Below are 223,951 nucleotides of genomic sequence, written 5' to 3'. Positions count from 1 at the left end.
GGAAGAGTCCAGCCAGGCCTCTCTTTATCCTTGATTTGGGGCTAATCCAGAGAGGCTCCTGAGAATCACATAGTCCTAAATCCACCCAGTCATCCTGACTCCAAGCACTCCTGTTGTCTCCTTGGGGTGCTCTGGGAGTCTTCTCTGAAATCTCCGGTCCACCTCAGGCACAGCAAATAAAGCCTTCGGCAGCAGCACCCACACCTAGTTGTAAGCAGAATGTCTATACAACATTCAGACGTGCATAGAAGGGTGCATAACAAAATTCCATTGGTGTTCTCTCCGAATGAAAGGGTCACATTTGCGATCTTTGTTTTCTTCTTTTTGCCTACCTGCATTTTTCAGGAATGTCTACAAGAACTCCTAAAATAATTAAACCTTTAAGTCAATGCAAAATCAAATAAAGCATGTCCATACTTCACCATCCAGCTCCAGAGCACCTGGGATTCATCCTGGCCACTGCAGCTTCTCCGCCACTCACTGCAGCTGCAACAGTCAGGCTCCTATCCCTTCACAGGGCGGGGCCCTTGCAGTTCTGGCTAAACCACTTTGGGAAAACCTTCTTTATATGACAGGCAAACAGGGTGTCTGTGGGTGGGGGGAGGAGCTAAAAGTGATGTGGTGGTGACATATCTGGTCGCGCTGGAACTGGATCCTAACATGGCCAGCCAGCCCTTCTCATTTTCCTCATTTATTGGGGTGGGTCTGCACTTACCTTCTGCCTGGCTTTGCTGCATCCCAGCCACTGGCTGACTTAATGACTTCCTTCCACCAGCTCCAGCTCCTTGTGTTCTGCCTTGCCTTCCATGGCCAGCCAGTGCTGCCACAATTATGTACCTAATAAATGCTTTGGTTGCAGTCTCGCCTGGCAGACATTCATTGAGCAGCTGCTGAACGCTGGGCTCTGGTGCCCCATAGCTGGGTCCCTTAGAGCTTGTCCATAGGAAGCCAGAGACCACCTCTCTAGTAGGGTTGCATGGAGGTACCTGGGACACACCAGGGTCTTCCTCAGTCTGCGACCTCCCTGGCCTTCCAGCTTCAACAAGCCTGCTGCCCGTCCTTCTCCCTCTCGATTCAGAAATGTGAATCACTCAATCCTCATAGTTTTTTTTGTTTGTTTGTTTTATGGGTTTGTTTGTTTTTTTTTCTAGACAGAGTCTCGCTCTGTTGCCCAGGCTGGAATGCAATGGCCTGATCACAGCTCACTGCAACCTCTGCCTCCTGGGTTCAGGCGATTCTCATGATTCAGCCTCCCAAGTAGCTGGGATTACAGGCTTATGCCACTTGTATTTTTTTTTTTTTTTTTTTTTTTTGTATTTTTAGTAGAGATGGGGTTTTGCCATGTCGGCCAGGCTGGTCTCGCACTCCTGACCTTAAGTGATACACCCACCTCGGCCTCCCTAAGTGCTGGGATTATTAGGCGTGAGCCACCACGCCCGGCCCCCTTGTTGAGTTTTCAATCGGTTTGTCATCCTGAACAGGGTTTCTCAACCTTGGCATTATTAACATCTTGGGTCGGATAATTCTCTGTAGGGGACACTGCACTCTACATTGCAGGATGTTCAGTCGCATCCCTAGTCACTAAACATTAGCTGCTAGTAGCACTCCTGCTCCCATGATGACAACCAAAAAGATCTCCAGGTATTGCCAAATGTCCCTTGGGAGACAAAAATCTCTCCCAGCAAAGAACCACTGTCGCAGAGTGAGGAGTGGGAACGTCACGGGATGGTGGTTAGTGTGCCAGGGTTCGAGGCAGCAAGAGTTGTCTGCTGGGAACTAAGCTCTGAGACAGCTGGCAGTGAGGGAGAAAACTCCCAAACTTGAAACTGCCCAGTATGCCAGCACAACAATGGGCCGTTTAGTGATCAGGGCAAACAATCATGCATCCTCATGACATCTGAGATCACTTTCCATCGTGTTGGTGATAATGCTGAATCAAGGAAAGGATCAATCATGTTGATCATACTCCGTTTTCTAAGGTGGGGAGGTGTGTGAGCCCTTGTAGCATTAAAGACGTATTTGGAAAACAGATCAGTGCTTGCTTGGGGAATGGGGCAGGGAGGGGCGGGAGGAAACTTTTGGGAATGATGGACGTGTTCATTATCTTGATTGTGGTGATGGTTTCATGGGTGTGTCCATATGTCAAAACATATCAAGTTGTACACTTTAAATCCATGCCGTTTACAATGTGTCAGTTATACCTCAGCAAAGCTGTTTTGAAGATGTGTTGTTTAAAGTTTTAGTGCTTGAAGGGCATTATTTTGAAAATTCACTACTGTGGAGTAGTCCATTTCTTTGCTGAATAAATAAGGGGTCACTGTAGTACTTAAAAAGAAAACAGGAAGAAAAAACAAAAAGAAGAAGAAGAAGAAAAGCGATCATGGGCTGTAAGGTCGTCCTAGGCAGGGAAGGAAAGGAATGGCGTGAAGAGTTGGCTCAGTCGCCCCTGAGTGTGGCCCGGAGAGCCTGTCCGCTGGCCTACGGCAGGCCCCAGAGAGTCTTTCCGTTGACTGATGCCATCAAATCAACATGTCTGGAACGGTATTATCAGGGACTTGGGAAAAATAGAATGACAAATGTGCTGGCTGCCAGGAAAGGAACAGATGATTCTGGAAATTATAGGCTCCTCCACAAACTTTAATCCCTAAAACAAACATTGCTGGGGAAAAAGTCAGTTAATACCTGGAGGAGTGTGAGTGCTGTCCTTCAATGGGGCACGGCACACCTGGGAGCAGAGAGCATTTACAGAAGCCAGACACCGTGTGCCAACCTGTGCCAACAGGCTCATGCTCAAGGGGCTGCACGTGGCAGCAGGGAGCACTGTGAGCGGCAGTGAGGGGCCCTCTCTGACGGTGCAGATGCTTTTTGGCTGATGGAGACCTCTACGGAGGTTCTCAGGAGCCCCTCAGCGAGGCGGGTGAGCAAGGAGAGGGGCTGTGATAGCGATGAGTTATATGTGAAAAGAAAAACTGCTTTTGTGGAGGTTGATTGTGCACTGGGCATTTCATTCATTCATTCCTCAGATACTCATTGAGTGCCTGCTGGGTGCAGGACCTCTTCCAGTGCTTCAGTTATAGCGAGGGAAGCAGGCAGTTCACAGGGGAATAAGCCAGTTTATGAGAGAAGTTCAGATCATCCTAAGAGCTCTGGAAGAAAATGATAAAGAAGGTAATGTGGGAGTGCCTGGGGAAACGGGAGGGCTGCTATCCCTGGGGTGGTCAGGGAAGACCTCTGGGAGGAGGTGATGTTTGAGCTGAGGCCGAAAAAAGAGGCAAAAGTGTAAAGATCTGGAGGAAGGGTGTCCCAGGCAGAGGGAGAGGCAAGGACATGGGCCTGGGGGCATGAGCTTATGCACTTGGGGAGCAGACACTTCTTGGAGCATGGCCGAGAGATGAGATGAGAGGTAGGTAACGGGCTGGATCACAGAGCACTTGCCAAGCTGGGTCCAGATGTTGAATTTAATTATCAGAGCAATGGACTCTGGATTCTCAAAATTCTTTTGGAAATTTGACTGATTTACCCTTTAATAAAAATTATTTATTTATTTATTTAGAGACGGAGTCTTGCTCTGTCATCCAGGCTGGAGTGCAGTGGCGCAATCTCGGCTCACTGCAACCTCCACCTCCCTGGCTCAAGCAATTCCCCTGCCTCAGCCTCCCGAGTAGCTGGGATTACAGGCACACACCACCACACCCGGCTAATTTTTTTGTATTTTTAGTAGAGACAGGGTTTCACCATGTTGGCCAGACTGGTCTCGAACTCCTGACCTCAGTCAGTCCACCTGCCTCAGCCTCCCAAAGTGCTGGGATTACAGGCGTGAGCCACCGCGCCCAGCCATTTTATTTTTATATTTTTAAATTTAATTTAAAAGATGGGCTCTCACTCTGTTGCCCAGACTGGCCTCAAGCAATCCTCCTGCCTCCGCCTCCAGAGGTGCTGGGATTACAGGCGTGAGCCACCGTGCCCGGCAAATTTACCCTTTTTAAAGGCTCCTCTGACTACCATGGGGAGTAGAGATATGGAGGTTCGTGTGGGAACCCACCACAGCCCGACGCAGGAGGCACCATAGGTGACCCTCCTGATGTGAAATGTAGGGGACTGGCTTGGGGGAGTCCAGTGACTTTTTTTTTTTTTTTTTTGAGACAGTGTCACTCTTGTCACCCAGGCTGGAGTGCGGTGGTGTGGTCTCAGCTCACTGCAGCCTCTGCCTCAGCCTCCCCGAGTAGCTGGGATTACAGGCATGTGCTACCACGCCCAGCTAATTTTTTGTATTTTTAGTAGAGACGGGATTTCATTTGCTACGTTGGCCAGGCTGGTCTCAAACTCCTGACTTCAAGTGAACCACCTGCCTCGGCCTCCCAGAGTGCTGGGATTATAGGTGTGAGTCACCGCCTTGAGTGACTCTATAAGCGCCCAGCCCCTGAATGACTTACAAACCAGTGAGCAGGTGGTAGGCTCCTGCGCAGGCCTGGGAAGGCTGGACAGGAGGTGAACCACACATCTGACCTGCGAAGTGGGGGCCTCTGCAGGACAAGAGCTGGCGGAGCAGCCAGGCGGGATCCCCCAACCCAACTGCTTAGGTGGGTTCAGGTGCTTCTCTCTAGACCATAGCCCTTGGGCATCTTTAGCCAGCGACTTGGCAACAAAAAGCTGCTTTGAGTTAACAGCTGAAACTCACAGTGAGTTTACGGGCTCATGCTCTCAGGCTCTGTGCTCAATGCCTTATAATGATTGCTTCATATATTGCTCACAACAACCCTTGAGGCAGGTGCTGTTATGATCCCCGTTTCACAGATTAGAAAACTGAGGCCTGGACTCGCAGTCACTGAGGAAAATAAAGACCCAGGATCTGAACCTGGGACATAAGAATAGAAAGCCTACACACACTTCAACCGCTCTGCTTTCTGCCTCTACAAGAGAGCTGAACTGTGGCTAAATCAGACACAGATTCACTCAGCCATCATGATGTGGGTGGCTCAGCTGTGATTCACATTTGACTTTTTCTTGGACAAGAATTGTTCACCTATGTTCTCACAGTAGTACATGCTGATTTTTCTGGTTTCTTTTGTTTTTGTCTGAAACAGTATTGTTCTGTTGCCCAGGCTGGAGTGCAGCAGCTCTTCACAGGTGCCATCAGATCATACTACGGCCTTGAATTCCTGGTCTCAAGGAATCCGCCCACCTCAGCTTCCCGAGTAGCTGGGACCACAAGCACGTGCCACCATGCCTCCTGAAATTTTTTATTCTTTCGTAAAGACAAGGTCTCACCATGTTGTCTAGGCTGGTCTAGAACTCCTGGTGTCAAATGACCCCTCCCTCCTCAGCCTCCCAAAGTGCTGGGATTACAGGCATGAGCCACTGCGCCTGCCCTGATTTTTTTTTATAATATTCATGCTACTGAAGTGCTGAACTGCCCTTCCCCTCTGCAAACTTGTTGGGAGGCTGCAGTGTTGGTGATCAGCCCAGCCCTCGATTCAGATTCAGCTCTGAAATGCTCTTGAATGTCCCTAGGCAAATTACTCAATCTCCCAGGGCCTGAGTTTCCTCCTCTGTAAAATTGGGTAAGAGCAGTACCCCATCATCAGTGACAGCTGTGCCAACCAGCAACAAGGGCTGCTGGGGTTGTGTTCTACCCTCCCTCCTCCTGAAGCAGGAATGCTCTCCCGGTTGGCTGGCCTGCAAGGCTTTTCTGACCCTTCTCTGTTGGCTTAGTTTCATGGCTGAGCCTCTGCTCTGACGGCAGCTTGGTGCTAGCAGGTGATTTTTCTCTTGGGAGAGAGCTGCCAGTCCCCTTGCATGGCTGTGTACTTTCAGTGCAGCCTTTGGTGTGGCCTGGTTCCTGGGTGGCCCACGAGGTGCCCTTGTACCCATTTTGTAAGATTCCTGCTCCTTTGACCTCTTGCCCTGAGGTCAGAGGTCAGCAAACAGTCCTCTGAGGCCAGTACTTCCCAACTTGTTCACATGATGCCACACAGACTACATGGGCAACCCCCTGGGGCACATGGACCAGGCTGACTGAGGCTGGCAGGGCCTTGCTGGCATTGGTCGCCCTGGGCCCTGGTGCCTGCTTGGGGGAGGAGAGGATCTATAGCCCATTTTAGGCACACTAGTGGGCAGTGCTCTGTAAGGGGCCTTGGTGGCCTGGCCACATGGGGGACAGGTGGGAACACTGCTTCCCTGTAACAGCCACCTCATTGGGCTTGCTAAGTTCTCTCCTCAAGAGATCCTGGCAGGGCCGATCTCCCTGATCTTGTCCGCTTTAGAGAGAAGGAATAATTTCTAAGTAGTGCTCTAGGAAGATTATTTTCCTGAGAACCAACAGGGCTCTATCTGGCTGTGGCAGTCAGTCTCCAATTCGAGCCACGTACATTCTTTATGGGAAAGAGACTCCTGCAGCTCCCCACCCCTACTCCCGCCCCAATATGCTAATGTCAGTTATTTTTGTGACGTCAGGTATACATTCTCCTTATCGCCCCTATGCAAACATCAATCCAAGATGAATAGGCAATATATGACTTGAAGGTCAAAACTATATGGAAAAATACACGTAAGACAATCTTGCTTCTACCTCCATTCCTTCTGTGTAATCCCTCTCCACACCCAAGTACCAATTTTTATTGGATCTGATTGATCCCTCTGTTATTTTTTTTGCCAAAAGAAAAAAATATATAGACACATACATATACACACATATACATTTATCTGTATTTTTATACTCCTTATTTTATTTTTGAGTTGGAGTCTTACTCTGTCACCTGGGCTGGAGTGCAGTGGCACGATCTCGGCTCACTGCAACCTTCATCTCCCAGGTTCAAGCGATCCTTCTGCCTCAGCCTCCTAAGTAGCTGGGATTAGAAGCGTGCACCACCAAGCTCAGCTAATTTTTGTATTTTTAGTAGAGACAGGGTTTCACCATGTTGGCCAGACTGGTCTCGAACTCCTGACCTCAGGTCATCCACCCACCTCAGCCTCCCAAAGTGCTGGGATTACAGGCATGAGCCACCACGCCCAGCCTACACTCCCTCATTCTTTTTTTTTTTTTTTTTTGAGACAGAGTCTCCCTGTGTCACCCAGGCTGGAGTGCAGTGGCACGATCTCAGCTCACTGCAACCTCCACCTCCCGGGTTCAAGCAATTCTCCTGCCTCAGCCTCCCAAGTAGCCGGAACTATAGGTGCGTGCCACCACACCAGGCTAATTTTTTGTATTTTCAGTAGAGACAGGGTTTCACGGTGTTAGCCAGGATGGTCTCGATCTCCTGACCTCGTGATCCCGCCCACCTTGGCCTCCCAAAGTGCTGGGATTACAGGCATGAGCCACAACGGCTGGCCTATGCTCCCCTTTTTAATCAAAAGGCAGCATACTACAATTTTTTTTTCACTTAGCAGTACATCTACATCGGAGAAACGTACCTAGTAAATATAAACAAAACTGCAAACCCAGTAAAATTTAAAGTAACAATATCTGTTTAATGAGAAGGATGATGTTGTTTGCCTGAAACCACATTGCTACTTTTAGCGATATGGGACTGACCACTCAGAGCGGATCTGCTTTTGAGCTTGACATGTATACGGATGCTGCCATGCTCTGGGGAATGACTCAATTCTCCCCAACCTTTCTCTATTTGAATTACTGCAATACTTTTGTTTGCACAGTGGGCTGTTACATCATTTGGCCTTCACTTGGCTTGAACGCATCATTTACGCATTAAATCCGCCTCTGTTCTTTTCTTGTTAGCCAGCAGCAATTAAACAGGACTACTCGATGCCAGCACAATCATAAACACAAATGCAAACTTGGGCAGTGAAATCCTGTGTCAACAATAAATTGTAAGGTGGTCAAGCCGACCATGATGCGAATGAAAATAATCGTAATGGCCAACTTGCTATGCGCTGGCACCATGCTAAATGTTTTAAGTGCAAGGTTTTATTTAATTCTCCCAGCAACTCTATAATAAAATAAGCACTACCCATTTCACAGATAAGAACATTTAGTCTTAGCGGGAATAAATAACTTGCTCAAGGTCACATGTATCGGAAGTGGTAGAGGCAGCATTTGAACCCATGTCTGTCTGACCCCAGGGATCAGTAAGGGTTTGTGATGGGAGCATGGACCTCACTAAGCTTTTTGCCATCAGTTCCTGGCCATAATTGCCCACCTTGGCCAGGCCTGCTGGGCTGGGCAAGGAAGGTATGTGGAGCCTGGGGCAGAGAGTGGAAAGGGAGTGTGGTGGTCACAGTCCCTGTTGAGACCTGGACTCCTAAGGGCCCCTCTCCCTGAAGTCCTGGGAGAAATTGCACCAAACCTGGCCTTATGACCCTGATTCCTCTCACCCAATATCAAAGTGAATAAATACACACACGCCAAAAAATACCACTTGGAAGATAACGATCTATGTCCAGGACTGTAACAATGCCACTCTGTCAGGTCTTGGCGAAGGACTAAGAGTTCCGCATGTTCCTGCGGTGTCCCTGGCTGGCCACCCTAGGCTGGAGCTGGGCAGTGTTCAAGATGAAAGCACAGGGCCAGGCATGGTGGCTTCTGCCTGTAATCCCTGTGCTTTGGGAGGCCGAAGCAGGAGGATCACTTGAGGTCAGGATTTCAAAACCAGCCTGGGCAAGAAAGCATGATAATGACTCCTCTATAAGAAATTTTTTTAAAAAGATGAAAGCACATGCCGGGCGCGGTGGCTCACACCTGTAATCCCAGCACTACGGGAGGCCGAGGCAGGCAGATCACCTGAGGTCAGGAGTTGGAGACCAGCCTGGCCAACACGGCAAAACCCCGTCTCCACTAAAAATACAAAAATTAGCCTGGCGTGATGGCATGTGCCTGTGATCCCAGCTACTCGGGAGGCTGAGGCAGGTGAATCACTTGAACCCAGGAGGCAGAGGTTGCAGTGAGCTGAGATTGAGCCACTGCACTCCAGTCTGGGCAAGAGAGTGAGACTCCATCTCAAAAAAAATAAAAAAATAAAAAAAAGAAAAGATGAAAGTGCAGACTTGTGGCCAGTATCTCCCTCTGGCCTTTCACCCTCCTCCCATCCTGTCCTGTCTTACTTCATCTCCCACTTCCTCTCCTGTCACTGCCGTTTGTTCTTTCCCTGTCCTGGGCCTGTCGTTAATCCCCGTTGGAGCTGGAATCTGCAGCTCCAACTTTGTTTAATGAGAAGGGTGAGATAGGGCGGCCAGGAAGGCCTGGAGTCAGAGACTTAGCCCAAGCTTAGTTACCAAGTCATGGAACAGGTCTGAGCTTCCCATACTGCTGGGGCAACAGATGTGTTAAGTGTACCAGCCCCAAAACGATGACCCGGGGTGTCCTGTGGGGACCTGGCTGCCACCCTCCTTAACAACAGCTCCAGGGTGGGAGTCTGGCCCTCAAAGATCAGGGCAGCTGAGGCCAACCAGGCTCCTGGGGACTGACTCACACTAAAGCATTTACACAACAAATGCCCAAACCCTCTCTAACGCACAGGTACTTCCAGGCCTGCCAAAGCCGCTGTCTTGGTAAGGGTTCCCAGAGAAGGTACACAGAGACCCAAGCCAGCAGCCAGGGATGGCGCCATTGCATCTCTACACCCACTTCCTCAGATCCAGGCCTGAGAACACAAGCACCCTTCCTCCTCCCCACCAGGACCAGATAGCCCAGCACTTTCCGGTAAGCCTCTTGCCCCACATAGTAATTTGGTTTCAGTTTTCCTAGATCAATACAATTGATTGTGAAAACCCAGTTCCCCTGTCCGTTTGGCTCTAGGTGCCAGGAACTGTTAGAGCTCCAGCTGTGTGCTGCCATCATGCGGCTCCCAGGATGGCCTTCACTTGGCTCCCTATGATTGGATTTGGGTATTCGCAATCTTTTTATCTGGGTTTCAGCTTCTACTAGAATTCAACCCTTCCCTATTACAAAAAAAAAAAAAAAAAAATCTAGTTTCTTACATTATGAAGGACATTTCTATCTTTCTTTTTTTGGAGTCTCACTCTGTTGCCCAGGCTGGAGTGCAGTGGCACGATCTCAGCTGACTGCAACCTCCACCTCCCAGGTTCAAGCGATCCTCCTGCCTCAGCCTCCCAAGTAGCTGGGATTACAGGCATGTGCCACCAAGCCTGGATAATTTGTTTTTTGGGTTTTTTGAGACAGAGTCTTACTCTGTCACCCAGGCTGGAGTGCAGTGGCACGATCTCAGCCCACTGCAGCTCTGCCTCATGGGTTCAAGCGATTCTCCTGCCTCAGCCTCCTGAGTAGCTGGGATTACAGGCAAGTGCCACCAAGCCCAGCTAATTTTTGTATTTTTAGTAGAGATGGGGTTTCACCATGTTGGCCAGGCTGGTCTCGAACTCCTGACCTAGTGATCTGCCTGCCTCAGCCTCCCAAAATGCTGGGATTACAGGCATGAGCCACCATACCCAGGCAAAATCCAGTTTCTTGTGTTATGAAAGACATTTCTAGGTAAGCTCCATCGGCCTTCATTATACATTCCCACGGCCCACCACCTGGCACATCCAGCTCAGCCACACTGGCCTTCCTGCTGTTTCCCCCTCCCTCCCACTACGCTCCTGCCACAGGGCCTTTGCACTGGCCACCCCTCTGCCTGGACCTCTCTTCCATGACACCTGCTTGTCCCAGCTACCTCATCTCTTTTGGGACTTTTCTCAACTATCACCTTTGCTGACTGCAGGATGTTGAAATGCAAACATAGCACTCCCCGTCCCTCATCCTCACGTCATTTCTCTCCATAGCACTTTTTGCCACAGGGCGTCCTCAGTACTCTCACTTGTTTATTGCCTTTCTTCCCCCATGGGAATGTCAGGCCTATGTGGTGGGCAGGGATTTCTGTGTTTTTCTCACTGCTGTATCTCTGATGGCTAGACAGTGCCTGGAACCTAGTCGCTGCTCCATCAACAGTTGTGGAATGAATGATTTCACTTTGGAAAACTTGAGTTTACATAATAACACGAAGAAACACACAATATCTATAACCTCCATCCTTTCCAACTGAGCTCCCCGTCTCTGGAGGCATTCAAGTGGAAGCTGGCGAGCCATTTGGTGAGGGGCTGTGGAAAGGATATGTGCACTGGGCAGAGGTGGGATTATGGGACCTCCAATTTTCCTGCTTTCAGGAAAATTCTGGGATCCTGAGGAATACTTTTTGTCTTCCCCCGCAGCCATTGTCTGGGAGTTTTGGAACCACTGACTGACTCTTCGAGCACCAGGCTTTTCCCTTGGTCCTCAGCACTGGGTGGGGAGCCCTACATCCCAGAAGTCTTGGGAAACAGGGTGGAGCGGAATCGCCTATCACAGCCAAACAAGACTCTCCAGGAGGAAATACAGCAGAGACCTGCTCAGGGCTTAGCAAACAGTGACAAAGGTGAGGTGAAGCCAGTCTGGACGCACACCAGTTCGGGATGATCTGAGGAATGTCAGGCAGTCCCTATATCCTCAGATGTGTCCCCATCCACCTGGCACATGTCTGGAACTTCGCCATTACAGAGACTTCAGTGTCTGCTTTTTTTTTTAAATTTTTAATTAATTATTTATTTATTTTTAAAATAGAGATGGGGTCTTGATAAGTTGCTCAGGCGGGTCTCGAATTCCTGGGCTCAAGCGATTCGCCCACCTCAGCCTCCCAAAATGCTGGGATTACAGGCGTGAGCCACCGCACCCAGCCCAGTGTCTGCTTTTACGATGCACTGTTTGGAAAGTCAGGTGATTCAACATTGCAGCCACATAAACCAGGTCTGAGTTTGCATGTCACCCCTGACTGGGTCAAGAGTGGGTGTGTTTTGGTAATGGGGGCATTTAGAAGCAGGGGCACTGCCAGGAAAGGAGGCAGCCTGAGACCGCTGTTCTATGTGACAGGAATCCTCAGGATCAAAGGCCTTAAGACAACAGTTGTGACCTCACAGATAAACCCCAGAGCAGACACTGGGGCCAGGTATCTGGGACAGGAAGTGGCTGTGAGAAGCAGGAACCAATGTAAAACCCCTCAACAGCCTCAGCATTTCCAAGGGCTCAGTCTTCATAGAAATGGGTTACTAGGACATATCGCCTATGGGTAGCATTTGGGGAAATCCTTCAGGGTCCATGTGGACAGGATGTTTAGGGGTTCACATTTATAGCAAACACACAGCACAGAAGCCACTACTGCTGCCTCCTAGCCCGTGGCAGACACTGACATTGCCAATCTATCACCATACAGCTGCGGAGCCCTTCTCCCCACAGTGATCCAAAAAGTCACTGCCAATCTATCAGAATTAGCACGAGGCCGGGTGCCATGGCTCATGCCTGTAATCCCAGCACTTTGGGAGGCTGAGGCAGGCAGATCACTTGAGGTCAGGAGTTCAAGACCAGCCTGGCCAACGTGATGAAACCCCATCTCTACTGAAAATACAAAAAGGAGCTGGGCGTGGTGGCACATGCCCGTGATCCCAGCTACTCAGGAGGCTGAGGCAGGAGAATCCCTTGAACATGACGGGAGTCAGAGGTTGTAGTGCGCTGAGATCACACCACTGCACTCCCCTCCCACCTGGGCAACAGAGTGAGACTCCGTCTCAAAAAAAAAAAAAAAAATTAGCACAAGAGGTGAAATGGTGTGGTGGCATGCACCTGATGCCCCTGTAGTCCCAGCTACTCAGGAGGCTGAGGCGGGAGGATGGCTTGAGCCCAGGGGTTCTGGGCTATAATGCACTATGCTGGTCCACACTAACTTCAGCATCAATATGGTGACCTCCCAGGAATGGGGACCACCAGGTTTTCTAAGGAGGGGTAAACTGGCTCAGGTAGGAAACAGAGTAGGTCAAAACTCTTATATTGATCAGTAGTGGGATGGTGCTGTGAATAGCCACTGTACTCCAGCGTGTGCAACATAGCCAGATTCTCCTTTTTTTTTTTCTTTTGAGAGAGTCTCTGTCACCCAGGCTGGAGTACAGTGGCACGATCTCGGCTCACTGCAACCTCCGTCTCCTGGGTTCTAGTGATTCTCCTGTCTCAATCTCTCAAGTAGCTGGGACTACAGGTGCCTGCCACCACACCTGGCTGATTTTTGTATTTTTAGTAGAGACACAGTTTCACCATGTTGGTCAGGCTGGTCTCAAACTCCTGACCTCAGGTGACCCACCTGCTTCAGCCTCCCCAAGTGCTGGGATTATAGGCATGAGCCACCATGCCCGGCCGCCAGATCTTCTCTCTTAAAAAGAAAAAGAAAAGAAAGAAATGTGTCTTTACTGTCCCTCCCCTTCAGGAATCACAGGGTTAGGATTCCACAGAAGAGAAGAACAACTGGGACTCAGGGAGGGAGTGAGACCGGGTCCAGGTCACACAGGGCATCAGTGGGGAAGGCAGGTCTGGAGCTCTGAACTTGCCACAGACCCAGATGCTGTCGCCTGTGACTGGACAGTTGGGCCAGGAGACAGAGCACATGTGTCCATTCCCACGCCCACATACACGCCCAGTGGAAGAAGCCATTCCAGCCCCACGTCAGCCAGCGCAGAGTGCGAAGTCCCAGGGCGCTTGGGGTGACCTTCTACAGTTTGGACTTTCTGGACTCCAGGAGTCAGCTGGGTGCATTGGGAAGATGTTGGGGAGGCCTAGAGCCCAGGATCCGGCAGCTGACCCGACATGTCCATGTGAGCCTTTGCCCCTAGCCTGTGTCCAGGGCAAACTCCCCAGTGCCCTCTGAGAGAGGCAGCCGGGCCTGGCCCAGCAGGATAAACCTTGCCTTGCGCTGGTCCCCAGTCTGGACAGGCCATGTCCACTCTCTTGGCTTCAGATGCTTGATCCCTCCATGAGGAAGTTGGCCTGTGGCTTAACTTTGCAGGGCCTCCATTTCTTCATCCATTAAATGGGGGTACTGATACCTCCCCTGCTGAGGTGTCACAAGAATGGGATGAACTAATTCATAAAATGTTTGGCATGGCATCCTGCACACAGCAGGTGCTCAGGGAGGACACCTGGGATTCTGACTTGGCCTAGGGACTTTCCCAGTTCTAAGAGCCCAGCCTGTGACCCACACCTTCCCATGGGAACCATCCACCCCACACCAGCTCTGTCGTCACTGGAATTGAAATTTCTTGGCTGAGCTTGGAAGGTGAGAAACTTGATTTCTGCTGATTTTGGAGAAGGACAAGGAAGATGAGAGTGCTCTCTTTATCTGAGAAGCAGCTCAGAAATTTTCAAACAGTTGCCCACGGTGCCCATGTTCTCTCTGTGGTCTCCGTGTGTGTGTGTGTGTGTGTGTGTGTGTGTGTGTGTGTGTGTGTGTGTGTGTGAGATAGAGGCTCCTCCCATTCATGGAGGGGATTCCCAGTGTGGTTGGGGACCCGGGGTGGGTAGATCAGTGAGTCTCCTGCTTGGAAATGTGTACCCGTGCCCATTCTGGCTTCCCAAGGGTCATTCCATGAGTCCTCAGCCTCGCTGTGTGCCCCCCCATTCCCCATCACACAGGTGATGTGGGGAAACAGGCAGAGGGAGCACTGCATGGGAGGAGGAAGAGTTGAGTTTGCTTAGTCTACAGTGGTTTTTGTTTTTGTTTGTTCTTTTGAGATGCAGTCTTGCTCTGTCACCCAGGCTGGAGTGCAGTGGCACAATCTCAGCTCGCTGCAAGCTCCACCTCCCGGGTTCAAGCGATTCTCATGCCTCAGCCTCCCAAGTAGCTGGGATTACAGGCGTGTGCCACCACACCCGGCTAATTTTTGTATTTTTAGTAGAGACAGGGTTTCGCCATGTTGGCCAGGCTGTTCTTGAGCTCCTGACCTCAGGTGATCCACCTACCTTGGCCTGCCGAAGTGCTGGGATTACAGGCATGAGCCACTGTGCCCAGCCTGTGTTTTGTTTTTGTTTGTTTGTTTGTTTTTGAGACAGGGTCTCACTCTTGTCACCCAGGCTGGAGTGTGATGGCATGATCATGGCTCACTGTAGCCTCGACCTCTCTGGGCTTAGGTGATCCTCCCATCTCAGCCTCCCAAGTTGCAGGGACTACAGGTGCATGGAACCATGCCTGGCTAATTTTTTTATTTTTGGTAGAGACATGGTTTTGCCATGTTGCCCAGGCTGGTCTTGAATTCCTGGGCTCAAGTGATCTGCCCACCTCAGCCTCCAAAAGTGCTGGGATTACCGGTTTGAGCCACCACACTTGGCTGGTCTACAGTGTTTTAAAACAAAAAACAGCCCATCATTTAGAATTAAAAGAAAAAAAGCAGCTGGCTATAAAATAATATATATAAATAAAGTTTATATACATACACTGAAAAAAAGACTGGAGGGAAATACACCAGCCAACTAGAGTGATTGTTCCTGGGTGACAGGCTTGAGGCTGGATTCTTATTTTCCTTTTTTTTTTTGTTTTTTGAGACGGAGTCTCGCTCTGTTGCCAGGCTAGAGTGCAGTGGTGCAATCTTGGGGCTCACAGCAACCTCTGCCTCCCGGGTTCAAGCGATTCTCTTGCCTCAGCCTCCCAAGTAGTTGGAACTACAGGCGCACGCCACCATGCCCATCTAATTTTTGTATTTTTAGTAGAGATGGGGTTTCACTATGTTGGACAGGATGGTCTCGATCTCTTGACCTCGTGATCCACCTGCCTCGGCCTCCCAAAATGCTGGGAATACAAGTGTGAGCCACCACGCCCGGCCGCCTTTCAAACTTTTTGATAGTGAATATGACTTGCTTTTACCACCAGATGCAACAATAGCAAACATTGTCTTTATCCAGGGGAAATGAAACCTGTGGTTTGGGCTCCAGCGGTGAGCAAGGCCAACTTTTCTCACTTGTCCCGCCATGGGTGGTGACCCGCAGGCTGGGGTGGGGCCAGGTCCATCTTTCCTGTTCCCCAATCTTAGAGGTGGCAGAGGCCCTTCGAGTCACCTTGCTGGCCCACTGAGGAGCTGTGGCTGAGGAATACACCCATCAGGGCCGACTCCTTGCTGGGAACTTGGTGAGGCAGATGGACGTGGTGATGAGCCACAGTGAGGTTTCCCCCACATCCTTTTGCCTGCCCTGCTGCGTCTGCTGCTGAGTCAGAATCCATCTGGGGAGCCACCGTGGGATGTACTATGATGCACTGGGCAGCCTCCGAGGGCCAGGCAGGCTTTGAAGAGAGGCAAGAAGGTCAGAGGAAAATCAGAGGCACTCTGTTTCCACCTGCATCCACTGCTCAGTCCCCGGGGTCATTCTTTGCCAGTCTCAGACCTTGCCACAGTGCTCTGGCCAAAGCGCCCCTTAGGCACGCCTTGGGGACCCCAACATGTGCTCATGCCAGGCGCTGGCCTGGGCACATCCCCATGCTCCCTGGCACAGCCCTACAAGGTGGACGTGGCAGGAGTGAGGGCTGGTGCCTGACCTGCATCTATCTCAGCCCTTCCCTACTCACTGCCTCCACTTACGGAGGCTGGAGCTTTTCAGTGGGGCACAGACATTTTGGCATTTGGGTGGGACATTTTTTTTCTTCTAGGGCAGGACAATTCTTCATATAAGACTGTTCTATGCATTGCAGCTAAATCATTGTGACAACCCAAAATGACTCCACACATTTCCAAACATCCCTTAGAGGTGTGAGTTTGACCCAGGCTGAGACCCACTGAGCAAATGTTGAACCCGTGCAACCGGCAGGCTGGTTGCAAGGCTTCCCTTTGGCAGTGACATTGAGGGGAAGTCTTCAGGTAAACAGGTTTTTCTAAGAAAAAAGACAAAGATGATGAATCCTCTCTCTGACCTCCTGAACCAAAACCAGCAACCGCACATGGCTGAGCTTTTCAAGATGAAATGAACAAAGCTGCTGTTTTGCAGGAGGTTGGAGCTCTGCAGTTACCTGCAGCCAAATGCATTCCTAACTGCTACAGGTGAGGAAACAGGCACAGAGTGGTCAAGCCACTCGCCCAAGCTTGCTTCACTGGAAAGGAGGGAAGCCAGGATTCACACCCAGACATTCTATGATTCTGCCCTGACTCATTCCAGCTTTTCTTTCTTTCTTTTCTTTCTTTCTTTCCTTTCTTTTTCTTTCTTTCTTTCCTTTCTTTTTCTTTCTTTCTTTCCTTTCTTTTTCTTTCTTTCTTTCCTTTCTTTTTCTTTCTTTCTTTCTATTTCTCTTCCTTCCTTTCTTTTTTTTTTTTTTTTTTTTTTGACAGAGTCTCACTCTGTCACTCAGCTCTGTAATCCCAGCACTTTGGGAGTCTCAGATGGGCAGATCACCTGAGGTCGGGAGTTTGACACCAGACTAGCCAACATGGTGAAACCCCATCTCTACTAAAAATACACAAATTAGCCAGGCATGGTGGTGGGTGCTTGTAATCCCAGCTACTTGGGAGGCTGAGACAGAAGAATTGCTTGAACTCCCACAGGCAGAGGTTGCAGTGAGCTGAGATCACAGTACTGCACTCCAGCCTGAGCAACAGAGCAAGACTCTGTCTTTAAAAAATAAATAAAAATAAAAATGGCCACAGAAACATTTCCAGTCCCATGTGTTCCTCCAGAACCTTACCACTCTCCCATAAGGGAGAGTGTCCCACGGGGGCTCCCCAGATGGATCCTGACTCAGCAGCAGACGCAGCAGGGCAGGTGAAAGGATGTGGGGGAAACCTCACTGTTGCTCGTCACCACGTCCATCCACCTGACCCAGTTCCCAGCAAGGAGTCAGCCCTGATGGGCGTGTGCCTCGGCCACAGCTCCTCAGTGGGCCAGCAAGGTGCCTCGAAGGTCCTCTGCCACCTTCAAGATTGGGCAACAGGAGAGGTGGACCTGGCCCCACCCTGGCCCTGCTTGGTGTATCTTATGATAATTCACTTTGATGTTGTTTCTTTCATTTGTCCGGCCATTTTCCATTGTATGAGTGTATCATACCTCGTGTATCTCCTTGATGACATTTCCAATTTCTTCCTCCTGGGATGCTCATAGAGCTTCTGTAGAGTCTCTGCCTGGAAGAGGAATGCTCACAGATGTTCTCACCTTCACCCTGATCTTGACCTGACCTTCAAGCTGCCATTTTGTGTCACTTCCAAGTGGCTTTACCAATCTTCTCCAGAGCTGGTGGGTTTTTATTTGTTTGTCTGTTTGTTTGAGACGAAGTCTTGCTCTTTTGCCCAGCCTGGAGTGCAATGATGTGATTTCGGCTCACTGCAACCTCCGCCTCTGCGGTTTAAGTGATTCTCCTGCCTCAGCCTCCCGAGTAGCTGGGACTACAGGTGCGTGCCACCATGCCGGGCTAATTTTTTGTAGTTTTAGGAGAGATGTGGTTTCACGGTGTTAGCCAGGATGGTCTCCATCTCCTGACCTTGTGATCCACCCATATCGGCCTCCCAAAGCGCTGGGATTACAGGCATGAGCCGCCGCGCCCAGCCCAGAGCTGGTGTTTTTAAGGAGTCTCATTTGGGTCTACATTTAATAATATCAGCTTTTATGTTTTCTTCCATTTTAAATTATCTGATGGGTGAGACATAATATCTCCTTGTTGTTTTAATTTACCTTTCTCAGCCAGGTGCAGTGGCTCACTCCTGTAATCCCAGCACTTTGGGAGGCTAATGTGGGTGGATCACTTGAGGTCAGGAGTTCGAGACCAGCCTGGCCAACATGGCAAAACCTCGTCTCTACTAAAAACACAAAAATTAGCCAGGCGTGGTGGTGCACACCTGTAATCCCAGCTACTTGGGAGGCTGAGGCAGGAGAATTGCTTGAACCCAGGAGGTGGAGGTTGCAGTGAGCTGAGATTGCACCAGTACACTCCAGCCTGGGCAACAGGGTGAGACTATCTCAAAAAAAAATTTACATGTCTCTGATACTATTGAGACAGAGACTTTTTCTGTTTTTGAGGCAGGGTCTCACTCTGCTGCCCAAGCTGGAATGCAGTGGCAGGATCATAGGTCACTGTAGCCTGCATCTGCTGGATTCAATCCATCCCCCTGCTTTAGCCTCCAGAGTAGCTGGGACTACAGGCATGCACCATCATGCCCGGCTAATTATTTTGTTTTCTGTAGAGACGAGGTCTCACTTTGCTGCCCAGTCTGTTCTCCAGCTCCTGGACTCAAGTGATCCTCCCACCTTGGCCTCCCAAATTGCTGGGATTATTGACATGAACCACCATGCCCAGCCCAGAGCCTCTTTTTCATATGATTATTGGCCATCTAGGCTTTTTTTTCCTATAAGGTTCATAACCTGTGCCGAATTTTCTGTTGGGTTGGTTGTCTCTCTTCTTGATTTGCAGAAGCCCTTTACATATTCTGGATACCAATTTGCTGATTATATTGCAGATATTTCCTCCATATTGTGCATATCTGTTATTTATTTATTTATTTATTTTTGAGACAGAGTCTTGCTCTGTCACTCAGGCTGGAGTGCAGTGGCCCAGTCTCAGCTCACTGCAACCTCTGCCTCCCAGGTTCCAGTGATTCTCCCACCTCAGCCTTCCAAGTAACTGGGACTACAGGCATACGCCACCACACCTGGCTAATTTTTGTATTTTTTGTAGAGACAGAGTTTTGCCATGTTGCCCAGGCTGGTCTCAAACTCCTCAGCTCAAGTAATCTGCCTGCCTCAGTCTCCCAAAATGCTGGGATTACAGATACGAGTCATGGTGCTCAGCTGTATGTATCCTTTAATCTTGTGGCATTTTTTTGTTGAACTTAAGATTTAAATGTCAATATCATCAGACTCATCAATTTTTTTCCATTGTAGCTGATACCTTTTGTGCCTAAGATACTCTTTCCTGTCAAAAGGCATGAGGAGCTGGGTGCCGTGGTTCACACCTGTAATCTCAGCACTTTGGGAGGCTGAGGCAGGTGGATCACTTAATGTCAGGAGTTCAAGACGAGCCTGGCCAACATGGTGAAACCCTGTCTCTACTAAAAATACAAAAATTATCTGGGCGTGGTAGAACATACCTGTAATCCCAGCTACTTGGGAGACTGAGACAGGAGAATCGCTTGAATCCGGGAGGTAGAGGTTGTAGTGAGCTGAGATCACGCCATTGCATTGCACTCCAGCCTGGGCAACAGAGTGAGACTCCATCTCAAAAAAAAGAAAAGAAAAGAAAAAAAAGGCTGGGCGCGGTGGCTCACGCCTGTAATCCCAACACTTTGGGAGGCCGAGGTGGGAGGATCACCTGGCATCGGGAGTTTGAGACCAGCCTGACCAACATGGAGAAACCCTGTCTCTACTAAAGAAAAAAAAAAAAAATTAGCCGGGTGTGGTGGTGGATGCCTGTAATCCCAGCTACTGGGGAGGCTGAGGCAGGAGAATCACTTGAACCCAGGAAGGGGAGGCTGCGGTGAGCCGAGACCGTGCCATTGCACTCCAACCTGGGCAACAAGAGCAAAACTCCGTCTCAAAAAAAAAAAAAAAAAAGAAGGCGGCTGAGTGTGGTGGTTCACACCTGCAATCCCAGCATTTTGGGAGGCTGAGGCGGGTGGATCATGAGGTCAGGAGATCGAGACCATCCTGGCCAACTGGTGAAACCCCGTCTCTACTAAAAATACAAAAAGAATTAGCCAGGAATGGTGGTGTGTGCCTGTAGTCCCAGCTACTCAGGAGGCTGAGGCAGGAGAGTTGCTTGAATCCAGGAGGCGGACGTTTCAGTGAGCCGAGATCATGCCACTGCACTCCAGCCTGGGCAACAGAGCAAGACTCCGTCTCAAACAAAAAAAAAAAAGAAAGAAAAAAAGAGGCACGTGGGGGCTTTGGAAGGCACTGGCTATGTCCCATTTGTTGTTGTGTTTTTTATTTTTATTTTTTTTAGATGGATTCTCACCCTGTCGCCAGGCTGGAGTGCAGTGGCACGATCTCGGGTTACTGCAACCTCCGCCTCCGGGGTTCAAGCGATTCTTCTGCCACAGCCTCCCAAGTAGCTGGGACTACAGGCGTGTGCCACCATGCCTGGCTAATTTTTGTATTTTTAGTTGAGACGGGGTTTCACCATATTGGCCAGGCTGGTCTCAAACTCCTGACCTTCTGATCCGCCCTCCTCGGCCTCCCAAAGTGTTGAGATTACAGGCGTGAGCCACCGTGCCTGGCCTTACATCCCGCTTGTTGATCTGGATGCTGGGTACACAGCTGGGGTCACTGTGAAATTTCATCAAGCGGCACCCTTATGACTTGTACACTATGCATGTTGTAATCAAACAAAAAGTTTATTTAAAAAAGAAATTGTTCCTTACCCTGAGGTCATAAAAATATTCTTCTATATTTTCTTCTAAATGTGTTAAAATTTTGTTATTCACATGTAAGTCCTGAATCCACCTGGAGTTGTGTGTGTGGTGTTAGGTGGGGATCTAATTTTACTCTCCCATATGGATCACCACTTGTCCCAACGCCATTTATAAAAGAGTCTATCTTTTCCCCACTGGTTGGTGATGCTTCTCTGTCATACGGCAAATTCTCGTTTATGCAAGGTTCTGTCTCCGGGACTCCTGTTCTGTCCTTTTTTTTCCCTTTATTTTTCGTTTTTAAATGGGCTCTCACTCTGTCACCCAGGCCGGAGTGCAGTGGCATGATCTCAGCTCACCGCGGCCTCAACCTCCCAGGCTCAAGTGATCCTGCCACCTCAGTCTCCCAAGTAGCTAGGACTACAGGCATGTGCCGCCACACCCAGCTAATTTTGTTTTTGTAAAGACAGGGTCTCTCTGTGTTGCCCAGGCTGGTCTCGAACTCCTGGGCTCAAGGGACCCTCCCACCTTGGCCTCCCAAAGTTCTGGGTTTACAAGCATGAGCCACCGCACTCGGCTGCCCCCCACCTTTTTTTTTAATAGCCAGATGCCAAAGCCATTCTGTCTTAATTTCTTTAAAAATTTTTAATATCTGATAGGACCCTTTTGAGGACTTTAAGATGAGAAATGGTCAGAATGATGCTGGGATGAGGTCACTCTGATGAGAGGAGAATGGGTTTTAGAGACCAAGGCCAAAGGGTCAGGAGGAGCTGGTGGTAGCTATGGTGACCAGGCAGAAGGTTAGCAGCCCAGTGTGGGAGGTGGCTGGGAAGTGCGCTGAGCGCACTGATGATGTGCCGAGGTAAAGCAGACGGGACTCGCCGAAAGATTGGATGTGGGGGTGAAGCAAAAATTGGGATCCAAGATGACTCTGTGGTTTTTGGCCAAAGTAGCTAGAGGAGAGTGGAGCCACGGGCTGAGATGGGAAAGCCTGGGGTGACGCTGACAGGTGGGCACTTAGAAAGTGCTCAATTTGGCAGGGCGCGGTGGCTCACATCTGTAATCCCAGCACTTTGGGAGGCCAAGGTGGGTGGATCATGAGGTTAGGAGATCGAGACCATCTTGGCTAACACGGTGAAACCCTGTCTCTACTAAAATACAAAAAATTAGCCGGGCGTGATGGCGCGTGCCTGTAATCCCAGCTACTTGGAGGCTGAGGCAGGATAATTGCTTGAACCTGGGAGGTGGAGGTTGCAGTGAGCTGAGATTGGGCCACTGCACTCCAGCCTGGTGACAGAGCAAGACCCGGTCTCAAAAAAAAAAAAAGAAAGTGCTCAATTTGCCAGGCGCAGTGGCCCACGCCTGTAATCCTAACACTTTGGGAGGCCGAGGCGAATGGATCACCTGAGGTCAGGAGTTCAAGAACAGCCTGGCCAACATGGTAAAACCCCATCTCTACTAAAAATACAAAATTAGCCGGGCGTGGTGGTGGGTGCCTGTAATCCCAGCTACTTGGGAGACTGAGGCAGGAGAATCACTTGAACCCGGGAGGCAGAAGTTGCAGTGAGCCGTAGTCATGCCACTGCACTCCAGCCTGGATGACAGAGTGAGACTCCATCTCAAAAAAAAAAAAGAAAGAAAAAGAAAGAAAGTGCTCAATTCACCAGGCGTGGGCCACGCCTGTAATCCCAATACTTTGAGAGGCCGAGGCAGGAGGATCGGTTGAGCCTGGGAGGATGAGGCTGTAGTGAGCTGAGATCATGCCACTGCACTTCAGCCTGAGCGACAGAGCAAAACCCTGTCTTTAAAAGAAAAAAAAAGAAAATACTCAATCCACGCTTGTCTGAATGAATGAGCAAATGGGTGGGTGGGCATGAGTGAGAGGCAAGGCTACCCCACTGCCTGCAGCCCACCTGTCTGAGTCCTCAGGGAGGATTAAGTGAACCCCCCTTGCTCACAGGGTTCTGTGTCTCAGTGAGTCTGTACCACGTCCCCCCAGCAGGACTGTCATTGCTGGCAGCACTCCCCCCTCCCCACCAGGCACATCACTAGGCCCCCCATGCTCTTGGTCCCAGGCCACAGGTTCATGGAAGGCTCCCAGGCCCAGGGGAGCTAGGGAGGGCGCAGCCAGGCCCTTGAGGCTGCAGGTCTGGCCCTGTCACTCATCTGCCTCCTCAGTTAAGGAGCCTCCAGGTCATTTTGGGGGCCTGTGCTATTTGCCAGCACAAAGCAGCACCAGTGTGGAGAAGCCACAGCCTCAGAGGCCCTGCTTGTGGGTGGGGGCTGAGACCTGGGTGTTCAGGACCAGATCACCGCTCTGTTTATAGCCCGCCTCTGGCTCATCGTCGCCAGCTGTTAATGAAAGCACCTTCAGTCCATAAAACGTGGAAGCTGCATCTGAGTGCTCAGGCTGAGTCATTTCTCTGAGCAAGCCTTCAGCTGGAGCAGCATTTTTTTTGACCAGGCCTGGAGTGGAGCTCCGTGTGGGTCTGTGTTTACCCTGTGGGCAGCCCCAGGGGGCCTGGCAGGCCCTGGGCACAGGCTTCATTTACTCACTCATTGAATCAAGACCATTTTTAGGCTGGGCATGGTGGCTCATGCCTTTAATCCCAGCACTTTGGGAGGCCAAGGCAGGAGGATGGCTTGAGCCCAGGAGATTGAGAACAGCTTGGGCAACATAGTGAGACTCCATCCCTACAAAAACAAAAAAAAAAATTTGGCCAGGCATGGTGGCACGTGCCTGTGGTGCCAGCTACTCAGGAGGCTGTAGGGGAAGATCGCTTGAGCCCAGGAGGTCAAGGCTGCAGTGGGCAGTGTTTGTGCCATTGCACTCCAGCCTGGGGGACAGGACAAGGCACTGTCTCAAAAAAAAACAGGAACCAGTTTTAGCCAGGCGTGGTGGTATGCGCCTGTGGTCCCAGCTACTCAGGAGTCTGAGGCTGGAGAATTGCTTGAGCCCAGAAGTTCAAGGTTACAGTGAACTATGATGACATCCAGCCTGGGTGATGGAGTGAGACCCTGTCTCTAAAAAAGAGTTTTAAAGAATTATTTTTTCTTTTTTTTTCTTTCTTTTTTTCTTTTTTTGACAGTTTCACTCTTGTCGCCCAGGCTGGAGTACAATGGCATGATCTTGGCTCACCGCAACCTCCACCTCCTGGGTTCAAGCGATTCTCCTGCGTCTGCCTCCCGAAGAGGTGCACCACCACGCTCGGCTAATTTTGTATTTTTAGTAGAGACGGGGTTTCTCCGTGTTGATCAGGCTGGTCTTGAACTCCCAACCTCAGGTGATCTGCCTGTCTTGGCCTCCCAAAGAGCTGGGATTACAGGCGTGAGCCACTGTGCCCAGCAAAAAAATTATTTTTTCAAAGGATCATTTTAAAGCCCCTTTTGTGTGTTGAGAGTCAAGCACTATCACCAGGATGGACAAGGAAAAGTAATAAGGGAGGGAACCCTGAGTTCTTACATCCCCAAATAACCCGGGGGTGTGCAGAGAGGCCAGGTGCAGGTTCAGGAAGACTGGGAAGAGAAAGGGAAGGGAGGAGCTGAACTGCAGGGTGGAAAGATTGGGCTCAGCCTGGGTCTGCTCTGTACATCCACCTGGGGGTCCTTGGCCTGGAGCTCTGTCTGCCCTGCCAGAACCTCTGGGCTGAATGGGAAGGAGGGAGGAGGGAGGCATGGTAGAAACCAGTCTTTTTTTTTTTTTTTTGAGACAGTCTTGCTCTGTTGCCCCGGCTGGAGTGCAGTGGTGCGATCTTGGCTCATTGCAAAGTCTACCTCCCAGGTTCAAGCTATTCTCCTGCCTCAGCCTCCCGAGTGGCTGGGATTACAGGCACGCGCCACCACACCCGACTAATCTTTTTGTATTTTTAGTAGAGACAGGGTTTCGCTGTGTTGCCCAGGCTGGTCTGGAACTCCTGGACTCAAGTGATCCTCCTGCTTCAGCCTCCCAAAGTGCTGGGATTACAGGCATGAGCCACTGCGCCTGGCTAAAACCAATCTTTATTAAGCACCTGCTTCATGCCAAGCCCTGGGCTAGCTTGTTCTCTTAAGGCCTCACACCTGGTCCAAGAATTCTGCCCACTTGCCGGCTGCAAGGATTTGGGTTAGTGACTTCACCTCCTACGTGTTATATCCTCCTCATCCCCTGCCTCATCTTCCTCACCTGGCCTTATGGTTTTGCCAGTCAAGCGAGATGACACAAGAAAGGCATTTACTCCATAAATGCAGCTGGTGCCTTTATAAAGAATCATGCTATGGTTGGCGTATATGAAGCGCACACTATACCAGGCACGATGCTGAGTGCTTTCCTCCCAGTAACTCCGTGAATCCCTCGTCTCTGGTCCATTAAAAAAATTGTTTTATAGTCAGATAAGGAAAACATGGAAACATTGCATTCTCCCTCCTGGGGTACTTTAATGTATTAAAGGCTGTTAGCCTGGGCACAGTGGCTCACGCCTGTAATCCCGGCACTTTGGGAGGATGAGGCAGGAGGATCGCTTGAACCCAGGAGTTCGAGACTAGCCTGTGCAACATAGAGAGACCCTGTCTCAACAAAAAATACAAAAATTAGCCAGGCGTGGTGGCGTGTGTCTGTGGTCCCAGCTACTCGGGAGGCTGAGGTGGGAGGATTGCTTGTGCCCAGGAGTTTGAGACCAGCCTGGGTAACATAGTGAGATCTTGTCTCTTAAAAGAATTTTTTAAAAATTAGCTGGGTGTGGTGGTGCACACCTGTAGTCGCAGTTACTCAGGAGCCTGAAGCAGGAGGATGGCTCGAGCCCAGGAGTTCGAGGCTGCAGTGAGCTGTGATTGTGCCACTGCACTCCAGCCTGGGCAACAGAGCAAGACCCTTTACTATATATTACAAGGACTCAGGAGTCCTATGGTTAAAAGGAAATAAAAGCAAAACCCACCTGTTTGTGTTTAGCCATCATTTCCCATGTTTGTTTGCTCCCTGAGCTTCATTTCTGAGGAGCCCTTATTAAGATTGAGATTGAAGCCTGTCTGTGTTCACAGGTACACATGCAGACCTTCAACAGCTGTCTCGTCAGTCTTTTACGGGCTTATGGGGGCCCTGTGGACCACTTTGGCTTAGGACCCTGTATTGTTCATTTTTTCTCTCATTCATGCATTCATTCATTCAACCACGTGTCCCTTGATTCTCAAAGGCACAGTGAGAGGTGGGTAAGACACAGCTTCTGTTTTAAGGATCTCATAGATCAGGCCAGGCACAGTGGCTCACACCTGTAATCCCAGCACTTTGGGAGGCCGAGGCAGGCAAATTGCTTGAGCCCAGGAGTTTGAGACCAGCCTGGGTAACAAAGCAAGACCTTGTCTTGACAACTTAAAAATTAGCTGGGCATGGTGGCATACACTTGTAGTCCCAGCTACTGGGGAGGCTAAAGATCCCTTGAGCCCAGGAGTTTGAGGCTGTAGTGAGCTATGACTGTGCCACTGCACTCCAGCCTGGGTGACACAGTGAGACTCTGTCTCAAAAAAAAAAACTCATAGATCTGATGAGGGAGACGGAACAGTGTGATCAGAAATTCAAGGCACTGAGGGAGCCCAGGGGCTGGCACTTAACCCAGTCTTGGGCATCAGGGATGGCTTCCTGGAGGAGGTGTGGGTTAAGTTGGCCAGGTGAAGGACATCAGTGGTCAGAGTTGTACATATTTGTACATCTTTGAAAACAGTTGCACATCTTTGAAAAACTGTGCATTATCTAGACTCTCCAGGACCTCCCTTGGATTATCTGACTCCATTCTATGAAGACTACTTACAACTCTTTAACTTGTAGGTTAGTGATAGCAATGCAAAATTTTGCTTCTCTACAGACCTGCAGATTCCAAACTCCAGTAGGAGACCAGTTGACTCTCCCCTCCCTAGCTTTGCCCCCATTTGCGTGTTTTTGTTGTTGTTGTTGTTGTTGTTTTTTGAGATGGAGTTTTGCTTTTGTTGCCTAGGCTGGAATGCAATAGTGCAATCTTGGCTCACTGCAACCTCCACCTCCCAGGCTCAAGCGATTCTCCTGCCTCAGCCTACTGAGTAGCTGGGATTACAGGCATGTGCCACCATGCCCAGCTAATTTTTTTTTTTTTTTTTTTTTTTTTTTTTTTTTTTTGGTGGAGACGGGGTTTTACCATGTTGGCCAGGCTGGTCTCGAACTCCTGACCTCAGGTGATCCACCCACCTCGGCCTCCCAAAGTGCTGGAATTACAGGCATGAGCCGCTGTGCCCAGCTCCCATTTGCATGTTCTTTTCCATATTCCTGATTATTAAATGTGTCTGTTCTTGGGATTTCATTTGAACCAGTTGTAACATCTGCCTGGTTTCCTTAAATTGGTTTAGGAGTAGAATAAAATATTTAACACATATTCTTTTTTAAATATATGTATGGAAGGCATGATTTTGCCTCTTTTTGAAGTGTCTTTTAGAAGGACGATAGTGAGAGGCTCACCGGGCAGAAGGCACGCGTGCAGAGGCCTGGAGGCTTGCTCTTCTTGGCTGCTGAGCAGCCAGTAGCCTGACGCAAATCCTTATCAGAGCAGACCACATTTTTCAGCCCCTGTTCATGAAGGGTGGAGGGAGCTGGAGAAAAATGAAAACATGCTAGTGACCAGTGGCTAGGCATTGATGAGTCTGCACAACCAGGGATTTCAGGACTTGTGTCACCTTCCAGTTATGTTTGCATTTGAGTTAAATGCACTTCTGCGGTGGAATCCATTGCATCTGGGTCAGTGCAATTGAAGTGGTCATTGTAGGGAGCCAGCACTGGGCAGGGGCCAGTGCTGTGTTTAATGAATTCACCTCGTTCACAAACACAAGCAAAACTCACCAAGAACAGAAGTGAGTTGGGACATTCACAGCCTTGGTCTGAAACCAGGGAGATTCCGCAAAAGCTTATTAGGATTGCTATTCCTAGGCACATGAGCCCTTCAGTCAATTAGCTTAAAAAATTCCTGAAGTGCACACACAAAAAAAGCAAAAGAAACTGGACTTTCCATCTAAGAATGCTGGGTAATATACGCAGCATTGGAAGGAAACTGGCTTTGGGCTCTTCCAGGCTGGCCTGGAGCATGAGGCCCAGCATGGCCTGCCTTAGCCTCAGGCTCTGGCGGGAAGGATCTCACTTCTCTCCCCCCTCTTTCTTGTCCATTTTGTTGGCTGGCCTAACAGCAAAACCCCCGTTCCGTCATCCTCAAGAACAAGTCCGAGCCAGGCACGGTGGCTCACGCCTGTAATTCCAGCACTTTGGGAGGCCAAGGTGGGTGGATCACCTGAGGTCAGGAGTTTGAGACTTGCCTGGCCAACATGTGAAGCCATCTCTACTAAAAATACAGAAATTAGTCGGGCATGGTGGTGCACGCCTATAATTGCAACTACTCAGGAGGCTGAGGCAGGAGAATCATTTGAACCCAGGAGGTGGAGGTTGCAGTGAGCCGAGATTGCGCCACTGCAATCTGGGCTGGGTAACGAGTGAGACTCCGTCTCAAACAAAAGAACAGGCCCTGCATGGGTGCCTCAGCCAGGCACCACTTTGTTCCCTGAGGCCCAGCTCCCCGTGGATGTGGTGCTGTCAGGGGAGTTCGTTGGTGTAGGAGCACGGGGCATCTATGATGTGCCAGGCACTGTGCCAGGCACTGGGGAGACAACAGTGACCTGGGCACACCCTGCTCTCATGGAGCTCACGGCTAAGGAGACAATACAATGTGGAGGGGGCTGGGCTGAGAGGATGCGCCCAATGGGGCATGGGCACAGAGACGCCCCAGGGGACGTCCCTGCAGTGGGGGGAGGGGGGGCCCAGTGGTAAAGGGAAGGAAAATGGCCATCACGTCACAGTACCTGTTGGGACCGGTTCTGAGCTCCCATCAGATCCTCTGGAGAACTCCTAGGAATGCAGGAGGTGGAGCTGAGGGGCAGAGGCCAGAGCCGGACTCCTTTCCCTGCACTGGATGGTCAGCGGGCCCTTTCCTGAACGCCAGGCCTCTTACAGGGCCTACGTAGGGGCTCCTACTGTGGCTTCTTCCCTGGCAGAGCCCAGCAGGAGCACCTCGGCTCCCCTAGCTCTGCTTCCTCTTTTGATTTGCATAACAATCTGCCCAGACGAGCTTTGTACCTCTGCATCAGGGCTGGAGCCCAGCGCTGTGCTCTGCCAAAGGAGAAAAAAAAAAAAAAAGCTCTTACAATAAGAAAGCCCGACGGATGGTGGTTCCTGGGCAGGCTTCCCAGGGAATCAGCTCTGGATGACCTGCTGGCTTTGGTGTGGGTTTGGGTCAGACCCAGGTGAGGGGCCCTCTTTGAATCTTCCCCCTCCTGGCATAAGGCCCAGAGTCCTGTTCGTGGGGCCTGCTGGAGCCTGGTGCCCAGAACATTTATCCTACACACACCCACATGCCAAGGGATGTAGGATAGTGTAGTCATCACAACACTGCTTGTCTTAGCAAAAGACTAGAAATAACCTGCATGTCCAACAGTAGGGGATTGGTGATTCTGGACGTCCATACAATAGAGTGCTGGGACCCCATAAAAAGAATGAGGTTTGGGGCTGGGTGCAGCGGCTCATGTCTGTAATCCCAGCACTTGGGGAAGCTGAGGCAGGCGGATCACCTGAGGTCAAGAGTTTGAGACCAGCCTGGCCAACACGGAGAAACCCCATCTCTACTAAAAATACAAAAATTAGCTGGGCGTGGTGGTGCATGCCTGTAATCCCAGCTACCTGGGAGGCTGAGGCAGGAGAATCGCTTGGACCCAGGAGGCGGAGGTTGCAGTGAGCCAAGATCATGCCACTGCACTCCAGCCTGGGTAACAAAGTGAGGCTCTGTCTCAAAAAAAGAACGAGGTTCCATGGGGTGTACTCACAAAGTGGGGGGTGGGGGCATCAGTTCTTGCACCCCCATGTGGGCACTTTGCCTATTCCGTGCCCCTAGAGGCTGCAACAAATGCATCAGCTGGGGATGCCCCAAACGCCCCAGAGACTCAGCGTCCCTGCTTTCCATGGCTCTAGTCCTTGCCTGGCACTGGGGCTGAGGAGTCCGCTGAAGCCAATGGGCCTGCCAGTCCCCGCTCCGTGGCCACGAGTGGCCCCTTCTGCACGCCCTGCCTCCGCTCCCTCATCTGTAAAATGGGGACAATCCACCGACCTTGTATGTGTGATGAGCACCTGGCGTACAGAGCGACTGTGCAATAAAGGTGATTCTGACCGAAGTTTGGCCCCGTGGGAACTGTAGGGTGGGGGAGCGTGCAGAGCAGGGAGAGCAGGAACAGAGTCCCAGAGATGCCCTGATAGGTCTTCAGGGAGGAGCGGGGACTCCAGTGCTTGGGCCCTACCTGTCACCTGCTATGTGTGTGTTGGGGGCCTGAGCCACCTTCACAGCAGACAGCACTCTGGAGGGGAAGAGTTCACCTCACAATTTCCTGAGCTGGGGAGGAGGGTGCGTCAGGCAACACCGCGGTGACAGCCCCCGCCCTCGCCCCCGCCTGCCCCGAGATTTACCCAGCCCTGTTGGCAGCGGCGGGTGACCTCAGCTCACCCACCAGTCTCAGGAAGGGGTGAGGTTGTGCTGGGGGATTGCCCTGAAGCTGCTTTTGCTGCGGTGCCTAGAGGGTATGATTTGGGGGTGCTTTCGTAGGAGCTGGTGGAGTTGGTGTAGGGTGACACTTCCCAAGGCTCTGCAGGGGCAGGGGGGCCTGAGCTGAAAGAGAAGGGGGCTGAACCGGGCGCGGTGGCTCAAGCCTGCAATCCCAGCACTTTGGGATGCCGAGGCGGGCAGATCACCTGAGGTCAGGAGTTCAAGACCAGCCTGACCAACATGGTGAAACCCCATCTCTACTAAAAATACAAAAATTAGCCGGGCGTGGTGGCACATGCCTGTAGTCCTGCCTATTTGGGAGGCTGAGGCAGGAGAATCGCTTGAACCTGGGAGGTGGAGGTTGCAGTGAGCCGAGATTGTGCCATTGCACTCCAGCCTGGGTGACAGAGTGAGACTGCATCTCAAAAGAAAAAAAAAGAGAGAAGGGGGCTGAGAAGGGAGGTCCCACCGGGCCTGGAGGCCTGGACCCAGCCCTGTCCAGCATCTCCCACAGTGTCTGACGGTGCCCCCGTGACCCCCACAGACCCTCAACTGGCTCCACAGGGAGCCTCCGTCCTCCCAGAAAAGTGAGGTTTTTTAAATTTCCATTTAAGCTTTTTATCACATTCTTCCCTTACTGACTTGATTTCCCCCTTTCATTCCCCCTTCCTGTAAGCTCGTCTCATTGTCATTCTTTCCAACAAACCCGAAACTAAAAATAGCTAACATTTCACACGTTATCTTCTTGATTCCTATCAAGCAGCTCATGATGCCCCTATCTTTCCGATGAGGAAACAGAGTCATCCAGGGCAAAGGACTTGGCCAAGGTCACCCAGTAGGCAGGGCCCGTGTGCCTTCCTGCCTCCCGGGTGCAAGGCCCCAAGGCTTCGCCGGCTCTGAGCCTCTGAGTCACTGGAACAAGGCAGAGCCAGGTGGTCTGAACTGTCACGGAAGCCTTCCAGAAAAGGAGGCCTCGAAGCCTAGGGGCGAGAAGGAGATTCTGGTGGAGGTAAAAGCACCTGCAAAAGCCAAGCAGTGGTCGGCTGGGTGTGGTGGCTCACGCCTGTAACTCAGCACTCTGTGAGGCCGAGGCGGCAGATCACTTGAGGTCAGGAGTTCGAGACCAGCATGGCCAACATGGTGAAGCCCTGTCTGTACTAAAATACAAAAATTAGCCAGGCATGGTGGCACACACCTATAGTCCCAGTTACTCGGAAGGCTGAGGCAGGAGAATCACTTGAACTTGGGAGGCAGAGGTTGCAGTGAGCAGAGATCGTGCCACTGCACTCCAGCCTAGGTGACAGGGTGAGAGACTGTCTCAAAAAAAAAAAAAAAAAAAATAGCCAGGCAGTGGGCAGGCCTGTGTGGCCAGAGTGAGGGCACAGTGGACGGGGCAGGAGTCAGGGCCCTGCTTAAGAGATAGGTGGGTGATGAGGGGGAGGAAGTGGATGGGGCTTACGGGGCTCACCAATGCCAACGAGGCAGGGGCTTAGGATCAGGACTGGGACAAGCATCTCTGGCAAGAGCGCCTCATGAGATAGCCTGGATGGTTGTTCCTTCCAAGAGAGCCTAAAAACCCAGGGGAACCAGCTTCCCTTTTCAGCTCTTCCCAGGGTCAGCTGCTCCGCAGGGAATCTTATCTTTAGCTGGGACCTCCAGAGACTCTAGGTCCCCACGCTGTCTTCCTGAAAACCCTGTTTACACAAGAGTGTCAATGACTCATCCAGCTTCAAATGTAGTGCTTCCCAACTCCAGCTGTTCAGAAGAATCATCCTCCGTGGATGTGTTTATGAGTGTGTGAAGGTAAATTGTTTTCTTTTCTTTTCTTTTTTTTTTTTTTTGAGATGGAATCTCGTTCCATCACCCAGGCTGGAGTGCCATGGCATGATGTCTGCTCACTGCAACCTCCTACACCTCCTGGGTGCAAGTGATTCTCCTGCCTCAGCTTCCCAAGTATTTGGGATTACAGGCGCCCACCACCACGCCTGGTTAATTTTTGTATTTTTAGTAGAGACAGGGTTTCCTCACGTTGGTCAGGCTGGTCTCAAACTCCTGACTTCAGGTGATCCACCCGTCTAGGCCTCCCAAAGTGCTGGGATTACAGGCAGGAGCCACCGCGCCCGGCCTTTGTTTTTATAAAAATGATATATGGTCTGGCACGGTGGCGCATGCTGTCTCTACTAAAAATGCAAAAATCAGCCAGGCATGGTGGCGCGTACCTATAATCTCAGCTACTTGGGAGGCTGAGGCAGGAGAATTGCTTGAACCCAGGAGGCGGAGGTTACAGTGAGCCAAGATCACACCACTGCACTCCAGCCTGGGCAACAGAGTAAGAGTCCATCTCAGGAAAAGAAAAAAAAAAAAAAAAAAGATGTATGCTGGATGGGCGCAGTGGCTCACACCTGTAATCCCAGCACTTTGGGAGGCCGAGGCAGGTGGATCACTTGAGGTCAGGAGTTTGAAACCAGCCTGGCCAACGTGATGAAACCCTGTCTCTACTAAAAATACACACACACAAAAATTGTCTAGGCGTGGTGGCGTGCACCTGTTAATCCCAGCTACTCAGGCACCTGAGGCAGGAGAATTGCTTGAACCTGGGAGGTGGAGGTTGCAGTGAGCCGAGATCATGCCACCACACTCCAGCCTGGGCGACAGAGAGAGACTCTGTCTCAAAAAAAAAAAAAAAAAAAAAAAAAAAAGATATATGCTAACTCTCAAACAAAACAAGCAATTCAGAAAAGTACAAAGAAGGAAGTAACAAACTCCTCCCATTAGAATGATATCTTCAGGCCGGGTGCATTGGCTCGCACCTGTAATCCCAGCACTTTGGGAGGCTGAGGAGGGTGGATCATAAGATCAGGAGTTCAAGACCAGCCTGGCCAAGATGGTGAAACCCCGTCTCTACTAAAAATACAAAAATTAGCTGGGCGTGGTGGCGGGTGCCTGTAATCCCAGCTACTCGGGAGGCTGAGGCAGAGAATTGCTTGAACCCAGGAGGTGGAGGTTGCAATGAGCCGAGATCGCGCCACTGCTCTCCAGCCTCGGCGACAGAGTGAGACTCCGTCTCAAAAAAAAAAAAAAAAAAAAAGGAAAAGAATGACATCTTCATGAAGGCAGGGGTTTCATCTGCTCTGTTCTGTGCTGCACCTAAAACTTCTGGTGCTCAGTACATGCTTACTATAGCCCGTTATTCGTGTTAACCTTGGGGAATGCCACCTACACAGAGAAGTTTGGAGAGATGAAGAGGGATAGGAAGGCTGGGGATCAGAAAGTGATACCCCAGACTGGGGCTCTGACATGCTGAGCGGCCTGCAAAGCTGCCTAACCTTGTCTTGTACCCTCCCTACCCCCGAGTGGAGGGAGGGACTCTTCCTGGAATTCCTTATCTGACTAAGAAAGCTTCTTTCCAAAAGAATTGCAAAACCAGGTACAGCAGCATGCACCTATAATCCCAGCTATTTAGGAGGTTGAGACTGGAGGATCACTTGAGCCCAGGAGTTTGAGACCAGACCAGGCAACATAGGGAGACTCAGATCTCAAAAAACAACAACAATAAAAGAATTGTGGTTGTCTTGGCCGGGCGCGGTGGCTCATGCCTGTAATCCCAGCACTTTGGGAGGCCGAGGCGAGTGGATCACCTGAGGTAAAGAGTGTTTGAGACAAGCCTGGCCAACTTGGTGAAACCCCATCTCTACTGAAAATACAAAAAATTAGCCGAGAATGGTGGCACATGCCTGTAGTTCCAGCTACTCGGGAGGCTGAGGCAAGAGAATTGCTTGAACCTGGGAGGCGGAGGTTGCAGTGAGCCGAGATCGCACCATTGCACTCCAGCCTGGGCAACAAGAGTGAAACTCTGTCTCAGAACAAACAAGCAAACAAACAAATCCAACTTTTGTTCCTTTGCAGTTCCGCCCTCCCCTTCCCATAACTTGTCCCACTCAGCTCCCAGACAGTCATTTGCTAACCACTGTCTGAGCACTGAGCCTATTCATTTCTCCATTTTTCCTCTCCTCAACCTTCTGGCCCCTCTTTGAGTTCATATTTTGTATGTCTCATGTGCATGTAATAAGCCTGTTCTTTTTTCTCTTGTTAACTTGATTTTTGTAATAGAGGTGCCGGTCATGACCCTTTACATGGGGAGAAAAGGGATCACCCTCCTTCTGCCCCTGCAGTTCAGAGAAAGGTAAGTCCAAACAATTTTAGATTAGATTGCACCGTACCAGTTCTATTTAAAACTAAATATATTCTATTTTACTTGAGTTTAACAGAAAAAAAAAAAAAAAAAGACAGATCAGGTGCTATGGCTCACACCTGTAATCCCAGCACTTTGGGAGAACAAGGTGAGAGGATCCCAGGAGCTTGAGACCAGCCTGGGCAACATAGTGAGACCCCTGTCTCTACAAAAAAAAATTTTTTTAACTAGCTGGGTGTCAGCTGGGTGTGGTGGTTCACACCTGTAATCCCAGCACTTTGGGAGGCCGAGCCAGGCAGATCACGAGGTCAGGAGTTCGAGACCAGCTTGGCCAATATGGTGAAACCCCGTCTCTACTAAAAATACAAAAAATTAGCTGGGCATGGTGGTGCGCACCTGTAGTCCCAGCTACTCAGGAGGCTGAAGCAGAAGAATCGCTTGAACCCGGGAGGCAGAGGTTGCGGTGAGCTGAGATTGTGGCACTGGACTCCAGCCTGGGCGACAGAGCCAGACTCCATCTCGAAACAAACAAACAAACAGACAAACTAGCTGGGTGTGGGAACATGTGCCGCCTGTAATCCTAGCTACTCAGGAGGCTGAGGCGGAAGGATCACTTAAGCCCGGAAGTTCAGAGCTGCAGTGAGCCATGATTGTGCCACTGCACTCCAGCCTGGGCAACACAGTGAGACCCTGTATCTGAAAAAAAAAAAAAAAACTTGCTGAATCTTAGATAAATATTTACTTTCCACAAGAGCTATTACTTCATAATGAATTTCTCATGGTTAAGAAAAAAGATTATGAAATTAATTAAGACATTGGAGTCTTGGGGTAAAAACTCAGATGTTTCACTTTGAGCAGGATCAGTCATTTCTTGCGATAAAAAAGGTGACCACTCCCCTCAAACATCCTCCCTCTTCCTCTTGCCCACCCCAGCTCTGATTTTGATGCTGATATTTTTACTTTGTCAAGGTTTATTTATTTTTATTTCATTTATTTATTTTTGAGACAGAGTCTAGCTCTGTCACCCAGGCTGGAGTGCAGTGGCATGATCTCAGCTCACTGCAACCTCTGCCTCCCGGGTTCAGTCTGGTCTCAAACTCCTGACCTCACGTGATCCACCTGCCTTGGGCTCCCAAAGTGCTGGGATTACAGGTGTGAGCCACCACGCTCAGATTTTGTCAAGGTTTGTAACACTTTTACTTTAAAACCATAATTCTCCCAGTATTTAGTCTTTTTTTTTTTTTTTCTTTTTTGAGAAGGAGTTTCACTCTTTCTGCCTGCAACTTCTGCCTCCCGGGTTCAAGTGATTCTCTTGCTTCAGCCTCCTGAGTAGCTGAGATTACAGGCGCACACCACCACGCCCAGCTAATTTTGTATTTTTAGTAGAGATGGGGTTTCACCATGTTGGCCAGGCTGGTCTTGAACTCCTGACCTCCAGTAATCCACCCACCTCAGCCTCCCAAAGTGCTGGAATTATAGGCGTGAGCCACCATGCCTGGCCGCTTTTTTTTTTTTTTTTTTTTTTTTTTTGAGGTGGGATCTTGCTCTGTCGCTCAGGCTGGAGTGCAATGGTGTGATCTCAGCTTACTGCAACCTCTGCCTCCCAGATTCAAGTGATTCTCCCTACTCAACCACCCCAGTAGCTGGGATTACAGGCACTGGCCATCATGCCTGGCTAATTTTTGTATTTTTGTACACAGAGTTTCGCCATGTTGTCCAGGCTGGTCTCGAACTCCTGACCTCAAGTGATCCACTCGTCCTGGCCTCTCAAAATGTTGGGATTACAGGCATGAGCCACCATGCCTGGCTATCAGCATTTAGCCTTATAATGAAATTGAAAGAGATTCCATTCCATTCTTTTTTTTTTTTTTTTTTTTGAAGCAGAGTTTTGCTCTTGTTGCCCAGCCTGGAGTGCAGTGGTGTGATCTTGGTTCACTGCAACCTCTGCCTCCCGGGTTCAAGTGATTCTCCTGCCTCAGCCTCCCAAGTAGCTGGAATTACAGGCACGCACCACCACGCCTGGATAATTTTTGTATTTTTATTTTTAATGTATTTATTTATTTTTGAGATGGAGTTTTGCTCTTCTTGCCCAGGCTGGAGTGCAATGGCGCGATCTCCGCTCACGGCAACCCCTGCCTCTGGGGTTCAAGCGATTCTCCTGCCTCAGCCTCCTCAGTAGCTAGGATTACAGGCATGCGCCACCACGCCCGGCTAATTTTGCATTTTTAGTAGAGAGGGGGTTTCTCCATGTTGGTCAGGCTGGTCTTGAACTCCTGACCTCAGGTGATCTGCCCGCCTCAACCTCCCAAAGTGCTGGGATTACAGGCTTAAGCCACCACACCCGGCCTTCCATTCCATTCTTTAATGACATTTTGTCCAGGTGCCTGAAGAGTTTTTTCTTTATCCTTAAAGTTCAGTAACTTGGCCGGGCGCAGTGGCACATGCCTGTAATCCCAGCACTTTGGGAGGCTGAGGTGGGCTGATCACCTGAGGTGGGGAGTTCAAAACCTGCCTGACCAACATGGAGAAACCCTGTCTCTACTAAAAATACAAAAATAGCCGGGCATGGTGGCACATGCTTGTAATCCCAGCTACTCGGGAGGCTGAGGCAGGAGAATCGCTTGAACCGGGGAGGCAGAGGTGGTGGTGAGCCGAGATCTTGCCATTGCACTCCAGCCTGGGCAACAAGAGCGAAACTCTATCTCGGAAAAAAAAAAAAAAAAAGTTCACTAACTCAGCCAGTATGTTCCTACGTTGGTCATTGTGAATTTGCTTCCCTGGAGTAGTCAAGCCCTCGCAGTCTGTAGAGTTGGTTCTTCGTTTCAGGAAGACTTTCTCTAAATAGCTTTTTGTTTCAGTTGTTGGATAATCTACTTCAGGGAGTGCAGTCACCCTGATGTTGGAAGGTCTGGGACCCATAATGGTCATTTTCTCTCTAATTGTTTTAATTTGTCTTTTTCTCTAAATTCACTGCAATTATTTCAAGTTTCTCTCCCACACTATTCCCTTGCTTTTCAGATGCATGTACTATGTTGTAACTCTGTTTTTGGATGTGTCATGGTCCTGTTTTGGTTAATGCGTTTCCTCCCCTCTGCAGTTTCTTTGCATTTCCTGATTTTTTTTTTTTTTTTTTTTTTGGTCATCTCTCCTTTTTTTCTTTTCTTTGAGACAGAGTCTCGCTCTGTCACCAAGGCTGGAGTGCAGTGGTGCAATCTTGGCTCACTGCAACCTCTGCCTCCCGGGTTCACACCATTCTCCTGCCTCAGCCTCCTGAGTAGCTGGGATTACAGGCGCCCGCCACCACATCCGCCTAATTTTTGTATTTTTAGTAGAAACAGGGTTTCACCATGTTGGCCAGGATGGTCTCAAACTCCTGGCCTCAGGTGATCTGTCCGCCTTGGCCTCCCAAAGTGTTGGGATTACAGGCATGAGCCACCGTGCCTGGCCTGTCATCTCTTCTTTGTGCTCTTTTCATTCAACTTTTTTTTTTTATTTAAGAAATGGGGCTTCACAAGGTTGCCCAGGCTGGTCTCAAACCCCTGGGCTCAAGTGATCTTCCCACCTGGCCCCCCTAGCAGGTGGGCCTGACAGGCGCGCACCACTGCACCCGGCTCGTGCTTTTTATACCTGGTTCATATTCTCATTCACTTTTGTCTAGCGCGAAGCTATCAGTTCCAAGAAAGCCGCTCAGGTCCTTGGCTCTGCTGGCTTTCAGCTGTGCACCCGTGTGATTTCCTTCCCTTTCCTGGCACTTGCGTGTAGGGAGGCGTTGCAAGTATTTTTCATCTTGCTCGGTTAGCTAACTCCTGACGTTTTACTTGTTCTGCTACGGGAACCTTCCTGTCTTCCCCGCAGAAGGGCAGTTTTGAGGCTGCATTGTTTTCAGTTGGGTAGCCTGAGTGCGCAGAGGTGGGTGGGAAAGTCCCCCCGGCTGAGGCCACCCTGCTGGGGGCCACAGGTCTTCTCTGTCCTGTCATCCCCTAAACATCCTGTGCCCAGCCCCTTCTGCCCTACTCCTCACCCCAGCAGCTGAACGCGATAGCCTTGGAGGTCCCTTCTCACTCTGTCACCCAGACTGGAGTGCAGTGGCAAGATCTCGGCTCACTGCAACCTCCGCCTCCTGGGTGCAATCAATTCTCCTGCCTCAGCCTCCTGAGTAGCTGGGACCACACGCGTACCATCACAGCCAGCTCATTTTTGTATTTTTAGTAGAGATGGGGTTTCACCATGTTTGCTAGGATGGTCTTGGATTCCTGACCTCAGGTGATCCACCCACCTTGGCCTGTTGGCTCACTCTTTTCCCAAAAATTTGTCATTGTTGTGCATGTGGTCAGGTATTGGGGTTGGGGAGTTCGCCCCTCATTCTGCCTTCTAAAGTCTGAACTCCCCTCCTCAGGAGGCTCTGCAAAATGCCAATCTCCAGGGCCTGTCCACCCCAAGAGCAGAGGTCCGTGGGTCTGGGCGGGACCTCTCCCTCCCGCCCAAGTGATGCACCTGAGCAGGCTTGGGGTTGAGAAGTGTAGACTCATCCACCAGGAGCATTTGCATTTTACTCAAATTAAAGAAATGCAGCCCTGCTTATGTAAGTCTATATGGCACTGAAATTGAACAGTCCTGGAATGTCCAAGTGGGTGGGCGGACTTGATTATCAGCTTCCAGTGAGGGTCATTCTATTGGTGAGGCCTCTGAGGCACAGAGAGGTGAAGTGACTTGCCCAAGGTCACCCAGCATCTCGGCAACAGGCAGGTTTGAAGAACTGGAAATGGTGACTCCAGACCTAGGGGCTGGGATCAGGGTGGCCCACTTCAGGGAGCAGGAAGGTCTTAAAATTTTAATTTTAATTTTTTTTTTTTTTTTTTTTTGAGACGGAGTCTTGCTCTGTCGCCCAGGCTGGAGTGCAGTGGCGCAATCTCAGCTCACTGCAACCTCCACCTTCTGGGTTCAAGTGATTCTCCTGCCTCAGTTTCCCAAGTAGCTGGGACTACAGGCATGTGCCACAACACCCTGCTAATTTTTTCTATTTTTAGTAGAGAAAGGGTTTCACCATGTTAGCAAGAATATTCTCGATCCCCTGACCTCGTCATCTGCCCACCTCGGCCTCCCAAAGTGCTGAGATTATAGGCATAAGCCACTGCACCAGGCTAAATTTTTATATATTTTTTTGAGACAGAGTTCACTCTGTCCCCCAGGCTGGAGTGCAGTGGCATGATCTCGGTTTGCTGCAACCTCCACTTCCTGGGTTCAAGCAATTCGCGTGCCTCAGCCTCTAGAGTAGCTGGGACTACAGGCATGCACCACCACGCTCGGCTAATTTTGTATTTTTAGTAGAGATAAGGTTTCACCATCTTGGCCAGGCTGGTCTCTAACTCCTGATCTCTAGTGATCCGCCGGCCTCGGCCTCCCAAAGTGCTGGGATTATAGGCGCGAGCCGCCGCACCTGGCCAGGAAAGTCTTTTAGTATGAGGAACCCATTATCATTTCCGGGCCTCACAGAAGAAATGGTTGTGGCCTTCCCATGGGAACTTTTGATCTTGAACCTCACGGAGGGAGGATGGCCAGACCAACGGCTCACTGCCACTCCCAGCCCTCCCGGGAGCAGTGACCTCTCCACCTCCCCTGGTCCCTGCCCCGCCCCCATCCACGCACGATCCGGGCAGCAGTGTCCCAGCAGGGCTGAGCCCAGTGGTGAGTGTGGGCCGGACAGTGGGTGGAGAGGTCCAGGTAAGGAAGCAGTATCAGAAAAGGTAGGGAGACTGGGATTAGGTCGGGTCAGGCCTTTCTGGGAGGATCCCACATCCATCCGGGGAAGAAGCTACAGGCTACTTGGGCCATGACTAGCAGTAAAGCTTGGCCCTCTGACCGGGACCCTGGAGGGCAGTTGGGCCAGGATGTCCTGCTGGGGCGCCCTGGGTGTCATCAGCCCCTGGCCCTGTTCTCATCTTGCCCCACTTTGCAGTGATCTGGAGGGGCCAGCCTGGTGAACATCAGGCAGATCCTCATTCGTTTCATGGCCTTGGTGATTCAGCTGCTTTGGCTGTGAAAAGGGAAAAATTACTGGACCCCTCCCAATCCCCTGCGGTTGTGAGGATGAATTCGTGTGAAGAGCTGAGCTGAGATACAAAAATCGCAAGGCCGGGCGCGATGGCTCACACCTGTAATCCCAGCACTTTAGGAGGCCTAATTGGGCGGATCATTCGAGGCCAGGAGTTTGAGACCAGCCTGGACAACACAGTGAAACCCCCACCTCTACTAAAAATACAAAAATCAGCCAGGCGTGGTGGCGTGCACCTGTAATCCCAGCTACTTGGGAGGCTAAGGCAGGAGAATCACTTGAACCCGGGAGGCGGAGGTTGCAGTGAGCCGATATCATGCCACTGCACTCCAGCCTGGGACGACAGAGCGAGACTCCATCTCAAAAAAAAAAAAATGACTTGAACCCGGAAGGCAGAGCCTGGTGCACTCTAAGCACAGGAGCTCAGGAACCGCGAGAGAGCTCAAAATAGATCCAAGACACAAGGTGACAAAGATTGTATTGGAATTTTTTGGTGAGGATATGGGAAAAAGGATCCAGCTGTTCACCACGAAACTAAAATTTAATTTCTCTGGGACGTTTCTGCTCTTTCCTTGCTAAATTTCCCTCCTTCTCCTTTCCCGCCTCCCACCCGGCCCCAACATCCCCTCTATTGTCCAGCCCCAGCCTTCTGCTGGCACAGCCCTGACCAAAAGCGGGGTGTGGGGCGTTGCCCACAGCAGCCCCCAAGTGTCCCTGGGACGCGTGAATCATGACAAGGGTTACAGCTTGCCAGGCTCCCACTGCACACGAAGCACATTTGGACATTGCAGACTCTGCATCTCTGTGGCAAGGACTGTCACAACCCCCTTGGACCCAGGAACCCCCAGGAGGAAGCGCTAGTACCGGGTGTCAATGTGGCTACCCAGCGCCCGCTGCTTCTGAAGCTAACCTCGAATGCATCGCCCACATCCATGGCTTCTCTTCTGGGCGCTTCACAGTAACCGTGGAGTAAGGTGGGTAAGTTACCGCTACTCATTTTCCTTGAAATCCCATTTCTCAGGTGAGAGAGAAAAGCTCAGAGAGGCCAAGGGCTCGGGGCAGCTGTGGTGCCACGCCCAGCCCTTTGGTCTGAACTGCCCCATAGACTGCATACAGGTCCCACTGTGTCCGGACTTGGTGGGTTCTTGATCTCACTGACTTCAAGAATGAAATCGCAGACCTTCACGGTGAGTGCTGTAGCGAGTTCTACAGTTCTTAAAGGCGGCGTGGCCGGAGTTTGTTCCTGACGTTCGGAAGTGTTCGGAGTTTCTTCCTTCTGCTAGGTTCGTGGTGCGGCTGGCTCAGGAGTGAAGCTGCAGACCTTCGCGGTGAGTGTTACAGCTCCTAAGGCGGCGCGTACTAGAGTTGTTTGTTCCTCCCGGTGGGTTTTTAATCTCACTGGCTTCAAGAGTAAAGCTACAAACCTTCATGGTGAGTGCTAGAGCTCATTAAGTCAGTGTGGCCCCAAAGAGCAAGCAGCAGCCAGTTTTATTGCAAACAGCAAAGCTTGCATAGTGTGTAAGGCAACCACGGCTGGCTCGGGCAGCCCGCTTTTATTCTTTTATCTGGCCCCACCCGCATCCTGCTGATTGGTCCATTTTACAGAGAGCTGATTGGTCCGTTTTGACAGGGTGCTGATTGGTGCATTTACAATCCCTGAGCTAGACACAAAAGTTCTCCACGTCCCCACTAGATTAGCTAGATACAGAGTGTCCATTGGTGTATTTACAAACCCTGAGCTAGATATAGAGTGCTGATTGGTGCATTTACAAACCTTGAGCTAGATACAGAGTGCCAATTGGTGCATTCACAATCCCTTAGCTAGACATAAAGATTCTCCAAGTCCCCATCAGATTAACTAGATACAGAGTGCCGACTGGTGCATTCACAAACCCTGAGCTAGGCAGAGGGTGCCGATTGGTGTGTTTACAAACCTTGAGCTAGATACAGAGTGCTGATTGGTGCATTTACAACCCCTTAGCTAGACATAAAGATGCTCCAAGTCCCCACCAGACTCAGGAGCCCAGCTGGCTTCACCCAGTGGATCCCGCACGGGGCCGCAGGTGGAGCTGCCTGCCAGTCCCGCGCTGTACGCGCGCACTCCTCAGCCCTTGGGCTGTCAATGGGACTGGGCGCCATGGAGCAGGGAGCAGCGCTCGTCTGGGAGGCTCGGGCCGCGCAGGAGCCCATGGTGGGGAGGGGGAGGAGGCTCAGGTATGGCGGGCTGCAGGTCCCAAGCCCTGCCCTGCGGGGAAGCAGCTAAGGCCTGGCGAGAAATCGAGCGCAGCAGCTGCTGGCCCAGGTGCTAAGCCCCTCACTGCCCCGGGCTTGTGGGCTGGCCGGCCGGCCTCTCCGAGTGCTGGGCCAGCCGAGTCCACGCCCACCAGGAACTTGCGTTGGCCCACAAGCGGCGCGCGCAGCCCTGGTTGCCGCCGGCGCCTCTCCCTCCACACCTCCCAGCAAGCTGAGGGAGCCGGCTCCGGCCTTGGCCAGCCCAGAAAGGGGCTCCCACAGTGCAGCGGTGGGCTGAAGGGCTCCTCAAGCACGGCCAGAGTGGGCGCCAAGGCTGAGGAGGCACCGAGAGCGAGCGAGGGCTGCAAGGGCTGCCAGCACGCTGTCACCTCTCACCATGTCCTGTCCGCTGCCGACCGGCCGCCTCCTGAACCCCTTGCTGTCTGTGATGACGCAGAACCACTGTGCGTCCTAAGATCATAGGCAGCCTGTCGTCACGGCTAATTGTAATGATGCTTCCTCGCCAGGGTTTCATGCTTCTGAGTGTGCACTGCCGTCCGATTTTGTTGTTTTCTCTTGGCTTTGGAGAGGGCTTGGCTCTCAGCAAAGGAGATGTGGAGTGAGCCACTCTCATCTTTGCCCCAGCGCTTTGGTGCCTGGGGTGCCCGGGGTGTCCCTGGGAGTGTCTGTGCTGTTGAGGGCACCTGCTGAGGCCTGCATCATCTTCCCTGAGGCAGAATCTTACAACTTTCGGGGGTTGCTGGCTCCTTTGACAACCTGAGAAAAATGGTGGTCCATTTCCCAGAAATCTGCAGAGACACACAAGAATAATACATGCACTTGAGGGGTTTAGATACCCTCTGACATCTATTTCAGGATTTTCCAGGGGTTCCTAGAGCCTGGATTGAGACCTATATTATGGGGTGTTGTCTACCTGTTCTGCCAATTTCTAGAGCTCCAAAACCTGGATGCTTACATTATGGTTGGATAGCTGGGTGTAGCCATGCCTGAAGGAGGCTTCTTTTTTTGAGACTGATTCCATAAAAGGATTAGGTTGAGAATGGCCGAGACCCACTGAGTGAAAACGATGTCCCGTTTATTCACCAATCAACTTCTGCACAAATATATGCGGCAAACAATGAGTACATACAGTGTCTACGTATTACAGTACAATAACCTTCACTGAGAGCCAGACACTCCGTTATGGGCTGAGCAGGCATTATCCTCTTAGTCTTCATAATCCCCCAGTGGACCCTGTGGGGGATCTGTCAGAGTGGTGGGAAAAACTATAGGGAAAGGATGCAAACCTTCCGAAAGGTCAGAAGGTTTTGCAGAGCCCTGGGGGAGAATAACTGAAGGCAGCTGTTCTATAACCCTGAGACAGAGGGCAAGGAGTAGGTACAAGGGAGTGTGGGGGAATTTATCTTAAAAGGCTTGTTTGTTTATATTGTCCAGAAACTGACCTTTGATCATGCGGGTGTGAGGTTCCCTGAAAGGGGAACAATACCTTTTTTTTTTTTTGAGATAGAGTCTCACTCTGTCACCCAGGCTTAAGTGCAGTATCACTGTCTCGGCTCACTGCAACCTCTACCCCGGCAGGATTCGAGCAATTCTCCTGCCTCAGCCTCTCGAGTAGCTGGGATTACAGGTGCGTGCCACCACTCCCAGCTAATTTTTGTATTTTTGGTAGAGAGGGGGTTTCATCATCTTGGCCAGGCTGGTCTTGAACTCCTGACCTCATGATCCACCTGCCTCGACCTTCCAAAGTGCTGGGATTAGAGGCGTGAGCCACCGTGCCTGGCCACAGTAATTGTCAGTTACCTGCAGGTCGTGTCGGCTCCAGGTTTTCCGCATTGTGCCTGCACTGAATAAAAGCAAGCAGCTCCAGCTTCTTGGGACTGCTCTCTGGCCACTTGAGCCAGGCAGTCACCCAGCTGCTCTTATGCTGCATACCTGTGTCTGAGAACTCATTTCATCCATTGGCCAGGGTCTATGGGACAGATCTGGCACCACCCCACAGTATAATGCTGTTATGAGCTCCCTGAGGCACAGAGAAGTTAAATAACTTGCTCAAGGGCTGAAGGTCACACAGCAGGTGGTAAAAGTGGCCTTTGACCCCAAGCAATCTGACTCCAGGGCCATTCAATAGTCTAAGAAATTGCAGGTCTGGCATGGTGGCTCATGCTTGTAATCCCAGCACTTTGGGACGCTGAGGCGGGCAGATCACCTGAGGTGAGGAGTTCAAGACCAGCCTGGCCAACATGGTGAAACTCTGTCGCTACTAAAAATACAAAAATTAGCTGGGTGTGGTGGCTGGCACCTGTAGTCCCAGCTACTTGGAAGGCTGAGGTACATGAATCGCTTGAACCCAGGAGGCAGGGGTTGCAGTGAGCCAAGGTCGCGCCATTGCACTTCAGCCTGGGTGACAGAGCGAAAGCCTGTCTCCAAAAAAAAAAAAAAAAAAAAGAATAGAAAGGAAATTGGTAGGTGAGGCTGTCCCCCATCCTGTTCTGGGACTTGAGTCTGTTCCCTGCTCAGGCCACTGGATCCTGCTGGGGCCCAGGCAAGAAAAGCGGGCTCTAGACAAACCCTGCAATTGCATTTTTCTAGAAAGCCTTCATCACACGTTGCAGCCTAAGGTCCCAGTCTAGGGGTTCTCAACGGACTGTATCTTGAAGTGGCATTTGCCTGGCCCGGCAGGGAGACAGGACTCTGTTCTCAGGCAGATTTGGGTGGTAACATGACCTCATTTGACTCCCAGGCTGGCAGGGCCTGGGAAATATCAGTTTATGCTTGTTTCCAGAGTTTTAAAGGAGGTTTCCTTTGCCTCTCATACACTGCAAAATGCCTGCTTGGAGTGATGCTTTGCTACTTGCTTCCTGGTTGCCGAGTCTCCCTTTAAGTTCTGAGTCTCTCTCTAAGAGGCCCTTTGGTGTTGGAAGGGGCTTAGAACCCTGGCTTTGTCATGAGTCCCTTTCCTGAAAACAGCTCCCGTGCAAGGCTGTTCCACTTCCACATTCTCAAACACCCTCCCTCCCACAGATCCCCAGCCCACCCTGACAGGCTTGTCCAACTTGAGGATGGAGGTGACAGCCATCATGGAGTCTAATGCCCTCACTTTTTTTTTTTGAGACAGGGTCTCACTCTGTTGCCCAAGCTGGCATGCAGTGGTATGGTCATGGCTTACGGCTCACAGCAGCCTCAACTTCCCCAGGCTCAAGAGATCCTCCTGCCTCAGCCTCCTGAGTAGCTGGGACTATAGAAGCACATCACCAGCTGGGCTAATTTTTAAATTTTTTTTGTAGAGACCGGGGTCTTGCTATGTTGCCCAGGCTGGTGTCAGACTCCTAGGCTCAGGTGATCCTCCCACCTTGGCCTCCCAAAGTGCTGAGATTACAGGTGTGAGCCACTGCACCCTACTCCCTCACTTTTGCAGATGGGAAACCAAGGATGAAGGAGAGGAGAATGCCTTGCCCAAGACCTCAATGCTAAAATTCCCGGCAGCTGTGGTTTGTATTCACCTGGGGCTGGCAGCATCGGGACCACCAGGAGACCCGGTGGAAATGCACACCTTTGGGGCGCACCCCAGACTTGCTGCATCGGAAGCCATGCCACAACCAGCTCTCCAGGTGACTGAGGCTAACACAAGTTTGAGAACTACTGCCCTGGCCCTTGCTTTCTCGGCTGGGACTGAAGTTCTGCACAGGTAGGACCCAGTGACAAACTTTCACCTCCCAACTGCTCCATGTACCTTGGTCCCCACAAAAGCCTTCCTCACACACAAGTAAACTCCGGAAACAAAGGATAGGAAAGAGTTAGAAGCAGACACTGGTGGTTATGAACATCTTCACATGATAGACAATGCAGCTCCAAAGTGAGGAAAACTGGCTTGCTATTTCAGCACAAACAAGATGCCAACCAGCCAAAAACATTGGTACACAAGCAAAAGAAAACCTAGGCCAGGCACAGTGGCTCACACCTGTAATCCCAGCACTTTGGGAGGCCGAGGCGGGTGGATCACCTGAGAGGTCAGGAGTTCAAGACCAGCCTGGCCAACATGGTGAAAACCCATCTCTACTAAAAATACAAAAAACTAGCCGGGTGTGGTGGCCCGCGCCTGTAGTCCCAGCTACTCGGGAGGCTGAGGCAGGAGAATTGCTTGAACCCAGGAGGCAGGGGTTGCAGTGAGCCAGGATCCCACCATTGCACTCCAGCTTGGGCCACAGAGCAAGACTATCTCAAACAACAACAACAACAGCAACAAAAATAAAAAACAGAAAGGAAAAGAAAACCTAGGCTGGGCATGGTGACTCCCGTCTGTAATCCCAGCACTTTGGGAGGCCGAGGCGGGCAGATCACCTGAGGTCGGGAGTGTGAGACCAGCCTGGCCCCCATGGTGAAACCCTGTCTCTACTAAAAATACAAAAATTAGCCAGATGTGGTGGTGCACGCCTGTAATCCCAGCTACTTGGCAGGAGAATCGCTTGAACCCAGGAGGCGGAGGTTGCAGTGAGCCAAGATCATGCCACCACGCCACTGCATTCTGGCCTGGGTAACAGAGTGAGACTCTGTCTCAAAAAAAAAAAAAAAAGAAGAAGAAGAAAATCTAAGTGAAAACTGAAGCCAGCTGGAAAGCGGCTTCTGTTTGTCCAGATGAAGCCAGCAGAAGTAACAAGGGAGACTTCGGTGACCTGGGGCACCATCCCCACTGCCTGGTGCTGGCCGTGGGGCTGCAGGATTTTAAGGCCCTGCCAGCCTGAGGCCCCGTCTCCTCCTCCTGTCTTATCCTCCCATGAGAAGGCAATGAGACAGATGTCTTCACAGCGCCCCTTCACCCACTCACCCGCCCATCCGCTCATCTATCCATCCAACAAGCTGTTATTAGGCACCGGCTGTGTGCCAAGTCCCTGGGGCTGGAACCCAGATCTGGGGCAAAGGTGCAGACCCTAAGCTGAGGCCTGTGGAGGGAGTGGCAGGCCCTGTGGGGCGGGGGTCCTGGCAGGTGTGCTGGGGTCATCCCCATTGTGCCGCTCGCTGGGCTAGGGCTCATACAGCCAGGTGGCCCAGCCTAGAGTGTGCATATCCTCACAGTGAGGCGGTGGCCAGGCTGGCACAGGGCACTTTCTGCTCAGGAAAGGGGTCCCGCGGGTGGGTGCTGTGTCCTTTCTGCTCTTCCTAGGTGAGGAGGGACCACAAAGGAGAGCACAGGGTGGCTTCAGCGGGGGTGGCTGGACACTGGGATGGTCAGCCTGGAGGTCACTTGGCCGTTTCAGCCTCCTGGGCACCCTCCCCAACTCCTGCTGGCCCAGGTGCCCTGGGGTCTTCACCCTCACCCCACTTACTCCAACACTGCTCTCTCCTTCCCCCGGGGCGTTTCCCTCCCTGCCTGTGCCCTGGTTGAAGGCTGAACCATGCCTGGAGCTCTGCTCTGGTCAAGAAATGTTTGTGGAATATCTGACCAAAAGGATGCTGCAGCAGCCCCGGAGGCCAGGACCAAGTGGCATGTTGATGGTGCAGATGAGACACTGGGACTCTGAGAGGCCACAGAACTCGCCAAGGGCACTCCATGGCTGAGGAAGGGGCCAGGTCCCACCCACTCCAGACTGGCTCTCACTGGGTGCAAGGGACCTGGTGGCGACGGTGGCCGCACGGGTCTCTGTCCTCATATGCACATCCAGCCATGCAGGCGGGTGTCTGTGGTGGGGCTGGAGTGGGCTGACCTCTGATCTCCCTGGTGCCGACTGCTGAGTTCATCTTTGAGGTTAGCAGTGTTAACTGCCTCCCTGTCACAGCGTCTCAATGCTCCCACAGTGGTGGGGGCCACAGCGCAGGGGGCCACCCCTTTCTGAGCCCGAGTAGGGCTCTGGGCAGAAGTCCAGGAGTCTCTCAGTGTCTCTGATGTCCTTCCTTCTAGGCGGGTGTTTCAGGTCTGGTAGTGGTGGCTCTTCAGACCCTTACTCCGCATCAGCAGTTCCCGGGGCACCATTGCCACCTCCCACCCCAAGAGTCCCTGCTCCAGGTTCTATCCTACCGAGGAGAGTCTTCCCTACAGGAAGCAGGGACCTGAGCTCTCTGCTCCACTCCTGGCCCAGGCATGGTGCCAGGGCCTGACCTTCATGGGGCCTTGTGGCTCCTGGCAGGGACTGAGTAGATGGGGCCAGGACAGGCAGACGCCTGTGGCCTGTGTGTGTGACAGGCCCTGTGTGTGGGACCCATGGGGACAGACAGGCTCTCTGGGGTGAACTCCCACATCCTGAATAGATCTGAGCCTAGAGACCATCAGAGTGCCATCCCGGCACCTTCCCAGGGGTCACCGAACCCTCTGTGGGGCCGTGGAACCACACAGTTGAGGTGTGACGATGCCAAAACCTCGACCTTCACCTTGGCTAACTGCAGGGACAGCCTCAGGCCTGTGCGGGGACGCCTCACCATGGCTGGGGCTTTCTGGACTCTACTTCTGGCTTCTGTCTACCTTCCTGTCCTGTCCTTCTTCCCAGTGGTGACCCTGTGGGGCAGGGTACACAGCCCACCCCAGCCAGGGAGGGTTTTCTCCCTTCCTCCTTCGTCTCCTGCCAACAGGGAGCGTGGGCCAGCCGAGAAGCCTTTCCGAGAAGCAGAGTGAGTGCGTTTTGGAAAGCAGGAGCCTACTGCATGCCGAGAGGCTTGTCCCCGAAGTCCTGGGTCTGCCCTGCACAGCTGCAGAGTTGAGCCCCTGCCTCCTAGTGGTTGCTGCATCATGAACTGGAGCACCTAGCAGGGTCTGGGCCAGGCTCGGGTCCCCTGGGTGCGCCCCACCAGCTGGCTTCTCTGAGCCCTGGCTTTGAGGCCACACGGGGCTGTGGCAGCTGCACGGAGGGAGAAGTGGCTGCTGGAGCCCCTGGGGATTCCTCCCCAGCTGCCACAGAAGACCCATCGCCCATTGTCTCTGCCCAGAGGCCTCTGCCAGCGGCGGGTCCCAGGCTGGGGGAGGTTGACAGCTGCTGCCTGCTGCTCCCCACCCAGGCAGCAGCTCCCAGCCAGAGAAAGAGCCGGGCTGGGACTCTGGGAGCCTCCAAAGGACAGGGTGGGCCTCGGGGCCTCAGAGCAGTTCCAGACGGCTGCAGGAGTGGGAGAAGCAGCAGTTTCTCAAGAAGAGCGAGAAGGCTTGGACCACAGCCTCCGCTTCCTCTTCTGGAGAAAAGCCACAGCTCAGCGATGCTGGCTGATAATTCTGCAGCCTCTGTCCCTGGAGCCTGCAGCAGAAGCTGGGAGTTTCGAACAGGTGACAGCAGGTGGCCCCTGAGGCTCTGGGTGGAAAGCGGGGTTGGGAGAAGAGGTTGGATAGTTCAGTGAAAGAGCTCAGATTCTTGATGCCACTGAACTTGTTGTCTGAACTGGAGCACTTTTGAGAATGAAAATAAACTGTGTTAATTATCACACCAGGACAATGGATGTAAACTGGGACTCCAGGGCAAATCGAGATGTGTGTTACCCTACTTACTACCACCTCCTAGCTGCGTGGATTTGGGCAAGTTACATAACCTCTCTGAATTCTGGTTTCTGCATAAAAAAGGCCAACATCATGTGCCTGCCTCCCAGGGCTGCGGGAGGGATGGAAGAAGTGAATTACCTGAGTTCCCAAAACAGCCCTTGGCACGGAGCCGGTGGGGTGAGGGGCTCTCCGTGCTTGTTCTTTTCCTCTGAGAGTGGTGGGTTCTTTGTCCCTGGAGGTGAGCAAGGGCCTGCCTGCCAGCGTTCTGTAGTGTGAGGGCCTCAGCAGGGCATATGTGCAGCTACAGAGCCAGATTCCAATCCTGCCTATGCCCTCCAGAAGGGTGGGAAGTGAGTGTGGGAGAGTCAGGCCTTCGTGTACCTAGGGGAGGATGGGCCCATGATGGGTCCCAGGCTGGCACTCCTTGGTGGACTTGTGCCCTCTCCTATCCCAGGTGGTGGCGATTTGTGCCCATGGAGGGCCACCAGCAGGGCCCAGCCCAGAGCAGCTTTGCTGTATCATGGACCCGTCTTTGGCTTCAAAGCCTTGGCATCAGTTCAGGGAAAGTTTGCCTGCTCCTGCCCTCCTGGGGTTGCGCTGGGCGAATGCAGAGCTTCCCTGGGGGTCTGAGAGGACTGGAAGATGAGCTGGAGGAAGGAGGCCACTTGCATTTTCTGTGCCTGCTCCCGGGTCCTGAGAAACTGAGCAGAGCCTGTTCCAACCTAGAATGTTTTCAAGAGTTGGGTGTGGGGCCTGGCTCTGCCACTTGTGGTCATTTGAGCTTAGGCAAATCAGAGGTCTCTAGGCCTCAGGTTCCTTGCTGGGAGGCAGGGGTGGGTCAACCTGTCATCTTCCCAGGACATGGGGAAGGGCTGTAGGTAGTGTGGGCCCCACATGGCTCTGCTCTCCACCTTCAGGCCCCATGCACGTTATTTTCATCTGTTCCCCCACAGCCCTGGTAGCTCCTAGAGGCACAGCCCGCGACCCTGAGGGATAAGCTCCATCTCCAGAAGGAACGAGTGGATGAGGTCAGAGCCCAGCAGGGACCTGTCTGTGCCAGAGTCCACCCCCACCACCAAGGCCAGAGCTGCTGCAGCAGGTGGAATGGACATGCCTCCTGCCAGATGCCTTGGCTGGATCAGCAACTCTCCAAGGTCGCCTCATGCTGGGGACATTACCCCAGGGGTATCAACTTCTGGCTACTTTGTCTCCTTTCCACTTCTCATGCACAGAGAAGGTTCTTCTGGCCGGAAGGATGACCTCTGAAAATGTCAGATCCGGAACGCATCCGTGCTAATGGCACTCAGCCCTCAGCAAACTCGCCTGGCCAGTCCCCCCCATTAAACACGGAGCCAAAAGCCCACAGGCAGCAGTTGGGGCTCACAGGCAGCCGAGGAGGCAGGAAGTCAGTGTGCTACCACAAGGGTGGGTCCTCAGGGTGGGTGCAGGGTCCCTCTCAGGACTGAGTCCCCAGGCGGAGGCCACACGGCTTCCCATCAACCCCCTCTTCACACCTTTGGCTTTGGCACAGGCAGGGTCTTCCCAGCTACACCCTCCTGAGTAACGTCACAGGTAACACCACACAAAGGGCAGGCCGAGGTGTGTTTTGTCTTATGCCACTTCCTCGCTGCGTGGCACCCAGACAAAGGTGACCTACAGCTGAGAAACGCATGTCTCCGAAAATGGGGCCACTGGAGTTCAGGCAAGAGAGGCCAAAATCCTACCAAAGATGCTGGGGCCAATTGGCCCATTATGGAGCATCCTGAAAAACGAGGCCACCACAATACCAAAGGACTACAGCAACTGCCACATACATCCACCCAATCTGCCAATCTTTCTCGCTGACCCCAAATACTGGGATATTATCCAGTGTTGATAATTTGTAGGCAAAAGAATGGTCTCACATGGTTTTATCATATTTTTATTCATGGAGATTGACCTTTTTCACATATTTGCAGAGCATGTATATTTCTTTTTTTTTTTGAGACGGAGTCTCGCTCTGTCACCCAGGCTGGAGTGCAGTGGCACGATCTTGGCTCACTGCAACCTCCGCCTCCTGGGTTCAAGCGATTCTCTTGCCTCAGCCTCCTGAGTAGCTGGGACTACAGGCATGCCTGTACACCACGCCTGGCTAATTTTTGTATTTTTAGTAGAGACGGGGTTTCACCATGTTGGGCAGGCTGGTCTCAAACTCCTGACCTCGTGATCCACCTGCCTGGGCCTCCCAAAGTGCTGGGATCCCAGGCGTGAGCCACAGTGCCGGGCCATGATCATGTGTATTTCTTCTTCTGAGACTAGCCTGTTCACATCCTTGGTCCACCTGCCCCCTGGGATGTTTCTGACTGGTTCACGGGTATTTGGTATGATGGATACTAATCCTTTGTAATATATTTTCTCCTCTTTTCCCCGTCATTTGTCTTTTAATTTTGTTTGTGTTGTCTTACACGAAAAGCTTTAGTTTCACAAGGGCCCACGCGTGGCTCTTCCTTTGGCTTCTGGGTTTCGTGTTATGCTCAGAAGCTCTTGCACTGAGATGATTCAGCTGCTGCCTCAGACGTTCTGAGAAACAACGGCCACAACACTTGCAGCGGCAGCAAAACATGCTTATTCAAAAGAAAATGTTTATTTTAAAAAGAAGAACTATCACCCCCCCAGCATTTATTTAAATATTAATAGAGACGAGTAAAAATTTCAAATGGTATAACAAGAATAACAGCTTTATAGTCACAGATGGTCAGATGCTGACAAACAAGAAAGAGGGTCTATGTACATTGAGATTCGGTTGTTATGAGAATGCATACGAAGGCTTAAGAAACGGTCTATTTATAGGCTTCGGTGGAGCCATAATCCCCAATTTGCTATTGGCTCCTGATGTCGCTTGAGAAGTATGTGAGGCTGAACTGGATCCAATGATGCTGGAGGATTTTGTTTTGGAAGATATCTTTCTACATGTGGCAGACCCCCTGAAATGTGACAAAGAAAAAAATCAAAATGTTAAATGAAACCAAAAATGAATGACCTTCTTCCTCTCAACCTGCACAGAGCTACAATACCACTTCCCTGGGCCTAATGTGTCCTCGTGCATTTTCTGCCTACGAGCCCCCTAGGTAAGGTAAGTTTCCTTTACTACTTATGGAATAAAGGACCGCAGCCCTTCATATAAATTTGTTCTGGATTTGTCTTTCTGAAATGTGCAGGACTGTTTCTTAATTTTCTGACTTGTGACCAGCCCACCGCCCCTCTCTCCACCCACACCTTCGGCAGCCTACAACCAGAGCCTGCGAGAGGAGCTGAGGTCCACGTGTCCTCATCTATTCTGACCAAATAAAAGAGGTGAAACACCTTGCTGTAAGGCCCCAGCTCCCTGCTGACAGGCACCCTGGAATGACTGGACTTGCACAGTCCAGAGCAAGGCAGCTGTGGGGTGAGCATGCATGGGGTGGAGCTGGGTGGCCAGGAGTGGCAAAGCTGGGCGTCTTCCTGGCCAGCCCCAGGAAGGCTGCAGATGCGGCCTTCTGTTAGGACCATGTCCAGCAGCTCCCTGGCTCACCTGCCTACACCCAGAGATCTGCCAGCTCTCCCTCCCACTCGCTGCCTTCTAAAGCCAAGGAAGAAGCCGCCAGAGCCGATTACCAAGTCCTTCCAGCATCTCACTTTCCTTGCAGACCTTAAGATAACAGCTCCCTTCCCACCCCTAAATGAAATAAAAACAAACAAAACCACGGGGCCGGCATGTTTACAGTGATGGCTGTGGGCAGCATTACCCGCAGAAGCCTCTCCTGCTGCTCTGTAACCGGCTGATGTCAGGCCCCACATTAATTCCATGGCACCAGGGCATACAAGTAGCCTCCCGTCTGAATTGAGGGTATAGGGTCACAGCCTGTGGGTAATGACATTCTGGTGGAGCTCCATGACTTAAACTCTGGCTCCAAGGCAGTTTTACTGCAGAACTGGCAGAGATCTGCTAGACTGGCAGAGATGCAGCCTGAAGTTTCCCTATGCTGATTTCCTGCTGAGAAATTAAGCCCAGAGAGAAAATCTGCTGTTTATGTTGATTTACAGAATGAATCTGCCAACAGCAGCCTCCATTTCACCTGGGCCATCCATTTACTCCCACTCAGAGAGCCCAGAACACAACTGGTTCATTGTGTGTTGTTCTGAAGATGTGAAACTCTGAGGGTAGGGTGGGGAGGTGAGGTTGCTGGCAGAGAGCCACATTTATTCTTTCACTGCATAGGGACTCTCAATCCGGGGAGCAGACTGGGTCGGTGGAAAGGAGAGTGGAGCAAAAAGAGGCTGCTCCAAGGGTAACACAAAGTCACACAGTGCACTGGCTTTAGCTGGTAGGGCTTAAAAAAGAATCCCATCTTGGCTGGGCACAGTGGCTCACGCCTGTCATCCCAGCACTTTGGGAGCCAAGGTGGGTAGATCACCTGGGGTCAGGAGTTCGAGACCAGCCTGGCCAACATGGTGAAACCCCATCTAAAAATACAAAAATTAGCCCAGCGTGGTGGCGTGCACCCATAATCCCAGCTGCTTGGGAGGCTGAGGCAGGAGAATAGCTTGAACCTGGGAGGCAGAGGCTGCAGTGAGCCGAGATGGTGCCACTGCACTCCAGCCTGGGTGACAAGAGCGAGACTCCATAACAACAACAACAACAAATCCCATCTTAAACACCCAGGCTCACTGAAAACAAGCATGGAAATGGGTACAAGCGTGAGCTTTACTGCTTCTTATCAGATTAGGTTCCAGGTGATGCTGCAAAGCGCTTCACTCTTACAAACAAAAGTTGTGAAAATTAAATAAGGGAGCCAATAGCAATATGGTTTGCTTTGTTCTAATACATAAAGATGAGATGGGAGACCATGCGTGTTTTTTAGGAGTCTCCACAGGCAACATGCAGAAGTGAACGTGCTCCGGGCAGGTGTGGGCAGGCCAGTGTCCGCTTCTACCTTTGAAATTGAGACCGGGCAGGGTTGTCCTCCGATAAGCCCTCCCCAGGCCAGGCCTAAGCTTCCTCTTCAAAAACCCGGGGTGTTGGGCCAGATGCCTTTTAAGGTCTCCAGCTCTGTGTGAGTTACTGAGGAAATGAGTATTTCCCAAAGTGGAGGAATAAATGATGGAAATAAGAAAATGTTCTCACTGAGGAGCACTTACTGATCACTTGCGCACTCAAAACCACAAAATTAAACTAACGTTTTCTAATGCCTTTCATTTCGGTACTCTGGCAGGAGGATTAGCACATACAAGATTTTGTTTATGGACTTAACAAGAAAATGACAATTTGGTAATGTCTGCCTTCCTTTCTCTTTCCCCACTCAGTTCTTGTTTTTTATTACTCAGAAGGACAAGAGGTAGAAAAACTGCAAAAGAAAACACAACAGCTTGCAAAAGTTGACTGTGGACATTTTTTTGGTTTCTTTTTTCTGCAAGCAACTCTGTTACAATATACAGTTACTTTGGGGTCAAGTTCTCAAGACTGATGGAATGGTCTCCCTCCTGCCAGGCCTAACCTACTAGCCAGAAGGCAGAGGGTGCCCTGGCAGAAAATCGAAAAGGGGCTGTCAGAAACAATGCAATTATGAAGAAAGAAGGAAACTGCCAAGATCATCACACATATCAGACCATGCTGTCTTTGTTGTTCCCCTGGTGTGCAGAAAGCGCCCAGAACAGACATGTCCCAGACGAGCGGCCCAGGAAAACGTGGGAAGGGGAAGACAGAAGCCATTTACGCAACCCCTAAAGAGGCCTGGCTTGACTAAACTTTTGGTTTCTCTGTTGTGGCTTCTTCTCACTACCCCTGCAAAGGCTGGGAGGTCGATTCTCCCAGGTGTTAATGAAAGGCAGGGAGTGTGCACGTGCCTCAAGGTGGAGATCCATGGGATTCTGCAGCAATAAAAGCAGCGGAGCAAGTACTGACAGAATAGTAAAAGCCACGAGGACACAAAACCCTTTGTTATTTATTCAGCTAGTGTATGATTTATAGTATTTTAGGTGGAAAAGTCTCTTAAGAAGAGCAATCATCCCAAACAGGCAAACAAATATCTAAGGGAAGATCAACATGGAAGACATCTTTGCAAACAAGAAACATTAGTCAGGCTGAGTGCGGTGGCTCACGTCTGTAATCCAGCACTTTGGGGAGACCAAAGTGGGCTGATCACTTGAGCTCAGGAGTTTGAGACCAGCCTGGGCAATATGGGGAAACCCCATCTGTACAAAAAATACAAAAATTAGCCAGGAGTGATGGTATACACCTGGAGTCCCAGCTACTCAGGAGGCTGAGGTGGGAGGATCACTTGAGTACAGGAGGCAGAGGTTGCAGTGAGCCGAGATTGCGCCACTGCACTCTAGCCCGGGCAACAGAGCCAGACTTTGTCCCCAGATTAAAAAAAGAAAGAAAACTTTAGTCATAACTATTAGTCAGTAGATGTTTTAAACATCTGAAGCAACTATTTTTTGTTGTTTCTTGAAGCAAATATTTTTGTTTTGGATCAAACCTTAATTGTCACTCCATTAACAACTGTCATTCCATTAGCAATATTTAATAATGGCTTATTTTAATAAATCCTTCAAAGCAAGGCAGAGCTGTTGCACTTTTGTCCTTTCTTCCCTTGTCCCCTATATTGCAAAAGATGTCACAAAACATACCCCTTTGCCTTGGAACCACTGGAAGCAGCTTTTCTCCTCTTAGACCTTTGGGAGGCTGGCATCTTTTTCCTCTTCCTTTCATTTCTGGTTTTACTTGCAAAGTAGTGGGAAGATACGGGTATTTCCTCGTTGAGCTCCTCAGCGGCACTTCTTCCGGGGCCTCTGCTGCTGGACAGGCTTATCCCTGGGGAACTGTCTTCAGCTACAAATGGAAAATGCAGATGTTTACAGGTGATGTCGCACTGGTCCACGTGTTTTTAGTGTATATGAAGAGACACACTGCAGGGGCCCATTTTAGCAGATACCTAGCTGCTTCCCTGCCATATGGATTCAACAATTCAGCAAGAACCAAACCTTTTTTTACTTCACAAAGCCCCAAAGTGTTCAATGGCAATTCATTTTTAACAAAAGAGAATCAGAATTCATTTAAAAAATTTGTGATAGTCTTGAAATTAACTAGAGACATGAGGTTTAGCTCATACTGTCGCATATGGCCTGTGTTCCTGTTGTTGATTGGGCAGTTAGTTCTGGTAGGCAATTCAGAAAGTATCAACTGCTATAAAGATGGCAGGCAATTTTACTTATTTTAAATGTGCTGAAAAAATCAGCTCAATATAAGGGAAACAAACGGTCCTGTATCTCATCTTTGAACAATAGTTTCTTAGTAAATGAACATAAGAAAATTCTAGATCCTATTTTACTCTTTACAGACAAAAAAACTTGTCTTTGCACAATATGGCTGAACATGTCACATATTATGCGGGAGGTGAGACCGCATGAAAGCACACATTTGCAAAGAAGATGGTAATTTCCATAAGTATTTGCATCCCAAGGCACCCAAAAAGCATGAAACCTCCCTATAGATAGGTCACACGGGGACCCAGTCTCCATTTCCTGGCTGGTCTGCCTTGTCCTACAGGCCACCCTACAGGAGCAGCATGGAGGGCACAGGACTCCACCATGGCTGCTCCAACCCTGGCTCACTGTCAAAATGTATTCGGAACAAGGCTTTTAATGGACTAATTACCATATAGAAGAATTTAGGAGAACATGACCAGGTGTGGTGGCTCATGCCTGTAACCCCAGCACTTCAGGAGGCTGAGGTGGGTGGATCACTTGAGGTCGTAAGTTCGAGACCAGCCTGGCCAACATAGTGAAACCCCAACTCTACCAAAAAAATACAAAAATAAGTCAGGTGTGGTGGTGCATGCCTGTAGTCTCAGCTACTGGGGAGGCTGAGGTGGGATAATTGCTTGAATCTGGGAGGCACAGTGAGCCAAGATTGTGCCACTGAACTCCAGCCTGGAGTGAGACTCTGTCAAAAAAAAAAAAAAAAAAAGCGACTGGGTAAAGAGAGAACTTGAACTATCTCATCCTGCTCATCATTTCCATCATCCTTGGGAAGACCCCCACACTGCCTGTCTGGAAGCAGGAAGAACACTGAACCGGGCCTGTCTGTTGTGTCCTATTACGTGGTGATGTTATCAGAGGGCAGAAGACTTCTGTGCTCTCAATATTTCCTACAACAAAATGCTTTGTTGTTCTCATTTCCCCCAGGTCAATGATTTCTAAAGCTGTAATGATGATGAAGCTCATGATTAGAGGTGCCACAGGACAGGCCTAACGTGACTCCGGGAACGTCTGATAATGATGCACTCAGGCAGCTTCTATCAATGACTAACAATAATAACATTCTAGCTGCATGCTCATTTCTCCAAAACATTTAAACACTAGTCTTAAATTTTATCTTTAGACATGTTTGTCAGATAACATGTTCCTTCCTTGGTGGAGGAATCTGATTCACAAAGAGGCTATTGGTGGCCTGCTAGAGACCACACAGCATGACGTGGTGGCAGATCTGGAACGGGCACCCAGGGCTCTGATCCCTTGAGCACCTGCATTACGGGAACCAGCAACCCCTGGGCCCAAAGGTCCCCTTTTGGATCCTATGAGTAAGTTCAGAACTGGCACTCACAGGGGGCATAAGCACTAGTGTCCTCTCAGAGGTGACTGGCACACCACTGGGGGCTGACTTGGATGTCAGTGTGACGAGGTGTAGGAAGCATTCACACAACCCGGAAACTGCATCCTTCTAATTCAGTGAGACGAGTCGCTTCACATTAAACAGGCTTTTAGAGAACACACATGGCTGTGTACTAACCTGGCGATGTCCATTCGGAGTATTTCTGTAATACTGAAATCACTTCCGCACCATATTTTTCCAGTTTGTCTTCAGTAACACCATCAATTTGAAGCAAAACCTCAGGATCAGAAGATAAAGATTCTGTGCAAAGGCATAAAATTAGGAATTTAAATTATCACCCATAGAAAACCCACTGAATTCAGGCTCATTCACGCATTCAGCACACGTCTGCTAAGTGCCAACTAACTGCAGGGTACTGGGAACACAGGCCAATTTTGTAAAAGGCAAAGTTAGCCCCTCAGAGGCAGCAGACAGGCACAGAGGGCAGGAACCCACCATCCAATTCCAGCGGCATAGGCCAGGGCAGAGCAAGGGCAAGAGCCAGGGCAGGAGGAAGCCGAGGGTGGGACCTGTGCCATGTGCGTGGAGTGGAGCAGATCTGCTCTTGCCCACTGTTCCCATGGCCAGTACTCATCTAGCTGAGACTGGTGTGCCCTCTCTTTACTGAGAACGCTGCATTTCTATTTCCAGCTCCAGCCTCTTCTCTGCACTCCAGACTTGTACACCCCACCCTAGATGGCATAACCAAATTGTTACTTCCTCCAGCACAAACTTTTCTTCCTCCACTCTTTCCCCATGTGGGTTGAGGCAACAAGCAGCCAGCTGAGTCCTCTGCATAGAGGTCGCATATCAGTCTTGCAGCTAGACAAGCCTGTCATTTAAAGGTCACCCTGGCTGCTGTTTAAGAACTTGACTGTAAAGGAAAGAGTAGAATCCGGGAGCCTGGTGGAAGCCATTGCAGGAGCGAGTGAGGATGGAGTGAACTGGAATGCAGTAGTGGAGACATAGTGAAGCAAGCTTGGGTGAGTTTTGGAGGCTGGCTCTGTAGGACTGACTGATGCACTGGCTCTGGGTAGTGAGGGAGTAACCATTCCTATGTATTTGAGCTGAGCAAAGAGTGGATTTCAAATCCTTTCCCATCTGTGATTTTCACATCATTCCCATGTTTAGAGGAAAAGCAAGAGACTGTGGACAGAACAGAAGGTTTATGAAGGGGGTTTAATGAAAGATGAAGTAGGAGAGGCAGGAAGAAATGTAGACCCTTGATAAAATGTATACTTTATCTGGGAAGCTGTTGTAGTTTTACTAGGTTTTGAAAGATTAAAATGTACATCACATTCACAGCTGGAGGTAAGGAGGACAGTTAAGAAACTACACTAATCGCCTAGAAATAACATATCATAAAATACCAAATTTCATCAATTCTAAGACACACACCTTTTCACAATTTAGCATTCCTGAGGTCAAGATATGTCTTAGAACTGCTGATGGCTAAATGGCAGCTGCCTTGCGGTTGTTACTGCTCATGCTTGTGAGAACTTAGTCATAGCTATTAGTACTGTCAGCATGTCAACAAAGTCACTGCACTGTTTGTACCTCATGTATTGAGTCTAACTGCCACGACATGTCTTCAAAAAGACTATACTGTGATTAGCATTAAAAAAGTGATTGTGAATGCAGAAAAGTTCTGAAACAGAGTAGCAGGGAATACATTTGGTATTAAGAAAAGCACTATCTGGCTGAGTGCGGTAGCTCATGCCTGTAATCCCAATACTTTGGGAGGCTGAGACAGGGCGGATTGCTTCAGCCTAAGAGTATGAGACCAGTCTGGGTAACAGTGAGGCCCTGTCTCTGCAAAAAAATAAAAAAGCTAGCCAAGCATGGTGGTACATGCCTGTAGTTCCAGCTACTCAGGAAGCTGGGGTAGGAGGATCACTTGAGCCCAGGAGGTCTAGGCTGCAGTGAGCTGTGTTCAACCACTGCACCCAGCCTGGGCGACAGAATAAGATCTTATCTCCAAAAAAACAAAACAAAGCAAAACAAAAAAAACCCAGGCACTATTTGTCTCTGAGGACACAGGCCCCCAATTCCATAGTTTCTCGCAAGTACAACCAAGTGCTTTACGTGACCTAAGAAAGAAGATGCCCAAAGTAGATGAGGCCGCATTACATTTTTGTTACTGAGAGATGTACAACCTTCTGTTGACACCTTCTGGTATCATCAAGAAACCACCACCTTCAAAACAGAACTGATAACAGAGATTTCGATTAAATCCTGGGGAAAATAGTGGAACACTCTGGAAATGCCTTATGGCTAATGAGAATGTTAGTGATGACATAGGGAAAAACAAAGACATGGACGACTCAGTCAAAAAGTGACTCAGAAGAGTCAGGCTTTGAATGTGAACTTTTATAAGTACCTATGGTAATTTGATTATATGTATTTTTCATACAGGCACACAGCTGTGGATAATAAAAATCAATGTCTAAATCAGTAAAAAACAATTTTTCAATAAAAGCACTGTGTCATAGTTTAATTAGCAGAATTTTTTCTTCCTTAATAGTCCATAAAGTAACAGTATCTTAATATAGTTGGCATCTTAGAGTCAGTGAAATATTGTAATGACCGATTATGGTAGGAGAGGGAATGAAGAAGAGAGAAGGTGATGATTATGAGATTTTATGAAGAAGAATATGGAAGGTAATATAGCCCAGCTGGTCAACTATATGAAGACGTTGTTTTCCAGGAACTCTACTACTGAAATTCTGGGTTGGGCTATCTGCCCATGGAAATAACTCAGACCAGTAAGTATTTATTAACTAAAGACATAGCAGTGTGCTAGATCCAGATTCAAAGAAGCATAAAACATAATGTCTTCATAAGGAAACTAGCTCTTCATTGCAGATTTTTTTTTTTTTTTTTTTTTTTTTTGAGATGGAGTCTTGCTCTGTCACCCAGGCTGGAGGGCAGTGGCGCGATCTTGGCTCACTGCAACCTCCACCTCCTGGGTTCAACCAATTCTCCTGCCTCAGGTTCCCAAGTAGCCGGGATTACAAGCGCCCACCACCACGCCTGGCTAATTTTTGTATTCTTAGTAGAGACGGGGTTTTACCATGTTGGCCAGGCTAGTCTCGAACTCCTGACCTCAGGCAATCCGTCCACCTCAGCCTCCCAAAGTGCAGGGATTACAGGCGTGAGCCACGGCCCCCAGCCCATTACAATATTACAATTGGTCATTACAATATTTCATTGACTCTAAGATGCCAACTATATTAAGATACTGTTATTTTATGGACTATTAAGGAAGAAAAAATTCTGCTAATTAAACTATGACACAGTGCTTTTATTGAAATAATTTTTTTTACTGATTTGGACATTGATTTTTATTATCCACAGCTCTGTGCCTATATGAAAAATACATATAATCAAAGTAAATGGTGGGCGCATGCCTGTAATCCCAGCTACTCGGGAGGTTGAGGCAGGAGAATCGTTTGAACCCAGGAGGCGGAGGTTGCAGATATTTGTACATAACACAGCTAAACACTACAAAGCAGGCAAATAATCAGCACAAATAATGAAGTAATGTCTCGTTTTAGAAATTACAATAATCCGGCCGGATGCGGTGGCTCATGCCTGTAATCCCAGCACTTTGGGAGGCTGAGGCAGGGGGATCACCTGAGGTCAGGAGTTCGAGACTAGCCTGGCCAACATGGTGAAACCCTGCCTCGCGGGTTCAAGTGATTCTCCTGCCTCAGTCTCCCAAGTAGCTGGGATTACAGGCACCCACCACCACACCTGGCTGATTTTTTGTATTTTTAGTAGAGACGGGTTTTGCCATCTTGGGCAGGCTGGTCTTGAACTCCTGACCTCATGATCCACCTGCCTCGGCCTCCCAAAGTGCTGGGATTACAGGCGTGAGCCACCATGTCCGGCCAGATCATTGTAATTTCTAAAACCAGACATCACTTCATTATTTGTGCCGATTATTTGCCTGCCTTATAGTGTTTAGCTGTGTTATATACAAATATCTGCAACCTCTGCCTCCTGGGTTCAAGCTACTTTCCTGCCTCAGCCTCCCGAGTAGCTGGGATTACAGGCATGCACCCACCATTTACTTTGATTATATGTATTTTTCATATAGGCACAGAGCTATAATTAAAATTATACCATATATAACATACATAGGGTACCATTATACCATATATAACAAAGTACTATATATATGTTAAAGAACATATTTTATTTTAAGAATGAGTTTAATATTCAATGGTCTTCAGATGTCCTTAAAAAAAAAAAGAATAAGTTTCAGCCGCGCATGGTGGCTCACGCCTATAATCCCAGCACTTTGGGAGGCCGAGGTGGGTGGATCACCTGAGGTCGGGAGTTTGAGACCAGCCTGACCAACGTGGAGAAACCCTGTCTCTACTAAAAATACACAATTAGCCGGGCGTGGTGGCACATGCCTGTAATCCCAGCTACTTGGGAGGCTGAGGCAGAAGAATCGCTTGAACCTGGGAGGCGGAGGTTGTGATGAGCTGAGATCGCGCCACTGCACTCCAGCCTGGGCAATAAGAGTGAAACTCCGTCTCAAAAACAAACAAAAAAAGAATAAGTTTCAATTGTTTCTCTGAGATTTTAATCCAGAGATTAAATAAAAATAATTAAAACAACTGAGGCCAGGCTCAGTGGCTCACGCCTATCTGTAATCCCAGCACTCTGGCAGGCTAAGGAGGGAGGATTGCTTGAAGCCAAGAGTTCGAGACCAGACTGGGCAACATGGTGAAACTCTGTCTCTATGAAAAAATACAAAAATTAGCTGGGCATGCTGGTGTGTACCTGTAGTCCCAGCTACTTGGGAAATTGAGGTGGGAAGATCACTTGAGCCCAGGAGGTTGAGGCTGCAGTGAGTCATGATCACGCCACAGCACTCCAGCCCGGGTGACACAGCGAGGCCCCGTCTCAAAACAAACCCCAAAAAGAAACAAACCACTGAGATATATTTATCACTTAAGGAGTTCCCTAGCAAGATTAACTTTCGGCCTATTAATCTGTGCCACGTAACAAAGGATACATGCGTACCCACCTGCAAGCTTCTTGAGAGTGACGGTATTAAAAATATTGAAGTAATGGACACCAAAAACTTTCCCCAGAGATTTGCAGACTTCTGTAAGTTCTCCAAGACATTTTTTAACCATCTCTTCCCTCTGAGACACTTTTGCTACTAACGCTTTTTGTTTTTTCACACTGCTGGAATTTTCTGTTTCCATAAAGTCTACCTTTATGAGAGAGAAACAAATCATAGGAGTGGGTATATGTGCACTTGTACCCATACAGGGGCTTTATTTAATGCTTAATTGCATTTTTGGGGGGTAATTCTATTCTGTCATGCAGATAGTGAGCCCACTGGGAACAGGGGCTGTGCATTCTCCATCTTTGTATCTCCAGTGTCAAGCATAGAATAGCCTCTTGATAAATGTTTCTTTAATGAATATATAAAGATTTAGTGACCTGATAACCCATTAAATTACTTTTGACAGGTGTCATATTACTTGGGTTGAATTTTAAGATCTCTTTCCAATTTAAGAAGAACAGAATATGTTCATATAGAACAGTATATATAAATTCAGTATCTATAAGCTTGGACAAAGACACTATACTTCACAATAATATATTTTGGTTCACTCATTGTGAGATAATAAAATAAACATGAAAAATACTATACCTTTAAATTGCCATTTAGTACAGTTTGGGCTTTATTTCCGAGCATCACATAAGCGATCGCCTGGTCATTGGCATTGATATATAAGTCTTCATCCAAAATCTTGTCAAGTATCAGCTTTTTAAAAAGTCTTTCGGCATTGTGTCGTGAATAAGCAGATCCTTTTCCAAATATACCTGACTGGATTTTTGCACTCTTACTCCCTGATAAGAAGATACAGGAAGTAAGATGAGTAAATGTACGTATATCATCACCCTCAAATAGAAGAGGCTAAAAAGTCATTTATGGACAGGTTTGGACAGATGGAATAGATCACAAACCCCTGGCACAGACACTCATTTCTGTTAAATGAAAGTATTTGAGTAGAACGCTAAAATTTCTATGGTTGTATGCACTTTTCCTTATCTTTTTACAATACACATGGACAAAAAACAGCAGCAAAATTACATTGGAGCAAATAAATCAAAGAAAGAGTTTACATAAACCATAATAGCTTCCTATCACTGTGCTATGTATTAGGATAACTGTGCATTACTTATCTATATATTTTTTTTTTTTTTAGAGACAGGGCCTCACTCTATTGTGGAGGTTGGAGTGCAGTGGTGCAATCATGGTTCACTGCAGCCTCAAACTCCTGGGCTCAAGTGATCCTCCTGCCTCAGCCTCCTGACTAGCTGAGATAACAGGTGCAGGCCATCACACCCACCTAATTTAAAAATTTTAAATATTTAAGTGCATCTAGTATTTATTAATTTTTAAATTTTTGTGGGTACATAGTAGGTGTATATATTTGTGTAGTACATGAGATATTTTGATACAGGCATACAGTGTGAAGTAAGCACATCATGGAGAATGGGCCATCCATTCCCTCAGGTATTTATCCATTGAGTTGCAAACAATCCAATGACACTCTTTACATTATTTTATAATATTTAATTTTTTTGTAGAGACGAGGGTCTCACTACATTGCTCAGGCTGGTCTCTAACTCCTGGCCTCAAGCAGTCCTCCCACCCTGGCTTCTCACACTATTGGGATTACAGGTATGAGCCACTGAGCCTGGCTACAAACAATTTTTGACAATCAGTTTTCTAAATACGATCCCTGGCCCTGGTTATCAAAACTGCTACTAGTTTATAATCCAAGTATTTAAGTCTATTCTTTTTGTCACCCTCACTAATGAAGCCTATTCAAATTCTAAAAGAAAAGCACAACACCCTATAAGATGCTCAAGGGGAGAGATGAAGAAAGGAATATGTACACACACTTCCCTCTTTCTCTTACTAGCCGAGAGCCACAGTTGGCTGGATCCTTTGTTTCATTCATAAGCTGCTGTGACTGCTAATGTCTTCATTATAAACACAACTTTATTGTAACAATCTACTTAAGAGACCTTATGACATTTATAAAAATCAGAATTAATGGTTATTATGTAAAGCTTTAGCTCTGTTTTAAAGAGTTCCAAATAATTATATTATTGTCAATTTCAAATGGCTTCTGGCCATATATCCTGAATTATTCAAAATTTTCTTTAAGTAATTTGTATCCCTGAAAGGCCACATTACAGAAACAGAACTACCGTTCTGCTAATGATAGGCTGAATGGTATGGACCAACCTTACTGCTGAGGACAACTAAGAAAGCTGGCTGAAATACAATTTTTTTTTTTGAGTCAGGGTCTTGCTCTGTTGCCCAGGCTGGGGGTACAGTGGCGGGATCACAGCTCACTGCCACCTCGATCTCATGGGCGCAGGTGATCCTCCCACATCAGCCTCTGGAGTAGCTGGCACTACAGGTGCGTGCTACCATGCCTGACTAATTTTTGTATTTTTGGTAGAGACAGGGTTTCGCCAGGTTGCTCAGGCTGATCTTGAACTCCTGGGCTCAAGCAATCCGTCTGTCTTGGCCTCCCAAAGTGCTGGAATTACAGACATGGGCCACTGTACCCAGACAGAAAGGTTTATAATTAAAAGCAACATTCCCCTGACTCATCCTTCCCTTCCCCAAGGGAATTGCTTTTTAAACAGTTTTTGTTTTCAGCTCTTCAGGTGGTTACCTACACACAGAAGGACCTGAAATCTTGCCTTCTGTCCAAAAGCCTGACATTTATCTATTGTCCTTGCCCCTTTATTATGAAAGATGAGGTTTTATCTCATTCATACCACCCCCACTTTGTTTTATTCTTCTCTGAATTTTGCTAGTTATATGATACTATTGGGTCATGTACTAATTATGTTTCTAACTTTCAATAGAACTTCTGACCACTACCCCTTCCCACAATGTGAGATGTTATTAGTACCCAAGCCTTCCCTGTATGCCTTCTTTTACTTTTAGCGATTGTACTTTTACTTTTATATCATCAATATTAACATTTACATCTTGTTCTGTCCTGTAACCTTATTTAGGTCTGTACGTTGATTTCAATCGTTGTTTACATGATGACAAATTTCCTTCCCTAATTGGAACAATGTCATGACTCTTATGGAACCAAAAGGAGAATGTTTACCCATCATGTCAAATGGATGACTTTTTTGTACATTTTACCAACTTTTTTTTTTTTTTACAACTTTTTTTTTTGAGATGGAGTCTTGCTCTGTCACCCAGGCTGGAGTGCAGTGGTGCGATCTTAGCTCACTGCAACCTCCGCCTCCCAGATTCAAGTGATTCTCCTGCCTCGGCCTCCTGCGTAGCTGGGATTACGGGTGCACACCATCAGTCCCGGCTAATTTTTGTATTTTTTTGTAGAGATGAGGTTTTGCCATGTTGGCCAGGCTGGTCTCGAACTCCTGACCTCAAGCGAACCACCCACTTTGGCCTCCCAAAGTACTGGGATTACAGGCATGAGCCACTGTGCCTGGCCACAACTTCCTTTGTTTTATATTTGATCTTGCTCTCTTGTATAATCTTTTCCCTGGAGTTTCTAAGGGCTTCTCTCCTTTTTTTTGGTTGAGAAGTAACATTTGCATTCTTCACTGTTATCAATAAAACCATTCCTTTCTTACTCTCTCTCTACGTTGGGTGGGCCCTGTTCCTTCTTTTTTTTTTTTTGAGATGGAGTTTCACTCTTGTTGCCCACACTGGAGTGCAATGGCACCATCTTGGCTCACTGCAACCTCTGCCTCCCGGGTTCAAGCAATTCTCCTGCCTCAGCCTCCCGACTAGCTGGGATTACTGGTGTGTGCCACCACGCCCAGCTTATTTTGTATTTTTAGTAGAGACGGAGTTTCTCCATGTTGGTCAGGCTGGCCTCGAACTCCTGACCTTGTGATCCGCCCACCTCAGCCTCCCAAAGTGCTGGGATTACAGGCGTGAGCCACCGTGCCCAGCCTCCTCCTGACTTTTGTTAGTCTGCATGGATTGCCTACTGGCCCTGCTGCCTGACTGTGACTATGGGTTTTCTTCACTGGACCCATGGGTGGGTTCCACCACTTATCAAATCACGACCTGTGCTCACTTTCTTTGCCTGCTAGTCTCCAGGATTGCTGATATTAAGCTGATGTCAGTCTGGTTTGGGTTCCTGTTTTCTTTCCGGAGCTTTCAGAATTGTCTCTGAAGGGGTCCAGAATATGCCACTGTGGCATAAAAATTATTTTGAGCAGAAGGCATCTGAAATCTCTTATCTGCCAAAAAGCAGGGCCTCCCAAAAGAACTCAGTTGTCATAAATTGCCTCCCTGGGAAAAACCAGGGAAGGCTGACCCTTTTAAACAGAGATAAGACTTCACACCACACTTAAACAGACATTGTCATAAAAACTTTGTATCTCCCATCTGGTCTCCTAACAGTCCATCTGTCTTTCCTAACAGTCATTTGTTTTTCCATAAGTGCCCCCCTCCTTCTCCCCTTCCTCTATTAAGATGGTATATAAGCCCCACATTCTAACTGCCCCTTTGAACCACATTTTTCTGTGAACTCCTATCCACACATGACTAAATCTGTCTTTTCCCTTGCTAATCTGTTTTTTGTTGGTTTAATTTGCAGGCCCCATCACTGAACCTAAGAGGGTTGAGGAAAAGTTTTTCCTCTTTGACATGTCTTTAACTCTTAGTATTCTCAAATCTCGTGGCCATATGTCTTAAATTTTTTTTTTTTTTTTTTTTTTTTACAGGCATCTTATTTGGCATTCAGTGAGCATTTTAATCCAAAACTTTTATCTCTTCCACTCTAGGAAGTTTTCCTAGATCATTGGTTTGATAATTCCCTTTATTTTCTATTTCCAAAATTTTTGTCAGATTTTACATCTACTGAGGATTAATACTTTCTATGCTTTCTCTATTTTCCATATATCATTTTGATCAGTTCCTAAATTTTCTTGACTTTATTTTCCAACCTCTCCACTAAATTTACTTTGTCAATCATTTAAAATTGACAGCTCTTTCTCATTTTTATTTCTTTTCCATTATTCAATTATTAAGTCTTTATTTTAAAAACTCTTAAAGACGATACTAAGGAGTCTTCTCTCCCCTCTCTCCCAAACTACTATTTTCAATTATTTCTATCACCTAGGGACAAATATTCTATTTATTTGGTCTTCCTCTTTACTGTCCATTTCTTTCTTTTTTTGAGATGGAGTCTCGCTCTGTTGCCAGGCTGGAGTGCAGTGGCGCGACCTTGGCTCACTGCAACCTCCACCTCCCAGGTTCAAGCGATTCTCCTGCCTCAGCCTCCCGAGTAGCTGGGACTACAGGCACCCGCCACCACGCCCAGCTAATTTTTGTATTTTTGGTAGAGACGGGGTTTCACCATGTTAGCCAGGATGGTCTTGATCTCTTGACCTTGTGATCCGCCCACCTTGGCCTCCCAAAGTGCTGGGATTACAGGCGTGAACTACCAAGCTCAGCCTTTACCGTTCATTTCTATGTAACTTTCAGGGACTAGGTAAAACTTTTTAGGTGGGTTTCTTCTGTTATTTTCTATCTAGATTTACTTCCTCCCAAATTCCTTCCCTGAATGGGGATATTTAATTGTCAGGTTTGCTTTAGGGTAAGTAGGTGGGACCAGACTTTAGGTAGGCCAGGCAGTTGCCAAATGCCACTTAGGGGCTCTGACCCCTAATTCAGCGGCCCTTCTACTCTTTAGGCAATCACTTCATTTATTTTTGTTCTTGAGTCAATTCCAGGCATTCTATGCAGTTCTTTTGTGGGCACGTTTTCTATTTTTCTTTTTTTTTTTTTTGAGACAGAGTCTTGCTCTGTCGCCCAGGCTGGAGTGCAGTGGCGTGATCTTGGCTCACTGCAACTTCCTCCTCCTGGGCTCAAGAAACCTTCCCACCTCAGCCTCCTGAGTAGCTGAGACTACAGGCATGTGCCTCCATGCCTGGTTAATTTTTGTAATTTTTTTTTGTAGAGACGGTATTTTGCCATGTTGCCCAGGCTAGTCTCGAACTCCTGGGCTTAGGCAATCCTCCTACGTAGGTCTCCCAAAGTGCTGGGATTACAGGTGTGAGCCACCATGTCTAGTCCCACTTCCTAATTTTGGCTCCCCTGGTTTCACTCCTATCCTCTCGTACCTCTAGACTTCCAGACTGATGCTTAGTGTTGGGGTTTTGCCTGGCTGATGGGACCTTTTCTGTTTTAAATCTTCCCTACATTCATTTTGGGTTGTGGCTTTATTGCATTTTGTTCTATTTGTTAACATGCTTCCATCCATTTCCTAATCTTTTTTTTTTCAAGACGGAGTTTCGTTCTTGTTGCTCAGGCTGGAGTACAATGGCGTGATCTCGGCTCACCACAACCTCTGCCTCCCGGGTTCAAGCTATTCTCCTGCTTCAGCCTCCCGAGTAGCTGGGATTACAGGTGCCCATCACCACACCTGGCTAATTTTTGTGTTTGTTTGTTTATTTATTATTTTTGAGACAGAGTTTCACTCTTGTTGCCCAGGCTGGAGTGCAATGGTGCGATCTCAGCTCACTGCAATCTTCACTTCCCGGGTTCAAGCGATTCTCCTGCCTCAGCCTCCCGAGTAGCTGGGATTACAGGTGCATGCCACCACGCCTGGCTAATTTTTTGTATTTTTAGTAGAGACAGGGTTTCACCATGTTGGCCAGGCTGATCTCAAACTCCTGACCTCAGGTGATCCGCCCGCCTCGGCCTCCCAAAGTGCTGGGATTACAGGTGTGAGCCACTGTGCTCAGCCCCTGAGAGATTTTTAAGGCACTAATCTGATAATAGTCTCTCTCCTATTCTCTATGCTGTTATGGGTCTAATCCTCATTTTATTTCCTTACTGACATTTTAGTAGTTACATTCCACTCACTCAGATGAACTTGCATAAGCTTTATTATTTTCTTCTTTGTATGTGAAACCATCTCAACTTAGTGACATATACATTATATAAAACAGTATAATAATTGACTTTCTTTTGTTACTTAGAAGTTTTATTCAGAAACTCAAGTTTTATAAGAAAATAGACAAAAGTGATTTTTTTCCATGTACTTGTAATAAATCTTTAGATGTTCAATTTCAATTGACGTAACTCAAACATTCAAAACAGATGACTTACCCAAGAAAATGTCGACCAGCATATTCATAGTAAATCTTCCAGAAGGACCTACATGTTTTATATTTCTCATTCCTTGTGATGAACTATGTTCTTGAACAAATCTTACAATACTTTTCACATCATCAGTCACATCTCTTGTTTTATAATCCTATGAATAAAAAGAGAATACTTTCTGCTATAATTAAGGTAACAATGCCTAGATTACTAGGGTTCAATATTAACTATAGTAGATTCATCATAACCCATTTCCAGACCAATACCGAGACCAAGACCTACAGAAATTTCAAATGTTCATTCTTATCTAAGTTCTAGAACAACTACCACTCGATGTTGTTACTGTTTCACAGAGATACGTCTTGTTTTTCAACTACCTGATAGCACTCTGTGGGTAGAAACACATATGTAACACACAGACACATACACAAACACACAATTTAAATCCTCCATGCCTCCTAGAATAGTGCTCTGTTACATACTGGGTGGGAACCTGTGGGGTGCCACGTAAATCCACGGATTCTAACCCCTCCGGGGTCTTTGGTGCCACAGTCAACGCTCTTTTCATCATCTCCTGCCAGTTTCCTTTCTCATTTCCTTCAGCTATCCCCAAACTTTGCCCACTTTTTAGAGTCCCTGTTACTAGATGACTTTTTGCCTTTCTCTCTCCTAGTTCTCTCTACCATCAATACTGACCACTCACAGGTGTAAAAAGCTGCATCATGCTTGGTGCTTCTGTGTATGCAGCTCTCCCTACCTTCTAATCCTTGTCATTTGCACACACCAATAACCTGGAGATGAACAGGTTTCTGGTCTTACACTAACAACTGCAAGTGATTCTGAGGCCCTATCTAGAGTCATCAAGAAAAAGTGCCCTGTCACTCCATTCCTACCTTAATTTCTTTTTTTTTTTTTTTGAGATGGAGTTTCACTCTTGTCGCCCAGGCTGGAGTGCGATGGCGCAGTCTCGGCTCCCTGCAACCTCCACCTCCCAGGTTCAAGTGATTCTCCTGCCTCAGCCTCCTGAGTAGCTGGGCTTACAGGCACCTGCCACCATGCCCGACTAATTTTTCTGTATTTTTAGTAGAGATGGGGTTTCACCACGTTGGCCAGGCTAGTCTCTAACTCCTGACCTCAGGTGATCCGCTGGCCTCAGCCTCCCAAAGTGCTGGGATTACAGGTGTGAGCCACTGCACCTGGCCATCTACCTTAATTCTTGGTGATTAGGTATATAGAGCTGATCCTCTTACTTTGGTCTTTTGGTTCTTGATCTCCTCTGCTCCAATGATCCTGTCCTCCACATACATCAGCCACTCACACTTCCTACCTTAAGCTTACTAATAATGGCAACTCCTCCATTCTCAGACCACCACATCCTATCTTTCCAACTCATACCATGTGGTAGTCTGACTCCAACAATCCCCTGGGAATGCCCATCTGCTGATCCTCAACCTCAGATGTCCTCCTAACTCAGCTGAAATTCCACAGTCAATCATTATAATCACTACCTCTCATAGACCCTCAGCTCTCTTGCCCTTAGATCACTTCAACATATTACCTGGCAAAACATAATGGATCCAATTCTCCATCTATGCTGTCCCTGTACCTATGTGGCTGAACTTGGCATTTTCACTGTCACTACGTGGCCACAAAGCTCGAATGGACTGTTAATGCTGTAGGCAATCATTATCTTTATACTTCCCTAGCCTATCATTCCTCCATTCTCTCACAACAGAAGTCAGCAAACTATGGCCCAGGAGCTGGATGCCTGTTTTTGTGCATAAAGTTTTATTGGAACACAGCCATGGAAGATGACTAGAAAACTGGTGTATTTATTGTTTATGTCTGCATTTAGACTACAATGGCAAAGCTGTGAGTCGTTGTGACAGAGACTATGGCTGCGAAGTGTACCATATTTACGCTGTGGCCCTTTAAAAGCAAGTTTAGTGACCCCTGTCCTAGACAACTATTTCATACTTTCTCCTTTCTCTTCCATCCCTTCTCTTATCCCGACTGTCAGCTGATGGCCATGCTTTAAATATCACCCATGTGCCACCAGTCTGTTTTCAGAATTTTTGAATCTTAATATGTAATTCAATATTAGATTCCCAATTTAGGTAACCCAAACCAAGCTCCTGATCTTCTCTGCCAACCAGCCTTCTGCATCTTAGCCAAGGATAACTCCATCCTTCCAGTTACTCAGGCCTCCAGTTACTCTGGGACTCTAGCCCTCAAGTGACTGCTCTGGCTCTCCATCACCTCTCCCCCTCGCTGGCTCTTAATCCTGCTCAGCCACATGGGCTCCCTTGCCATCTCTCGAACACACCAGGCACACCCCCACCTTAGGGCCTTTGCTCTAGCCAAAGCTTCTTCCAGGAAAGCTCACATCCAGGGAGCTGCCAGCTAACTCCCTTCTTCAAGATTTTCCTCAGCTCCCATCTTCTCAGTTAGACTTCCAAGGACCACCCCGTCTAATACTGCATCCTGCACTCTACCCATTCCTCCTGTCTTTTTACTCTGCTGTGCCATTCACCACAGCTCTTATCCTTTCACGTATATTTATTGTGTATATTGTTTGTAACTGGCCTCCCTCTGCTAGAGTGTAAGCTCCACAAGGGCAGGGATTTTAATTTTGTTTAGTGATGTATCCCACATTCCTACAACAGTGCCTGTTACACAGCCCAACAAATATCTGTTGAATGAGGGAACTGATAGCAATGTTTATGGGATGGGGTGGGGTGGGAGGAGATGGCATGAATTTGCCAGTTCCACACTGAGAGAGACTACCCTCTGCTCTGCCCTGTGCTGCGTATTTTTTAACTATACTTACTGAGAGTACTAAACTTTTTTTTTTTTTGATGGAGTTTCGCTCTTGTTGCCCAGGCTGGAGTGCAATGGCATGATCTTGGCTCACTGCAGCCTCCACCTACCAGGTTCAAGCGATTCTCCTGCCTCAGCTTCCCAAGTAGCTGGGATTACAGGCATGGGCCACCACACCCGACCAATTTTGTATTTTTTTAGTAGAGACGGGGTTTCACCATGTTGGTCAAGCTGGTCTTGAACTCTTGACCTCAGGTGATCCTCCTGCCTCGGCCTCCCAAAGTGCTGGGATTACAGGCATGAGCCACTGTGCCAAGCCAGAGTGTTAAACTTCTATGAACACATGTATGTCGGTCTCCACTCCAGTCTATGAATTGGTCCATACCATGGTCACTTGTGGCTCTGCAGCATCTTGCACATATAATTCTAATACTCCCAGATAGGTAAATAATACACCAAACGTAAAAATGCTCAGTAAGCAGTAGGTTACAGTAGACATTAAAATGTAGAATTACCAAGATAGGTAAAATAAGTACCTATTGACTGAATTTAACAACCTTCCAAGGGTATTTTAGGACAGATAATAGTGAATTTATCCACAAGCAGTTACTGTTATTCTTTATAGTTAAAAAAAAAAAAGAGTAATGTAATTGATCTGAATTCAAACATACAGTACACTAGTTATTATTCTTTTGAGAATGAGATATTTTAGTATATTAATTAAATATTTAAAATATTAAATATTAATACATCAATTTTAATATATTTAATTTAATCAATTAAATTTTTAATATAATGTATTATATTAATAACATTAATATATTAAATTTAAAATATTCTACCTGCCCATGTTGGATCTTTTTGGATGTTTGCATATTAATATTTCTAAAATATTCTGTAATCATCAGTGCACATATATAAACTCAATATTCTGGATATGCTGATGTCCATTATATTTTTTAACAGGGTGCTAATTATAAAGAAAAGATACCGCATGAAATTACTTTTTAAATGTTTCCATTCCAAATTACTACTGGAAGGAAGCTGTCTTTCCCCTGTTAATCTGTCGGAGACCACCTTTTGCAATCTAATTTGTATCTACATTTTTAAAGTAAGAGAAAAAAAATTTAATTATAAAGAATTTTAAAACTTCTTTTTTTACCTTTGTTTTACAGCAATTATCACAAGAAACATCTGGGTGTTTCTTACAAAAATCAGGATTAAATCCATTTTCACCAAAGTAGGCCAAAAGCTGTATTCTCCTGCATTCCGTTATATTTTCACAGTAATGTACCATGCTATACAAATTATTGAAGTGAGTTTCTCTTGTATGATGGTTTCCATCTTTTTCCACTAAAAGAGATGAAGAATATAGTAAGACATACTTATAGGGGAAAAATAGAGCATATCATAGAAATATTTAGAATAGATTCATATAACTTTAAATATTAAATAAGAAAATTACTGTTAACAGCATTATGTCAACATGGCATTCTATATTATAATTAACTGAGTATTAATGTTCATCCTCAAGATTTTAGTATTATAGGAATAAATGTTAGATTGTTTTTTTTTCAAATCTTCATTATCCCCAATGATGATGGTTTGACTTATATTTGCTGTATTTATCAGTCGAGCATCCACCAAACTGAACATCCTGAGGAAGCAGAGCCTGAGATTACGGCAGTGGCCATGCACTTCTCTGAGTATCTGAGGTCAAAGTAGTTACACCAGTGGTTCCAAAACTGTGTGCCAACAAGCCCTGGGGTGCTGTGGTGAACTCACAGAGACAGAATATTTTACATGAAGGGAAACACAGCAATGCCTAACATCTGTTGAACATCATCCAAATTATTAGCTTGAGGTAGTTAATGGTATTAACATTAGATTGTGCTACATTCCTATTAGCAATATCTCATCTTTGCAAAGCTGGGTTTTCGGCAGTTGCTATGATAAAAAGAAGTATCTCAAGAAAATCAATGTGAAACAGGAAATGAGGGTGGCAGTGTCTGATTTGATTCCAATGTGTGAGAACAGCAGTGGCGTACTTTCCATCAGTAAGCAACTGTTGTTACTTAAGAATTTTAACACCAGGTACGGTGGCTCACGCCTGTAATCCTAGCACTTTGGGAGGCCAAGGTGGGCGGATCACCCGAGGTCAGGAGCTTGAGACCAGCCTGGCCAACATGGCAAAACCCTGTCTCTGCTAAGAATACAAAAATTAGCTGGGTGTGGTGGTGCGAGCCTGTAATCCCTGCTAGTCGGGAGGCTGAGGCTGGAGAATCACTTGAACCCAGGAGGTGGAGGTTGCAGTGAGCTGAGATCGTGCCATCGCACTCCAGCCTGGGCAACAAAAGCACAACTCCGCCTCAAAAAAAAAAAAAGAAAATAATTTTTAAAAAATATTATTTTTTTCTTCCAGTTTATGAGTATTTTTCCCCCAAATAGTTGCTGTTATCAGGACTTAAATATCTATTAAATTGTTTGGGCCTAAATTTTTTTTTTTTTTTGGCCTCGGCCTCCCAAAGTGCTGGGATTACAGGTGTGAGCCACCATGCCTGGCCATGTTTGGGCCTAGCTTTAATACAGATTTAAAAAAAAACACAAATGGGCAAACCAAGTGTAAATATTTCATTTTCTTCACTGAGAATCACTTTGGTATAGTGCAAGGAACATGGACTTTGGAATCAGACAAACTTGGGTTCTGTCAGGGCTCTACCATTTACTAGTTCTGCATTTCATTTTCCTCCTCTGTAAAATGAGGAAAGCAAAGGTTTTATCTCTGAGGGTTATTGTGAAGATGAAATTAGTTGATGATACATGTAAGGCATTTAGAATGGCACATAGGAAGTGCTAAATAAACACTTATCTATAATAATTACCATTGTTATACTACTACTACAACGACTCTTATTGTTCCTGCCATATCAGTGATCCTGGGGAAAAGTTACAAAACCTTTCCGAAGCTCACTTTTTATGGGAGTACCTCTACATCACAAGTTAGTTGTTTTGAACAAATAAGGTAATGAGGTGATATATGCAGTGTTGGGCACAGTGCTTGGTAAGTGCCATTTCCCACGCTCAGTACTTCTGACAGAGTTAATTTAAAAGTGGTCTCGGCTGGGCATGGTGGCTCACGCCTGTAATCCCAGCACTTTGGGAGGCTGAGGCAGACAGATCACTGGAGGTCAGGAGTTCAAGACCAGCCTGGCCAATGTGGTGAAACCCTGTCTCTACTAAAAATACAAAAATTAGCTTGGTGTGGTGGTGGGAGCCTGTAATCCCAGCTACTCAGGAGGCTGAGGCAGGAGAACTGCTTGAATCTGGGAGGCAGAGGTTGCAGTGGGCCGAGATCGTGCCATTGCATTCCAGCCTTTGCACTTCAGCCTAGGCAACAAGAGCGAGACTCCGTCTCAAAAAAAAAAAAGAAAAAAAAAAGTGGTCTCAGAAGAAATACATATATTTAGGAAATATATTTAACTCTCACAACCCAGGAGAAAAGTGAGCAAAGAATGTAATAAAATTCTAAAATATGTATTTACTTTCACCCAGCAAGTTTAAGTCTAGAAATTTATCCTATAAGGCCGGGCGTGGTGGCTCACGCCTGTAATCCCAACACTTTGGGAGGCTGAGGTGGGCGGATCACCTGAGGTCAGGAGTTTGAGACCAGCCTGGACAACATGGTGAAATCCCCGTCTCTACTAAAAATACAAAAATTAGTTGGGCATGGTAGCACATGCCTGTAGTCCCAGCTACTCTGGAAGCTGAAGTGAGAAAATCGCTTGAACCCGGGAGGTGGAGGTTGCAGTGAGCCAAGATTCTGCCACTGCACTGCAGCCTGGGTGACAGAGTGAGACTCGGTCTTAAAAAAAAAAAAATCTTATATAAGTAACTGCAAAAATGCCCAAAGATATTTGTATAGGGAGGGATGTTCAATACTGCATTGTTGATAACAGTGAAAAACAATAAACAAGATCTAGTAAGAGGGGATTAGTTTAATAACCATGGAATAACCATACTATGGAATTCTAGGTAGTCAGGCTGTATGTATTCATTGGAATGATAATTACATCCTATTGTTGACTGAAAAAAATTGGGTCATTATATATATAAAGTATGTATAATATAATCCCATTTATATTTTAAAATATGTGCATTTGGAAAAGGTACATACCAAATACAAGATATTGCCTGCCTCTAATGGGAGAGGACGGATGAGACAAGAGAGGCTATGGGGTGGTGGGGAGGGGTTCAGCTCGATTGATTGTGTTTTATTTCTTAATCCAGATGGTAGTATATGACAGCTCATTATTTTCTCCTTTTTATCTTCCTGCATGTTTGAAATACGTGTTACATGCAAGAATGCATGCAGAAATAGGGTCTGAAAGGATACAAAGGAAACCAATAACTAGAGTTATTTTGGGGGCAAAACTACAAGGCATGGTTTGTAAATTTTCTGCCTTGTACACATCTGTATCATTTGAGTTTTACATAATAAGCACTTACCACTTTTATAATAAAAATGAACTAAAATAAAATTGCCAATCTGTATAAACACCTCTATTTTTCTATGATTATTTAAGGAAAACTGGACCAGAAGTACCACAATAGCAGGAGTAGATTACTATCATGAGGCCGAAGATGACAGAATGTCTCTACAATGGAGCCCAGCTTACTCATTATAAGTCTTTTCAGTCTGGTCACATCATGATAGGTATAGAAAAGCAGGCAGTGAGATATTTCCCCATCTCTTCCAGCTCTGCCAGATTCTTGGTAGTAACCCTCCATAGATTTAGGGAGAGATGCATGAATCACAAATCGCACGTCCGGTTTGTCAATCCCCATTCCAAATGCAATTGTAGCACAGATAACCTGATATAAAAGCAAAAGCTTATTAGATTCATAAGGCACAGACTCGAAGGAACATTTTCATAATAGATGCTTCTAAAAGCTCTATCATTTGTTCTACTTTAAAATGCACACTACATAACAACCTAATATCTTAACTTGGTCCCACTATTTAGTATAACTAATATGAGTTTTTATACTGATAACTTGCAATGCCATTAAAACCCAAGAAGGTAAAGAGAAGCTCAGCATGGTAGGCACTTTCTTGTATGACTTGGCATTCTCATGTAAGAGAGCCAGAATCAACTGCAGTCAGCCCACGATGTGCTGCCACTGTTCTCTGTTTTTGCTACTGAGGTGTGGGGGGTGTTGCTCACACAGTCATGATATCCAGGTCAGAGATCACAAGCAACGTGTTGCTCAGGAGCTCCAGGGTGTTCCCAGGGCTCCTCAGAGGTCATTGCTGCTAGTTCCTCCAATGGTTCAGGAACAATACGTTCTTACCTGCTCCACTGCTTATCATCAGTTTTCCCAATAGCACCAGCTGATCACACATCAACTCCTTCTATTCATCAGCTGATTTAAAGTCAAAGCTTGTACAATTTTAATGGAAACTCATGTGGGTAAAAGTCTGAGAGCTACTTATACCAAAAACAAAAAAAAAACACCAGGGACTGCGGATCTTAGACCTTACAAACTACTTAGTGGAAGCAAGGTGATAGTTCACTCTCAGGAGCTTGATAAATCAGTTTTCAAGGATATCCATTTCAGTTGAGAATTTAGGAGCTATTTAACCCAGACCAAAATGTTATATCTCCAGGCAAAATTACACTTCACAAATAAAACTGCAAGTTTTTTTTTAGCACTTAAAAAAATGAATTGCTACTGCAAGAACAGTATTTCAAAGGCATCTGAAATATCTGGCAGGCAGACTGAGACTAATGACATGATTTCAGTAACTGTGAGTACCAGCGGAAGGAACTGCAAGCTCTGGAGTATGTGGACAGTAAAGGGGTACATTTATCAACACCAGAAATGGCGGTGAGTGGCCTGCGCTCTCGGTTAGTTATCCATCTACATTTATGGCACTCTGATCAAAGGCAAATCTCCTTGGAAACAGAAAGACTATTGTAGCTTCTAGTGATGGAGAGCAGGTGGAGAAGCTGCACAGCAAGATGTGTCAGCCGACAGGTCCGGAAGCATGACCCACAGGGTTCCATGAAGTCCAGGTGCATCTCCCAGTATCAGGGCGGGCACAGGGCTGTGAGGCACCGCCTGCAGCCTCCAGATGAGGATGCGAGGCTGCCAACTCTTTCTGAAAGCTCTTATTTCTTGAAATTGGGAAAAGTGGCTTTGTTTAATTGTGATTTCCTTCTTTATTTCTGCGCTTTTAAAACTTCAAGCCACAATCATTCTTTGTGAAGAATAATGGCCAAGTTTTATTCTATCTCATGAATCTAACGAGATCAAGTCTGTCGAGCTGGTGTAGGCTAATATTACATGCTGACTGTAAGGACTAATTAGTCTGAGAGCAGAAATAATTAGGTTTTTATAAACCCCTCACTATTTTTTAACCATATTTTTTATCAAAGTTATATATATATATATATATATATATCTCCACTGTAGATTATTTATACTATACATAACCATTTAAAGCACTTGAAAAAAATCATTCTTTTTTTTTTTTTTTGAGACAGTCTCGGTCTGTTGCCCAGGCTGGAATGCAGTGGCGTGATTTTGGCTCACTGCAACCTCCACCTCCAGGGTTCAAGCTATTCTCCTGCCTCAGACTCCCGAGTAGCTGGGACTACAGGTGTGCACCAGCATGCCAGGCTAATTTTTGTATTTTTTGTAGAGATGGGGTTTCGCCATGTTGCCTGGGCTGGTCTTGAACTCCTAGGCTCAAGTGATCTTCCCACCTTGGCCTCCCAAAGTGCTGGGATTACAGGTGTGAACCACCATGCCTGGCCCTTTCATGCAAACTTTTTCCTTATCATGTATTGTTTTTACATGTTTTCCTGTTCCACTGATCTGCCTATAACGTACTGCAAACTAGTGTTCCTGTGTTATTAGGTTTTTTGCCAAACTCTCTTAGTTATTTTCACTTGAATATTCTTCCAGGCAAACTTTAGAAAAAGTTTATCAAAGGGAAAAGAACAAAAAACCAAAAAAAAAAAAAAAAAAACAAAACAAAACACTGGCATTTGGGTTAAATATATAAACTAATTTGGGAAGACTAAAATCAGTATTTCAGTGAAGACAAATGAGTGATGTATTTCTAAACTTTTTGCATATCTGAAAATGACCTTTTGTTGGTTTCAACATAAATGACAATGAGCTGGGTATGAAATTCTTCAGTCCTAGTCTTCCTTCTTCCAATTCTGAAGACAGTCTTCTATTATTTTTGTTATATATTTGTTATGTATTTATTTATAACACACTTATCTGTTTCAATTATCCTGCTTTCTTGCTTGGGTACACTTACTGTTCTTAGGCTGAATCCTTACCTCCTTTTATCAACAAAGATAATTTCCACCCCACCTCATTTTAATCTCTTTTTTCCCTTGCATTCTCAAGCTACTCACTACATCACTGATTCTATTGTCTCCACTGAGACTGAGTCATTCCATTTGTGTCTTAATATATAATTCTGCTCTTAGTTTTGTTTTTCTTACTTGGATAAGCTGAATTTTTCTTTCTTTTTTTTTTTTTTTTTTTTTTGAGACGGAGTCTCGCTCTGTGGCCTAGGCGGGAGTGCAGCGGCGCAATCTCGGCTCACTGCAAGCTCCGCCTCCCGGGTTCACGCCATTCTCCTGCCTCAGCCTCCCGAGTAGCTGGGACTACAGGCGCCCACCATCACGCCCGGCTAATTTTTTTGTATTTTTAGTAGAGACGGGGTTTCACCGTGTTAGCCAGGATGGTCTCGATCTCCTGACATCGTGATCCGCCCGCCTCGGCCTCCCAAAGTGCTGGGATTACAAGCGTGAGCCACCGCGCCCGGCCTCTTTTTTTTTTTTTGACATAGAGTCTTGTTCTGTTTCCCAGGCTGGAGTACAGTGGCACGATCTCGGCTCACTGCAACCTTCAGCTCCCAGGTTCAAGTGATTCCCCTGCCTCAGCCTCCTGAGTAGCTGGGACTACAGATGCCCATCACCGCGTCCGGCTAATTTTTGTATTTTTAGTAGAGACAGGGTTTCACCATATTGGCCAGGCTGGTCTCAAACTCCTTGATCTCAGGTGATCCGTCCACATCGGCCTCTCAAAGTGGTGGGATTACAGGGGTGAGCCACTGCACCTGGCCATAAACTGGATTTTTATTTCTCCCTTCATCTCACCCTGTGATCTTATGGAAGTTGTTGCTAGTTCACGTATATTAAGTCTTCTTATATCTTTCTCGGGATACTAAACTGATATCCTCTAAAATTTTCTGTTTTCCCAGAGAAAACAATTTTGAGAGATATTTTTCCTCTGAATCTTCAAAGTAAATACTTTTTCCTGAGCTGAAACTTTTCATTGGCTCCAAGTAATTATTAGTTGTTTTGCTGAAATTCATCCTTTCATTTAGAGGGATCTATCCAAGGCTGGCATTTACCACAATAAGAGATGCCTAAAGTAGGCTGGGTGCGGTGGCTCACGCCTGTAATCCCAGCATTTTGGGAGGCCGAGGCGGGCGGATCACGAGGTCAGGAGATCGAGACCCTCCTGGCTAACGTGGTGAAACCCTCGTCTCTACTAAACATACAAAAAAAATTAGCCGGGCGTGGTGGCGGGTGCCTATAGTCCCAGCTACTCGGGAGGCTGATGCGGGAGAATGGCGTGAACCCGAGAGGCGGAGCTTGCAGTGAGCTGAGATCGCGCCACTGCACTCCAGCCTGGGCGACAGAGCGAGACTCCCGTCTCAAAAAAAAAAAAAGAAAAAAAAAAAAAAAAGAGATGCCTAAAGTATTTTCAGCTTTCCTCCCCACCCACCTGGGTGACGGCAAATTTCTCATCTCGGAAACAGATGCCCAATATTGTTAGTTACTAGGGAAATGCAAATCAAAACCACAAAGAGGGCCAGGCGTGGTGGCTCACACCTGTCATCCCAGCACTTTGGGGGGCTGAGGTGGGCGGATCATGAGGTCAGGAGTTCACGACCAGCCTGGCCAATATGGTGAAACCCTGTCTCTACTAAAAATACAAAAATAAGCTGGGTGTGGTGGCATGTGCCTATAGTCCCGGCTACTTGGGAGGCTGAGGCAGGAGAATTGCTTGAACCAGGAGTCGGAAGTTCCAGTGAGCCAAGATTGCGCCACTGCACTCCAGCCTGGGTGACGTGAATTCCTTGCTTGAATTATTCACGTGTGTGGTCTTCCATGTAAATAAAAAAAAACCCACAAAGAGATACCATTTCCCACACACAAGGACGAACACATTAAAAAAGCTGGACAATAAAAAATATTGGTGAAGACGTGGAGACACTGGCACCTCATACATTGCTGGTGAGAATGCAGAACTGCAGAGCCACTTTGAAAAGCAGTTTCACAGTTCCTCTAAAAGTTAAACAAAGAGTTGCCATTTGACCCAGCAAGTCCACTCCCAGGTGTCTACCCAAGAGAACTGAAAACATATGTCCGTGGAAAAACTTGTACGTGAATGCTCACAAAGCCATTATTCATAGTAGCCAAGAAGTAGAAACACACCGGGGATGGTGGCTCACACCTATAATCGCAGGAATTTGGTAGGTTGAGGCAGGATTATCACTTGAGCCCAGGAGTTCAAGACCAGGCTGGGCAACACAGGGAGACCTCGTCTATACAAAAAATAAAAAAATTAGCCAGGCATAGTGGTGCGCCTGTCGTCCTAGCTACTTGGGAAGTGGGAGGATTGTTTGAGGTACGGTCTGCAGTGAGCAGAGATCATGCCATTGCACTCTAGCCTGAATGAAAGAGTAAGACCCTGTCTCAAAAAAAAAAAAGAAAAAAAAAAAAAAAAAAGAAACGAAACAAGCCAAATGTCTAACCAGCTGATGAGTAGATAAACAAACTGTGTTATATCCATATAACAGAATATTATCTGACCATAAAAAGGTATGAAGTACTCATATATCCTAAAATATGGATAAATCTTGAAAAAATTATGCTAAATAAAAGCAAACAGGCCAGGCGAGGTGGCTCATGCCTATAATCCAGCACTTTGGGAGGCTGAGGCAGGTGGATCACTTGAGGCCAGGAGTTCGAGACCAGTTCGAGTCTCCACTAAAAATATTAAATACAAAAATCAGCTGGGCATGGTGGCGCACATCTGTAATCCCATCTACTCAGGAGGCTGAGGCAGGAGAATCACTTGAACCTGGGAGGCAGAGGTTGCAGTAAGCGAAGATCTCTCTACTGCACTGTAGTCTGGGCGACAGAGTGAGACTCTGTCTCCGGAAATAAAAAAAAAAAAAAAGAAAAGTCACAAAGACCACATACTGTATGATTCTATTTACATGCAATGTACAGAGTAATAAACTCTAGAAACAGGTTAGCAGTAGTTAGTAGATTTGTGGTTTCCAGGCATTAGGGGGTGGGGGAAGTGACTGGGTATGAGGTTTCTTTTTATGGTGATCAAAAATTCTGGAATTAGATAGTGATGATTATTGTACAACTTTGCAAATAAACTAAAAAGTACTAACTTGTTTGCTTTGAAAGGATAAATTTTATGACATGTGAATTATATCTCAAGCAGATTTTTTTTATGAAAGAAAAAGCAACTTTAGAAGTCTCAAAGAAAATCTGTTTTTTAAATTTCAGTCTTATTTTGATGTTTACTACCTTCAAGGTAAAAACAGTTTGCATTCTACATGTGCATGTTTGGTTATATGCTATAAAATATTATTTCTATTATTTGTTTATCTTTAAAAATGTTACCTGACAGCCATCCTGATTAATCCACTTCTGCTGCACTTCATCTCTGGCAGAATCACTGAGGCCAGCATGGTAAGCAAGAGCAGCGAGCCCATCTCTCTGTAACGTGTCGGCCATGGTGTCACATTCTCGCCTGGAGAGGCAGTAAATTATCCCTGAATCATCTGCCAAGAAACCAAGAGTACTGAGAAACAAGAATTTTTAACATAAACAAAAACACAATTTACACTACATTTTCAGAAATATATCAACCATAAATAGATCTCCCGTAGTGTTCTTATACTGCTGGAAGACCACACACGTGAATAATTCAAGCAAGGAATTCATGTGTGCTGGAAATGAGATGTGGCTTTTAATCCTGTCGCTGCTAATGACTCGTGAGGTGGACCTGGATGAACTCTGGGCTCTACTTCACACTAGATACATGTGGGTATAAAAAAGCCATCCTCGGCCGGGCGCGGTGGCTCATGCCTGTAATCCCAGCACTTTGGGAGGCCAAGGAGGGCAGATCATTTGAGGTCGGGAGTTCGAGACCAGCCTGGACATCATGGTGAAAAGCTATCTTTACTAAAAATACAAAAAAAATCAGCCAGGTGTGGTGGTGGGCACCTGTAATCCCAGCTAGTCAGGAGGCTGAGGCAGGAGAATCACTTTAACCCAGGAGGTAGAGGTTGCAGTGAGCCGAGATCGCACCACCGCACTCCTGCCTGGAGATAGAGTGAGACTCAGCCTCAAAAAAAAAAAAAAAAAAAAAAAAAGCCATTCTTGCACAAACTTTGTCAAAAGCATATGGCAGTATGTATCAAGAGTCTTAGAAATACCTTTGACTCAGTTTCCTTCTGGGAAATTAGGAAATAAAGTGATACAAGGACATAAACAAAAGTTTTACTTCAAACTTTAAAAATTACAAAGATTTTACTGAGCAACATTAGGGAAACAAATACAGGGAACTGTGAAATAAAATATACTGTAACTATCAAAAGTGTTTTCTAAGTTTTTAAAAGACATGGGAAAATGCTCATGATATATAAAGTAGATTAATGGTAGAAACGTATATAGTATGCTAGCAGAAAAAAATGCATAGAAAAATACTGGAAATTAATAATAACATAACAGTGATTTTGCTCATTGAGTGATGTTTGTCTTTTGTTTCTTCTTTTTGTTGCTTTCTAAATTTTCTTTTTTGTTTTTTGAGACAGTCTTGCTCTGTTGCCCAGGCCGGAGTGCAGTGGCACGATCTCAACTCACTGCAACCTCTGCCTCCCGGGTTCAAGCAGTTCTTCTGCCTCAGCCTCCAGAATAGCTGGAATTACAGGTGCGTGCCACCACGTCTGGATAATTTTTGTAGAGATGGGGTTTCACCGTTTTGGCCAGGCTGGTCTTGAAATCCTGACCTCAAGTGATTCACCCACCTCGGCCTCCCAAAATGCTGAGATTACAGGCGTGAGCCACAGTGCCTGGCCATATAAATTTTCTTTAATGAGCATATATTATATTTATTATTATGTGTGTTATTTTTAGAAATGGAAATTAAAAGATATTAAAGGAAAAGTCATCTCTCTGTGACTGAGCCAAAGGTCTAGATATACACATGAAGCTATTGACATTAGCTGCCTGGGGGAGGTGAGTCTGAGCGGGGAAATCACTGACTTTTTCTTGGTAGATCTCTACTGACTGATTTGTCCACACAAATATGTATACTAATTTCTAAAAAATAAAATAGAAATACCAAAAATATTCTCCATGGAAAAGTGGAAAGGGGGTTACATGGAAAACTACTATGAATTTCAGAATCTCATTTTAGTTAACATAATGCAAAGGCAGACAGGCTTGGGACAAGGCACTAAAACAAAAAGCTGTATAATTCAAACACTGATAGAAGCCTGAGGGAAGACATTGAAACCAAAAGTTATAATATACGTGTGTAGGAGGGAGTATTTAATATATTTTTGTTAGAATTTATTGTTATTAAACCAAATGAGATTTTATAATTTCCAGAATTGAGAGAGCTGCAATAGTCTGCTCTATAAAGGGCAAGTTAGTGCTGTCATAATGCAAAAAGGAATGTTTAATATGCAATTTTATATATCTTATTGTGGTACTAAAAAGACATTTGTTACTTCTAGACAGCTAATCACATGGCTGTACTCACATGGGTGGTGCTTTCTGATCCATTCTAGGCAATCAAATGCCACCTTTTTAGGCTTTTTCGGTAATACATAGTATTTCAGATTATGTCTGTTAAAGCTCATGCTAAACCTAAAAAAGCCCCAAACATAAAATTTAGTTATTATGAGAAAATATGACTTTAGGTATTGTTATAGACTACATGTGTCCCCCTAAAATCCTAACCCCCAATGTGATGGTATTAGGAGTTGGAGCCTCCGGGAGATAATTAGGTCATGAGGGGTGGAGTTATGAATGAGATAAGTGCTCAAAAATAAGTAGAGACCTTGCTGGCTCTCCCCACCCGCATATGTCAGTATACAAAGAGAATACTATCACTTGCAAACCAGGAAGAGGGACTTCATCTGACATGGGATCTGCCAGCATCTTGATCTTGGACTTCCTGGCTTTCAGAACCAAGAGAAATAAATTTCTGTTGTTTAAGCCACCCAGTCTACAGTATTCTGTCATAGCAGCCCAAGCTAATATCAAGTAGGTTTTTTTTGTTTTTTGTTTTTTTTTTTGAGACAGAGTCTCACTCTGTCGCCCAGGCTGGAGTGCAGTGGCACAATCTTGGCTCACTACAACCTCTGCCGGCTGGGTTCAAGCCATTCTCCTGCCTCAGCCTCCCAAGTAGCTGGGATTATGGATGCCCACCATCGCGCCCAGCTAATTTTTGTATTTTTAGTAGAGACAGAGTTTCACCATGTTGGCCAGGCTGGTCTCGAACTCCTGACCTCAAGCAATCCACTTGCCTTGGCCTCCCAAAGTGCTGGGATTACAGGCATGAGCCAGCGGGCCCAGCCTACCAAGTAGTCTTAAGTTGAATATTGTCACTAGCAGCTTACACAATAGAACACTGAAATGGAAGTAAGGCTAAGGGTTAAAGAAAAGAATGGTGATAAAGAGGGAATGTTTATGGGACTAGATGACAAAAAATTAGGATTGTGGAAGAGAAAACATATAGAAAGACAAAGTAAGTCAGGAGCCCAGTCTCTTGACTCCAAGATGAGGCTGACTAAAAGCAGAGATGGTTAGAACATTATTTAAAATATTAAGGAAATCATACAGGAAATATACATATTTTTAGGCCATCAATGTTCCCAAATTTTGACCAGGTACTCAAGCTCATCCAACCCGCAGCCCACGGGCCACATGCAGCCCAGGATGGTTTTGAATGTGGTCCAACACAAATTCATAAGCTCTCTTAAAACAGTGAGATTTTTTGTGATTCTTTTATAAAGCTCATCAGCTATTGTTACTGTTAGTGTATTATTATTTTTTTGAGAGGGAGTCTCACGCTTGTCACCCAGGCTGGAGTGCAAGGGTGTGATCTTGGCTCACTGCAACCTCCACCTCCTGGGTTCAAGCAATTCTCCTGCCTCAGCCTCCTGAATAGCTGGAATTACAGGTGCCCGCCACCACGCCCAGCTCATTTTTGTTATTTTTAGTAGAGATGGGGTTTCACCATGTTGGCCAGGCTGGTCTCGAACTCCTGACCTCAGGTGATCTGCCCACCTTGGCCTCTCAAAGTGCTGGGATTACAGGTGTGAGCCACCACACCCGGCCAGTTAGTGTATTTTATGTGTGGTCCAAGACAATCGTTCTTCTTCCAATATGGCCCAGGGAAGCCAAAAGATTGGACACCCCGGGATACATAAAGAGCTAACTGCAGGACAGCAGGAGTTAAAGCCCTACTGATCACGGTCACTTTATTTTTGTTCTTGGCCCCAAATAAAATGTGGCTGACTCTGAGACAGATGTGCTCCTCCTCTTCCTCTGGTCTACCATTCTTGCCCCATTTCCTCCCTCCCACTTCCTCAGTGAGCTTGTTCTCTCCATTATCTCCTCTCTTGTCTTTTCAGTCTGTTCTGTGAATTTTTCTTCTGTCTCTGAATACGTTCTAGGACCACCCTTTCCAAGAAAAGCCTCTGTTGACCCTCTGTTCTAATCAACCTCTCTCTTTTCCTCCAATGGCAAGTTTCTCAGAAGATACTTATGTTCCCAACCAACTAACTATACATTCAATTTCAATTATCATTATTTTCTATTCTCAATTTTGCCTCTATCATTCTGCCAATTTTTTTTTTCAAGGCTTTTAAAACTAAAGAAAGGTGACAGAATTGTTATAGGGTCCTGCCCTCCAGGTACCCCCATTGCTCCACATTTCAATTATGTCCAGCCCACAGAAGGAGAGAGAACACTGTGGAACATGGTAAGGATAGAGCACAAAGACATCTCCATGCCTGGGTAGACAGAAGAAAAGACCATAAACTGCAGTAACCTGTGTCGCGGGGACTGCCTGTATACAGGATCAGAGGAAGAAAAGATGAGGAATAAAACCACTGGCTTTCTGTTTTTTTATCTAAATCCAACTAGATGGGCCCACGCAATAGGCAGAAGTGATTTTGCTGCATTTGGTATATGCAAAGATTGGTCTTCTTTCAGACTTTGCTCTCTCTGGCCTCTCTGTCTACTTTTTTTTTTTTCTTTTTTTTTTTTTGAGACAATCTCGCTCTATCCCCCAGACTGGAGTGCAGCAGTGCGATCTCGGCTCACTGCAACCTCTGCCTCCCAGGTTCAAGTGATTCTCCTGCCTCAGCCTCCCGAGTAGCTGGGACTACAGGCACCCACCACCACGCCCGTCTAATTTTTTGTATTTTTAGTAGAGATGGGGTTTCGCCATGTTGGCCAGGCTGGTCTTGAACTCTTGACCTCAGGTGATCCTCCCGCCTCAGCCTCCCAAAGTGCTGGGATTACAGTCATGAGCCACCGCGCCTGGCCTGTATTCTACACTGTTGCTACCCTTACTGAAAATTCTCTTGTCTTACAACTTTATATTCCCATGGGATTTTCTCCCTTGCATCACTGGTTTCTCCACTTCCGCCTCTTCTTCCTTCGCTCACTCCTTAAGTGAGAATCACCCCATAGACATCTGGCTCTCTTCTCTTACATTATCTCCTTCAGCACTCTCACTGCTTTAAACAGCACCCAAATTTCAGTCCCATGTGTCCCAGCTTTTGCCCTCACCTTAGACCTCTTTTCAGAGTTCTAAACCACATTTCAATATCTTTTTAGACCAGTGGTCTAAAATTGGGATGCATACACTCCTAGGGGTTCACAAAGACTTTCTGTGTATACATGAGCAAAGATCATCTTAAACAAATTCAGACCCTCAATTTTCACATCCCTTGGTTTCCCATGGGGGATTGGTTCTAGGGCCTCCTCGGATACCTAAATCCAAGGATGCTCAAGTCCCTGATATAAAATGGTGTAGTATATGTATATAACCGATGCACATCCTCCTGTACACTTTAAACCATCTCTAGATTACTTATAATACTCAATACAATGTATTAAATAAATGCCATGTAAATAGTTGCTACACTGTACTGTCAGTAACTATGTGACATTTTCCTTCTGTCCTGGAGGGAGGATACAGCAGAGTATGCCTACACATCACTTCATTCATGTGGACACAGCATAGCGCTTGGTGCTCAGCAAATTCAAATCTTGCTTTTTGAAACTTTCAGAAACTATTTTTCTTTCAAATGTTTTTGATATACAGTTGGGTGAATCTGCAGATGCAGAAACTGCAGATACGAAGGGCTGGCTGTCCTTTTTCATAAGACTGATCTGAGAATGCTCCCACAGACAAGACATCCTGGCCAGGGGCGGTGGCTCACATCAATAATCTCAACATTTTGGAAGGCCAAGGCAGGAGGATCACTTGAGCCCAGGAATTCAAGACCAGTTGGGCAACAAAGTGAGACCCTTGTCTCTATTTAAAAAAAAGACATCCTGGACAGGCGCGGTGGCTCACGCCTGTAATCCCAGCACTTTGGGAGGCCAAGGCGGGCGGATCATGAGATCTGGAGTTTGAAACCAGCCTAACCAACATGGTGAAACCCTGTCTCTACTAAAAATACAAAAACTAGCCAGGCATGGTGGCACGTGCCTGTAATTCCAGCTACTCAGGAGGCTGAGGCAGGAGAATCGCTTGAACCTGAGAGGCGGAGGTTGCAGTGAGCCGACATCACACCACTGCACTCCAGCCTGGGTGAAGAGTGAGACTCTGTCTAAAAAGAAAAAAAAAAAAAAAAAAAGACATCCTGCTTGTTTCGCCTTTCCCATTTTTCCCTTTTACAATTGCCTCACTTCCTGAAAACAAACAAACCAATCCTACTTTTCATCCATTCTGAATTTTACCACTGTGCACTGTTCCAGGATGTAAAAACCTCCAGGACACCAAACAAAGCAAACTGAAAAATAGTATGAGTGTAGGTGAAATTTTCTTTAATTGAAGCACTAGAAATCCTTGGTAGGAGGGCCTCATATCTTTAGGTGTTTTACTTATTTCTGTTAAGGGTGAAGAATAACTAGGAAAAAAGTATTTTGGCCCTTATTAGGATGTTCTGATTTCAGATATACTGAGAATAAGGTGGTGGGAATGAAGATGACCTTCACTTTATGATGTTGTTTCTTTCATCTCTATAATCACAGAATGCATTACCCTGAAAGTCTTTGAGACTACCGTTAAACAATACTTTGATACCACCACTCTTATGACAGCATTTCTTTGCAAAAAACTCCTAGAGTCCTTTTAGTGCTTGAAAACGCAGAATGTGTAGCAGATTGTGGCAAAAAAGGTAGTAGATTTAAGAATTGTCTAGGAATACAAATGATGAAGAAAATCTTAAAATGCATTTGAGTTGATTTGGGCTTAAGTTGGAAACGGTGCATGAGTCTCCCCACTGATAGGAATGCTATGGTGACTGGGCATAATAATGGCCTTATTGCTTTTTCCCACATTAAAAAAAATATTTATTTTCAGAAAAGTGTTTTATTAATTTAAAAAATCTTTGGGTCAAAAAGAGAGACAAAAACAAGTGTTGGTGAGGATATGAAAAAATTAGAACCCTCATACATCGCTAGTGAAAATGTAAAATGGCACAGCCACTTTGGAAAACAGTGCGACGGTTCTTTTTTAAAACGTTAAACATAGGCTGGGCACGGTGGCTCATGTCTGTAATTCCAGCACTTTGGGAGGCTGAGGTGGGCGGATCACGAGGTCAGGAGTTCAAGACCAGCCTGGCCAATATGGGGAAACCCCCATCTCTACTAAAAATACGAAAATTAGCTGGGCATGGTGGCGCACACCTGTAGTCTCAGCTACTCAGGAGGCTGAGGCAGAAGAATCACTTGAACCTGGGAGGTGGAGGTTGCAGTGAGCCAAGATCGCACCACTGCACTCCAGCCTGGGCTACAGAGTGAGACTCCGTCTCAAAAAAAAAAAAAAAAAAAAGAAAAGGTTAAACATAGAGTTACTATATGACCCAATAATTTCACTGCTGGGCATATACCTAAGAGAAATGAAAACATATGTCCACACAAAAATTTATACATGTATGATTATACCAGCATTATTCATAATAGTAAAAAATAAAAATGGAAACAACCCAATAACAACTGATGAATAAAATGTCATATACGTATACAATGGAATATTATTCACCAATAAACCGTGAAAACATTATGCTAAGTAGACAGTCACAAAAAGATCACATATTGGATGATTCTATTTACACGAGATACCCAGAGTAGGCAAATCTATACATAGAAAGTAGATTAGTGGTTGCCTAGGGCTGGCAGGATGGGGATGTGAGGGGAAAAGGAGATTGAACTGCAATGGGCATGGGTGTTTTTGGAGGGTGATGAAATGTTCTAAAACTCTGGCAATGGTTGTACAATTCTGAATATACTAAAAACTTTGAATTGTACTTTTTAAATATGGGAATTGTATGGTATGTGGATTATACCGCAACAAAGCTGTTACTAAAAACATCTGGCACATAATCTGAATTTCTTAAAATTTGTAGACACAATTGAAAAAGCTCAGAACTGTTTACCAGTTAATTTAGTCAAACAAATTACTTTTACTAAAAATAATAAAAATGACATGAGATTAGAACATAAAGTTGTAGATCACGAATCCAATTAAAACCAAGACAACTATCTCTACTGCAAAAGGACTGTGGGTAACTAACTGAAAGCAATATTTACACAATTTGTTATAATGAAAAAGTTAATAGACCCTTGGAGTTTATTACATGTAACAAATCTTACTCTGCCTGTTGGAAAATAAGATGTTTGGAATTACCAAATATCTAGTTACAGACAGTTCCCATCAGCTGATAAATGGATAAATAAAATGCAAAATACTCATACACTGCAATATTATTCAGCTATAAAAATGAATGAAGTACTTACTGACCAATGCTACAACACGGATGACCCTTGAAAACTATGCTCAGTGAAAGAAGCCGGGCACAAACAAGAGGGAGAAGATGGGGAGCAGCTGCTAATGGGTACCAGGTTTCTCGCTGGGGTGATAAAAATGCTCTAAACTTAGATATTGGGGATGGTTGTACAATTCTGTGAAAATACAGAAAAAAAGCAACCCACTAAATTGTACCCTTTAAATGGATGAATTTTATAGTGTGTGAATTACATTTTAATAAAGTTTTCTTAAAAGTTAGATTCTACTGTTTCTTGTCTAAGGTTCTGCTGCATATTACCATTAAAATGGTAAATATTATCCTGTCTGGGGTGTCAAACTCATGTCTTTTCAAAGTGTTGTGTGAGGAAACAAAGTCAATTAGAGCTCAGCTTGTTGCTTTTGGAATTGACAATAGTTGTCATGGGATGTGTACTAAATAGTTTATGTGAATTGAAAAATGAGGCCAGGTGCAGTGGCTCACGCCTCTAATCCCAGCACTTTCAGAGGCCGAGGCGGGCAGATCACCTGAGGTCAGGAGTTCAAGACCAGCCTGCGCAATATGGTGAAACCCTGTCTCTACCAGAAATACAAAAAATTAGCTGGGCATGGTGGCGGGCGCTTGTAATCCCAGCTACTTGGGAGGCTGAGGCAGGAGAATCACTTGAACCCCGGAGGTGGAGGTTGCGGTGAGCTACTGTACTCCAGCCTGGGCAACAAGAGTGAAACTCCATTCCCCCCACCCCCCTCAAAAAAGAAAAGGAAAATGAAGCCAGCCAGGCATGGTAGTATGTGCCTGTAGTCCCAGCTACTCAGGAGGCTAGGGCAGGAACATCACTTAAGCCCAGGAGTTCAAGACCAGCCTGGGCAACATAGTGAGAGTAAGACCCCATCTCCAAAACAAAAACAAAAACAAAACAAAACAAAACAAAACAAAACCCACAAAGAAAAGAAGTCTAATTTAGCAATAAAGACTGGCTTTACCAATTAGGTTATATGGTGGTCATTTCCCATTTTTGGAAAGAGCTAATCTATAGCCACAGTTTTGACAAAACTCTATTTAAAAGTATGTCACACAATATGGTTGGGAATGGTGGCTCACGCCTGTAATCCCAGCACTTTGGGAGGCCGGGGCAGGCAGATCCTTTGAGCTCAGGAGTTCGAGACCAGTCTGGGCAACATGGTGAAACTCCGTCTCTACGAAAAAAACAACACAAACAAAAAACATAAAAATTAGCCAGGCATGGTGGTGCACGCCTGTAGTCCTGGCTACTTGGCGGGTTGAGGCAGGAGGATAAATTGAGCCTGGGAGGCAGAGGTTGCAGTGAGCCGAGATCGCACCACTGTACTTATTCCATCCTGGGTGAAAGATTGGGACCCTGTCTCAAAAAACAACAAAAAAGTTATTAGAAAAGCGTATCACACAATAAAAGTATTTTGTCAAAAATATCATATTGGAAAGGTATACTGAAACTAACAGTATTTTGATTTCCCCAACTCTTCCATACATATTGGATACAGGGAACAAGATTCTTGTTGAAAGAATAATAAGACTACTTAATAGTCATTAGGTAAGTATTGGTAAAGCTTTTTTTTAGGGTATTTTTCCTAGAAAAAGTAAAGTGAATAACGATTGATCTTGCTTATTTTCCCAGAGAGTTTCCATTTCTTTGCTTACCACAAATTTGAAAGACCTAATTGAGTTGTCAATTGACAGATAATTAAAAATAATTTTTGATGACTGATCATTACGTAACCTTGGCATATACATCAGAAGGAATTCAAATAATTGTTACAGCTACAAAAAATGCCTTCCATTCCCATCTACATGTTTATGTGAGCAATATTTCTTAGTGCTTACATCCATAAAAATAAGAAATATAAATGGACCCAATTCGTCCAGATATGTCAACTAAGTGAACAACAAAAGTCCTAGCTGAGTGTGGACCTGTAGTCCACACTATTTAGAAGATTAAGGTGGGAGGATCACTTGAGGCCAGGAATTCCAGACTAATCCGAACAATATAACGAGACCTCATCTCTTAAACAAACAAACAAACAAACAAAAGGCCTATCTCATTAAGAGATACATTCTCAATCAAAATGTATGCTTATGGCCGGGCGTGGTGGCTCAAGTAATCCCAGCACTTTGGGAGGCTGGGGCGGGTGGATCACCTGAGGTCAGGAGTTTGAGACCAGCCTGGCCAACATGGTGAAACCCCGTCTCTACTAAAAATAGAAAAATTAGCCGGGCATGGCGGCAAGTGCCTGTAGTCCCAGCTACTCAGGAGGCTGAGGCGGGAGAATCACTTGAACTCGGGAGGTGGAGATTGCAGAGATCGTGTCATTGCACTCCAGCCTGGGCGACAAGAGCGAAACTTGGTCTAAAACACACACACACACACACACACACACACACACACACACACACACACACATATATATAAAATAAAAACACACACATATATAATACATATATATTATATATATATTTAAAACATATATGTATATATGCAGGAGGTACATAGTTTTCCAGGATTTTTTCAGGAAGTACATGTGACCAAAGAAGGTATGAAGATGGCTATCGTGGTCATCCACTCATCCCTTAAACATCCCAGGCATCATGCATCTAAAATCAAATTTATTACTCATCTTCCTTCCTCCGTTCCATTTATGGTCAATGGTTCTAGGCACCTGCCCCAGGAACTAGTATAAACTTCAACTGTATCCACTTTTCTCATTCCATTTAGTTACCATTCCTGCCCTCTCTCTTGACTCTGTTTCTTCCTTCCACTTCTGCTGTTTCCACCAGCATCATCTCTCCTCAATGACTGCAACAGGCAATAGGTTCCTGAAGGGCTGCTCTACCTCTAACTTTCTGTTCTCTCACTCATCCTCTCCTCTATTCTCTTACCAGGGTTATCATTCATCCACACAGTTCAGATCAAGCCACTTCCCAGGTTAAAGTGCCAAAAGAATAAAGTCCAAACATTTTACCATCGTTATATGCAAGACCCTCCACGATCTGGCCTCAAGCCACCTTGTCAGGGTCATCCCTTCTCTATGTTTCTCCACTTATCCAATGGATTATTCACCATTCCTTGGGCCTGACCTGTACTTTTTTTTTTTTTTTTTTTTTGGCTGGGGTGTAGTGGCATGATCTCAGCTCACTGCAACCTCCGCTTTCTGGTTTCAAGCAATTCTCCTGTCTCAGCCTCCCGAGTAGCTGCGGCTATAGGTGCATGCCACCACGCCCGGCTAATTTTTGTATTTTTAGTAGAGATGGGGTTTCACCATGTTGGCCAGGCTGGTCTCCAACTCCTGACCTCAGGTGATCCACCCGCCTTGGCCACCCAAAGTGCTGGGATTACAGGCATGAGCCACCGAGCCTGGCCTGACCTGTACTTTTATAACAGAAACTTCAGCCCTGAATTTTCACTCTTTGCCTGCTAAAATGCCATTCACCTACCACTTCATATAGCTGTAATAAAAAAAGACAGTAACAAGTGTTGATGAGCATGTGGAAAAACTGCAACCCCCATACACTGCTGAAGGTAATATAAAATGATGGAGGCGGTCGGGTGCAGTGGCTCACACCTATAAGCCCAGCACTTTGGGAGGTCGAGACGGGTGGATCACCTGAGGTCAGGAGTTTGAGAACAGCCTGGCCAACATGGTGAAACCCCATCTCTACTAAAAATACAAAATTAGAAAAATACAAAAATACAAAAATAGTCCCAGCTACTCAGGAGGCTGAGGCAGGAGAATCGCTTGAACCCAGGAGGTGGAGGTTGCAGTGAGCCGAGATTGCACCACTGCACTCCAGCCTGGGTGACACAGTGAGACTCCGCCTCAAAAAAAAAAAAAAAAAAAGATGGAGGCACTTTGAAAACTTAGTTTAGTAGTCCTGAATTGAAAAGGTTAATCATACAGTTACCACAGACCCAGCAACCCAAGAGAAATAAAACTGATGACCACAGAACAACTTCTACACAAATGTTCACAGCAGCATTATTCAAAAAAACCAAAACATTGAAACAGCTTGAACATCCATCAAATGATGAATGGGTAAATAAAACAGAAAATAGGATCCATAAAATGGAATATTATCTGAAAATAGAAAGGAATGAATACTGAAACAGGCTACAACATGGAGGAACCTTAAAAACATGCTCAGTGAAAGAAGTCAGTCACAAAAGGCCACATGTTATGTGATTCCATTTATATGAAATGTCCAGAATAGGCGCAAATCTATGGAGACAGAAAGTAGATGAGGGGTTGCCTAAGAATGGGGAAAGTGAGAAAGTAGGAATTGACTGCTAATGGGTATACTCTCCCTTTCAACAGAGACAAAAATGTTCTAAAATTAGATAATGGTGATGGCTGCACAACCTTATAAACTAAAAAAAAAAAAAAAAAAAGGCCATTGAAGTGTCAACTTTAGGTGAATTTTATGGTATGTAAATTTTATTTCAATACAGCTGTTTAAGCCTTTTGTTGTTTGTTTGTTTTTCAGATGGAGTCTTGCTCTATCACCCAGGCTGGAGTGCAGTGGTATGATCTTGGATCACTGCAACCTCTGCCTCCCAGGTACAACCAATTTTCCTGCCTCAGCCTTTCAAGTAGCTGGTATTACAGGCGCCCACCACCACGCCTGGTTAATTTTTATATTTTTAGTAGAGATGGGGTTTCAACATGTTGGCCAGGCTGGTCTTCAACTCCTGACCTCAGGTGATCCGTCTCCCTTGGCCTCCCAAAGTGCTGGGATTACAGCTGTGAGCCACTGCGCTCGGCTGCTGTCTACGCTTTTATCTTTTTTTTTTTTTTTTTTTTTTTTGAGACAGTCTCGCTCTTGTTGCCCAGGCTGGGGTGCAGTGGTGCGATCTCGGCTTACTGCAACCTCCGCCTCCCGGGTTCAAGTGATTCTCCTGCCTCAGCCTCCCCAGTAGCTGGGATTACAGGTATGCACCACCAGGCCCGGCTAGTTTTGCATTTTTAGTAGAGACGGGGTTTCTCCTTGTTGGTCAGTCTGGTCTTGAACTCGTGACCTCAGGTGATCCGCCCACCTCGGCCTCCCAAAGTGCTGGGATTACAGGTGTGAGTCACCATGCCCAGCCTATGCTTTTAAATAAACTACTCCTCCTACAATGCCCAGTGCCTTTACAAAACTTGATCTGACCCCTCCTCGTAACAGCTGTTACTGGGGGTTCTAGCTTATCTTGTCTTCTTCAGTTCCTGCAGCTGTAATTTACATCTCAAATCACTGCTTTCTTCTTTCTGCAATTTGACCTAGTATTTAAAGGATTCTGAAACCAGCTATCCGGGGTTTTCAGTTCTCACTCCAACCCTTGCTAGGCATATGAAGTTATATAATCTCTTTGTGCCTCAATTTCCTCACCTGTGGAATGAGGAAAATAGGAGTACCTACCTTGCTTTTGTGTGGACAAGGAGGTTAATACACATAAAATGACAACAGTGCCTGGCACACTGAGTAGGCTGGATATGTAAGTGTTAGCTATTATTAGTGTTCTATTATAGTTAACTCTATGTGCCTGTCTCTTTGCTCTCTTCCAGTTTATATTTTAAGGCCCTAAGGAAATGGAATAAAGCCTTTTTTGTGTGCCTTGTATTTCCCAAAGAGGAAGAATATTATTACAGACTGGCAGGAGGAGAGCAGCACAGGGGCTGTGGCTTCAATCTTAGGAATACCTGACTTCGCCAGGGCCACGACATAGCAGCAGTTGAGCAAATTTAATCCAAACCAGGGCCTATTGGCAGAAAAGATCAGGAAACAAGAGTCCCAGAAAGTATTCCTTAAAATTTCCTACTTCCAAATGCAGAGAAGTGCCAAACACATTAAGGAGTCAACAGACATGCCTACATTTTTACATTTACCCAAATTCCTTCACATTTTTCATTTATTGATTATTACTGAGTGCCAATTATGTACCAAGTGCTGGAGACTGGAAATCCACAAGCTTGCTTTCCCAGGCAGATCTCTTCCCCACAGTACTAAGAAAACAGATTCAAGGTGCCTGCCTCTAAATAAATAAATAAATATGTACACTGTTTACTCAAACATAAATCACAAATCCTATACTTACAAAAAGCCATTCAAAAGGAAAAGAAATTTTTTTTATCATTTAACTATAGGCATTTGCCATTGATGTAACTGATCTAAAAGAACAGTAGATTACATCTGGCATAAGAGGACAGAAGAATCTCAGCACTTAGGAAGGCTGAGACGGGAGGACTGTTTAAGCCCAGGAGTTCGAGACCAGCTTGGGTAACATGGCAACATGGTAAGACCTGTCTCCAAAAAAAAAAAAAAAAAAAAAAAAAAATTATAGATCAATGTAGTACTTACAGAAGTACTTACTTGCAAATAGGTTATTTATTAGAATCTAAAGTATAATATGACATCCTTTTTTTTGTTTTTTGTTTTTGAGACAGAGCCTTACTCTGTCGCCCAGGCTGGAGTACAGTGGCGTGATCTTGGCTCACTGCAACCTCCGCCTCCTGGGTTCAAGCAATTCTCCTGCCTCAGCCTCCTGGGTGGCAGCGATTACAGGCACACGCCAGTAGGCCCGGCTAATTTTTGTATTTTTAGTAGAGATGGGGTATCGCCACGTTGGCCAGGCTGGTCTCAAACTCCTGACCTTAGGTGATCCACCTGCCTCGGCCTCCCAAAGTGCTGGGATTACAGGCATGAGACACTGCACCCAGCCTAATATGACATCTTAAATATAGCATTATAATGCATATCAATTATAGAAGCAAAATATTTTTCCCCAAATTTAATACAAATACTCCTCTGCAAGTGAGATTAAATTACAATATTCCATTCCAAACTTTGTGATCACACACACAAAATTCTGAGGACTCTAAAATCCTTGCACTTGAGTATGGTCATTAGTGCTATATAACAGTGCTACTAGCAATAAAATAATTCTAGGCTGGAACCAAACAACTTAAAGGCTGGAAGAAACCCAAAATGCTTGAATTCCTTGATTTAGATCAGATAATTTAGAAGCTGCCAGTTTAACCTGCAAAAGCTTTTGTAGCTATCTTAATCTCGTGACCCATTCATCTCCTTCGTAAGGAACCTTCAGTTCTTCTCATAACCCTCTAAGAGATACTGTTGCTGTTCTCACTGCTTATAATATTTATAGCACCAGCTTGTCTTTATTTTCAAATGAACAAAAGCTGTGCTTTAAAAATTCACCTCAATATCCAATTCAGTCATTACTCCTTCAGGCATACCACGTTAATGTTTACATCTGAAACGAAAGTGCACACTAATAAATCAGAAGAAAAAAATACTTTAACCTCGGCACACAACAGTTGTTAAATAAATATTTGCTGAGTGAATAAACCTACCAAAGAATCCATATCTCTACAAACTCAGGTAGAAGTATAAAATAATCCAGTACAGCCTAGATAAATATGTGGGGATTGGCCGGGCACGGTGGCTCACGCCTGTAATCCCAGCACTTTGGGAGGCCAAGGTGGGCGGATCATGAGGTCAGGAGATCGAGACCCTCCTGGCTAAGACAGTGAAACCCCGTCTCTACTAAAAATACAAAAAAAATTAGCCTGGTGTGGTGGCGGGCGCCTATAGTCCCAGCTACTCGGGAGGCTAAGGTGGGAGAATGGCGTGAACCCCGGGAGGCAGAACTTGGAGTGAGCCGAGATCAGGCCACTGCACTCTAGCCTGGGCGACAGAGCGAGACTCCGTCTCAAAAAAAAAAAAAAAAAAAAAAGTGGGGGTGGATTTCTTTTATAGTAGATTTTGTTACTGAAGAATTATGGATGTGGTGGCAACAAGAAGCATTTTGTTGTTGAGAAGAAAACAAAGTAAAAAAGCTATTCGACATAATATCTGGACTATTTTCAACATCCTGGATTCAATTGGGACCTTAGGGGGAAATGACAAAGCAGGGTCATCTTTCATTTCAAGAAGTATACTCTAGGATATATGGAAGCCAAAATTAGATAAGTAAAAATTAATTTATTACTGGGACTATACCAGGGATGATAGATATGGCATGCAATTTATCCCTACTTCCAAAGTAGGTACTGAAAAGGAGTTTTAATTTCAGTAAGTGAAGAAAAGCCCTAGGACTCTGGTTCCCAAACTCTGCTGCACATTGTAATCACTTGGGGATTTTTAAAAAAATACTGGCTCTCAGCCCCGAACGTTCTGATTTAGCTGCCATCGGGTTACAACTTGGGCATGGGGGTGGGGTGGGGGTGGGGTGGTGGCGTTAAAGCGCCACAGGTGATTCTAACATGTAGCAGCTCTGGCAGTCACTGCCCCAGGGTTCTCAAATACGTGACGTGCAACAACTTACACCTGAGGTCTGAGAATCTTCAGCTGAGTCAGGATGTCCTTCTGTACCCTGGGATTAGCTGTGGCCGTAAGAGCCATCACCGGAACAGAAGGAAACTTCTGGCGAAGCATATTCATTCTTTTGTAATCTTGACGAAAATCATGTCCCCACTAGTTGGAAAAAAAAATACTGCTTTTCAGACTACTTCGAGCTTCCTTCTATAAAAAGCCAACACTGCTCAATGTATTAAGAACTACCTTATTCTTCAGTAAAATAGGAGACTCATTCACTCAGTGTGGGTTTTTATTCAGTAAATACATATATTGTTGGTAGTATGTATTTATCGGTATTTCCGGATATAAAAAACAGTATTTACCTGACTGACACAATGTGCTTCATCAATAACAAAACGTGCCAAGAGCTTCCTCTCATAGAGATTCTCCAGAGTAGAAATGAGTCTGTTACTTGCACAGATCTAGGCCAGAAATATATTAGACATGTAAAAACACTGAAACACATCACCTTATGATTCTGTGGTCTTCAAATTCCATCACAACTTAAGCTGTATTAAAACCTCCATAAGGCCGGGTGCGGTGGCTCACGCCTGTAATCCCAGCACTTTGGGAAGCCGAGGTGGGTGGATCGTCCAAGGTCGGGAGTTTGTGACCAGCCTAACCAATGTGGTGAAACCCCACCTTTACTAAAAATACAAAATTAGCCGGGCGTGGTGGTGCATGCCTGTAATCCCAGCTACTCAGGAAGGCTGAGGCAAGAGAATCGCTTGAACTCGGGAGGTGGAGGTTGCAGTGAGCCGAGATCGTGCCACTGCACTCCAGCCTGGTAAAAATACCGAAACTCGGTCTCGAAAAAACAAAAACAAAAACATTTTGTCACCTCCATATAAAATTGGTTCTTATTTCAATCTATGAAGAGAACAGCAGAAGTAATAGAAAATAGCAGATCAAATTTTAGAATGTTCACCAACATTAAGCAAAGAGCTTATTTAGCAGGTTAGTGGTTCTCAAACTTTTGTCTGCTTCAAGACATCTGAGGGCCACCATACATTTACATTGGCAACAGGGTTACATATCTGGGTTATATGGATGCGTGTTGGCTGGGGGAAAAATTATATATTTTATAGCTCTCTTCATAACAAGGCCTAGAAGCAATGACATCTCAGTAGCAACGAGCACATGTAGCACTCACATCTTGACCGGCACATGTCAAAAGGACAGAGAAGCCAGCTTGAGAGAGATGTCTCACTGGTCACATGTAGGACAATTAGAACATCAAAATACTTGATAATTGAATGTAACTCATTGAATAAATTAAGAAGTCGAGTTCATGCTAGTATCAATAAATTTGTGGGCTGGGCACAGTGGCTCACGCTTGTAATCCCAGCACTTTGGGAGGCTGAGGTGGGCAGATCGCCTGAGGTCAGGAGTTTGAGACCAGCCTGGCCAAGATGGTAAAACCCCATCTCTACTAAAAATACAAAAATTAGCCAGGTATGGTGGCACACACCTGTATTCCTAGCTACTTGGGAGGCTGAGGCAGGAGAATCACTTGAACCCAGGTTGCAGTGAGCTGAGATTGCAGTGAGCCGAGCACTCCCGCCTGGGTGACAGAGTGAGACTCCACCTCAAAAAAAAAAGAAAAAAAAAGTGTAACCAACAGGAAAACTCTTCCTTATGGCAAAACACCAACTACATTTAAAAAATAATTTTATATCTATCACAGTAATAACTGATTTGGGGAAGAATCATCAATGGATACTAAAACTTGTGGGTAAAATTCTGATCACTAGTAGGGTATTTACATAGTCTCAAAGCAACCCACAACAGGATATCTACTAATTACAAAGGCCAAAAAGAAATGAGTAACTTTACAGCAGAGAAGTCTATCAGACACTACCACAACCAAGCGATCAGTTAACTAACATTGTCAGTAATGGGACGAATCGACATCAAGTGCCTCCTGACAGTGGGCATGAGAACATATCACTGTTTCTGTGATATTCAAGGAGTAACGGGAATCTAAGCAGGAGGAAGCAAGATAAACTCAAATTGAGGGACAATTCTGAAAACGACTGGCCTTCAAAAATGTCAAAATCACGAAAGATATTAAGAGAGAGAAACTGTTTACAAGATTACAGAGAAGCACAACGGAATGCATGCATGATCTGGGATTTTCTTTTGCTATAAAGGACATTATTGGGACAACTAGTGAAACGAGAATAAGGTTTACAGATTAAGTAATAGTACTGCATCAATGTACATCTCCTAATTTTGATCATTGTACTGAGGTTATATGAGAGAATACGTTGTTTTTAGGAAATGTACAGTGAAGTACTTAGGGCTTAAAAGGATACCATGTCTGCAATTTTCAATCAAATGTGTCAGGAAAATATATGCAGAGAGAGAATACAAAGCAATTATAGTAAAATATTACCATTTGGGGTTTCTGGATGAAAGTTGTATAAAAATTCTTTGCACTACGTATACAAAATTTTGTTAAAATCTTAAAAATATATGTATTCTAGTGGTCTTTAATATATTTTAAAATAATGATATCAATACAAACCTTTTCTGGAGTGACATATAGAAGTTTTATGATTGGGTCTTTTTTTGATAACTGGAGGTAAATATTTGTAGCTTCTGAGTCAGTCTTATCACCTGTCAGATATGTAGCTGGAATCTAAGTATAAAAGTAGTAAACAATTTCAATTTTATACATTAACCTGACAAAATTACATTTGTCCTTAGGTTTTATAAATATTTTATTAGTCACATATCAAACCTATCAAAGGAAATACATATCTCAATATAACAAGTATGTAAGTACATACATTTTAAAAAACCCTTATTAAGCGTAACTCAGGCAGGGCGTGGTGGCTCACGCCTGTAATTTCAGCATTTTGGGAGGCTGAGGCAGGTGGATCACTTGGGGTCAGGAGTTCAAGACTAGCATGGCCAACACGGAGAAACCCCATCTCTACTGAAAATACAAAAATTAGCCTGGCGTGGTGGCAGGTGCCTGTAATCCCAGCTACTCAGGAGGCTAAGGCAGGAAAATTGCTGGAGCTTGGGAGGCAGAGGTTGCAGTGAGCCAAGGTTGCACCACCGCACTCCAGCCTGGGCAACAGAACAAGACTGTCTTAAAACAAAACAAAACAAAACAAAAAAAAGCATAACACAAAATGGTCTTCTCATTATTTATTTCCTTTTCTTGCTTTATTTTTCATCTTTGTAAATAAGATAAATATGAATTTGGTATACAAGATATTCCAGTCCTACTGTATGGCATCTTTTTTTTAGATAAATGTATTTCAGGGTTTTAAAGATTAATGACAATGAAGGGGCCATAATATGACAAATGGTTGAACAATGGCTACCACCACTGCACTAAGACATTCTTTGGAAGAAAACCAAACTAGTGGTCTTATTGAGGGGTGGTGACTCATAACTCTTAAAACAGTTCTTTTTAATCACAATGTGATTGAGTCGGGGTCTCGCTTTCATCAAGGCTACATTGTAGTGGCATGATCATGACCCACTGCAGCCTCAAACTCCTGGGCTCTAGCGACCCTCTTCCCTCAGCTTCCTAAGCAGCTGGGACCACAGGTTTTCACCACCATGTCCAGCTTATTTTATTTTTCTGTAGAGAAAGTCTTGCTGTGTTGCCCAGGCTGGTCTTGAATTCTTGGCCTCAAGCAATCCTCCCACCTTTGCCTTCCAAGTCACTGGGATTACAGGCATGAGCCACCACCCCCACCTACATTGTGAAGAGTTAGGTAGAATGCATTCATTTACTTCCTTAAACTCAGCCATGAGAAAAAAAGATATATGCGTGCAGGCATGCATGTGTGTATGCACTTTAAGATACAAGGGAAAGAGAACTATGCCGACCTGGCAGTGCTGAAAAAAGAAATGATTTTCTATTAGTTAAAAAAATTTACATCAGCAAAAAATAGCATTGGTTAAAAGTTCTTACTAAGATACATTCTTGTAGAATAAAATCAGATTGAACTACAGGTTATCTGTATCAAATTTTCAGACTTCTGTTCAACTGCAAATTTAACTGCTGTGCTTTATTTTTTGCAAATCATGAACTATTTAATAAAAAGGTTATCCAGAGGACTGAAATTTAATTGTTTCTAAGGCGTGTTTTTATTCGTATTTTTATAACTTACATCCAAGGAAGTCAGCTTTTGGACTTGATCTACGATAAGTGATCTCAAGGGAGAAATGACAACAGTGACCCCAGGAGAAACACAGGCAGGGAGCTGGTAACACAAACTCTTACCACCTCCTGAAAGAGAACAATGAAAAAATATCTGTCAGGTTCTGTCTTGAGAGCATGAATGTAAAAGTTACAAAATAAATCATATCATTAATAGGACACCAAGGCATATTGTCCCTGGTGCCAACAATTTGCCATACTCAAATGACTCAAACTATTATATTTAGGCAATTTAAATAATGTGTAAAAATGATCTTTAAAAAAAAAGTGTTTTTTTTGTTTTTGTTTTTGTCTTTGAGACAGAGTCTCATTCTGTTGCCCAGGCTGGAGTGCAGTGGTGCCATCTGAGCTCACTACAATCTCCACCTCCCAGGTTCAAGCAATTGTCATGCCTTACCCTCCCCAGTAGCTAGGACTATAGGCATGCACCACCACACCCTGCTAATTTTTGTATTTTTAGTAGAGACATTGGCCAGGCTGGTCTTGAACTCCTGACCTCAGGTAATCCACCTGCCTCAGCCTCCCAAAGTGCTGGGATTATAGGCACAAGCCACTGCGCCCGGCCTAGGACATCTTATATAGACATATATAATAGCAAAGGCAAGAATTAGGGCAGGAAACTTAAAATGTAGTGGAATACAGTAAAGTTTTTATTTCTAGTAGTAGAAGAGTCTCTAAAAATGACACTAGGATTAAAATAATTACTTTCTATATAATGTTCATTTACTTTTATTATTTATAAATCCCATCACTTTGGGAGCCTGAGGCAGGTGGACTGCTTGAGCCCAGGGAATTTGAGATCAACTTGGGCAACACAGTGAGATCCCATCTCTACAAAAAATTTAAAAATTAGCCAGGTGTGGTGGCACATGCCTGTAGTCCCAGCTTCTTGGGAGGCTAACGTAGGGGGGATTGTTTGAACCCAGTTGAAGCTGCAGTGAGCTGTGATAGCACCACTGTATTCCAGCATGGGTGACAGATCAAGAGACCCTGTCTCAAAAATAATAAGAAATAAAAATAAAATAAACCTTATTTGGAATATTTACACACGCACTATATCTATATTATAATTATATATAATAGACATATTATATACAATACAATATACATATTATATATAATTATATATTATATATATCTCTCTCTCACAAGTGGTTGAAATTGGGGTGGAAGGACCTTAAAAATGCCCTCTTGAAACCCTAAAGGACAATGGGAAGCCCTGGAAAAAAAAAATCAATGGATTAGATCATTGCCAAGGTTTTTTCCAGTGTTATCGAGTTCTGAAACACCAAAATAGGGTTGAAAGGAAGGCACAGAGTGATTAATAAATTAATAAAAATTGAAATGCTGATTATTAAGCCAAGGCTATCTAAATCTAAAAACCAGGATGAAAAAGTTCAGATGCCCAGTCAACATTATACAATAATGACAGCACTAGCTAACTTGCTAAAGGTCACAAGTCAGGTGATAGACAGAGGGAGGACTACACATAGGTACTGAAACTGCAAATTCTCCTTGCGCTCTGCCCTGTTGATTTAATATTCTCATATGAATGACTATAAATCATTGAACAGCTGTCATAAGCTTTAACAGCACAATGAATGTCCTAGACTCTTTAAAGTGGGGCCAACACAATATCGTGCTAAATGATTTTCATTTAATCCTCATGCCACTCTGTGAACCAGGTACTTTACTGCTATCACCATTGCACACATGAGAAAATGGGCCCAGGGAGTAAAGTGCCTTGCATGTGGCCACACTGCTGTTGAGCAGCAGAGCTGTTCTTTAAGTCCAGGCCTTTGGTCCATAGCTGATGGACCACTATGCATATATGCATATATGATTTAACCACTATGCAACACCAGATTGTTGCAAATAAACTGCCAGAAATGGTCATGGTCTCTGACAGCGATTTTTCTGTTTGATTTCCAAAATTGCTTAGACTAGAAAAAAGAAAAATTCCCAAAGAAAAATTCTAGATCAGTTCAACACAATGAGCTTCGAGTTGAAAATCTTACAGGGCTATAAACTTCATGATGTCAACAACCAGAACAAAGGATATAAAGTAATATGCTTTCTCACTATGGTACGGGAGGTTTAAGAGGTCCCTAAATGATAGAAATACTGTGTAGGTGGTCTTTTTATTTCTATTAAAGAGCTTTCATTTAACATCTGCCAATGGATTCCTGCCAATTCACTTCTAAAAATACATACCAGTCGGCATCAGGATAAAACAGTCTTCACCAAGCAGTGCAGCATTGATCGCCTCTAGCTGATTAGTTCTAAAATTATGCAGGCCAAATTTTTTATGAAAAATCTTCATCATTTCCTTTGTATGAGGAAAACTAAGACTTTGGAAACGCTCATGTTTCAGATTTCTGGATGCTAAATTTTGTGCTGACTTGTCTAGGAAAATAATCAACGTTAAGAAAAATCAGTACATGAATACAGTGAAAGTACAGCTTTAGCATTTCCCTTGCCCTGCAGAATCACTGGCACACGTTTCCCTGCAGCACAGTTCTTAAACTCTTTACTGGCTTTCCTTCCCTACAAGTCTCAAAGCCACCAAAAACTTGCCAAAGGCCCAAATCAAGTATTTCCTTGACTTTTTCTACAGCACCTACCACTACTTTTATTCTTTCCTTCCTCTTCTCCCTTCCTCCAACCATGACCACCAAGACAATCATGGTTTTCTACTCACTTTAAATTCCCTTTCCTGGCTCTACTTCCTCCATCTGCCCCATAAATAGGGGAGGGAGTCTTTCAGATATTTGGGACTGGGCTCTGTAGACATTCTTTTTTGGAGCTTTCCTAGTCCTATGATCTTAAACATGACCCGTGTGCAGCAAATGCCTACACCTCTCTTAAGACCCAACTGACACCCTCCTAAGTTCCAGTCCTGCACACAGCTCCCGTTGTCTGCAAGACATTGGTACGTGAATGACTTACCAGCACTTTAACCTCTAGACTTAAACTAGCCCTTCTCAGCTTTTCTCCAAATCTGACTCTGCCTCCTGACTCCCCTGTTTGTGTTACTGGTGTCACAGTTTTCCCAGTCATCAGTGTCTGAAACCTTGGAGTCATCTGAGCTTCCTCAGGCTCTTCTTTCATAACATCTCTCACACGTGCCCCTGCTCTGCAGCCTGGCTGTCGCAACTCTGGTTCAGCACAGAGAACAAGAGGTACTCACGGAGCTCTGGCAGTTACGCTAACCCCAACACTCAACTGTCTCAAGATAATTGCAAACATCAAGTATGACACATTCTAACATGATACAAAAATAAATCCATTAATCGTTGTTTTAAAGGTCAGCAGCGTAACTGTAAGAACAACCTCCGTGGTATTAAGTCATCAATGGCAAAAATAGGGAGGGCTGTACTTTATAAACTTATTTCAGCTAAAAAATACTTTTGATAACTTTATAGGGTTGATGTAAGGTTTTAAAATTATTTTTGGCTTTTCTCCGGAGCCTTAACAGTGGCTAATTTCATTCCTCTCAAAACTTCTCTCTCACTAAGCTGTGAGCTCCAGGAGGGCAGGAACTACTTAGTATTTGTTATTCATCTTTAAATGATCAGCGCCCAACATAGCACATGGCATGCAGTGAGCCCTTAGGCCCAAAGAAGTAGTTTGACTGATTTAAGACACTCCTGACTTCATATCCTTTATAGACTACCCTATATTTTAACATTTTAACACATAAAACATGCTTCTCTACTTTGTATTAATCGATTCTCATCAGTACAGAATTCTAAAATACATTTTTAGCATGCGAATCCATTTTTGCTTTTGCCCATCCCAAAATCATTAAAAACTTGGCCCTCATGAGTTTATTGTTTTAGGAACTAAAAAATGTTAATTCAAAGGCACATCACATTTGTAATGACTTCAGAGCCGTACTACAATAGGTTATAATTACACATTTTATAAAACTATAGCTGCTATAGAGACAAAAGAGCAACTTGCTTTTGAAATTGTGATTTGTAATTCATATCATCAGTAGAAATTTGCATAGCAACAATGTTTTCAGGCAATGATGATTTGCTATGGTTTTTCTTATATAATTCCTATTTTGGGACAGTTTTGTTTTCATATAAGCATTCAATTTATTTTAAACTTACCAGGATAATTCTGAATTGACTCTGAGAAGTTTATATTTTGAGCAGTAGATGACACTGGAAGACAGTTTGTCTTGGCTGAGGAAAGTCTTTCTGATACTGATTTAATTGGCCGACCTTCCTTGATGGGTTGATAGGCAGCTGTGGAAGATTTGCTGGCTGCTAAATTATGCATTATGTCTTCCCAGTCATCATCATCATCAAAGTCATCTATGTCAAAATTATCAATATCATAGGAAGGTTGGGTTTCTCTTTCTAAGTCATTTATTGAAGCAGTATGTTTATTCTGATCTTTCACAGCAGTGCTTGTGAGAACATTTCCTGGGAAATAAGAGCTTTCATTTTTTTTTCCTAGTCTCGGTGTTTCAGCCCAGTTGCTACTTACAAAGGACTTCTGTAAATGGGTATTGAATAAAGGCCTTTCAAAAAGATTCTTCCTGGTGGCAGAGAATCCTGTCTTTCCTAGGGTGGTAGTCAGTAAACAGTCCCCAGGAGAAACAGAATTTGAGGGAAGGTGTGAAAAATTTAACTCCTTCATAGAATTCCCTGTAGGGCAGGAATCACCCTTTATAGGGCCATCAAGTGAATCAGGCCTGCATCTCCACATTGAGCCAAGAAGACTGGCATCACTTTTATTAAAATCTACTTCCGTTAGAAGTTTCCTTCTGAAGAGAGAAAAGAGAACAACGTATTAAATATAAGTAGTTTACTCTGGTAGGCCACAAAAGCAAATCTGTAGTTTTCATACCAAATAGAAATTGTAGCAAAATATGTTCGCTTTTTTCCCAATCTTAAAAACATGAATACGAATGTTAAAGGAGTGGTTTGAAAAGTAAACAAATCAAAAACATAGTGGCATGATGATCATCCTTATGCCATTTCCAGGCCAGAAAGCCTGAACATTTTGCCCTGTCCATTTTTCACTTAGAGTGGTAGAAATATAATCAGATATATTCCAGAAGGGGGAAAATTAAGATACCTTATGTTCCGCTGCTGAAGCAGTTCGTTCCCACAATCCAAAAGTTTCAGTTTATCATCAGGAATAGTATCAATTAATTTACAGATGTGCTCCATCACGTGAATAAGCTGCTGCTGTAAACTTATCTGTCTAGCTATAAAATAATTATGTTGTTAATATTTTTCTTTGAGAAAAAAAAAAAAGTCTTGGCTAGGCGTGGTGGCTCATGACTGTAATCCCAGCCCTTTGGGGAGGCCAAGGCAGAAGGATTGCTTAAGTCCAGGAGTTCAAGACCAGCCTGGGCAACACAGTGAGACCCTGTCACTAAAAAAAAAAAAAAAAAAAAAAAAGTCTTAAGATCTTGATTTCTTTTTTTTTTTTTTTTTTAAAGTGGGGCTGGGCACGGTGGCTCACGCCTGTAATCCCAACACTTTGGGAGGCCAAGGAGGGTGGATCACCTGAGGTCAGGAGTTTGAGACCAGCCTGGCCAATGTGGTGAAACCCCGTCTTTACTAATAATATAAAAATTAGCCGGGCATGGTGGTGCGTGTCTGTAATCCCAGCTACTCAGGAGGCTGAGGCAGGAGAATCGCTTGAACCTGGGAGGTGGAGGTTGCAGTGAGCTGAGATCGTGCCATTGCACTCCAGCCTGGGGGACAAGAGTGAGACTTTGTCTCAAAAAAAAAAAAAGAAAGAAAGAAAGGGGGTCTGGCTCTGTTGCCCAGGTTAAACTGCAGTGGTGCAATCACTGCTCACTGAACCCTCAAACTCTTGGGCTCAAGAGATCCTCCTGCCTCAGCCTCTCAAGTAGGTGAGACTACAGGCCTATGCCACTGTGCTCAGCAACACAACACATCTTCTTCTTCTTTTTTTTAAATTAATTATTTTTTGTAGAGACAGGGTCTTGCCATGTTGCCCAGGCTGGTCTCAAACTCCTGGGCTCAAGTGATCCTCCCGCCTTGGCCTCCTAAAGTGCTGGGATTACAGGTGTGAGCCACTGTGCCCAGCCAAGTCTTAAGATTTTGAAAGTCACATATGTAAAATGTGAAGCAGTGTAAAAACAAGATCATAAACAACCATATATTGTCCTAATATGTTCCTGTGAATTAACTTGAAATTGGGTTGTCTCTACGCTTTATCATAAGAGCTCATAACTGTTTTCATTTAATTTCATAATATTTAATAAATAATATTTCTTGGGGTAAGCAAGGTCATTGGCTGGAACAAAGGTTTATCAGTTAACTATGATTTTATTTTTAACTAACTTCATGTGCAAAGCTCACTGTGCCAACACAAAGTGTATTGTTCAGCGTTGGACAGGCAAGAGCCCTACCTGTTGTTCTGATCTGCCTAGAATCCAGGCTTCCCTTTAATGGTAACAGTATAGCACCAAGATTTCCTATTAGACCTACCCTTCCCACTCCCTCAGTAGGCATCTGACACAAGGCAGCCCAGTGAAAATTAACTCTGGAAATACTTAGGGCTGACTGGGAAAAAGTACCTCCCTTTTTCCAAGCTTAATATGATTCTGGTGGCCATTTCTGTCACCTTATAAAGAAAGACAGATTTCAAATAAGATTGATACAAAGGAAAAGTAGAAAGCAGGTAGAAAGAAATGGAGGTTTGACCCGGAGAGATGGGACAGAAGAGAGGAGAGAGAAGGGAAGTGAGAGAGAGAGAGCAACTCCTGATATGATGTTTGAACAACTGAATCCTGCCAGCCCACTCCCATTTTAAAAATTAAGCCATAACTAATAAATAGAATTTCAAAGCAGTAGAGGTTTCATTTTATTTTATTTTTTGAGACAGATTCTCGCTCTGTCTTCCAGGCTGGAGTGCAGTGGTGCAATGTCGGCTTACTGCAACCTCCGTTTCCCCGGTTCAAGTGATTCTCCTGCCTCAGCCTCCTGAGTGCCTGGGACTACAAGCACACGCTACCACGCTCGGCTTTTTTGTATTTTTATTAGAGATGGGGATTTGCCACATTGGGCAGGCTGGTCTCGAACTCCTAAACCTCAAATGATCCACTCACCTCGGTCTCCCAAAGTGCTGGGATTACAGGCGTGAGCCACCGTGCCGGCCCTTTCCTTCATCTAAAACCTCAACTGCGCCTGGGCATGGTGGCTCACGCCTGTAATCCCAGTACTTTGGAAGGCTGAGGCTGGAGGATCACCTGAGGTCAGGAGTTCGACACCAGCCTGGTCAACGTGGCGAAACCCTGTCTCTAATAAAAATACAAAAAAGCTGGGCATAGTGGTGCATGCCTGTAGTCCCAGCTACTCAGGAGGCTGAGGCAGGAGAATCACTTGAACCTGGGAGGCAGAGGTTGCAGTGAGCAGAGATTGCGCCAGTGCACTTTAGCCTGGGTGACAGAGCGAGAAAAAAAAAGATGAAAAAAAGAAAAAAAAAAATGGCAATAGGAAGCAAGGACAACAGATGCCTTTGCCACCTCTCAGGCCTAAAGTCTGTGAGAGTAAAAAACAGTTTAGGTGGGCTGCAGGGGAAACAGTACATATCCTCAGAAAACAATTAGAGAAAGAAGGGGAAGAAAATGATCAGAGAAGAGGATGAGGCTACGGGGACATTGCTGACAGAGCAGTCAGTTAAATGGTTTACAAGCCAGGAAGGACAGGAAGTGAGGACAGAACAGGGAGTGAAGATGGCAGGGTGAGGAGGGGCATCTGCACAAGAATGGCCTGGGAAATTTGGACTTCTGGTGACTGAGAGAAATGTGAGGTATGAGATGTAAAATGGAATTGCTGAATTCCTGTCTTACTTCTGTTTTCTCTGCAAGGAAAACAAGCATCAGATTGGAAAGAGAATACACAATGGTCTGATGGAACTGAAAGCCAAGACAGGCTCAGAGGGAGATAAAAGGGGGTACCTAGCTATCAGAGACTAGCCCAAGACTCCTTGTCTAGACAGATTATACCTCAGAGTACAAAGGAAACCTGCAAACAGGATCTCAGAGCCCCTGTCACTGACACGTGTGTGAGGCATCTAGTGAATAAGAGAACTGATGGAAAGTGAGGACAGACAAACATTGTTCTAATTTTCAAAAAATTTGAAAGTGATTGCCAAAAACTACAGGCTGGTGATTTGATGTAAATTCAAAGCAAAATTCTACAGCCTGTTATCAAATAGCTGCTTTGTGAGCTCTAAGGGGGAGGAAACAATAATAGAGTTAGCAAAAGTTCATAAAAACAAACCATCCGTCTTAATGTATTTCCTTTTTTAAAAGGATTATTAGACTGGCAGATAACAATAGTTACCATTTATGAAAGGCCTGCAGTGTACTAGGCACTTTACCTTGAATCCTGACAACTACCCAGCAAGGTAGATATCATTCTCCTCATTTTATAGAAGAAAAAACTGAAGTCCAGAGAAGTTTAACTATTTGCCATAGTCACGTAGCCAAGAGTAGGAGGAGACAGGTTTCTATTACAGGTCTGTAGCACTCTAGAGTCAATATCCCACCCATTCCTTCTTGCTGCCTCACACCTCTCACTTTTTGGAGTCACATAGTCAAGTCTTCTGTGTCTCCATGGATAAAGAACAGAAACATGGTCTGAAGACAGATATGTAACTAGCTGAACAAGAAGTGGTGATGAATGGACTGTTGTAAGCCAAGAGGGAAGCCTCTATTGACATGCTGTAGAACTCTGTCCTTGCCCCTGTTCTAGCTAACCATTTTATTAGTGTAACTTAATGATACAGAGACAGTATAATGCAGTTGTTATCAATGAAAACTCAAAAGCCTCAAGACTGCTGTGTTCAGATCCTAGCTCTGAGGCTAATTCTATGACGGTGTGTAACTATTTAACGCTCCTGTACCTTAGTTTCATTATCTGTTAAATGGGGATAACAGAAACTACCTTAAAGTGGGCCAGGCGCAGTGGCTCACGCCTGTAATCCCAGCACTTTGGGAGGCCGAGGTGGGCGGATCACAAGGTCAGGAGATCAAGACCATCCTGGCTAAAATGGTGAAACCCTGTCTCTATTAGAAATACAAAAAATTAGCCAGATGTGGTGGTACACACCTGTAATCCCAGCTAATCAGGAGGCTGAGGCAGGAGAATCACTTGATCCTGGAAGGCGGAGGCTGCAGTGAGCCGAGGTTGTGCCACTGCACTCCAGCCTGGGTGACAGAGCGAGACTCCGTCTCAAAAAAAAAAAAAAAGGAAACTACCTTAAAGTTTGAGGTAGTTTATTGTGATGACTGAATTAGTTAATATTGTAAGGCACTTTATAACAGCGTCCAGCACATCAGTTACCTCTTGAATATCTCTAAAATAAATTGAGTCCAAAATAAACCACAAAAAAACTGGAGGAAACAAAAACAACACACAGAGAACACTACACACATGACCTGCACATGCATGCAGACGTCGCTAAAAAAGCCCAGCAGCCCTCAGACTCGAATGCACGACAGAGATATTCAGAGAACAAAGAAGAGCTCTCGGAAATTGCCTTGATAGAAATTTAAAAATTCCATAGAAGAGTTAAAGATATAATCAAGGAAATATCCTAAAAAGTAGAAAATCAAGAGATGAAAAATAGAAAAGATAATTAATGGAAGTCTAACATGCAAATCATAGAAGTTCCAGGAAGAGTGAAAAAGAGAAAAAGAAGGTAAAAAGAAATAATGCCAGAAAAATGTCTACAGGAGGATGTATATTTTCAGACTGAAGGTGCCTCTGAGCAGCAGACACCAAGAGTGGGAAGGGGGACTGTTGTTTATCAAAGTCTTGCACTGCTATCCGATTATTTACACTAGATATTTAATAAAAAATAAAAAATGAATTAGAAACAAAACAAGCAAACAAGTATTTAGCTTTAAATGAACATCAAGACCCAGACCTAGACTCAGAGTATATACAAGGGAGAACCGGAGGATGAAAGGTCAAGAAAGCAATTTCTAGCAAGGAGAGTTAAAAGACCTAATAATATTTAGTCAAGGGGGGGAAAAAACTCTATTATGATGAGATTACGCTCTGTGGTCCGTGTTTCTGAAACACATGATTTTGTGGAAGTTCTCATTTGTAAATAAAAATTTAAAAATCTCCTAGAATTAAAGTTGCAGATCTTGGCTCAGTATGAGAGATGATTTCTAACAAGTAGCATTTTCAAAATAGGGAATGAACGCCCTTGTGAGAGCATGAGTTCATGAGTTGTTCAGGCAAATGCTGGCTAACCAGTGAACAAAGTTATGACATTAGAAGAAAAGAGACTACAAATCTGCCATTTTATAACATACAGCCACAGGTTCAAAACACAATCTTTGTGTTACGTTGTTTTCAAAAGTAAGTAGTTGAAATACATGGTATGTCTAAAATATTGCTTGTACCGTCACAGTCTGTGCTGGTTTCTGGATTCAGCTCCTGCGTACTCATTTTCTCAGGTTTTGACAAAAGATCTTTTGATGTGCTAAGAACATCCTCTTTTCTGTCAGAGGTGTCAAGGTCCTTTAACATACTGCAAATAAAAAAAGTGTTAAGCCAATCATACTACAGGCTAGACTCAATAAATGTAAAATTTTGAAACCCTTAATATTTTTCTACCACTGATCAGACAATATATAACAGAAAAGAGAAGTAGTTTTTTAAATTTCCTCAATTATAAAACTTCTTTAGCTGGTCCTCAAAGTTGTCCCTCCTCTGGCCCCAAGAGCCCTTTTCAACATTATCTCCGATTATGTCCTTTCAGTAACACAAATCTTCGGTCATACTGTACCACTTACATTCTTCATATAAGCCCTGCATTGCCTATTTTGGGGATTTTGCCACTGATCCTCTCAATTTGGAAAACCTGCCATTCCAATCTCTTCGTACCCAAATCACACCTGTTCTTCTAGCCACAGCCAAAGCATTACTTCTCCAGCAAGTGATTATTAATGTCTCTTTTTTCTGAGATTTCAAAGCACTTTTTCTGGACTTCTCTTATTATGCAAATATATGTACATGTGTTTTTGTGTGTCTGCATATATAATTACCTCACCACACAGATTATACAAAAACATATTAACATATAAACCTGGTCAGTCTGATTACATAGAAAAAATACTTTACAAATAACAAAATAAATTAGTACTGAATGAGTGTTAAAGAGAGGATACTGTGGAAATCCAAAGAAAGGTAACATTTTTTGGAACTTTAGAAGGCTTTGCCAAGGAGATAAGATTTAAGCAAACTGAATGACAAGTATGGGGAAAGTGTCAGACTATGAAAGAAAGATTTTAAAAAGGACATTTCTATTTGCTTGACATCTGGGAATCAACTGTATTTTCCTAAAGAAGAATTTTGGAATGCAACTTTCTAACTAAATCAAAACAGTGTAACTTTTTAATATTATTTTTTAAACAATAACATCATAATTAAAGAAAATGATATGCTTTCTAGATTGTTGGTTTGACTCATTAAAACCACTGGGTTATTGCAAGGGCATACATGGAGATAAAGCTGAAAAAGGTAAATTGTGGCCAGAAGACGGAGAATCTTGAGGGCCAGCTACAGAGGTTTTGGAAAAGAGGAGTTTGAAAAACAGGTCTCTCTTCTCTGTTATATACTGTCTGACCACTTGACTTCTGAAATTCAGAGGTTACAACCAGTATTTTTTAAAACTGAAATAAAATGTAGCATAGAATTTAAGCTGTGCATTGCACAAAAAATATTGTGAAAATTCTATTTCAGTTTTATAATGTATACACATATGTATACTAAGTTACAATGGGAAATGTACAAAGAGAGTCTACCTTGGAAATACTTTGTAAAATAAGCTTTTTTAATTGCTAAGACTCTAGGTAAATTTATTTATGGTATGACAATTTGATAAATTATGTAGCCATTAAAAGGAATTAAATATGTAGCAATTGGAAAATGATTTAGAAATAATGCTAAGAGAAATAAAGTAGAATATAAAATTATAATTACATGTTGATTACAACAATGCAGAAATCAAACACACATGTATCAAAACTGAAGATGGATAAAGAAAACAGTCAGAATTGTGGGACTACTAGTATTCCTTCTCTCTCTCTTTTTAATTTTTTAGAGATGAGAGTCTCGCTATGTTGCCCAGGCTGGAGTGCAATGGTTACTCACAGGCGTAATCACAGCATGCTACAGCCTTGAACTCCTGGGCTTAAGGGATCCTCCTGCCTCAGCCTCCTGAGTAGATGGGACTACGGGCCACTACCATGCCACCGCACCCAGCAGTGCTCCTTCCTTCTTATTTAGAATCCTTGTTAAAATGATTATATTATTTGCGTAATACACATTTTTAATGAGTAAAGACAAAAGCCAGGCATTCAACAAGGAATCAGTATGACACCAGGGAAAGCACTACAGTGCATCTGAGTCCATCTGTCATTCATTGTATCATCCTGGGCAATTCCTTGCTCCTCCCTGGGCCTCAGCTGTTTCACCTGGTAAATGAGAATGCTGGTTTAGAATTGAGACTCTATATAAACTTTTGCTCAGTTTAGTATATATTATACTCTACCACTCAACTGGTCTGAGAGTGAGACTGGGATGAGGACGAAGGTAACATTGACACTTAGCAATTTAAGCTGTTGATGAGTCGTGTGGAGTATCTATTTTTCTCGTAATACTACCAATTAACAATAATCATGTCACCAATTTGCTAAAATTGAGTGAATAACAAATACAATGGCCAGTTCTATCCTGTAGGATTTTTTTTAAAAGTACTAATGTCCTAATTCACTTCCCATATGATGGGTTAGCTTTGTGTCAGTTCAGGTCAGGTTTGGAAATATAATATTTTTAGAAATATATTCCTTATGTCAAAATCAACTATATAAGGCCAGGCAAGGTGGCTTATGCCTGTAATCCTAGCACTTTGGAAGGCCAAGGCGGGCGGATTGCCTGAGCTCAGGGGTTCAAGACCAGCCTGGGCAACATGGCAAAACCTCGTCTCTACTGAAAATACAAAAAATTAGCCAGGCATGGTGGTGTGCACCTGTAGTTCCAGCTACCTGGGAGGCTGAGGCACAAGAATCACTTGAACCTGGGAGGTGGAGGCTGCAGTGAGCCGAGATCATACCACTTCACTCCAGCCTGGGTGACAGAGCGAGACTGCCTCAAAAAAAAAAAAAAAAATCAACTACCTAAAATTGTTTGAAGTTTCATGTAATTAATCATAATGGGACTTCATCTTTAGAATGCAACCAATTAAATGTATAAACAGGGTTTTTTTTGAGGCTTTCACTTGAATGTAAAATAATTGTACAAAGCACAAAATACTTTTATATAGAAATGATATTATAAACTAAATTAAACAATTTAAAGTATCCCAGAAACAAATAATAATGCTAATTATTTAGCTAGTTTACCTAAGGCATTTTGAAGAGGAAGAAGAAGAGGAAATAATTTCTTCTGGAGAAGGTGGAACAAAATCCGTATCATAATCATCATCATCAAATTCAATACATGGAACTTTCTCAGTTGAATGTAATTCAGCTTCTTCCAAATTCTTCTTCTTTTTGCTATTATCTACAGTAAAACAGTTGATAAACATAGATTTGTTAACCACTAATGAGACAGAAAGAACAGGGCATGAGCGATTAAGAATGAGTGCTTCTGGCAAGTCACAAACAATCACACCACTTTGTATGGATCCTCTCCCTTTACACGCTAATGTTGGCTTATTTATTCATAAATGATTATTATTGAGTCAACTGGATTAAGTCCAGTGAATGCTCGACTGAGGCCGAAGATTTGCTTAGGGATTTTCATGTCTGTCTCTGGTTAATTACGAAACACGTATTTGCTATTGACGTTTCTAGTTTTTAACTTTTCACTCATATTTAAATAAGGGTAAAGTGCAACAGATAAGTCTGATAATAACACAAACACGGCTGCTTGTACAAATCATCTTTACCACAAAGTTTCCCAGTTATTTAAGTCTCTCTTTTGGACTATGTGGGAAAACACAACCCAAATTGTTGCTGTCTATCTTTTAACAAATTTTCCCTTCAGAAACAGAGGCATCATTGATGAGACTAGTTTTGCTCATCGTCAATCACTTTTCAGTGCTCTCTCACCCTAGAGTAACCTTAATGGGATTCAGGGGTTTAAAAATTTTACTCTCATATTTGCAACTGCTTCATAAGGTGAGTTACTTCCCCATGTGGGTAATCTCAGTTACTCAATTTTGGACATTTAATAATTACAAGATCTAGCCAGGAAAAACTTTGAATGTAATTTATAATACTTTAATAGTGCAATTAGAGCACATTATACATCAATATTAGGTGGCAACAAGACATAAAGGAATTACAGTAGAAAGGCTTAGTTTCATTTTCCAATTTACCACTAACCACCATTTTAACCTCTATGGATCTTACAGCAGCACCCCCCTTATCCTCAGGAAATATGTGACAAGACCCCGGTGGATGCCTGAAATCTCGGATAGTATCAAACCCGATAAGTACTATGTGTTTTCCTATACATACATACCTATGATAGAGTTTAATTTATTAATTAAGCACAGCAAAAGGTGAACAACTAATGAAATAGCACAATTATAACAATATTCTGCAATAAAAGTTATTTGACTGTGGTCTCCCTTGCTCAAAATATCTTACTCTACTCACCCTTCCTTTGTAAAGATATAAGATGATAAAAAATGCCTATATGATGAGATGAAGAGAGGTGAATGATGTAGGCATTGTGATGTAAATGGAAAATCCCAGAAATAAATTAATTCATAAGTGTTCAGTTTCAAGCTGTTTTGAGTATAGTGTGATAAAATCTTGCCCCGACCTGATCTGTCCACCTGGGTTGCTGTTAATCACTTAGTAGTGGTCTCAGTTATCAGATTGACTGTCGCGGTATCGCAGGGCTTGTGTTTTCTTAATAATGGTCCCAAAGCGCAAGAGAAGTGATGCAATATTTTCAGACCTCAGCCGGCTGCGGGTAACTGAAACCTCAGAGAATGCAAAGCTGTGGACAAGGGGAAACTCCTGTATTTTCTTCATGTATAAAATCACAGAGCTATCCTGGAAATTATATTAGCAGACTAAAACCTTCCATTTCATCAGTACGTCCTGCCTCAAAAATGTGGCCAACAGATTATTCAAAAAGCACCACTAAAGACCCTAACAACCTTAAGGACAAAAGCTCTATATATTCATGACTATTCCCAATGGCTAGCTTTGAATAAAAAAGTACAATGAACATACTAAAATGAAGATAAAATAATTGTTACCTCTTTCATCTTCCAAATGAGTTTTCAGAGAGTCACTTTCCTGAGCATCTTCATTTATATGCACTTCAGCAATGGGGCCATCATCGATGCAAATCACATCGCTGCTTAACCATTCTGAGTCATCCTTCTGTTCCTCAGTCAAATCTATTTGCTCGCTTTCAGAGGAGGGTGGAGGCAAATCAGTCTTTACTGTGTTTGTTGTATAAAGCTGTGCTTTAAAAAAGTTTCTCTTACCCTTTTTTGATTTCTGAGCAGTGCTTACTCTTACAAAGTGACTTTGGGGTGGTGTAACAAATGATTTTGAAGTCTCAGAAGTATCAAAGTCATCCATATCATCCCAATCATTGATGGTACTTAAAGAATCTGGTGAAGAACTAAATTCTAATTTCTTGAGAGCAGTATCCCGGGATTTCTTTACAGTTGGTGTGTTTTGGGTAGTACATAAAACTTCCTTCGGAGTCTGCAAGAAATCTGGCAATAATGATTTTGATCCAACTCTCTGTGTTTGCTGTCCTGCTGGAGCATTTTTAAAGAAGTCCTTGGCCCTTTGCTGATTTGTGGTGTTGGGTAGAGGTTCACTGAAGGAAACGTCTTCGGTAACATTAACATCTTTATTTCTTAATACAGGTGTTTTTGCTACTGACACGTTAGTTACAGATACATTGTTATCTGAAGATGTTTTCTTTTTAAAAGTGAAACCTCTGAAAAATAATGGAAAAACTAGATTAGATGGATCCATTTTAAGAAACCCCCCAACTCTACAAAACTAATTTTTTAAACTAATTCACACAGGTTACATTAATTGTACCCCAACTGAGCAAAGAATCCATCTCTCTGGATTTTAAATTTATCAGGTAACTTAAATTGTATTCGTTCTTTGGTCCTTCCCATTCAGAGGCTAATTATTTGGCTTTGAGAGGTCATTCCCACTGCTTTACTTCTCAGGCTAGTAGTCCTTAGTTAATAGCATCTCCAGAGCGGGGTGACAGCATAAATGAAAAAGGGAAGAGGCCGGGTGCAGTGGCTCATGCCTGTAATCCCAGCACTTTGGGAGGCCGAGGCAGGTGGATCGCTTGAGGTCAGGAGTTCGAGACCAGCCTGGCCAACATGGTGAAACACCATCTCTAATAAAAACACAAAAAATTAGCCAGGCATAGTGGTGTATGCCTGAAGCCCTAGCTAGTCAGAAGGCTGAGGCAGGAGAATAGCTTGAACCCAGGAGGTGGAGGTTACAGTGAGCCGAGACTGTGCCGCTGCACTCCAGCCTGGGTGACAGAGCGAGACTGTCTCAAAAAAAAAAAAAGAAAAAAGAAAAACGGAAGAGATTCAAATATGGCTACTTTTTGCTACTCTGATAAGAACTTAAAGGGGAAAAAAGAGTTAAAAACTTCTAACTCTGTTAAAATCTGCAGGACAAGTAAAAGACACAGGAATCGTGGCTATCTGCTGGATTTAATGATCTCAAAGTCAGTGGTGACTTCAAAGCCAGGCACCCAGAACAGAGTCTACAACCTGGTAAAAGCATCACTTATAATATAAATTATTATTAGATATCATTAGAAGGAGTCTGGAGTATAGCTTAGAGGAGAGGCAGAACTGGAGAGCTGTAGTTTCCTTATAAACTGTTCTTCGAAAGTATATAAAATTATATTAAAATATTTGGCCGGGCGTGGTGGCTCACGCCTGTAATCCCAGCACTTTGGGAGGCCAAGGCAGGCGGATCACCTGAGGTCAGGAGTTTGAGACCAGCCTGCCCAACATGGAGAAATCCTGTCTCTACTAAAAATACAAAATTAGCCAGGCATGGTGGTGCACGCCCGTAATCCCAGCTACTTGGGGGGCTGAGGCAGGAGAATCACTTGAACCCGGAAGACGGAGGTTGTGGTGAGCCAAGACTGTGCCATGGCACTCCAGCCTGGGCAAGAAGAGGGAAACTCCATCTCAAAAAAGAAAAAAAAAAGGCTGGGCACGGTGGCTCATGCATGTAATCCCAGCACTTTGGGAGGCCGAGGCAGGTGGATCATGAGGTCAGGAGATCGAGACCATCCTGGCTAACAAGGTGAAACCGTCTCTACTAAAAAATACAAAAAAAAATTAGCCAGGCGTGGTGGCAGGTGCCTGTAGTCCCAGCTACTCGGGAGGCTGAGGCACGAGAATGGCGTGAACCCAGGAGGCAGAGCTTGCAGTGAGCCGAGATCGTGCCACTGCACTCCAGCCTGTGCGACAGAGCGAGACTCCGTCTCAGAAGAAAAAACAAAACAAAACAAAACAAAACAAACAAAAAAAACCCCCAAAACTTAAAAAACACTTATTTGCCCAAATTTACAAGATCAATTATTCATTTACTCAACAAATCTTTATTGAGCAAATATTATGTGCCAGGAACCATGCAAAGATGAGACACAATCTCACCTGGTGCTGCTAAAACATACTCTACCATTAATTGGCAAAGTGGGAAAATCAATGAATCTCTCAGCTTCATTTCCTCATCTGTACAATGAGGGAGTTTAAAGAGAAGATATCTCATGTGTACAATGTGGTAAGTTAGTGCCTATGTGACAGCAAACCAATCAAAACACTTACGAAAATTTTGGTTTTGAAAGACTTAATTTATTATTAAGTGTTCTGGCTGAGTGACGTTCTAGTTGCTCCTGTAGATTATTTTGAGGAACAGCAGCCATAATCCTAAAAAGTGAGGGAAAAAGAAATCAGTGGAGTTAGGTACTTTGCATTAATCACAATGTTTTTGGAGGGGAGGAAGGACTTGATTCAAACAGGCATTGTTCCAACTGTGCCCAGAGTAATAGGACTTTTTTCTTTTTTTTTTTTTTTTTTGGTCAATAGACTGTTTTGACATTTACAACTAGTGACACTTGAAATATATAATCTTCAACTAACCGAAGGCTCACTTGAATAACAAAATAACCAGGTTCCCCCTCTCTTCCACCACAATGCTAAAATAAGTACAAAAGACATTAGGGAGGGGATTATTGGGAAAGGGCTTTTAGAGAAATGGGACCTGGCCTAGAAGGATAAATGGAAGCTGGAAGGGAGCGAGGTGGGAGGAAATGATCAAAGCACACGCAAAGCCCAAAGAACAAATGAATAACTGAATTCTGCAGAAGGGCAGAACTGGGGAAAGGAGGAACACCACCACCAATGAGAGCAAAGGTTTACCAGCAATATACTATGCTTCATAATCATCTAGTTTCAACCTGAAAGAATACGTTTACCAAGCACATTTATATCTCTGTGTAACAAGCTGTGGTAATGCTGAGCTACAGCCCAGGATAACAAACAGCTTAAACCACCTTAAAATTACTGGGGCTAAAGGAAGATCCTAGCTGTAATCCATGCATAGTTAAAAAAATCCTCACTTTAGCTGATAGTTATAACCCCATAAACCCTTTTCCCTACCTTTACTAGACATCTACTTTTATTTTATAGCATATATCTTAGGAGGCAGGGTTAACACTAGACGATATTTCTAGAAATATGAAGTTTCACATAAGCCGTGTTCCACTCATTAATCCATATCTATCAACCATCTTGACTTTAGATAACAGTGAAAAGCAGAATTTAGAAGAAACTAAGTTACACCCAATTGAGAAATCTTCATGTTTATAAGCATGATCATAATACAGCTTTTGTCCCACTTTCTCCAGAAGGAATTATTTCTGCTTCTTTTCCCTCTTTAACATGCTTTAGGTAATATAGCTAGTTACTTAATAAACATTGAATAATTCACATTGGCATCTGAATTATATCTTAATTATTACCCCCAAAAAAGTAGATGGAAGGAATGAATCCCTACATACCTATCACCCAGATTCAACAATTATCAACTCATCCAATATTGTTTCAGCTATGCATACACCCTGAGGTCCTTACTCCACCATTTTGGAAGTCCACCTCCAAAATGGTGACATTTGGATTCTGTTATTACTTCTTTCACTCATTAGCAGGAATACTTTTTGTTTGTTTGTTTTCTTTCTGAGACAGGGTCTTGATCTGTTGCCCAGGCTGGAGTACACTGGCTCAATCACAGCTCACTGCAGCCTCGACCTCTTGGGCTCAAGTGATCCTCCCACCTCAGCTTCCTGAGTTATCTGGGACTACAGGTGTACACTACCACAACCCAGCTAATTTTTAAATGTTTGGTAAAGACAGGGTCTCACCATGTTGACTAGGCTGGTCTCGAACTCCTGAGCTCAAGTCATTCTCCCACCTCAGCCTGCCAAAGTGCTAGGATTACAGGTGTGAGCCATGCGTAGCCAGCTGTAAGACTTTTATCGTAAGTTTCAAAATAATGATGCAGTACACTAAAAGCCCATACTTCACTACTATACAGTATATTCACGTGGCTGGCAGCAGTGGCTCATGCCCATAGACCCAGCACTCTAGGAGGCTGAGGTGAGCAGATTGCTTGAGCCCAGGAGTTTGAGACCAGGCTGGGCAACATGGCAAAACCCTGTCTCTAAAGAACTATAAAAAAATTAGCCTGGCATGGTGGTGCGGGCCTGTGGTCCCTGCTACTCAGGAGGCTGAGGTGGGAGGATTGCTTGAGCCTAGGAGGCAGATATTGCAGTGAGCTGAGATTGTGCCACTGCACTCCAGCCTGGGCAACAGAGCAAGACCCTGTTTCAAAAAACAACAAAAAAGAAGTCTACACTTGTATCCCTTACATACATTAATAATAATAAATAAAAATGATATTCATTCTTTCACCACCTTCAAATAGTGATGAATTTTTTTTCAGTATCATTATGAACTCATGGATTAAACATATTAGGTGTGTTTCAATCCAATACAGTGATCATCCTTATTGATTCTCAAATTGATTCATGTTTGGCCAGTGGGAGTCTTTTCAGGCGGGCTCTTCAGTCCTTATGACTTAACCTTATGAGTCATTGAGAGCTTCTTTCCTCTCAAAAGATGTTCCAGGCTTACCTTATGCATTTTTTTGCACCAGATTTGGAATTGGCCATTTCATCAAGCATCCCTAATTCTTGTTTTCTTTTTCTTTTTTGAGACAGGGTCTCACTTTGTTGCCCAGGCTGGAGTGCAGTGGTGACTCACTGCAGCCTCCGCCTCCCCAGCTCAAGTGTTCCTCCCACCTCACCCTCCCACACAGCTGGACCACAGGTGCACACCACCATGCCCCACTAATTTTTTTGTATTTTTGGTAGAGATGGGGTTTCACCATGTTGCCCAGGCTGGCCTCGAACTCCTGTGCTCAAGGGATCCTCCTGCCTCCGCCTCCCAAAGTGCTGGGATTGCAGGTGTGAGCCACCGCGCCCAGCCTCCCTGATTCTTTTTAATGGAGAATATTTTAAGACCTTAATCTCTGCATTTCCTACGGCACCTCACCATTTGGAATCCAGTTTAAAAGTATTGATCTTGGCTGGGCACGGTGGCTCACGCCTGTAATCCCAGCACTTTGGAAGGCCGAGGTGGGCGGATCATGAGGTCAGGAGATCAAGACCAACCTGGCCAATATGGTGAAACCCTGTCTCTACTAAAAATACAAAATTAGCTGGGCATGGTGGCATGTGCCTGTAATCCCAGTTACTTGGGAAGCTGAGGCAGGATAATTGCTTGAACCCGGGAGGCAGAGGTTGCAGTGAACCGAGATTGTGCCACTGCACTCCAGCCTGGTGACAGAGCTAGACTCTGTCTCAAAAAATAAATAAATAAATAAAAAATAAAAGCCTTGATCTTTCGTTGAGGCATCCCCTTTTCAAGGTCCTGTACAATGTGGGAGTCTTTCCCACATGAATAAATATGAAGTGATAAAGAGTGAAGTCAGACTATTGCCCTCTCAGAATTTCAACATCAACAAAGTAGACTACTGACAAGGAGGCAGAGGTACACAGATCTTCAGTCTTACGACACTAAGCAGAACAAAGTGGTCTATGGCATCATTACTTACCCTTTTCCCACATTCCTTCCATAACTTACTTATTTTTGGATCAAAACTAGCCATGATATTTTAATAAGAGATTTCCTACATTACTCCACAGCATGGTTTTATATGTCTGCTTAGCCATCCCAGGAGTACAATTGTTTGATTAACTATTTTATAACTGTAGTGATTACACTATGGATTCACAGCTAGCATGCAGTCAACCTTAACTCCAGGGGACTTCTTCCTGCTTTTAAAATGCACTACTCTTTGGTTATTCCTCACGAGGTAGCACCCTCCAGCCAGAATCATATTCTGAAGTATGGTAATGAGTACATAATTTTCTTACTCAAAATCCTCAGTGGGAATGCTTTTAGGAAGTTGGTGAGTACTAAGAACCATAAGGGTGTCTCTTCTGTACATACTCCATCAAAATATCGATACAATTGTTGGACACAAAAAGAAAATTGTTCACCAACATGCCTGTAGTCTCAGCTACTCAGGAGGCTGAGGCAGGAGGATTGCATGAGCCCAGGAGTTCAGGGCTGTAGTGCACTATGATCACACCTGTAAACAGCCACTGCACTATAGCCTGGGCAACACTGTGAGACCCCATCTCTTAAAAAAAATTGTTCATCCACAATAACAAAGACCAGTGATAAAGGAGAAAAATTAACTGAAAACAAATAAATTGAGGCTAGTGAAGTTTCACAATATTAAAAAAAGGAACAATTTCTGGGTGCAATGAGCAACCAGAAACTAAAAAAATAAAGCTATGAATTAGAATGACCACAAGAATCACAAGTTCAATCTGGAAAATGATTAAAATTTTCTCCTACATATATGAAAGAAGTTATCATGCCATTACAAAAGAATATAAATAAGCAGGCCAGGAGCGGTGGCTCACGCCTATAATCCCAGCACTTTGGGAGTCTGAGGCGGGGGGATGGCTTGAGCCCAGGAGTTTGAGACTAGCCTGGGCAACACAGGGAGATCCCATCTTTAGCCAGGCATGGTGGCACACACCTACAGTCCCAACTACTCAGGGAGGCTGAGGCGGGAGGATCCCTTGAGCCCAGGAGTTCGAGGCTGCAGTGAGCAATTCTGTGCCACTGCTCCAGCTGGGGTGACAGTGAGACCCTGTGTTTAAAAAAAAAAAAAAAAAAAGTCACAGGAAATGTAAGCTTCAAGCATTACCTTTAAAACTGGCTATTAAGAATTTTTCAAATAGGCTGGGCACGGCGGCTCACACTTGTAATACTAGCACTTTGGGAAGCCAAAGCGGGAGGATCGCTTAAGCCCAGGAGTTGGAGAGCAGCCTGGGCAACAAAGTAAGACCTGTCTCTACAAAAAAACACAAAAATTAGCTGAGTGAGGTGGCACGTGCCTGTAGTCCCAGTTACTCAGGAGGCTGAGGTGGGAAGGATCATTTGAGCCCGGGAGGTCGAGGTTTCAGTGAGCCATGATCACCCCACTGCACTCTAGCCTGGGCAACAGAGACCCTGTCTCAAAAATAAAAAAAGAATAAAAGTAAACACAATAAACCTTTAAAAAAGAGAGAGAGAGAGAGAGACATGGGATGGAGAAAAACACAGCAGAAAAAAAGAGTGCCTTTTCTTTGAAATAAGTGACACTAAAGTTACTGGTTGGGGATCTATCAAAATTAAGACTAGGTCAAACCCTACTTTTTATTCATTTTGTTGTCAAAGATGGCTATTTCAGTCTATCAAGGGATAGACTGCCAAAAAGACTACTCCAAGACATTCAGTGCCAAGTAACATTCAGATGTTTCTGTTTCCAGTCTTCTGCTAAAAGTGGAGATTTTAGGGGGTGGTTCCTGAAAAACAGAGCCTCGCTCTGTAAGCCTCACTCAGTGACTGTTCAAAGGGGAGGAATTACTTTCCCTGGGGCAAAGGTGGTGAGCCTAACTAAGAACAATCAAAAAATCTGCTTTTTCTATTTTTTTAATTTGAGGTATTTATGAACCTCAGCTTTACCTTAACTGGGGCACTGGGGCAAGCAACTTTCTGTTCTCTGATAAAATTAAACATCAAACACAATTTCTAGACAAAGAGAGATTTTTGACAGAATTTTATGTCATATGTTCTCTTCGTTCATGGTTTCTTAAACTTCTTGATTCATATATATAGAATCATACAGTATGTATTATCAATGCATTTTTGAAAAGGCATCTAATAAAACTCAAACCATGTCTAACAAACACATTAAAACACAAAATTACAAGTGTTTAAAATCTAGAACCAACAAATACCATATATTTTACACTAGGGGTGAATCCATTAAAAACAACAGCAAAAACAATATTGTTCTCTCATTTTCACTCCCATATTGGATGCTCTTGCCAATGCAAAAATATTCGAAAAAGGAAATACTAGAAGAGATGAGATTATCATTATATGTAGACAACTTGATAATATACCAACACAACCCAAAGAAAATCAGTCATAACAATAGATAATTAGAACTTCAGAAAAGTGGTTAAAGATAAATATAGCTATAAATGTAGGATAAATGTAGGGTAAAATCTCAGACCCTTCATAGTTTTTGACTTAATAGATGCACACACAGAGAGAGAAAACAGATGGAAAATATGAGAAGTTAGGAGACATGGAAGACAGAGTAGAAAGTCTAACATAAATCTAGCCAGAGTTCCAGAAAGAAGAGAAAATAGGGAAGAATTAATATTTGAAAAGATAACAGCTGGGACTTTTCCAGGACTAATTAAAGACACTAACCTTCAGATTTGAGAAAGCCAAAAAATTCCAAGCAGAGATAAAAAGAAATCCACACCCAAATATATCAGTGTACCATATGGACAAAAAATTGATTTCTCTTTAGCAAAAACAAAAATCAAAAGACAGTGGAATGATGTCTTCGATGTGCTGATAGAAATTAACCCAGAATTCTTTTCCCAGAAAAAATATCTTTCACAAATCAAGGGCAGTGAATTGTACACTAGGTTTTTAAAGGTGAATTTCATGGTATATGAATTATATCTCAATAAAGCTGTTATTTTTAAAAAGTAGCTATAATAAAAGCAACAGATAAGTGTTGGCAACAATGTGGGGAAATCAGAACCCTCATACACTGCTGGTAGGATTCTAAAATGGCACAGCCACTTTGGAAAACAGTCAAGCAGTACCTCAAAAAATGAAACATAGTCACCACGTGTTCTAGTCCATTTTCATACTGCTATGAAGAAATACCTGAGAGTGGGTAATTTATAAAGAAAAAGAGGTTTAATGCACTCAGTTCCACATGGCTGGGGAGGCCTCACAATCATGGCAGAAGGCAAAGGAGGGGCAAAGGCACATCTTATATGGTGGCAGGCAAGAAAGTGTGCGCAGGGGAACTGCCTTTTATAAAACCATCAGCTCTCATGAGACTTATTCACTCTCACAAGAACAGCATGGGAAAAACCCATGATTCAATTACCTCCCACAAGGTCCCTCCCATGACACATGGGGATTATGGGAGCCACAGTTCAAGATGAGATTTCAATGGGGACACAGGCAAACCATATCACCATGTAACCCAGCAATTTCACTCCTAGCTATATATGTGAAAGAGTGAAAATGGGTACTCAAAATAAATACTTGTACACAAATTGTTCACAGGAGCATTATTCACAATAGCCAAATTCAGAAACCACTCAAATGTCCATCAAGTGATGAATGGATAAATAAAATGTGTATATCCATTCAACAAAATGTTATTTGGCCATACAAAAAAATATAGTACTGATAAATGCTACAATAATGATGAGCCTTGAAACCATTATGTTAAGTGAAAGAATCCAGCCACAAAAGATGAACTAGTGTATGATTCCATTTATATGAAATGTATAAGAATAGGCATATCCATGGATACAGTGTAGATTAGTGATTGCCTAGGGTTGGGAAAGATGAGAGGATTTGGGGATGATGGCAAGGGGTATGCAAATTTCTCTGTGGGCTGATGAAAATGTTCCAACATTGATTGCGGTGATGGTTGCATAACTGTGAATATACTCAAAGCCATTGGATTGTACAGTTTAATGGGTGAATTTTATATGTGTAATGTATTTCAATAGACCTGTCATTCAGGCCAGACACAGTAGCTCATGCCTGTAATCCCAGCCCTTTGGAAGGCTGAGGCGGGGGGATCGCTTGAGCCCAGGAGTTGGAGACCAGCCTGGGCAATATGGTGAAACCCCATCTCTACAAAAAATACAAAAGATTAGCCAGGAATGATGGTGCATGCCTGTTGTCCCAGCTACTTGGGAAGCTGAGGTGGGAGGACTGCTCAACCAGGAAGTCGAGGCTGCAGTGAGCTGTGATTGCACCACTGCACTCTAACCTGGGCAACAGAGCAAGACCCTGTCTCAAAAAAATAAACAAATAATAATTTAAAAACAATACAGCTGTTATTTAAAAAGCCACAAGAAATACAGACACTTCCAGATTATCAAAAAAACAATAGTTTGTCATCAGCAGACTCATACAGTATGGGAATCATAATGTATTCACACTGTAAGTGGAATCATACAGTATTTGCCTTTTCGGGACTGGCTTATTTCACTCAGCACAGTGTTCTCAAGCTTTATCTATGTTGTGAGACATGTGTCAGAATTTCCTGTGTGCAGAGCTCGCTGCAGCCTCAATCTCCTGAGCTCTAATGATCCTCCCACCTCTGCCTCCGGAGTAGCTGGGATTACAGGTGTGAGTCACCATACCAGGCTCCTTCCTTTATTATTATTAATATTTTTTGAGATGGAGTCTTGCTCTGTTGCCCAGGCTGGGGTGCAGTGGCGCAATCTCAGCTCACTGCAACCTCTGCCTCCCGGGTTCAAGTGATTCTCCTGCCCGAGCCTCCTGAGTAGCTGGGATTACAGGTGCCTGCCATCAAGCCCAGCTAATTTTTCTGTTTTGTATTTTTAGTAGAGACGGGGTTTCACCATGTTGGCCAGGCTGGTCTTGAACCTGTGACCTTGTGATCTGCCTGTCTCAGCCTCCCAAAGTGCTGGGATTACAAGTGTGAGCCACCGCGCCTGGCCGCTCCTTCCTTTTTAAGGCTGAATAATATCTAACTGTAGATACATACCACATTTTCTTATCCATTCAAGGACATTAGGGTTGCTTCCACCTTTTGGCTATTGTGAATAATGCTGTTATGAACATGGGTGTACAAATATCTTTTTGAGAATTGCTGAATCATATGGTAATTTATGTTTAATTTTTAAGGAACCACCACACTGTTCTCCACAGTGGTTGCACCATTTCACATTGCTATAAATAATGCACAGGGCTTCCCATTTTTCCACATCCTAATTTCTCCACATCCTCAGCAACACTTGTTATTTTCTGGTTGTTTTGTTTTGTTTTATAACAGGCATTCTAACAGGTGTGAGGTCTTATCTCCTGGTTTTGATTTGCCTTTCTCTAATGATTAGTGATAATAGGCATCTTTTCATTTGCTTATTGGCCATTTGTATATCTTCTTTGGTGAAGTGTCTATTCGAGTCGTTTCTCTATTTTCTAAATGGGTTATTTGTTGAGCTTTATGAGTTTTTGTTTTGTTTTGTTTTTTGAAACAGGGTTTCACTCTGTCTGGAGTGCAATAGCTCACGGCTGCCTCGACCTCCCAGGCTCAAGTGGTCCTCCCACCTCAGCCTCCGGAGTAGCTGGGACCACAGCAAAGTACCATCACACCTGGCAAATTTTTAAATTTTTTGTAGAGCCAGGGTTTCACCATGTTGCCTAGGCTGGTCTCCAACTCCTAGGCTCAAGAAATTCTCCCGTCCCGGCAGTCTCCCAAAGTACTGAGGAGTTCTTTATATATTCTGGGTATTAACCCTTTATCAAATATATCATTAATTGGAAGAGCTTGAGGAAAATTGGACTTAATTCTTCTTTAAATATTGGTTAGAAATGACCAGTGAGGCCATCTGGCCCTGAGCTTTTCTTTGTTGGGTGATACCTGATTACTAACTCAATCTCCTTACTAGTTATAGGTCTGTTCAGATTTTCTGTTTCTTCATGATTCTGTCTTGGTGGTTATGTGTTTTGAGGAATTTATCCATTTCATTTATGTTATCAAATTTGTTGGCATACATTTGCTCACAATATTCTCTTATAAATCTTTTTACTTCTGTAAATCAGTTATAATGTCCCCTTGTTCACTTCTGATTTTAGTAATTTGTCTTATTTTTTCTTAGTCCATCTGGCTAAAGTTTTATCAATTTTTTTATCATTTCAAAGAATCAATTCTGTTTTGTCAATTTCTCTACTGCTTTTCTAGTCTCTGTTTTGTTTATCTCTGCCCTAATATTTATTATTTCCTTGTTTCTGTAGCTTTGGGTTTGGTTTGTTCTTTTTACTGTTCCTTTAAGTGTAAAGTTAAGTTGTTGATTTCAGATCTTTCTTTTTTAATGTAAGCATTTGTAGCTATAAATTTCCTTTCTAGTACTGCTTTCACTGTATTCCATGAGTTTTGGCATGTTGTGTTTTCGTTTTCATTGTCTCAAGATATACTCTAATGTCTCTTGTTTTCTTCTTTAATCCATTGGTTCCTCTGTCCTTTAAAGTGTTCCCATCAGGCACTTTCTTATTACCTGGCACAACATTCGTGGTCTTCGTTTACTTTTCCTGCTTCAGCCATAGAATCACCATTTCCCCAAACAGCCTTCATTTATTTTAATGAGGAAAAATCTTTAAAATCTAAGACCTGGCCATCAGATATGATCTGCTTCTTGCATATCATTGCTCCTAGGCCCTTTTAGTAGACAGATCTAGGAAATATAAACACTTCTATCTATTTCTGTATCTACATCTATACATCCATTGATCTATCCATCTATCTTAAAATTCTTAGAAAAAACCATCATATATTTATTCATTTATTCAATCTGAAACTATAGGAAATAACTTCAAATTGCTACACTCCTGTCACTAAAAAAAAAACCTACTAAGAAGAGCTCAAAATTCAGTTGCATTTCTTTCTTTAGATTAAGGGTACATAATTAAAGTACTATATTCAAAAGTTACTTGATTGGTCAGTCCCACCTCACCTTCAGGGTGATTACATTCATCATTTGAATTAGATTAGTTTGTGTTTGTACTGTTCTTGTGGATTTGATTTTTGAATATATAAAACATTTACATAGTTCTAAAAGTTAAAACTACATAAAAGACTGTTTTTCCCCACAGAGAGGTGTTCTTCCCTCTCCATCCTTTGCCATCTACTTCCTGTGGGTTATCAATTTCAATAATTTCTGATTTATCTTTCCTGTTTTTCTTTTTGCAAAATAAGCAGACATTAGAGTCTCATATTTTCCCTTCTTTCTTACATAAAAAATAGCACACTGTATGTACACTTTCCATTCATATGTTAGAAATCACTCTACACCCGTTTGCAAAGATTTTCCTCATTCTTCTTTACAGCTGTACAGTACTCCATTGTGTAGATATTTATCAACAAATTTCCTGTATGGACATTTAAGGTATTCTCTGATATTTTACAATTACAAATAATGCTGCAACAAATAACTTTGTGCATTCATATTTCCCTACTGTTGAAAACGTAAGGCCGGGCACGGTGGCTCACACCTGTCATCCCAGCAATTTGGGAGGCAGAGACAGGATTGCTTGAGTCCAGGAGTTCAAGACCAGCCTGGGCAACATGGTGAGACTCCGTCTCTATAAAAAAATTTTTTAAATTAGTAAGGCGTGGTGGCATGCACTTGTGGTCCCAGCTACACCAGAGGCCAAGGTGGGATCAATTGAGCCTGGGAGTTTGAGCTGCAGTGAGCCAAGATCACACTACTGCACTTCAGCCTGGGCAACAAGCAAGACCCTGTCTCAAAAAAAAAGGAAAGAAAGAAAAGAAAATGTATCTTTAGGGAATATTTCTACAAGTGCAATGGCTGGGTCAAAGGGCAAATGCATGTGTAGTCTGCTGGATTGCCAACTTCTCCCTCAAAGGAGGTTTTACAAGTTTGCATTCCTCACAGCCTCACCAATGGGGCTTCTTGTGAAGCTTTCTAATTAGTGCAGAGCTGATAGGTGAGAAATGGTATTTCAGTGCAGCTTTAAATTTACACTTCCTGTTTAGGTGAAACTGAATATTTTCTTCATATATTTAAGGATGGTTTTTGAATCTTTTTTAAAAATTGTATCCGCTCATGTATTCTGCCTTTTTAACCAAATTTTAGTATTTTTTTCTCTCAATTTAGACTAGGGATAGTAGGTCTTTAAAATGTATTTTGCAGATTTTTTTCCTGGTTTCTCATCTATCTTTTAAATTTGCTTATGGTGTTTTTCATTTTTGTAATCAAGAATTTGCTTTTCAATGTAGCCAATTTTTCCCCCTCTTTTATTGCCGTTCTCCACATCCAGGTTACAGAAAACTCATCTATGTATTCTTCTAGTAGGTAATTTTTAAAAAATTAGATTTCTGGTTCATTTGGAGTTTATTCCTGCGTCTGATATAAAGTATAGATATAATTTTGTTTTTTCAAGTGGCTAACAAGTTGTCCCAGCACTATTTATTAAAGAGTCCATCTCTGCCCTAATAATTTCAGAACTACCTTTATCATACACTAAATTTCTTCATGTGTTTAGGAGACTAATTATTGACTTTCCATTCTATACCATTGGTCTATACCACAATATTTTCATGATAGAAGCTTTGCAACATGTTACAATATCTGGAAGTCTACTTTCTCTTTGTAGCTCTTCTGTTTTCCTATTCTTATATGTTTATTTTTCTATATGAACTTTAGAATCAACTTGTCTAGTGCCAGAACTCTGTTGATATTTATATTGAGATTGCATTAAATTTATATATTAACTTAGGTATACGTATTAACTTAGGTATATATATATATATATATATATATTAACTTAGGTACTTTTATGATGTTGTTGTCCTGTCCTAGAACAAAAGATTTCATTTGTTTAAGGCTATTTTTGTTATTCAGAAGTGTTTTAAAGATTTCTTCACCTAGGTTTTACATGTTTTTAAATTCCTAAATATTTTCTCTTTTTCTTGTTGCTGTAAATGGGATTTTACCCTTCATTATATATTCAAACTTGTTGTGTATATGAAGACTACTGATTTTTGCATATTCTTATAAAATTCCTTTTCTGTTTAGTTAGTTTCATTATTGATTTTCTGCAGTATTCCAGACACACTACCATATCACCTGCAAGTAGGGACAATATTACTTTTTATTTTCCAAATCTTGTGTCTCTAATTGATTTATCTAACTGCATTGGCTAAGCCCCCAGTACAATGTTAAATACAAGTGGAGTTGGTGAGTATCTCTATCTTTTTCTCAATCTTAGTAAAAATGCCTCTAGTATTTTCCTATTAGATAAAATACAGGATTTAGGAATAAAGTCTCTCTCTCTCTCTCTCTCTCTGTGTGTGTGTGTGTGTGCGCGCGCGCGTGTGCGCGTGTGTGTATGTGTGTGTGAGAGACAGAGACAGAGAGAGAGAGAGAGAGAGAATACCATCATTAAGAAGTATTGATTGGCCAGGCATGGTGGCTCACATCTGTAATCCCAGCATTTTGGGAGGCCGAGGTGGGCAGATCACCTGAGGTCAGGAGTTTGAGACCAGCCTGGCCAAGATGGTGAAACCTCATCTCTACTAAAAATACAAAAATTAGCCAGGTGTGGTGGTGGGCGCCTGTAATCCCAGCGACTTGGGAGGCTGAGGCAGGAGAATGGCTTGAACCTGGGAGGTGGAGGCTGCAGTGAGCTGAGGTCATGCTACTGTACTTCAGCCTGGACGACAGGGTGAGACTCCATCTCAAAAAAAAAAGAAGAAGTATTGATTATAATATAATTTCTTAAGAGGTTTTACTATATATTGGTGTTGAATCTTGTCAAAGCCTTTTTCAGCATATATAAAAGTAAATATATGACTGTTCTCCTTAGGTTAATTAATATGGTGAATTACATTGATGATTCTAATGTTAAACCATCTTTGCATTCCTGGTATACATCTTGGTGATGAGCTAATATTTTTGTAATAGAGTGCTGGATTCTGTTCTGTTTGGTAGTATTTTATTTAGAATTTTTACATAATTTTTATACATAATATTCATCTGTAATTTTCTTTGTGCTACCTTTAATTTTTATGTTAAATATTTGTTTTATACTTGCTTCATAAAAACCGATATAAAATAATTATGCTGTGTAAAAGAAGTGAGATACAAAAGAATACACACTGTATTATAACATTTATTAAAAGTCCTAGAACATGCTAATTATTCTACAGTGACAGAAACCAGATAAGTGGTTGACCGGCAAGAGGAGAGCAAGAAGGCAGAATTAAGGGGGATGAGGAAACTTTTGAGAGTGATGGATATGTTCATTAACTGAATTATGGTGATGACGTGTGTATGTCAAAACTGAACAAATTGTATACTTTAAATATGTGCAGTCTATATCAATAAAGCTACTTTAAAAAAGAGGGTCTAAGAACTAAAAAGTGTTTTAAGATGTTTTACTTTATTTCACTTCAGCCCTTCAACAACTGGAGACAGACAACTAAATCAGCATTTACAATACCAAGCCATTTAGAAAATAAAGAATTTGGAAGTTTTCCTTCTTTTCTACGTTCTAAAACAATTTATTTAGCATTAGGATTATTTGGACTCCATAAATATAGTAGAATTTTCCTGTTAAACCATTTGGACCTCATGTTTTTTATTTTTCAGTGAGATAGTTATTTCATAACTTTAAAAACTTATTCAATGGAAATTGAGCTATTTAACTTCCAACATCTACTTGAGTCAATTTTGGTAAACTAGACTTTCACACATAATTATCCATTTCATTTTAGTTTTCAAATTTGTTTACGTAAAGGTACACAAATTAATCCTGTTATAAAAACTATCCTGTGTCAGTGGTTACTTACCACTTACCATTTCTTATTCTGTATATTTGTAATTTCTATTAGGCTAATTTATTTGCTTCATTAAACAATTCAAGATACACATCTTTTTTTTTAATTTTTTTGAGACATAGTCTCACTCTGTCACCCAGGCTGCAGTGCAGTGGCACGATCTCGGCTCACTGCAAACTCTGCCTTCCAGGTTCAAGCAATTCTCCTGCCTCAGCATCCTGAGTAGCTGGGATTACAGGTGCATGCCACCACGCCTGGCTAAGTTTTTGTATTTAGTAGAGACGGGGTTTCACCGTGTTGGACAGGATAGTCTTGATCTCCTGACCTCGTGATCTGCCTGCTTCGGCCTCCCAAAGTGCTGGGATTACTGGCGTGAGCCACTGCGCCCAGCCAAGATAAAAATCTTAATTTTTGAATCAGATGTTTTCCTGTTCTCTTACAAATTTCTCTTTTTATCTTTATTATTTATTCTCTTGTGCTTTCCTTTGATTTACTTGTTTTTCTTTTCCTAACTTTCTAAGTTTGGAATTTACTTCATTATTTCCCTTTCTTCATTTATAATATGTACTGAAGATTATAAATTTTCCCCTGACTAGTGCCTTACCTTTTTTTTTTTTTTTAAGAATCTGATATGCTGTGTTTTCATTTCGTTAATTTTCAGAAATCCTTTATTTCAGTTTCTGTTTTTGTTACATCCAATAGTTGTTTTCAATTTTCCAGATGGAAGGGCCTTTCTGCTTTTTTATAAATTTCATTTTTAATTTCTAGTTTTGTTGCATGGTGATCATAATTATAATATTTCTACTTTATGAAATTACTAATGTTTTCCTTGTAATATAAATATATGAACTATTTTTATGAATGTAAATTGTTTACTTGGGAAGATGATATACTGCACTAATTCTTCAACTTTTCTGTAGGTTTTTTTTTTCTGTAGATTTTTAAAACTTCAAAATAAAGAAAATGAGATCTAGAAAACCCCTTTGTATTGAAAATCAAGAAATATACTTGTGAATAAGCCATCAGTCAAGTAAGGTATCATAGTGAGTATTCAAATATACTTTAAACTGAATAATGGAAGTCTACACATAAAAATATGTAATATGCAACTAAAGAAGTAGTTACAAGAAAATGGATGACCCTAATTATCAGAAAAGAAAGAAACTGAAAAAATAAGCCTGATGAAAATAGAAGGGAGGCAGTTTTAAAGAGAAGAGGGTCAGACGCAGTGGCTCATGCCTGTAATCCCAGCACTTTGGGAGGCCAAGGCAGGTGGATCGCTTGAGGCCAGGAGTTCAAGACCAGCCTTGGCAACATGGTGAAACCTCATCTCTACCAAAAATACAAAAATTAGCCAGTTTCATAAACCGGTCTCAAAATAAATAAATAAATAGATTTTTAAAAAAATTTTTAAGAGTAAAAAATAATAGATATATAATAGAGAGGATCAATAAACCAAGTTTGTTCTGTAAAAAGACAAAAAAGAAGAGATTGAAAGATGAGATTTAATTACATATGCTATAGACATTAAAAGATAACATTAGGCTGTTATGAACAACTTTGCATCAATAAATTTTAAAATTTAGATGAGATGGACACATTCCTTAAAAATTAACTTATCAAAACTCACTCAAAAATAAACAGAAAACCTAATAGCCTTATAACCATTAAAGAAGTCCTATTGATGGTCAAAAATCTACCCACAAAGATAGCATCAAGACCAGAGTGGCGCAGGTGAGTTCTTCTAAGCACTTATGGCAGTAAAATATTCCAGTTTTACATAAACGATTCCAAAATATAGAAATCCCCAACTCCCCAACTCATTCTGTGAGGCTAGCATAACTCTGATACTAAGTCCTGTAAGGGCAACTCATCAGTGAAAAATTCCAGGCTAATTCTTTTTCATAAATGTAGATGCAAAAGTCCCAAACAATATGTTAGCAAAGTAAATCTAGCCATGTATAAAATATACCAAGAGCCACGGGCATGATGACTCACACCTATAATCCCAGCGCTTTTGGAGGCCAAGGCAGGAGGATTGCTTGAGCCCAGGATTTCGAGACCAGCCTGGGCAGTGTGATTAAATCTCATCTCCACAAAAATTTATAAAAATTAACTGGGCATGGTGACACTTGCCTATAGTCCCAGCTACTTGGGAAGCTGAGATGGGAGGATGACTTGGGAGATCAAGGCTGCAGTGAGCTGAAGTCACACCACTGCACTCCAGCCTGGGTAACAGAGTGAGACCCTGTCTAAAAGGATAAATAAATAAATAAAATAAAAAATACCGAGACCAAGTTGTGTTGTCTAAAAAATGACTCAGAAGTAGTTCAACATTTAAAAATCAATTAATATAATTCACCACAACATTAAAGCTGAACAACCATATCACTGTCTCAAGACTTCTAGAATAAGCATATGATAAAATCAAACATCCATTCACAGTGAAATCCATTCATAATGAAAACTCTTATCACGCCGGGCATGGTGGCTCATGCCTGTAATCCCAGCACTTTGGGAGGCTGAGACGGGCAGATCACAAGGTCAGGAGTTCGAGACCAGTCTGGCCAATATGGTGAAACCCTGTCTCTACCTAAAATACAAAAATTAGCTGGGCGCGGTAACGCAGCCTCTAGTCTCAGCTACTTGGGAGGCTGAGACAGGAGAATCACTTGAACCGGGAGGCGGAAGTTGCAGTGGGCCAAGATTGCGCCACTGCACTCCAGCCTGGGTGGCAGAGCAAGACTCCATCTCAAAAATAAACAACAAAAAAACACAACTCTTATCAAACAGGAATAGAAAGGAACTTCTATAACCTGACAGAGAGAATACAGTAAGGTGAAATTTAGGAAACTTTTCTTTTTAGATCAGGAACAATTCCAGAATGCCCACTATCAACACTTTTATCTGATATATACTGGAAGTCCAAGCCAGAGCAGTAGAGCATGAACAATAAATAAAAGGCGTGTTAACTGGAAAGATGTAAAATCATTAATATTCATAAAGGCTATAATTTTGTGTGTGGAACATCTAAAAGAATCTTCAGATTAAATTATTAAAATTCTTGGCTGGATGCAGTGGCTCAAGCCTGTAATCCCAGCACTTTGGGAGGCCGAGGTGGGTGGATCACGAGGTCAGGAGTTCGAGATCAGCCTGGCCAACATAGTGAAACCCCGTCTCTACTAAAAATAAAAAATAAGAAAAAAATTAGGTGGTCATGGTGGCGCGTACCTGTAGTCCCAGCTACTTGGGAGATTGAGGCAGGAGAATCGCTTGAACCCAGGAGGCGGAGGTTGCAGTGAGCCGAGATCACGCCACTGCACTCCAGCCTGGGCGATAGAGCGAGACTTCGTCTCAAAAAAAAAAAAAAAAAAAAAAAAAAAAAATCTTAAGTGAATGCAGGAGGCAAAATAATGTGACCACCACCACTATCCCCATCTCCCATACCCATCCAAAGATGTCTATATTCTGATCCTTGGATGTTGTGAATATGCTTGGTTACATGACAAAGGTGAATTACTGTCATACGGAATTAAGACTGCTAATAAGCTGACCTTAAAATAGGAAGATTATGCTGGACTAACCAGATGGACCCAATGCAATCACAAGTGTCTTTTTAAGTGGAAGAGGAAATAAGATGACAGACCAGAAAGATGGCAACTTCAGGAGGACTCAAAGTTGCTGGCTTTGATAATGGAGGAGGAAAGCCAAGAGTCAAGGAATACGAATAGTCTCTAAAAGTTGAAAAGGGGAAGGAAATGGATTCTGCCCTTGAGCCTCCAGAAGGGAACGCAGCCTGCCAACACCTTGACTTTAGCCCAATGAAACCCATTCAGACTTCTGAACTACAGAACTATAAGATAATAAATCTATGTTGTTGTTGTTTTTATTTATTTTATTTATTTATTTTGAAACTGAGTTTCTCTCTTGTTGCCCAGGCTGGAGTACAGTGGCGCGATCTCGGCAAACTGCAACCTCCGTCTCCTGGGCTCAAGCAATTCTCCTACCTCAGCCTCCTGAGTAGCTGGGATTACAAGCGCGTACCACCATGCCTGGCTAATTTTTGTATTTTTAGTAGGGATGGAGTTTCGCCACGTTGGCCAGGCTAGTCTCAAACTCCTGACCTCAGGTGACCTGCCCGCCTCGGCCTCTCAAAGTGCTGGGATTACAGGTGTGAGCTACCGTGTGTTATTGTTATTTTTAAACAGAGACAGGGACTCACTGTGTTGCCCAGACTGGTCTCGAATTTCTGGGCTCCCGCGATACTCCCACCTTGGCCTCCCAAACTGCTGAGATTACAGGCATGAGCCAATGTTCCCGGCCTCTATGTTGTTTTAAGCCACTAAGTTTATGGTAATTTATTACAGCAGCTATAGAAAACTAAGACAGTGTGTTTAGGAAGACTGCTGGAGACAAGGTCAATATACAAAAATAAATTGTTTTTCTATATCATCAATAAACAAAAAATAAAATGTCAGAAAACTTTTTAAGATGACATCAAAAATGTAAATACCCGGCCGGGTGCAGTGGCTCATGCCTGTAATCTCAGCACTTTGGGAGGCCAAGGTGGGTGGATCATTTGAGGTCAGGAGTTCGAGACCAGCCTGGCCAACATGGTGAAACCCCGTCTCTACTAAATATATAAAAATTAGCTGAACGTGGTGGCAGCAGTGGCACGTGCCTATAATCCCAGCTACCCGGGAGGCTGAGGCAGGAAAATCGCTTGAGCCTGGAAGGCGGCAGTTGCGGTGAGCTGAGATCACGCCACTGCACTTCAGTCTGGGTGACAGAGTGAGACCCTGTCTCAAAAAAAATTTAAAGAAAATAATATATACCTAAAAATACATCTAACAAATTATGTCCTTGATATCTATTCAGAAAATTGGGCCGGGCACAGTGGCTCATGCCTATAATCCCAGCACTTTGGGAGGCCAAGGTGGGCGGATCACTTGAGCCCAGGAGTTTGAGAGCAGCCTGGGCAACACAGCAAAACCCTGTCTCTACAAAAATACAAATATTTGTTGGTCATGGTGGCATGTGCCTACGGTCCCAGCTACTTAGGAGGCTGAAGTGGGAGGATCACCTGAGCCCAGGAGGTTGAGGCTGCAGTAAGCTGTGATTGCACCACTTGCTCTAGCCTGGGTGAGAGAGCAAGACCCTGTCTCAAAAAAAGAAAAGAAAATTGAAAGTCGTTAAGAGAAGTCAAGGAGGGAGGAAACAATCATATGAACCACATTCACATTGGAAGACGATATTGAGATGCTAATTCTCCCCAAACTCATCTATAACTTGATGCATTTCTAATCAGAATTCCAGCTTTTTTTTTTTTTTCTGGAGGAACTTAATAGCTAAGTTCAATATTTTGCTGGAAGAACTCATGGGACTCAGTGTACAGTTGTACTCACAGCTAACATTTATTATATCATCAACACTTTAAGGATACACAACCAGATCAGCAAGGGAAAAAAAAAACACATCAGGTAGTGTCTGTAGGAATTCACGTGCAGGCTTCCAATGCTCTCTAACCCCTGAGAAAGTGCACGCTCTCTCAGTGAAAATGCAGCTATGTGTGTGCAATGTTTCTGCCCAAAAGAAGCTGGTTAGAGACTCTGAATCTAGGGGTTTTATTGAGGGCTGGTCACTTAGGCACCTTCCTCCCACCAAAATTTCAGACTCTCAGAAGGAAAACAGGTATTAGTGCCCACTGTAGCCACAGTGGGCAAAACAACCTGATCAGTGTAGGAAAGGTTTCAAAAGCCAAGTTCTCAGACACAGCCAGGGACCAATTTTGCCAGCAGGCTTTTCTGAAGGTAACAGTTTCAGGCCTACTATATTAGCTCATTCATGTACAAGTTATATCTATGAAATATAACATACAATAATTCACAATAAAAGATGTTAAAAAAATAGTGCAAATCAAAACCACAATTAGGGCCAGGCACAGTGGCTCATGCCTTGAATCCTAGCACTTTAGGAGGCTGAGGCGGGAGGATTGCTTGAGGCTAGGAGTTCAGGACCAGCTTGGGCAACACAGCAAGACTCCGTCTCTACAAAAAATTTTAAAAATTAAAAAAACAAAAACAAAAACACAATGAAGTATCATCCTACCCCAGTTAACAAAGCTAGTATCAAAAAGACAGAAAATAACAAATGCCGGTGAGGATGCAGAGAAAAGAGAACTCTTACACTTCCACTGATGGTGAGAATATAAACTAGTACAGCCACTATGGAGAACAGTATGGAAGTTCCTCAAATAACTACAAATAGACCTACCATATGATTCAGCAAACCCACTACTGAACACTTATCCAAAGGAAAAGATGTCAGTATATCAAAGAGACATCTGCACCCCCATGCTTACTGCAGCACTATTCACAATAGCCAAGATATGGAATCAACCAAGGTGTTCAACAAGCGATGAATGAATAAAAAAATTATAGTACATTTATACAACAGAATACTATTCAGCCATAAAAAAGAATAAAATCCTGTTATTCACAGCAACATGGAACCTGAGGACATTGTGTTAAGTGGAATAAAGAACAGAAAGTTAAACACCACATGTTCTCACTCATATGTGGAACCTAAAAATCGTTGCTCTCATAGAAGTAAAACCTAGAACAGAGGACACCGGAGGCTGGGAAGGGTAGGGGGAGATTTGTTAAAGAATACAAAATTGGCTGGGTGTGGTGGCTCATGCCTGTAATCCCAGCACTTTGGGAGGCCGAGGTGGGTGGATCACCTGAGGTCAGGAGTTTGAGATCAGCCTGACCAACATGGAGAAACCTCGTCTCTACTAAAAATGCAAAATTAGCCAGGCATGGTGGCGCATGCCTGTAATCCCAGCTACTTGGGAGGCTGAGGCAGGAGAATTGCTTGAACCCAGGAGGCAGAGGTTGCAGTGAGCCAAGATTCTGCCATTGCACTCCAGCCTGGGCAACAAGAGTGAAACTCCATCTCAAAAAAAAAAAAAAGGAAAGAAAAGAATATAAAATTACAGCTAGATGGGAAGAATAAGTTCTGGTGTTCTGTAGCACTACAGGATGACTACAGTTAACAATAATGTACTATACAGTTTCAAATAGCTAGGAGGACACTGAATGCTCCCAACACAAAGAAATGATAAATGTTTTAAGATGATAGATATGCTAATTACCCTGATCTGATCATTATACAGTATATGTACCAAATATCACTATGTACCCCATAAATTGTTGGGGTACAATTATGTCACTTTAAAGAAATGTAAAAATAAAAAAATCATTGACTAAAATTATGTTAAATCCACTTAAAAAGCCAAAGTAGAAGATATCTGCTATACCTATGTACAAGTGTATGTACGTATACATAAAAATGTAGATAACTATATATAAATATGTTTATATGTACATAAAACAGAGACAACTCAATAGAGAAGACAGAAAAAAAGGGACTGTAGGCTGGGCGCGGTGGCTCACGCCTGTAATCCCAGCACTTTGGGAGGCCGAGGCGGGTGGATCACGAGGTCAGGAGATTGAGACCACCCTGGCTAACACAGTGAAACCCCGTCTCTACTAAAACAATCCAAAAAAAAAAAATTAGCCGGGCATGGTGGCGGGTGCCTGTAGTCCCAGCTACTTGGGACTTGGGAGGCTGAGGCAGGTGAATGGCGTGAACCCGGGAGGCGGAGCTTGCAGTGAGTGGAGATGGTGCCACTGCACTCCAGCCTGGGCAACAGAGTGAGACTCCGCCTCAAAAAAAAAAATAAAAAAAAGGGACTGTAAAAAAGAGGAAATAGCCCATAAACACATCAGGGTACTCATCTTCACTAATAATCAGAGAAATGAATGCTACCAGAAAATACTACTATACATGAATATACCAGATTGGAAAATAAAAATGTAAATATAAAGTATTAGCCAGCATGCAGAGCAACGGAAAATCTAATACATTGGTGGGAGTGCAAGCACTTTTGAAAACAATTTAGTATTACATAGTAAGGTAAAACATACACACTCTTTGACCTATCAGTTTGTAATTAATTCAATAAAACCTTCCTCTGGGGGCCGGGCGTAGTGGCTTATGCCTGTAATCCCAGCACTTTGGGAGGCCGAGACGGGCAGATCACCTGAGGTCAGGAGTTTGAGACCATCCTGGACAACATGGCAAAATGCTATCTCTACTAAAAATACAAAAATTAGCCAGGCATGATGGTGCACGCCTATAACCCCAGCTATTCAGTAGGCTGAGACATAAGAATCTCTTGAACCCAGCTGGTAGAGGTTGCAGTGAGCCAAGATCATACCACTGCACTCCAGCCTGGGCGACAGAGTGAGGCTCCTTCTCAAAAAACAAAACAAAACTTCCTCTGGGTAGGACAAAGGGGCTGGGGAGTGACTTAATCACCAATGGCCAATTATTTAATCAATCATGTCTAGGTAAGGAGGCCTACGTAAAAACCCAGAAGGATAGGGCTCAGGGAGCTTCTAGGTTGGTGAGAACATGTAGAGATGGTGGGAGGCTGGTGTGCCTGGAGAGGGCATGGAAGTGCCACACCCCTTCCCACATACCTTGTCCTGTGTATTTCTTCCAGCTGGCTGCTTCTGAGTTGTTTATAATAAGCTGATAATCTAGTAAGGAAACTGTTCTGTGACTGAATGTGGAGGACTTACCACTTGTGCTTGTAGTCTGAAGTGGGGGGTCTGGAATGGGGGTGGACAGGGAGGACTTAACATATGGGGTCTGCACTAACACCTGGCAGTTAGTGTCAGACCTGAGCTAAATGTAGGACACCCAGTGTCTGCTAAAGAACTGAACTATTGTGGGGAAAAAAAACACCACACATTTGGTGACAGAAGTGAGGAATTATTATATGGGTACAGAGTAGAGAGGAAATGGAGTTTTCTTTACAGTGGTATACGCATAGAATGAAATATTCAGCCTTTAAAAAGAAAAAAATCGACTAGATGAAGTGGCTCATGCTTGTAATCCCAGCACTTTGGGAGGCCAAGGCAGGAGTATCGCTTGAGCCCAGGAGTTTGAGACCAGCCTAGGCAACAAAGCAAGACCCAGTATCTACAAAAAATAAAAAAGTTAGCCAAGCATGGTGGTGCACTCCTGTAGTCTCACCTTCTCGGGAGGCTGAGGCAGAAGGATCATCTGAGCCCAGGAGTTAGAGGCTGCAGTGAGCAACGATCATTCTACTGCACTCCAGCCTGGATAGCTGAGCAAGACCCTGTCTGAAAAATAATAAAATACAATACAATTAAGTTAAATAATAAAAAATTTTTTTTTAAATCCTGCAACATGAGATGACACAGATGAACCTTGAAGCCATTAAGCAAAGTGAAGTAAGCCAGTCACAGGACAAATACTACATGATTCCACTGCAACGAGGTATCTAAAATAGGCAAACTCATAGAAGCAAAGAGGGGCACAGTGGTTGCCAGGGTAGGGGCTTTCAGGAAATGGGGAGTTGTTAATCAAAAAGTATAAAGTTTCAGTAATGCAAAATGAACGCATTCTAGAGATCTGCCATACAACATTGTGGCTGTGTGGTACTATACATGTAAAACTCTGTTAAGAGGTTAAGAAAAACAATTTAAAAAAATGTTTTTTTAGAGACAAGGTCTTGCTCTGTCACTCAGGCTAGAGTGCAGTGGCACAATCATAGTTCACTGCAGCCTCAGACTCCTAAGCTCAAGTGATACTCCTGCCTCAGCCTCTGGAGAATCTGGAACTACAGGTGCATGCCATCATGCTCAACTAATTTTTTAAATTTTTTATAGAGACAAGTCTCCCATTGTTGCCAGACTGGTCTTGAACTCCTGGCCTCAAGAGATCTTGCTTCCTCAGCCTCCCAAAGTGCTGGGATTACAGAAGTGAGCTACCATGCACAGCCAAAATTACTATTAAAAAAAAAAAAAAAGAAAAGAAAAGAAAAACTATATCTACAATGTGGAAGAATCTCACAAACATAATAATGCAAACTAGAAAGACTCAGTAGAATGCATATAGTATTATCCCATTTACAGAGCTCAAAACCAGGCAAAACTGAACTATATTATTTATAGATGCATAGATCAGGGCAAACTATGAAGACAAGAAAAGCATTATCACAAAAATTGGGACAATAGGGCCAGGAGCGGTGGCTCATGCCTGTAATCCCAGCACTTTGGGAGGCCGAGGCAGGCAGATTACCTGAGGTCAGGAGTTTAAGACCAGCCTGGCCAACATGGTGTAACCCCGTCTCTACTAAAAATAGAAAAAATTAGCCAGCCATGGTGGCAGGCGCCTGTAATCCAAGCTACTTGGGAGGCTGAGGCAGGAGAATTGCTTGAACCCAGGAAGCAGAGGTTGCAGTGAGCTGAGATCGCGCCACTGCACTCCAGAATGGGCAACAAGAGCAAAACTCCGTCTCAAAATAAATAAATACATAATTGGGACAATAGTTATCCCTAACATAGGGAGGAGGTATCAGAAAGATACACTTCTGGGGTCCTGGGATCCTGGTAATATTCTATTTCTTTCTTGATCTAGATGATAGTTATGTGTAACTATAATTTTATAATGAGTCTTCAATTTACCATGAATACAATATAATTTTTATGCATAACTAAACTTTGTAATTTCTTTGTAACTATTCTTTAAATTATGTAACTTTTAAAAAATTATTTTATTTTTTTGAGACAGAGTCTCATTCTGTTGCCCAGGCTGGAGTGCAATGGCGTGATCCTGATCTAGGCTCACTGCAACCTCCGCTGCCCAGGTTCAAGTGATTCTCCTGCCTCAGCTTCCCAAGTAGCTGGGATTACAGACATGGGCCACCATGGCCAGCTAATTTTTGTATTTTAGTAGAGATGGGGTTTCGCTGGGCACGGCGGCTCATGCCTGTAATCCCAGCACTTTGGGAGGCCGAGGTGGGTGGATCATGAGGTCAGGAGATCGAGACCATCCTGGCTAACACGGTGAAACCCGGTCTCTACTAAAAATACAAAAAATTAGCCGGGCCTGGTGGCAGGTGCCTGTAGTCCCAGCTACTTGGGAGGCTGAGGCAGGAGAATGGCGTGAAGCTGGGAGGCGGAGCTTTCAGTGAGCCAAGATTGCGCCACTGCACTCCAGACTGGGAGAGAGAGTGAGACTCTGTCTCAAAAAAAAAGAGATGGGGTTTCACCCTGTTGGCCAGGCTGGTCTCGAACTCCTGCCCTTAAGTGATCCACCTGCCTCAGCCTCCTAAAGTGCTGGGATTACAGGCGTGAGCCACTTTAACTCTTGGTTTCCAGCGAAATTATGTATATTTTTACAAATGTATCTTGGTTGTCATAATAAAGAAAATTTTTTTTTTTTTGAGATGCAGTCTTGCTCTGTCGCCAGGCTGGAGTGGAGTGGTGTGATCTTGGCTCACTGCAATCTCTGCCTCCTGGGTTCAAGTGATTCTCCTGCCTCACCCTCCCAAGTAGCTGGGATTACAGGCATGTGCCACCATGCTCAGCTGATTTTTGTATTTTTAGTAGACAGAGGGTTTCATCATGTTGGCCACACTGGTCTCGAACTCCTGACCTCATGATCCGCCCACCTAGGCCTCCCAAAGTGCTGGGATTACAGGCGTGAGCCACTGTGCCCGGCCAATAAAAATATTTTTAAAAGAAAAATTAGGCTGGATGCAGTGGCTCACACCTGTAATCCCAGCACTTTGGGAGGCCAAAGTGGGTAGATCACCTAAGGTCAGGAGTTTGAGACCAGCCTGACATGGTGAAACCCCATCTGTACCAAAAATACAAAAATTAGCCGGGCGTGGTGGCGGGTGCCTGTAATCCCAGCTACCCAGGAGGCTGAGGCAGGAGAATCGATTGAACTCGGGAGACGGAGGTTATAGTGAGCTGAGATCACGCCACTGCACTTCAGCCTCAGCAACAGGATGAGACTCCATCTCAAAAAAGAAAAAAGAAAAGAAAAATTAGCAACAAATAACAGATAAATGATTAATATTAAAAACACATAAAGAACATCCAGTTCCAGTGAACAAATGTTCAGGGAATATAAACACAACAGCTCACCAGAATATACAGACACTAAGTAAATTTATGAAAAAATTGTGAAATTTTTCTAATAATAACATGGAGCATCATTTCATACCTATTAAACCAAAGAGAGAGGAATACTGCGAAAATTTATAAGACAAATGACAAGCATGAAGACTGATTCACTAAAATAAATAATTTATTTAGATTTTTATTTTATTTTTTGGTAGAGACGGGGTTTTGCCATGTTGCCCAGGCTGGTCTTGAACTCCCAGGCTCAAGCAATCCCCAACCTTGGCTTCCCAAAGTGCTGGGATCATAGGCATGAGCTACCGCGCCCAGCCAGGAAATAATTTAATATTGAAAAAAAGCAGGCCAGGTGCGGTGGCTCAAACCTGTAGTCCCAGCACTCCGTGGGCAAACTGCTTGAGTCTACGAGTTCGAGATCAGCCTGAACAACACGGCGAAACCCTATCTCTACAAAAAATCAAAAGCCCGTCTCTACAACAAATACAAAAATTAGCCAGGCATGGTGGTACACCCCTGTACTCCCAGCTGAGGTGGGAGGATCACTTGAGCCCGGGAGGTTGGAGCTGCAGTGCGCCCTATCTCAAAAAAAAAGAAAAGAAAAAAAAAATTCCTCAAGTGTCAGGTTTAAAAAGAAAGAAAAAAGAAAAACACTAAGTTACGAATACATTAAGGCTACAGCTACCTAAGAAATCTGTATAGCTAAATCTGTATAACTAATTTTATAGCTGAAATTTGGAAAGGACTCATGGAAAATAAAAATAGTTCAAGTGTTTGAAAGATAGGATTATGACTGGAAGATTTTTCTTGACATTGAGAATATGTTTCAATAAAATACGGGAATTTTTAAACAAAGTAAACTCAATAGTTCCCTGTCATTCCAGAGAACAAAGTCCATATGTCATAACTCCAAGAACTTCCACTCTCTGTCTTCAACTTGTATTTTTCATTCAGCTAATATCTACAGCGACTACTCTGTGCCAGGCATCATGGTAGGCACTGAAGTACAGAGATGGGAAAGACATTATTACTGCCTTCAAGGAGCTTATAGACTAGCAGAAAATAGACATGTCAACAAATAATTACAATGCAACGAGATAAGTCTGACAATCAAGTCTTTTCTTAAAAGACTATGGCTTCCCAGATTAAGGAAAAACAGGCAAATGATAGAGAAGCTTTTCAAAGAACACTGAATTGGATATTGAAGGACAAGGGGAACTTTACAGACAGGACTGAGGTTGTGAAGAAGAGTAGTCTATGAACTAGTGGTACAAAGGCTGAGGTAGAATAGTATGTGTTAGAGATACAGAATGCTCAAAAGCCTCTGGTATCATGCCAAGGAGTTTAGATTTTATCCTACAGGTAGTGGAGACCCTTCAGTGCTTTCAGCACTGAAGTCCTAGGATTATTCTACGATTATCTTGGACCTCTTTATTCTATCCATTTTTCTCTTAGAAAAAAAAACATATATATGTAAATTAAAATATATATGTATATCTTTTAATTTTTAATATTTCTTACATAAAGATACAGAAAATAGAATTACACCCATGTACCCACCAACCAAATTTAAAAAGTTAAACTCGGCCCTATTCTCTCTCTTTTAAAGGCATAAAACATTTCAGGTAGATTGACTGACGGACTCTCACTCTGTCACCCAGGCTGGAGTGCAGTGGTGCAATCTTGACTAACTGCAGCCTCCTGGGTTCAAGCGATTCTCGTGCCTCAGCCTCCCCAGTAGCTAGAACCACAGGCGCACACCACCACAGGCGCCCAGATAATTTTGTATTTACTATAGAGAGGGAGTTTCGCCATGTTGGTGAGGCAAGTCTCGAACTCCTGGCCTCAGGTGATTCGCCCGCCTCATCCTCCCAAAGTGCTGGGATTATGGGTGTGAGCCACTGTGACTGGCCACATTTCAGATATATTTAAAATCTCACTCATGGCCGGGCGCGGTGGCTCGCCTGTAATCCCAGCACCTTGGGAGGCGGAGGCAGGCGGATCACGAGGTCAGGAGATCGAGACCATCCTGGCTAACACAGTGAAACCCCGTCTCTACTAAAAATACAAAAAATTAGCTGGGCGTGGTGGTGGGTGCCTGTAGTCCCAGCTACTTGGGAGGCTGAGGCAGGAGAATGGCATGAACCCAGGAGGCGGAGCTTGCAGTGAGCCAAGATCGCGCCACTGCACTCCAGCCTGGGCGACAGAGCGAGACTCCATCCCCCCAAAACAAAAACAAAAACAAACTCACTCATTCCAGGAATGACTATGAAAAAGGAAAAAACAGATAAAAATTTAAAAATCAAAACAATAAACTATCACTCATTCCCCTTACCTTTTTCCCTTCCCTTCCTGCTCATAGGTAATACTACCTATCCTGAAGCGGATGTGTAGAACTTCCCAGCATGATGATGTTCTACTGCACATCTAACACTTTTCCTGATTTTTAAACTCTTGGTTTCCTCAGTAAAACCAAGGAAATAACTACTTCTCCAGGTTACTGATAGGACTGTAAACTATACTCATAAGGTACCTGTCATGGTGAGTGGCATTGAAAGTGACACAGGACCCAGAAATTTCATTTCCTCCCAGTAGATTATAAGCTACTGTCTGACAGTATAAGCAGCCCAGCTAACAAAATGTTGATTTAATTAATTCTATTTACTATTCCCCAAACAGAATACTTTTGCCTACCCCCTTCTTCATCTTCTGATCTCTCATGCAGTCTCTCGAATTCCTGTCCCTTAATCTTGACAGTGGCACACCAGTGTTATTTATCTGCATGGGTGGCACAAGGAGCTGTCAGTCACCTGCTCCATCTCACGCCATGAGGTACCTAAAGTTCTGTGTGACCTAAGGACAGGTGAGGGGTACAGGAGAAAGCCTAATGTCGTGGGACATACTTTAAAATCAGGCGCTCTTAGTTCAAATCCTGTATCTCTAGCACTTAATCACCAAATGCTCTTTCTGTACAGAGACAACCTCTTTGTGCTTCAGATTCTCCATGTCTAAAATGGGGACAATTTCATCCGCTTCTCTGGGTAATGATAACAGAACCCTTACTGTGTACTATGTAACAGGTAGTCTTCGAAGCATTTATTATTGCATATATTAAGTCGTTTAATCCTAACAAAAAAACGCCAGGAAGTAGAAGAGACCATTTCCCCCATATGACAGACGAAAACCAAGACACTTAGTGTTTCAGTAACGTGCAGTAGACACAGAGCTAAATGTGAAGGAGCCAGAATTCGAACCCAAGCAATCTGATGCAGTATTCTTAAGCACTTCGCTTTGCTGGGATATCGTAAAGCTACAGTTGTAAGATCAAGGGTGCCAGGAACATGGCACACAGTAGACACTCAAAAACAAGAGTAGCCCAGCTCGTGATTATGGAAGGCCACAGAAAAAGTACGAAGTGTTTTCGTTGTTCCTCAGGAGGGACACGGAGGTAGTAGTGCCAGAGGTCTGGGCTGGGATTACTCTGTGCAGGGCATCATGTTAGGCACTGGAGTACATGGGCAAGAACATGCCAGGTCCTAGCCCATGCTCGGCCTCCGACGCCCCGGGAGACCTTGGCAGAGTTCGCCCCCGCCCCGGGCCTCTATTTCCCCATTTAGGAACGTATTTATGTATCTGCTGTCCTCTCAGGATGTTGGCCAGACTAGAGGACTCAGCGGGCCGAGGCGAACCAGTGCAGGAAACGGAAGAACCCGAGCGGCCTCCAGCTCCGGGCCGGGCCGCCAGAGCAGGGCTAGCTCAACGCGGACCGACCCGTAGTTACGCGCGCGGCACTCACCTCGCACGCAGACTCCCAGCGGACGGAACCAGGATCCAAACTTCCCGCGCCGCGACCACGGCCGCCGCGCCAAGCCCTGGCTCACTTCCCGCCGGAAGCCTGCCTATTCCGATTGGCTGCTTCCTGGGGAAGCCGACCAATACTGTCGCACTCCGACATCTGTTCCCGCCCCCTCAGGCTGCTGGGGCGGGGTCGCCGTACAGCGCCGGGAGGGACGCGTATCTCCAAAGCCCAATCAGAGTCCGGACGGGAGGGTCAGATGACTACGGTTACATCTCGGGCTTCCGGCGCTAGTTGGGTCTTTGTTTTTGGTGTTTTAGAGTCGGTGAAGGCTTTAAAGGAAGTAGGCAGCTGGAACCTGGCTGTGGCGGGGTTGAAAAGCCCGGGCGTTTGAGAGCTGAGACTTGCCAGTTCCCACAGGCCAAGCCAGGCGTCTGCACCCCGTTCTCTTGGCTCCGACGGTGTGTCTCTGCGATGTTTTGGCGGTCTCTCCTCTCCATCCCCTTAATAATACTGGTCTCTGTTTCACCCGTACCCCTCTACACGAGCAGGTGCAAATTGTCATTGAACCGGGAAAGTGGGCACACACTCAGATGCCTCCATGGACACGTGAGAAACCATGCTTCTGTTTCAGCCTATTGCTGACACGCCGGAATGTGGGCCCTGTGCTGCCAGATCTTACTTTCTTTCCTTTCTTCCTCTCTTCTCCCCTCTCTACTTCCTTCCCTCTCTCCTTCCCTCCCGCCCTCCCTCCTCTTTGTGTGTGTGATAAAATCTATCTAACATAAAATTCACCATTTTTAAGTGTACAGTTCACTGGCATTAAGTACATTCACATTGTTGTGAAACCATCACCACTATCCATCTCCAGAACTTTTTCATTATCCCAAATAGAAAATCTGCCTGTTACACAGTAACTCCCCGTTACCCGTTTCTCACAACCCCTTATAGCCGATATTGCACTTTCTGTCTGTAAATGCTAGGTACCGCATATAAATTGAATTATACAATAATTGCTCTTTTCTGATTGGCTTATTTCACTTAGCATAATGTCTTCAAGGAGCATCTATGTTGTAGCATGTATCAGAATTTCTTCCTTCTTGAGGCTAAATAATATTCCATTATGCATGTATACTACATTTTGTTTATCCATTCATCCATATAAATGGATGCTTGGTTATTCCCACCTTTTGGCTATTGTGAATAATGCTGCTATGAACTTTGGTATACAAATAATCATTCTCCACATAATACGCAGAAAGAGTTTTCTAAAATGTAAAAATCTGTTCAAGTTACCTCCCTCCTGAAAATCTTCTATGGTAAATTGAAACCAAAATATGATACTATTAAACACTCCATAGAATAGCTGAAATGAAAAGACTGACAATTCCCTTAGTTGCAAAGATGCAGAAATGGGACTTTCATACAGTGTTGATGGGAGTGTAAAATGGTACAACCACTTTGGAAACATCAGTCTCTACTGAAATTAAATTTACCCCTACCCTATACCCCAGAAATCCCATTTCTAGATATTTACCCCAAAAAATGAATGCCTTTATTCACCAAAAGACTCATAGCAGCTTTATTCATAATAGCCAAAGGGAAAAAACCCAGATGTCCACCAATAGATGAATAGATAAATTGCAGCTTATTCATATAACTGTATACTACTGTTGAAGAATAATTTTAATATCAAATATAATACAGATATAAAATAAATGTTAGAGATTTTATTTAACTCATTAATGAATGAGATATCCAGAAAGATTACAACTGCTTCAATGGAAAATTCAAAGTACCACACACATAGTCAAATGAAGAATAATGAAATAACTACAAATATATACAAAAACTGGCAGAACTGATGAAATCCACAGCTTAGTAATCAATTGCATTCTACTGAAAACAATTTGCATTTCTTTTTTTTTTTTTTTTTTTTTTTGAGACGGAGTCTCACTCAGCCGCCCAGGCTGGAGTGCAGTGGCGCGAGCTCGGCTCACCGCAACCACCATCTCCCAGGTTTAATAGAGTCTCCCGTCTCAGCCTCCCGAGTAGCTGGGATTACAGGCACCCGCCATCATGCCCAGCTAGCTTTTTGTATTTTAGTAGAGACAGGGTTTCACCATGTTGGCCAGGCTGGTCTCAAACTCCTGACCTCAGGTGATCCGCCCGTCTTGGCCTCCCAAAGTGCTAGGATTACAGGCGTGAGCCACCGTGCCCGGCCACAATTTGCATTTCTATAGACAAGAAGCGTCTATAGTTTGTATAGTTGTTCTGTAGCTCAAAGACAGTGAAAGGTTTAGAGTCTTCATAGAATCAGACATCCTAGAAAAGTAAGCTGGACAGCTGGGCACCTTGTTTTTCAATGACACCCAGTAATCATATTTTTGTTGTTTGTCTTTAGATGGAGTCTTGCTCTGTCACCCAGACTGGAGTACAGTGGTGTGATCTCCGCTCACTGCAACCTCCACTTCCCAGGTTCAAGCGATTCTCCTGCCCCAGCTTCCCGAGCAGCTGGGACTACAGGTACGTGCCACCACGCCTGGCTAATTTACTGTATTTTTAGTAGAGATAGGGTTTCACCATGTTGTCCAGGCTGGTCATGAACTTCTGACCTCAGGTGATCTGCCCGCCTTGGCCTCCCAAAGTACTGGGATTACAGGCTTGAGCCACCATGCCCGGCCCCAGTAATCTGTTTTAGACTGTTTCAAAGCTTTTTTCAGTTTTTTTCTGTATTACAAAGTAATAGGAGAATGAACTACTGGTACATACAATATAGATGAAGCTCAGACACTATGCTGAGCACAAAAAGAGGTAGATAAAAGAGTATATAGGGCCGGGCGCAGTGGCTCACGCCTGTAATCCCAGCACTTTGGGAGGCCGAGGTGGGTGGATCACGAGGTCAGGAGATTTGAGACCATCCTGGCTAACACGGTGAAACCCTGTCTCTACTAAAAAATACAAAAAAATCAGTCAGGCATGGTGGCAGACGCCTGTAGTCCCAGCTACTCAGGAGGCTGGATCACGAGGTCAGGAGATTTGAGGCCATCCTGGCTAACACGGTGAAACCCTGTCTCTACTAAAAAATACAAAAAAATCAGTCAGGCATGGTGGCGGACGCCTGTAGTCCCAGCTACTCAGGAGGCTGAGGCAGGAGAATGGTGTGAACCTGGGAGGCGGAGCTTGCAGTGAGCCGAGATCACGCCACTGCACTCCAGCCTGGGCAACAGAGCAAGACTCCATCTCAAAAAAAAAAAAGAGTATATAGTGCATGCCAGGTTACCCCTGGAGGCAGAGGTAGATGAGGAAGCTCCCCAAGGAAATCTTATGGAGTGCTGGAAATTACATATCTATCTTATATAGACATTTAATATATATAAAGTAATATATAAATCATTTATATATAAAATCATTATATACATACAATCATTGAGATATGTATTTTTTCAATTTTTTAAAATTTATTTTTATTTTTTGAGACAGGGTCTGGCTCTGTTGCCCAGACTGGAATGCAGTGGTGCCATCTTGGCTCAGTGCAACCTCCACCTCCCAGGCTCAAGTAATTCACCCACCTCAGCCTCCTGAGTAGCTGGGACCACAGGCACATGCCACCACGCCTGGCTAATTTTTGTATTTTTAGTAGAAATGGGGTTTTGCCATGTTGCCCAGGCTGGTCTCAAACTCCTGGCCTTAGGCAATCTGCCAGCCTCAGCCTCCAAAAGTGCTGGGATTACAGCTGTGAGCCACCTTGCCTGGCCAAGGTATATATTTAAGATTAAGATGAGTGCACAAGCCTTTCACCACCTTACGCTAACATCTACCTTCCAGGTGGGAGGTAAAGGTTGCAGTGAGCTGAGATCACACCACTGCACTCCACCCTGGGCAGCAGTGAGAATCTGTCTCAAAAAAAAAAAAAAAAACACACACAGAATCCTTCCAGCAGCTCCCATTTGCCTTCAAGGTGAATACCAAACTCCGATTGAGTCCCTGCTTCCTCTCATATGTCATCTGTCCCTCATCCCCATTTTCCTGTCATTTCCTCAAGGTGTTTTATAGTCTTTCCAGTTTCCTGGCCTTTGCCTCCAAATCATACCTCTCATTCATCTCTCAGGTCTCAGGACAACTTCTCTGCAAGTTGTTGGAGAAGTTGGGAAGTTGGAAAGCCTTACCTAATCCTCCAAATCTGCCTGTGTATCCCTCCTAGGTTTTCCCATAACATCAGTCAGCATTTGTATTGGTTGTGTTGATACTATTAGTGTGCCTGTCTTCCTCTACAGAATATGCTCTCCATGAGGGTGCTCTTCAGGGCCTACCACAATGGCTGGCACTAAAGAAGGGCACAAAATTGAAGAACAGTGAAGACAAAAGCAATAAGATGATTAAGGCCATGTGAGACAGCAACAATATCAGTTGAATGTCACCCTTTATCGAGTTGTGAGTATCCAGCCTCTCACTTTGGGGGATACTGTTTGAGCCTAAGTAACATTAGTGGCTTTATTAATTTGGTAGATTGTTTGTATCTTTGCGTTGTCTCTATCCTGCTTTTTCCTTGGCCATTTTGCTATTAAAAATCTGCTTGATTTACTCTGCATTTTCCCATAGAGAAGGGTAGCCTGAGGAGTTATTTAACAATGATGTGTTTTGGCCAGGCGTGGTGGCTCATGCCTGTAATCCCAGCACTTTGGGAGGCCGAGGCAGGCAGATCACGAGGTCAGGAGATTGAGACCATCGTGGCTAACATGGTGAAACGCCGTCTCTACTAAAAATACAAAAATTAGCCAGGTGTCATGGCACAGGCCTGTAGTCCCAGCTACTCGGGAGGCTGAGGCAGGAGAATGGCATGAACCTGGGAGGTGGAGCTTGCAGTGAGCCGAGATCGCGCCACTGCACTCCAGCCTGGGGCACAGAGCGAGACTCCGTCTCAAAAAAAAAAAAAAAAAAAAGGTGTGTTTTGTTTTTGCAACAAGTAAAAATTGACATATTTCACCCACATGTTCATTAACAGATGAATGAATAAACAAAATGTGGTATATCTAATAAGCTGGGCACGGTGGCCCACACCTGTAATCCCAGCAGTTTGGGAGGCTGAGGTGGGTGGATCACTTGAAGTCAGGAGTTCCAGACCAGCCTGGCCAACATAGTGAAACCCTGTCTCTACTAAAAATACAAAAAAGTTAGCCGGGCATGGTGGCGTGTTCCTGTAACCCCAGCTACTCGGGAGGCTGAGGCAGGAGAATTGCTTGAACCTGGCAGGTGGAGGTTGTAGTGAGCCAAGATCGTGCCACTGCACTCCAGCCTGGGCGACAGAGCGAGGCTCCATCTCAAAAAAAAAAAAAAAAGAAAAAAAAAAGTAGTATATCCATACAGTGGAGTATCATTCGGCCATGAAAAGGAGTGAAGCTCTGACACATGCTACAACATTCTGAGTCAAATATGCCGACACAAAAAAACAAATACGATCTGACTCCATTTATATGAAAGATTTTGAATAGGCAAATTCATAGAGACAGAAAGTAGATTAGAGGTTTCAGGAACTGAGAGTAGGAAGGAGGGAAGAATGAGGAATTATTGCTTACTGGGTTCATAGTTTCCATTTGGGGGGATGATAAAGTTTAGAAATAGTGGCAATGGCTGTACAGCATTTTGAATGCAATTAATGCCATTGAGTTCTACTCATAAAAAGGTTAAAATGGCAGTTTATTTCATACGTATTTTACCACACACAAAAAAAGCAGTTGCTGTGGGAAAAAAAACACACACAACATATTTTACACACACACAAAAGCTCCAATCAAAACAGAAATAGATTTTCAGTTTTTCTTAAAAAAGAGGAAAGAAGAAAGGGAGGGAGGGTGGGAGGGAAGGAGAGAAGGAGGGAAGGAAGGAGAGAGGGAAGAAGAGAGGAAGGTACGAAAGAAAAGAAAGATCTAGCATCATCACAGGGCCCACATTCCCTCAAGAGAACAATAGGCTGAAACAAATGTGGCCTCTCACGTGTCCCTGGAGGCATCTGACTTTGTTTCATGTTTCCCCCATCAGTGACAATTTGCACCTGCTCGTGTAGAGAGGTACCTGTGAAACAGAGGCCAGCATTAATAAGGGGGTGGAGAGGAGAGACTGCCAAAGCCTTGCAGAGACAGAAAAAAAAAGTGTGGTTTTCCAGGACTGAAAACTCAGTCGCAGCAGCCCCTCTCTCAGTTGTACCTGTAGGATTTTAATTTATAGAAGCGACTGACTGATGACAGAGAGACTAGTGGCTTTGAAGGAATGATTTATCCACATTTCCTGAGAGGAGGGACACACCACGCCATGCAGGGCCACATGGAGAAGAAGCACCAGGTTTGGTCAGGAGGCAGAAGGGAGTGAAGGGAAAGCTTAAACCAGAACCTTTATTAGCGTTTCAGCAGGAAAGGCAAGGCAGTGCAGGGCAAGTTTGGGACTGGCTGGTCTGAATAATTCTGGTGGGTTTTGGAGATTAGCGGTATCTCTAGGGGTTCTGTAGTACCTAGCCTTGGGTTAATTTAGGGCAGGGGAAATACTGGCTTTGTGTTAGAAAAAGGGGGTAGTTAGAGGTATGGACTTGGGACTAGTTGGAGGGTTTGTAATATAATTTTTTGGGCGCCCACAAAAACAAGATCATAGGAAAGATGTAAACAACTTTGGCTTTTCGTTTGGTCCTGTATGGCCTGAGCCACAGATGCATTTGGCATAATAGCAGCTTCCTGGCATGAAAGAGCCAAAAAAAAAGACATCAAAAACACTGCCTTTTGCAGTAGACATCTGTAATCTTTGCCTGGGGAAAATCATCCACTCACAGCACCCTGGCACGGCTTTGGAGAGCCACTTTTCTCAATTCAGCCAGGAAACTCATGCCAATGTGGGACTGACTTCTCAAGCCTGGAACACCAGGGGTGGCCCTGCCACTTCAGCCTGGCCAATCAGTATATCCTACTGGCTTGGCCTGATGACTCCAGCTGGGCCAATGAGAGCCCTCCACAGGACTTTGGCTAGAATCTACCAGGAATGTGGTAATAGGTGTGCCCTTTCTGTTGGAGTTATCAAACTGTTAAGATGTCATCCTGGATGTGGGACTAGGAGGGGAGCCTGCCTGAGGATGCAGCCACCGGAGAGGAGAGTGCAGGCAAGAGAAGGAGAGAAGCTGGGTTTTGGTGGAATTAATTGTCTGAGGCCCTGGATCCTGCTGTACTGGCAGCCACGTCCTGGACTTTGCAGTCATATAAGCCAATTAATTCCCGTTTATACTTTTAAAAAAAAGGCAAACTGCAAAACAGTAGCCATAGGATGCTATGTTTATTTAGAGAACGGGGGGAAATGATTCGGATATGTGTCAGCTAGCATATTCATTTAAACTTTTCTAATAAATAAGAAGCTAATAATCATGAATACCTGTTGGGAGTGGGAACTGGGTAGATGGAGGAACGAGTCATAGAAATACTTCACTGTGGCCAGGCGTGATGGCTCACACCTGTAATCCCAACATTTTGGGAGGCCGAGGCCGGCAGATCACTTGAGGCCAGGAGTTCGAGAGCAGTCTGGCCAACATGACAAAACCCCGTCTCTACTAAAAATACAAAATTTAGCTGGGCATGGTGGCATGCGCCTCTAGTCCAAGGCTGAGGTGGGAGAGTTGCTTGAACCCAGGAGGCAGAGGTTGCAGTGAGCCAAGATGGTGTCATTGCACTCCACCCTGGGTGACAGTGAGACTCTGTCTCAAAAAAAAGAAATACTTCACTGTATACCCTTTCATATTTTTTGACATTTGAACATGTGAGAATGTTACCTATCAATAATATTAAATACAGACATTTTATTTTTATTTTTTGTAGAGACAGTCCTGCTGTTGTCCAGGTTGGTCTTGAACTCCTGGCCTCAAGCAATCCTCCTGACTCAGCCTCCCCAAGTGCTGGGATTACAAGTGTGAGCCACCGTGCCCAGCTCAGACTTTTAAAAATACAAAAAACTCGAGGTTTATTTTATAAAGCCCTTAGGAAGAACAAATCCTATTATAGCAAATACATTGAATTTTCAATGTACTGTGCTAGTAAGATATTTACACTCCTAACCACTCAGGAGCAAAGTAAACAAAGAACACTGTTAAGAGACCAGGTAGGTGGAGAAAGATCTCAATTAAACTTAAAGTTATACATAGTCTGCCTTTTGTTATGTTTTCTAAGAATATGTTAGAAGCAGTCTGAGATATTCAGTGGTAAGAACAATGCTCTTCTGAGAATATACGTTGTTATTTACAAGGAACTTCTGCTTCCAAGTAGGATGTAGTAGGTATCAGTAGGTTGTCACTCCTGCTACAACAACCAGAAAAACAAAAATGCACACATACAAGAAAAGGATAAATTATACAAATCACACACACATGTGTATATATTTATAGACAGTCTCACTCTTGTCACCTAGGCTGGAGTGCAGTGGCGCCATCTCAGCTCACTGCAACCTCTGCCTCCTGAGTTCAAGTGACTCTCCCACCTCACCCTCCCAACTAGCTGGGACTACAGGTGTGTGCCACCATGCCCAGCTAAATTTTGTATTTTTAGTAGAGATGGGGTTTCACCATGTTGGCCAGGCTGGTCTTGAACTGCCTTGGCCTCCCAAAGTTCTGGGATTCAGGTGTGAGCCACTGCGCCTGGCCCAAGTCCTATTTTTAAAGACATAAGAACATCAGAGAGCAGTGGGATCAGAGAAAGAAGAGCCCATTGCTAGGTGAGCTGGGATTGCTGGTCATTTTTCTCCCTGGGTGCATTTGTCAAAGCTGAAGATTGAGTGTGGTTTACACTGAACTTTTGATGGCCTCTCAGGCTATTGTTAACAGATTAGAGTCTAAAGGAGCCTAGATAAGAGGCTTTTTTTCCCATGGGATATTTGCTGAGTGCTGGGGTAGACTGGGGGCCAAGAGCTGCTAAGCTCGAGACCTAGGCTGGAAAGGCAGAGTAAGATCTGCAGTCTCTTAGTTTGGAATGTGGAGTCCCTCTGAAGGGAGCGGCCTGCAAAAAATACATGACAGGTCTCACTCTCTCAAGATAATTAAAAACAGAGGTGGACCACATCTAAGTAAAGCCGTAACTCTTCCAAAATCAGCTCAATTTCTGATTGGATAGAATTATCATTCTTTTGAGGTACATGGGCCAACAGAAAATAGAGTCAACCATTCAGAGAAAAATATTATTAACTTCGACCTTTAAGGTTATTTTATACACAGTATTTGGCATACAATAAAAAAGTATTAGTCGGCAGGGCACAGTGGCTCACACCTGTAATCCCAGCACTTTGGGAGGCTGAGGCAGGTGGATCACTTGAGGTCAGGAGTTCGAGACCAGCCTGGGAAACATAGTGAAACCCCATCTCTAATAAAAATACAAGAATTAGTCAGGTGAGGTGGCGCATGCCTATATTCCCAGCTACTCAGGAGGCTGAGGCAGAAGAATCGCTTGAACCCAGGAGGTGGAGTTTGCAGTGAGCGGAGATCGCACCACCTCACTCCAGCCTGGGTGACAGAGCGAGACTCTTGTCTCAAAAAAAAGAAAGAAAATGTCTGTAAGTACAGAAAGATAAAACAGAAAGAACAATGTTAACTACGAAGTTCTTGTTTAATGTCTCCCTAGAATACAATATTTAGCCGAGAAGATTACTCACATAATCTTAGCATGTTTGTTGTAGAAAATAAAAGGGAATTTTGTTTATTTAAATTATAAATAAACTCATTTTGTAATCATATTATATAAATTCCTGTTAGAATCTTGGATCTAGTTTTTTCTTCACAGATTGCAAGTAACATAAAATAAAGCTTCCACCAGATTTGAATCTAAATACCACACTCACTTTACAATTCTGAATTTTGGTTTCTACATTTGTAAAATAGAAATAGTAATACATGTCTCATAAGTTTAGTATGAAGATTAAGTGACGTAAGGCCCTTGGTATAATGCCTGGTATAGAGTAAATATACATTATTATTGCTGTTATTACTTTTGGAGACAGGGTCTCATTCTGTCGCCCAGGCTGGAGTGCAGTGGTACAATCATGGCTCACAGTAGTCTTGAACTCCTAGGCTCAAGTGATCCTCCTGCCTCAGCCTCTTGTTTAGCTGGGAGTACAAGCACATGCCACCATGTCCAGCTAATTTAAAAAAATTGTTTTTCCAGAGACAGGTTCTCGCTATGTTGCCAGGGCTGGTCTTGAACTCCTGGCCTCAAGCGATCCTCCTGCCTTGGCCTCCCAAAGTGCTGGGTTTATAGATGTGAGCCACTGCACCCAGCTATGAAAAATTAATTTTTCCTCAGGCATGCATATCTACCATGTTACAGGAATCATCACAGGGAGTATGAGGGAATAGACTCCCATTAAATGAGATGAGATTAAATGAGACAGTGGATGTAACTCAGTAAAGTCCTTCTAAATGGTGACCTTTATTATTATAATAACATAATCTCAGTCTGCCAAATCAGGTGTGCAACAAACTATTTTAACGTAATGACTTCACGTGTGTTTTGAGTTCCCAGTCTGCTAGATAACAGCAAATTAATCTTAGATATGTGAGGTTTGTTTGTTTGTAGAGGTCTCACTGTGTTGCCCAGGCAGGTCTCAAATTCCTGGCCTGAAGCTGTCCTCCCGCCTCAGCCTCCCAAAGGGTTGGGATGACAGGCGTAAGCCACCATGCCTGGCCCAAAATTTGGAGTTTTCTTTCCTTCCTGCTGGATGGTGCGTGAGTTCTAGGGTCTTACCTTGTGCCAAGGTGTGAGTTGGAGGGCAGTTGTTCCTTATAATCATCTTTCCTCATAGGTCACACAGAAGTGGCCTGTTCTTGTGCCTATGCCTTCTTCAAATCTGGGGCATCCTCCCTCCACTTCTATTTACAGCCTGGGGGCCATGGGAATCTTTCTGTTGCTTCAGTGTCAAACAAGGGCATGGACATCTTAGAGTGCCTGTGGCGTTGCCAACCAAAACACCCTATATGCAGTGCCATCTCTGGGGTCCTGCTGTTCCCTGGCATGCAGCCCAGGAATCAGGGCCTCAGGCCTTTCTTTCTTGGAGCCACCTTGTCACTGCTCTCTCATATCAGTGCCTCACTTCTGTCTCCCACTGCTTAAGGGGCTTTTAATCTGGTCTCCCTAAAGAACTTTACCTATTATTACCTATTATTAAGAATAGGTTTAGTTTCTTTCAGAAACTTTTGTTACCATTTCATCTCTCATCTGAGCCAATAGACACATAGATTGCTTAAATGGCTGAAGGCGGGGGGAAGGGAGGATACTAGAAGAAAATAAAAACAAGGCCGGCGCAGTGGCTCATGGCTGTAATCTTGGCACTTTGGGAGCCCAAGGCAGGCAGATCACTTGAGCCCAGGAGTTGAAGACCAGCCGGGGAAATGTAGGGAAACCCTGTCTCTACAAAAAATAAAAAATTAGCCAGGCATGGTGGTGTGCACCTGTTAGTCCCAGCTACTCCGGAGGCTGAGGTGGGAGGATTGCTTGAGCCCAGGAGGTCAAGGCTGTGGTGAGCCAAGCTCATGCCACTGCACTCTAATCTGGGCCACAGAGCAAGACCCTGTCTCAAAAAGGGAAAAGAGAGAAAGAAAGAAAAGAAAAACATATCAGGTAAGGATTCCAACTGTAATACAATTTTTTTTCTTTTTTTTTTCTTTTTGAGACAGCATCTCACTCTGTTGCTCAGGCTGGAGTTCAGTGGCGCCATCTCTACTTACTGCAGCCTTGACCTCCTGGGTTCAAGTGATCCTTCCACTTCAGCCTCCCAAGTAGCTGGGACCACAGGCATGTACCACCACGCCCAGCTAATTTTTGTATTTTTTGTAGAGACGGGCTTTCACCATGTTGCGCAGGCTGGTCCTGAGCTCCTGGTCTCAAGCAATCCTCCTGCCTCAGCCTCCCGAAGTGCTGGGATTACAGACGTGAGCCATCAGGCCCAGCCTATAGTGGAATTCTTATTATCAGATTAGCCTTTCTGCCTTAAACAACCATGAAACTGCCCAAAAGCTATGAGCAACCATTTTCAAACAATAGACAACAGGCAGTGCATGACAGTAATCCCCAAGATCACTGATGAGATGTTTCCCACAATTTCTCTGTCTCTCTGCTGGCGACAGCTTTCCAATTGCAGCATAGCAAGCTGGAATTCTGGCAGAGTAGGGATGCCCTGCTGTGTTGAGAAGAGATCAGAGTGAAGGGCTGCCGAAACCGCTGCAGTCCATAAGTCGTGGCCCTGGAGAGAATGGAGCTGCTTATGTGGGAGGCAGAGATCCACACCACGGCTTTCTCATGAGTTCTTAGCTGAAAACTGGGCTGTACATGTGTAGGGAAGACTACCTGAGGGTTACCAGAGAGAGGCTGCTACCCAGTTGAGAGCAAAGCAGATAATAGAGGTCAGGCAGATAACAGAATCCAGAGCCTCTACAATGTATCATCCAGTGTCCTTGACACAATCTACAATTCCTGAACATACAAGGAAACAGAAAAATATGACCCATAGCAAAAACAACAATCAATAGAAGCTGACCACAAGGTGGTCCAGATGCTGGACTTAGCAAAGACTTTAAGGAAATTATTATATGTTCAAAATTCTAAAGGAAAATGTGTTTAAAGAATTAAAGGAAAATATGTTTAAATAATTAGGCCAGGAGCGGTGGCTCAAGCCGCTAATCCCAGCACTTTGGGAGGCTGAGGTGGGTGGATCACCTGAGGTCAGGAGTTTGAGAACAGCCTGGCCAACATGGTGAAACCTCCTCTCTACTAAAAATACAAAAATTAGCCGGGCATGGTGGCGCATACCTGTAATCCCAGCTACTGAGGCTGAGGCAGGAGAATCTCTTCAACCTGGGAGGTGGAGGTTGCAGTGAGCCGGTATTGCACCACTGCACTCCAGCACAGGTGACACGACAAGACTCTTTCTCAAAAAAAAAAAAAAAGAAAAGAAAAGAAAGAAAAAAAGAAAACCACCAAGCAGATAAATGTCAATTATAGCAAAGTACCATCTAGAAATTCTAGAACTGAAAAGTATAATAACTGAAACAAAAAGTATTTAATATGGACTTTACTTCTTATAGAGAAGGCAGAAGACAAAGATAGGCAACTTAAAGACAGATCAAGAAAAATGATCCAGTCTGAAAAACAGAGAAAAAAGGACTGAAGAAAAATACGGCAAGCCTCAGAGGTCCGTGGAACAATATCAAATATCTGGATATATTTGCTTGTCTTATCATTATAAGAGAGGGACTAAAGACCAATGGGAAGTTGGGTAGGGCTTACGAATTGTGCTTGTCACTATCATGTGCCCTGGGGAGGCCCTATGTTGGGATACCTCCAGGATCACTTTATTTAGGTGTTTCAGGCCGCTTTGATTCCCCAGAGAAGCCTCTTTAAATGTTCCAATCTCCTGGTAATGCTCAGGGAGCCCAGTGGGAGAATAGAGCTGGACTCAGCATCTAACATTCAATAGCAGTAGTCACTTAAACCCTTATTTTTGGTACAGTACTCACATCCTCAACTATGCCTGGTTTCCTCAGTCCACAGACCTTTATTTTACCATCTGTAGGTACTAATGCCTCTTCTTGGAGACAAGGGAGGGGCAGTTGCTAATAAGTGTGGAGTGGGTGAGGGGATCTCAGGATCTAGCTGCATCTCAAACTGCTTTCACCCAGTTCTCATTATTTTGGACCTCCTTTCACTCCCAATTCCAGAGATGCCTGGTTCTGTCAGTTTCCGTGCCTTTTTAGGATACTGTGATGGTTAATATGTGTCAAATTGACTGGGCCAAGTGCCCAGATATTTGGACAAACATTATTCTGGGTGTTTCTGTGAGGGTGTTTTTGGATGAAATTAGCATTTAGGTGGGATCTGGTGGTTCATGCCTGTAATCCCAGCATTTTGGGAGGCCAAGGTGGGAGGATTACTTGAGGCCCGGGTTTTGAACAACCTGGGCAACACTGCAAGACCCTGTCTCTACAAAAACAAAATAAAAAAGAAATTCGCATTTAAATCAGTAGACTTGAGTGAAGTCAATTGCTCTCTGTCTCGGTCTGCTCAGCCTACTATAATAAAATACCATACACATGCTGGTTAAACAACAGAAACATTTCTCACAGTTCTGGGGGCTGGAAGGTCCAAGGTCAAGGTGCTAGGCAGTTTACCTTCTGGTGAGGAGCCTCTTGCTGGCTTGCAGATGGCTGCATTCTCACTGTGTCTTCCTCACGTGGTGCAGAGAGAGATCTCTTGTGTCTCTTCTTACAACGCCACTAATCCCATAATGAGGGCTCCCATATGCCCTTGTTGCTCCCAAAGGCCCCATCTCCAAATACCATCACCCTGAGGGTTAGGGCTTTAATGTGATTTGGGGGGGACACAAGTGTTCCATTCATAACATTCCCCATAGTGTGGGTGGTCTCATCCAGTTAGTTGGAGGCCTGAATAAAGACTGACCTTTTGCCCCAGCAAGAGGTATTTTACAGCTGACTTACTTGGTCTGCTGTAAAATACCTCTTCATCCACACTACAGATTTTGGATTTACCAGCCAAATAATCATGCGAGCCAATTCCTTTTCTCTCTCACTGTCTTTGTCTTTTTCTTTCTGTCTCTCCTACATATGCGCTCGCACACACACACACATGCACACACACATACACACCCCTTATTGCCTCCTATTGTTTCTCTGGAGAACCCTGCCCACTACTGGCCCAAGAATGGTTCCTTCTTAGGTCAGCTAAGACAGTCACCACTCTTCTGCTTTCTAGGTTCCAAAAGCTTGCTGCTGTTGTCTCTCTCTCTCTCTGTCTTTTTGTTTGTTTGTTTTTCTTTTTTGAGACAGGGTTTTGTGCTGCCCGCCAGGCTGGCATGCAGTGGCATCATCTTGGCTCACGGCAACCTCCGTCTCCCAGGCTCAAGTGATCCTCCCATCTTAGCCTCCCGAGTAGCTGGGACCACAGGCATGTGCCACCAAGCTTGGCTAATCTTTTTTTCTTTTTCTTTTTTTTGTTTTTGTTTTTGTTTGTTTGTTTTTGAGACAGTCTCCCTCTGTGGCCCGCCTGGAGTGCAGTGGTGCAGTCTCGGATCATTGCAACCTCTGCCTCCCAGGTTCAAGCAATTTTTCTGTCTCAGCCTCCCAAGTAGCTGGGATTACAAGTGTGTGCCACCATGCCTGGCTACTTTTTTTTTTGGTATTTTTAGTAGAGACAAGGTTTCAACATGTTGGCCAGGCCGGTTTGAACTCCTGGGCTCAAGTGATCCACCCGGTTTGGACTTCCAAAGTGCAGGGATTATAGGCGTGAGCCACCACGCCTGACCTGCTGTCATCTCTTCTGTTCTCATTCTTGTAGACTTATTGTAGTTTTTACTATATATACCGTCACTTTATTACAGTAGGTTTTTGGGGGAATGGATCTAGATGATCATGTTTAATCTGCAATTTCAGCCCAGAGCTCCTGGACTTCCTAATTCTTAAGAGTGATTTAAATAACAGAACGTTTCCTGGAAATTGTGTTCTTATGCAATATGTTAGCAGCATTCTGTTGGTCTCCCCCTCATTAAAGGGCCTCAGAAGAGATTTCTTCTTCTTTTTTTTTTTTTTTGGCAGGGCCTTGCTCTGTTACCCATGCTGGAGTACAGTGATGCCATCATGGCTCACTACAGCCTCGACCTCCAGGGCTCAAGCCATCCTCCCACCTCAGCCTCCTGAGTAGCTGGGACTACAGACATGCATCACCATGCCCAGCTAATGTTTAATTATTTTTTAATAGAGAGCCAGTCTCATTTTGTCACCCAGGCTGGTCCTGAACTCCTGGGCTTAAGCAATCTTCCCACCTCCCAAAATGCTGGTATCACAGGCTTGAGCCTCCATACCCTACCCTCAAAAGAGAGAAATTAATTAATTAATGTATTTATTTTTGAGACAGAGTCTCACTCTGTCGCCCAGGCTGGAGTGCAGTGGTGTGATCTTGGCTCACTGCAACCTCTGCCTCCTGGGTTCAAGCAATTCTGCTGCTTCAGCCTCCTGAGTAGCTGGGATTACAAGTGCACGCCCCCATGCTCAGCTGATTTTTGTATTTTTAGTAGACACTGGGTTTCTCCATGTTGGCCAGGCTAGTCTTGAACTCCTGACCTCAAGTCATTCACCCACTTCGGCCTCCCAAAGTGCTGGGCTACATGCGTGAGCCACTGTGGCTGGCCAAAAGAGATTTCTTAATTTACCTTCCTTCTTGTGTACAAAAGGGCCACAAAGCTATTAAAATAAATCATAATTATGTCTGTTCCAAGTCCATTACTTGAACTTGACAAATCAGTAAGAGACACTCATTTTCTTCTAGAGAAATAGGTATCTTCAAGGGCCCTGGGCTCACCACAAGTTCACAAATGCATAGCTTCTTGGACATGTCTGGCCTTAGCTGACAGTAAATACTAAAATATACTTCAGATACAAAACATCTACTACATCTAACTCAAGCTAGCAATGTCAAATGATTACCTTGGTCTTAACATCTAAAAGGCTTTTTCTTCCCTTAAATGAGTCCTAGCATTAGGTATCCCTGATTACAGTAAGCAGTTCAGTCTTCCATTTAAAAAAACAACCTTCATTATACAAACACAGACTAATGGAGACAACGCCCTAGTGCCTGTGATCATTCTTCTTACACTGGAAAACACCTGCTTTGCCTCCAGCCTGTGTTCTGTGGCCAGGACAGCTGTCTTGGTAGAGGCTTCTTGTGTTTTCATCCTGGTGTCCCTCTTTATGGGGCTGCTCCACCTCAGCACTCCTTCTAAAAACCAAAATGCAATTCCTATCAACTGTCGAATATGTAAATATTACATTTTACTCATCTCTGCTGGTCATATTACCCTTATGCTTTGTCCCCCAGTAAACCCAACATCTTTTTTTTTTTTTTTGAGATAGGGTCCTGCTCTGTCACCCAGGCTGGAGTGTAGTGACGCAGTCACAGCTCACTGCAGCGTCGACCTCCCAGGCTCAAGCTTTCCTCCCACTTCAGCCTCCTGAGTAGTTGGAACTAGAGGTGCACTTCACCATCCTGGTAATTTTTTTTTTTTTTGAGACAGAGTCTCCCTCTGTTGCCCAGGCTGGGGTGCAGTGGCGCGATGTCAGCTCACTGCAACCTGTGCTTCCCAGATTCAAGCAATTCTCCTTCCTCAGCCTCCTGAACAGCTGGGATTATAGGTGCCTGCCACCACGCCCGGCTAATTTCGTATTTTTAGTAGAGACGGGGTTTCGCCATGTTGGCCAGGCTGGTCTTGAGCTCCTGACCTCAAGTGATCCACCCACCTCCAAAAGTGCTGGGATTACAGGTGTGAGCCATCATGCCTGCTTGTATTTTTTTTTTTTTTTTTTTTGAGACGGAGTCTCGCTCTGTGGCCCAGGCTGGAGTGCAATGGCACGATCTCGGCTCACTGCAAGCTCGGCTTCCCGGGTTCACGCCATTCTCCTGCCTCAGCCTCCCGAGTAGCTGGGACTACAGGCGCCCGCCACCACGCCCGGCTAATTTTTTGTATTTTCAGTAGAGACGGAGTTTCGCCATGTTAGCCAGGATGGTCTCGATCTCCTGACCTCGTGATCCACCCGCCTCGGCCTCCCAAAGTGCTGGGATTACAGGTGTGAGCCACAGCGCCCGGCTGCCTGCTTGTATTTTTTTGTAGAGATGGAGTCTGTGTTGCCCAGGCTGGTCTCTGAACTCCTGGCCTCAAGCAATCCTACCACCTCAGCCTCCCAAAGTGTTGGGACTACAGACACGAGCCTCTGTGCCCAGCCTCCAACATCTTTATTCTACCTCCAGTCTACTAAAAACCTCACAATTGTCTTGCAGTCTTTTTCATACACCTTTGCCTTCACAAAGCCTTTCTTCCCTCTTTTCTGTTAGCAGAATCTTGGTTTTTGTAGGCACATCTATGCTCCCGTCCGCCAACCAACACCTTCCCCAGCTCAGGGGCAAATCTTGATTAGCCAGGCACCTTTTCCTTGGATGAGGATTGGCCCAGCATGGACATGTGATACAGTTCTGACCCATGAGACAGATTTCATGGGGAGGCTTCCAAGAAGTTTCCTCATTCTTTAAAAGAGACCCCCAGGAAGACTCATTCTCTTTTGCTAATCCTTGCTGAGGCTGAATGTGGCATCTGGAGCTGCAGCAGCCTTCTTGTGATCAGGATGGAATGAAGAGAAAGACAGAAAGACTGAGGGCCCTTCACAACATCAGCAAATCCACCAACCATGGGGCTGAGCTGCCCTACTTCAGGAAATGTTTAATGAAATAATAAAATGCCCTAACTTTTTTTTTTTCTTTTTTTTTTTTTTTGAGATGGAGTCTTACTCTGTCGCCCAGGCTGGAGTGCAGTGGCGCGATCTCGGCTCACTGCAAGCTCCACCTCCCAGGTTCACGCCATTCTCCTGCCTCAGCCTCCTGAGTAGCTGGGACTACCGGCGCCTGCCACCACACCTGGCTAATTTTTTGTATTTTTAGTAGAGATGGGGTTTCACTGTGTTAGCCAGGGTGGTCTCGATCTCTTTACCTCGTGATCCACCCGCCTCGGCCTCCCAAAGTGCTGGGATTACAGGCGTGAGCCACTGCACCCGGACTTTTTTTTTTTTTTTTTTTTCAGAGACAGTGTCTCACTCTGTTGCCCAGGCTAGAGTACAGTGGCCGCATCATGGCTTGCTCCAGCCTCAACTCCTGGGCTCAAGGGGGAGCCCGACTAATTTTGTGTGTTTTGTTGTGTTGTGTTTCGTTTTGTTTTGAGACAGGGTCTCACTCTGTCACCCAGGCTGGAGTGCAGTGGTCCAGTCCGAGCTCACTGCAGCCTCCACCTCCCCAGGCTCATGTGATCCTCACACGTCAGCTTCCAGAGTAGCTGGAACCACACGTATGTGTTGCCTGGCTAATTTTTTATTTTTTTTTTCTTTTTAAGTTTTGTATTTTTTGTAGAGATGGGGTTTCACCGTGTTGCCCAGGCAGGTCTCAAAATGCTAGACTCAAGTGATCCTCCTTCCTTGGCCTCTTTAAAGTGTTGGGATTACAGACTTGAGAGCCACCATGCGAGCCTTTTTTTTTTTTTTGAGATGGTGTTGTGCTCTGTCACCCAGCCTGGAGTGCAGTGGTGCCATCATAGCTTACTGCAGCCTCAACCTCCGGGTCTCAAACCATCCTCCCACCTCAGCCTCCCGAAGCTCTGGGATGACAGTCATGAGCCACCATGCCCAGCCAAAATGCCCTAACTTTTTAAAGCCAAATTGAAGTTGGATGTACTAGATCTTTTTCTGATTGGTCCTTCAGACTCATTTCTCTCTGTCAATCAGGAGGCTGGGTTTGGCCTGTGACATGTATCAACAGATCAAAGGGTGGGAGTACAGAGCCAGGTCCTGGTTCACTGGTGGCTGCATCCTTTGCCCAAGGTCATAACCCCTGTCAGATGGCTTTTGTGCTGTAGCTATACGTCAGATTTCAAGAACCTCTCCTTCCTTTTGCCCTCTCAACTAAAAAGTTGGTGGTGGTTTCCTTCTGTTGCTAGTTTCATTCTTTGTAGTTCCCTGAACCCTACCTATACTTTACTAAGTAATCGCTTCATTAGCATCTCTTAAATATCCTCTTTTGGCTGGGCGCAGTGGCTCACACCTGTAATCCCAGCACTTTGGGAGGCCGAGGCAGGCGGATAACGAGGTCAGGAGATCAAGACCATCCTGGCTAACACAGTGAAATCCTGTCTCTACTAAAAATACAAAAAATTAGCCAGGCGTGGTGGCACGCGCCTGTAGTCCCAGCTACTAGGGAGGCTGAGGCAGGAGAATTGGCGTGAACCCGGGAGGCAGAGGTTGCAGTGAGCCGAGATTGCGCCACTGTACTCCAGCCTGGGTGGCAGAGCGAGACTCCGTCTCATAAAAAAAAAAAAAAAAAAAAAAAAATTCTTTCTGAGTTTGCCAACTCTTTTCCGCCAGGACCCTGACTGATACTTGGGTTTGCAACTGTTGCAATTACTGCCCACCTAAATGAACCCTTACTATCCTTAAAGACATTTTACTATCATCTTTCATGTAGATGAGTCTGTTCATTGGTTTCAGAGCGTGAAGTGGTATAACGTGCCCATTTTGATTTTTGTCTGATGTTCTGATAGGTGATTAATTGATTGTTTTTATCAAAACATCTACTCTCCTAATAAATCTGTCAATATTTTTTTATTCCACCTATAACTTTTGTTTTTTATTTTTATTTTTTTGAGACGGAGTCTAGCTCTATCGCCCAGGCTGGAGTGCAGTGGTGCGATCTTGGCTCACTGCAACCTCTGCCTCCTGGGTTCAAGCAATTCTCCTGCCTCAGCCTCCTGAGTAGCTGGGATTACAGGCATGCGCCATGACACCTGGCTAATTTTTGTATTTTTAGTAGCGACGGGGTTTCGCAATGCTGGCCAGTCTGGTCTCGAACTCCTGACCTTAAGTGATCTGCCTTCCTTGGCCTCCCAAAGTGCTGGGATTACAGGCGTGAACCACTGCTCCTGGCCCATCTATAACTTTTGGGTTGTTCACATTTATGGGAAAACAATGAGGAGAAATAAATTTCCAAATGTTTTTAGATTAATGACTTTTACATGCCTTCCAAGTATCTTCTAAAGAAGTGTTATGAAATGTTCCAGCCGGGCACGGTGGCTTACGCCTGTAATCCCAGTACTTTTGGAGGTGGGCAGGTCACCTGAGGTCAGGAGTTAGAGACCAGTCTGGGCAACATGGTGAAACCCCGTCTCTACTAAAAATACAAAAATTAGCCAGGCATGGTGGCGCATGCCTATAATCCCAACTACTCAGACAGCTGAAGCAGGAGAGTTGCTTGAACCTGGGAGGTGGAGATTGCAGTTAGTCGGTGATGACTGTTGAGATGTAACACCAGAAGCATGATCCATGACAGAATTAATAAGGTGGACTTTATTAAAATTAAAATTTTCTGCTTTACAAAAGACACTCTTAAGAGAACAAAAAGACAAGACAGGCTAGAAGAAATGTTTGCAAAAGATAGATCTGATAATGGACCATTATCCAAAATATACAAAGAATTCTTAAAACTTAACAATAAGAAAACAAACAACCTGATTAAAAAATGAGCCAAAGGCCTGGCGTGGTGGCTCACACCTATAATCCTAACACTTTGGGAGGCTGAGGCTGTAAGATTGCCTGAACCCAGAAATTCAATACCAGCCTGGGCAATATAGTGAGACCTCGTCTCTACAAAAAATATAAAAATTAGCTGGGTGTCGTGGTGCAAGCCTGTTGTCCCACCTACTTGCTAGGCTGAAATTGGAGGATGGCTTGAGCCCAGGAGGCGGAGGTTGCAGTGAGCCATGATTGTGCCACTGCACTCCAGTCTGGGCAATAGAGCAAGACTCTGTCTCAAAAAACAAAAGCAAACCCAAAAATATGCCAAAGACCTTAACAGACACCTTACCAAAGCAGATAAACAGATGGCAAATAAGCATATGAAAAGATGCTCCACATTTCCCTTTCATCAGGGAAAAGCAAAATAAAACAACAATAAGATGTCATTGCATACCTATTAGAATGGCCAAAGTCCAGAACACTTACAACATCAAATGCTGGCAAGCATGTGGAGCAACAGGAACTCTCATTGCTGATGGGAATGCAGAATGGCATAGCCACTTTGGAAGACAGTATGGTAGTTTCTTACAAAACTAAACCTACTCTTGCCATATGATCCAATGTTGGCTTTGAAAACTTATGTCCATACAAAACCCTGCACAGGTATTTATAGCAGCTTTATTCATAACTGCCAAAACTTGGAAGTAACTAAAATGTCCTTCAGTAGGTGAATGGATAAATTGAAATACATTCAAACAATGGAATATTATCCAGCACTAAAAAGAAATGAGCTACCAAGCTGTAAAGAGACATGGGGAAAACTTAATTCCATAATGCTAAGTGAAAGAAGCCAGTCTGAAAAGGCTACACACTGTATTATTCCAACAATATGGCATTCTGGAAAAGACAAAACTGTGGAGATGGTTAAAAGATCAGTGGTTGCCAGGGGCTGAGGGCAGGAAGGGATGAATAGGCAGAGAATAGAGGAGTTTTAGGGCAGTGAAAATACTCTGTATGATACTATAATGGTGGACACATGTCCTATATATTTTTCCATTTGTCCATAGATTGTACAACACCAAGAATGAACCTTAATATAAACTATACACTTTGAGTGATGATGTGTCAATGTAGGTTCATCAGTTGTAATAAATGTAGCACTCTGGTGGGGGATGTTGTTAATGGGGGAGATTGTGCATGTGTTGGGGGGGCATATGAGATATCTCAGTGCCTTCCTCTTAATTTTGCTATGAACCCAAAACTGCTCTCAAAAAAATAAAGTCTGGCCAGGTACAGTGGCTCACGCCTGTAATCTCAGCACTTTGGGAAGCCAAGGCAGGTGGATCACCTGAGGTCAGGAGTTCGAGATCAGCCTGGCCGACATGATGAAACCCTGTCTCTACTAAAATTACAAAAATTAGCTGGGTGTGATGGCGAGCGCCTGTTATCCCAGGTACTCAGAAGGCTGAGGCAGGAGAATCGCTTGAACCCAGGAGGCGGAGCTTGCAGTGAGCCGAGATTGCACCACTGCACTCCAGCCTGGGTGACAGAGTGAGACTCTATCTCAAAAAAAATAATAAAATAAAATAAAGTCTTTAAAAAAATAATCTTTGGCTACTTCAGCCATTTTCTCCCTTCTCAGGCCATGGCTTTGGTTTCATCCTCAACCTCCAACTAGGTTCCTCTGACAACTTTTTTTTTTTTTTTTTTTTTTTTTTTTTAACATTTCTCTGCTCCAAAACCAGACCCCAAATTCAGGGAGGAAATTATGTAGAGGCTGATGGTCTTACACCCAGATCACCTGTGGTTTTCCCCAAATGGCCACTTGATGGCACCCAAGAATCTTCTTCTTGTTCACATGATTCCTGGAATGGCTCATGTGAAATAAAGGGGGTATGATGAATGAAGGACTTTTGATAAAAGTCATTAGATGCTATGGATATGTTCCAGTGTGTTCCATTGTAGACCACAGTACTATCATGTCTGCCTTTTTTTTTTTTTGGTAGAGATGGAGGTCTCACTATGTTGCCCTGGCTGGTCTTGAACTCTTGGGCTCAAGCAATCCTTTTGCCTCAGCCTCCCAAAGTGTTGGGATTATAGGTATGAGCCACTGCACCTGGCCTGTCTCTGCCATTTTTTGACAGATAATGGAAGGGCATGATTCACAACAGTATTATTCTGTTAATTTCATCCAGATGAAAAAATACTGATCACATAAATAGAAATATATGTTTAGAGATGTGTAGAACTATCACCATATACAAAATATACTATGCTGTCATCATCAAAGAGTTGTTAAAAGTTTTCCTACTCAAATTTGAAATATCTGCCAGGCATGGTGGCTCACACCTGTAATTCCAGCAGTTTGGGAGGCTGAGGCAAGCAGATAACTGGAGCTCAGCAGTTCGAGACCAGCCTTGGCAACATAGCAAAACCGCGTCTCTGCTAAAAAATTAAAAAATTAGCTGGGCATGGTGGCGTGCACCTGTAATACCAGCTACTCAGGAGACTGAGGTGGGAGGATGGCTTGAGCCCGGGAGGTTGAGGTTGCAATGAGTCAGGATCGTGCCACTCACTCCAGCCTGGGCAACAGAGCAAGAGTCTATCTCTAAAAAAAAAAAAAAGAAGAAGAGGTCAGGCGTGGTGGCTCACGCCTGTAATCCCAGCACTTTGGGAGGCCAAAGCATGTGGATCACTTGAGGTCAGGAGTTCTAGACTAGCCTGGCCAACATGGTAAAATCCCGTCTCTTCTAAAAATACAAAAATTAGCTGGGCGTGGTGGCAGGCACCTGTAATCCCAGCGGGGCCGAGGCAGGAGAATCACTTGAACCCGGGAGGTGGAGGTTGCAGTGAGCCAAGATCGCACCATTGCACTCCAGCCTGGGGGACAAGAGCGAGACTTCGTCTCAAAAAAAAAAAAAAAAAAAAATATCCTTGTCCTTTAATACAGTGAGACACAAACCTCATAGGTCAAATGGGAAAGGAAGTCTGTGAAGACTTTCAGATGCAACAAGACTTTGACTACTGACTTTCACTATAGAATCAGCGGGTGGGGGGGTATAAAATGACAAAATAGAATTTCAGAAACTAAATTGGTCAAGATGTGTGCAGAAACCTGATTCAAATGGCCTAGATAGTTCCCAGAGTTCTTGCCAGTATAAGATGCACAGCTGTCAAAGAGACATTCTCATCTTGAAATATTAATGGGTTGGCCCATGACACGTCCCTCTATACTCCCAGGGGAACCCACTTAAAAGCAATAATATATTAAATGATATCCTCCTAAATTAGTACAAAGCATTCTATAAAAAGCGTGTCAAGGCCTTCTTTTCACATGTCCTACGGTGGCAGATGCTGTTGGTGCTTCACCTGTATCCCCCTGGATCCCTTTTACCATTTCTGTCCTGTTATCCTCCACTTTCTGTGACCTTTGTTTCCAGTGGCGTGTACCTGAGGGCATCACACCTGGTCTGCTGGGGTTGCTGTGCACACCAGCATATAAAGGGAGTGAGAATGGCCTGAGAGTTTATGTGTCCTTCCTCCCTGTGTTCATAACCGCTGACTCGTGCAGGAAAGCCTGCACTTTCACTGATGTGAAAGCCCAGCTCCCTCACTGCAGTGGAACAAAACTATAAAGTGTAATTTCCCCTTCAGAACTCACCTCTGCATCAGGCTGAGGCTGGGACATGGCCAGCATCAAAGCCTTGCTTGGCATCTTCCTCTTCCTTTACTTCTTTTCTGCATTCCTTTAATTGTTTCTCCTGGGAGCACTTCCTTAATAAATCATTTGCACATTGCTTCTGTCTCAAAATTTGTTTTCGGGAACCCAACCTAAGAAACCAACCATCCCTGATAAACCATGCTGCCATGTACAGCCTAAAATTGGGATACACATCCTAAAATTGGGATACACATCCTAAAATTGGGATACACACCAGAAAAAAAACTTTGTTGAAACATTGCTAATAGGGGCCTTTGGCCTTGAATCCATGACTGCAAAAATACTTCTGTAATGTGGGCAGGGAGGGGAATGAAGAGACAGAGCAATGCTGCTTAGAGCTTTGCCCTTGACACAAAAACAGGAGCTGCCAGGGAAACAACCACTGCAATCATCTGTGCTTCATGAGGAGCAGCCACCAGGGGCTGTTGGTTGTGATTCTGTTCTTGCTATGGAATGATCCTTGATCTCTGTTTGTTTGTTTTTTGTTTGTTTGTTTGTTTTTAAGAGTCTTGTGCTGTTGCCCAGACTGGAGTGCAGTGGCGGGATCTCAGCTCACTGCAACCCCTGCCTCCTGGGTTCAAGCGATTCTCCTGCCTCAGCCTCCCGAGTAGCTGGAATTACAGGCGCCCACCACCATGCCTGGCTAATTTTTGTATTTTTAGTAGAGACGGGGTTCGCCATGTTGGCCAGGCTGGTCTCGAACTTCTGACCTCAAGCGATCTGCCCACCTCGGCCTCCCAAAGTGCTGAGATTACAGGCTTGAGCGCCCGGCTTTGGATGTCTGTTTTAACTTCCTCTTCAGTTGAAGGAGATTGGCAATCCCAAAACAAAGATACTTCACCAATCCAAACAAGTTTATAAAAACCCACTGCCTCCTGAAGTCTTTGGCACTCACTTGGCTATAACTATAATTTTCTCATTCATCATCTCACCAGACTAAGAAAACAATGCTATTCTTTGACACAGCAACATGCTAACAACTTGTGTATCTTTTCTTGTCAGTTATGCTCACATGGGACTCACAGTTACTGGAAGACATAACATGAAATATAGACAATTTCAGATGAGCAAAAGCTGAGAGAATTCATTTTCATCAGATTTGCACTACAATAAGCACTAAAGATTGTTCATCAGGCTGAAAGGCAAAGATATCCAGTGACGGCACTCCTTGGTATTTACCCAAAGGAGTTGAAAACGTATGTCCACATAAAACCCTGCACAGATATTTATAGCAGTTTTATTCATAACTGCCAAAACTTGGAAGCAACCAAGATGTCCTTCAGTAGGTGAATGGATAAATAAATTATGGTACATTCTACAGAAAGGAATGAAGAACATCTTATATGGGCTAATATAAAAGCCTATATATTTTTAATTTTAAAAATAATTTCTTTAAAAAACAACTGACCAAACAAAAACAATAATAATTTATTGTAAGATTTAAAACATGTAAGGCCAGGCACAGTGGCTCATGCCTGTAATCCCAGCACTTTGGGAGATTGAGGCAGAAGAATCACTTGAGCCTAGGAATTTGAGACCAGTCTGGGCAACGTGGTTAGACTCCCTCTCTACAAAAAATACAAACAAATTAGACTGGCATGGTGATGTGTACCTGTAGTCTCAGCTACCTAGGAGGCTGAGGTGGGAGAATCATCTGAGCCTGGGAAGTTGAGGCTGCAGTGAGCCGTGATTGTACCATTGCACACCAGCCTGGGCAATAAAGTGAGACTCTATCTCAAAAATAAATAAAAATAAAACATGTAAAAGTAAAATATATGACAATAATAGCAGAAGGACAGGTAGGGTAAATGAAATTGTTCTTTCTTTAGGTTATACATTTTATGGATAAATTAATTCTAAGCAAAATGTAATAAATTAAGAATGTAGGCCGGGCACAGTGGCTTATGCCTGTAATCCCAGCACTTTGGGAGGCCGAGGCGGGCAGATCACGAGGTCAAGAGATCAAGACCATCCTGGCCAACATGGTGAAACCCCATCTCTACTAAAAATACAAAAAATTAGCTGGACGTGGTGGTGTGCACCTGTAGTCCCAGCTACTTGGGAGGCTGAGGCAGGAGAATCACTTGAACCCAGTACATGGAGGTTGCAGTGAGCAGAGATTGCATCACTGCACTCTAGCCTGGTGACAGAGCGAGACTCTGTCTCAAATAAATAAATAAATAAATAAATAAATATGCATACTGTAATCACCTAGAGCTAAACTGAAAATACTATATAAAGAGGTAGAGCTAGAAACCAATAGAAGAAATAAAATGGACTAATAAAAATATTTGATTAATTGAAGGCAGGCAAAGAGAACAGAATGAAAAATAGGTGGCACAAATAGAAAACAAATAGCAATATAGTAGATTTAAACACAATCATTGCAATCATTACATTAAATATAAATGGACTAAACACTTCAATGAAAAGGCAAAGATTATTAAACAGAATAAAAAACGACCCGAATCTATGCTGGATTTTATTTTGTTTTGTTTTGGCTTCGGGGATTTTTTTTTTTTTTTTTTGAGACAGGGTCACATTCTGTGGCCCAGGCTGGAATGCAGTGGCATGATCACCGCTCACTGCAACCTCTGCTTCCTGGACTCAAGTGATCCTCCTGCCTCAGCCTCCCAAGTAGCTGGGATGACAAGCATGCACCACCATGTCTGGCTAATTTTTTTATTTTTTTGTAGAGGTGGGGTTTTACCATGTCACTCAGACTGGTCTCAAACTCCTGGACTCAAGCAATCTGCCTGTCTTGGCCTCCCAAAGTGCTGGGATTACAGGCATGCGCCACCACACCTGGCTATGCTGTCTTAAGAGACACACTTTGAATATATAGAGACCAAAAAAGTGAAAATAAAAGGATAGAGAAATATATATTTAATACAGATAAGAAGGTGAAATATAAACAAGAATAAGAACAAACAAGAAAGCTGATGTGGTTGTATTCATATCAAACAAAGTAGGCATCAAGATAAGGAGTACTAGTAGATACGAGAAGAAAAACTTTATAAAAGAATCAATTCATCAAGAATACTTAACAATCCTAAATGTGTGCACTTAGTAACTATTAGTTTGCTAGGGCTGCCATAGAAAGCCACCACAGACTGATGGTGTCAATAACCAAAATTTATTTTCTCACAGTTCTGGAGGTTAAACATCCAAGACAATGGTGTCGACAGGGTTGATTCCTTCTGAGGGCCATCTTCTCCCTTTGTCTACATATTATCTTCCCTCTTTCTGTGTCTGTGTCAGAATTTCCTCTTCTTATAAGAACACCAGTCATATTGGATTAGGGCCCACCCTAATGACCTCATTTTAACTTAATTATCTCTGTAAAGACCCTCGCTCCAATTACAGTCATGTTCTGAGGTACTCAGAGTTAAGACTTACACATACAAATTTTGGGGGAGGACACAATTCAGTCCATAACAGTAATGGGGCTTCAAAATACATGAAGGAAAAGCTAATAGAACTAAAGCAATAACTAGGCAAATCCACAGTTATGATTAGAGATTTTAATATCTCTCTGTCAGTCACTGATAGACCAAGAAAACAAAAATCACTAAGTATGTGATTTTATTGAATGACACAATTAACCAAACTTGCCTAACTGACATTTATAAAACACTGTGCCAAATAACTACAGAATACACTTTTTTTTTTCAAGGACACATAAAAAATTCCCCATGATAGACCATATGCTGGACTATAAGTAGGTCAATGAATACTAAGAGGCTGATATCTTATAGATTATGTTCTCTGACCACAATGGAATTATATTAGATAGAATAACAAAAACAAATCTAGAAAATCCCCCAGTAATTGGAAATTAAACAACATACTACTAAGTAACTCATGGGTCAAAGAATAAATCACAAAGGAAATTTAAAGATATGTTAGGCCAGGCATGGTGGCTCATGCCTGTAATCCCAGCACTTTGGGAGGCCGAGGCAGGCAGATCGCTTGAGATCAAGAGTCCAAGACAAGCCTGGGCAACATGGTGAAACTGTCTCTACAAAAAATACAAAAATTAGCTGGGCATGGTAGTGCATGCCTGTAGTCCTGGCTACTCGGGAGGCTGAGGTGGGAGGTGACCCTGGGAGGTGGAGGCTACAGTTAACCATGATTGTGCCACTGCACTCCAGCCTGGGTGACAGAATGAGACCCTGTTTCAAAAAGCCCACAAAATTTCATTCTTTGAAAATATTAATAAAATTGATAAACTCCAGCACTTAGAAAGAAAGAGAGAAAAAAAAGTGGGGCCAGAGTAAAGGTTATAGGGTTTCTTATACTGTGCTTATGGGATTTCTCTATGTTTGAACTTAACAGTCAGCCCTCCATATCCATGGGTTCTGCATCTGTGGACTCAACCAACCTTGAATCAAAAGAAATGTTTTTATTTTCTGTAGTGAACATGTGCAGACTTTTTTTTCTTGTCCTTGTTCCCTAAACAATACAATATAACAACTATTTACATAGTATTTACACTTTATTAGGTATTATAAGTAATCTAGAGATGATTTAACGTTCTGTATATGGGAAAATGTGCATAGGTTATATGCAAATACTACTCCATTTTATATCAGTGACTTGAGCATCCATGGATTTTGGTATCTGAGGGAGGTCCTGGAACCGATCCACTATGGATATCCAGGGATGACTGTATATCAAAATAAAAATTTAAACAAGGTGGGTGAAATGTGCAAAATGATACTATTGTAGGCCTCATATTTTGGTCAAGAGAGATTGTCTTTTTCTGCTGAAATGAAGACAGTAGTGGGAGAGGTGTGGAAAGGAATAAAAGTTATGGTTGAAGGAATGGGAGGGCTGAGTCAGTCCTTAGATGGAACATGACAATGGCCTTTACAAATTAGGCTCCTGTGCACCTGCCCTTCTGACCTGGATGCCTACATAAGCTGTGTGGTATCTTTGTCATATGGAGTTTTCTGAGCTACATGAGGTTTCCAAAGTAGTTTTCATTCTCTCATTGTTTCTTGTAATCAGCACTTAAGCTCCTCTTACAGATCTAACCTAAACAGCATGTAAAGCCAAGTTTTTTTTTCTCCTTCAATGTTATGGGGAAAGAGGATTATGTTTTATAGGGGGAGAAGACAGGTGTTTAAATTTAGACCTCATGGATGAAAACAAGCCTCATGTTGCATCTGAATCAGAAACAAGGCAGAGTCATTTCTTTATTCTAAAAGCCAACGGCTGCTCAGAGACAAGCAGATTGAACCACTTCCTCCCCGCGCAGAAATTCTCAGGGTATACACACGCACACATTTACACACACATATGGTTAGAAGAACAAAGAAAAGAAGCAAAAAGAAAACTAATTCACTAATGATGTCATTTGCAACTACAGGGCATAGTTATATGTCTCATATCACCTAATTTCCTCCAAAAAGCGTGTTTCATGAGTCCAAGCAATTCTCTCATAGCAGTAAGTTTAAGAGTTACATTGTAGACAAGCACTAATCAAGTAGCCAAGACAGGCTAAAAGAAAAGAAAAAAAGAGACATTGTTTCCTTTTAGATTTTTATTATGAAAAATTTCAATATGCACAAAAGAGAAGTGTAATGAACTCTTCATATACCCATCACTCAGACTCAGCAATCCAATTACAATGAGTTGGCAAAAACTATAAAAGAGGAAGCATGCAATTTGGAATCTAGAGCAGGCCACAGTTAAATTATCTTTACTGGGACCTTGTTTCAACATGATTAATCAACTAATCAAAGCTCGTTTGACTTCGGTTTCCTTATCGGCATAAAGAAAGGCTAGTCACAGCCCACCATCTGCGTCAAGTGTATAGGTTCAGGTGGAAGGCTCAGGCTCTGTTCAAGATTCTGTGTCTTCATTGATTTATTTTTAATCAAGTTTTTGGGGACAAAAAGGCTTTATGTTACTTTTAATTTAATTTTTTTTAAGAGACAGAATCTTACTCTGTTTCCCAGCCTGGAGTACAGGGTGTGACCATAGCTCCACGCGGCCTTAAAACTCCTGGACTCAAGCGATCCTCCTGCCTCAGGCTCCCAAGCGGCTGGAACTACAGGTGCATGCCACCACACCTGGCTGCTTTATGTTACTTTCTACATTTTCTCAGCGAAAGTGAGACTTAACATTTTCTAACTCTACAATCTGCCGTGTTTAAGATAGTGAGCAGGGTATCTGTGTGAAGATGATCACTGGGCAAGGAGATCTCTGAACCTGGGTCTCAGGGGAGAGTTCTGGGACTGGAGATCTGTTAGAAGTGACAGTCCATAAATGTGGGAGACGATGTCAAGAAAAAGAGTTGGGAAGGGGAGTAAGGCCTGGGTAGAGCTCTGTAGAACATTCACATTCAGGTCAGACGAGGCACATGCAAGAGCTCGGGCATGACAGTGTCCTGGGAGAAAGAGAAATAAAAGGGTCGACCACATCAAGGGAGTGGAGGATGCTAAAGTCCTTCAGAGTGAGGCCGGAGAAAGGCTTGGCACAAAGGCTGAGGGGCAGAGACAAAAACCTAATTTCAGCCGGGCACAGTGGCTCACGCCTGTAATCCCAACACTTTGGGAGGCTGAGGCGGGCGGATCACCTGAGTTCAGGAGTTCGAGACCAGCCTGGCCAACATGGTGAGACCTTGTTTCTACTAAAAGTACAAAAAAATTAGTTGGGCATAGTGGTGCACACCTGTAGTCCCAGATACTCAGGAGACTGAGGCAGGAGGATTGCTTGAACCCCGGACGTGGAGGTTGCAGTGAGTGTAGATTGTGCCACTGCGCTCCAGCCGGGGTGACAAAGCAAGACTCCATCTCAAAAAGAAGAGAAAAATAATTTCTGTCCAACTCTCCCCACCCCTCCCTACTTGCTTCCTCCTGGTCCTTTTCAATTCTGGAATCCCTGACTTCTTTGTCCCCAAGAGACACCTTTCCCCTAGTCTCCTATCATCTCTTTCTCCCCATTCCTCCCGGACTAGCTAATTCCTACTCATTGGCCAGATCCCACCCTGCAAATCTCTTCTTGACCTTTCAGGCTAGATCTGATCCCACAGTAATACACTCTGTACTTCTCCATCAAGCATCTCGGTCGTCTTTGTGTATTTTCATGACTCTGACCAATGCCCAGGCAGTTAGCTCCATGAGGATAGAGACCAAGTTTATAACAGGTGCCTACCTCAGGGTCTGGCCCAAGTGTGCTCAGTAAAGAGTTATTGAATGGATGAATGAATGAATCAATGAAGGTAAGTAGGTGTTGGCATAGCCTCAGGACTCAAGGCCAGATATTCTTTCTGGAACTGCACAGAAGTTCTAGTTTATCGTCTGCAGTTGACATTGACAACCCTGGGTAACACCAACCACTGCATCCCCTACTGCTGCTCCCATGGCCAAGGTCCTGCCCGGGCCAGGCCAGCTTACTGCTCTCCAGGCTCAGCCTGGCGGTCTGAGCATCGCTGACCATCTTAGGGAGAGATGCTTCTGGGGACTGATGAGGGGGGAAGCCAGACTGGAATGAGTGGGAGGTGAGGAAAGGGAGATTGTGGATGCAGACAGCTTTTTCACAAGTTTGGCTTTGAAAGGGAGGAGAGAATTAGGAGGTAGCTGCAAGGAGATTTGGGGTTTTCAAAGCAGTTTTTTGTTTGTTTTTTTAATTTCAGGAGAGATTTAAATATGTCTAAATGTCAGTGGGCAGGTTCTAGTTAGGAGGGAGAGGTTGAGTAAATAGGAATGGGAAAGAATCCTGAGGGGAGGAGAAGAGGGGCCTCGAATGAGCACCTGGATGGTAGTTAGCAGGCTCCTTCTGCCTCAGGCTTGGCTGAGGCCCCAGACAGGCAGGGCAGCCCCTCCCAATCCCAGCATGGGATGCTAGACCACCTATGCAGGGCTGGGAGGGAAATGTCTGAGAACTGGTAGTTCTGAGTCACTGTATTGACCACCCACATCCAACTTATAAAGCGGTTGGACAGGCCGAGAGAGAGGAGCCAGAGACTAGGAAGCAGGTTTATTTTTTATTTTTTTAATTTTTTATTATTTTTATTATTATTTTATTTTTGAGACAAAGTTTTGCTCTTGTCGCCCAGGCTGGAGTGCAGTGGCATGATCTCAGCTCACTGCAACATCTGCCTCTTGGATTCAAGCGATTCTCCTGCCTCAGCCTCCCGAGTAGCTGGGATTACAGGCATGTGCCACCACGCCTGGCTAATTTTGTATTTTTAGTAGAGACAGGGTTTCACCATGTTGGTCAGGCTGGTCTCAAACTCCTGACCTCAGGTGATCCAGCCGCCTCAGCCTCCCAAAGTGCTGGGATTACAGGTGTGAGCCACCTGCCCGGCGGAAGCAGATTTCTTTAGCAGAGGCTTGTACTGTGGAGCCCACCCCCAGCCACACCCATGGGGGAGGGGTGGGTGCGTCCTGCTTTCCTCAGATCAACTGAGGGGGACACTGGAACCAGGGAGACACAGAGGTGTCCGAATCACACCTAGAAATCTACAGGGGGGTGTGTATGTGTGTTGTCTGCCTGTCAGTCCACTGGGCTTTGGGGTTTTTTTAGTTATTATTATTTTTAATTAAAAAAAATTGAGATGGGGCATCTTGCTGTGTTGCCCAGGCCGGTCTAGAACTCCTGGGCTCAAGCGATCCTCTCACCTTGGCCTCCCAAAGTGCTGGGATAACAGGCGTGAGCCACCCGCCTGGTGTATGTACTCTTCCCTCAGCATTATGTTTTTGGGATTCACCTATGTTTCATGTATCAGTAGTTCATAATATTACACTATTAACTTTTCTTTTTTTTCTTTTTTTTTTTTTTTGAGACAGAGTCTTGCCCTATTGCCCAGGCTGGAGTGCAGTGGCATAATCACAGCTCACTGCAGCCTCCACCTCCTGGGTTCAAGCAGTTCTCCTGCCTCAGACTCCTGAGTAGCTGGGATTACAGGTGCCTGCCACCATGCTCAGCTTATTTTATATTACACTATTAACTTAAAGCTCATGATAAATGTTGTTAAATTCCCCTCCAGAAAAATGTGATCAAGATTTTTTAATTTTTTTTTTTTTAATTTTTTAAGAGATGAGGTCTTGCCATGTTGCCGAGGCTGTTCTTGAACTCCCAGGCTCAAGCAATCCTCCTATCTCAGCCTCCTGAGTAGCTGGGACCACCTGTGCATACCACCACACCCGGCTAATTTTTGTATTTTTTGTGGAGATGGGGTTTCACCATGTTGCCTAGGCTGGTCTCAAACTTCTGAGCTCAAACAATCCTCCCGGCTTGGCCTCCAAAAGTGCTGGGATTACAGGCGTGCGCCACCATGCGGGCTTTGAAAAAGGGCTGCATCAAGAGACAGATGAAGGTCAGTCAAATGTGTGCATTCCAGATGTGGGTCACAAGCATGAGAGAGAGCGGCTGGCTGTTGGTCTAGATCAGTGGTTCTCACTGAGGGTGATTTTCCACCTGAGGGGATGTTTGGCAACGTCTGGAGACAGTTTTGGTTGTCACAACTAAGGGGTATTACTAGTGGGGGTCCTCTAGTGGGCAGAGGCCAGAGGTGAGGGGGGGATGGGAGGGCCTTGGAGGTTTGAGAGAGTGAAGAATTGAAGTAGTCATCCCATAAGTAGGGGAGCTAGGTGACACACAGTAGGTTGCCAAGTGTGGTGATGGCTACAGGCAAGATGTAAGAAAATGAAGGTTCCAGAGGTGGAGCCAGGACAGATTCCTGGAGGCCATTCAGGGGAGGGGGCTTCGATAGGATCCCCTAGTAGAGCCTGTGTACACTGGGGTCCATGACCCCGGCCCCTCAGCAGAGCTTCGCTGAAACCTGGAGTGGCACTGAGGATCTCTGGGAACAGTTCCTTCTTTTTTTTTTTTTTTTTTTTTTGAGATGGAGTCTTGTTCTGTTGCCCAGGCTGGAGTGCAGTGGTGCGATCTCAGCTCACTGCAACCTCTGTCTCCCAGGTTCAAGCAATTCTCCTGGCTCAGCCTCTGGAGTAGCTGGGATTACAGGCACGTGCCATCACACTCAGCCAATTTTTGTATTTTTAGTAGAGAGAAGGTTTCACCATGTTGGCCAGGCTGGTCTTGAACTGCTGACCTCAGGTGATCCTCCCACCTCAGCCTCCCAAAGTTCTGGGATTACAAGTATGAGCCGCCGTGCCCAGCCAGTTCCATTTTCTCTATTGCTGTAGGTCTTAGTGGTCACTCGTCCAACCTCCACATTCCTCAATGGCCCACATCAGATGAGTCAGTTCCTTCATCAGTGATGGCAGTGATTGCAGGGAACGCTCAGCCTCCTTGGCTCTGATTCTGCCTTACCAGAAGGGAGCCCTTCTGACTTGACCTGATGGGTGCCATCGAGTGTGGTTCCAGCTCCGCATGTTCCTGACTACTCCTGCACAAGTCTGGGAGGTGAGGGATGTGGGAGACGCAGCTCTCAGAGCCTCTTACAGAAACAACCAGCCTGGTGCTGCGGTGGCAAGAAACAGACACTGACCCCCGACCCCAAGGGAAATTCACAAGAAGGCTATGGAGTCCCTCACAACATGGAAGGGGAAATTGAAGAGCCTGGTCTGGAAAAGACAGAAAACAGGGAGGCCGTGGGGACCTAGAAGCTGGAACCAACTGAGAGTCTCATCTGGCCACACTGTAAAGATGTGTCAGCCCCAACCTCTTCTTGGCTTTTGCTTCCTCCATTCAAGGGTCAGAATCTGAGTGCCTAGGTGGGCCCAGAGCCTTCCCTCTCCAGCCTCCCTGCTGCCCCAGAGAGGACAAACACCATTTCTGACTCCCCTACATACTCAGAGTGCCATTCTCAGGATCACAGTAGAGGAAGGACTGAGAAAATAAGTGCTCATGAGGCTGATGGGCTGCCTTAGCTTTATCAGCAGCAGAAGAATTCTGGGATGCTCACCTCCCAGAAGACCCTCCACAGTTCCCAAGAGCCTCTTCATCCATGATGAGGGTGACAAAACTTCTCTGAGTCTCAGACAGCTTTGAGACTGAGATGGAAACAGAGGATTGCATAAGTTTCAGGGGGCTGCTGGACCCCCAGTCCTGAATCCTAACTCTGGGACACCTTCTCTAGCCCGTGTCTGCCTGGCTTAGCTGCAGGCCTCATACACTGTCTCCCTAGGACGTGCAGTTGAACCATTCCATGCTCACGGACACGTGGATTACATGAGCAGGGCCCTAGGCCTCTTCCTAACCTCAGATTTTTTTTTTTTTTTTCTAAAAGGGCAAGGCACTATTTTAGTCACTGTTTTGCAGGGAGAAAAAAATCCTGTTTATCCTTATGATTCATTTTGGTGGTTTTTGGATAATGTTGTATTGATTCATGACGACTCACTCAGCATCTGGTATGAATTAAATGAGACTTTCTCTTTTTGACAGTAAAATGAAAGATCTTAAACAACGCTAACATTAAAAAGAGGCCTGGGGGGAATACAAGAGTTGGAGCAACCTTGAGGACTTGAGTCAGTTCAGTGGGATGCCCTACCACCTTGGCAAAGCCAGCACAGTGCCATGCAGCTCCAGGGCAGTGCTGCTTGTGACCTTATGTCTGCTCCTCATGAGTACCACGATGACTCCTTGCAGGTCCCATTGCTTCCCACCATATGCTGTTTTATCTTGTAGTCATGATCCCAACTGGACAAATGGGGAAACAGAGGCAGGAAGCTGGCATGGATGTGACATCAGGAGTCAGATTTTCTCTGGTTTGTTCCAGGAAGTTTTCCATAGAATCCCAGAGGACATCCAGTGATTCTTAACGGGGGATGATTTTGGCACCCCCAGGGGTATTGGGCAATGTCTGGAGGCATTTTGGTTGCCACAACTAGGGAGGTGCTACTGGCATCTACCTGCAGTGTCAGAACAGCCTCCAAAGAACAAAATGATCCAGCCCACATGTCAATAGTGCCGAAGTTGAGAAACCCTGCTCTAACCCAAAGGGACTCCAAATCCCAAGTGATGTGGTGGTTGTCAGGGCATTAGCAGACTTAATGCAAAGGCCTCTCAATATGGCAAAACAGATTGTCTGAAAAATTATGTAATTTTTGTGTTTAAAAAGAGTAGAACCTGGGCAACATAGCAAGACCTTGTCTACAAACATATTCAGGCTAAGAAAATGAAAAATAAAAAAAGACCTTGTCTTGGCCGGGTGCGGTGGCTCACGCCTGTAATCCCAGCACTTTGGGAGATGGAGGCAGGCGGATCACAAGGTCAGGAGTTCAAGACCAGCCTGGCCAGTATGGTGAAACCCTGTCTCTACTAAAAATACAAAAATTAGCTGGGCATGGTGGCACGTGGCTGTAGTCCCAGCTACTCAGGAGGCTGAGGCAGGAGAATCACTTGAACCTGGGAGGTGGAGGTTGCAATGAGCCGAGATCGTGCCACTGCACTCCAGCCTGGGCAACAGAGTGAGACTCTGTCTCAAAACAAAAGACCCTGTCTTTACGAAAACAAACAAACAAACAACAACAAATATATAGAGAGAGAGACAGAGAGAGAGTGTCAGGTATGGTGGTATGTGCCTGTGGTCCCAGCTGCTCAGGTGACTGAAGCTAGTGGATCCCTTGAGCCCAGGAGTTCAAGGCTGTTGTAAGTTGTGACTGCCATGCACTCCAGCCAAGGAGACAGTGAGATCCTGTCTCAAAAAAAAAAAAAAAAAAAAAGTATATATCTTGCCTAGATCATGGTCTCTGTATGTCATTCTCTACTAAAAGAAACTAGGGCTCCTGCCAAATGGCCAGTCCAAGGTTGGGGCAGCTGAACAAGGAAGGTATCACCACTATGGAGTCTGATTAAAAGGACACAGGGGTTCATGTGAAAAGGCTCTCTCTGACCAAATACAGGATGATTTGAGCAACAAAAAGAACAATGCAAGTATGTTAAAATTCTTTATTTGTAAGTTGAAAGAGGAGCTTGTGATCAAAAGATGAAAATGTTCCTTGGCCGGGCATGGTGGCTCACACCTGTAATCCCAGCACTTTGGGAGGCCGAGTCAGGTGGATCACCTGAGGTCAGGAGTTTGAGACCAGCCTGGCCAACATGGTGAAACCCCATCTCTACTAAAAAATACAAAAAATTAGCCAGGTGTGGTGGTGGATGCCTGTAATCCCAGCTACTCAGGAGGCTGAGGCAGGAGAATCGCTTGAACCTGGGAGGTGGAGGTTGCAGTGAGCCGAGATTGTGCCACCGCACTCCAGCCTGGGCAACAAGACCAAAACTCCGTCTCAAAAAAAAAGAAAAAAGAAAAGGTACCGCCAAATCATGTGACTTCTAGAGGTTTCCTTTATGAAAAAAAAAAAAAAATGGTGCTTCCATTGCCTCTTAAACCCAGATGTTCTCATTTCCTTTAGTGTCAACAGTGGCGGAAAGAGAAGTTTGTATCACCTGTGTTAATGCTGCTCTGGAAAGGGAGCCAGAATGAGAGTGCACAGTGATCACGCAGTCACCATCAAATAAACCATGACTAAGCACATACTCTGGGATGGCTGCATCTCTCCTGTGGGAAAGAGAGAGACAGAAAGAGAGAGCAACATGTCATCCGATGACTGCAGCCTAGATGGATATGTCTGTGATAGAGTGCTTCAATTGGAATCTGCCTCTTGTAACTGAAAATTACTTTAAACAATAAAAAGAAGTTATTGACTCATAGTCAAGAAAGCTTGACAGTGCTGCAGTGCAGTCCTTGGACTACAGTGGTCCACAAACTGTTATTGGTCCACGATAAGATATCTATGTGGCTGCAAGATCCACGTGCATGACCCTTCTTTCCTACCTTGTTGATGATGCTACAGGATAACGAGAACACCTGGGTTTAAGAGGCATAAAAGAACCACTTTTTATAAAGGATACCTCCAGTGGATGAAGCCATATGATTCATCTTTATTGTGTGTTACAAAAGTATCAGTCAATAAAATAACAATAAAACTGAAAATGAAATGGAAAACTGCTGTTATTACAGACAGTTCGAAAAACAGTGGCCTAGAGTGGTGATTCCCAGTCCTGGCTGCTCAACAGAGTTACCTGGTGAGCTTTGACGACTCCCGGTAATGAGGTTCATTCCCAGGGATTTTCATTTAATTGGCCTGGGGTGGGGCCAAAGCCTGGCTAGTTTTAGAAGCTTGCCAGGTAGTTCTAATGTGTAGTGAGCGTTGAAAACTAGTGGTTTGGATTCAGGTTGGCCTCAGCTGAGGCTGTATCCAGTGGTCAGGAATGTCACCAAGGCCTGGTGGTCTCATAGCACTAAATGGTCATATTAGAAAAGGAGAAAGAACTCAAATCAATGACCTCAGCTTCTACCTCAAGAAACTAGAAAATGTTCAAGTTCTTCTGCTCTGACCTAAAAGGTGTAAAAAAAATAAATGTAGGGGCCGGGCGCGGTGGTGGCTCACGCCTGTAATCCCAGCACTTTGGGAGGCTGAGGCAGGCGGATCACCTGAGGTCAGGAGTTTGAGACCAGCCTGGCAGACATGGAGAAACCCCGTCTCTACTAAAAATACAAAATTAGCCAGGCGTGGTGGCGCATGCCTGTAATCCCAGCTACTCTAGAGGCTGAGGCAGGAGAATCACTTGAACCTGGGAGGCGGAGGTTGTGATGAGCTGAGATCACGCCATTGCACTCTAGCCTGGGCAACAAGAGCAAAAACTCAGTCTCAAAAAAAAATTAAAAAAAAAATTTTTTAAAGAAACTAGAAAAATAGAGCAAATTCATTCCAAAGTAAGCAAATAAAAGGAAATAATAAAGATCAAAGGGGGGAAATTAATGAAATGGAAAACACAAGAACAATAGAAAAAGTCAATGAAACTGAAAGCTGGTTCTTTGAAAATATCAATAAAATTGATAACTTCTAGCCTGACTGATTATGAAAAAAACAAAACAAAACAAAATACAAATTGCTGATATCAGAAATGAGAGCGGAGACATCACTACAGGTTCTATAGATATTGAAAGCATAACAAGGGAACATTATAAACAACTTTATGCCAACAGATTCAATAACTTAGATGAAATGGATAAATTCTTGAAAAACTCAAGAGCTTACTCATGAAGAAATAGGTCATTTGAATAGCCTAATGTTAATTAAAGAAATTGAATTTATAGTTAAAAACCTTGTCACAGGCTGGGCATGGTGGCTCACACCTGTAATCCCAGCACTTTGGGAGGCCAAGGTGGACAGATCACTCAAGGTCAGGAGTTCAAGACCAGCCTGGCCAACATGGTGAAACCCTGTGTCTACTAAAAATACAAAAAATAATTAGCTAAGTATGGTGGCCTGTGCCTGTAGTCCCAGTTACTTGGGAGGCTGAGGCAGGAGAATTGCTTGAATCCAGGAGGCAGAGGTTGCAGTGAGCTGAGATTATGCCACTGCACTCCAGCCTGGGCAACAGAGTGAGACTCTGTCTCAAAAAAGAAAACAACAACAACCTTGTCACAAAGAAAACTCCAGGCGCACATTCTAAGCCAGTGAACTGTGCCCAGCACAGGGTGGGAGGAGAGTGCTAGCAGCACAGCTTGGAAGGCAGGCAGCTCCTCTGGCTATGAAGTCGAGTTCACTTCCAGGCTAACTTGGACATATTGCAAAGAGATGTTTGATAAATTTGAAACTACAGTTAAATGTCAACTAACAGCCTCTCACCCATCTTTCCCTAAGGAAGTACTTCAAGATGTCCAACAATCCAATAGGGCTTTCATTTTATTTTCTTGATTCAAATGTGAGCCTGGTGGGTAGACGCATCTGAGCATTGATTTGTTAAGAAAAACTAACCTGGCCGGGCGCGGTGGCTGATGCCTGTAATCCCAGCACTTTGGGAGGCCGAGGCAGGCAGATCATGAGGTCAGGATATCGAGACCATCCTGGCTAACACAGTGAAACTCCGACTCTACTAAAAATATTAAAAAAAAAAAAAATAGCCAGGCATGGTGGTGGGCGCCTGTAGTCCCAGCTACTTGGGAGGTTGAGGCAGGAGAATGGCGTGAACCCAGGAGGCAGAGCTTGCAGTGAGCCGAGATCGCGCCACTGCACTCCAGCCTGGGAGACAGAGCAAGACTCCATCTCAAAAAAAAAAAGAAAGAAAAAAGAGAAACTAACCCACACGGTAAAATAGACTCCTGCAGCTCACCAGCCAGCTAATACCAAACCTGATAACAACACACTGGTGTGGCCACAACTTTACTCCCGTTTTAAATGGCAATCCCTCCTCACCTGAATATTGGTGAAACCTTGGCTAGGAACAGCTTGGAGGGGTCAGTCCTAGTCCAGGCCCCTTTGTCATTATCCTGTGGTTTGTTCACTGACAGGTTTCTGTGTCCTAAGATAGCCACCCATTGGACTTGTCACCGTGTCTACGCTAACATATTAATGACCTAAGCTTTTGGTCTCGGTCTCTGCAATTGCTTGTATTTCTGTCTCTAAAGTACAGTTCTCATCTCTCTTTTGTTGCTTTCATGATTTCTCTGTTTGTTACCGCAATGTTGCAGTGCAGCCTGTTCACCCACCTGCAATGCACTGCACCACGGAACGCCCTCCTCTCTGGGCCAGCATGGTGGGAGGCGTGGGAAGGAAAGATCCCAGACTCAAGGGAGCAGGGAGCAGGTACTTAAGGGCAGGGAGAAGGGATGCAGTCAGAGATGAATGTTCTTAGTAATGTTTTCTTTAAACTAGATGATAGGGACATGGGTGTTTTGCATTATTTATGCCTTTTTGTATATTATATTTAATAATCACTTTTTTTTTTTTGAGACGGAGTTTCGCTCTTGTTTGCCCAGGCTGGAGTGCAATGGCGCGATCTTGGCTCACCGCAACCTCTGCCTCCCAGGTTCAAGCGATTCTCCTGCCTCAGCCTCCCGAGTAGCTGAGATTATAGGCATGCACCACTACGCCCGGCTAATTTTGTATTTTTGGTAGAGACGGGGTTTCTCCATGTTGGTCAGGCCGGTCTCAAACTCCCGACTTCAGGTGATCCGCCCGCCTCGGCCTCCCAAAGTGCTGGGATTACAGGCGTGAGCCACCAAGCCCAGCCCACTTTTTTAATAAAAAGAAAAGTCAGTATACATGAATATTAAAGACATAGTGCTGGGCAAAATTCACACCATCCTGTAGTGCAGAGCCCCCCTCTCCTTCCAGGGAAGCCATGAGATGAATAGTGACACCTTAGACTGGGCCCTTCACTGCTGCTGGACTCTTTTTGCAAATGGGGTCAGAGTCCTGGGAAATGCAGCCGTGGTGCAGAGAATAACGCTTGGGCATTTTGTGTGTATTCTCAGGTTGCAGATACCACAGACTCTGTCAAGAAGTGTGTTGGGGGCCAGGCACGGTGACTCATGCCTGTAATCCCAGCACTTCGGGAGGCTGAGGTGGGAGAATTGCTTGATCCCAGAGGTCAAGGCTGTATAAGCCATGATCATGCTGGTACTCCAGCCTTGGAGACAGAGTGAGACCCTCTCTCAGAAGAAAAAAAAACAAGTATGTTGAGGCTTCTCATTGCTCTGAAAAGGGAGTTCATGATAAACATGTTTGGGCTGGGAAAAAAAAAACAAGCACATAAACAAAATAAAAAACCCAACCCTTGTCCCTTGGTCCTTGGGTGACCAGTGATATTCCATCGCCGTGGAAGAAGAGAAGATGAATACTGGGGGAACACCCACAGTCCCTGTGACGCTTCCTACCAGCCTGCTCTACCTCCCTGGCCGGCTCTCTCCCTTCCTCATACCAGCTTTTCTAAACCTTCTGTCAGCTCAGCATCCCTCCCATCCCTCTGCCATCACTAACCCCTCTCTTCCTATTGCACAGAATAAAGAGAATCCATCAGATGAGAGTTCCTTCAACTTCCTGATCTCTCCCTCCCAGTCCTCACCAGACACCCTGCTTGAATGCTCACCCCTTTCTCTCGAAGGCCAGTCCCTGCTCCTGGGCTCTCAATCCCACCCCTCCTATTGGCCTAGAACCGCAAAACCAGGTCTCTCCCACTGTCTCCAGACTCTCTGCCCACAGTGTGTCAGCATTTAAATATGCTCGTCTTTTCCATGAAAGGTGTTCCCTGGGGCCAGGCACGGTGGCTCACAACTGTAATCCCAGCACTTTGGGAGGCCGAGGTGGGCGGATCTCTTGAGGTCAGGAGTTCGAGACCAGCCTGGCCAATGTGGTGAAACCCCATCTCTACTAAAAATACAAAAATTAGGTGTGATGGCACACGCCTGTAGTCCCAGTTACTAGGGAGTCTGAGGCGGGAGAATTGCTTGAACCCGGGAGGTGGAGGTTGCAGTGAGCTGAGATCATACCACTGCACTCCAGCTTTGGCGGCAGAGCGAGACTCTGAAGAAAGAGGGAGGGAGGGAAGGAAGGAGGGAAGGAAGGAGGGAAGGAAGGAAGGAAGGAAGGAAGGAAGGAAGGAAGGAAGGAAGGAAGGAAGGAAGGAAGGGCTCCCTGGACTCCATCTCCCCCTCCTGCCACCTGTCTCTCCGCTCTCCTTCGGCATAAGCCAGGAGGCGCTCCCTTCTCTATGTCCACCACTTTTTCAGTTTCTTTAAAATAAGAAATGTGGTGGAAATGTCAAGACACCAAGAAACCTATACACCAGTCCTAAGGGTTCATTCTACTTTCCTTTTTCTCTCTACAACATCATACAGCCCTGGTTATTTCTACACTGGCTTTAGTCCTCTCCTTTGGTGTACTTTACAAAAACATATCCAGGGAGAACTGGATTCTCCATCCTCTTGGGGAACCGACACAGAGTATCCACAACCAGTCTATTTCAAAGGGAGGGGTTTGGGCTTGATGAGGTGGCTCACTCCTGTAATCCCAGCACTTTGGGAGGCCGAGGCGGGAAGATCCATTGAGCCCAGGAGTTCAAGACCAGCCTGGGAAACATGGCGAAATCCCATCTCTACAAAAAAATACATAAATTAGCCAGGTGTGATGGTGTGCACTTGTAGTCCCAGCTACTCAGGAGGCTGAGGAGGGAGGATCACCTAAGCCTGGGAGTTCGAGGTTGCAGGGAGTTAAGCCATGATTGTGCCACTGCACTCCAGCCTGTCTGAGACCCTGTCTCAACAAACAAGCAAACAAATGAAACAAAAGGAAGGAACCTGAACCTCTTTACATCTTCTTTTGGGAGCAGCGATAATCAGCAATGACGTGTTCCAATCATAATTCCATTTCCTCATTTAAGGCAGAACCCTCTCTGTTCAGTAATTGGCACAATTTGGGGACAAGAGTTATCCTAGGAACTTTCAGAAAAAGAACCCATATTAATTTTGTAACAAAGATGTAAAATGTGTCTTTGTGAGAAAGGGGCATACAGATTTTGGTGGGACTTTGAATCATACGCAGTCATAATTTGTTTTATCTTTTTTCCAGAAAAATATGCAAAACAAAATAGCTGTGTGATGGTATTACAGGGTCTTTGGGCTTTTGGAGGAGAATATAACCAAAGGGCTCCCAGGACAGCGTCATGTTCAAGTGTCTAGAAAGTTTCATATGCACTCTGTGCTTTACTTTCTCATCACCTATTTTAGTCCATTCGGGTTGCTTTAGACTCCCATAGGCTTATAAACAACAGAAATGCACTTTCTCACATTCTGGAGGCTGGAATGAGATCACGGTGCCAGCATGGTTGAGTTCTGGCAAGGGATGTCTTCTGGGTTGCAGATGGCCGAATTTTCTTTGTATCCTCATGTGATGGGGAGAGAGAGACAGAGTGAACTCTCTGGGGTCCTTTCATGGGGTAGTAATCTCGCTGCTGGGGGCTCTTAGCTCATGACCTAATCACCTTCTAAAGGCTCACCTCCTAATACCATCACCTTGGGGGTTAGGATTTCAACAGCTGAATCTGGGGAGGGGATACACATATTCAATCCACGGCACCTGTTCACTCTTCCCCCATCTGCAGTCCGACATCTGCCATCTTCCTTGTCACTAGACCCAGTGGACTCCCCATCATACTTGGCTTCCCAGCACCACCTGGCGTTTGGGGCCTCTTCTTCCTTGAAATCTCCCTTTACCCCACGTCTGTGACCCACACTCCCCAGGCAGCTCACACCCAGGCCTTAGCAGGGGTAGGCCCTCTTCCCTTCTCCCTCCACCCCAATGTGGGACTTCATTCACTCCGTCATCTTGGACAGTTCAATTAGGGGCTCCCAAGCCACTGAAAATCCAGGTGAGCCATGGATCTCGGAATTCCAAGGCCTCCCTGGGGTTTTGCTGTGATTCCCAGGGACTCTGGCCTCGTCTCCTCTTGGGATCTGACTTCCTGTGTGCTGCCTCTCTGTCCACTCCAGGTTCTAAAGGAAAACTCAACTTTGGCTTTGGTTCCCCCACAACATTTAATCACACCCCACTGTGGGGTCATTAGACTTTGCCAGAGGTCTTGGGGGCTGTCTAGACAGGGGTCTTACCAGGACTGGCACGGCCTCTGCCATCTTGTTTCTTGCCTCCACCTCAGCTCCTCTCCCACTTTACCTTTCATTTTGCCGCTGCAACTCCAAAGTCCTCCCTATTGTCTGAAGCATCTTCCCTCCTCTGAATCTTGAGATTGGCTGACACCCCGGACCTCCAGAAGTGGGCGTTCCACCTTCCAAAGCAAGCTCTTAGCACGATTTTTTTCCCACACAAAGCCAATTTTTTAACAGAAATTTTACAGCCACAAAAAATTATATATTTTTAATATAATTTTAAAAATATATATTTCTCCACCTTGTTCCCGGCCTTTTTCTCCTAAGCTTCAGCCCCACAGCTCCCACAGGCATCTGAAACTCGACGTGCCCAGATGAGAACTCATCTTTCTCCCTTCTAAGCTGGGCTGTTCTTTTTTTTTTTTTACACAGAGGTTTGCTCTTGTTGCCCAGAGCTGGAGTGCAATGGGGCTATCTCACCTTACCGCAACCTATGCCTCCCGGGTTCAAGCGATTCTCCTGTCTCAGCCTCCTGAGTAGCTGGGATTATAGGCATGCGCCACCACACCAGCCTAATTTTGTATTTTTAGTAGAGACGGGGTTTCTCCATGTTGGTCAGGCTGGTCTCAAACTCCCGACCTCAGGTGATCCACCCGCTTCAGCCTCCCAAAGTGCATGGATTACAGACATGAGCCACTGCTCCCGGCCTGAGCTGTTCTTTACTCTCATGGTTGGCATCCCCATCCAACCAGGTCCCTGGGTGGCCTCTGACTTCTGACAAGTGACACTTCTTGCCAGAGGACTACCCCGAACTCACTGGCAGCTCACTCACGAGGCTCAGCTGGGGTAGGCCCAGCTGTACCCCCAGTCACCCCTGTGTCCATGTTCATCAGGCACCACACAGGCATGTTCCTCAATGCAAATCTGATCTGACACTGCTCTGCACTGAACTCCTTGGCGTCTCCCCCTGCTCCCCACCCCTCCAGTCCCTCCCATTGAGCGCCTCTCAGTTTCCCTCATGCCTCCAATTCCCCAAATGTCTTTCCACCCAAGCTCCCCGTCTCCTTGCTACCCTAGGCGTGTTCTTCAAGTCTCACTTTATCTGTTAACTTCTGGAAATCTGTGCCCGATCTCACACTTGGAGTTAGGCATTCTTCCTATCATGGGCAGGGTGAATAGTACCTTCTACAGTCATCATGATATAAACACTTATGAGGGCCGGCCGCGGTGGCTCACACCTGTAATCCCAGCATTCTGGGAGGCTGAGGTGGGTGGAACACGAGGTCAGGAGTTCGAGACCATCTGGCCAAGATGGTGAAACCCCATCTCTACTAAAAATACAAAAAATTAGCTGGGTGCAGTGGCGGACGCCTGTAATCCCAGCTGCTCGGGAGGGTGAGGCAGGAGAATCACTTGAACCTGGGAGGTGGAGGTTGCAGTGAGCTGAGATCACGCCTTTGCACTCCAGCCTGGGCGACAGAGCAAGACTCTGTCTCAACAAATAAACAGACAAACACTTTTGATTTCTTTGAACATTGTGATGTAACTCTCTGGGGAAGATCAGCAGGGGGAAATGGTGTGTTTGTGTATAGGTGTTGAGGGGTATGGTCAGAGCTTAGTCTCCATTTTTCAGAGTAGGAAGTTTGAAGTCAGTAGATGGTGGTTCAAATTGAAAAAATCAATAGACATATAAGCTTTATTATTTAGAATTAGAAATGTAAATATTTTTAAAAACCCAAGAGTTTGACAACTACAGGGCTGCATTAGGGGGCTGTTGCTATATAACTGATGTTTAATTTATAACTAATCAAACAACAACTACATTAGGAAAATAAGTAAAACAGATCAAATCAGAGCTGCTCTGTGTGGGGTAGGAGGGCAGCTCCAGCCCATCCCTGGGACTCTCAGAGCACAATTTGAAACTAGACACAGGCCAGGTCTGGTGGCTCATGCCTGTAATCCCAGCACTTTGGGAGGCCAAGCCCAGAGGATCTCATGAGGCCAGGAGTTCAAGACCAGCCTGGGCAACACAGTGACACCCCATCTCTACAAAAAAGTTAAAAAGTTAGCCAGGCACAGTGGCATGTGCCTATATTCCCATCTACTCAAGAGGCCGAGGCAGGAGGATCGCTTGAGCCCAGGAGTTCAAGGCTGCAGTGAGCCATGATTGTGCCCTGCACTCCAGCCTGCACGACAGAGCAGGACCCCAGCTCTTAGAAAGCAAACCCACAAACAACAACAACAACAACAACAAACAGAAGCCAGGCAAACCATGGTTTCACGAAACTCCCTGGAAATGAGAGAACTGTCTAACACCTTGGATGAGAAATAGCCATTTGAACAATTAATTTGTGATTCACGATGGGAGAATTTTGCCACATTTAGTTTCTACAAAGAAGCAAATGCTGCCATTTCTCTTTTGAGGTTTATTCAACATTTAGAAAGCCTGGGCAATATGGTGAAACCACGTCTCTACAAAAAAGTTTTTAAAAAAATTAGCCGGGTGTGGTGGTGTGCACCTGTAGTCCCAGCTACTTGGGAGGCTGAGGTGGGAGGATCACTTGAGCCCAGGAGGCATAGGTTGCAATGAGCCAAGATCTTGCCACTGCACTCCAGCCTGGGAGACAGAGCCAGAACATGTCTCAAAAACAAAACAAAACAAAAAAGAATCTGGAAGAATAAATTTACCACTCATCACTGGCCCCACACCTAAGCAACTGTGTCTTTCAGAGATGGTCTCTTTTGGCTGGTGAGGTACCTTCCTGGTCCTTCACTGAGATTCAAAGGGGGTGTCTTGAGAAAGAGCGACAGAAAAAGCTCTGTTCCCAGAGCTGTCTCTAAAAACATGTAGAATTTTTTTGGCAAAATCTTGGCCATATTAAATCAAGGAAACTGCATATTTTAATTAGGTTCTTCCTGGGCCAAGTTTTTACATAGATTTTCAGCAATGTTAATGCATGATATATAAGCATAGAACCTTGATGTCAGGAAGAGGCTGTATGAAGATACTAATGCAACATACTGCATTTAGAAAGCCTTTCACCCTGAATCATATAGAACAGAAACATCTTTTTACGATCTCATTTCACAGTCACATGTGAAATTTATCTTTAAGCCTTAGGAATACATATATTTCTATATATTTGTAAAATCTGCAGAAGGGAGCACAAGGCATTAGGAGAGTTACATTCAGGCTTTTCTGCAGGATTTCCAGGAGCACCTCTTTTTGTGGGGTTTCCTTAACATAGAAGCCTTTTATTTTCTTTTTCCCCTTTAAGAAAAATTTAATTTTTTGTTTTGTTTTGTTTTGTTTTGAGATGGAGTTTCGCTCTTGTTGCTCAGGCTGGAGTGCAATGGTGCGATCTCAGTTCACTTCAACCATCCGCCTCCTGGGTTTAAGTGATTCTCCTGCCTCAGCCACCCAAGTAGCTGGGATTACAGGCACACACCGCCATGCTTGGTTAATTTCTGTATTTTTAGTAGAGACGGGGTTTCACTATGTTGGTCAGGTAGGTCTCAAACTCCTGAACTCAGGTGATCCATCCACCTTGGCCTTCCAAAGTGCTGGGATTAAAGGTGTGAGCCACTGCTCTCGGTCCTTGATTTTTTTTTTTTTTTTTTTTAAGACAAGGTCTTCCCTGTTGCCCAGGCTGGAGTGCCAGTGGTGTGATCATAGCCCACTGTAGCTTTGACCTTCTGGACTCAAGCCTCCCGAGTAGCTGGGACTACAGTGTGTGCCACCATGCCTGGCTAATTTTTTAATGAAATGGGGGTCTCACTTTGTTGCCCAGGCTGATCTTGAACTCCTGGGCTCAAGCGACCCACCCCCTTCAGCCTCCCAAAGTGCTGGGATTACAGGCATGAGTCACTGCACCGAGCTAAAATTTTTTTTTAAGACTTAATTTTTTTTAGACCAGGTTTATGTTCACAGCAAAAAGGAAGGTACAGAGAGTTCCGGTGTACTCCCTGCCAGCCTCCCTGATGATTAACATCCCCTCAGAGCAGTCCATTTTTTACAATCCATGAACCTACACATCATCATTGCCCAGAGTCCACAGCGTACATTAGGGTTCACTCTGCTGTTGAACATGCTGTGGGTTTGGACAAATGAACAATGACATGCATCCATACAGAGTATGGATGTATCATACAGAGTAGTTTCACTGCCCTAAATAGAAGCCTTTTTTTGAGGTGTGTCCCCAGGTTTTGCCCTTTAGCTGAGAACTCTCACACTCACTGCCACTCCCAAGAGTGGACTGTGTCCCCACTCCAACCCCACATGTTCACACAACCACAGGTCAGAGGGGGCAGCTGCCCCTGTGGGGAAGTGCCCCAGAGACTGAGTCCATTGCTCAGTCTGCCCTGGGGATCTGGATGGGGACATCCAGAGACAGGGTCAGTTAGTGTAATCACCAAACTTGTTTGCATCATGGAAAGACCCACGTGTTTCAGCAGAGGTGAGGGAGCAGCTCTGCACAGCGGGGAGAGGGGAAAAGTAGGTGAGCTGGGGAAACAGGAGAAGAGATTTCTGTCCTGAGGCAGGGACAGTTGGAGACAGAGTCAAACAGGATTCAAGTGATGGCAAGATGGAAAGACAGAAACAGGGACACAGTGAGTCGAAAAAAGATGCCACCGAGCAACAGAGGCGCAGACAGAAAGGAAGGCAAGCTGGGCCTGCTTTGGCTCCCCCTGGACGTCCCTGCCCCCAGGCCTGGCTGCTCCTCAGCGCAGATTCCAGGAGCTGCCTGGCCACCCTCAGATAACCCCCCCTAAAACCACCCGTTTCTTCTCCTTCCTCGTCTCTTTTTTTTTCTAGACAGGGTCTCACTCTGTTGCCCAGGCTGGAGTGCAGTGGCACGATCTCGGCTCACTGCAACCTCCACCTCCCAGGTTCAAGCAATTCTTCTGCCTCAGGTGCCACCATGCCCGGCAAATTTTTTTGTGTTTTTAGTTAAGACTGGATTTCACCATGTTGGCCGAGCTGGTCTTGAACTCCTGACCTCAAGTGATCCGTCTACCTCGGCCTCCCAAAGTGCTGGGATGACAGGCATGAGCCATAGTGCCCAGACCCCCTTTTCTTCTTCACCTGGTGGAAAGGGCTGTTCTTTGCATCCACGAAATGCCAGGTGAGTCAGTCAGCAAACTGCTTGGGAATGATGGGAGCTAGGGCTGCTGTTTTGGGTCTGTTTTGCTCACTTATTTTTATCATTTTGAGGGGTTTCGGGGGTGGGGAGTAAGTGCTCCGCCCCCCACGCCCCACAAGGGATGGGAATTAGGCATGTCAGTCAGTATAACACAATTTTCTAAGTATGTCTCTTTGTTCAGACACCAGTATGTTTTTTTATTTTTTTTTCTTTTTCTATCTCCAGTTATTAAGTCACTGCTGCTGTAGGAGTGCCACTTAAGTGACTGGGTTTTTATTTTTGTCCCCAAGGTACAAAAAGTACTACCAGCCGCGCACAGTGGCTCACGCCTGTAATCTCATCACTTTGGGAGGCCAAGGCGGGAGGATCGCTTGAGCTCAGGAGCTCAAGACCAGCCTGAGCAATGTAGTGAGACCCCATCTTTAAAAAAGTTTAAAAATTAGCCGGGCGTGGTGGCGTGCGCCCGTAGTCCCACCTACTCGGAAGGATGGCTTGAGCCCGGAAGTTCGAGGCTGTGGTGAGCCGAGATCGCTCCACTGCACTCCAGCCTGGGCGACAAAGCGAGACCCTGTCTCAAAATAAGAATAAAAATAAAAGTACTGCCTACTTTCTGAACGCGCTCAGGCGGTGCCGCCTCAGGCGCTGTGGTGGGGCCGCGCACAGGCTGCCTGGGTGATCTCAGGAGGGCGAAGCCCCACGACGCAGGTTTGGGGCGGTCCTGTCCAACCGCCTGCGCATCCCGGGTGTCCAGAAACGCAGGCTGAACGCTGGAGCCCGGGGCGTCCTCGGTGCCGGAAGCGGCCGCGCGGCCGGAGCGCCGGGGAGGGAGAGCCGGGCGGAGGAGCCGGGCTTCGGGGTCTCAGCCGTTTGCAGGGGTCCCCGGGCCCCCGTCCTTCCACGCGGAGGGCGTGAAGCAGCGGGGACGCGGCTGGGGAGCCCCCCGCGGCGGTGAGGACGCGGCGCCGCTCCCTTCCGGTGCTGCTCACCTGGAAGCCGGAGGCCGCTGGGGGTTTGGGGCGGCTGCACGCTCCGGGGTGGGGGGATGCGGGAGCCCGGTCGGGCCCAGCCGCCTTTCCCGGTGGTGAGAAGCTCTGTGCCGGGCTCCGGGGTCTTAACGCTTTCCGCTCGCCCGCCCGCCAGCTCCGCTGCCGGGCCTGCCCCGGCCACAACAAGGCCCTGACCCAGCTCTGTAGGGGGACGCTACCCGGCCCTGTCCCACCCCGGCCCAACGCTGTGATCCTAGGGTTCTCAGGCACCGGCCAGGCCGAGGGGCCTGCCATGTCCAGCTCGGGCTGGGCCGTCACCGCCAAGTTAGATCCGGGCCAGCGCTGTGCTCGCGTTGCTTCACTCATTTGCTCACCCATGCATTGACTGACCGACTCCCCCACCAGGACCTAAGGGTCCGCTCCACCGGGCCAGGGGGCCCATCACCGTCAGCGGATTGATGAATTGCGCTCCCTTTTCAGGGCTCCGTTAGTTTTTGTTTTGTTTTATTTTCAAGACAATCTTGCTTTGTGGCCCAGGCTGGAGTGCAGTGGCGTGATCTTGGTTCGCTGAAGCCTCGACCTCCCAGGCTCAAGCGATCTCCCCGCCTAGGCCTCCAGGGTAGCTGGGACCACAGGCACGTGCCACCACACCTGGCTATTTTTCTGTTTGTTTTGTTTTGTATTGTTTTGTTTTGTTTTGTAGAGACAGGGTTTTGCCATGTTGCCCAGAATGGTCTCTAACTCCTGAGCTCAAGGGATCCTCCTGTCTGGGCCTCCCAAAGTGCTGGGATTACAGGCGTGAGCCACCACACCTGGCCTTTTTTTTTTTTCTCTCTCTCAAAATCGCATCACACGCAGCACAGGGGTCCCTTAGTCTCTGCATTTCACCGAAGGTCGGAGATTTTCCTTGATTGTCTTTTCCCGTGGCCAACATCAGGGCTGGTGGCTTTAAGAGTCCTGGGGGACACTTTTCTCTTAAGGATCTGGTAGCTTTCACTCCATTGTCTCAGGCATTGACTGTTGCATGAGAAGTTCACGGTTGTCCTGATTATTAAGATCTTCGGAAATCATCTAAGTTTGAATTTTTTCTGCATGAAATTTGGGAGAAGTCTTTATTTATTTATTTATTTTTGAGACGGAGTTTCACTCTTGTTGCCCAGGCTGGAGTGGCCATCTTGGCTCCCTTCAACCTCTCACTCCCGGATTCAAGTGATTCTCGTGCCTCAGCCTCCAGAGTAGGTGAGATTACAGGCATGCGCCACCACACCCAGCTAATTTTTGTATTTTTAGTAGAGACTGGGTTTCACTATGTTGGCCAGGCTGGTCTTGAACTCCCGACCTCAGGTGATCCACGCGCCTCGGCCTCCCAAAGTGCTGGGATTACAGGTGTGAGCCACCATGCCTGGCCAGAAGTCTTTATTTTTGTACCAAGTTTAAGAGTTTCGCCAAGAGATAGCTTAGGGTCGGTAGTCTCGTTTTAATTGGTACAAGATGACCCACCTCAGTTCATTTTAAAGTCTTGCATTCATTTATTTGACAAATATTTATTGAGTGCTTACTATATGCTAGGTAGGCACTGTTTTAAGTTCTGGGGAGAGAGCAGTGAAGAAAATAGATAAGCTCTTTGTCCTTAAGGATTTTACAATGGGGTGTGTGTGTGTATGTGTGTGTGTGTGTGTGTGTGGTGTGAGTGAGAGAGAGAACAAGTTTTTGATTATTGATTTCCTTCCACCTGATTTATTTTATCCAGAAACTTAAAGTGTTTTTCCCTCATACTATATCTTCACACTTTATCCTAAATGCCTGGCATTTTCCCTTGTTTTCTTTTCATCCCTCCATTAATTTCCCTCACTTGCCACATAGGTTTCTCTTGTTGATCTTCTGCTTAATAATCCAATTTCCTGTAAGCCTATTTATTTCCGCTTCCAGGGACAATCTGATATGATGAAGCACCCAGTTCCCCCTGCACTGTCCCTGTCTAATCTCCCTCAGAATAGGTAATAGCTGTTTTCTAAAATCTCCTTACATTTCATATGAGAGATCTATTTCAGGAAATAGGATTATCAATACAATTTTGCTGCTTTCTTCTTTTACATCTGTGCTCAGGGCTTTCTCACTGGGATCAGATTAATTTTCTTCATCTTATATTCAGACCTCCATGCAATTCATGTGTAAATCCAACAAGAGCAAGTGGATGTTTAAACCCTTGTAGCATGTATGTGTAAATAAAGAGAAGAAAGGAAGGAGGAATGGAGCGGAGGGGAGAGGACAATTTAAATAGCGTCAGCGAGTCTACCTATCATTCTACTCAGAGTGTGTGCCCAGAATAAGCAGAGATAGATGCGATGGGAGCCTGTTACTCTCTCAGTGGGTCTCACAAATGCCTCTTACACTGTGAGCATCTCATTATGAGGACTGTGACTTTCATGTCTAAAGATGTGTATTTTTTGGCCAGGCACGGTGGCTCACGCCTGTAATCCCAGCAATTTGGGAGGCTGAGGTGGGCGGATCATCTGAAGTCAGGAGTTCAGGACCAGCCTGGCCAACATGCTGAATCCCCGTCTTTACTAAAAATACAAAAAAAAATTAGCCAGGCATGGTGGTGCATGCCTGTAATCCCAACTACCCGGGAGGCTGAGGCAGGAAAATCGCTTGAATCCGAGAGGCAGAGATTGCAGTGATCGCGAGATCACTCCAGCCTTGGCAACAGGGCGAGACTCTGTCTCAAAATAAATAAATAAATAAATAAATAAGTAAATAAATAAATGTATGGGTAATTTAAGGGATTTTCATGAGTAACTCTGTATGGGATAAAGTCTTACATAGAGATTTTAGAATCACTCCTCCGATAAGATGTGACCCTATCATACTAGACTTGTCAACCACAGTGAGCGGCCATGGGACTTCCAATTGACTAAGGTAGGCAGACACATCTCCCTGAAGCTTCCAATTTATAGGCCACCTGGCAGTCTATGGCATGGCTTGGTACAGACAGATGAGATGAGCCAATCATATTCCCCTTCTCTGGAATCTGAAATTGGGAATAACCAAAGGAAGAGGCACTTAGCCTTGGAAGCTGAGGCTTCATGAAATGCACCGTCATTTTTGCAATACCCTATTGGCTACACAGGTCAGTTCTATTCAATATAGGAAGGAACTTCATGGCACAATTCATTAATTTAACATTTGTTGAGCACCTATGATGTGCCAGGCACTGTTCTAGGTCCTGAGGATATGGTGATGAACAAGATCCCCACTCTCATAGCTTACCCAGCAGATGCCCTAGGCAGGCAATGAATAAATATATGAGCAAGATGAAAAGAGAATGCCAGAAAGCCCTGAAGTTTTGGAGCAAAGCCATGAACTCTTTTCACAACTATTTCCTTTTTGAAAAACATCTCTCCACTTGCTGTTGGGTTCTGTTGTTTGTGAGTGCAAGGATGGAAGAAGGCAGATGACGATGTTAAGCAGCCAAAGGGGTGGACTGTTCAGGCCATGGAGTTAGTGTAGCAGGAGATTAACAATAATAACTAAGGCTGGGCGCAGTGGCTCACGCCTGTAATTCCAGCACGTTGGGAGGCTGAGACAGGCAGATCATCTGAGGTCAGGAGTTTGAGACCAGCCTGGCCAACATGGTGAAATCCTGTCTCTACTAAAAATGCAAAAATTAGCCAGGCACAGTGGTGGGTGCCTGTGATCCCAGTACTTGGGAGGCTGAGGCAGAAGAATTGCTTGAACCCAAGAGGCGGAGGTTGCAGTGAGCCAAGATTGCAGCACTGCACTCCAGCCTGGGCGACAGAGTGAGACTCCATCTCAAAAATAATAATAATAACTGATAATAATATAGAACAATTCTAACAATATACTGTGATAAAACTGATGTGAATGTGGTTTCTCTCTCTCTCTCTCTCTCTCTCAAAATGCCTTATTGTACTGCACTCACCTATTTTTAGATGGTGGTTGACCGCAGGTAACTGAAACCACAGAAAGCAAAACTGCGATGTGGAGGGGCTGCTTGCATGCTCCTTTCAGACCTGTTTGTGAGAGAGTTTTAACTGGAGGGCATCTAAATAATCAGAGAGTGGGAAGAGAAAGGGGTACTCACTTTTTATAGTTTTGTATTGTTTGTGAATGTTTTCTATTTCATATGTTTTGCAATTAAAGCCAAAAAGGGTAATGACAAAAAGGAAAAAAAATGCTATGTGTCTGGCTTTCGGGAAGTTATTAGAGGGAGTGGAAATTCTACCACCTCCTATTGCTAAATCTCATGAAAGTGCCCTTGAAATCAACCCAAACCAACTCTCAGGCACAGCCAGAACAACGGAGGCACAGCAGAGCTCAGGATCCTGAATCCACACCCCCCGGCCACTCCGGGTGGGAAGAGAAGAAGGGGGCTCGCTTCCTGTGGTTCCCACCCTACCTGGCTGGAGAGGCTGATGTGGGGCGAGGTGTGACCACCGGTGCACGTAGGAGGCGGAGAAGGCAGTTTCTCCCACTGGCCGGTGCCCTGGGCCCAGCCCAGGACGGGGAACTAGGACAAGAGCCCAGCCCTCCAGCATCAGGTCTGGCGTGGCTCTGGGAGGAAGGAGGAAGAAAACTCACCCATGTCACCCCCAAGTCATGGGGCATTTCCAGTGAGCACATACAGACTTAGGAACCCGGGAGAAAGCCTGGAGGCTAGAAAAGCTGAGACCACAGTCAGCTGGGCTGCAGATCTTTGCTCCGCCTTCCTCCAGACAGCACAAGTGACTCAGCCCTCCCCAGGGTGCTGCTTCTCGCTCTGACACCACGATTTGGCCTCCTCTCACTCACAACTCTATCTCCTCTCTGTGTCATTCCTCCTACTCAGGGCCGATAGTCAAAATATCAAACCACTAGTAAAGCATGGGCACCTGCCAGTCAGACTACACACCAGCTGGGAACAATGGCTAGAGGTAGCAAATTGCCCCAAAACTTAGTGGCATGAAACAACAAACATTTGTTACATAACACACTAATGGGTCAGGAGTTTGGGTGGTTCTGGCTCAGGGCCTCTCATGAAGTTGTCAGCATGTCAGAGTTGGAACCATTTGAAAGCTTGGCTGGGGCTGGAGGATCCTCTTTCAAGATGTCTCATTCACAAGGCTGTCGGCAGAAAGCCGCAGTGCCTCCCCAGTGTGTGGGCCTCTCCACAGGGCTGCTTGAGTATCTTCACAACATGGTGGCTGGCTTCCCCAGAGGGAGACATTCGAGAGACCAAGGCGGAGTCACAATGTCTTTTATGACCTATCCTTGAAAGTTATATACCGTCACATTGCAGCATCCTATTGGGTCAGCCCTAGTCAATGTGAGAGGGGCTACACAAGAGTGTAAATACCAGGACGCAAGGATCACTGGAGGATGTTTTGGAGGCTGGCTACCCCAGGTACTATATTATGTCCTGTTTAAAACTCTCTATTGGCTTCCCACTAACCTCAGAATAAAATCCAAATGTCTTACCATGATCTGCAAGGCCTGGCATGAACTGACTCCTACCTACTTTCCAATCTCATTATGTTCCTCTTTATTCACCTGCACTAAACTCCAAACACATCAACCCTCCCTACATCCATCAACATCTGAAGCTCATCCTTTACATTTTCTGCTCCCCCTGTCTAGAAGTCTCCTCGCCCAGATCTTTCTATGGCTAGTTCCTTCTCATTGTTTGGGTCTCAGCTTAACGTCACCTCCTCAGAGAGGCTTCACTGACCCCCTTATCAAGTGTAGCCCTCACCCCACCTGTCACTCTGTCTTACATCACCTTGTGCTGACCTCCTCCTAGCACTGATCTCTATCTGAAAGTAATTTATTTGATTATTGCTTTTCTCCCTTCGTGTACTGGTAGGAGTCCTTAATTACAAGCAACAGACTGCTCTTTAGCTGGTTTTAAGCTACAGAGGAACGTATTAAAGGATAGGAGGTGCCTCATAAAATCTTAGCGAAATCAGAGAACCAGGCTCAAAGGCCATTTACCTGGACTGGTTCTTTCTGCTGCTGCCTCTGGGATCTGCTGTCATCCTGACAGAAAGGACTCCAGTCATCTGCTTCTCAGTGTCACTTAGCCTCATGCAGGAGCAGCCAACGGGTGGTGTCTTAAGTCTTATGCTGTGCCCAATCTTCAAGAGAGATGGGGAAAGTTTCTGGCTTCCATCATAACCAGGTGTGAGTTCATAAGGTAGGAAATTCGCAAAATAGGAAGACTGTTCCATGGGCTGGGGAAGCCAAAGAGAGCTGATGCTATTTGGCCTCGACAGTCCACGCCTTTAGCTGCTTAATGTCATCAGCCAGCCTTCCTCCATCCTTACGCTTACTAACAGCAGAACCCAACAGCAAGCTGAGAGATGCTTCTCAATAAGAAAATAATTGGGAAAAGAGTTCATGGCTTTCGGGCCGGGCGCGGTGGCTCACGCCTGTAATTCCAACACTTTGGCAGGCTGAGGCTGGTGGATCACGAGGTCAGGAGTTCGAGACCAGCCTGACCAACACGGTGAAACCCCATCTCTACTAAAAATAGAAAAATTAGCTGGGTGTGGTGGCACGTGCCTATAATCCCAGCCACTCGGGAGGCTGAGGCAGGAGAATCGCTTGAATCCGGGAGGCAGACGTTGTGGTGAGCCGAGATCGCACCACTGCACTCCAGCCTGGGTGACAGAGCAAGACTCTGTCTCAAAAAAAAAAAAAAAAAAAAGAGTTCATGGCTTTGCTCCAAAACTTTAGTGCTTTCTGCTATTCTCTTGTCATCTTGCTCACATATTTATTTATTGCCTGCTTAGGGCACCCACTGGGTAACCTATGAGAGCAGGGATCTTGTTCATCACCATATCCTCAGGACCTAGAACAGTGCCTGGCACATCATAGGTGCTCAATAAATGTTAATGAATTGTGTACATGAAGTCCCCTCTGTGGACTGATGGCCAAACCTCGCCCCACATCAGCCTCTCCAGCCAGGTGGGATGGGGATGGTGGGAAGCGAGCTCTGCTCTTCTTCTCTTCCCACCCGGAGTGGCCGGGGGGTGTGGATTCAGGATCCTGAGCTCTGCTGTGCCTCCGTTGTTCTGGCTGTGCCTGAGAGTTGGTTTGGGTTGATTTCAAGGGCATTTTAATGAGATTTAGCAATAGGAGGTGGTAGAATTTCCACTCCCTCTAATAAATTCCCGAAAGTCAGACACATAGCATTTTTTTTCCTTTTTGTCATTACCCTTTTTGGCTTTAATTATAAAACATATGAAATAGAAAACATTCACAAACAATACAAAACTATAAAAAGTGAGTACCCCTTTCTCTTCCCACTCTCTGATTATTTAGATGCCCTCCAGTTAAAACTCTCTCACAAACAGGTCTGAAAGGAGCATGCAAGCAGCCCCTCCACATCGCAGTTTTGCTTTCTGTGGTTTCAGTTACCTGCGGTCAACCACCATCTAAAAATAGGTGAGTGCAGTACAATAAGGCATTTTGAGAGAGAGAGACCGCATTCACATCAGTTTTACCACAGTATATTGTTATAATTGTTCTATTTTATTATTAGTTATTAATCTCTTACTGTGCCTAATTTATAAATTAAACTTTATCATAGGTATGCATGTATAAGAACAAACATAGTCTACATAGCACTCAGTCCTATTAGCTGTTTCAGGCATCCCCTGGAGGTCTTGCAACGTATCCCCTGAGGATAAGGGGGAGGCCTATTGTACTCGTTCATGTCCGTGTAGGGTTGAGCTGGCGTTTCCAAAGGACGGATTCCTAGAAGTTTATCTGCACATTTGCAGTGTTGATAGGTTCTTCCAAATGGCCCTTCAAAAGATTCTACAGCATATAGTGCCCACAGTTTACGGAGCACTACTTTCCCTTTGCCAACTCTAGATATTATCTGTTTTAAAATTTGCATTTATCTCATCCCCAGGGAGCATCAAGGTCATTTCTCAACTCCAGGCTATCTGAATTTCTTCTCTTGCAAGTTTCCTGTTCTTGTCCATTGACCATTTATATATTGGAATATAAAGTTTTATCCTCTGATATGAAGGGGCTGTTTGCATTTTAGTGCTATTTTGCATGTTGCACATATTGTCTATTATTTGTCTTTTATATTTGTCATAGTCTCTAGCCCTACAGTTTTACATTTTTATGAGGTCATATCTGTTCATTTTTTCCTTTAGGGCTTCTGGATTTTGTGTCTTGCTTAGGTTTTTCCCTTCTCCAAGAATATAGAAATATTTTATCATATTTTCTTCTAGGATCTTAGTAATTCTGTTTGAGGCTGGGTGCAGTGGCTCACACCTGTAATTCCAGCACTTTGGGAGGCTGAGGCGAGTGGATCACTTGAGCCCAAGAGCTGGAGACCAGCCTGGGCAACATGGTGAAACTCTCTCTCTACAAACACTACAAAAATTAGCCAGGCCTGGTGGTGGGCGCCTGTGGTTCCAGCTACGCAGGAGGCTGAGGTGGGAGAATCACTTGAACCCAGGAGGCAGAGGTTGCAGTGAGCAGAGATAGAGCCAGTGGACTCCAACCTGGGCGACAAAGTGAGACCTTGTCTCAAAATAATAACAGTAATTCCCAGCTACTCGGAAGGCTGAGGCAGGAGAATGGCGTGAACCCGGGAGGTGGAGCTTGCAGTGAGCTGAGATCGCGCCACTGCACTCCAGCCTAGGTGACAGAGAGAGACTCCATCTCAAAAAATAAAAATAAAAATAAAAATAAAAATAAAAATAGTAATTCTGTTTGACAGCTAATGCCAAATTGTCCTCTAGAAAGTTTGTTCCAATTTACATCCCGTCAGCTGGAAGAACCCTATTTCCCCAACACCCTCACCAGCCCTGAAAATTAGCAATCTTTAAAAAGTTTTGCCAGTGGTGAATATGTATTGTTCAGCGTTGTTGATGTTTTAATTAGCATTAATTTTGAGTGAGATCCAAAATCTTTTCATGATATTAGTTACTTGTGTTTCTCTGTGAACCGCAGGATGCTCTCCTTGCCCCTCTTTTCTCTGTTGGGCTGTTGGGCTTTATCTTATTGATAAAGGGCTGTTTATGAAGGAAGTGAGCCCCCGTGTCCTCATCTGTAGGGTAAATAATTTCCCCAGTAGGTCTCTCTGCTGCCTCCTGGCAGTAGGGGCGGAGCAAGTCCTTGCCACACCCACCGGTCGCCTACAGCTGCCTCCTCCCCTGGACTCAGCACATCTCTAAGTTCTTAAGCTGGCCCTGGACTCAGCACATCCCTAAGTCCTTAAGCTGGCCTTTCCCTTCCTTCCCTTCACAGGTGTTCTCTTCTTCTTCTTCTTCTTCTTTTTTTTTTTTTTGAGATGGAGTCTCACTCTTGTTGCCCAGGCTGGAGTGCAATGGCACGATCTCAGCTCACCACAACCTCCACCTCCTGGGTTCAAGCAATTCTCCTGCTTCAGCCTCCCGAGTAGCTGGGATTACAGGCATGCACCACCACGCCTGGCTAATTTTTTGTATTTTTAGTAGAGACGGGGTTTCTCCATGTTGGTCAGGCTGGTCTCGAACTCCTGACCTCAGGTGATCTGCCCTTCTCGTCCTCCCAAAGTGCTGGGATTACAGGCGTGAGCCACTGCGCCCGGCCTTCAGGTGTTCTCTTCTGAACACATCTTATGGCTAGAGTTTTCACATTCAATTCGGTCCTCACAACTTCTGATAATGAGGACATCCCTTTGTAGTTTCTATTCTTATTGCAGATTTTAAAATACATGTTGTTTCAGTCATGTTTAGAAACTTGGGTTGGGACAGGGAAGCTGGAACAAGTGCTCGGGCTGCCATATCTCCAGTGTTAAAATCTTTTTTTTTTTTTTTGAAACAGGTCTGGCTCCGTCGCCCAGGCTGGAGTGCAGTGGCACTATCTTGGCTCACTGCAGCCTCGACCTCCCAGGCTCAAGCGATCCCCCTGCCTCAGCCTCCAGAGTAGCTGGGACCACAGGCATGTGCCACCACGCCTGGCTAATATTTTAGTTTTTTGTAGACATAGGGCCTTGCTATATTGTCCAGGTTTCCAGCTCCCGGACTCAAGCAATCCGTCCACCTTAGCCTCCTAAAGTGCTGGGATTATTCTTGGCCTCCCAGTGTTAAATTCTAAGTCTTACACTAATTTCTCTTCTTGTTTCTTTTGGTTTTAAATTTGATCTTCTCCAAACTTTCAGGTCTAGAATCATGTCATCTGCAAATAATGATCATTGTACCAGGCATCGGACTTTTTAACAAGCTCACATTTATGAGCCACACTCTCATTCATGCAAACAAGACAAGGCAGATATTTTTGAATTAAAAAAAGAAACCACTTCCTGCCCAGAGTCTGCTGGTCAGCAGCACGCGGTGGACTGGATGCCCCGTAGCGGCTACTGCAAGGAAGCGAGCGAACGCCAAGGGGTGCTCGTTACAGGTGACAGCCCCTGTCCGGGTAGCATTCGCATCTCCTCGGGTGTGATTTCTTGGCTACTCACTTATTTATAGTAATGTGAATAATCAATGGCTGTAATAACATTATTCATGGATTGGTCAAAGGCATCTCTCAGGCTTCCCTGAGCCTGGACCCACTTGGTCTTCCTCGGTGCCGGAAGCTCTGTGATGCCCTATCATCCTGTTCTGGGGCTGTCTCTCGGCTTTGGTCCCTTCCTTTCCCCCTTTCCCTCACCTTTTTGGGTCCTTTCAAAGTCTTTTTTTTTTTTTGGAGACAGAGTCTTGCTCTGCTGCTCAGGCTGGAGTGCAGTGGTATGATCTCGGCTCACTGCAACCTCCACCTACCAGGTTCTAGTGATTCTCCTGCCTCAGCCTCCTGAGTAGCTGGGATTACAGGCACCTACCACCACACCGGCTAATTTTTGTAATTTTAGTAGAGATGGAGTTTCACCATGTTGGTCAGGCTGGTCTCAAACTCCTGACCTCAAGAGATCTGCCTGCCTCGGCCTCCCAGAGTGTTGGGATTATAGGCGTGAGCCTCTGTGCCTGTCCATGGAGCCTTTCAAAGTCTTTAAATCTCTCCCACATCCTGGTTCATCCTCCCCTGCCTGTCTCCATGCCTTTCCGGTGTGCCCCACAGAACACCAGCCCCATGAGATGTTCCAGACAAAAGATTCAGGGGACAGTTTGAGAAGTGCTGACTACCACGCCGACCTCTTGGAAATGGGCTGGCGTTTCAAAGATTTGAAGAAGTCCTTCAGTGCAGACATGTCTTCACTGTTTCTCCAGCAGCCAGTGCCCCAGGCTGGTCTGAACACTGAGGTGTGCACCCCTTCTCAGCATTATGCAGAATCAGCACTTTCCATGCCTTGCTGGGGGGCATGCTGGCTTTCAGGAAAGGGCATCACTTTCAGGGAAGCGATGAGAGGGTATTGTCTACAGTGGCTAGAGATGCATGAAGGGGTCACGGTCACATAGGAAGCTCCTCAGAGCTGGGCCAGGGACAGGAAGTGACACATTTCACCAGCCCCCACTGCTACCACCCGCTCCAAAAGAGAAGGCAGAGCCAGCACTAGGAGCCTGGATGGGAGGCCAAGAGCCTGGATTCCAGGCCAGGATCCCAGATGGGAGTCCAGGAGCCCTGATGGGGGGCCAGGAGCCCAGATGTGAGGCCAGGGGCCCAGATTCAAGGCCAGGAGCCTGGATGGGAGGCCAGGAGCCCAGATGTGAGGCCAGGAGCCTGGCTGGGAGCCCAGGAGCCCAGGTGGGAGGCCAGGAGCCCAGATGTGAGGCCAGGAGCCCAGGTGGGAGGCCAGGAGCCCAGGTGGGAGGCCAGGAGCCCAGATGTGAGGCCAGGAGCCCAGATGGAAGCCCAGGAGCCCAGCTGGGAGCCCAGGAGCCCGGGTGGGAGGCCAGGAGCCCAGATGTGAGGCCAGGAGCCCTCATGGGAGGCCAGGAGCCCGGGTGGGAGCTCAGGAGCCCGGGTGGGAGGCCAGGAGCCCGGGTGGGAGGCCAGGAGCCCAGATGCGAGGCCAGGAGCTCGGATATTTGAGGCCAGGAGCCCAAATGGAAGGCCAGGAGCCCTGATGGGAGGCCAGGAGCCTTGATGGGAGGCCAGGAGCCCGGATGGAAGTCCAGGAGCCTGGATGTGAGCCCAGGAGCTTTTACCTGGGAGCACCAGGGAGAACAGTGGCCACTTTCCTGGCCAAGCTAGTACATGACAACAGGGAGAAGAACCTCGCAAGTACAGGTAGGGGTTGGCGTCAGGGAGAAAAACGAGCTCTTTGTCAAAATATAAACAAAGAGCCCTGGAGTAACAGAAATCCTGGAGGTCTGCTCTGTGAAGTGCCCAGGTATCCAGGGTCAACAAGGGCCGCCTCATTAACACAGTGTGGAACTGCCCCGGGAGAGTGAGCCCTGGATGCCAGAATTCTGGGACAGTGAGGGACAGCTGTCAGCTGGGTTTCCCAAACTCTGCCCACCAACATCTTGCTATGATAATGTAGGCTCTACCTAGCCTTAAAATTTGTCAGCCAAACAAGACCCTTTTGAAGACCAGTTGAGCCCAGGAGGCAGAGATTGCAGTGAGCTAAGATCGCTCCACTGCACTCCAGCCTGGGTGCAGTGACCAGGGTGGAGAGCGAGACCCCGTCTCAAAAAAAAAAAACAAAAACAAACAAATGAACAAACAAAAAACACCTCAAACCAGGACCCTTTTGAGGATGAAAGGAGGCACCATTAATAATCGTGCCAGGACAACAGACAATCAACAGGGACACAGGGCCGTGTGCATAGGAACGAGGCCTAGAGGCAGTGCTACTTAAGAGCCAAGTGCACGGGCCCTGGAGTTACAGAGACCTGGGTTCAAATGTGATCTCCACCCTTCCTAGCTGTGACGATGGGGCAAGGCAGTGGCCTCTCTGTGCCTCAGTCTCCTTATCTATCAAATGGGAATGGTGGTGCCCATCTCATGGGGTGTGCTTGCCCCTTGGAAGCAGTTCCTAAATGTTAGCTATCATTTTCCTTACTGTTCTTTCTATAAAATGGGTTCTTTATTGCTAGAAATCATAAATAAAACAAGAAGGTTTGTTGAGAAGGACAAAGCCCATACTCTGAAAGGGGCATTGAACTGTTTTCTGAACACAGAGGGTTCCTGCCCAGGCCTCCACCCCTCCTCTCTGATGGGTCTGGCCAGGGCACCAACACCCATCCTCAATCTTCTCAGGACACCAGCTCTGCAGCCCAGGAGCCCCCAGGACTAACCTGATATGATTCCTATCCTCACCTGCTCAAAGCCTGGCTTGTTTAAAGTACGGGATCCTCCTCAGCCGGCTTCTATATAAGCGCTGCTTCCCTCTAACAACCTCTGCAACCTCCCAGAGACCGTCTTACTGGCTGCAAACGAAGCCACGCAAACTGTGGCTGCCGGGCCCCTCTCCTTCCAAAAGCCAGGCCAGTGTAACCCGGTCCCCATGTCATGCTGGCTGGGTCAGTGTTCTCTCCTAGGAATCTGAAGCTTGAATGGGGGAGAAACAGGAGTCCAGGAGTCGCTGCAAATGAGCCATATGGACAGTCATGGGAACCAAAGCTCAGGGCTTTTGAACTTTCTTGCCCAAACTTGCAGGTAAGTCCTGGAAACAGAGACCTTTGCCTCTCCACCCAGACTGGGCCTTCCGGAAACAGAGACCTTTGCCTCTCCACCCGGACTGGGCTGTCCTGGAAAGGTACAGATGGAAAGGATGAAAAGAATGGCATTGGCCGGGTGTGGTGGCTCACACCTGTAATCACTTTGGGAGGCCAAGGCGGGCAGATTACTTGAGGCCAGGAATTCAAGCCTGGCCAACAGGGCGAAACCCTGACTCTACTAAAAATACAAAAATTAGCTGGGTGTTGGGGTACGTGCTGGTAATTCCAGTTACTTGGGAAGCAGAGGTTGCAGTGAGCCAAGATCATGCCACTGCATTCCAGCTTGGGCAGCAGAGCAAGACCCTGTTTCCAAAAAAAAGAATGACATTGGCTGCCATTTAATTGGGTGCTGGGGAGTCAGAATCGAATCAGATGTGGTCCTTATGTCACGTTTCTTATAGACCAGTGGGAAGGCAAACGCTCTACCACAAAATCAGCTCTACAGTTAAAACAGTAAAGCTGGCCAGGCACGGTGGCTCACGCCTGTAATCCCAGCACTTTGGGAGGCCGAGGTGGGTGGATCACGAGGTCAGGAGATTGAGACCATCCTGGCTAACACGGTGAAACCCTGTCTCTACTAAAAGGTACCAAAAAAAAAAAAAAAAAAATTAGCCGGGCGGGGTGGCGGGCGCCTGTAGTCCCAGTTACTCGGGAGGCTGAGGAAGGAGAATGGCGTGAACCTGGGAGGTGGAACTTGCGGTGAGCTGAGATTGCGCTACTGCACTCCAGCCTGGGTGGCAGAGGGAGACTCCGTCTCAAAAAAAAAAAGTAAAGCCGTGGAAATAAAGTGCAACTCAAGCACAAAGGGAAATGAACAGAGGTGGTGTATAAGTCAACTGTTGTCACATATGTGCTGTGTAACAAATGGCCATAATTCAGTGGCTTACTACTCTAAGCATTTATTTTTGGCTCATGTGTCTGTAGGTTTCGGGGGCAGCCCTGCCGATTTCAGCCGGACCTGGCTAGATGGCTCCTGGGCATGGGTTTGGTTAAGGTCTGTCCTGTCTCTCATTCTTCTGGGACCAATGGGCTACCCAGGGAGTAGCTGTGCTAGTGGCAATGGCAGAAGCACAAGAGGGTGAGCCGTGTCACCAAGCCCATGTCAAGGTGCAAGGGCCTGAACCCAGTGGGCCGGGCTCCAAGGCCTCCTGACCCCATGTCAGGGCTTTGCTGTTTGGTCGTATCTCCAGCATGTCACCGGCCAAAGCAAATCACGTAGCCGAGCCCGAGGGCAAAGGGGCTTGGGGGCAGCTGGCAAGGCCTGCCATTAGGTCTGCGGGTGCCTGTTTTCTGGGCTTGGGGGTCAAGTAGATGGGAGACACCTAGACGGATGGGAAATCTTTTTAAAAATGGGGGGGGGGGGTAGAGATCCCACAGTAGGAGCGGAGGGAAGTAGATATTTGCAAATGAGAATCCAAACCTCACAGAAGGCTTCACAGAGGAGGTGTCACTTGACCTAGACCTGGAAGGAGAAGTTAGATTTTTCTAAGTGAAGATGGGTGTTGCACGGTGAGCAGGTGTATGCAAACCTAATCCCAAAGGCCGAGGGAGCTGAGAGGCTGAACACAGAGGCTGACAAATCCAGTTGCTTAGGAACATTTAATAGGGACTTAGAAACAAAAGCCATGTCTCGGGCAGCCAGGAGATGGTGGATCCCCACATTGTTGCCCCCCCGAGACCCAGGGCATATATACCATAGGGTTCTGATAACATATTTATAGTGTTTACAGCACCACAGTTTTATGATACAGATTTACAGTGTTTATAATAACATATTTACAATAAGTGTGTGCTCTTAACAGTAGATAAAAGTAGAAATCTTAAAGGCATTCCTGGAAGTGGGGTTAATCAGAAGTCAACATGACGCATTAGCACCCAGGAGGGAGTTGCTTTGGCCTCCAAGGTGGGATAGGGCACAGCTGTCAAAGGGTTGATGGGGAGGAGGCATTGAGGTCCCGCAGCCTGGCATGTCCTTTCCTTGAACACAGTACTTGGGACCCCACCCCAGTCATTTTATTTCCAAATTCTAAAACTTCAACTCTGTGTCACCAGATACAAGTTCAAGACACAGTGGTTTTTAGCAAGTCATCGTAATGGAGGGTTCAGTGCTTTGTCCCTTTCCTGTAAATTCCATCGGGCCTGAGTCAGTTGTATAGCCCACTCACTCCCATTTCAGAGTTCAGTCTCCAACCTTGCAGTCCAGCAGTGACATCCCTGTGACTGTGACCAACTCAGACCTTGAAAAGACTCCTTGATGACAAAGTCAAGGTAGCCATGAGGTGAAGGAAAATAACCCAAGAATGGAAAAACCCATTCTAGAAGGACAGGCGGTGGAACAGGGAATCCATACACACACAACAGGCCAAACAATGGTGGGAACGATGGTTACAGGACAGGATGTAAGTAGTATAAACCTTGACAATGTAAAAATACGAACTCACAAAATTTGGGAGGGGGAAGAAGCTAGGAAGTGGTGGTGAGCTCATTTCCTTATCCTAAATCGTAGGTTGTCAAGAGATGCCATCTATAGTTGAAACATGCTGAAAGAATGAATCCAGCTGCTTAATATTTTTCTTTCCTTTAGAGAAATAATTTAGAACCAGAAGAAGCAGCGTCATTATTTGCAGCTTGGTAATTTCTTTAGTTACATTTAAGTTGCCTTTTGTTCTGTTAAATTTAAGTATGGCACTTTTTCTAAAAAGAGTATGTATTGTATGAGCCCATTTTGGTTAAAAAAACTCCTTTGAATATGTGCGTAGAGAGATGTCTCCATCCATGTTTCCTGGGTGTCAGCCATGATTATTTCTGGGGTGCTGGATTTCCGGACCACTTGAAATTTTTGTTTTTGGTACTCTTCGGTGTTACTTGAATTTCTTATAATGAGCATGCACTATTTTTATCAAAGCAAAGCTTTTTTAAAAAATTAAAATACATGTCTGGAAAAGAGAGAGAGAAAAAAAAAAAACACGTGTTCCTTTGCCAGGCTTCTATCTCACTGGGATCCATGGGGACCCTTCCCAGAGGGGCTGCTCAGAGCCCACCTCTGCAGGGTGAGGGGTGCGATTCATTTCCGCACTCCTCACCCTGGTGATCGGCGTAGTCGGGGGCCAGGGGTGCACAGGGGAGGGAAATTTGTGAGCAGACCCTGAAGGATGCACTTTGGAGCCCTGGGTTCTGGGCTGGTGAGGTCAGGAGGCCTTGATGTCAGGCCCACTGGGTCCAGGCTTTGTGCCTTCACTGTTTAGTTGGGTGACAGAGCCTCTATGGGCCTGTTTCCTCTTCTGTAAACTCAAGAAGTCATCCTTGGCTAGGGGCAGTGGTTCACGCCTGTAATCCCAGCACTTTGGGAGGCCGAGGCAGGTGGATCACCTGAGGTCAAGAGTTTGAGACCAGCCTGGCCAACATGGTGAAACGCCATCTCTACGAAAAATACAAAAATCAGCCAGGTGTGCTGGCACATGCCTGTAATCCCAGCTACTCGGGAGGCTGAGGCAGGAGAATCACTTGAACCCGGGAGGCGGAGGTTGCAGTGAGCGAAGATCACACCACTGCACTCCAGCCTGGGCGACGGAATGAGACTCTGTCTCAGAAAAAAAAAAAAAGAAGTCCTCCATGCCCTGCCTCGTTTTCAGGTTGATGTGAGGGATGTGTATGGTGCTGTCACAGGGTTCAGCCTGGGAGGCCACATGGATTCCTGGCTTCATGCAGGAATTCAAAAGCAAGCTGACAAAGTGATAGCAAGTTTATTAAGAAAGTAAATGAATAAAAAAGGGGCTACCCCAGCAGCACGGGCTGCTCGACTCAGTAGACTTATGGTTATTTCTTGATCATACGGTAAATAAGGAGTGGATTATTTATGAGTTTTCCAGGAATGGGGTGGGAATTTCCTGGAACTGAGGGTTCCTCTTCCTTTTCGACCATATAGGGTAATTTCCGTACGTTGCCATGGCACTTGTGAACTGTCACGCGCTGGTGGGAGTGTCTTTTAGCAACTAATGTATTATAATTAGTGAATAATGAGCAGTGAGGACAACCAGAGGTCACTTTCGTCATCATCTTGGTTTTGGCGGGTTCTGGCAGTTTCTTTATTGCATCCTGTTTTATCAGTGTGATCTTTGTGATCTGTATCTTGTGCCGATCTCCTGTCTCCTCCTGTGACTTTGAATGCCTAACCTCCGGGGAATGCAGCCCAGCAGGTCTCAGCCTCATTTTACCCACAGCCCCTGTTCAAGATGGAGTCACTCTGGTTTGAATGCTTCTGACGGTGCAGTGTCTGGTAGTCTGGGTGGTCACTAAGGATACTTTTTACTCCATATCATACAATTCAATTCTAGCCAACACCACTGCCAGCCCAGTTCAAGGGCTAAAGTTGAGGGGGTCCGGGGCTCTCTGTCCTGTTCTGGGTCCTAAGAGCCACTCTTATAGTTGCAGCTCCACCTAGTGTCCACATGAGGACATAGCAGCATATAGCTGGTTTATTGTAAACCCCAATTTCCATACCTGCCTACCATACAGCTTTATTAGGTAAAATGGACCAAAAAGATCTTTTTTTATTTTTATTTTTAATTTTTTTTGAGACAGAGTCTCGCTCTGTCACCCAGGTTGGAGTGCAGTGGTGTGATCTCTGCTCACTGCAACCTCTGCCTGCTGGGTTCAAGCAATTCTCCTGCCTCAGCCTCCCCAGTAGCTGGAATGACAGATGCCCACCCGGATAATTTTTGTATTTTTGGTAGAGATGGGGTTTCACCATGTTGTCTAGGCTGGTCTCGAACTCCTGACCTCAGGTGATCCTCCAGCTTCAGCCTCCCAAAGTGCTGGGATTACAGTCATGAGCCACTGTGCCTGGCCCAAAATAAGATCTAAAATCATTCCTTCCAGATCAAAAATTTAGTATTTCAAAACAAGTATACAAATTCAGTACTTTTCAAGATTAAAGTATCCTGTGTTTGAAAAGATGGCACAGGAGGAGGGGTGTGGAGGAGGAGGGGTGAGGAGGAGGGGTGTGGAGGA

General features: G+C 45.1%; 1 protein-coding gene, 1 long non-coding RNA gene and 1 other non-coding gene across 5 annotated transcripts; 2 read left to right on the top strand and 1 right to left on the bottom strand.

Moving 5' to 3' along the window:
- Nucleotides 1-53,231: 53,231 nt before the first annotated feature.
- Nucleotides 53,232-154,256, bottom strand: BLM (BLM RecQ like helicase). 3 transcript variants are annotated; one of them, XM_003807720.5, is made up of 22 exons: nucleotides 153,995-154,256; nucleotides 123,934-124,035; nucleotides 121,351-122,051; nucleotides 119,474-119,633; nucleotides 116,471-116,598; nucleotides 111,145-111,277; nucleotides 110,169-110,830; nucleotides 108,262-108,453; nucleotides 105,998-106,116; nucleotides 104,389-104,502; nucleotides 102,182-102,280; nucleotides 101,827-101,975; nucleotides 87,182-87,288; nucleotides 85,033-85,193; nucleotides 78,967-79,162; nucleotides 75,453-75,643; nucleotides 71,477-71,624; nucleotides 64,985-65,184; nucleotides 64,346-64,538; nucleotides 59,440-59,562; nucleotides 57,279-57,480; nucleotides 53,232-53,593 (listed from the first exon to the last, which is right to left on the bottom strand). In XM_003807720.5, exons 2-22 carry the CDS (start codon nucleotides 124,029-124,031, stop codon nucleotides 53,416-53,418), a joined length of 4,254 nt encoding a protein of 1,417 aa, XP_003807768.1. In that variant the 5' UTR covers nucleotides 124,032-124,035; nucleotides 153,995-154,256; the 3' UTR covers nucleotides 53,232-53,415. The 3 variants fall into 3 exon arrangements, with proteins under 3 accessions (XP_003807768.1, XP_008958105.1, XP_054954825.1); XM_008959857.5 differs by lacking the exon at nucleotides 153,995-154,256 and adding an exon at nucleotides 147,281-147,534; XM_055098850.2 differs by lacking the exon at nucleotides 153,995-154,256 and having other exon boundaries at nucleotides 123,934-124,547.
- Nucleotides 116,097-116,166, top strand: LOC112437235 (small nucleolar RNA SNORD18). Its single transcript, XR_003025871.1, has one exon. It is a non-coding gene; the product is annotated as a small nucleolar RNA SNORD18 (small nucleolar RNA).
- A 68-nt stretch (nucleotides 154,257-154,324) lies between the features above and the next one.
- Nucleotides 154,325-197,411, top strand: LOC100984718 (uncharacterized). The gene is made up of 4 exons (XR_008621190.2): nucleotides 154,325-154,455; nucleotides 156,399-156,520; nucleotides 158,272-158,428; nucleotides 192,165-197,411. It is a non-coding gene; the product is annotated as an uncharacterized LOC100984718 (long non-coding RNA).
- Nucleotides 197,412-223,951: the final 26,540 nt, after the last annotated feature.

Source organism: Pan paniscus, chromosome 16, assembly GCF_029289425.2.
Source record: "Pan paniscus chromosome 16, NHGRI_mPanPan1-v2.0_pri, whole genome shotgun sequence".
Taxonomy (NCBI): domain Eukaryota; kingdom Metazoa; phylum Chordata; class Mammalia; order Primates; family Hominidae; genus Pan; species Pan paniscus.
The sequence above is the reverse complement of the archived record's forward strand: the minus strand, read 5'-3'. Positions and strand labels throughout refer to the sequence as shown.

Bases quoted from the DNA above. Each gene is read 5' to 3' on its own strand.
- BLM (XM_003807720.5), bottom strand. From the start codon at position 124,031: ATGGCTGCTGTTCCTCAAAATAATCTACAGGAGCAACTAGAACGTCAC. The intron at 119,634-121,350 runs GTAACAATTATT...GTTTTACTGTAG, and splicing joins TCATTTGGAAGATGAAAGAG to ATAATAGCAAAAAGAAGAAG. The intron at 104,503-105,997 runs GTAAGTTATAAA...TTTTATACTTAG, and splicing joins AAAAGCTGACTTCCTTGGAT to ATTCCAGCTACATATCTGAC.